Consider the following 260,267-nt stretch of genomic DNA (forward strand, 5'->3'; position numbering starts at 1 on the left):
TTTTTAAATTTCATGGCTTCTTATATATGAATTTTATTTTTGATTTGTTTTTTTGATAAACAATAATAGAAATAGGATTTAATAGAAGACAATTTTAAAGATAATTATTTTCTATGGCATAATAATGTATTTAATTAATGTATCTTTTGTCCTAGTACAAGAATTACGAAGGGAAAGTAACCCTAATTTCTAGAACTGTCACGAAATATAAGACATGCACAGACCTAACAATGAAATAGACAGTACACTTTCACATAACAAGCTCGACAGTGTTTAGTTCTCAGGTTCTTTAACACAAGTTATTGATCTACGAGTATATATATTATCAATTCATTGTTTATTTGCATTATTTTTTTAGAATAAATAGAATTGTAAACATTATTTGTGGAATTTATTTTACGATAAATAATACTATGCATTTGAAAATTTCGTATATTAAATAATATATTACTTATAAATAATAACAATAACTGTACTAAATTTAAATTTACGCCAAACGACATTTCTCAAATTCCAATCGAAAGTCTTAGATAAAAGGTAAACCGTTAAATTCGTGTCGATATTTCAAACAGGGGACCGGTTTTTGTCTTATTTTTAACTTTTTAAATGAAGCCTCAGCTCAATGTGTGCTAACAACGGTAAGTAATGTAACGGAAGATTAAAAAACAGTGAATCCCAAATGAACTGTCACTTATGAATGGACAGAAGTGACACTAATGGCGGTTATTGAGGTCAAAATAGCAATTTGTATCATGACGCCCTTATTACATGATAAACTGTAAATATTATTGAATTGAATTGTTTTTTGTTATGAAATTTTTATTATATAGCAAGTAATTTATTTAATTAGATTTACCTTTTCTTGACATTAGATAGAAATAATATACAATAAAATAAGACATTTCAAATTTCCAATCTATTAATTTGTAACTCTATGCCCTTTCTAGTATACAATGTCGAGAATCTAAGATGCGTGAGCGCGCAAGGAACACGAATGACTTTTTTATATATATATATATATATATATATATACTCGTATATATAAAAATAATAATGAAATAAAAAAATTAATATAATAAATTTTACTTTTATATAAAATATCTATAATATTTATATACGAAATAAATCTTTTATTTTCTTCTACATATATTGTAAATAAAAAATAAATTACATAAATAAATAAATTTAAAACTTAAAAAAAAAATTACAACCGTATGAATGACAAAAAGTTAGGGAACATAATATTTTGGAACATTAATTAATTTATAATATATTAAGAATAGACATACCGTTATCAACAATACGTTGAACACGCGCGATTAACACAAGGTTTACCAAGCAACTGATGGTTAGTGCGGACAACGGTATATCGGTCTACTTTGACTTTTTTTTATTTAACATCACGACACGGTAACGACACGATTTTATAACATACGATTTTTAATTTATCCGTTTATTTTTTATGGTTTAATATTCATGCTATACTATATACTTTATTTCATATGTGGTTATTAATAAATTCGTCTATTATATCCTCTTGACAGTTATCAGTCCGATTGTGATATAAAATTTAAATTCTGAAAAATACATATTTTAATTATTACAAAAAAATAAAAGGAACTGTTTATACACTTATATTCTGTAGTGTATCCGTTGTACAAAATAGTGCATAGAATAAAAGACTCGCTTAAATGACTCATTCCATTTCTTTATAGATGAAATGATCCAGAGACTGAATAATTAATCTCACCATTCACATTGAGCTAAGCAATATCTTTTTTCATTCATTCATTCACTTGTCTTTACATCTCCTAAAAATAATATAGTTGATTAACTAACATTATTAGCATTGATAGAGTAAGGCTGTCTGTTGCTTTATTACACCTAAACCACGGCGACAATTTTAAGAAAATTTTATAGAGAAGTAGTAAGGTACCTACTAAAAAAAATTTTTGCTTTTCAGTTCGATAGTTTCTTTTTATTATTCAGACACACGAAGCCGAGAGCACAAACTAGTTCACTATAAACCGAGAATATCTTTTGTAGAATGTAAGATGTAAATAATTATAATATTTGTATAATATATAAAAACAGCGTGTAAGGTCGCAGGTCGTTTCACTTTCGACTTTTTGAAGCTTCAAATGAATAAACACATTTGAGTAACGTTCGTTATTGTGACCTCTCGATATGTTTATGAGATATTAAAAATTGAGTAAGAAATTAAATGAATTAAGTAATATGAGTATGTCTCCTAGTCAAAAATAAAATGTGGCAAACCATATGACAGGCATATTGTATTAAATCGCTGAATTCAGTGATATATCTAACATTATATAAATAACAATATCAAAATTTTATTAAATATTAATAAGCCCCTAACATTTATTATTATGTAATGATCATACTGGCACGAGTGGGAGACTTAGTCTAGTAATAATAGGCGAAAAATGCCTTACAGCATTTTGGAAAAGAGCTGATTTTCTTAAACTGCCGAAAAAAATTACCAAATATCGCTAAGGACTTAGTTTTTAAATTAAAAAAAAAAAACTAAATCAGTGGATAAGTATGATAGTTACGATGGAACAAACAAATATATACACACATAAATTCATACAGACACACATCAACGTTACAGTTATAACACTCCCCTTTTTAGGTTTGGGGTTAATCACATAGGAACTTGTTGACAATGAGAAACAGCATATTGAAAGAAATAAATTTTGCCCATTTATTCGTAACATTCTCATACTATGCCTATTTAAGTCAATACCGAAATATGTTTATTGTAAATATTTTATTGATCTTACACGGAAAGGCAAACAAGAAAATCTTAGAGATGAAGCTCAGCTCAACTGGCGCTAAAGAGATAAAGGAGTATTTGTTTAAAAAGTACTTTCAAATTCAAACGCGTAGAAGAATTCGAGAAAAATAAACCAATACTAATACAAGATAAGATAAGATTGTTATATATTTTATTCTGTTAAAATCAAAACATCATATTGAGACTAAACAGAACGAAATTTACCTGCACTGCTAACACAACTAGATCATTTGTAACACAGTTAATATTTTATAAAGGATTATTAGAGGTGACTGAATCTTCTTCACCTTTTTCCAACTCTCGTAAATTAATATTATCAAAAACTAAATATTGGCAACTATAGAGCGTAATTTATAGAAAATTGTCCCAAAATACTCTGAATATTATTTATATTTTTCCAAAAATAATGAAACAAAAAAGTTTACTCTAATTCAGACCACAATTTTCAGAAATTTTTATATGTGTATTTTGATAAATCTAATGAGACCCAGGTAGAGTTAAAAGTATTTAGTTCATGTTATGGTCTATAGTAAAGAAATTTAATAGAATATATCGCCATAAGAGTCTTAAAATTCATGAAAATCTTGTAATGATGACAGTTAAGTGGACTGAGAACTGGAGCTTCCTTGCGAAAAGTTTTTACGTAACTTGGTATTTTAATGAGTATATTCCGTTTATCAAATCACTATTTATGTTTATTTGACCATTAAAGGATCTGCTAATAATGATAAGTAATTTTAATATTAAAAGTCCTTTGTTAAATTAATAAAATTATCCTGTTCAAGACAATTTGTAAGCGAAAAGGTACAATATATTTCAGATTCACTTAGCATATCTACAATAACTATGAATTGAGAAACTGTTTAATTTCTTGCGAGCTGTCCCAAGAGAACTTTGTGTCAAGCTGGTAACAACTTTCCTAAGGATTATGTAAATTTGTAGACAGATATAATTTGATGATATAGAAGTTATTTGATTCTTTTTTAAATCTGTAAGGTGTTTAATATATATTGGGATAATTTTAATCCATGCCAAAATCACGTTCAACGCCATCTATGGTTCTATGTAAGAAGCATGTTGTATGGTATGTATGAATTAGTACTAAAGTTTCTAAGTATAACGATAGATGGCGGTGTTCCATCCATCATCAAATGAAAATGTCATACTATGTGCTTAATTCAGTGTACATTACATCTTATTATATAAAAATATTATAAAATGTAACATACTATAAAAAATATTCCTATTAATACTGATCATCTATTCATACTTTGTACCTATAGAACATACATAAATAAAAAGCTTTAAGTTGTCTACAGTAGCACAGTCCAAATTCGAAACAGATTTCTGCAACACAGGGTAATACGTAAAGCGATAACTTTGTACCCTTTTATGGGAAATTGTGCGAATACAAGAAAGTTTTATTCAACATAGACAAAGTTTGTATGGCATAGAAGTACAGTATTATTTTTGTGCAAAATGTATTGAACAATTCTTTTTATATATGTATGGCATAAAATTTAAAAACTACCTCGATTTTAGCACACTCATACAATAATTACTGTAATATGTGTGAAGATTTGGACGCAAAATGTCAAAATTACTGCACGAACTCCTTAAAGACTAACATTTTGAAAATTTTGTTTGTAAGATCGTGATCACGGCCAAAAAAAAATTTTCGTCTCGCCTGCCCGTGATCACGATGGTGCAAAGTAAACAAAACGTTGGGAGTACATCCGAAAATGTTAGTTTTAGTTACACGAATACTCCTTTTGTTTGTAATTTTAATCAATAGCTTAATGATATCTAAGATTTTCGCGAGTTTCATTCATTTAAATGAAACTAATAATTTTCGGATGAACTACGCGGATTTTTATTATTTAAAAAACTACATAATCCCGACGTTTCGGTTACTTTTCAGCAGCCGTGATAACGGGCAGCTCAATAGCTTAGTTTAACTAATAATTATAACTTATCGGAATAACAATAAAATTTGTTTTGAAATAATGCAAGATATGTACATATATTACTGTTTCAATATGTAATTTAAAAAATCATATGACAGCTTACCTTGTAGCTTTATACGAAAAGATGCATTTGATAAATCAAGTCTTGGTTGTACATTATCATTACATAATAATAGATCTTTGATTGTGTTCATCAAACTGTTACAGCATTGATCCTCTCGAAGTTACCGACGAAGTAGATTCGGGTTTCGGAAGCTCGTCTGCAAAATTGCTCTTCCGCAACTCGTTCTGCCAATTATATTCGTTATTCAATTAAAATTGGACACGCCATTTCGTACAACAAATATAACTTTGATTGTTTATAGCCCAACATCACTTTCATTGGCGCGCTGGTTCATGCACGTCTTTGTTCATTGAAACCATTGATATATTTTAAAACTGTTGCATCATTACTTGAATCGGTTTCTGATTACGATATAAATCTTATCTCATACAAATGAATGATAGTATTCCACGCGACCGATGCCTGTCCGTATCTTGCGACGAGCGATCTCCGAAGTTATCGCCGCATCTTAATCGAGCTTGTCCAACAATGAAAGCACGGCAAAAACGTTAGAAACTCGAGATTTCTTCAAACAGTTTGTAAGTTGACGGTTTTTCTTAACGACCTCATGCCTGTAATAAAAGAACGTACATGTGATCAGAGTTTCACTTTCAACGGTGTGTAATATGTGGTTATAAAATCTGATGTCTCACGGCCATTAAGATATTGGCTATTTGAATAGCGTTATAGCGTGAAGTAAGCTGTTTGGAACTCTTTATTTACTTAATTTGTTACGCTTAGTCACATACCTAAGCTTTTATTAAAAACAATTTATAGATATGTAAATACTGTTACGAGATAACTAATTCAACCGTACGGAGGTATTGTTTAGTCATCCAAACATAGGTTTGTTAAAATTTTGCTCGTTGACTTTAATGAATATCACTTAAATTGCAATTCTAGATAGAAGAAATTAAGTTTAGTTTAGCAAAAAGATAAGATTCTTGAAACAAATGATTTGATGTATGGCCAATTAAATTCTAGATAATTATATTTGCTTTCATATGTTTAAGGACTCTATCATACAGCGACGAACAATCAGTTCACTGAGTTCACGACTTCATAATTTGGGACGGGTATCATCACGACGGCTTCATGCTCAGTCACGAGCTCAGTATTAACAATGGAAACGAAAAATCTTTAAAATCCTTCAATAAAAACAAAACAAACTCACTTATGATATTTTAAAGGCTTTATTTGAAACATCACAGATACCAGACATTTCGATATGCATATCTTTGGAAGAAATTCTGAAATACCATGTGTTTGGTTGTTAAAGTGGTTGCTTATTTATCTATGCTTAAAAAATAACATAACGTCAGTATGTGTGACATACATATCATTAACAACGGACTTTTTTTTATTTAAGTAGTCATATATATATATATATATATATATATACGTATATAAAAGAAAGTTATGTTAGTTACATTATTTATAACTCAAGAACGGCTTCACTGATTTGGCTAGAAATTTGTGGAGAAGTAGCTTAGAACCAGAAGACGGATATAGGACACTTTTCATCACATTCGAACGAAAATAAAAAAAAATAACAAATCAATAAAATTCAACATCTATTTATTTACTGCCTCTAACGCGAAACAGTTCGACTGGTCAGCTATATATTTCTTATTATGAAAATGTCACGGACAAAGTCGCGGGCAAAAGCTAGTTACACATATATTTAACTTAAATGAATTCTTAAAATGTACTTTAAATTATTTGACATTTAGAATCAAAAGTACGGTTTTCATTCATAATATAAATAGATAGAGTTGCGAGTTTTTAAAGAAATATGTTAAAAAAAACCGAGAGAGATTCTTTTAATTAAAAAAATATATTCTTGATTTATTAATATGTATGTATACATATATTTGTGCGTCTATCGTTTTATAAATTTAGAAACTAAGGCTTTCTACGAATTTTTTTTCTATTCAAATCATTTTCGGCAAATTAGTATACATAAATCTACGTGACCGCATCCATACTTGGCCTTGCTAATGTTATAAATGAGAAAGTTACTCTATCTATTTCATTCATTTTTATCTGAATGGCTGAACCGTTTTTAATATAGTTTAAGCTTAACTATATGCTTATTATGAGATTTCATAGTCACAGCACACACTAAGCGTTGATTCTTTCTTATTTAAAAACATCGACACTATAATGTGGAATTTATGAAAGAGAAACGATTTATTCTACGTTTTTAGTAGAGTGTAAACTTTGGCTATACATATAGCAACCTTAACACATAACACACGCGAAAATCGCGTAGTATATCCGAAAATATATTAGTTTCATTTAAATGAATAAAACTCGCGAAAGTCTTAGATCTCATAACCTTAACACATGTTTGCTTTGACACTACATAAGGGAAGTTTTTCATCCAAAACCTACAATAATATCATATACAAAGATTTATGAATGAAAGACTGAACTGAATGAAAGACTCCGTATAAATGTGATGATTCAATCGTCGCAAATATGGGGAGGGGAACTTGGACAGAGCCAGCGGCAAAAGCGAGTATGTAAAGTATTTAGTATTTTTAAATGTGATATTGATTTTTTTAGTCATAGTCTACTTTTTTAAGATGCCGGTTTAAAAAATATGAAGCAGTGACTTTTTAACAAATGTATTTAACAAATGTGTTCCTTGATGTTTCCTTAAATTTACTTCCTTAAGTCAAGGTATATGAAGTGCATAATACGTATCAGTATATTGCTGTTTTATTTTTATTTTTTTAATTTTATTAAAAATTAAAACCTTACCCACAGATGTTAATAACAATACTTGGATTTATATTCGTGTTAACCTATATTATATTATATCAAAAAATGTTACAATAAAGGAAAATATAAAATGTATAAATATTTTAAAACATTTTTAATGTGGCAATTATTAAATATGAATTACAAACATACCTCTTAAGTTTTTATTAGTATCCAAAACCGTCATTTTGTATCAAAACTATTGCCAACTACTCTATATAATAATACTACTGTCTTTTCAGTTTAAATATTTATTCTTAATAAAATTTTCATACATTTCACCTCACCGTTACGAACTACCTTCATTAAAATTGATATAAATAACAATTACTCATAAAAAGTATTTGTAGGCATTAAATAACTTTCCTTTTACAATTAATTTAATAGGAATCATAAAATTATAATAACAATTTCGAGTAATCGTTCTCAGTAAGGCCTTTCATGTGTACATCTACTCATGCTTGAAGTTCCGTACTGAAAGCTGTTTAAACTTGCCTAACCTAAGTCAATTTTAAATGATGTGGTGGCTTCAAATGCGTTTTTGGAATATCCACTGATATATATAATATGGACATATATTATTCCAAAAAAGACTTTTTGTTTTCTTTTATATGGCAACAATGATATGATATTTACAAAATGATTAGGACAACATTATCTCAAGCTGGCAGTAAATTTAATTTTAAATTTTCATGATAAATACAGATCTCTAGAAGGGTGATATGCAAAATTTTATTTATTATATATTTTCTGCAATCACTGTAGGTATACCTCATTTACTGGAAATTTGTTTCTCAAAAAAAAAATTGCGGTTATCTCGATCGTAAATATATCTTATAAATCGTTTAGTATTCGAGTTATTTCTCGAAATTAAAAACTGGGTAAGTAAGTTAAAAAGTCTCAGACGTAAAACTCATTTACTTTCGTTGTATGCAAAGGTATTATACGTTGGTACTATCTAAAATGTTCGAATCGTTGCTTTTATTTAAAACACAACTTTATTGATATAAAAATACAGATCAATTTAATTCACCAGATAACGACAAAGCTTAAAATAAAATGAGCCGCGTTCAACTAATTAATTGACACTCGATACGCGATAAAACCTTTTTTGTTAACGACTTAGAAAAAAATCAATTTAAGACACAACTAATAAAAAGATTTTCCAACATAAAGAATATTTAATTGGAATTCGGTTTGATTAATATAATATAATTACGCACGACGAAATTCAACAATGGGTTTGGGATTACAGAGAAATTTGGCATTACTATTCATGAATTCCTATTGTGGGATTTGTGGACTTATTAATTAAATTACTATTGGCTTTGCAGCTTCGTTAGTTTTTATTTCATTAATACCTTTATTATAAATATATTCAAGTGTATTTCAACTCCCAAATGAATACTATACTTTTGTATGTTTTTCGTTAATAAGATATATATATTTTTAATTTTACTTAAAAAATCTTGTAACACTAGCTCGATTTGTAAAATATTTTAGCTTTTGATTGTAGATTTTATCCATACTTACATTTGATAAACTCCCACGTTTTACTAATTTTAGATTTGTAATTTTCGTATATGCACATATTTTTTTTTTATTACATTAACCGTTGAGTAGGTCGTCGGTATTATCAAAGTTAAAAGTCTAAAATAAATTAGGTTCTTATTAAAACTTTTCACAAAATATGATACAATGTTTCTTATAGTGGATATAATTTATATTAAAGTAAAAGTGGTATGATTTCCATAATGTGCACTTGTATATCTTCTATAATATTTCTCCACAGATTGCTTCTGGGCAGGTCGTAAATGGAGTATAACATTGTTGCACTAAAAAACCTCGAGCACCAGTGCAATGCGAAGCTATAAATTCCTTTACGAAGACATTATTGATGACGATTGATCATGTTTAAGATATTTTTAATAAATACTTAACATTTATTAATTAATGAACGTTATACAAATACATTGGTAGTATGTTGGAACAATAAAATAGTGTTACAACAATGTTTAGAGGCGTGCTCCCGATATAAGCAACTATGGAAGCATTACTATGAATAACACAATAAAAGTCATAAGGTTATAGAGAGAGAGAGTCCATTCCATACAATCATTCTTGTATACAGAGGTCTTGTGAATTGGATATTGAGAATGTGTTCAAGGAAACATCTTCATATGTTTAATATCAACATATAGTTAAGACACACAACCTTATATATAACCTTAATCAACCCGGTTCCTTCATGTATAAATCTATCAAATACTATCCACATGTAAAAAAAAATATTCATGAATCATAATTCCGACTTATTTAAGCGATAAATAAACTATTTAAACCTGTTATTTATATCAATATAATATTTAATTATTATGTTTAAATTAACTCATTTATAATGTCAAAGTGAAAGTTTCGTCAGGATGTCCAACAGAGAAAATGTGATTCCGTATTTGTCTTTAACGCCACTTATGGCTCATAATATAACATTTGTAGGAAATCCAAATATGTACAGGAAAAAACGAACACTTGCTTACGTATGATAAAATTAGTATATATATGAAGAGAATGCCGCTCTATTATTGATATATAAAATACTTCGTATCTATTTTATAGGGCAATTAGAATTTTCATGAATACCTTATCAAGTAACGTCAATAACGAAGTAAAAAAAAATAATCGCATCGGCTTCTATTCCTATAGTTCTCAAACTGAAGTTTTTAAACAGTGTCTTAAAAATTAAATTGCAAAATTGATGTTAGAATAATATTTTAAAACTTATTAAGAAAAAGGATCAAAAAATAAAGATCAAAAATAACTTTGAAACTAAAACAAATAAAATATTTTTACATTATTTTTGTTTTTCAAAACTTTAATTTAACTATGGCTTCATTCGCAATTGAATCGTGTAATATGTAGCTGATGTCAACGTTTTTATTTGTTAGACGAATTGTAATCTTGAATACGCCGTACATTTTTGTAAATTGTTCATTGTATGTTATAATTTATAAATGTCACTCTTTTTCTAGAATAATATACTATTCTTGACATGTAAACCGAGTCATTATAATTGTCAGATAACAATCCGAAGTATTAGGTTGGAACTTAAATACTGTTAGCATTTACGTAGTCAGTTTGCGACGACATATATTTTTCTATCAATTAATTAATAAATTTGAATTATTAAAATATGCCAGAATATAGAAAACAATTGGAGTATTTATTTTTTGTAAACAAAATTTTCTAAATTTATATATAAATAAATAAATAAATAATATATTTTACATTCAAAATCATAAGATATATTTATTCCGACGCCTTTATTACATATCATAATATAATCATATAAAAAAAATAAGTCCGTAATTTATTTCTACTTTAAATTTTATCTCGTCCATTAAAATTAAAAGTATCACGAACGATTTAAGAAGTGATAATAATAAAATAAAATAAAATAAAATGTACAGTTATTGAGTTAATGTTAAAATACTTACATTTAAATGTAACAACAGAAACACAAAACAAACTTCACATTTGTAAAAACAACGTCTATCCGCTTCAAACTTCAAAGCGGTTGTAATGAATGACGACGTTTTACACCTTGTAAAGATCTTGCCAGGGGAAACTGTGCTCAATTGTCTTGTAATAAGACAAACAAGTTAATAAATAAAAATAACACACTATTTTGTACTGATTATTTACTAATGTCTTTATAATGCCCGATATTTAATTTCCACAATATTTTCTTAAATAATTGCAAGGGAAATTCAGGTTCGATTCTATTTTAGCTGTTCTTTAGTGGTTAAATTGTCCGTCAACAAGAATTTGATATGTACCGCTCATTGTTCATTACAAATACAAGAAATATGTTAATCAGAAGGTAGAAAACACAGCCAGGCCGTTAAAGCTGTCACGCTAGTGTCATATCGATGAGACATATCGTATTGTAACATTTATTTAATCGGATTTTGTTCAAAATTAACATTAAATTTTTTATCTGTTCCGTGTTCTAAGTTTTGTATCAAATCGACGTTTAAAAATGAAAGCGATGAAAATTTGTTAGCGTAACCAATAGAATTATTATAATCCTTTGATTTTATTAAAGCAATTGTTTTATAAAATTTTATATACTTTCAATCAATAGTACTATATTACGTGATGTAATTATTTTTTTGTCCTAATTAGAATGGATTACATCACCGTATATACGAACATGCAAATTTTTCTATTCTTAGTTATAAAATTAATGAGAAATTATATACGTCTGTTTGTTAAGTTCTTATAACTGGTTCAGTGAATCCATTTTGATGAAACTCTATTGGAAAATAGATAGTACTTTGGAAACTGAGAAAGACTTTTCAAGATCAAAAACAAAAGAACGGCAGGATAGGATAGTATGACAAAAAATACTTAGCAATATGTGTATTATTTGCATTTTAAATATTAAGTGCTAGATACACAATATACATACGTATGCCATACAACTGATGTATATCTGCCTTAACAATGCATTGTTTGCTTAGCTAAACTAGGTGTGAAAGTCAAGGAACGTGCGAAAATTACCGATTGTTTGGTAATTTTACAACAAGATCACCAGGCTCATAAAGCAACTAGACAGACTGATATCATTATTCCTAACGAACTGTTATATAATATTTTAAATAATATATATTAGTATATAAATATGTAAGTCGTTAATACACAACGATATTGGCAGTACTTATCTTTAGTAAAGTAGGTACGTCACATTTATCTTTTGTAAATCATTTAGTAAATACATAACAGACGTCTAGGATGCCCGGTAGGGAAATAGGTACTGGTATCATTTGCATTTGTTTACTGAATAAATTTCTGAAATAAAATGTCGAAATTCCATCACACAACGATTTAAATCTCATAAAATTAAGATAAAAAAGTGGTATAAAAACACATGTCTATCGGTACAAAGTTTATCGGTAGTGTAAGCTCTTGACAAAAATGTGAGTAGTCACGTCAATGATTATCTGTCATTCGTATGCTTAACGTATATGAATCACGTACTGAGTTATGAGTACTGGTATGGAATGTAGACTTTCTAAATTTTAATAAAATAAAATGTTTGACAAATTCCTGTAAATCACCAGCTCAACATGACCTTTAATATAAATTTAAAATTATAGTGCGAATTTCTAAACAAAATAAATATGACAATATTTAAAACATATAAAAAGTGTATGACAAAAAAATAACGTAATGTTAAACAACAGACACAAATTAAAGTCTAGTATATTATAATGTTCATGGTACAGTTTTCTCGAAAGCGACATCTAGTATCCATTTCCTGAATGTAGAAAGTTATTGCTGTTCTACTGACACAAACGTTCGTACTATAAAAACTAGATGGCATCACTATAGTAGAATCCAACTGTAATTATAAATTATGGTAGCTATTAAAAAAATGTTGCTAAAATGCTAAAGACCCATTTTTCGATACCATAGTAGGGATTGAGCACTTGTGATATATTGCGGTAAAGCCACTATAAGTTTTTAAATAAAATGTGTTGCTAGGAACGAAATATAAATACAAAATCTACGTTTTAAAAGCCTTATTTATTTTCAAATACATTATTGAATCGCTAATATTGAGTATGCTAATAAATAATTCGGAATAAATGGATAGTTTCGTGAAATAATTTTCCTGTCGGATAGTTTCCCGTTGTTTAGTTTTGTGCGTGTTCTATCTGAGATCTCGGAAGTTAGAACTTTTATCGCCTACAAAGTTTAGGACTATTATCTTATGATTGAATATAATGTACAAAGAATTTATTATTCGGACACCTCAATTATATTGAGTTCTTTAATCTTAACGAAATCATTACAACGATAATAAAGCGAATAAATATTTTTTTTGTAATCTTCTTATTTATAACGCCAAGATTTAATTTAAGATAGCATTTTGTTGAACCCATTCTTGAGAAAAACATTTTCTTTTAATAACTTTAATAAAACTGTTCTCTGGAACGCCGTTTTATTTTAGCAAATTGCTTGAAGCACTTTAATAATAGTCGTATATGATATGACGTTATCATGCAGCGTTTAAAAGCGGCTCGATGGAAAAAGTTGATAACGAAATTCTGCTGAGCCGGTCAATTAATGAAATTGGCCTGTCAACTCATCAACCTATTGAGGCTCTATGAAATAATATCAGATCGATCTCAGTGTTGTTCTCACAGTCAATTTAATGTATTGGATAGTAATTGCATTAAACTTTATGAAATACGCTGAAAATATATAATATCGTAGCTTGTATGTATTTATAACTTAAATATTTATTATTGTTTATTTTATGGACATCCTTTTCTTATTATAATATTTAATCATAGATAATAATTTATCAATAGATTTTAAGAAATTTTATTTTCTAAAACTTTCTGGTTGTTCCTATGATTGAACTTACTAATGATAAGTAAATTTTATATAATTTAAAAACAGCCCCCAAAGCATCAAGCGTCATTGTTAGACAGATATTAAACATAGCTCATCTCTGCAAGGAAATTGGCTTTCAATTGGCTTTGAATAAAAATTGAATCTAAATTGTAAAATCTTACGATCGGTTTGAGAGATACGACACCACAGACAGATAAACATATACTGAGATCGACGACAAACTTATAACATTCCTCTTTTGTCATCGGGGGCTACAACACGAATCTGTGACATGGTTATATACAAGCAACTATTATAAGGAAACGGATTTAAGGTCTTGTCTGAAACATTATGGCCTCGTGAACACTCGATAGTCTGTCTTCTTATACAAATGTATTAACTAAATTAAGGCTGTACGTGTTCAGATCAAAGGCTCAGGATGTAATCCTCGGAGATTGCTGTAAGCCTTCATTACTGTCTGTTATCTTGTCTCAAAGGGTTCTCGATATCTACAGCATTAATTTAGAATTACGTGTGGATTTTCTAATCATCTTATGATACAGACTTAGTAAGGTCTTACGTTGCTTGGTGTGTTGCATTCAAGTCATGATTTAAAATTTACAAAATAAAACGGTATCAAATGCTTGAAACAGAGTTTTCTTTTTATAAGTCTGCAAACTTAGTATAAGAATATTTTGAATTGAATAATATTTCAATAAAAAGTGAAGCATTCAAAGGAAAAACACTAGTATTGTGTATGTTCACAATAGGGTTGCTAAAACGTTGCTGTTTTTGGTTGATGTAGATTGGAAAAGTGGGTGTATAAGGAGGAATGGAGTCAAAGACAAGGGAAGTGGCTCTAGCTTTCAACTCAACGGAACAACTAGTTTATCTCGTTCATTCCTTTGTGCCAAGCGAGCACAAAGCTAACGTTATGAGATCCATGATATTCAAAGCATACAAAATATAATATTCAACTTTTTAATTCGTCTCTATTGTCTCAGGCCAACATTTAACCCCCTTAGATTCAGTTAGCGTATCACAAGTGCCTCTCGTCGTGTCAACCGTCCCTATCTCAGCATTGAATGTAAGCCCAAACATATTTGAACAGAACATAATCCAACTTTCCAAACTGCATTTACTGAAAGCCTTTGAAAACTACACAACTATTCATCGGTTTACCGTGACATGGTGGTTTTTGTTAAACTAAATAGAACCTTGTCTACTGCAACCTGAGCTCAGATCCCCTTGTATGAGTGCAGATAGAAAATCATGAGTGATTTATGAATTTGATACGCAATATTGAACCTTGATGCGAAGAAGTTAAGATGTATAATTTTGAGGGTAGGAAACGCATTGCCATGTCTCGAATGAGTCTGTATTCGCTCTCGAATAATCGATATCTGACGTCTGGCCTCCCCTCAGTATACTTACCAGAAACGGTATTGTTAATTTAATTTATACATACAAAATTAATATAAGGTTTATTTTTTTTCTTAAATACCTGCTCTTTCTATATTTTTCAATCATAGTACACGTATTTCTACATATATATGTATATATAACATTGCTTTATTTGTAAGTGAGTTTCATACTTTGTATATACCTAGTTCTTGTTCGTGATCAAAGCTGTTTAATGGTTCAGTATATAATTTACTGAATTATCATTAGACTTGTGACTTTGAAAGTACCCAGCCCGGCCAACGTAGAGTTCCCTTGTAGTTTATTCGGGCAAAAAATATAAATTGATTTGATTATTCCGTTACTTTCCAATAGAACTGTAATTTTTACTTAAAAGTATTGCAAAAAAAGGAAAGTAATAAATCTAATTTATCTCGTCCTCTATTGAGGGGTTCATAATGAAAAACAACTGACTGTTTCCCTAATAAAGTATTATACTCATTTCTAGATATATATTTTATATAATGAAAACCTTTATATATCTTCCGTTTTATTATATCTTTTTAAATACAAAATTCTAAGTATTTTATGAATTCAAAAGGAGTTTTGAGACAGAATTTTTCGTGCATTACTGAACCGTGCTTCTCTTCCTGCGGGCCTTAGTCGCTTCTATGGAAATTTATTTTGTGCTTAAGTTATGTTATATATAACTACGACTATGTCTTTGAAAAAATGTAACCTTAATTTATTATTTATAATAATGATGACTTGTTAACAAAGCGTGCATTATGTAAGCAAAAATTACCTGAAGTAGAAAGTAGAATGAAAAATTTATTTAACTACCATAAGTGTGTTAAGTTTCATCTAATTATGTTACTGTTTTCGGATTTTTAATTAGTTGCAAATAATATTATTCTTATGTATATTTCCTTCACATCCGATATTTGCGTCGAACGCATCCTTCGGGCAGATAATACCAATTTAACACGTACGTCTGAAGTCACTCAGACGTGGCTTGCTACATATTGGTTGACTGACATCTGGCTCTAACTGCACATAGAATTATATGCTTTACATAGTAACAGATTATTCAACTGTAAAATTAGTCTGCAGAATTTAAGTTTATATAAAATTAGCACAGACACGTCAAAATCGTTAAGATGGCGTATTTATTCATGAGAATAAATATTTTTTAAATTTTTAATTATTTTTTTGCTATAATTATCATGTTAACGAATTTATTAATATATTAGAAATAATATCTGCAAAAACTATTGTAAACATATTCTGTATTTGGATGTAAAAATTCCTTTTGCTAATTTATATAACAGCCTCAGACATAGTTCAGACGATATTAATTAGTTACAGAGCGGGAGCAGTGAAGCATTCACTGCTTGTTGCACATTAAACATCCAGCTCTCTGATATTGATATAGATTGTTCTATAATATGTTTCGAGTGAATAAGAAGATGTTATTTAAATAACGTACATTAATTTTTTTATTAATACCTTACAGTTTCCTAACAGACTATTTGAAAGGGAGACAAAGAACAGAAATGTGTAAGTTTATCTTTTATAAGCAACATATTTAATTAAAAATTAAAGATGTCTTAAATTTTCGCTTAAAATCTTTATCTTGCAATGGTATTTTGGTTTCTTTGAAGGACAAGCTGCATGCTTATACAATATTATTAATGAAATCACTTTTTACAAATTTTGTAGACTCAGAAACGTGAATAAAGCTATTTTACACGGAAAGGATAAAGTTTAAGAGTTCAAAATATAAAATTTCAATTCAACAGACAAATTTCAATTCAACAAAAAGTTACACAACTTTCTGATTGAACGAGTACCACTCGTTACGGGACGAGGAATTATAAAAAAGTTGGAGTACACGCAAAGAAAAAAGATAAAACCATTGTACAATCAGCATGTATGTTACCGAACAAGAGACGAGTTCGCTGGGACTGCTCGTTCACAGTTTTGAAACAGAAATTCAAACCAGTTACACGAAATTTACAACTCAAATTTCATTTTATTTTCAATTGCGTTTAATGTTCTCGGCAACATACGATACCAATACTCTTTTAAATACTTATAAAAAAAAGGTAAATTCTATTATAAAATGTTTACAAAGAAAAGCAATTTAACAGAAGCCATAAAACGTTTGCAATAAACAAAATATCATAAACACGTAACATCATAGGCCGCAGATGTTACAAATTCTGGCAGGTGATATAAAAATACTGAATAAAACTGGAAATAACCGGATACAGGCTGTAAACCGCCCTCATTGGAAATAGGCAGTAAAGGTGGAATGGTAGATTGTGAGAAGTCCTCAATATTTCAATTTGAGATGTATACCTATGTCGATCAAAACTCCGAGATGCAAAGTTTCATTTCTTCGTAAATCATAACGGTGTTTTGTAAAGGTCTGGAAAGGAAAATTGATGTGGATATATTTATTTAAAATTTATATATTCACAAGGTATGAAATAGTTAATGTTTGGCTAAAATTAATGTCAGCAAATGGCGGTCAAAGTTTATTTGATAATATTAAATTGTTATAGTGCTCGAGATTCTGTGTCAAAAATGTTTGTTTCTTTAAGAAACTTCCCTAAACGTCTTTGGCATGTGTTTATTTTTTACAAAATTCTTTGACCACCCCTACTCAATAGCTTCCCCTGGCACTACTACTAAGAGGGTAAGTCTACAGGGCGCAAGGGAAAACTTTTCGTGCTTGGGCCCAGCTTTTCTTTCACCCTTTATTTTAGGGTGCACCATGGCCACTGAAATATACTGAAATAAGGGTTTGATAATTGAAGTCAAATACATACCGAATAAAATTAAGGGTGTGTTAATAATGAAGTTTTATTTCGACACCCTGTTCGTAAAGAAGTACGGAACAGGACTATTTCTTCCGTCATCTTGCAACCCTAAACCATTCAAATATAAAAGGAGCAACAAATAAAACATAATACATATGAAGCTTAAATAAGTTAATAAAGTATCAAATCAATTTTCTAGTCGCCATATTGATAAAGTCAAAATTATATTAATTACCTAAAAGGGTCAGGGTGCATAGCCTCTATTTAGATTCCTTTCATCTATCCCTCAAGGGCAAGTCATTGAATGAGTAATTAGTTTTACAACACATTGATGGTCCTTTTTGTTCTGTTGCCAGAGGTTAAGTTACGATTTAACTTCGGAATAAATTTAAACATAAAAAGCCAGCTTATATTTAAAACATGTGACTAGATTAAAACAAAGCCCTCGCTCGTGATTATTTTAATTCTTTTTCTGTTAATAAATAATGAGAAGTCTACATCAAATGAAAGACAATCATAACCTGCCGCGGGCTTTTTTAGAATCTTAAATAACAATGCAAGCAGAAACAAAGGAAATAGTCCAGATTGATGACGGCAATTTAGACAAGTTTGTGCTGAGATTAAACGGAATATCTCCTGAGCTTGTTCTTACTTATAAAGACTTTCTTTTATCAACTTTACGTATTTATGTTAATACGTAAAATCTTCCGCTATTTTTAACCTGCTTAGAGTCTATTAGGTATTAAATATGTCGCCTTTGGGTTTTGGTAGATTTTAAATGATTTTTATTTTTAAGTAAAAATTAAACAATATTATAAATTTTATTATATGTATAGGATTGGTGCCTTAATATAAGTTTTAAACATATAAAACTATTGTCTTTAAATAGAATACATTTATATTGCTTAATTTAATCAAACGAACATCATTATGACAGCTTAAAACCTTAAAACTGAATTCATCTCTTTATTCAGAAAATCACAATCGTTCCCACGATTCTACTTTTTTCACCAATTAGAATCATTTCAGATAGGTTTGAGGGAAAACATTTTTAAAGCAGTTGAATCTCATGTGGAGGTTTTAAAATTTAAATTTAAATTTTAAGTGCTTTGATTTGAAGTGGAATTATTTCCAGGAATCTTTTAGAATTTTTTCAAAAGCACGTAAATTGGATTATTTTTTAATAAAACTCGCTTTTTATAGTGGTTCCTCCATTTTTATATTCCTTGTTTAGTTTCTTACACAGAACCTATATATAAGTAACAGCCTTCTGATATATTTGAAATTAAAGAAAAACATACTATATTGGAAACATTAAGGACTGTTAGATATTTTAAATCGTTTTTCATTTCCCAACTTTGAAATAATATTCTACAATAAACAAATAAAATTTATTTTTGATTTTCTAATTTTCTAACATGCTAATGTGCTTAATTTCTCTACTTGTGTTTATAAATAAATCCAGGATGAGACTGTAAAAACGATTCATCTGAAGGTACTTATAACAAAAATTATTTAAATAATTTTATAAGATTTTTGAAATTCCCTTATAGCCGTAGAAATCCGTCTTTATTTTTTAAGTCATCGGTAGTACGAGCAGGAAAATGAATAAAGGGGATTTCAGTTAAATAAAACTTATTATCTCTACATCAAAACAAACCCGCTTTACTCAGCGCCTAAAAGACATTAATATATACATGCTCATGTCTGAATAAGGAAATAAAAAAAAATATTACTCAAATAAAATAAGTTCTGTTTATGGATCTTCATATATGAAATAAATTACTAGACATGGCGGGTTAAACTCTAAGCAAACCTTTTCTCATATTGAGAGTTTCAAATCAAGCTACGCTTTTATGTAGTCTGTTATATACTTAAGTTATATGGAATGGCATGTTTTAAAAACCTTTCGAACGGTTTCAATACATTTGAAGAATGCCTCGTTGAATATTTCGTCTCTTTAGATGTATGAGTGTGGTTATAGTTATATTTTGTGATCAAGGGGAGCTTGTGGAGGACATTCTTTGGTTCTTTTTCTCGATAACCTTTAAAGCTTTCATTTCAGTACTTTCTTTGCTTTGTATAAAGTATATTTTAGGATAACTTTATAGATGATACCAGCGAAAATCTACTTTTTGGAAAGTTACTTCGTAAACGCTGTCAATTGAGACAGTTTCTATACTCCATGTGAAAGTATTATATACACAATTTAATAAAAAAAAATTTGGATAGATATTTTTCGTTGGAGTAAAGTTTTTTACATTATTTATAATGAGTACATTTTAAATTATTTAGAATATGCTTTTTACATATAATGATGAAGTATGAAATTTAATACAACGTAGACATTGTTTTCCCTCAGAGAAAAAACACAAATATCTTTTGATAGTCACGAGGAAGAAACTCTAGAACTGCGAGCTTACAAACTCCAATACTTGAGGGAAAGAAGTGATGAGTGGAAAAGTTCCGGGACTTGATCATCATGTTTGAAATTCCTTTCAAATATATTTTGCCGTCTGTTACTCCATCGTTGTGGTACATAACGTAATTGGAGGCCTCGGTGAAGATATAAAACGCTATAAATAGATGCATTAGATAGAGAATACCTTCGGAAACTCTCCCTTTTGGCAATAAAACAGGCATTTCAAACATGTCAGGTAATAAACTCGAAAGTTTCGCGTCACATTTTAAACGTAGAGCTAAAATATTTTAGACACCTCGCTAGATAATAAGGATTATAACACATGTATGTTACTATATAATATTTGCATACTTTAGGCTTCTACCCAAAATGCTATGCTAACAGTCTTCTTTTGACATCTTTTTATTGACTTGAATTAGTTTCACAGAATAATATAATGTTATGGTAATTGTGGTAAGTGCTTATTTTTAAAACAACGTCTAAATTGTTTGTAAAGAATAATCGTTTTTTAATTACTCTGCCATCTCTAAATATTTGATATATTTATCTGGCATAGCATTCACCTGGAGCGCAATATTTCCCCGAAGTGAAATGTAATTAATCAAAAACTTTTTAGAACCCCCGGCGTCAAGAATGTCACGGGTTCCGCATATTTTCCACAAAAACCCCATTTTCATACATTACAATATCAGCTGGAAGGATTAACACCCTTTATATAAAAAAAATATAAGTTACTTTATCAAAAAATTACATGCTACTGTATAAAAGGTATTTTGTTTTATATTAAAATGATTCCTTTTTAAATTAGATTTATATAAATAGCTGTGCTCGTATATTTGTTTATTATAAATAAATCTTTTTTTTTTTGGCATTGTTCACAGAACAGAACACAGAATAATGGCATTATTCTGTGTTATGTATATTTATTTGAACGTTAAAATTACAGATATTCTCAGTGTTCGTGCCCAAGGTGACACTAGCTTAAGGCGTGATAATATGGCATTCGGAATCCTTTCATTTCCTCGACCCCCGAGCCGCAGATAATACATACATCATAATGATAAATAAACAGACAAAACGCCAACAAGTTGACATTAATATTCCAGCGCTGTTAGCTTCGCAGGTGCTTTCAAACTCTGAATAACTTGGGATCACCGTCTTGATGTCTCTGGCTGAGAGCCAACGGGCATTATTCTGTGAAATATGTTTTATTATTATATTGTGGATTATTATATTATAAGACATGTTTAATGTTGAAACCGAACAGCGAACTTACTATTGTGATGTTCGGATATCTGTGCGTCTCTGTTGACATGAACATGTATTGTAGTGGATTTTTATATTTTTCTATCATAAATATTTTGAATAACAAAAATATAGTTACGTTCTCCTAATATTTCTGTAGTGTATATAAGAATTTGTATAATAAACGTTTCCTACATTATTTGGTCTGGTAAATAACGTGAAATGAAATGAAAGAAAGTATTTCAAATTACATAGAATGAAAAATATAAGTCCTTGTTTTAATAATAACCTAAATAAATAATATCTATGTAGTTATTCTATCACCAATGTCGTATAGTAGTGTAATGATTTACGTAATAATCACGCGAGATAAAGGCGCCTGTAATTTGTGACAAGTTTAAAATTCTCCCTCCATCTGTCACTCTGACACGTACTGTGACTTGTTAGCTTATTTTGTTATACTCAATTTAGGCAGTTTCTATGAAGGATTCGGTCACCCCATCAAAAGTTTCTTTACCTTTAATACCAAGCTGACATTATGTTAATATACTGATAAGAAAAAATAATCAATAATTTCGACACATTTTTTCTTATGTCATGAGAAATTTAATTGGATTTACGAGTACGGTGAATAATTAATAGTTTATTTATGGTAATGCATACAAAATAAATACTCTAGTAATAAATCTAATTTTCTATAAAATTTTCGAAACGAGCATAAAAGTAAGTAAGCAAGACTATATGCCTGCATATGCTGATATTTGATTAAAATTAAAAATTTATTATAGCGATTAATAGAAAAATAGGAAAAAATGTATTTGAAAAAGTTTTCTGCTAGTTACTTGATCAAGATATATTTGAATGAAAATATTAACGACAAAACTTTTGAAAGGCGTGAGCACAGTAATAATAAAGACGTGTCCTAATCGTCCCCTTGGAAGGGTTAACAGGGAAAACATTTTTCCGTCCACATCCAGCACTCCGCCCGCCGTCAGTCAATGTGTAATTGGCGTTTTTACCCTACGATTACACGTCACGTTGTTGCAGACGGATGTTATATTAATTCTTGGTTCCGTAGGGAATGTTATGATTTCCCCTCCCGGAGTTCCAGGGCCGAATGAACATGTCAATGGACTTATGTTTCTCTTATATTATATAATAATTTTATGTATGATGCTATTCATATTGTCTCTGTACAAATTTTTACTTATTTTGAAGCTAGTTAAACAAAAATGTAACAAAAAGTATAATTGATAATATCTTTAGAACTATTTTTTTATGCTGTGGTTCATTCGTACTGGAATCGTGGAATAGAAATATGAATACAAAAATTTTGTAATAGTTCTAAGTAAACTAATTGAAAAAATTTGGATGTCAAAAGAAAAAAAAGAAATGTTGAAAATAATGAAGTCATTGCCGTTTGTTTCTGAAACTCACCTTCGATTTTCTGATAAACGAAAAGATGAACCATTTTTCATTCAAAGCTTGCTAGCTCAGCGAAAATTATCGTATCTAGACAAAACAAAATAAAGAGAAACGAACAATATATACGATTCATAAAGTGGTAGAGAAGGGTAGATTTTCAAGTGGTTACACCAGAAATAAGATGAAAAAAAGATGAAGTTTTTCATTCGTGATATTAAGATTGAGCTATATTTATTATTTGAAAAAAACAATTTTAAAGCCTAATAGTGATCTTTTCTTTATGATCCGCTTTTTTATTCCGTATTTGTTTATAAACCTACAGCCACGTAAAACTTTTGAAAAAGTAACAAAAACACTAGGTATATTAGTTGTTCCGTAACTTCGTCTTTTTTTTTTTAAATTCGAGTATTATTGAGATTACATTAATTTATAATGTAGACAAAATTACATGAATATTTTTATCTTAATTAAGAACAGTAAGATTTCTCATAGCTTATCTTTAGTAACTAAAGATTCATTTTGTTTTCAAATCATACAAAATTTAAACAACTTTATTTATACAATAATAAGAAGAAAGATGATAGAGAAAGTCCGTAGAAGAGAAGCTGATATTAAAACAGTCATTATATTCGAAACCAATACTGAAAAAATCTGGTTAAAATGGAAAATACTAGCAGTAATAACCCCCAGAGGCTGAAAGCGATATGCAGAAATACAATATTCGTTATTCATTTCAGCGAAATCCCTCTGGAATTGTACAGTGAAACCTAACAATAACATTGTAAAATAGGCCAAGTCTTTGAATGCGAAGTTTAAATTAAAAGTATGACCGTGCCAGTTGTATGATAATAGGATAACGAGATTAAGGTTAGCCGCGGAATGCCTTTCACATGTTTATATGCATAATATTGAAATTAATGTAGGGGATATTTACTTCACTAGTAACTGGAAGTTTGTTGCTTTCAAGTTTATAATAGTAGTTTACATTTTAGTGTAATAGAATTATAGTTCTTTATTTCTGCGAACAAAATGTAGTGAGTATAAAAATATGATTTATAGACAGCCTCACACTTTTTAAAGTATACTGAACAAAGCCCTTTTGTAGTTTACGATATATTATGCAACTTATAGAAATGCTTAGAAGAACTTTCCCTTTCAGTCCCTATGGAAGTTACGATTCAACGGTGATTCAAACTGTCTAAGTTAAGATACTTGTACGTTCTCCACTAGGGTCCCATGAGGTTGGAATCATTTGTTTATTTTTTCTATTGAGTTACTTTTAAAACGAATAAGACTTACATCTTTTTGATCGACGTATCTTTAAAAAAAAAACTAGGGCTTTTTTTAAACAGATTAAATTTCATCTTTTTACGCAGATTCTGCTGTTAAAGTTATAATTTCGTCAAAATTTTATCGAGAAATATGAAGAATTATAATATAAAAAATATATTCAAAGTAATCAAGATATCATTCCTGTATACTTACATTCAATGGTTTTTTTTTTCTCTTGTTTTTTGACCAAAACCATAACACATATTCATAAATAAAGTTCAGTAAACACTAATTTTTAAACTGATATAATAACTGATTATAAGACTGACATACGTAATGTCTAATATTGCTGTAAAAAAGAACGGTTTTATCTCATATAACATGATTCAAAGCTAGGCCACACAATATCAAAATCCTATCTAAACGGCTTACGCGCCAGACAGCCTAGATCAGGCTTATTCCATTAATACCTAATATTATCATTTTTATACCTTTTAAAACATATGAATAATATATTTATTAAACCATAGCAGAGAAACATTTTGCTCTGTATGGAAAAATAGCTATATTTTAACAGTAATTTTGATGCAAATTATATGTTTCATTATGCATACCTGCATTTAAACATGTACCCATATAAGTAATATATACTAGATTTTAATAATTTCTTATTTCAAACATACATATATAAGACTATTAATATTAATTTAGTACGTCTCACTTAGTATTTTAATAAACTTCTACCGAAACAAACAAAATGCAACGACATCAGAAGCACTATAAAAAATAAAATATCTTTTAAAACACACACATTGTTTATATTTTATACATGAAAATATTTTGCTATTCAGAATAGGGCTTTAAATTTCCAATCTACCACTTACAGGTTTCCCACAGAATGAATCTAATATTGAAAGGGGAGTATTTCAAAAAATTCAACATTTATGTCATTGTTCCAATATATTGTTGTTTTGAAAAAGTATTCTGAAGTATATTTTGAAAAAAATGCAAAAACTACATGTATTTATTTTTACAGTAAATGCTCAACTAAGTGTGAAATTATATTATAGTTTTAATGGATTTTTACTTTCTTAAATGATAAGGTGCTTTTGGAATAACTGTTTTATATAATTGTCTGTTACAAGCTGGTCTACTTATGTTAAGTATAGCGTAATGTTTACGTAACACACTATTTAGTTTGGATGGCTTTACAGAGCGTTTACAGGATCGTAGGCTTATAAAGACGAGGACGAATGGGGAGGCTTAATTGAAACTTCGTGCTCGTTTTCATTATCATGATACATCATGTATAAAGTCGTGGAAGCCATTTAATAATTTAATATTTGATAAACTGCGAAAAGAGACCTATCGTTTTAGGGGTCTAGTCGTATTTACACATCACCATAAGAACTCAAATTGGAGGCAATGATATCTGTAAGTTTTTTTGGACTTTAGGAAAGAAAATGTCCCTCCTCCAACAATATATTGTTATTTTTGATAACGTATGTTTCTCTTAGTCACTAGTTGGCTTCACGAAGCATGTACGAACTTAACTATTGTTTTGTCCCTTTAAGTTCCTTACGAGTCTAAAAAGAATGATTCATATATAGTGCGCTAATCCCTTGAAATACTAGAGAATCCTTAAATTTTAATACACATATTACTTTATTTATAAACGTTCGATTCGCTTCACTTATTAAAAAGTGCGAATGCAAAATTCAGGTCATGTAATGGCTAAAGTTTTTATTTAAGTAAGAAAAATTAATCTGCAAAGTGTTGATAATAGTTTTCTGTCCTGAACCATATTTTTTTCACACAAAAGGCTTTAAGTCTTTTTTACTGTAGTATATACTCATCCAGTTAGTAGTAAGGCTTTCTTTGACGGCAGTTTTATGCATTCTTTAAAAAAGGAAACTGAACTAAATAAGAGAGGACAGCTCTCGTTAAGTGTTTAAAGTTAATTTTTCTTTATCTCCTCTTTTATGTACAACACAACCGTGGAGATAATCATCAATGGAGGAATGGGGTGCAGATATCACATCTGTTATCACATCTACTGGTCTGTCTATCTGCAAGTCCCCATGGTGTATGCAGATTATTGTGACTCCTGCCTAAGAGATTATTGTGACTCCTGTCACAAGTTTTCGTCGCTTGACTACCTAAACAACATTTTAATTTATTAATTCCTGAAGCTACATAGATGTTATCATGCGTAAAAATTTTTGAAGAAAAAGTAAAAACGCTATTTATCAAGTGTGACTTTGTAGACTAACTATACCGCTGCAGATCTCTCAGTGCAAAATGAAAAAAGAAGCACAATAACCGTTCCCATTATAACATAAAAGGAAATAAATATATCGTTCGTCAATGGAAATACACAACAGCCCATTTGCAGTTATTTTGGGGATTAGCGCGCTTGCTCACAAGTACTCAGGGTAATTTAAAATATGTTTTGTTACTCTGATAGAGTTGAGAAACGACGATTCATCTTGGTTTGAGTGGGTTGTGACCTTTAATATTTTGTCTATAGACGAAGCGAATGTTTTAAGTTAATTAGTAGGTTACGCATAACAGACTTTCATGTTAGAATATATTTAACTGGTTATAAATATTTATAAGGATATAAAACCATGTTGTCATGATTATATCATTATCTTTATTTATAATTATTATCCCTTACTAATACCATATCATTTTATTTAAATATAATAACTATTTTATGTTTTTACTAATAATAAAAACATGACAATTAAACACATTGACATATAAGTATTTTGTAACGCTTCTCATATCATTTGCAAAGATTTATCTTGATTACAATTATAACTATTAAGTCTGTACAATGATATCATTACTATGGATTGGTTATAATTCATTCATATAGTCGACAGTTGCTATGGCGATAAGCTTCTCAATTAACACAACAACGTTGTATGGCAGAGCATTTAAATCTTGTATTATTAATTCATGTCAATTAACGAACTTAAGTGATATGAAAATTGGTAATACAGATTGTTCGATGAGAGGGGCGATAAGTCGTTGGATTTCTCATAATTAAATCGTCCGTTTTCGTATGAAAGTGTTTACAAATACATTTTGTAAACTCATTTCTTTAGCAAGATCATTTTTATGTATTTCACTACATTGTTAAGGTAGGTATAATGTTTACTAGTCACTAGACGTGAATTTGTATACAATTTATCTTACCGTTTGAATATTTTAAAACACTTATACGAATGTAGTCTATGTTAGGTCATAAAAAGACCTTGTTTAGTCTGGTGTAAGCTTTTAAAGTAATAATTTAACAGACACTTTAAAATTGATGATGTTTTGGTTTCTATGTTTTATTCAATCACTTTAAACAACGAGCTTAATTTTCTTGAGCATATAAGTTAATCTTGTGAGGAATATGTCATATATAAAATCATAATGTAATATTCCACAATTCATATCGTTTAGATCTCTTCTGAAGTGTCACTAACCCTTGTATTATAAATTAGCGTCAGAAATGAGAATTCACTATGTCACATCTTATAATTCTCTCTCTTATATAGAACTATATCATACTATTAACATGTATTAGAGTTTTCTTCCTAAAGCAAGACAACTCCTAGCGAATGCGGGACGGGGGAGGCAAAAACACAAGGCAAACTCTACTTGACTATTTGTTCCGAACGCACACGATAATGATCCAGTGACGGGTCCACCAATACCTTCAATAATGAAGATTTTCTAAAACGAAAAGCTGGCAGGAATAGTATGAATTTTAATAAATTAGTAGCAGAGGCTACAGGAGTATCAGCTCGTACTGTAGTTAGGATTATAAATGACGGAAATTTAAATCTATTAAATTCAGAAATTCTAAAATTTTCACCTCCATGGAAGTCTAAACAAAAGAAGAGAAGACTCCAAGTTGATGATTTTGACATGGGACAAATACAGAGGAAAATTCGTCAAAAATAGATTAGAAATATTATGATGAATGACGAAATTGATATTCTAATTGGCATATTGATATAGAATATTAAGAGTTCAAAATGTGTATAATAAAAATTTATTTAGCTTGAAAAGTACAAAAATACAGTACTTTTTCCATTACAATGATTGAAATGAAATAGATGTGATCGTGGTAATCAGAAGATCTATTTTTGTTAAATATATGGTTATATCTGGGCTTCATGGGCTTCAAATCATTGACAGGTCTGTTGTATCCCGTCTACCCGCTCGCATGCATAAAAAAAGCCGTTACTGAATTTTATTTTCTTTTTTTTGATTTTTATCACTTCAGCCATAGCATGATTTTAATGGCAACTAAAATGCGTACAAAAATTACACGAGAAAAAAAAAATCTTTTTTACCATCATTGTTTTATTAAAATGTTTTAATGCCAAAATTATAGAATTTAAAAGGCAAGTGATTTATAATTAACCAGGTTTAAACTAATTTTAAGTATTTCAATAATGTTAATATTGATCAAGTTTGATTGGCATCCATCTTCCCAGATTCAACGTCAATACAGCTTTAATTAAAAAGTTTTCCCCCATTGTATTTAATATAACTTTTCCTAATTTGAAACGTTCTTAAAGTTTCGTCATTTTAATTTTATTAAGTGTTTTTAGGTAATGAGTTGACTTTGGTATTCTCTATTCAGATCTCTTTTTATGCAAAAAGGGTAATGTTTGTTTTTTTGTATGGAATTAAAAATATATAAATGTTTAGAAGTAAATAAAAACGTCGCTTGTATTACAATATAAACAATAAATTGTATTATTAAAAGGGTATCACGCTGATATTTTTCTTAGGATAATAAACTTTAAATATATTTTTTTTAATAATTTTCATTCGAAAAACTGTTTTTTTACTTTGGTAGTTACCGTTTTTCTACAGGATCACTCTTCCTAGTTTTAGTAAAACAAAAATCCATTTAAATTTTCTCGTACAACTTCCGCTGTAGTAGCAAAACCTGGACGCAATATCATGTCTTGTTTGGAAAAGCGGACGCGAACGAACTCGTTCCTGGAAGGTTTCGGGTACATTGCTTCCGTTTTAAAAATAAAGATTTATCTATTTAGTAAAAACAATTGATAAAATATATAAATAAAGAAAAATTAAAAGAAAATTAACCACGTGATACAGAATAAAAAACAATTATGACATAATTGTATATTTATCAAAAAAGTTAACTTCGATGATTTTGCTCAACTTATTTTCTATAAATTCGTTATCATTACATCTTCAGGGGTTCAAAGATCTATTGAAATCACAAATTTCAGAAAAATAACAAGAAACAGCAATCTGTACTGCATCGTTTGAATCGTTTGGAGTGCAAATTTAATCTAAAGAATGTTTTATTCTGTTGTATATCAGTATCAAAGTTTGTAGGTGACAAAAAACTACATCTAAGAAAGTACTGTGAAATCGTTGAGGAGACGATAGATATCGCTTACAAAGAACCAATATTAATTCCAAAATTACTCGAGACCATTTTATCTTAAAACAGATACTCTTATACGATCAGCCGATTACCAAAGTTCCAATTTCAACGTTTCTTTATTGAAATCCCTTACAAGTAATCTGACTTAATAACAGTTTTCCTTCCTTCACAATTTCTTTAAGACTATAATTCGATGTATTTTATATCAGTATTCAATATAACTATAGTATATACTTACATATATACTCTATTTATTGCATTTTTTAACCAGCTGTGACCACAGCGCAATGACTGAAAATTGCACAAAAAGAATTGTTTCATAAAAAATGATATTAATAATAGAATAATTCAGACAATTTTCAAAGCATCCCATAAAAAAAATAATAAAAACAAAACTCTCATAAGAAATTGACCCATTTACAATTCGCTGTAACAGCAATCGCACAACGCATCCCCATTTTGCTTCAAAGCGATCCTTATACACTAAGTGATTTTCAATTCTACCTTCAAGACGCCAGGGATATTGGAATATGGAAGCGTTATAATTTCCTGAAAGATCTGATGTCTCAATATCCTGTACAAAAATGATAAGGTAATATTTATTCCACGTGAAAATATCAATAACTATGTGCCTGAAGTTTTATTTTATAGATAAAATTGACTTGCTATCAACAGTACGTTTTTTTTTTTATTCTTGAAGCTCTAGTTATATAGATTTTTTGATGTCAAATAAAATGTGGAAATTCCATATCTCTGGATATTATTATACATTACAAAATTTCAGTTTCAACCTATATAACTTCTATAATCCGCCAATAGTTCCGTATAATAATTCAAAGTTTTGATATTTAAATTATTTACCACTACAAATACCATTCATGTAGAATAAAAGTTTGGTTTGCAATTCCAGGATTCTATATTGAAACACGAATTGTATGATAGTTTAATTGAATTATTTTTCTTAGTAACGAATCTTTTAGAACGGAATAATGAGCTATATTGGGCTATACGTTAAACATTACCTTTGGAAAACTATTGTATACTGTTTCTGTGGCAGCACCTACTATACATGAAATATAAATTAAGTCCCACAATAAGGCAACAAGGCACATCCAGTGAATGTAATACCAAACTACCTTTTGTTTTCGAACGAAAGGTTAGTATCCGTAGAACCTTCAGTGACTCAGCCCTCATTGCCTTCATTTGTTACTTGAGTATTACTTGACTCGAGCTTCTCCTGTTTAGTTGTCATGACAGGAACCTTAAAGAACAAAAGAAAAAGTTAATGAATTCGTTCATATAGAACATTCAATCATTATCAATTGACGGATATTTTAATACCATAATATCAATTGTAAACATTATTTTCTTGTTAGTATCGGTATTATATTCAACCATTCTTGCCCAGTAAAGCTTTTCATCGACGCTTTCATTATAGATATGATTTTGATATAATTTATTTCAAAATAATTCACCGAAGTCCTCGTGAAATATCACAACTTTCTATCTCTATATTCTATGAGAATAAAATTTAATTTATCAACAGCTTGATGTTCAAATTATAATTCTATATTTTCAAATGTATAATTTTCTATAATATCCAAATTCTGTACCGAGTCGTTCGTAATGTGAACTGGGCCACCAACTCCAATTATACCAATGGAAGTGGGTGAAGAGGAAGAGACGTCAATTGGACAAATTGTAATGAATACTATTTTAAAAAGGTCTTCACCATTTTTATTTCATTCCTGAAATATTAAATAGTTTGTAGCTTTATTATAATGGGTACTACACGATTTATTATATCACTTTTTCTCATGTTTCGATTACCATATAGTACATCCTAAAACCATAACTTTATTTTAAGGTCATAGATATTACTCAGAGGTTTTTTAATTTAATTTTATTCATTTAATTACCATATTAATGACAATTTTAAGGACTCTGTTTATTTATACACTGCATTAGTAGAATCGGGCAAAATCTCTCGAAGTGAAGTTGAAAGAGAAGCCGAAGACAGATTAGATTCTTTTAAGAAAATTGTGCCTCTTTATGGTACCTTCACAATTTTTATTTTTTTATTTTTTATTTAATTAAAAAAGATTTATTTATAGGAAAAACGGTGCCAAATTTATCAGTTATCTGAGAAATGAGAGAATAAAATAATGTACAGATTAGCTATAAAATTTATAACCACTTTAGAAAAATATGTACAACAGCTCATCACATTTATAAAGTCTTCGGAATTATTACACTCATGTCAGCTGTCCCAAAAGTACCAAAATCCGTTTACAGACATAAACATCAGATAAAAGACTGTGTTAATGTACATCAAAGCAAAATGTATTCGATTTGGGAAATGAGTTTTTTAAATGTTCAGAACCGGTCCTTTTAAATTAAGCGGAATTTGTTAAATTTATCCGGATCAGGGATATGTGAATAAAACAGTAGAGATAATATTTTTTTATAGGCTTACCACACACGTACAATCTTTTAGGATGAAACCATACACGAAATAGTCTATTATTTCATATATACAATAAAAATTGTTAGAATTGCAACATCAAAATATTGTATAAAAATATAATACTTTTGAAAAACCTGTCAGACCTAAAACCGTGTATAAAAATTTTCGTGTATAAGCTGCCTAAGGCGATGTCATTTTATTTGAAAACCGTTTTCCAAAGCAGTGGTTCATAAAAAGGTCTATATCTAATTTGGCCGTGGGTTACAATCTCATAAAGGGTAGAGGTGAATGAGGATAATTGCTTAATTTCATCCAACGGCTATTTTTATATTAACGAATGTTTTTATACCAAATTATATTAATTTGAACATTTTTCTGTTCCTCGAACTATTATTTATATTTTCAGTTTTCCAATAAAACGTTACGTATTTATTTTAGTTCAGTTTTGCAATTTTTACTTCATATCAAAAACTATTGCATCTTGCATGTCGCATTATTCTAATATTCGGTTAACAAAGACAACAAATTATGGAGTATAAGCAAGACTGTATAAGAAGTACCTAACCTTTAAAACATATAATAATTTTAAGTCGGTCTACAGTCTTATTCGAGAATGTTTCCTAAACCCATTAATTCATTTAAGTTCTCTACATAAAATATACATTTCAAAGCTTACAACAAGAGTTCATGAATAGAAAGTGATATGCAAAACATGTTGCGTTCAAAGATTTATTGGCACTAAGGAATGAACATTACACATAATAGAAAAAAATGTATAGTATATGAATATTTCATTGGAAACGTAAAAACTGAACATTTAAAATATCATATATTATTACATATAATAACATAGACATACATTTTAAATGATATATGTTTCGTAATGAACTGTGAATGATATGATCCTCTTATCGCGAAATCTATCGGGTGGATTTTATTAATAACTAGGTACCAGCCCCGGCTTCGCATCGGGCTCTTTACAAAAAATGTAAAATAGCCTATTTAATTTTGAGAATTATTAAACTTATATTATGATAACTTTCAAATGGTACGCCCGATTTAAATTATTTAAAAATTAATTTACAGATACTGATGTAGGCTTGAAAATGAAATAATTTATTTTGATAACAACCTAATACCGTATTTATGTAAATAGCTTTTCAATAAACGCTTTAGGAATGTTAATTTTTAAAAGTTAAAAAATGGATATAGTATGCTATCCTCAAGGTATAGACATATGCTACCGTGGATTTTTATGCAGACCAATATAAGATACACAATTACACCATATATTACTTTGTTATACATGTATCTCGAAGACTTAAGGCAGCGTTTTCGTTAAAAGCTCTCAGACAGCTCATGTTTTCCCAACTATGACTACACATATATTTGAACAATAATATTATACACATATGTATACGAGTACGTATGTCTATGTAAGTTAATATACAAAGAATTTATCATAGATTTGTAATGAGTATACCTACATTAAATTTATTTTACAGTATTCGGTGAGAACAAACCGCGGAAGGCTTAAAGAGATTTAACGGCACTTTGATTCGTATGATTACAGGAAAGTGAAGGTAATTTTACTAAAGTCAGACATCCGCATCGAGAGATATAAGCATACAAAATAGGATAAGGTATTTACAGCTGGCAAATTAACTCATATAGAAATTACTTGAAAAGATTAATAAGGGCTGATTACACTACCTATTCATTATTAAAAGAAACTCATCAAAGAAGAATCTCATTACTCCCGAACTTGTACGAATGTTGCCGAACTGCTGCGAAGTTCAGTTCTTTGATACAAACCACAACTATCGAATAAGTTTTACTATTGGTGATCGGTAAAAGTTAAGAGCGGGGAAAATATTAGGTTGAGCAACTACGTAGCAATAAATCGAGATTGATAAAGGAAGTGAATTTTAAATATTCACGATTTAAATTAAAATTTACGAATACAAAACTAGTTAATATTTTAAACATTATATGTGATAATGGTTTATAGTATTGATAATGAATAAGTATTATTAAATAGATCAGGAAATGACATCCTTATTAATAAGGAAACAATAAATAAAATGTCCGGCAGAAAAATTTATTGAAATAAAAGAAAACGATCGTGATGAACGAGTTTGAAGGCAAAAGTCATTTAAGAAAATAAAATGCTAGCAAACGATGTTCTTTTTTAAAGCAGTTCATGTAACTCTTAAAAAGAAGAACAAAACTTGTACCACGCGCCACAAACAAGATCAAAGCATACCGTCCACGGCATCATTAAATGACGACCATGTGAATACATCCTTACTTTATATAAATCTTACTCTTTCGCCTTTGCTTTAGGTCCTATTTTCCTACAGCATAATTTCTTTTTACTCTCAAAGAATGTTCGTGATTGCTTATAGGTGCGTATAAAATACAACCCGGGGATGATCAAATTCACTGGATTTACGTTCTTAGTCTTGTTGTTTTTAAGGCTAAACTGGCTTGATCTAATTTTAATGTTCTTTATTACATCCCATCTTTGATATGGTACTTATTGAGCTGAAAGTAGTGGAAATTAGTTAGCAAAAGAATTTTTAATACACGAAGACTCAGTTGATCGCAATAACACTACAAAATACTGAGTTAATTACCCATCATATTAATTCTGATTAATAAAGATTAATTGCTAAAAGTCATATTCCCAAAAGTAATGAGAACAAACAAGGAACGTCTTAGCAAGTTACTGCCTCATCTAACGAAGATCAAGTCGCAATGGCGTGTCAAGTTGACGTAATATTCCCATCACGTTTTGTCACAGCGACTTCGTAAACACGTCATATTTAAAAACATCACAACAGACATATTTTCTTCTTCATAATGAAATATATATTCGTACCTCCTTAATATTCATGACATTACCCATTATATAACTTTAAGTACCGTCATTTCTCATTAAAAACAGAGAAGCTGAAACACTATTGAAACAGTATTTATTCGTTACCTTATTTTCTTTGAAGCGGTATGTGCTTGAGTTTTTCCTTTGAAATATAAGAGCTATGGTAATTACAGTTTTAAATTTTCTTATAACTCAAGATTTTTAGCCTTGCGAAAAAATCTATGTGTATTATTATAATTGTTTTTCTTAAATTCCATTAAAATTTACATATATATTACATACATTAACTTCATCCAAGTTAAATAATACTTGTTATGATTTTAAAAAACACTCACAAATTCCAATAATTTAGAAATAATAAATCATATAAATATTTCAGAGGAAATTAATTATAAAGATTTCACAGAACTGTATAACAACAGATAGATAAATTAAAAGCTTCTCTGCTGTCTAAACTTTAATCAAGAAAGGGCCGTCGGGTTCAGACAATGTAGTTCAGAGACTGGTATTAACACAGAAAGGTGTTCAACCTTTGTGCTTCTTTGTGCTCCCGATAACTATGAGAGGACGAGATAGAGCTGCAACCATGCCTCGCTTGCCTTAATTTATTTATGCAACTACAAAGAGCAAGCTGTTCACAAATTATAAACCTATATCCTAGAGCTCATTAGAACGTTTACTTTGTTATTCTTATAATAAATGACGTTTAGAAGGGTTTAAACATTCCTGTAAGAGAACGTCCTAATGATAAATATTAAATTTTATTTATTTAAAAATATATAGTGCCAGTAGCTAGCAAGTTTAAATGAAGCACGCAGCTGCAACAAAGTGTTTGCTTCTGTTACCTCCGGAGCCAACAGGGCTTTAATTTTGCATGCTCCTGTCCAATAAACTCGCTTACAAGTCTTCACTACTACCGATATGAAAATTTTTAAATTAAACTGATTTGATTTATCTACGTAGGAGTGAGTTTTCAGGGCTCTGCTTACATTGTTTTGAGCACTTTAATTGTTTTAAGCGCGAAATACAAACGAGTCTTTTGAAATGGAATGAGAAGTTTAATTAGTTTTGCTTTGATAGTTTTTTGCAGGCGTTGTTGGAAAAGTGAGTTTGTTGATTCTATTCAAACTACGGCTCTATTCCACGCCTTCCACCACACATTGCAAAGCATTTGTTGCACTTTACAGATATATATCTTTGTTTTTTTAATCACTATGTTAATTTACTAATACTTTAACTAAGATTATTCTTAACGAAATATATGTAAAGAACTGGCAACGAATTATATTTTTTCATAATTACGGTTTTGCTTTGAACAAAACATCTTAGTAAAAGGTTAATCAAGATGTAACATATACAAACATAGAGAAGCAGACCCTCGTTAGTGATTGTTATGTTTGGTTAGGATGTAATCTAATTGATAAATGTTTGAGGTTATTTAGAGTAATTGTGTGATTTTGGACCGCACTGATTGGATGACAAGGGTGTCTCATTTATTGTAAATGTTACTAATACAACTCTTATAGTCTATAATTTACTACTTGGATTACATATCTGTGCTTTATGTAATTCCATTCTGATATTTGCGTTTTTTAATTTCCAACTATGTTACGTGACATTTCGAATATATGATTGATTGTAAAAATATATCCTGCACATTATTACAGCGAAAGAGTATATGAAAAAAATCTTCAGAGTAATTTTTATTTCAATTTTATCTGTGAGGTGTTCGTTGATTGCATATGACACATTAATGTGCATTTATTAATTTATTTTGGGGTATACATATTTTATTTAACTTTAGCAAAACTTCAGTGAAGTCTCTTCAGCTGTCACTAGTGATGTTGCACTAAGAGGAATACCTATCAATACCTATTGATAACTAAATACCCTGTGGTTAACATTACTCAGACAATTTGACGGCTAATTTAATTACCTTTGATCGTGTATCATTTTCAACAAGACTGAACAGTCATTGTATACTGTACACTCGAAGATTTGACAATTATATATTGACATATTTGACAAAAGATATTCAGACTAATACGTTTTCATTCGAGCTCTGTTAGCGAATACAGAAGTAAAAAATATATTGCGTTACTTACGAATACTATGTAGGATGTCTCTGTTCTTAGAATTACTTAAATCATCATGTCATACTCTTTTGCAGCTTCTGTGTCGTATAAATTATTCAGTCTAATAAATTATTAGGTTAGATTTTATTAAAAGCTAATGTATTATAAATTTGAAATAAAATTTTATTTTAAAGACTTTTATATAAATATAGCAACACTGTTAAAAGTTGCATAATCCTGTATCTATGTAAAAAAAATCTTAAAATATGGCTATTTTGTCACCGTAGGCTCTCTGCCATAGAGGTTTATGAGTGTTTTTTTTTTGCTTCTTCATTTTTTTTTGGGAGATGCTTACGTTCATCACTAGACGATGATAACCTGACTTGATTGATTTTATATCCTCTACTTTATTGAATTTGTTATGATGTTACGTTGTTTGCCGTGCAATTTCATGTATACTAAAGTGAATTGAGTGAAATTTTTATATAACACTAGCAGCTTCGATAGATGTTGTTCTGTGATATATTCCTTGCCAAGCATTAAAAGTAATTTACGCAAAGATAATGTGACGCTACTTTAAAAGTATATGATCTATGTCAAAGATATTGGCTGTCGAAGATCTATTTAAAACCTGACAGATTACTGTAAAAAAAACTGGCAGCTATATCAAACGTGCTTCGCTAAAGATTATATATAAAATGCTTGAGTTAAAATTACAGAATCAAATTACCTAAATGTAACTAAATTTTCTTACACTTTCTAAATTTCTTCTCCATTTTCCTGATTTTTTTCGTGCCTAATCTTTAGAACCTTAAGTTCTTCGAAAAGAATATTACAAAGTTGCTCTGAAATTGTAGAATTACCTGGAAAAATAGAGGCAAAATCTAATATAGAAACCTTAAAACTCTTGCAAGCTTTGCAATAAATATATAAAAAAAATTAGCAAAGTGAAATATTGCAAAATATATTTTACTAATTTACAAAAAGACAATATTAAACTTATATAGTCGTTTTTTTTCTTCGAAATAGAAAAAAATATATCCCACAAATTGCGTAGTTTCTTTAGGATGTCACATATAACTTCACGTCGGATAAACTTGTCATTTACAAAAGAGTCTAATATCCTCGCCTAGCATTTAAGCAGTAAGTTTTTTCTTTAACTACTTCCGTCCTATCTAAACAGTTATTTGAAAATCCAATATACATCTATTATATAACAGGATAACATTTCTATTTGACCTAGCTTTGTATGTTTAACATTTTTTAATTAAAAATATAGATTTTTTCTTTTCAAACAGATAAATATAAAAAATCAAAACATAATACAATATTAAGGCTTAAAAAAGTATAAACTTTACGTATATTTATATTGTTTAACAAATTTTACGCTTATTCGCTCATGAGTTGTGCGTCTAAGCGTCATACATTTTTACGCTTGTCGCTTAAATAAACATATGCGCAATCAATTGTAATTTTCGCTTGCAAGCGTATCGCGGACGGAAAAATTATAATATGTTTTATACTTCAACGGCCAAATGCGTGACAAAACTGTTACATCCCTCAGTCGACTGCCTACTAAATAGAAAGATCAGCACGACATCGAAAAGTGAAAACAAACCAATTCTATTTATGTGAAAAAAGAACATTAATCATAGACACCCGTTTCATTATATCAAGATATTTGAATTTTCTATTTCATGTCTTTTCAATGGGGAATTAAATGTGTCATATAAGCAAACATTTTTTTTATTTTATCAATTTATTTATTTATTCATAAATTCATTTCAATATATGTATGTTTTTTAATGAACATCCTCGTAAACTAGCATATACGGGGGATCACAAAGAACTCTATTGTATATGAAAAACAATTCAAACCATTCATAAAAGCAATCATTATGTACTTCACACAGCTTAATAGCTCGGAACAGCTTGCGAGCTTAACGTTCTCTATTATTACTTGTCACACGTTAACTTAATTATTCACGGCACTCCATGTGTCACCATGTAGTGACCCTCAGTTTTATTCTCCTAATCTTTTTGTCCAAGTAAATTACATTCAGCCAATATCCTACGTGATTACGTTTTAGAATAATGTTATCATTGTAACATAATTACTGATTATTTATTAACAATGATTGTCATTTGTAACAAAAATAACGTTGATGACTTCGGTTCGTGTATTTATGTATTTGTATAACACGTTTTATATCAGTCATCTTTTGTAAAAAAATTATAATAAATATAAAATATGATTGTAGTACTAAGACTGACTTGTATGACGATTTATGTTTTATCCAATAAGAAGCAATTTTTGATATCAAACAAGCAAGCAATAATCAAGAGGTCTTAAGTACATTACAATATAAAACAAGAATATGTACCTACTTGTCTAAAGATATTGAATAATATTAATCGATTTCGTTTTTCGTTTCTACTTTTTTAAATCACTTTTAATGATTGTATATTTTATTCTTCAAATAAAAATATACTTTTTTATATCCGCCAGCCGATAAGTGCTTTCGAAACTCAATTTCATCAAAGAATGACAGAAAAGCAATAATAAAATAACATTTAGCTTAATATAAAAACAAACTTCAATACAGTTTTCTTTTTGTCCGTATATAATCGGCTCCTGTTGAAGGCTTTACCTACATACAACAACGACATATAATTTCTGGAAATGAAATAATATCCTGCTGCAAATAATATATGTTAATGAACAAGTTTGGCAATAAAATTTGGGCAGACCCGTTCGTTGTAAAGGCATGATTATGTGAATCTTTCTCCAGAAGTTTCTCACTTTTTCAATATTGTTTTATATTTAGATAAAATTGTGAATATGTTATTTAAATATCTTATAAAAAAAATTTTGGTCGGAGTATAGTAGAATTAAGCAAAGTTCATGCTACTCAAATTCCTCCATGAACCTATTGCAATTTTATCGATGGTTATGGATGTAGAAGTAATCCTTCCTTATTAGACAACAAGCCGCTTTGTAATCCTGCATAGTCTATAGGCCTACTACAATATATGTCTTAACATTGAAATTACTATCTCGATGCAGTCAATAATGAGTTTGGTAAATACTGATCGGGCCTTAACACTGACCATATTGTCTTTTTTATCAATTTCAGATGTATTATATTATCAACCGACTCATTTCTACAATTTCTTAACACACTCCCATGATTTTGCACATCCCCACGATGTTGATAGTATACTTGAAATAAGTTTATCCAATTTATACGTAGGTGAATAAATCTGGCTCACTGTAGGGCGTAAAAGAACATAATATTTGTGAATCTTATACAGTTTAGGTTGTTTTTCAAACGATGGCCCAAGTGTTTTATATATATTTAATATATAAGTTTTATTCTTAAACTACATTGTTACTACTATCCTATCCAATTAGCTACTAAAACTTTAACAGTGCCTGAGCGAATGAAGAAATTGTTGGTGACAGGTCTTAATAACAATATTTTCACCTGGACTGCTTTTAGGATACCTTACGTATCGATGGACTGAAGACATTGAGAACAAAGGGAAGGCTGACGTAGTCAGCCTTGATATCGGAAACACCTTTAATCAGGTTTGGCATCGCACACCACTATCAAAGCTACCATAATATGGACTACCCGAGGAAATATACAACTGGATAGCCAGCTTCCTTCATGGGCGTCGCATACAGGTCGTTGTTGACGGTTCATATTTGGGACCCATGCTCGTTAACGCTGGTGTGCTCCAATGCTCTGTGCTATCACCAACACTTCATTCTGCATATCAACGACATGCTGAGATCCAGCAACATTCGGTGATATTCGGATGAGAGTACTTGTGACGCTTACAACATGTACCGAACTAATACTTCTCATGAACAAATAGAAGAGTGCAGAAAGAGACTTGTGTCTGAAATTAATACCTCAGTGGAGCGGGTCTCCAAATGGGGTAAGTTGAATCTAGATTAGTTTAATCTCAAGAAGACTCAAGTTTACGGGTTTACCACTAAAAAGAACCCATTTACTGTAGCTTAAATATTCCAGAACATTCCTCTTAAGATCAATCAGAGTATTCTGATACTTGGGGTTGACATAGCGGACGATATTCAATTTCGGAAACATTTGGAGGATAAAGCGCAACTAGACTCTAAAAAACCAGGAATATTGAGTAGAGCGAGGCACTACTTCACACCGGGACACTTACTTTTACTATACAAAGCAAAGGTTCGTCCCTACATGGAGTACTGTTCTCACCTCTGGTCCGGTGCCCCACAGTACCAACTTCTTCCACTTGATTCAACTTATACAAGTTCGAATTGTCGACGATCCTATGCTCACAAACGATCTAACACCCTTAAGCCTCCGAAGGAATGTAATCTCCTTCTGTGTGTTCTATCGTCTGTACAACAGGTAATTTTCCGAGGATTTTTTTGATATACTGCCTTCGTCACCATTCTACCATGGCCCTACTCGCCGTAGGATTTCATCCACATCACCTAGAGACATACAGTTGTTAGACTGTACATGCGCCACGGTCATTTTTTCCACGCACGTACAGTACCTTTAATGATCGTCCGCCCGAGATGTTCTCAGAGAGTTACAAAATAGGGTCTATCAGACATCAAGCGTTAAGTTGGCTCCTCCACAAACAAGATCGACAACGCATCTACAAAACCCATTCTGCAGATGTCCATGGGCGACGGTGACTACTTTCTATCAGGTAGACCGTCTGTCCGTTTGGGTCATTAAAAAAAATCCAAAGTAGTCGATATATCGGGTAAAATGTAGAATAATAAGTAGTAATAATAATAGTAGTTTTATATAAGTATGTTCTCACGAAATTATAATAAATTTTTATCATATCTTACAGTAAAAATTAAATACTAGATGTTTCAAGTTGTCTCATCCAGATACCAAAGATATCTCGGTTTCTGTTTTGAAGTAGCGACACGTGTTGTCGGGCGTTATATATTTTTGCGCCGCTGAAATGTTATTTACAGGTTGAAAGGCGATTTTCAGTTCTCTCCAATATTTTGCAGACGTTTAGGATGTGCTCTCATATTGGATTAAATACAAATGAGATGGAATCCATTTGTCGGTTTTTTGATCTTAAATTTTGGGCGTTATTTAAATATCCGCTTTTGTCAGGTGAGAAATTCGTGCCTCCTTTTTACCGCCTCTCTGTTAATGTCACACAATATTTGAACGAACCATTACTTTTACTTCAACTAATTTTTGGTAATAATTGTCAAAAGTCTTTTGGCAATACGTCACACTTATAATTTTAATTTGATAATATGTGTTGCATGTTGTATGCCTTTAAAGTTCAAAAACAATGCAGGTTTACATCAATTATAATTGGTACATGTGGATGAAGAACAAGTAGCCTTATTACAAAATAAAATCATTAGCCAAAGCAAATGAGAGACAAAAAAGTATTATTTTACTAGGTTAGCGCCAATAATGAAATTGAAAATATACATGAAACATAACAATAAAAAATATTATTGAATACTTGAGAATATAGAATAAGTGTTTACTTTCCAATAAAAACAAATCAAGTAAAAATTTGGTTTATTTTTTTATTGTGTCTCGAAATAAATAAGATTTCTCATCCGTTTTGGTTCACCAACGTTGTTCAATAAATTTCAGGGGCAGCCTATTTATTTTATATTTCCATAGAAATATGTTGTCTTCAAACATCGGCGCGTGATGGCGAATATAAGGCACTTCGGGATTTATATCTTTTATGAGAATCAGAATTATCGTCACCTACATTCTAACAATTTTTCAAGACGATTTAAGAGGAGAGCTCTGTCAATATTTAAAATAATGTCGTTTTGATAACTCAAGAACTGTTATACGGATTTAACTCAAGATTGGCTGGAAGCTATCTTAAAACCAGGAGATGGGCCAGGTTTCCTCACGATGTTTTCCTTCACCGTCTGTCAGTGGTGTCTAAATACTCTTAGGAAGTACGTATGACTCGGAAAAGATCACATTGATACTTGCCAGTTTTAGAACCCGCGCCCTCAGGTATGAGAGACGGGCCTTTAACCTCTAGGCCACCACGACTTTTAGCCAGTTACACATAAATTACTGATGCCGAAATTAACGCGGACGAAGACGCAGACAAAAACTAGTATTTAATACAACATTCTTGTACAGGTGAGGGTAGAAATGAAACAAAAATCACGTGCCGCAATGTGCTTTATTCATAAACCGAAGAGCAAGGCCCTTAATCTATTTACAATCAGCACACAACTCATACAGACAAAAACTGTTCGAATATGATGGATACAATTGAAATACAAATCAATGTATTTGATGCGATTTGATGTAAACAGTACAAAAATGTAACCTATACATACGACCATTTCCAATACACTGTAATCTCTAAAGTTTCGCGACCGCTGAAACGTTTATGTGATGCGGTGCAAGTTCGTAATGCAACTAATATTCTTATTGCAAACATCGAATTCATATATATCCACCAAATTACAATTAATTCCTACAGCTATAGTAAATGTAATTTTAGGGACAAAAGTAAATTATAAATCATAGCAATATTTATTACAACATGACCCAATGAACCATGAATCTTTAAAATAAAACTACATTAAACCCCTGCTTTGCCTAAATCGATATGAAAATTTCAAACAATGTTTATAAAGGCAAATAATTGAAAAAGCAAAAATCACACACACCCAGTCAAACCTACAACTAAAAATGACAAACTTAACATAAACAACAACAAAATTAAGATGATTAATATAGAAACACAACAGGCATTGAGATACGGGTTCCGTACTATGAAAATTATATGTAATAAATTCCCACTATTTTATATGAAGCATTGATCGCGAAATCACAACACGGAACCCCTAAACAAGTTTTACTTGTTTCGCATAAAGTAACTAAAAATAAAAATGAAATAATAACTACTTATACTTACAAAATACAAAAAAAATCTGTAGAGAATACCTATGTGTGTGTCAGTGTTAAGAAATCTCATGAAGCTGCTGAGTGTGACTTTATTTTATATTCTTTATAAAAATCACTACTTTAATTATATTGAGGTAAAACACTTCGTGGTTCAAACGGTGGAAAACTAGCTTAGTGTTTTAGAATCATTACATTTATTACACCTAAATGTATTAAGTGAACATAAATTTTAAATTCGTTATATTTTTTACTAGTTATAAACAGAAGAGTGTGCAGAATTCTCAACATTACAATAAAAATAATGTTAATTTTATGAAATTCCCCGAAATTCTGTCACGAGAAAAACAGGAAGGAAATAATTAAAGTGAAAAAAAAAAACAGTTTTTCTATCAGTAAATGCATTATTATACTGTTAGTTATTTTTTACTCATACTATACACAATAGTTACGATATTAATACGCATACATTAATCCATAGCAACTAAAATGAAAATATTGAAATTAATAACATATTATATTTTTATAATATTAGTGATTGGTTTATCTCCATGCAAAGTTCATTTTAATCGATACATTAAAATAATTTATCGATATCTTTTTACATGATACGGGTTTACACATTTTTCGATAACTTCGGTAATAACGGTGTTCATAGTGAAAATTTTTTTTCTCGTTATAAATTTAATTTAAATTTACTATTTGGTATTTTTTTTTCTTTTCATTAATTCAAATAAATACAAGGCACAGTTTCGGACAAAGGAACTTAGTCGGACATCAGTTTTATATACATGAATGATATTACAGTGATATGTTTTGGTCAGACCAATAAACGATTTAATGTTAAAAATAACTTGTTAGGACGCGAGCGTCATGTTAATTTGTTATGGGACAGTAGACGTACATGTATAAATGTAGTTAAATTATTTGGTATTCCTTCAAAATCTAAAACTTAAGTACGGTATTCATGAAACGTCTCTTTTGGCCAACATTTACCACAAAGCTCATAGCTGATTGCATTTATTCAATCTAAAAGTTCATAAAAAGACATATAGAAGCTGAATTATTCATATATATTAATAGTTATATAACCAGACAAGTTATTGGTATGAAAGATGAGAGATCAGATATATATCTATCTCGCTCACACAACCATGAAATGAATTCTGTCTATATTTTCTTTTTACATATTTTTAATAAGCCTTTTACAATTTAGCCCAGGCACTTCCGGCAGACGTACTATATTTTGGCATATTTTTTTCTGTACCACAAAACCTAACATATAAAATATACATTAAAACCTAATGAAACGCTCCATAAAGAACGAATTTGATCCTTAAACTAAGTGTAAAATATAACGTGACTTAATGTAATTTAGATTAATCAAAGATCAAGAACTCTCAATGACAGAACAGATAAGTTTACGCTTAACGGATAATTTAGTATTCTGAAAGCGTAAAACTCCTGAAAACCTTTGTGTAAAATACGATTTTATTTTAAAATTGGGAGCTTTATTAAATAGAATGTGAAACGTGATTTTCGACTACTTTCATAGAAGCGCTGACACGTCTAGAAAACGCAAACGGCGATGCAAGTGCCATTAACGTCAATTTTTGAAGGACGTTTAGAATAGTTCGTTATTATATAAAATGATAAGGTGGAGGTGATTCGATTTCTTTTATAACCTAAATAAAAGATTTTAAACAAACTTATGTTACTGCACTTCATTTGTAGTCGAAAGTATTATTGTGGGAAATGAAAAAAATTTTGGTACGACGCAGAGCACAGAACCTATGCCTATATTAAGAAGTACTTACATATTGACTTGATTGTCACAGCACTCTTTGATTTTTCACACAACATTAAAAAAAATTCTCACTAACACAAAGTGCTTTTGGTAGTTTAAAAAATACATCGGACACTTCCGATATGTCAATACTAGTTATAGGTAACATTTCATATTAAGCTAAGAGAAACCCTATTATAGTAGACATGTACTTAAGCTGCGAAATCAAACAGATTCCTTTTAAACCCAAGGCAAAAAAAAAACATAAAAAAAAACACTTAAAATAAAGCACTAAATAAGTTTTAGCTACATCATAATATGGCCCATTGACATTGACAAAAAAAACCTTAACAATCGTATGATGAAAGATATTATGTTTTAACAAAAAAATATCCAAGACCAAACCTTGGACATATTTAACGATAGAGATGATGATATCAAGATGAGTGTAGTTCTTGGTCGGTTCCGATCTTACCAGAAGTAGCTCCACAATTCGCAAAACATTTTATATTGTATGAAAGTCGAAGCTATGAAAAATAAATGTAGTATGAGATAGCGCAGGTTATCCTGTCTCACTTGCCTCGGTACCTCGGAGATACTGCCTTTAGATGGAAACTTTCCTGTACGGTAATACTCTTCGAGCATTTTATCCTTCTCTATAAATCTATCGTACAGCCATTGCGTCAACTCTTCATTGTCTGATGGTACCTGTGAATCAAAACGACATATCAATCTCATAACACATCAATCTTAACGTCAGTCGTGATATACAAGATTCAAAAAGAATCCTTCTTCTAGACAGCTCCAAAATCAAAATATTAAATAATAGACAATTTCTCTAATATATCAAATAATATTTCAAACTCGAGACAGTAAATATATCGATGACAGATTATCTAATCATTATTTTCCATGCAATAAACGTTTGGCAAGTTGCCAAACCTCAGCGTTGCCAAGACCTATATTGCCTCTTTTTAGGACCACAGGTCCCTTTTGATGCTTTTGTATTGTTGATGTACAACGATACGATTCTAACGAGATGTTATCAATTCTATTGCAAAATTTCTTATTTAAAACATATTTATTGGCCATAAATTCCTTTGATTGAAATTAAACTATGTTTTTTGGCTTTGCTTTGTCTATTATACTCTTAACTTTACTTATTACTTCGTAGAAATCATGATCTACCTTGTATTATCTCATTCAAATATTTACTTATAGACATCTGTGTGCTTGAATTTAGTTAGTTAAATTATTAGCGTATATATCATCGTCTATCCGTAATAAATGTTTTGGTTATGAAAGTCCACACAAACCTCGCTACTGGGATACAGTCTGTAATACAAATGTGTGGTGCAGGGTGGTCGTATGCCACAAACGATGTCTTGCAAATGAATTGGAACACGATCCGGATACGCTATAGTGACATCTAGGATCCACTCGATCGCATCCGCCTTTGAGGTCTTTGTACTGTTCTGATTGAAGTCGTCTATGGAAGACATTATAAATACAGACACATATATACATATTAATGAAATTTCGATGGTGTTCGTGATTTCAAAGTACGAAATAAATGTCATCAAATGCAAGTAGAGACGGAACAAATTTATTTTATTGTTGTATGTATGTATTAAGTTAAAAATGGCTGGAATTATTTAAACGCAACTTTATGTGTAAGAGGAGTCGTGATGTAGAACAATTGGGTTACATTGCTTTTCAGAATTACTTGTATTATTACAACTTTCAATAAAAAAGTAACCCATAAATAACTAGTAATTTTCAATGGGATGCAGTGGTCGAGATGCCAATCAGGAATCCCAAGTTACTGAAGAGCTGGCTCGTTGATTAACTCCTAACTTCCTCGTATATACTCAGTTCCAGCTAACCCATAAGCATTCCTCACATCCACCAGACTTTAAAATTAAATCATACATATTCTCACTACAAAAATATTATCCTAGCGTTAAATTTAACTCAGGTAGTGACTATTACATATTCGTATTATTAAATAAAACTGAGACGGATACTCTTTATTACCTCTCTTGTTATCCCTGGATGTGCCGGCTTGCTCGTACCGGGGACCAATTTCTTCCATAATCACCTTCATAGCTCCGGCTCGAGGCAAAGAAACGTACTCTAACTTTGGTAGATTATTTTTCTCGGCGAATCTTTATAATATGAAAACATTTCAGAACTAAGAAATATATCATTCTAGTCAAATAAGATATAAAAAAAATATTAATATCGAAATGATGTATCCAGTTACTAAACTAACATTGATTTGATTATTAAAAGTCTATTGAAAAGGTGAATTCGATACCGCTAAAAGATTTTTTTTTTACTTTCAAATATAGCTTTGAAAACAACATACGAACCTTATAAATATATAATATAAATTTCAAAATAATATTATAAGTAATCAATTAATAATATAAAGAACATTAAGGTACCATTTAATCGTTCAATACTAGTCGTTAAGTTTCAAAAGTCAGATAACATATTCTATTCAGAATAAAAATTCTCTCTGCCATCTATATCCGAGTATACATTGCCAACGTATGGCAAGACCAACTTTAATTCAGTATTATTTACAAGGACCAATTTAACGGATGTCGGCGCTCGTTATTTCAAAGTGGCGTCTATCTATCTATTGTACTTCTAAGAAATATATTTTATACACGTTCTGTAAACAGGATGCGATATTATACCAATATCGATAGATTCTAAGAAATATAAAATATTCTACTATGAAGAATTCATTTTAAAAGATTTTATTACCAGAAGGACTTAATTTATAAGTTATAAGGTATTACTATGTATTTATAAAGTCAGAATATAAATGCCTAATGTGTTGGCTTAATTCTATATATGTATATTTTTCTTTCAAACAATGTACAGTACAATTATTCAATTACCTCTGACTAATTTCTTTCCTCTTATGTAGGAAGCCACCTTCTGGAAACAACACCATAAATTGCCGGCCGAGCGGTATGTAATATTTATGTATATGATCCTTCAGCTCCTCCAGAGATTGGTCGCGTTTAGCTTTACCCTGTAACAAAAAATACATTTTTAAAATATACGTAAACGAAAGCCTCAAACAAAAAAAATTCTATGTTAATTTAATGCAACGAGATTTTAAACACAATATAAGTGTTGATTTCACTTATAATAATCCTATAAAAACTAAAAAGTGAGTAACTTAAAACAATTTTGATTAATAAATAATTAAAACAGTAATTTTCTAGCAGACTAAATTTAAAATAAACTTATACATATATGTATATGTACATACATATATATTTTTCCTAAATAAAACCCATCTCCACGTTAAACAAACATATTAATATTCCCCTAAATATTTTCAAAACATTAACCACATAGTAGGTAGCACAATATGTCTGTCTGTTTTAATATATTTTTATACGTTACGGTAGATAAGCTGGGGCTAGTAATGGCTATTATCGGCATTCACTGGGTGAGAATGCAGTTTTTCCCTTGATTGGGGTCTTGTGGAGGCGGGTAGTTATTCCATTTTATTCAAGTGTATTTGCCCCGAGTAAACCGACGGACATACGATCGAATAATGAAAAGCTTGTATTGAATAAATAAAAACATATAAACATACATTAGTACCGCTGGCAAATAATTTTTCTAGCGAACAATAATGCCATTAGTAATGATTAGAATAATATTTCTTAATATAAAACTGTCTGTGGAAACTACAAGATTGGTAGAAGCGTCGACTTAAAATAATAATATCATTTCCATTAATAATTTCCAACATATATTATTTTAATAAACTGCATAGTCCGGTCAGAAAGCTCACAAAGTTGTCAGAGAAGAATCGAGGTCTCTGGGAGCTCCGCTGTTTGTTCACAAGTGCCGCAATTAAAACAACTTAATCGTGTTATAGTTGAGAGTTTGCGAATATTTCTGATAATAGAATTACTTGTTAGTATGAGTCAGCTCCGGGTAAGTTTGCTGGCGTATAAATTCTATTTTGTTCATCAGTTTCGTGTGAATAGAATCGGAAGTTCCGTGATTTATTACTTAACATGATTTAGGGAATCTTGTTTTATTTATTTCAAAATATTTTCACGTTAGATTTTATAATTAAAGAAATAAAGATTTATTTATTTTAATTTTATTTTGCTGTTCGCTCTTTTTTGTTATATATATTCTTAGATAGTAAAAAACACCTCTGTACTTCAATAAGATATGGAAATCTAAGTTAGGTCACTGTACAAATGACCCACATAAAAACCGTACGGTGCTTATGCAATTACATTTAACTGGGGAATGCATATAATAAAAAGCAAGCGTTGGTTTACTCAGGTTCGATGGCCGGCCAATTGCACTCCGCTTACAGCAAACTCACGAACAGTGGCATTATACAATGGTATCGAGAATATTACGATTACTGACCTCTTTGTGTAGTTTTCAATTAAGACAGAAATAGTTTTATATTATATTTATAGTTGGGATATAAATTAATATACACACACTTCAAATATTACAACACACGATAACAGTATACTCGGTTACATATTTCGATACAAAACTATTAAATTGTAATTTATTAATTAATAGGTTTGATATGATGTTATAGTAAAAATTTCATTTAAAACATACTACTAAGTGCTCGTGGTCAAGCTGCCTTGGATTAAGCGAGTGTCGATGCCATTGGCTAACCGCTCAATCCGTCGATCGTTAAGGTTTTCAAAAGTCCTTCCGACACCAGATCGGAGTTCAGAACCATTCCTGTTTGGGTTCACTTCTCGTGGGAATGCGATTTCCGACAAATGCAATTACATTCTAAATTACTTTCTTTGTTCTATAACCATTCTAGTGTCTGGGTTCGATTACATTATTTCGTACAAGCTTTAGAACCACTTAAAAGGTTACAAGATTATTTATTACAATTTTTTAATTAAAATTTCTACAAAATTTATTGCATTTTTTTAAGTGCAACTATTTTTTGTATTAAACTTGGTTATTCATTTTATTGTAAAGTAATTATATAAAAACGTATGCACGCGTACATTGGGGTGAATAATTCTAATGTGACAGTTAATCTTAACAATCGTCATATTAAATGAGTCACATCATGCACACTTGTTTTGGTTGACAGTGATGAGGGGTTGTCGTGTACAAAGGTCTCGCCGACCTTTCGGTCGCGGTCGGTGCAAGGCATTCTTGCAGATACCTATTATATCGAGCTAGACATTAGCCTAGTGAAACAAAGGAAGCTACTACGTGCTTTATTATTGAAAGTAATGAAATTTGAATACATTCAATTTAAAATATCAATGCAATAGGTATTTCAGTCTGCTAATTCAGAAAACAATAAAGTTATAAAGCAATAACTTCCTACGGCATTGTACCGCACAATAATACAATTTCTTCCAAAGAATAACTCAATAAGACTTTGTGACTTGGCTTTATTAATATAACTATTCTCTTTATATGTCAGGTCAGAACAAATCTAAGCGAACGTATTGCTAACGAGATAATTCTACATAAACCTGCCAAATACACGGACCTACTTATTTTCTTACATGACCGGCCATTAAAAGTACCAACAAAATTCGTTAAGAAAAACTACACTAATAAATGTAAGAACGGCTAACGAGCGTTCAAAGACATGGAACTTTCGCATCGTTAGAGGTCTTTACGTTGAGTTACGAGAAAAAAATATCATATAAATAACATTTTTACATTATATTCCATCAATTTATAATTTCTTGTTCAATGATTATTTAAAAAATATCGTTGAAACAAATCAAACTTATTAAAAATTATTTAATATAATTATTAAGAAAAAATAGAAACAACTGAATAGTGACTCAAATATTTTAAGTAACAGTAATTATTTTCAACAATAAAATATAATGTGTATAATTTTGATGTCCTCTATTGCGAATATAGACATGGTAGATGTGGCTCTCGGAGAGTAATTACGTACCTTAGCTTTTATATAATTTCCTGCTAATATCGTTAATATGAAATATATAAGAATAATACAATGATGTTTCATAATATTAAAAAAGGAATAATAGGAATTACTTATAAAACCGAATACAATAATCACAAAGTTTTGAACATTTAATTTTAGAAATACACATTTAAATAAAAATATTATTTTTGGTTTTAATCGAGGACCGATCTCTCACCTCGTCTATCAGACGTCTGATCACAATAAAGGTAACTGCAAAGTACTTAAAACATATTATAAAAGTGCAAAATAATAAAATCGAGAATTAAATTTGAAAAGAAACGATAAATGTAAATAATAACTTACTAAAATTAATAATTCATTATTCCTCATTTGTAATTATACAATTAGTACTAAAAAGCATAACCTTTTCAATGAGCTTGTTTATCTTGATGTCGAACCAACGACTGTAACGGCGCGTGCGCATCGTTCTAGTGTATCGAAACAATAGTGACTGTGAGAAAAGCGTTTATATTCCTTTTTTTTTTTGTTTATTACTTACTTTATTATACTATACTTACTGTGAAATTGATTAAAGTTATCGAATTATAATTTCGTTACATTATTTTATATTATTTATATACTTATAACAATAAATGTCCACAATCACGACAATTTAATTCATTGATATAATAAAATATAGCAACGGAACAAATATGGATGGAACAAGTTCATTAAGACCATCCCGATAAACGTTGACAAAAATTCGGAACCGTTACGAGACTGGGATCCAAAAAACCTAATTACAACGATACTGAGCCGAAGATAAATAAAGATAATCCGGGGAAGTATCCAGCCAGTTAATTTCCCCGGGCCGAAGTTTCGCGGCCGGCAAATTGGAGCAAAACTTCTCTTCATTTCCTTTTCGATCCGGGAATTTTCAAACCTCAGCGGTAATGGGAGGTTTCACACTTATACGTTCTCAACTATACATGTTTTATGTTAATCAGGTACAAAACAGTCATTATCACTATTACTGAAGTGGTAACTTTAGGTTTAACATCATCATATTATGTTCATTCAACGTTGTTTTTTAATAAAATATATTTTATTTATTAAAAGACATTACAATTTTTACAGCGATTGGTTCAAATAAAGGTCGTATAAGTGTGTTTGGTCTCTGTCTCCGCTATCAACGCATAGTTTTTCGTTGAAGTTCCCGTTGTTTTATCTTCGCCTTGTGATTATGCTACGAGTTGAGACAGTTTAAGACCCTAAACTTTTGGAATTTAAATTGGCACTTTACTTTTTATTCGTATAAATATCATTGTTTCTGTTAAATATTTAAGACCTAAGTTCTTCTTTTGTTATCAGGAATAATTTCTAAACAAAGAAATATTAATAAAAAATATCAAAAATTGTATACCATCAAGATACGTGAATTATATTTAAAACCTAAACAAGAACAATTAAAACTTAATTTATAAACACAGCACAATCCCCTCATAAAAAATGAAAGTCCCGAGCAATAAACCTTTGTCCACGCGTCAGTTTATTTAATTAGCAAGAACAAAATGGCCGCTGAAGCGTGCGCAGGCAGTCACCTATACTTCCTGCTAACAGGTCGGGGTACATACATCACTTTTTTTTGTAAACCATCTGCTAATTTATACACCGTATAAATGAATGCAGTAAATATTACTAGCAATCCTCGAGTTTACTATTTATTTGTCTTAATTGTGCTTAATTAAGAGTGTATAAGTGTTAATTCTATAACCACAAAATGACACAAAAATAGCACCCCATTAGGAAAGAGGTTAGCAAATTATAGAACAAGTTTGGAACTCTGAATCGACTTTCCGAAATTTTAAAGTGCTATCGATTGTGACAAAGCCGAGACGAAATTATCAATTAGAACAAATCGACAAACTCGGATACCTCAATTATAATAATGGACAACTTTGTATTAATCAAGCGATAGAGCCCATCGCTGAGAGGGGGAGAGGAAGGAGCGGGTGGGATTTGACCACCCAAGTAGGCGACCCTACTACATACAAAGCATCTAGAAGTATCGATAAAGAATAAACTTTTTGTAATAAAACTAATGTCGCGATAAAATTCCATTTAGAATCGAAAGTTGAAACGTTATTGAAGGTCAAAATAATAAATTACATGCAGTTCTCAGTTTTTTATCACGTTATGAAAACAAAATTAAAATACCGATGGCGAATACTAACGAAAAAATCAATGACACTTTAGAACATTGATTTACACTCAAAAAAGTATTGTCTTTTCCAGACCAGCTCGATCCTCTTCAGTTCCGAATCCTGTAATTGCTCGCTATATAACTTATCTTTGAATAGCTGCCTAAGTTTGTCGTCAATCTGTGAAATTCGGATAGCGTTGAAGGTGTCGTTAATGTAACTTTCGTCCCTTTCAATTTTCACAGTATTTATTTAAATACGACCCTTTCAAGTACACATGCTATTTTTACTCACGTAAAAACCTTTTCCTGGATTGTAAAGGATTTTTCTACTTCCCTATATTATAAAAAAAATTTGGTTATTTTTCACATGAATAATCTACACACGACCTTCCTACCATTGTCGAATACAGATAAAGAGGGCTGTAGTAAAAATCAAATATTATGAACTGTAAGCAAAATATAAAGTAAATTTTACAATATGAAAAATTCATGCGAGAAAAATCACGAGCAAAACCAAGTAATTAGATGAAGGAAAAAGCCTTATTTAACTTATATTTTTCTCATATCCGGTATCTTCGGATATGAAATGTGCGTCCCAAAAGTAAGCCGAGGACATTTGATACGGAAACCTCTTAAAATCTAAACTAAACTCACACGTCATTTGAGCAATTATTTGTTTATGCTGAGCCTCGCTTAGTCGGCCTTTTGAATTGGTCGTTTAAACTGTGGCTGTTAATACTTCCAATACTAACATTATGGATTTATTAACAGATTTTGTTGTTACTTTACACGTGTATGGTGCATACTCTATGTTTGCCTTTGGTTTTTTGGCCCACAATGTTAGATCGATGTTTTCAACTACATTTGTCTCAAATTAGAATATGATTATTATTATTCATATATGAGTATATTAATTTTATTTATATTGCAAAATCTTTCGGTATCTAGCTTTCTATATACATTTACAAATACCATTTCAATGTTAAACAACAGTAAAGGATTTCAGGAAAACCTCATCAAATCAACTCAACCAAGCGCATTTCCGTCATTGTTTATTCGAAACAAAGAAAAACTCTATCGAATCTTAGTTAACTTAAAAGTGAATGGATAAAAGAAATAATAACAATGAAATTATGAATAAATATCGCAGAATAATTTTATAACAGCACGTACTCCACGGAGCATAAAATATTTTTCTAATCTAAATATTACTCTGAATCGTCGCAGCAGCACAAAGAGATCACGAAACTGGAATATTTAGTTGAGCTTTATGTATTCCGAGCTTAGCTATTTCATATTATCCCAATGGGTTAATTCTACGTTCGTTGTTTATGAATTTAATGAGACATATGCACCACTGTCGATAAAACTAACCGCGCAAACACATTATTGGGATGTGACTTTATTGATCTCTGGGTAAGGACAGCATATAAATATGTCTGAATCTGAAAATATGTGAAAATAATAAAATATTTCACATTAGTGTGACGTAGTTAGCAATAGTAGAAGCAGTCTATAAGTTCTATAGACATTTTCGATGATATAATAAAAAAAACGATTGTTTCTGGAGAGTTCTTGAATATAAATTCAAATACATAACGTAGAATGAAATATTATTTCACAGGAACAGAACATGAACTTATTTCAGTTATTTAGATCTGAAACTGATTTACAAGGAAAACTTTAATTCTTATAAAGTATAGGGCTTTACAGTTTTATTTGCCGACCGTACTTATGTGTATCTAACCGCTTCGAATGACCAGGCTTTCGTATTTGCAGTGACCGTAGACCGCGGACTGAATTGAAATTGCGTGGATAATACACATATAGATAGATTATTTGAACAGTTCAGAACTTCGGAACATCAAACATTCGACGCTCGTGTGACATTAAAGCTGAGGACAGACTAAATCCATTACGTTGAATGGGGAGAAGAAAGACAAAAAAAACAGTGACATTATATTGAAAACAATAGATCGAGGATGGTTTTGTTCAAAAATATTAACATGGAAATTTTATAAAACAAAAACAAGAAGCTGACAAAAAGGCCTCCAGTTGACTAAACTTCAAACAATTCAATAACCAACAAACCAGAACTCCAAATGGAAGATTCAGCCAATGAAAGAAATTCCACGTGATGTGCCGGGCCGCTGTAACCTGAGCTTTCGTCTTCGCTTGTTTTGTTTAAAAAATATAAGTCAGCGGAAAGGTGCAGAGGTCGCCGCTGGATGGTATCTGGGGTAACAACAATATCGCAATTTATCAAACGAGCCCCATTGTTAGACTCTCCCTCGCTGTTTGGATGCGTATCCTTTTCTCCCCAATGCACCGGCGAAATGCACACAATTTTAATTAGAAACACCAGTGTAATAGATACCAAATTTCTGTGACAGTCGTTAACACGCTCTCCCACCCCAGTACATTAAGTCCATAAATATAGGCAAAGAGCGCAGGTGATGTTTTCATTGAACTTTTTCGCAGGATTAATTTTAACTTGTTTTCTTCTTGTTTATATTTTTATAAAAATATTAGTATTTTTACTCCGCGATTTATTGCTAGATTTGAAACGAATAAATTATATATTTTTTTGTTACGAAATAATTAAAAACGAAACGAGAACTTCGCAAACAAAATAATTTTATTAAATTAAAAAAATACATAAGATATTTATTCACTTGCTGATGGAAAGATAATTATAAAAAACAACTTATTTAAGTAGCTCACTCAAAGAAATCTTTCAATCTCAACTTTTCTTCGTCCTCTGTTTTACGCCTTGGACATTTATTATTTCCATTCTTAAATTAATTAAAACCTCATGATTTAATGGAAACCGAACACAAATCGTATAATGCCACAGACATAATAAAAAACTAGAGTGGGAGGAAATGGGGAAAAAAAGAAATTTTCAAACAAATTACTCCGGAACAAATAAGCTACGGATGGAGACAATATCACAAAAGGAAAGAATGAAAGAAGACGTTCAATAATAAATTATCAAAGAAGCCCATTCACCTCGTCCCTCCGACGAGCGTGAGGGCCGACACCTCCCGTCTTCCTCACGGGGTGACGTTTACACTGTGGTATAATTATAAAAATATTAGCGGCAATCAATACAAATTATTTGTATTCTGATATTCTCAATACCACAAGTACTGTTACAAACACGTTATAAACTCTGCATCTAAATATTGACTGATATAACGATGAAGTATAACTGAAGAGATTTAAACATCATGGTCCACATGTTTCTCTAGTACAATTAAACTTTACGTCAAAACGCTATCTACAAAAAAGTATCGATTTTCAAATTAGTGTTCGAAATAAATAAAAAAGTAAAACAAAAATAAAAAATCAATGACTTGGAAGCTAATCTGTTACATGCGACTGATGGACAAATTTTGCGTTTCAATCGTATTATCTTTACTCGAATATGTTTTCGATGAACTAGAGTAAAAAAAATATCTTAATGGGATTAATTGTACCATGACTTTTTACAATCATCGTATTGCAATACATTGGAATGGTATATTAAGTAATACTTGTTTTGTAATTTCCAGATCCATTTGTGACGATGGATGTTATGAGAGACGAGTAATGTGACTTAATATTAATAGCTTTAGGTTTAAAATCGTTTACACCTGTCATAAAACGATATAACTGTGAGACGTTTAAAAGAAAATCGTTCTTATTAAATATTTTCTTCTCAATAAAAGCGACGCTCAGCGCTAAATACCCGGCATACCGCGACCATAAACGAGGAAAATTTGAAATAAATGGAAAAATACTAAGAAATATTGAGATATTTTTGCGTCTAACAATTTTGCGTCGACAGCGAAATCTTTCACTCAATAACAGTTGGAAATTGAATCTGAAAAATTTGAAATAAAAACGCAATCTTGTAAACTTCACTTGCCTTAACTTTATTGCTGTATTTCGTGAAATTCAATGAATATTGAAAATATCTTTGACTTTATAGGCGGGGTTGATTTTGTTGTCGTTTTTTATTTGAAAAGGTTTAGAACATTAAAATACTAGCTTTTGAATGTGTTTAAAATTTGTTGTTGCCCCAGAACTCTTAAGGGTAACGCCGACGTCTGGGAATGTAGATATGTTTCAAGGAGCTGCCAAAAAACAGTACAGTCACGCTTTTTAATACACAGAGTAAAGTAAGGACACATTATCTATTTTCCAATTATAAATACCCGGTGCCTAAAACTAGAATTCAAATTGTTTCAAACTTTCAATAAAAAGTACCATAATCAGTCTATATATGTCCATCAGAAGTATGTTTTTTGCCGTATAAAAATGTATTTAATGTTGGTTTAAATATAATTTTAATATTTGCAAATTTTATATTTTCACTTATTCACAGTATGAAACCTTAAATTAACATTATAAAAATACCGCAAATAAAGGAGTTGCACTGTGTTCAGGTCCTTTGAGTGTCTTACTTTCTTGACTGCCAACGCGGCAGAACCGAATTCACCTATGAGAGTTAAAAGATGCTACTTTCACTAAACAATTTTATCTCCAATAATACCTATGGAACTATCGAATTATTCTCAACTATATCACAACGATTACAGTCAATAATTTTTATAGCAATGTTTTTTTTTTAAATAGTATACTTACTTTATAACTCGGTTAGCAAAAATATTGTCAATATTGTTGACTCTAAAATTTCTCTATTGGGTAAATGTATTTAAGAGTATCGGGAGGTATTCAAATCTTATTTCTCTATCCATCGGCTTTGTTTCATTTTGTTTTTAAAGCACTCAAAATTTTCAAAGCATTTCAATGTATATTGTGTTTAACGTGTTGCAATAAAATTATTTTTTAGTCAAAAAAAACACCGACTTCAAAAAACAGTATAGGAAATAAAAAGCAAAAAAATATTTAACACTTAAATAGTATTTACAAACTTAGCCTATCTAATAATAAATTTTAAATATTTGCAGAAAAATCGACTAAACACCTAATGTACACAAACCAACACTACTTTGATTTACTTTTCAATAATCTAATTTAATACGTAACTAAATATATACGTTTTCTTAATATCTAATCTCTGTTTTTTTTTTTAATTTTGATATGGAATTCTTGTTTTTTTTTATAAACAATGGCTCCATATAGTTGATAACAAAAAAATCCTCTCAATTCAGAGCTAATTTCGGAAAATTACTATTTTTTTATCAATTCGAAAGGGTCGCAAATAAAATAAATAGATAAATATTAAATGTTTAGTATCATGATCAAATAACACGTTCTCAGAAAGTTGACCCTTCTGTAAAGGCGATAACACATACATTAACCTTTAGATTATCTTTGGAAATTCAATTAACCAAGTGACATTACACCTGAACAGACTTAGCATACAAATTACCGTATTAACTTTAATATCTTAATATGTAAAGGACAGTTTGAAATTACTAGTTCAAGTTTATTCTTTGTAATTTTTGAAATTGTTTATCTTTATGTGAAACGAGAAAATTTTTTATAAGACATGGTTTAAATTTATTCATTCGGTTATAACTTTTACACCCGTGCACAGAAATGATATAAAAAAAATATGTATAAAAAATGTTTTGCATGACATACCCATTGTATTAATTATATCATATTTTTAAGGGTTGTAAAATTACAACAGTTTGTAATACAAAGAACTAGCAAAGTTAGAATTACAGCGTTGCACAAATATACTTATATGGAATATAACATAAAAAAAAAATCATTTATTTCAAAAACAACAATTAGCTTAAATCTTTATTTAACAAGGTTAGCGTGTCGATGAAATGAATCACACAAATTGTCATGCGAGAACAATGACGGAATAAAAGTAGTTTTATAAAATAGAAATAAAGATTATGATAAAAATAGTAAAATTACTCTAACTGGTGTAGGCTATAATACTACGCGGCAGTGAAGTAGGAGGTAAGTGGAAGCATTCACTGAAATCCTTCAGAGAGGGGCAATTTAAAGTTTATAACAAGTAATGAGATCCTTCTATCGTTCAAGAACAAATTATTAAATTATTATTTTTTACTGAAACGTGCTCGAACCATGAGATGCAGACTCGATATTAAAATTATTTACAATCACTTCACAAGATGTCTGTTAGAGAGAAAATATATTTTCCGTATAAATGAAGAATTTCCCTATTAATATTTACGATTGTAAACGACATTCTCTTGCATCATCTAGAGGACTAAAGTGCCATCTAAATAGCTCAATTACATGCTACGAGATCCCAAAGAAAGTGTCAAATAAAGGCAGAGCCACAGCCGAATTTATACCAACTATTAGGCTCAAGTCACGCGCCGCTCATTTAGCTGGTACCCCCATCCTCCCCACGCTTAATATAAAAACCTTTTACGCATTATTATTGCTAAAACCAATTCAGTATTGTAATAATAAAATTACAAGAAAGACTAAAAGTATATTTAATAGATAGCCATTGTTTGGTGACGTTGTATTATTACTACCACTAACATTATCAGGTTCCATTACAAATAGCTGCAAATATTTAGTAACTACAAGTAAAAAAGTACAAGTTAGGCGGTATCATAAATCTAAGCCCCTTTCATACATTATAAGGCATTCGCAATAATCCTTGCACTGAAAATATATTAGAGTAAAGGTCACTTAATTTAAAACAGTCCACTTACACTACATCCTGATAGGAGTCCATTGATTGCGCATATTTACATATTATGATGAACTGATCCCAGAAGAGAATTATACATGCTGATAAAATGACTTATACAGTATTGAATAACTATTGTATTGGCATCGATGTAAGACAGACGCCCTTGTGAACCTGAGCTGAGTCGGAACTGAGTTTCGACTAAGAGATTTTCGAGAAAATATCCCGTGGGATTTGAAAAATTGGGGGGAAAAAAGAAATTCCTGCTTCCTTTAAATAGAACCTTGTACTCTATATACTTAAGATAAATATTATATACTCTGATCAATAAAAAACTAATAAAAAGCTGCGATCTCATAGTAGCATGAACTGGGGTTCACAAAACAAATTAAAATAACAATTTGAGCAAAATAAAGGTACTTATTCATGAAATTTTAATTATTTTAGATTTAGATCTTAAAATACTATACCAATATAATATGTAACATTTCGTTAATTATTGCCTTATAAGTTTTTCTGTTCTGTCACACGAACACTTCAGTTTATTAAATTGATAGCGTAAGAGTAATTTTAATATTCACTATATCCGAGAATTCAGTTTTAATACAATACCAATCAATATCAAGAATTTATTAATTTTTAAATATTAAAAGCCGATATTTTATAATATCTTTATAATTATAATAGGATTTACATAATTTATACTACTCAATTCAACCACGAGTGTATTTTAATTCAATTATCGGGTAAAATATATTAATTTTCACATTAAAATTTGATTTAATATATTGAAAACAATGTAAGAGTGTATAAACTATATTAAATGTATATATTTGTGATAATTTTATACGAGATTTAAGAATGTCTAAGATATAAAAAAAATCTATCGGTAAAAATAAAATCTAAGCACAACAATAGTAATCCCGTAAACTACTAATAAAAACAAGGCCTACGCCTTGTTGGCATCTACATGCCAACTGCCAAAGTAAGTTGAAAAAACAAAGACGTTGCCTCAGTAATTAATAATTAATTTATATTATTTTTAAACAAATAAGTATAAAATAACTTCTCGACAATCCCAAATATTTTTGCTTCGTGTTGCCATAGACTCTATTACTCATAAATAGTCAAGTCAATGCATACTACTAATTGAATAAAGTAAAATGATTAACATGATTAAACAACGGACGCGAGCAAGGCTTCAACGCGACACGTTATTGTAGTCTCAATAAGCAATTCTATTTATATTCTTATCTTGTTATTGATTTACGAGTATTTATACTTATTATATCAACGCGAACATTAATACCACACCAATAAATTTATTAACTAAACATGACATTTTAAAAACGTCAGAATGCTCATATATGGTTAATTTTATAATTAAATCATATGAACAATTTATATAACATTAATGATGCGAAGTTAGCTGACAGTTACTCGTTCCTGAAACTATTAAGTTATCTTAAATATTTCAATAACATACAGGCAACAGAAGGAAAAATATAAAGTTCATTTTTGTAGTAAATTTAAAAACCATGCCCACATCTACGATTATAATTAAAAATTTAAAACCACGATCCCACTTTGTATAAGTATAAATAAATAACATTGAAACTGAATCGAAGTAAAATCTTTTTAATATATTTTATTCTCAAATAAATGTAGCATTATATTATCACTACATTTTTCAGTTGCTATCATGTGAGTAATTTTTTATACAAAACTGAAAGTCTAATCTCTTTAACGCTTCGTTAAACCCGAGGGTTAAGTACTTTTGAGTGGTCCTGGATTTGAATTCCGGGTCGAGTAGGCGCTGTACTTTTAGCTAATAATAAAACTATATAAATAATATTATGATACTCGTCTTTTTGTTCTACAAAAGACTGAAATACTCTGTTTGAATAATTCATGATCGTTCAACAAATGCATTCTCCCTTTATCTATGTAATATATATATTAATAATTCGGGTGTAATTCACTAAAACAAATCTCTTCAAATAACAATAAAATGTACAATTTTATTCTCAGAGCACATTTATATGTATGTCTGTCAAAATCAATCTCATTTTGGTCTCAGTCAAATAATTCAAACAAATCAATCATCACCGAACAGACGCACATTGATTACCACATTATCGAGCTCTGTCGGACAATAAAAACATTTGAAACATTAAAACAGTGGCGAAAGTATACGCCTACCGAATAATCAATACTAGCAGCGCGCAGGTACCACGCGCCGCCCCCTCGCCGCTCTACAGATGAAAGATGCAGATGTGCAATTGCTGTTTAGTCTAATCAAATATTTAAAAATCAATACACTTAAATTATTACCAACGAAGAAGCTGAAACTTCGCTAATGTTCTTATTTTTAATTTCTGTAATAAATCACTATAATTTTTAATACATTGTACATACAAATAGATTGTATTGTATTTATTGAAAAGAATTGTTTAGATATTTTTTGTTTCTTCACTAACAGCAGCTATTTTGCTACAAAAAAATACCTATATATTTTTTTATTTGTGTTTTGTGAATACGAAAGACACTATTTTAAAATACATTTTTATTTTTAATTTATATCTCTTGTTGGGAATGCTATGAAATAAGATAAATATTCAATTTATAATTTTAAACCTATCAGCATTAATTCCATTTAACAAAATGAATAATAAAGTTTTAAATCATGGTAACTATTATACTTAATTATAACTTAAGAGAAAATCTCAACGAATTTGTTATAACGTGAAGGCTCGTCTGTTTTATTAATCTTTGTGCAGAGCATCCCGCTAGTCAGCACGTTGTCTAAACCGATTGATGCAACCGTGCTCTGTCCGTAACGTAATTTTGTTTCATTCAATATTTTTTGAATGACTTTTTCGTGCATGCATTTTCGTTATGGAATATTAAACATCACAAATAATTTGCGTCTTTGCATGTTGGGAATGAAGAAAACATGTTTCGCACTACACACACCATACTTAAACACAATTCCCGATTAGAATCCTATCTCAACGAATATCAACACGGTACCAGTTCAATAAATATATTTAAGAGGTCTTAGAAACTATTAGGATTATGTCTTAGGCTTAATTAATCATCCGCTGAATCGGAAAATTGTGCAGCTGTGCTCAGATAATGACGACTTAGTGGGAGCGATCAAACCATGCTGTAACCAAATCAATTCCTACTTGGTTTAACATCTATCAAGATTTATTGATTGGAAATGGTAATGGACAAGCAGCGTGATGGAATATTCTATCGCATTTACGCACCTACATAAACTATTATATACTTAACTTAACTTATATACATTGTTTATGAATAATAGGTTAGTATAAATTTAAGAGTAATAGCAATACAATCAGTACATACATATTTTTATCCTCTATCACTTTTATACGGTTAATATATGAAAGTTATCCCCTTAATCAACGTTGAATTTTATTCACCATAAATCTTTTATGAACTTAACTATATAAAACTTCTTATAATTTTAGTTACTAAATTCTATTAAAATTTTGTTTTAAGTAAAACTCGTTTGTAGATAATCTCGGTAACTAATGTCATAATCCAGGAACTAAACGAAAATAGTGGCGGAAGTGACCCTCTCAACGCTGACGTAATAGCATTTTGCAGACGAGCCTTTATAGTATAAAGCCTCTTCAGAAACTCCATCTTTGGGGAAGAACAACAGTAATCTCGACAGAATCTTCCATAATAATAAGAACGGGAAAAATGAAAATGATTTTTATGAGAATATCAAACATTTTTAAGAATAAAAAAATATACATTGTTATAATATACAAAAGAATCAGTACAATATAAAGTGATAAAAAAGTTTAAAACTAATGTGTCTCCACATTCAATCCCAACGGACCACTGATAAGGTCATTGAACTTCTCGAGTACACTTCAATTTACAGCTGTTAAGACCATCATTGCTTAACAATAGCCCTAGTCCGTAACGTTTATACCGAGGCCATTCATTATAACTTCATACAATGACTGGTGTGAGTAGATAATTCAATAAACCCGACCCGGCCCACAACTTGTACCATATATTACAAAGTATGAATATGGGGGGTAGTTGGAATATTTCACGTAGAAACATTTCGCTGTATAAAACTTTACACATAATTATCCTTTATGCGCAACGCAGGTAGATTTTGGGTGGAACAGAACTGCAAATAAATTTATATCTTGACACAGTCTAAGATACAACAGATTGCTTGGCTTTATGTGAACTCAGTTGTAATTGAGTTTCTGGTGCATCAACTTTATATACTTTTAATTCTATGATATTAAATATGCCTAGCACCTGTCGATCCAATATGTACTGAACGTATGTGTAAGTTAACAATTAATATTGTTATAGCTATATTGGAATTAAGTGAGCATGATCTAATTAAAGATTAGAATCTACATAAGCATATCAGAAATTACAATGTATTTTATGACGTGAAGTTTGTCAGTAGGATAATGTTATACATATTATTTGTATTTACTTTCTACCACTAAGTCTTAATCTTTCTGAGGACTTTATGACACGTGCATTCAATTCCTATATACAAAAAAAATATTACGAACGTATATCTACTTCAAATTACTGATACTATTGTATATTTTTAATAATTAAAATTTATTTTGTTCTTCAATTTGCTGATTATGTTTTTTTATATTCAGTTTCAAATTTCAATATATAACAAAAGTCCTTAGTGAACAGTAGTCCTATACTATCATATAAATAACTATGATGTTACTGCAGCCATTGTGTTCGTAGAAATCAAACAATCCCAGCTTAGTTGAGAGCTCTACAATATTATAACATTTTTCGATACTCCAAACTGTTTTCAGTTTGGTTCATTATCAAAAAGCATACTCGAAAATTTTTAATATAAAAATATAAAGTACTCGCAGTGAATATTTTATTCTGTTATTTATGTTGTACCCATACCACTAGCGAAGCTATATCTCTTCGTTACTCAACGTAGTTGTAATAAATATGAAAAGTTTACATTAATATTTTAAAATTTTTCACACATATTATATTGTAACTAGCAGCTCTCTATGTATCTACGATTTTATTAAAATTGCAAATTAATTTCCAAGAATACACACTCTACTAAGGATTAAGATTCGATTTTAACCACTCAATCTAATATTAATTAAGAGTAATAAGTAACAAGAACTAGTTAGTGATAAAAAATATACTCATTCTCTATATTGTTATTAAATAAATTTTAACGTCTCGGGAATTTAAATTGCGATTATTAATAAATTTGCTTTTCTATCGATTCTTCCTGTAGGTTGGATAGTAACATAATTATTCAAATGTCATTTAACTAACAGGTACTTAAATGGACGTCAAAGTTTCTCTCTATTTTATTGATTTCCAAAATATTAAACAATGAAAAATATTTTAATTTCACATAGGCATCTCACACACTCGGATATGTTCTATCAGTCTTTAATATACGTTCAGTCAAACAGAAAAACTTCTGACTGTAATAAGTCCAAGTTTCCGAGCCATTTTCTCTAACTAATGTCACTTGCTTGAATTATCCTCAAGGGTACAGTGTATACTCATCTTATCGACTTTTAAATCGACTATTGCTTGTAGCCGAAGGAAATTACTTGAAGGTATGGAGTCACCTGCAAATATTTGCTTAGTTTATGTCATTTTTATTTTGTTAAGATAAACATCAAATAGTAGCCGTTTGTTTAGGTGGAGGTATACACTTATCATATAACATATTTATCATCGAAATATTAATGTCAAATATATTACAAGTGATTCCTAAATGATTTGAACATTTAATAGTTCAGTAAAATCTTTACATACCTCAGACGATAGACAAAATAAAATGCTCTAAATGGAATTCATTCAGGATTTTCATAACACAATATATCATAACAGGAGATCTTTCAAAGCATCATTTAAGACAAGAGTTCATTTTAAATAACAATACACATACACTATATAATCCTGACTGGGAATTATAAATACCTAAGATCCCTCTAAGTCCCGCGGGATCAGCCCCCGCCAGCAATTCCGCCCGAAACTATCCCCATTAATCCCCTAGTCAGGGAGAGGTAATATTTTTATTACGAAAACTTGTATTGCGTATTTTGAAACATTTAAAACTATATTACTAATTTTCTATCGTCTCAGTTTCACTGACTCGTTACATACTATTTCTGAATAAACTTATAATTTTATAACAACAGTCTGTTTGTTCATCTCAGTAATACGTAAATCTTAAGAATTATTTTAAATAAATAGTCAGTTAAAATACAAACACGCTACAACTGGTTGCATTTTCAAGAAGATGTGGAGTATTACTCATGGAACATAAGCTACTAATAAGTTTTTGTTTTGTCCCATACTTTATACCTTTCTTTTTCAATCTTTTTCTTTTAATGAACATTATTAGAAATTATTAAAGTAAATCAATAAGAAAGTTTCAGAAATTAACCTTGATTAAAGAGACATAGGAAATACATTTTGTTCTCTACATTAGCCCCAACCTAAAATTCAGTATCGATAAATTAACTATCTTAGTATTTTAGAAAGTATTTAGATTTAAAAAGACTTTTTATTTTCAATCATTTGTCAGTACCACGGCTTCTGGCTGTGGATGATCAGGTTATACTTGTTTTAGTGTTCAATAAATAAACGATGAAAAACAAATGAAAAGGTTCAAATTAACCGTTTATAAAATGTGTCAATTACAGTGGTGATTGCTTTATTAACTGCACTTTCATCTTAATTACAAAAAATTATTTCATAATAAACAAGACATTGTATATGCAATACATAATTACGATTTATAAAATAAAATTCAGTGGTTTTAATTGAAATATTCAAATTTTGTTTCTTTTATTTTTTCAATAACCACCGTTAAAGTCACATATTCTTAATGATATTTATCTAAAGTTATAGTCTATCTACTAAGTAAGAAAACTACTATAAATAATACTTACCGCTGGGTTTATAAAACACGTAAGTCCTCATTATACGAATAAATATCAAGATTATTTAGGTCACGTATTTCGCACCTTTTGAGGTGGAGAGAAGTCTTCGCCATATTTTTGCGTCAACACCGCATTTATATGATAATGTGTTGAATGGCGGCATTCGAAACTGATCCTCAAGTTCCGTGGAGTTCCGAAAAATTCCGAACTCGTAAATCTAATTCCGCCGGCGATATTTGCTCGCAATTCCGCCTCGTTTTGTTTGAGAATAGACCGTTACAAGTTATGTACGCGGCTATCTCACCTTTCACAAGTTCAGAGAATTTTCTCGTCGTGTCTTCGTTATTCATTTTAAAAGTAGCTAATGCGATGCAATTCCCACCATATTTATTACAGTAAATAGAATTATATATTTAATAGATTACTCTTATAATATCTTCAAATTATATAATGTGAAATGTCACATTTAATGATTAGGGCAGAGGGATTTCCTCACAGCTAAGTTGAGGTGAAACTACGTCAGGTGAAACAAAAAGAAGTTCGTCAACCTTCGTCAGGTAAAAAAAGTAAGGTCCCCTTGAAAAAAGATAAGAGTTTATGGTTTTTCCGGGTGAAGGCACAAAAAATTACCCATTGACGAAGGTAACGCCCTCGTTTTACGTCGGTAGCGTTCGTTAATTTAAAAAGTAATCTCATGATAGGATCGTAAATTACATTAGATGCCATATTAATTAAAAACGGTCACCCTGTCCGACGTCCAACGAGGAAATGTACGGAAAAACATAAATTTTCATCACTAACCCTGAGTTCATCATTTGAAAATTATCAAATCGTAAATATGTGACAAATATCTCCAGAGACAGTATCAAATACTCAAAAAATATCATATCTGTTATATTTTATAAATACTATTACTGGTGTATAATGGCTTCTTCACGAAGTTTGTACAGATATATATCTATTTTTCTTATAAAATAGTAATGTAATATATATTGAAAATCTACTTTAATGTCTGTTAGATCTAGGAGCGTTTTATTTTATTTAGCGACCTGTCTTTTAGAAGATACTTAAACACCGTTATAGTAGTCAGTAATGGCTACAACAGTGATTAAAATTTTATGTCAGTTCAGAGAAATATTTCATGAGGTATTCAAACCATATATAATTACAGTTATAGGTTAGATAATCATAGAGGTTTTTAAAATAAAAATTGATTAATATAAATAGCAGTTATTTGTTTGTAAATATAAAAATCATTCTCGATACAAAACTGTTTCGAAAAGCAAGCATAATATTATAATTGAAATGGCCGAAGAATCTTCAAACAAAGCTAACCAACAATTAAGCTAGTAGTATAAGAAATTAAAAGTCGTGAAGGAGAGACAAAGACAGGAAAAGAAAAGTACTCGTACACAATACCAGAGGTGTCAATTAATGATTCATACCAATCAGAGCGCTAAACCTATAGTAGATTCTTTATTATATACCACGTAATATAAAGGCGGACTCAGGTCCATCGGACTTGGTTAGAGTTAATGCTATCAGTCTAGTGGGATACTTGTAATTTTCTTGATTAATGTAACGTCACCATGTATCTGTAGTCTGAGAGTGAAATAATCCGCATCCCATCAATAATGTGGAATCAGAGCTGACCCAGTGAAGCCACATCGACCCCCATAAAATTTGACAAACGAGACATTTATTGGACACGACGAGTGACTACTAATCGATGTTTTATGGCTCTATTGTTTTTCATATTAATATGAAATTTGCATTAAATAGGATTTATTACACAGATTGCAATAAACATGGCCTAAATTGAATGTTAATGCTATCGAGAGATAAATGCACCTAATAAGTTTTGTTTTTTTACTTGTTATTATAATCCAAGATAATATTGTATGTTTGAAATATCATATCAGTTTCATTACAATAACCATAAAAAGTCCATTATTTAGAGGGTACGGTTTGAAATAGTTTGATCAGATATACTGATTCATACTGATCACATTATAATGACCGAACAAAACAATGCCATTAAATTATTTGTACTAACCCTACTGACAATCATATCCTTATTTTCTTTTATTCATATTCTTCTATTATTTTAATTTTGTGGACATTCGTGACGTTTATTGCTTTACCTATTATCACTAGTGAAGTCCTTTATTAACGATATTTTATTAGTTGATTTTACTAACTAACACTGGCTATCGAGGAAATATGTTACTGTTACAAACATATTTTAATATCCAAAACATAATGACTTTAATTAAACTGATCAAATTCGATAAAAACTGCTATATGATGCTTTAAAAGAAATAAATATAAATTATGTTTATTTACAAAATAATTGAAGCAGAACTCATAACAGAGACCAGTAGACGTGAAATTCATTAAATTCAACGGAACGTAATATACCGCATCATTTTTGGAAGCAAAAAAGGAAATTACCATTGTATAAAAATTAATAGGGCGCGTTGCTTCTTTTTTCAAGGCGTCCTTTAAATTGTGCAGAGGAAATTGTATGATGTTTAAATCATATGTATTCTTTGAAATTGAATACAATACATAACTTGTGTCTCATTACATAGAGCGTGATGAATTAACGGCACTGAACTAATACTACTCGTACCTCAACGTTTAATAAATAAGTCGATTGAGATTTTTAAATGACCATTTTACTGTTAATAGTCAATATCAGGTTAACTTTATTGCCATATGTTTAGCATTTAGAAGTAAAATATATGAACAATCCTTACTAACAATTCCTTTTGTATGTAAGAGCGTATAATATTAATAAATAATGTTCAAATGAAATCTTAAATCAAATTCATGAATTATCACATCATCGTACATTTTAAAGGTATTCGAACCCTCTGTTACAGGTAGTGCAATTTGATGTAATGCCTTTTTATAACCCTCCATCAATCATTTTAGAAGATTAAAGTTTTTATTTCTGCATGAGTCTTAAGAAAATCCAAGGTATCGCCACACAGGAAACGTAGAAAAGAATAAGTGTTCAAGAACCGTTTCATTGAACCTGAAGATCTATCTTGTCCTGTAATATAATGACAAAAGATAAATATATTTTTCCTGTCATCAGTTCAAGTAAAACAAATTATTAAATAATATGATATATTTGTCTTTTACACATCTTATGTGAAGGTAATTTTACATCGAGCTCATGAAATAACTTGACAAAAATGCCTGTAATTTCACCCCTCGCACCCTTAAACTCATTTTTCTCACCTACAAATAAAAGCGTAATCACACTCAAAAAAAACCGTGACGTGTTTGGGTTTTTTTCTTTTTGGTAAACAGAAAAAATCTCAGCTTGAAAATGACGTGAATTAAAAATACCGTGGCTCGAGTTTATGGTATTAGCGAGTTGATTACAGTTTTCGACTTTTTTAAATCCATGTAATTTTTTTATATGCCGCTTCGTTTTTTGTTTCAGTAAACATAATTTTATGTATAATGACTTTAACGCTGGTTCGTTTGTTATTATATTATCACCAAGCAAAATATTTTATGAAAACAGTGTTTAAAATTTTAATTTTCATAAATGATTTATTAAAAACAGAAACATCGTTAACATAATTACCCTTCAAGTTTATTATGTTCAAATAAAATTTAAGTTCAGCGAAATCTCTTTCATAAAATATTTCACCTCATCCAAATAAGACTTATATTTTGTTTGGGAACCTTTACGAGGAGAAAGGCACGACATCTCTTTGTGTGTTTTAGGCGTTTGTGTAAAATTTACAAGGAATTCTCGGTGTATCTAAACTCATGCATTTTAAAGTGAGTATTCAACATTCAAATTATTTTATGTATATTCTTTGCCTGTGCTTCATAGTCACGTTCATATTTTTATTTATACCATCCTTTGCTCACATTAAACTGGATAAAAATTATAATAAGGAAAAAATAAATTTAAAAAAATCTTTATTTTTTATCATATTATCATAATATAGTCAGTCTTAGAAGCTCACGTGTTTTATTTAAAATAACTTTAACAAGAAAACAATAATGACGTCAGTATTTTGACAGTTTCATAACGAAACCCTCAGCGGCGTTGGGAAGGCGTTGTAATTATTATAGTGTATTAAGGGTTGCGTCAAAAACATAAATCGTTCTTGATCAAATACCAAATATGAAACATAACATTATAGGGACTGCCATTCAAGTACACGCATTGTACTGAATTATTTATAATTTAAAGTTTATGTATACTCAGTAAAAGATAAAAATAAATAGTAATGACGGTTATTAATATTTGGGGCAAAAATGTTTGTTAAATTTATATAACATTAGAAAAAACATACAAATTGTACAAATAACATTAGTCTGTAGCATTATTTGCTACAATATGCTACGCCGCGTAGAGCTAATTGCGTCGTAGACTGCTAGACTGCTACGACGCAATAAAAGAATCTATTAAATCAACAATTTCAGTTAACTTATTAATACATTATTCGCTTTAGATTCGATAAGACTTAATCTTTTTGTCTAAAAATATTCCAAGGCCATTCTGCTCAATAATACTTTAATCGAGTATTTGAGAGTAAAATAAAGGCAGCTTAATCCGAGGATGGTGACCAGGCAAACCCGCTGTCAAAGGCAAGTACTGGTAAATAAGAACGAAAGAAATGTAATTGGGAAAATTCGGATATAGCTTGTAATTTTCGTTACAGAAATCCTGTCAAACATTTAGTCACCAACGAAATCCATCTAGCATGTGATGCTATCGGTTTGAATGTTATTTTTATGGCAATAAGATTCATATTCGAATATATCAAGAGCAAAATGCATTTCATCGTTATATTTCAAGAAGTAAACCAGTTTGAAATGTAATTTTAGCGGAGTAGTGTTGAATTTCGCTTGAATTTCTTATCTTTGAAATCTGATGTCCAATGGGTCCGCCCGAGGGGATCACGGGATATTGCTTTGCATGTTTTTTAACTCGAAGCCTTTGTTGTGTACGGTAGACCACATATAATATATATAATACGTAATTCTCGCTCTTATTTCTATAGATATAAGAATCAATCAATTTACCATCACATAACATACATTTAAATCTGTTTGCTTAGAAAAAATTGGTCGGATTTCCAGATGAAAACCTACACGTGTAAAATGCAAATCATTTGATACAAGCCTGACACACTTTGAATAATCTTTGGTACAATATAAAATCAAATGTGTTTTTAGGCAAAGACGACAAAAGCAGTGTAATATATTTATGTATGTATTACAAGACAATACAAAAATCAAGCCAATTAATGAAATGAGAAACTTTCATTATAAATATGACATATTTATTTGGATGTATTACATTGAATAAATTTATTTATTCAACTCTGAAGCGAGACCACTTATTACAAAAAGTACTAAAACTCAGTTCGCTGGAAAGCTTTCGTAAACTCTAATCTAAACTTTTAAAAGAGAATATCTCCTTGAAAGAGAAAAAAGAAAATAACACAAATTCGAAGGCGGGAACACGGGGTAAGTTATCCCATCAAAGAGTTATGATATCTTCGGGGCAAAAGGGTTTTATTGGTGGGGTTTCGAGGCTTTTTAGAACATAATAAATTGAAATGTTTGTTCGTAGTTGCTTTTGTGTGTTGTACAAAAATATTTTATATGGAGAGTCTAAGATATAAAAATACATACATATGTATATGTCACATTATATAGTAAAGTTCAACCGACATCACTGTCAGTGTTTACGTTATGGCCGTTCACTAACAGTCCGACTAATTGGTTTCCACGTGCCATATGAATCTATACGCATCAAGCTCAAAATTCAATTTACTTCGAATTACTTTTCATACTGAAAATTCTGTTTGTATTGCAATCATTTAGAGGCTTAGTCTGAAAAGTTTTCATTGATATTAGAACTGCTCGTTTGAAGTCTATTTATTTTACCTGAATAAAAATTTTAATTCCTAATAAAGCTGGCAGATTTTTATAATAATTCGATTTTTTTTTTTGATACTGTATCAAGAGGCAATAACTTCACGAAGTGTCTATCATGTCTAGCATTCAAGTCATTTACAAATATAATTGACTTACCTGAACAAACAAAATTCATGTATGAAGTTTATTCATTCGTTCCAACACCCAGTAGGGGTGGTTCTAAATAATTACCCGCGGTTGCGTAATAAATATTACTTAAGATTCCCATTTCGGAAGTTTAATGTCTTTATTACGATTGCAATTTTCTGTTATTAATTGTTTTGTTACATATCTGTGGGTATCGTTTACATTATATGTGTTTACAAAATTCCAATTCTATTATATACGACATTTTCTATGGTTTTATATTTCTTTGTGTTCTTTAATCGCCAGATAACAACTCTTTTACTAAAACCGCTGAACAGTTACTGTATATTAGCAAAATTTTTATGTGAAAAATACAAAAATTAATTTTAAATTATAAACAAACGTGATTTTTTATAGACTATAAATTTTACTCAATCAGGTTGTATTCATTACATCCGTTAACATATTTCTGCAAGTTACGACTTGTGTTTGAGGTAAGTCTATACGAGTAAGTGTTAAATCATTCTATTTTAAAATATAAACCAATGCAAGAGGCCACGTTGATGTCAAAATAATTATTCCCCGACTTCGTCCCATCTCGTTATTTTTGGATTACTTGATGGGAATTTTACTAAGCTTCTGTTTTTTTTATCTTAAATCATTATTCTATTATATTAAAAATTTACAGAGCGCCCCGAATGACATATTAAATATATTTATAATTAGTTTGCTATGGAATATTGTTTAATGTCAAAGTAAACACATGAATACAGAACCTTAAAATTTTTTGAAAAGTTTAGAGTTTTGTTAAATTAAAAAACATTATAAAAAATGAATTAAAAAGATGCGATTAACTAAGTTATTCTAATGTTACTTAAAAACTATGAAACTAGCGATTAATGTTTATAAACATAATTAATTATATGAAAAAGGTAACACGATGCCTTTCTATTAAAAAAATATGAAATTATATCCAAAAAAAGGCAACCAAAACTCTCCCCCATCTCATCCAACAGCCACAGGCTAGCACTTTCATAACATTAACATAATCCTCTGACTATGCTTAATGAAAGCGCCCCTCGTGTACTCTGTCAGTGCTTTGTGGGTTGCTAAGCAAATACTACTTATTAAGGGGACTTCTCGACCGTGTAGCCTATGTCTAATATAAACGCCGAACCACTTTGATTTAATAACTTTATGCTGTTAACTTGTAATCATGAGTCGTACTGTTATAACTAAGATAAAGTAATTTTAAATGTATGTATGTATTTAAGTAAGTTCTTATGCAACTTGCAAGTTTGTTTGGAGGTACATGACATGTAGCTTATGACAAGGTAACTTTAATGACATCTTTACAAATTCAATACGAATTAGTTTTTTAGCCAAGACAGAATCAAACTGAAGATATTTCCAAAGGCTTTAGGAAAAAAAAACAGACGATGAAATCAAATTGTGCTGGTCTTTTAGGTTCTACCTACTTTTATTTGTCGAAGTTTTGATTTTTGACTTATGCAAATTTTTGAATTACTATCGTTTAATTTTTTTTATAATACACTCATTAATATTTATAAATATTTAATGAATTATGTTAAATATTTTATTTTCAATACGAAATGTTAATACTATTTTCGATATTAATACAAAATTAATAAAAACTAAGAGTTCAACTTGTGTCATCCCATAATAATAAATTTAAGAATAAAAATCTAACTCATTTTAATGATGATATCACATAAAAACTATCAAAACAAAATCGTAATTATTATTTTTTTAATAACAGGAAGTTTGGATTGATTAAAAATTTAAAGAGAATAATAAAAACGAAGGAATCGGCGGTAGGGAGGTTAAAGTATAACAAGTATCATTAAAAACATGAATGGGCTACGTGACCTGCTTCCGAGTCTCTTAAATCATTCAGCTCTAATAGTGTCGTCATTAAATATTCACGTATCGACCTCCAGCACTTTAATCCAACCAAAATTGACCTAATTTCTCATATGTTATTGAAATTTTAAGGATTACTATTGGGAATACGGAGTTATTAGAGCGAAAGATGAAAGGCTTAAATATACACGAATACACTGAATACAAACGAATTAATTTTAACTTTATTCTGATAATCCTCGTTTGTATTAACTAAAACATGTTTCATTATTTATATTTATTCTACTATATTAAGGACTTTACATTAAGGCAATGTTAAAACGGGAGCTTTTTTATTTGAATAATAGGATATTTCAAAAACTTATACAATGCAAGTAAAAATTGCCTTTAAAAGTTACTCAAGATAAAATAATTCTGTCATCTCTATGCTCTCACATTCTCTCACACTGCTCTCACAGTTAAATTTAAGACCGAAATATAGTCAGATGTAATATAAACAATAAACAATGTATGTCAAATATTACATTAAACTTAATAACTGATAAGTCATTCCAGATTTCTATTTACATTAACACAGTTGAACGAGCCCGACCAGTGTCGCACAAGTACAAACGTTTATCACAATGTGCTTGTTAAAAGTGTGCGTGTCGACTCACAGTTCACAACAAACTACTAACATGATACATTTGTAATGGAACAATAGTTGATGAAGAACTCTTATAATAATTATATTAACAAAAATCTACTTTTAAACTCTTTTTACCTAATTTTAGTTAAACGTATATATGTACATGAATGTTATTTAAATTTGAACTCAATTTCGACCTTGAGTCAACTAATTCAATGGCATTCTTCAATGTAGTTTACTCTATGTAATCTCTTTTACCTGACCAGTATCCTTTCTGGGTCTGAGTTTAGAATATTTACCGCTAGCACATACAAAAAGTGCTTTGAAAATACAAAAAAATTTAATGAAACTATTTTCATATTAAATGTTCCAACTGGATCTATCCACAGTTCAGCGTTTTACAAGTGTATTGGGTGGAGTGGGATTTAAGTGGGAACACGATCTAGTATAGAATATTTAAGAGATAAGATTTAAGAGAGAGGTCTCGTAGTTGTTTTGGCAAGTATTTAGGTTGAGATGCATCTGCGTTAGAAGCGTGCTTTTAATACTTGCTGAATAAAATGTGAGTGCATAAAGAAAAATTACTTTCAGTGCCAACGAGTGATCTGAAAACTGATGTTGGAGTAAAGATCTTTAACTTGGTCTATTCATTTTTCAGTTCAGTGATACAAGTTTATAAAAGCCTGAAGAATAATTTCAGTTGCATCTTTTCATATTCAATGCTATCATAAAAGATATATGAATGAAATTCTTGAAGTTGTCTGTGTGTATATAAAAATTAAACCTGTATAATGATGAGACTAAAATTTTCGAGGATGGGTCAATAGAAAAAATAATACATTTACACCAATTTTGTTGGATGAACGAGATAGTCTACACTCTGTAGTATCCTCTCTCTCTCTCCTTTTTTAATTTCTTACTTCAAAGAACTATAACCTATCAATAAGATGTGGTTTTCACTATCCATTAGGCAGCATTTTGTCTTAAAACTTGATATAAATTTATTTAAATTTTTGTAACAAGAATAAACCGTAATCAATTTATTTATAAGGAATATGTTTATTCAAAACATTTCTAAATCGATTATTCGTCATATTTATTAAAAGTCGCAAAAAAATACGGTATACCATATATAAAAATACAGGTCTGCGGAATATTTAAAAATGCTTTCATCACGGACGAAGCCGAGTTCAATCCCGTTCCGTGTAAAAGTACTGAAATCATGATTCCATTCTCAAAAAACGTTCTACAGTAAAAATATTTCATACAAAAATATTGCTATAAAGTGTGTCTATGCGACGGGAAATAACGCTACAGATGATAAAAACCATTCGCCGCCTACACGCGTTTCCCTGCGTATTATAAAATTCCGTTTGTCTCAAAAACAGTTGACGAATGTTAACGACAAAGGATTTAAATGGCTATTGAAAATCTTTTTGAATTAGTTAGTTTATGACAGGACCATTTCGTATGTAATGCTATGATTTAATTGATGTACATGATCAGCTCTGTGTGTGTTTAAAATGTGTACCTGGAAAAGTGTGCACAAGAATTATTAAATGATTTCCTTCGTTTGTACACATATAAATAAAACTTTACTGGTTCTCTTACATAACGTTAAAAGCAAAAATTCTAGGAAGTACAAAAGTTAGTTGTTATATATATGGGGAATTAAAATTAGACTTTTTAGACCTCAGTCCACCATTAGATAACCCAAACTATTTGACACGTATGGACTGACAAGAGAACCTCAATTTTCATGATTATTTCTAAGGAAAACTGGTAAAAATCAAGTTTTAATAGGAAATACATTTGATTGAATGACTTTGAAACATTGATAGACTTAAAAAAGGGCATTTATTGACCAATTAAGGGCCAACACTTACGTAAACAAAAAAGTTTCAATTTAATATATAAAACACTAACGAACTATCATTCCAGTTATTTTATATGAACCTCACTTTAAAGTCGAATATTTGGCAGTTATTTTTAATGCATACGATTTAGCAACGCGAAAGTGATACCCCTTGTATGGCATGCGTCCACACCCTCCGGTGACCGCTTCAAGTCAGCCAGCCGGTTTGTCTGCCAACGATGTATTATAAAAAAAACTTAGGATCCTTCCGATACATTTAATTTCTATCATAGTACATAATTAAACTTATAATAATTTTAATCCAATAGAAAGTCATAATAACAATTTATACAGCCCAGAATAGAATTTGCGTTTAAACAAAGAGGGTATTATGAGATCATATTATGAATTTAATTATGTTTCACCCGGGCAATAGTCTACGGTAATTTTAATATTATACAATAATAATTTAATTTAACTATATTTCATATTTTCACTTATAATAAAGTTAATTCATAACAATATCTATTAAACAACATCGCACAAAGCATACGAAAACTTTCAAGCCCAATCAAAACGCTTATAGCTTAACTCAAAGAGAACTACCTCGAACTAACTCATCCAATTATACTTACGTGTAACAAGGTTGTTAATCTTTTGCAATGTCAAATGAAATGGAACCTTGCCGTAGTAACGTTATGTGAAGTTGATTCAACTATTTAATGAGACAAAACTACCTGTGGGCGTAGTTTAGAGCTATCCGGTTATTTCAGCGAGTTTGAATAGACTGAATGGATCGGAGGAGAGACAAGTTTCAGATTTATGTGTTCTGATTGGACGCGTACCAATTAAGAACGAGGTAAAGTTTTACTATTTTTGTACAGATATATGAGGACCGATAAACTATTAGACTATTAATATTTGTTAACATAAATTTAAACCTAACTAATATGTATGTAGAGTTTACAATAGCTATTCATATTATCTGAATTTTATAGTCGTTTATTTTTTCGTTTCATTCACTACAACATGAAATCAATTCCATGTAAACTTTGTCCCTCCTCCAGCCAGTTATTAGAGAGCTCACAGATGCGTAACTTTGCAGACCATTTGCAAATATTTAATTGGCGGCGTACGGTTGGCTTTATGTCTCGAAACTTCAGAAAGACGGAGCGGTATATTAAAATAATTAATATAACAACATGAACATACGTTCAAAGTTATATTAACACACTAGTTCATATTGTACTTTCAATTAAATACTTTTGTCAAAGTAAACAGAACTATTTTTTCACATGACCTTATTCTTTGAAATCGGTAAAATAAAATAAAATAACAAGAAGGTCCACGACAGGAGACGCTCACACAAATTAATTCAAAAACTTTCGGCGAAACAAAATATGTAACATTCGACAAAGTTTTATCAAACACAAAATCGCACCAAACGAAATCAGTTCATAAAAACATTCAGATAAATGACAAATTTGCGTGCAGCATTACCGAAACTCATTAGAAATATTTTTGTAAAACAAAATCATTCATCCCCAGTCACTTTAGAGACATTTTTATGAAAGCCTTTGACGTGTTTTTTTTTATTTTTACGTTATTTATAAAACAACTAATTAGCCAAAGCTCTTTATAAAGATGGTCTGAGTCTCATTAGTACGACGTAAAACAAATACAGACCAACATCAACAGGGTTGGTTCACAATAAATGGATTTATCAATTCAAGAAACAAAAAAAATCGTTAAATATTGGGTGTTACATTGAAATTAGCCTTTTCTATTTGTTTTGTTATGACTGACTGATATTATCACAGCTCGTTCTTTAAATAATTGATAATGTCGCGCCCCTTAATCCAGTAATAGAGTACTTTGCACACAAATCGCCTCTCATTTAATCTAATACAACAATAGGCGACAATCAGAGATTACGTCTCCCGTAAATCACCAGCTCTGATATGAAGGAACCTTCAATCGGCCCCTAACCCAGGGTGTCCACGTCACGGCTAGGGAAACTTATGTTGTATTTGAACGATTTTTAACGCTAACTTTTTAATCATATGCATAGGGTTCACAATAACCTGTATTCAGTGGGATATTTCTTTTATTTTTATTTTATTGTGTATAGGAATGAAGTATTATTAATTATTTTTAAAAGGTTGTTTTAATTGTAAAAGATTTTTAAAAGAGATTACAGTGTCTAAAAAACATATAATAATGATGTAAGATGTTATAAAAACAACGAAAATTATACTAAAATGCTTAAGAGTATTGTGAAAAAATATTTCTTGTATAACGGATAGATCAGACGAACATAACAAAATCAAAAACCCCCGAAAATCTCAAAGCGTCAACCCTCAAACACTTGTTTACCGCCTCCGGCTGTCACAGTGCGAAATTACATCCATTTACATGCAGATGCCTGCGCCAAGGCATAAAGTCTTTGAGTTGATGCAAATAACTCGTGAAAATTAACCCATCGATATGAGTCAACCCTTCTGATTACGCCGCGGTAATTCCGACCCTCAACAGAATAACCTATTGGTTATGTGGATAGATTTAAATATTACCATAATCAGACCAGCTTTAATTATATTATAAAGTGATCAATATTTAATTAAAATCACGCTTAGCGATTAAAATATTTCACGTAATATTAAACAAACATCGAGAACGATATATAAATATCGTCTGTTGAATAATTTAAATTAATTAAATATTTCTTAATATAAACTAGTTTCAAAGGTAAATGAATTAAAATGTGTAAGTAATGAAGAAGATTAAAATCTGTCGCCCGAAGCGGCGATTCCATTGAGAGAGTAGCGACAAAAATAACAGTTACAATTACAGTTGACAGTTTCAAAATAAACAAAATAATTAAAGGAAATAAAGTGATGCATAATCAAAAATATTAAAATTTAAAACGAAGGGTCAGGTTTCAACGAGAGGGTGACAGCGACATGTATCAGCTGGCTCTCTGATTTATTATTTCATATATCTCCGCTATTATTATGTAATAAAATCTAATAATCACATCAGATAGCAAATTTTAATTGTATAAAAGTTGAAAAAACTTTTAAATTTCACATCAAAGTTAAATTTATAAAGCAAAATCACTCACTGTAAATGTTCATCTTATATTTTCTAACAATAAAATTGTTCGAGTAAAGATGAAAGAGTTTCAAAGTGACTTACCTGGAACAAGAAATATATTCATTATGATTAAAACGATAACTATTTCTATTACGAGAAAAAATATTATATTTAAATGTACTAATAAAAATATATATCTATATACAATTATATACAGATTGTGTCCTAGTAGTAATAATGATTATGTACTGAAACTTACTTATCGAGAATTATAAAATTAGATCGGGAATTACAAAAAAAGGCTTGATTTCATACAAACAAACACACTTATGAGGGATTACTTATGTAGAGATGATGTTATAAGAAAATGTAATTTAAATATCAATTTATTTGCAGCCCACAAAAAAAATGTATTTGATATTAAAAACTAAAAAAAAATACTCTATTTATTTATTTTCGTTCAGTTTTAACAAGTTTTAACAAATCTATTCAATAAGTTTTCAGAACCGAATAGAATTAATTCAATATAAGCCCGTACAGATAGAGAGAAGGCTTGTTATACAAAAAATATATCACATACATGGAATTACATTGAACGAGATATTCCAATCTATTAACTTATATATAATGATCGTTAACAATTCAAGCATCAGAAAAACACTAAAACTAATATTTTTCGCGTAATAAACGCGACTTTTTATTTTATTTTATTGTGAATTCTCGTCCGTCTCTTTCACATCTCGTCCGCCGGTGATCACGGTTGCTGAAAAGTAACCGAAACGTCGAGATCATGCAGATTTAAAAATAATAAAAATTCACGTAGTAAATCCGAAAAATTATTAGTTTTATTTAAATGACTCGCGAAAGTCTTATACCTTATTAGAAAAACACTAGTTTTTTGAAAGCATTTAGAAGGAAATAGACATTTTCTTAAATTTATTTTTTATTTCACTATGATAATATATTAAAAAAATATTACAAAATACATATAATTATTAATAACTCTGCATTAATTCAATAATACCGATGGCGGATAATAATTTACGGTGTGATGAGACAAAGCAATTCCAGCGAGCGATACCAGAGCCGAACTTCGCGTCTCATTGCTCGTCTCCGGTTTAATTAATATTAAAGATGACTTCACAAAGTCATTTGTTACATAATACTTTAAATAAATACTACAAATTGTTGTGACTTCATCTCACTGAACATATTACAGTTGAATTGATAGGTGTTTTAATATATTTCATATATGTGTCAATGTGTGATGTAAAAAAAATATATGCATATGGTTTGAAACTCGCTGACAAATGCAAAACGTCCTGAGGGTTTTGTTCATCAATTCGTATTAATAACAAAAAAAATCAACAAATTGTCATTGAAGTAATAAAGAAACGAAATATTTTGTACTAATAGAATTACATGTAGGTAGTAATTCAACAGTTATATATGTTTTCGCAATATGTCGACAACTCTACAGTAACATATATGGAACAAGACGAATACACATTTAATGCTGGTGTATCCGCCTCGGTAGCTACTTGAAACGACAACTAATTTGCTCAGGAATGGCTTAATGTAATCTATTTCAATCTAAAATAATTATAAACAAAACTGATCTCATGTCTCTGGATAGAAGATTAAATAATGAAATATATAAGAGAATTAAAGTCCAACAGAAATCTTTTTATAATTAAAAACGTAATTGAAACTAAAATATAAATATTTTTGTACGTAGGATCAGAATTGTGACCTCCCATGCCGGCTAATTAATGTTAACAGTAAAAACAGACAATTAAGCCACCTCTACGCCGTAGGCGTTTCGCTACGGCGTAGCATAAAAGCAGTTTAAAAAATATGTATTTTTTATGTTTTTAGTAAAGAAATTAGAAAAGATATTTTTTAAAGGACTATTTTTATTAGGAGACAATTTTCTAAGCGGATAGACAGAGCTAATTGGGTGTGAAAGTGATCCCTTTCAAGTGCTACTTTGTATTTTTTTTTTCTCAGATTTCATGTAAATAACAGCAAAGTTTGACGCTTATAACTTTATACAAATTATTAAACAAAATTTTAATATTCGTTATACAATTTAATCATAGAATACTTAAAATTAATATAAACTAAATATACAGTACAATACAAAACAGAAAACAGAAAATTTTAAACAATAACTTCGTAATGTTGAAACTGGAATTCAAATTGAAACTATTTAACGTTACCCCCGCGGAGTATTCGTTGAGCTAAATATTAGAATGACTATTAAAGAATGGAATAATATAACATTCGTTCATTTAAAATATAATTAGGATTAAATATATGAGAAATTGCATTGTTCTCTTATTTTTTCTTGTATATAATTATAAAACCTGGACGAATTATATATTTAGATAGATTCAAATATAAAAATCGTCTCAATTAAAATCTTATAACTAACTCCATTTCCGAAGTTGAAAACAAACACACCTAGCGGTATAAAAAATAAACCTACATGCTTCGTATAATGAAAACCAAATTTACACAGAATCCTTCATAGTGAAGTTTGTGAAGCACTTCGCATATTGCCGGCGAGGGGAAATATTAACACGGTAACTTTACTTGGGATCTGATTCACGTTCATATATATATTGTATTTAAAATATAAAGCTTCCAATTCACAATTGAAATGTTTAATGATTTAGTCTAAAAAAATATATTATGATATAACCTTGCATCGACAAGCTTACTCACGAGAAAAAATATTAACAAGAAATAAAAATTTTAAACACATAAAACAAACTGAGACAATGACATTCGTAAACATTTATATAAAACTTTATGAAGAACAGCTTTTATTTATTTAAGAGAAGGGTGTGAATTAATCTGTAGACAAAAACAATTTATTTCCAGGACTTAGAAAAATGCAAAAACCTGTTTCCTTTTTAATTAAAGCATGTTCCCCAAGAACGTTGTTCGTATTGAATTGACCCTGGCTGTTGAATAAATACAGCTGCTATTCAGTGCTGGAGAATAGTCTTACACCCTTAGGTTCGTAAAGCGTTTTCCAGTTTACTGTAAAGCACTTTGCAATTAACAAGTTATAAAGAAAACATCTCCAATATTCTCTATAAATATTGATATTATATTCGTTGAGAATAATAAATAATTCAAATTTTAGATTCGTGAAACAACAGTCAATAAAAACCATGAAATTTATGATAAATAAATCAAACTAATAACATTCTTGAAAATAAATGTTTTATGATAAATTACAATTAAAAATCTGAGTCTGTAATCGTGCATTGAATGCATTTCAAAAAAGCTTGCCTTCCCTCTGAAGTAGTCATTGAAACTCAATGTAATGTGGCTCTATACAGTCACAATAATTATTCTAGCTGGAGTAAACCGAAATAGTATTGTTATATATTTCAGTTTTGATAGATATAAGTAAACAAATTACAAGTAAATAAAAGATACAAGTGTTATAGAATAGATACTTTTCGGAATCATTTAGAAACTTTAATAAAATAAAACTAAATGCAATTTTTGTCATCTACGTGTTTCAAACAATCAATTTTCAATTCGCGGGCGTCATGTAATTAGACGTCGCCCTCAAAAAACTTCAATCACCCTCACAGTATATAACACCCTATGTTACAGACGGACAGATGCACAATATACCAATGAACAGTTCGCGAGATTGGAACAGTGTCCCTGAGGATGCTGAATTCTAATAATCAAATATTGCAGATAGTATTGGGCTTAGCTTACGATTCAACCAGGGGAATGGCGATTACATTGTAGGTTTAAAATAAATTACTAGACATATAAAAAATACTCATGCGACTAACTTTGATAAATTTCTATAATTGAGAGATTATAAAAATGAATGTTCAATTATTAAGTCATTTAAAAACCACAGTTCAGCTATTGAATTTAAATACAAATAAGATTACGGTGTTAATAATTTAATCAAAGAACAGAAGTGAATAATCCGATCAAAATAAAGAATTCAAATAAAACGTCACACCAATCAAAGCCCAATCTATTTCGAACTAAAACAAATGAATACGAAACGCAACTACACATACAATTCAGTTGGACATACACCGGTAAAAAGTCTTTGTTGCAACTGAAATAAGGGCGACAATTTTGTATGGAGAAACTGTTGGACAAGATGGGGAGGAAAGGGGAGTTCGTCGGTCGCCCAGGATACGAGCTCAGCCCGGGCGAGCTTGTCGCGCCAGAAAGCAAACACACCATCACACTCTATCAATGAAATTTCAACCCTAGCTTTCAAGCAATAACTTCTAATTTCAATCCATAATAAAACCTTATATTAAACTGTCATCTAAAAATATATACTCTAAGTTTAACATTTTAGAGTTCACATTTTAGTGACAAGAAAATTCAATATGAATTAGTGTGCTGCGGTGAACGAAATACTTCGCTTTTCAAGCACTAATTCGGTTATTCTTAAGTATGTGTGTAAGTATAATGTAAAAAGAATCTTATTGCCGTGTTACACGGTCTTTATTACCTCGTTAGCGGCTGATGAGGGATGGGGAATGAGGGTGTAAGTCTCATTCATAATCACCGGGACGTCGAACGCTCAGGTGGTTCAGATTTTAAATTTATTGTTGCAAGGTGAGACGGTCCTCTTTATAATCTGTATTGTTTTATGGACATTGTTTTAATGATACTAATGCTAGGCTCTCAGACACGATGTGGGTAAGTGAAATATTATTGTGAATTAAATTTCATATCATATTTCACTTTGGGGTATCCACCGTAAATTAATTAGGTAGCTCAGACATAATTACGTGTGTGGGTATATGAAATATGTTCAATATAAATTTAGGTTTAATTTAAACTTACATTTTTAAAGGATTACATGAATACATTTATATATGACAAAACAAATTTTTGATATACAATAAAATGAGTTTTACAGATTAAGAATTCTTAAGGTAATTTTGCTTTTACTCTCAATTTTTTATCCAATATTCTGACAAACTTGAGTAAGGTTATTGACTATGTTAATGTAATTTTAACATATTCACTTAAATATAAACATAACGTTTATTTTGAAAATAGACCGACTATTTTTACCGCGTTATCTTTTGGGTCAACGAGCGACAAAACTACAATTCGCGTTACTAATTCTGAGCTTTATAATGTTGATTTAAGAGCCAGGGTTGTTTACGCTTGAATAACATGCTGTACAGGGCTCGTTAGTGCTAAAAACCCACTGAGGACCCGAGAACACTCCACAACTGGTCGTATTTCGCACATTTCAAGTTCAAAAAATTTTGTATCCTAAATGATGATGCTTATGTGAAAGCTATTTCGCATTATTACTGCTAATGGCGTAACTATGAAAGTTTTAATAAATAAATGTGTGAGAATTACAAAATAAATAATTATACAAACAGAAATATTAGCCATAAATTAAAGGTCCTGGTAGTTTATAAACGGGGGTTCAAAAGTACAGTCAAATTGGAAAAGGCCTCGTGTGGCTAATATGATTAATAAAAGGACGTTTATAGACAGACCTTTGATGCTTGATGGAGCAATCAATTTTATTGAAATACCCTAATTGACTTTAAAATACGGAGTGAGATCAAAGAAATATTGAAATGGATTGATATGAATTTCGTAATAAATGAAATTGGTTGAGGCTTACGTTGGTTTTTAAAATGCTTGCATTAATCATTGATTTCTTCTGCACTTTAGCATATTGTTAAAAAAAATGGAAAATTTAATGTTCGAATTACATTTAATATTTCCATGTATAATTTACTAAAAAACGCTATAAAAAATATATATGAAACTTGAAAATAACATAAGACGTTAAACTCCAAGACTTCCCCGGATAAGCACGTTGAAAAGTTCGTTAATCATAATTCAAGTCCGGGAACTTTGGGAATGACAGATCGAGACGACAAATTTTTTGCGTAATTATAATTTTATTATTACTTGTTGCTTACCACGAAAATACAGAGACGGTGTTAATGTTTTACGATGAACAAAATGGCGTCCGACGTAGAAAACAGTGACAGAATATGTTTTACAGCTACGATACTATAAAATAAACTTTACCCCGCCGACATAAAGCTCTATACGATCACAAAGAAAGGTTGTTTTCTGTACTTTATGAGATTCGTGGAATATAGCCTTTAATAGTCCGTCTGGGGCCTTTCTCGTAACTTCCACTCATAAAATGAGCCCGGTTAGTGTGTAATTCTTGGGGTCTGTCAAACTCAAGTTTGCCATTTCGTGGATCCACAGCGACACCTCCGACGTTAATGGAAACAACAAACATAATTAAAGTTGTAAAACGACTTTCATAGTCACCGTTTATTTGTATTGAATTGATAATTTAATGTGAATTTCAAATTATACTTTAATTGTAATAAAGATAAACCTATCCGGCTCGAGTTGTGGAGGACTAAGTGTAATAATTTTGTATAAAAAGCTCTCTGTACAGACGTTTCACACTACACCCCAGCTAACGCGACGGGCTGACCAATTACTTTCATTTATCACAACCTCCAGCCCCTGTATCGCAACACCGGCACTTCCTCAGCCTCAGATTTATTATCGCTATATAACATGTTTGAAGTCAGTTTGTCATGAGGCTTGGTCCTATTTAATTTTGATCACAATGTGTCAACCTACACCCATAATTCATTGAGCTATTAAACAATATAAAGATATGAACATTACATATGACTTCAATTTCTATATGATAAACAAATGTTACACTAATTTATTATTATTAAATATTTTCTTGTCTATATTGTTTTTTTATATAAAACGTCTTATGAAACAGCCACACCATCCGCGTCTTATCACACATCGCAGTTAGTACACGTCTCGCGCTAATTTTTCAGATCACGAAAGGGAAGAGGGTTGACTTTACAGGGCGTATTTTTCTTTTGAAAGTTGATGTTTGTTTGAGCTGGGTCTTGAATGGACCGCTTGATTTTTACTAACGAGACGGGAATTTATATTCGTTATTATATATGTATATTATATAAAAATAAAATCTGTAACTAGATGCTTCTTAAAGATGCTTGATACTATATAATAAGGTTTAACAAAAAATAATTTAAAGTTTGTTTATATGACACAGATAAAAAAACATTCGTTTTGTCTGTTATAGAGTTCAATTAACAGTGGACGTGGATTCCTATCTTTAATTTGTTTTATTCCTTTTTAAAATCTTATAACATTAAGCATTTGTCATTTTCATGTCGCCTCGTTGTCGCCAAATTAAAAAAACGTCCGTAAGAAAACTCATTACAGGACAGACGGAAAAGAAATTACAGAGCATCGGTTTTATTTTCTTTTGCTTTCTGCGATTTAAAAGCTGAAGTTGGTTAATATAAAAACGAGTTATAAATTGGCCTCTGACTGCTGAGGACGATTTATAAGCTTTAAGTTTTTAAACTTACCAGTAGCTTCGTGTAGCTAATGAAGTATGGGTGAAAAATAAAAAAAAATACATTTAATTTGTAATAATATACTATAAACAAATAATATATGAAAACTCGGTCATATAAAAAACAAAAAAAAATATGTATATTAGGAATATATATGAATCAACCTATTGGTACTTAGTTGTTACCGTCACCACTGTCAAAACAACAACAGGGGAATATACCATAACAAAACATAAGGGGTACAACGTATCCAGCCTTAGCAACGACTTCAGCCATTCATAGCACGTAACGCACTTTAGCCAGCCCTGACCGGTAGTTTCTACATAGGTGTACGCTATTCCATACAAATTTAATTACAATTTCCAAATATTTAATAAAAATCAGCTAATAACATATAATTTACAATGATATAAGTATAATGATTAGTTGAAATAAATACCTATTTGCATCAATGACAAGGAAATGTTAATTAAATCTAAGACACTCGTGAGTTTTATTCATTTAAAGGAAATGTTAAAATGTTCAAACAAAGGAGAACCCGATAATCGCACGATCTTTCTTTTCATATCTGGAAACAATACTGTGTACAATATGTAAAATAAGCATGAACAGGAACACACAAGACAAAAAGAAAATACGGATCTATTGGAAAAATAAACGTAACTTGTATATATTAAAAATTATTCTCTTACTCCATCGCACATGTGCCTATCTTTTAGATTATATAGAATTTGAATTATAATAGCAAAGTAAAGTATTAAGTGACAATTAAAAGTTATCAATGTTATTGACAAGTAGGCTCGGAAAGTGATTAGACCAAACAATGATCTTGTAAAATAGGATTTTACTCAATGGTCTCTAAATCCCAAACAACTGAACAAATAATTATATCGCTCTGTTTGTATTCGGAATAAGGCGCGAGACACAATTAAGGGGCGAAGGTTTTGTACAAACAGAGCCACTGGCTTAATCTATTTTCGGATCAAAATCTAGTCTCCTCTCAGCGCTTGTTTGATTATAATTTCCTTCAAGAGTTTGATTGTGAAGAATTGTATACATTAAGAGATTCCTGTCTGAAATGTAAATTTCGTTTGAAAGATTCTTTAAAGGGCCCTTGAATAGAAATGTATTTTTATGATTAAAAATAAACATAAGATGTCCTCACAAAATGTTTTATATCAAGTTCTTACATTTATATTTCTAAATATTTTTTTTTCATTATAAAAAATAAAATAGTTATGTGTTCCGAGGGTCATGTTTGTTAAGCGTGTTGTAAGCCGCAATATATTGGATATACCAAAAATTGCTAAAACATAAATAAAGTAATATATCACCATTGCATAATTGTTTTCTCAAAAAATGTGTATTCCATGTATTCTCCTCACTCAAGGTCAAGGTATACTGGCATCCGGTATGAACATTTTGGCCAAATGATCATATTCCTCTGAACCTCTCATAAACTCTCGCAAGAACCACAACGACCAATGATCAAATTCTAAACGTAAGCGCGATTTGAATAAAACATAAACGAAATAAATAAACACAATATTTTATATACGAGAGTGTTTTCAATAAGGAATAAGAGACAAAGTGAGAAGTGTTTCGTCACGAAGTAATCAAATGGGACGCGAGAAACGTACAGAGGATTAAGAATTTATAAAGAGTGGTGGCGGTGTACCGCAAACACTTGGTATGAGAATTCGTTAAACATTCCTCGGAGATTGAATACCATTTTCGAAACATATGTTAAGTTGTCTTTACAATTAATTTGCAATAAATTCAATTTTATTTTAATATTATTCAAATTTTTTGAAATCACTTACTCTTGCATATATTATACTTTAGCTATTCGATATAAAAACAAATACTTTTTTTGTCTTTTTTTGTTAAAATGTGTATATTCATCTATACAGTTATACATTATCATTTCTGAAAAGTATAGAAATTATAAGTAGAAAGTAGCGGGTATACTGACAAAACAAACCCAGACAAAGGTTACAGGTGTGTTGACATTCTACAGATTATAGGTACTCAGGAAAAAACAGGGGATACCTTAAAATTTCATAGATATATATGAAATCGATTGTTATTCACTATTTAATTACTGCTCTGATAAAACTTACTTTATGTTTCCTTAATGTACCTCAACAGAACACTCTGTAGTTTAAAAAAAGGACATTATGATTGAACCGTAAATAAAGATGGTGACATTTTTTTGCAATCACTCACTATAGAAGAGCAAATAAAAGCAGCGCGTTATATCGCTAAATAATAATATGCCACCGAACGAACAAACAGTGCGGTATAAGTATTGATGAAGCATTGTGCGGGAACGTGTTTCACATTTGAATTATTTATCTATGAAAGAAAAAACATGTTCATTGTGCAATACTTTCGCTGCGTATTACTCGCCATCCTCGTGAGAACTTGAAAAAAAACGTTGTAAAGAATTTGATTAGAATACATTAGAATGTCGGTCATTGGATAAAACAATGAATGCATCGAGTTGATTAGGAATTGATTTGTCAAGGAAAGTCTAATTCAGAGATCAGTGGTTGTAATAGGTTCTGTGAAAATTTTTAAATTAGATATTAAACAAAATAAACAATCAGATTAAAACAGCCATGTAATATATTAAAGTTTAGCATAAATTTACAATACGGCCTGGATACGTGGAGGTACTTATCACACCTTAGGGAATAGAGAATGATCTTAGGCCCCTGCATAAGACCCCTACAAGACGATCTATAACTCTCCCACATCGTATTTACCTTTCATTTCGACTTTATTACCCATACTACCTAATGTTACCACATTCATTGGGGCTAGACCCTATGAAATAAAGTTAACGAGCACTATTGATTTTGGTGGTAAGGAATAACCATTCAGTACATACACTAGCTTACCTCAAATACTTCATTGAAAGAAGTTTAATTTACACATTCTTCAAATAAACCATCTAAAAATAACCAACAAGAAATATCTGCTATAAAATATTAGAAGTAAGAAGAAACACAATAAATCTGCAAGACATTAATCCTATCGAGTCACGAAATCGATAGGATCCGAGCCCTCAGGGAGGTTGCACACCGTCAAATTAATCCCCCAGCCGCCCTATGAACATTAAGCATTCATGGTTTTGCAATTTCGTTATTCCATCCAAATGTCGTTTTGTTATTCTTTTTGAATGCCACTTTCGCGGCGATTTCCTTTCAAAAGGATCGTTTGTCTGAAAGGCATTACGGACGAGTCGATGCGATGCCTGCTGGATGGAGTACTTCATACAATGAGCACCTCAAAGATAAATCACTCATTTCAGAAATATAAGAAGTATTTAAATTATTACAGCCAAACATATTATATAGCTCTCGACTTTTAAAAATACCTTAATTTTTTGTATTGAAATATATAACTGCATTTAAATTATACATATTCATAATGTATATTATACAATTTAAGTAATAATTTAAGTATTCATAGCAATTTTTTGGCGATAATAATTTACTAATAAAAATTTAAACCCGATAACAATATATCATAATGTTTATAACGGGCCGTTAACACTTCTCTATGATGTTCTGATATGGGAGAATTAATTCAAAAAAATTCAGAGGCACCAATTGCTTTGAACGAAGCAATAGCTTTAAGTACGTCACTGTCTCGTCGAAGTCGGTTATTAGAATAAAAATATTATTTTGTGTTATTTTCGAAAACAAACGGAAAGGTCTCATAAATACATTTGGGGTCTGTCCGTCAGTCGCCTGTCAGCGTTTGATATTATTTATCCGCGTGGAAAATTGGAGTAAAGTAAAAGAATAAAATAAGGGTAATATTTGTTGCGTAATGTTTTATTATTACATATTTTCATAAAAAATATTGAATCAAGCGTTTCATACATATCTTCATGGATAACAACTATTTTTTCAACGTGCAATTTTTTATAAGTAAAACGTGTCTTTTTTTCTTTCTGCCTTTCTTTTAAATCGTCGTTTCTCTATAAGTATTTTTCTCTTATATAAAATTCAAACTCATCGTTATGAACTGACATTGTGTTTATATATAATTCCACTATAATACAATTTTCGTACTGTTTCCAACTTTATTTACATATTATTGTCTACAAATGATAACAGAAGCTGTTCGTTGGAAATGTATCGCGAATATTGCGGACCCTTCTGTTGTTAGGGATGTGGACCGTACAATTTGTTCACAAATTCAAGAATTATAATAACGGTATGATCCTGATGTTTTCCTTCCAATGTATAAATGCACCCGAGTGTATTGAGAGATATTTGAGAATTTGAATATTTGCAACAAGCGAAGAATACCATCCCTATCCTTACAATTTCTTATTATTATTGAAAACAGAAATACGAAAAATTATATTTCAAGATTTTTTTTTTATCAACAACGCTCCAATTTCATGCAAAGTCAGACAATAGTTTAAGGTATTAGGATTTTACATATTGTATGTATAAACGAATGTTACATCGTCCTTCAAACATTTTGTCTTTAACATACAACGGCTCAAAGAAAACAAAACCACCTTCGTTTTCTAATATATTGCGATGAAGTATCAATATATTAATATTGATTTTTGTGACGTATTTGAACGTAATAAAGTCCATATTCCTATGTCGTACTCGGAAACTTATCTTCATACACCTACTGAGGGGTGGCATCAACGTCTTAGATCGATGAAAGCCTACCTGTACGCCCTAACAAAATTTAATTTTATTCCTAACTTTCAAAGTTACACAGATATTTCTGTTTTCGTTTTAATAAAGCGGTCATGTAACTTTAGCTGTAGCAATATAATGGAGGGGAGTTTCTGAATTCAATAAAATAGCTTTCAAAGGAAAATAGACTATAAAGCGGATATTAATTAAAACGTTCACTATTCTTGATTAAATTAAATTCATTTCATCTTTAAATACTTATAAAATGTCTGTTTATGTAGAATATTATACTGTTCATGAATAAATCACGTCATAAAGTCCCTAAATTATTGTATTTTTTAAGGTGCGATGAGAGTTATAAGAACAAGGGAAAGATAATTTCTTTTTTCGAAATCACTCTAAATTACATTCATCTCAGGTAAAAGGGAACCTTATAATATTGCACAGTATACTTTAAGACAGATGCATACCCACTGTTTAAAAAAATTCGCTGGAACTAAACAATTCAACGCGACGCAAAAAAATTTAGGCCTAAGCAAAAGAAGAGAAAAAATATATATATTCCAGACTAATGTTTCTAATGTTCCGAGGATTATTCTGTAAATTTGAAACTGAAAACTAATTTGATTCTGTCTGTGACATAGCTCCTCTGTGCGATACCATTGGGCAGCCGTTTCATTCCGACCTTTTTAAATCACCGATGAGGGTAATGAGGTTGAAAATCTTAAATTTATATTCCGAAAATGAAATCTCAGTTCGAGTTCAGCCCGGGGCTTGAACTGAAAAAATTAAAAAAAACGTTTTTAATATTGAAAAGATCCTGAGATATTTTAAAATATTACATAATTAATATTTGGAGGTTTTTGTAGGTCTGATTGGCAATATTTAAATTAAAGCAAAATATTCTTTGGACATAAAGACGAGGATACACTTGAATATTTTAATTTGAACACAGTACATATTTTCATGACGCTTAGCAAAAGAAACAAAGGGGATGTTAATTGATTGATGCGAGGGTGAAATTATTGGAAAAGGTCGCATTTACAATTCCACCTTTGTCTATCCCCTACCTTTGATTTATATTGTACTTGCCTGGTAACCTTTATTGCTTTTGATTGTCCCCCACTTTAATTGTTATATATTACATGAAACGATATATAACGTTCTTTTGAATGCTTTGATTCATTAGAAAAATCTGTTATACTAAAGCACTCAACTGGAGACATTAAGGCTTTTAAATTACACGACTAGCTTCTGAATCCGCTCAAAACAATTGCTCTATTTACCGCTTACAATATAATAGAATTCTTTCCGTCCGAGGAACAATGAATGTTAAGTAGGAATTGCGCATTTCCAGTAGCATCCGAGGCTCGCTCATTGCAATATTTATGATAATTCCATTACTTATATTTTCATATCAAATTAAGCGGTAACTTTAATAAATTAAAGGTAAATAAAGGTATTTCCACTAAAAGGACAACAATTCGATACAAAGTAAATACCGCAGCTTCAAAGCCTTGCGTAAAATATAAATGAACTGCTGTTGTAAATTGGCAAACAATTTCCGAAGCAACTTTCTAAGCTCATTCCACATCAAACCCGACGATTCTTATACCATCATAAAAGGTGTCGGTAAATCCGCGCGATACAAAGCCAAAAGCCGAATTGGAGAAGAGGAAAAACCTTCGAGGTTTTCTCATATGAAGGAGGCTATACTATAAGACAAATAATTTATTTACTCTCTAGCACTTATTTAGTTGACCAATTGTATTTTTTTATACACAATATAAGTGCTTTAAGTTCATAGTCTAATGAAATGAGATTTACCAAAGCATAAGTTTTAGTTCCATCAAATGTGAAAATACCCTAAAAATATCAACTCTAACCAGAGGGCCCATGATAATGGAATTTCAATCAGCAGGGACCACTATTGACAGTGACGCTTTGTAGACCCCCCGTGGATTGAGTACTTTAAAAGGACACCTGGATAAATGGGGTCCACAGAATGCCAAATAAATAAGGTTGTGCGATAAAATTGGATATTTCAATCGTCTGATAGATGTAGGACGCGGGCAGTTCTTCCGTATGGAATACTAATAACATCTCGGGATATAAATTTACAGAATCTTATATTAAACAATTTATCAGTATTATGTATTTGAAATTAGTTTTAAACATATAAGATTGAAAATAAACATACCTTTAAACTAATAAAATCCCATCAAAATGTACTTAGTAAAATAAGAAGCGAGATCTCATGATAACAATATAAAAATATGGGGCGTTTTTTCTCTAAAAACAACATCTATGTGCATTCCTCTCATCGAAACAATCAAACGATTAGAAAAAGATAAAATATATAACTAGCTAATTGAAAAGAAAACTCAAAATACAAAAAGGTATAGAATTTTTTTTATCTTTGTCAATCGAATATACAACACTCCATAATGTAGAATTCCATACGAGTAACAAGTTAAAATATTAATTCTAACAAAAATAAATCCTTTCAAAGTCGAGGCTTTCACGTACCAGCAGATTGGAGAGCTAATCCAATAACGAACCACAGAAATTCAGACCCAAACTTTTCTATTACAACATTATGAATACTGGCATCGGATAACATTGGTAACATCGAATATTCGGTTAGGGCGAGTGCATACACCGAGGACATTGAAGATTGTGTATTTGTCTCTGCTTTATTATACGAAATCATAATTAATTACTCATATATATATTGTAAATAAAACTATATGAAAGATATTTTTAAAAGAGATGAAAATATTTAATTTCATATATAACTACACTACCATAATGATGGTTGATATAATTTAAAAATCAAAACAGTCATTTCATAGTGAAGCCATAAATATTAATTCAAAAACTAAAACAAAAAAATATGAGGACAAACAAAACAACGCGTATGTCATTTCAACTAAACATATATGACTCTTGTAAAATCAAGGAATACAACGTTTTTTTTTCCTATCAACTGGAAAGCCATCTTTGTAGTAATTAAGACCGCATGACATATCTCGTCTGTGCCCATCCTAACATTGCTAATGCCAGACTGAATATTCCATTAGAACCGCGACAAAGAGGATAAATTATTCCCTCCAAGTGGAAATTAGGTGAACGCCACTCCAGGGTGATTAAATGCGGCGTTGAAAATTGTAACTCTTAAGCCGGATTTTGCTCTTTGCATGAGACGTGTGTTTGAGATGAATCGTAACGATATTTTCATAACTTTCACCTTGTTGAGAAACCAAATAAAATACCATAACTGATAAAAAATATATATTTCAATAAATACATGGTATTAAAAATATTAAAACATCGATAACCAGAGACAGCATTTGATCGAAATCAAGTAATCAATTAAATATTATGAATAAAATAATATAAATGTCGGTTCGATATACTGCGAATGCGAATTAAAAGTCTCTAAAATTATTTTTGGAAGTTTCCTGAAGTCCAATTAGTGGTTTTTGCGGGTCTGTTGATTTTGATGTTAACCGGATATCCGAATTTATCATTTTGTACACGTATGTAAATGCGGTAATATTGTTTAAAAGGGTTCCGGAATGTGCGTTTGATCAGAAAATAATGCCTTTGAACAATTTCGTGGTTATGTTAGTAATTTGTTGGGATAATTTGAATATAAAGCAAATTTATTTTTATAATGTATTTTTACATGGATTATATTTCAGTATACTGTAATACGTGTTAATATTATTGAGAGATGTTGTCTGCGTGTCGCCGTACAAGGGCCATTACATTGAACTGGCTCGCAGCGACCTCTGGCTCGACCTTTTTGAACTAGATGCCATGAACTAAGGTGACAATGACTGCCTTCTAATTTATCATACGTTTTAAAGAGAATTATTATTATTATATTTATTTCTAATAGTTAATTCCCAAAGAAGTAAGCAACCCGTATAATAAAAAGGTGGTCTATACTTGGTTAAAAGAGACAAAAACAAAATTTTAGAACTTTACATCCAAATATCAAGACTACGGCATAAGACTGTGTAGTTTAAATATTCGTAGGACAAAATGTACTAAAGAATGTATTTGTAAAACCATGGTCACCATAGTAACGCAACATGTGGCTACATGTTATCCGTGCCAAATGAATGTGAGCCATCCCAAGTATACGCCAACGTATTACTTGATTTAATACGAACCAATCTTTATTGATATCATTTTCGACATCTCCATTATGAGATGACTTTGAAGCCGGAAAAATTTGTAGCTAATCATCTGTATGCAATAAAGCTCTTACATTACACGTCAGCAGTACCTTAAGGTTAGTAGTTAAGCCAAAAAGTATTAGTCCATTCATCAATAACAAGTAACATTTTATTGCAATGAAAATATGCAAGTGATTTTGGAATATCGCACTACCTTATTTTAATGTCGGTTTGAAACCTAACGGAATAGATCATTTAGTTTCAAAACTTCTAGTAAGAGCTCTAAAAGGGATTATTCAAATAACTATCAACACGTGTCCTAACATGTTCGTGTCCGTTTGTAAGCCTAAGTACAAGCTAAGCTTCTTGGCGCTTTGGGTCCAGAGCAGTCTGAGGTTTGCTAACTTCCACTACCGGCTTAACAATTAAATGTCTGGTATGCATTTATCCTATTTAAATGAATTGAAGCAAGTTTATATAATAATTGTTACTGCTTAAATTACACTAACTGACTTCACTGACAACTATTCTAATCATTAATATTATTCAGTCACTCGTAAAGAATATCTGAGATTTCTTCTATGAGATTTGCTTGAGATAAACATGCCTTAAATTGCTCTATTACATTTTTTACCCTTTCAATGTTATAATCTTTTGCTATTCAATACCCTTAAATAACTAACATCTGATTGTTTCATGTATTCTATATTTTTATGAACATTTTAAGATAAACAAATGCATAGCTCAAATATACCACAGTATCAGTCTGTCAATAATAACGTTGTATAATTCGTGTGTATTTTATTCTAGTAACAGACAGTGCCTTCATTAATCAACTTCGTCACTATACGTCACGTTTAGTAGAGCAAACGACACTTACATGTTTTGTTTCCTAAGATAACAATCACCATACGACAAATGTGAAATGTCCAAGTGACATTATTAAAACAGTCTTAAAACATTTGACATGAATTTAATATTATACAAACATATTAATATTAATTTAATTATAAGAATCGGTTCTGATTATATACAGGAATAATTCTGTAAGAAATATCACGTATACCTATCTACATATATAAAAGTATTCCTACAACAATTCCCGACGCTTAACAATTTTAACCTTTATCCATTAAAATATATAATAGGTCAGATTTAGGCCTGACGATAGGGGTAAGTGCGAACACTTGTGAAGAACCTTAATCACGGGCGACACTTAATTGAATATGTAAGGGTCTATTCCATCAGTGTACAAAAAAACTAAATATATATCTAAAAAAATCTAATCTAGTTTATATACATAATTGTTAATTATTAAAGAGTAATGTAATATTTATAAGGTAAATGTAAACGTTTTTTCAATGCCCGTTTCTTTTAATATAAAATACCGTGCAGTCTTTGCTTAGTGTTCTAGTATGCTCGCATGTTTTCAAAAGGACTAAGTAATGAAATGTTTTTTTCTGGGACATGCTATTAAATGTATGTTTGTCTCGCATCAAGAAACTCTGGTTATCAATGGAAGCTCTCTCCATTAAGTCTGCGTATCGCATATTCTTTAGGACATTTCACATTTGTTATATTATATACATATATTTTTTTGATACGTCACTTCTTTACAACCCATTCTTTTCCTGTAGATGTCTCGAATTTAATTATTGATTATTCTTCAAACCAATACTTTCATGTGAGCTTGGAAATAATACAGAAAGGTTTTGTTTATTAGATGTGTTTCAAAATACAATGAACATTAGCAGATTACTTACATGTACTCGTATCTGATATTTATACCTAATTCATTTAAAATATAACTCAAAATTATAAACAAAAACATGCTGAAATCAGTATATTAATTAATAAAATACCAAACAAATTATTTCAATTCACTTTGAATTTAAACTATTTATATTAAAAAAATGAACATTTTCAAGTAGCAAAAGCATTTAAAGAGCGATTTCCGAGTAGCTAAGTCGCGAATAAATGCAATGAAGTCATGCGAAGGAAGCGTTCAATGCATTTCCATGCGATACTCGAGTCGGAGCATTCGAGAATAACCCCTCTACTAATAAATGCAGGAGGGTTAACGAAGTCCGTCTTTATTTCCAAGAGTGTTTTATCGATATATTTTATTCAGAGTACCCTTAATACCGCGATTTTAAACCTTAAGTAAGTTTCTTAAGGATTGATTTGACGTGCATCATTATATTATTATAGTTAAATTCTAAACTACTTTAACCAAATAAATATTACAAACTCGAAGTGTGTTCAGAAGTTTATATGTATTCTGTTTTGTCTGTGATACTCTTGAGAGTGTCATTTGACTTAAACACAATTTAATTTTATTAAATTTTACTAACATGTTTTATGCTTGCGTATAATTATTATAATTAATTTAATATAAATGCATACTAGATAAAATATATACTTTCTTATAAAAAAATGAACTATAATCAATGTAGGCAACATCGTCTAAACAGAGCCTTAAAGAACGCAAGCACCACATTTGGCGAAGCGCCAGTATACGGACTTGTGAAATTTTCAGCGCCTCGGTAGTTTAAACTTTTATACGGAACCAATATCTGATTCAACTCTTACTGTTTATTAAGTGAAAAATGTGGACTTAATTAAGTTTACCAGCTCAAACTATATAAAATACTATACATTGTAATACATACATTATAGATATATTTCTGTGGTATATATGGACACAGGTCAGATACAAAATGAAAAAAAAAAACAAGTAAAAGAAAAATATAAAGATTTTTAATAGTTTAGAACTTTAATGAGAAAATCCACTTAATCAAATAAACCGCTTCCGAATTGAAACCAGTAAATCTCTTTCCTGTTAATCTTCTTAAAAGCTTTAAATTAAAGCAAAAATAAAGTAGACCAAATAAAAAACAGGTCAATGGAACGGCCATTAACGTACAACATGACCTAATCTGTATACGTCTATGATTCACTCTGGCTGGAGTCCAAGCAATACAATAGACTAGAAAAGTAAGAAAAATTACATATGTACCCCAAAATCTAATACAACTAATAAATAACATTGAAAAGCTCGTTTGAAACGTCTCATTAACTAGAAGCGTATCAATAATGTAAGCATATGGTACACCCGAAATACACATTAACACTGTCAATTAAAAAACTTTTGTTGAGAATCTCTAGAATTGCTGGACCAATTCTGATGCGAATTTCATTCGCAGATAGATAACCTCTAAACTAATGAATTTGTCGATTCCACTAAATGTTTGTAACGCTATTATTCCTTCTGTGAAGGTTAATTTTCAAATAATTTTTTAACAAATGCAGGCAATGTCTTGTCGTTGTTTAAATGTCACCAAGTATGGATCTGTTTTAGATACCTTTCAGAGATCTCATGGAACCTGATAATGATGATAACCTCTACAAAAAAGCAGCAGGGATGCAGGTATCAGCAAGTTTTATTATAAATTTACTGGCCTTGTGTATGTATATGAGAAACGATGTTTGTCTTTCTATCTTTGCAATAAGAACAGTTACTAAAAGGTGATAAATATCTAATGTTGAACTCGTCTAAGCTCAAAACTTCAACACGAGCTATTTATCACCTGATGAATATATATTATTAAATGTCATTGATTTCTTGAAACACTCAAAAATACTCCAAACTTGAAACATATTTTTGAAAACCAAAACAAAAATATTAACACAGAGCACACTCATGAAATATCAATTACATTAATTATATGCAAAGAAAAACAATGTTTTAATTCCAAAACAAAGAAACTTCTAATGAATTGCTAGTATCAATTTCAACTCAAAATCTAATCTTTAATTACGAGAAAATCGACGAAAGCCATTAATTACATCACCTGACCCACGGCGATAAAATGAAAACGAAACCCGAACATCTATTTGTTTAGATGAAAACAGAAGACAATTCGAAACGAGAAAATGCTAACTTTTAAACACCTTGTTTTAAAACCGCATATATTATTTCTGTCTCAAAAAATATAGGTCTGTATACTTTTACATAGACAGACGCTTTTTCAGCTAGAATGTTATATATGGATTTAAAGTCATGACGGATACATTTGTCTCGTATAATATTTTTCATAGAATAATCATATCATACAGAAAATTAGAGGAAGAGTTTAACAGGACATTACAGCACCAACAGGGATGTACAGATAATAAAAAAGAATAAGATTTTTACGATGCATCAGTACTCCATTCAATTCAATTACCAGAAATCTGTCTTACGGAATAAAACTTAAACTATATAAAACAAAATATTATTTCAATTGATAATTTAAAGTATAAGAAAAATTTATTGGTACCATTTATTTTAGTACACACTGTCATGGAGTGGTCGCGGAGATATTGTTTAATATGTACAAGTATTACTACCCTATATTTGGGAAAACATTTTTGTGATTTAGTAGACAATTTGATTTACAAATACCAAAAAAATTTAATCAAATTCTCTACTTAGATCTCAACTTATACAGAACACCACTAGCCATAGTTCCTATAAATAATATATTTGAATTTCCATTAACTTTAATGAAATACGAATATTTTTATTAAATATATATTCAACTTATTTTACATTACGAAAATTATCCAAAAAATTATAGGCAAAGATGTTAATAAAAATAAAACAACATTTGATATCCCAATATAGGTTCTGGCAAAATTAAACGTATACGTGTGTAACAAAATAAGGAAGGTCTAAAGTATGTGGTCTTCAATTAAATAACTTTCAATAATCGTGAATATAAAATTACAGCCAGTCTTCAGAAGCTTCCTTGGGGGGTGTCTTCAAGACATTTTTGTAATATAAAAATGCAGTATATTTATTGGAAATATTCTATAAAAGCTAACTTTATTCATGGGTTTTTATGAACTCAAAGATCTGGATCACAGGAAAAATTGTGATCAGATCCATGAAATTATTTACACATTACAAATAAGGAACAAAGCTTCTAAAAATATATATTTTATTTAGTACCTCATGTTTTAAACTTCATGTTCTGATCATAGACAATAATACAAAGATCACAAGGGCATTTCAATTACAATGAAGATGTTATAAGGACGGAAGACGTCTCTTGCCATAACAGGTGACGTTTTCGGTCATTATTTATGAAAAACAAAAATAATATTTTAATTGCGGGCTCTTTTTTCATTGAAAGATTGAGAATTTTGCCTACACCTGAGTTATCTTCAGTTAGGGCATTAAAAAGTTTTAACCTCTAATTTATGTGATGTGTCTTATTTTTACAATACATTATTGAAGTAACAGTCTATTAAAATACGTTCCATTTGTAACAATTACAGTAGTAGTAAAAGACTTCGACGTTTAAAACAATAAATGATTTACATTAAAACATAAAATAATATTCATATGACAAACGTTCTTCAAAACTTTCTATATGAAATATAAAAAGAGAGAATAAGGGAAAAATAACAATATTATCGACTTAATATATAAAATTTATTCATAGCAGATGTATGTTGAATATTGTTATTGAATATGCCCACAAATAGTTACGTCATCAATAAATAAAAAGAAAAGTTAACTAGAATGTCATTTAGCGATCAGATAATTTCATAGATTGATAGAATCTTGAGATCAGACCATTAGTTATCCGGACAATTTACAAACTCGTAAGTCAACAATCATCCTAACAAGGAAAATTCGAATAAGTTAGGAACTTAGTGAACGAAATAACCGGCTTACCTTCTTTAACAAATAACAGTTATTTAGATCCATTTGTAATCCAATAAGGATCCAAATAAAGTCGTTTTCAAATAAGACGCAAGAGCACATAAATATTTTAAACATATTTCCAGCACTTCCATTGAATTTATATATACAACTATCCTTTGATCGCGATTTCGCTTATTTTTTTAATAGTTATTTGCTTAAAATGTCATATAATTATACGATATAAGCTAGCAAGCAAATTCACCTCATATTTTTTATGAAGAGCATTTTATTGTAGAAAGTCTACAACAACATAAAATTTACTAAAACTAGATTCAGTGTATTTTTACCTTATCTTTATCTTATCTTTAGTTTCTTCTTATAGCATAGCGGTTCTCAACGAATGTGGTACCAATTATGTCAATATGACGGACTAAGTACTTTAAAAATATCGACTGTCTGTACATTTCTTTAACCTATTATAAAATATTATCAAAATTCGACGAAAAACGTTTATATTCCGCGTCTTCATCAATCCTTCCCATTTTACAGAGTGATAAATACACACACAAACACAGCACCCGTCAAAATAATACGCAAAGAAACAATGAAGGCGATGTATGAGTTATAGAAAGTAAATTTACAGTGACCCGACTTGGCACGTGAATTGAGACGGATATTTTGGAGTGAAGCCAACGCAGTATTCTTAATACATGCCTTTAACTTCCCTCTAACCTTCGTAGTAGAGTGGCTTTGTTGGTTGTATTATTGATGCTATACAGGGGCTACTCTTTTAAATTGCAATTTATATGTTCCGAAGTCTCAAATAGCTCTCAACATTTTAAGATGAATACCGTGTCAGATGAAGAGTGGAAATTTGAATGAAACGTGATGCTTTTCAATACGAAAAAAGCTTTAAAAATATCTAAATATATATAATTACCCTTTTAAGACTACAAAACTTTTAATTAACTTCACAAGTTAGACAAAAAAAAATCTATGGATATATTTCAGTGACAAAAAACTTACGTTGTATGAAATATATTTAAAATACAATTAGTCTGTAATAAAAAGCGTAAAGAAATTTATTCAACTGTTTCTATAAAACTAGATTAAATCTGAAAAGAAATTTTCTCCACCACTAGACATTAAAACGGAAGGTTTTTATTTACATATGATAATTACCGGAACACCATGATACACCAAGAAGCAATATAGTTGTATGATTATAACATTTATTACAAAAAACATAAGGGAGTAAATTGTTTGCACAGTTTTATACAAACCGGCGCGTTCTAATGCACATGCCACCGAGCATTCCTTACACCAGCGGCATTAAAACGATTGGACTTTATTAGTTGTGTCCATAAACGGGGCAAATATCGCAAAACCTGTTTGAGGTTACAATGTTTTTAATAAGAAGAAATGCTTACAACATATAATACTTCATTCTTACAAACAATCCTTCAAGCATTATCATAATTAAATACACCTTTATATGCATATATAATTAAACAAGTAACTGTATTGTATAAGTTCTACAAATAATGCCATTAATAATAACTAAGGGCATATTGACCCTATAAATAAATCTAATTCGATAAAAATAAAATTACTAGCATAGAAAATTTGTATCACAATACTATCTACAGACTGCACGATAGTGAACACATTGAAAAATCAAATTTAACACTAGGTCATAGAGATTATAATGCATAGATATCCCGACATGTCATTTCCGCTTGGATGTTTACACTATGTTCATAAATCACATTTTTTTATATCGTGCTGCTATATCCGGGGAGAGCGCTGTTAAAAAACATACAAGAATATTTTATATGAAATAAAATTTATAACATTTATAAATGTCTATTAAATTTCATATTCGCTTGAGAGCTAGTTTAGTTTTATTGTGTTATAAAAGTCCTAGACTATTAGGCGTCATTATAGAATTTATTCAATGCACACGTTACAGCACAGACTTTGCGCCGCCGCAAGAACTATCGATATAGATATATATTCACATCTCTTCTAATAACATTAAAAGAAATCGTCTTTACGTTAATAAAAATACCTTGTAAAATTGTTTTCGCATTTGTCATTCCGAGGGTTATAACCGAAAGATTAGAGAGGGGGAACGCGGTTTAAGCTCTCTTTAATAATTAAGTCACAAAATGTAAATCTTAATACCCTTGAAACCCGTTTTTAGGAAATCTCTTTGTGAAAATACGAAACGAAACCGTTTTATAGCAGGTTTAGTCATTCGGATTGTTGACTTTGCTTAAAAAAATTCTTAGTCGTTACTATTTCTGAATTCAACCTGCGCTGAGAATAATTAATTTATATTGATTATAGATATTCCATTAACATTTTCTTCTGATGGTAATTTCATACAAATTCTACAAACCTATACATCTTCAATTCGTTGCTTATAAATAGCAAAACGAATCTTAAAATCTATCAACTCGTAAATAAGTGAATAAAAATATTTTTCTACTCTTTAGAATAGAAATTTGATTAATATCTCTTCACGTACGATGAAAACATATATTGGGATAATATAACGTAAGATTGTAGGTAGATTTTTACACAAAAATAGTAAATATGTTTAATCTCAGCACTATAATTATCTTGGCTGATTAGACTAGCTTATCTGCTTTACTTCCAACTTTATCTTATTGTTATCAAATCTCAATCTATCTAACATCAAAAGAAACATCTATCGAATGACATTCATACACACTCGAGGAAAGCCATTGACACAAACAGTGATAAATAAGTTGTTATGAGTGTAAAACTATTTACCTCACAATAAACGCCAACCACAAACAGGCGTAAAATATAAACATAATAAAATTCATAGCTATTAATCTCACATCTACTCTCATTACACTTTAAAAGGGTCATTAAACTGGACCTTGTATATAATCGAGCATTTATCCGACACACGCACTAATGACAAAGAAATTGTCGCAACAAAGCTTCACATATTTACACATCACGATATTTTTATCGTAAGTTTATTTTAAATCAAAATTAATAACAGATTTTATTTCTCAATACACCGCTATTAATATTGCTATCTTCGTTTCATTCAATCACTCGAGTTTTTCAAACCAAAGAATTTCTGATCGTATGTATCATTGAAATTGATCCAAATATCGGATCGAATAGTATAAATGACCACACTCTGTAATCGCTAGATGTGAATCATGTGTTCGAGACGGGTCATTTGTGGGCAAATTGTCTCAGCGATCCATAAATACTTCGGCCTGATCTTTAAACGTAATACTCGCTTTATACCATGTAGTCTCGTGTCAAATAAAGCACATCTGTATGTTTAGCACAAGTTTGCATCGTCAGACTACATACCAAGCGTTTCCCGTTTCTGTTCATTGAATCGCCTGCTTTGACACTACGATGTGCGATGATTTATGAATGAAAACTATTAACGCTCTGTATGTAGTGTGCAGAGAAGCATACCAATGTGTCCAGAGATATAAATCACATATGAATCGTGTCCGTCAGATAAAAGGTCTGAATAAACCAACTACAGAACTGAGATTTTTATTGTTATTTAAACATATATCTAAGTAAGTGACTTGTGAATAAGTTTTTTGGGTTAAACTTTTAACAGAAAATTGCATGAGACCGACTTTTCTACTGTCATATAATGTCCATTTGTAATAATTTTATTTAAATATATTTAGTCACATAAATGTTTCAGATAGAATTTCAATTACAGTTGTCAAAAGGTTAATGTCAATGTTACCACAGATGTTAAAACTTATCGGTTTTACCACATCTATCTTGGGTTTTATAAACGATTCTAGGTAAAATATACTCTCTCGCATAAACAAACAAAACAGCGACAATGTAAAATAAAGCTAACTGTCGTATACCATAATTCCTATTACTACTTCACAGTCTTTGAAATTTACCGAAATATTATGTTTAGTGATATAACATTGGTATATATTTTACAAATTACATTAATGATAAATGAAGAACTATTGGTTTAAAGTGAATCCAGCAGCGTTGTTCCGATATGCGAAACCATTGGCAATTAATATTAAAAATTGATGAGTAAATTAAGTCATGAACTTATATCAACACGTCAACAATTCGTTACGCTAATGGCTCGGATCTGTTATTAATATATGGATGAACTAATTGAATAATTCAAACAGCATGGTTGAAAATGTCGTCGCAATATGGCGTAATCCAAACTCGCTGAGATTTTATCTGTGTAAATTTACTTTAGTTTTAAAGGGTGCACATTTTATTGCAGTTGCATTATTACAAGTTTTTCTTCTGCATTTGCCATGACGATTGTTTTAAAATTCATTCAGCCATCACAAGTTTTTCGTTAAAAAATGTCGAAATAAATGCACTGTAATTGTCAACATCTAAATGACAAAATCATTGCTTTAAAAAAAAAAAAAACAATCTTTTATTATTCAAATTTATAATTACTTCATTATAAACAAATTTGAATTTAAAAATAATAGGTATCTAACATACATATGTAATGAAAGGAAAGGAAATTTTTCAGTTTTCTAACCAATTTGTTCATGTTGTGATTAAAAATATAATAAAAACAAGTGTTTTGTCCTTAAAAAGCCTTACTTTAGATTAGATGTATTCCTTATATTCTAAGATAAATCGTTTAATGGCTATGAATTTTTTATATTTTTTTAACAATGACTGGATAGTGCTAGATTGTCATTCCATCCGTTTGTAGTTGGAAAAAAAGTCGCAAGTGTACACACACACACACACGACATAGTAAACACACTATGTCACTAACAGCCTATATAATTTACTCTTGAAAACACTTAAATTATACTTAGAATGAAAGAGTTCAGTTACTGTCCGCATGAGAAAGGAAGAAGGTCTACATTGAAAGGATGGAGATTGGAGGCCCGTCGTGTGTCTGGTTGTCCGATAATAAAAAGACATGCGAGAATACTTAGAGTCTGGCCAAGTCACGCCCATGCTCGAGGCTGACTACATTGGTTTTACCAAATCGTCATCACTAATAGGTCCTTTTGCACGTCTCTCCTAAGGAGAAGCAATGTGATGACAAATTTCAGCGCCTGGCCGAATGTAAAAGCAGTCTTTCACAGACCTGTGCTTTGTATAGACAAAGAAATTATCCCGCTGTAAAGTACTGAAGCACTTTAGGAAGGAATGCGAGTTGCAATGAACTGAGCAAAGCTAAAGTTTGAGGATACCCTTATAACTGAAGCCGATCAGTGTACATATTTATTTCAATTATATGTTCAGAAAATTTCGAGTCAAGTAGAACAGATTCCTCTAGAAGGCCAAAAGACACGCGACACGTTGTGTTAAATTTCATAAGATTATCATCGTCCCATTCGCCGAAAAACGTAAAAAATATACGTTTATTACAGTACAAACTGCTATTCCAGTGCTATAAACATAAGAAAGATGATATGAGAGACACTGTAACATGAAAAAAATGATCACGAAAAGAAACGACAAATGAAAAATATTTTCCGGATACATTTAGTAATGTTACCATAAAGTAAATATGCGTGCGATGACCTAGAATTCAGTAAAAAAATACTTTGTACATTTGTACGACCTTGAATGTATAAATTTATGATGAAGCGTCAAACCGACCAAACTCAGTCGGTGGCGGGATTTTATTTATTTTTACTCCAGTGACTCATACCTCAACATAAATACGTTATGATTGCTCTTCGCTGGCTCATAGTAGCCTTACTTAACATGTGGTATAAAAGACACGAATTATAGACCCCACTCAATCTAATAAATAATTAGCTATTATAGTTAAGTTTCCTCGTAAGATTTTTACTGATAACCTCTTAAAAAAATATAAACATACATATGTATATGTTTCAAGGAATAAAATACGTCTTCCTGCTTTTGCTATTTTGATTTTAGTTAGAGTTTTACAAAACTGATCAGATAAGCGACTTATGATTAAGATCTTTAGTATATAAGTGAGAAAACTTACCGCCTGTATAAAGAAGTCCTTATGCAGAACGCTGACGATGCCGAAGTTGGTAAACTTAAAAACCCTGTCCATGATCCACATCAGGTTGGAGAGTACTCCCGGCCGAGGATTCCAAGCGGTCATCAGCATGGGCACATCAGCAGTACTCTGGTGATTCGCAAGGACAAGGGTCCGACGATTACTACACGCCGTTGGTTCATCTCCAGACTCGATTACTGTGGAAAAAAAATGTCACTATAGTTACGTATTTGATGTTATAATTATTACCCATATTATGATACAAATGCTGTACATCTATTATTCAGTGAGGGACTATCACAAATTTCTGTTCTCCTATTTTAATTTAATTTTATTAATTTTATTCCATGTTGTTTTCTGGGTTCCATTCACAACATTTCAGAATTAACTATACAAGCAGAAAATACATTTTAACAAAAATATAGCCATAGTAACACGATTGCAATCATCACTTGGTCATTGTGTATATAAATCTAAAACTAATTTTAATTTTTTCATGTTAAATTTTCTCCATTTATGCATTTTTATCTTGGAAAATGCAGCTAATCCTCGAGATCATCTCCTTGATAACGCCCTCAGCTATACCCGGTATTCCTTTTGAAATTCACTTTACAGAAAGAAGCTCATGTTTAAGTTCTAAGGACGGGAGAAATTCTATTCATAATAAATTAAAATAATATATAAATAAATATAATTACATATTACTTGAACATTTGGAATTCTTGAGTTGATTTATATATATGTAAAAGGCACAATAGTTTTCTGTATATACATTTAAAAACATTCCATGTGTCATTTGACTGAGTATAGTGACTCGTAACGGCATAATATAAGAGTGTGAATTGAACTAAGCACCATTTCATAATTTCAGATATTAAGAAATTCAATGTCTTCTTAGCTGTGTAAGTGCTGGGTTGACATCATCAATATGACCAGATCCTTATTTACCAAGCTCCCATTCATCAGAATACATCTATCCATTTAAATTCAAGCTGAGCGAGCAGATCACGATTAGGAATAGAGTTGTGTTTATTTTGTGAGTAAATACAGCACCGAATACTATTTATTTGAAACGGCTTCTCTTGTTTGTTGAACGTGACGCTAAACATAGTGATGGATTTTGATAAGGACTTTGAGTTTAGTTATTACTTTATTGAAACACCAAAGAACGTATAACTTATAGGTGCATGTGAGACGTTACTGCAATTAATTTAATTATAATGTCAGAACTCGTTAATTAAGTTAGTTCAATTACAATATTATAACACATAAAAGTTTTTTTTATTTGACAGTTATATTTTTTATGTTGTAATACTTTCGACATAATTATTGTAATCTCCAGACCAATCGTTGGGACGGATTAAGTTTTTTCGAGTGCTGTTTGAATCTATTTATGCGTTTGTTTCCTTCACTCGCACACTTCATTATATTAAAAGCGGTGAAATCCATTAAGAGTTAAAACAACAGTATTAAGAGCCGCGTCTCGGAAACAACGCTTTTATCAGAATCCGTCCACCCCAAGCGGGATGACGGTGAATGAAAAATTATTCGAGGAAAAAATCACATCATTACCATCTAAGAATCCCATACATTCACTCTAAATAAATAATGGAATAGTATTAAAATTCAAATTACACTCTATCTCTTTAAACTCAGCCCTCGCCACCCTAGGAACCCATTACAGAGACTCCCTCGGAACCGTTATAAAAATTTATTAACATTTTTATGAAAATGCAACTCTTTCAGTCCATAGGATTACTTTAGTTCTGTTCTCATATTTAATTATAATAAGTCCCTTTTGTATGTAATCTGTATTATAATTAAACTATTAAACTTCCACTAAGATGATATTATTCTCTCAAACCGTACGGCTCTTTTGTTATTACGAAGGAGGAAATAGCGAGACATATTTAATATGATAACTCTTGTAATATCTTCAAAGGAGAGGCCTCTTTACATCTCTTAATGTAAAACAAAGAACTTACTATTCCGTTAATTGTACGAATAATAAAAATATTTTACTATACGTGGCTGGATTGTCGTGGTTTTATACAAATGAGCTCAGCTATTTGCTGAAATAAAATAATAAAATTAGATAAAATTAGAGTTCCCATTAACTTCAAGGATTCCCTGATTAAACTCTGTGATCCCCGAGGCTTACATATTTCAAATAAATGAAAGACAAAAATCCCGTCTGTAAGACCTGCGACTGTGAGGCTGTGAATTTTAATAAAAACGAAATTAACTAAAGTAATATTATCCGAGTCTTTCTCGTGATCTGACTTCCGACAAACTTCCGACTGGATAGTAATACGACTTAATATTCTGAACAACAGCATAATTTAAAATAATAACAATGGCAGAGAGATGAGCATGTAACGTATCACGACTTCACAAATGATTAATAATTTAAAAACGAATTTAAAACAAAATTACCACAAAATATTTGCGTATAAATCCTTATATATGTTATATGAATTTTATACAAAAATATTAAAACATCTCTTTACTTTATTGTCTCATGTCTGTTTCCGTTTTGAAATCCAAGAGATGCAACCTTTAATTACTTAAGGAAAACTCCTTTGAGATACTTAATTACAGTATCGTATCAACTTTTGTAATTTGCCAGCGAACGATCTCACAATTAGAACGTATTTCATCTTAATATTTTGTTCCTAATGGATAGATAGCTTTTCATTTCATAGTAGGTGACCGTTATGATTAGCTTTAATTACAGATTATTCCATTTAATATACGACGTATGTCTTAATAAGCATCTAACAACATAAGAAAATGTTATGAGACTAAGAAATAAAAAGTTACTATAATAAGGAAAACAATAAAATGGTCAATCAATAGAATTTCAGGGTGCACGGTAGAGCGTACATTCTATTGATGTAATTTAGACTTGATTGCGGATTACAGACGCAATTTGATACACGGTTTATTCGAATAAAATATATAAGGATTCATTGATCTTCTTGAGAATACAGAATCTGTATTCCGAGGAAATTAAATGTCTGATGTTTTATAGAACCACTCAATCTTTAATGTATTATATTATATTAACATATAAGACATTTCATTGTTAATTCTGTCTTGAAGACGAGAATTGTTATTACTCAGCTTTGGTTGTATTTGTTTAAAAATTGTTTCATTTCGTATGTAATTGTACATTTAATTAAATGTACCACTTGTGAAAAGATTACATCAAAATATTGTATTACAAGTTAACTAGGCTTAAAATAATTATATTATCAGAACCAAAATAAACTAAATTCTTACGATGATAACAGTATAGTGGACATAGTCAGTATCGATTGTGTTCAAGGGTGTGTCGCGGTAGGAGGTAAGATTCACTTAAACTAAGTAATTCAGTTTTAATCTTAGATCTGCACACTAAATCTATGTATGTGTGTATGTGTGTGTGTCTTCTTATACACATATATCATTTCTAGATAAACAAAATTAATAAAAATTAAAGTTATAAAAAAATATCATTCGAAAAATTATTTTCAGTTCCAAAGAAAACACTGGTTGATATTTGATTTTTTTTTTGTACCCTACTAAAAAAAAATAAACTTCACTGAGAATTGTCGAGCAGAAAATCGATTAGAATTATTTTCGAATCTTTTTTCATGATGAAGTGAGTCATCATATTGAATCTGACCGACCAGTGTTAATGTTCAGTGTGTCAAGGTCACAGGATTTGTAATTCAGATGGAAATTTCTATTTATATTTTCCTTATCACATGTTATTGGTCGCCAACTGAGATGTCACTTCAACTAATTACATTCATAACATGTTTATACGTCAGTCACTCTGTTCGTGACAATTCTGTTGCGAAACAAAGACACTGCGGGAGTTTTAATAAATGTATTCGTATATTGTCTCATTGCTATATATGTATATATTTAATATATATATATATATTTTTTTTTTTTTTATTTATTTTCCTAAGTAGTGGAAGGGAAAAATATTTCATATTTTAACTAAATGTTTATCAATAAACTAAAGGAAAAATATATATACCATTGAATTGTTAAAATAAAAAGATTGCTAGTAAATATAATTCCTTTTTTCCAACACAATTATAAATAGTTAATGGCTGCATTATCTGTTCACAGTAAAACAATTGAATAATATCGAGTGACACTTGAAGCTTGTTTCATAAAAGCCAGGGTAAATAAAGCATGAGGGTCAAGGCTAACAGCGGGACCGCAGCGGGAGAGAATAGCCGGATATACTTAGCGGGTATTTGGGATTCTGATTCAGGCACTTACTTGTCTTATAAGTGAGATTACATGTTGTATTTTTCTAGTTAATCCAAAACAATACATGTATAAAAGAATATTCAACGTTTTCTTATTTTATAAATATAAATATTTAGTGTATGCTTTAGAAAATATAATTATATATATTCTATGTATTTACTATGGATATTCTTCTATAGAAGATGACTTTCATAGAATATTATCAAAATACATGTACATAATTCATCGAAAGAAGCCGAGCAAACATAATATGTTCGAGCGGTTTTAATAATGCTCCTATGAATACCTCAGGGATATAAAATAAATCCGGGGACTTTGTAATAAAAGTTCAGATGTAAGGTTGCCATCGCTCACCGACAGCGGTCCACTGAAGGACAATGCAGTATGTGCCATTTTAAATAGGACGACACAGTCCAGTAAAGAAAACAATTTCATCGCTTAGTTTTAAGTACTGCAGATAGAATATAGAGAATATTTGTTTGATCAAACTAATACAGTGTCCTTTTATAGGTCTTAATTAACGTAAAGCTGAAACATAATTTAAAGTTGTATTGCATATCATCGTTAGCCTATCGGAGCCCACTGCTGAGCAAGGGCCTCTTCTCACATGGAGAAGGCTAGAGCTTTAATCACCACGCTTGCTCAAGACGGGTTGGCGATTTCAATCTTATAATTTGAAATTATAAGACCAGGTTTCCTCACGATGTTTTCCTTCACCGTCTGTTAGTGTTGTCTAAATATCCTTGGAAAGTACATATGACTCGGAAAAGGTCACGTTGGTACTTGCCAGGTTTCGAACCCGCAACCCTCACGTATGAGAGACGGGCCTTTAACCTCCAGGCCACCACAACTTTTTAATTGCATATAACTTAATGAAACTAAGTTTCTTTAATAATCAAATTGTGATTAAAAAATCATATTAACAGGTTTTAAATTTAATTTATCCGTTATTTATATATTAAAGTTTCATTTTTATAAATCTCATTGGACAGTTTCTGGATAAAAGTATCCCTAGTAAATTGCACACATTAATCGTAAAATTTTTACATTCATTTCATTCAAATCAGTTTATAATGTAGAAAGCCGCAATCAAAGTAATTTGTTGTACTATCAGAGGGAACCGTTAATTATTTGCTTACAAGTTATTCTTCTGTAGCTTTGCAATTTATTAACATTTCGTTTCTAATAATTCTTGAGAATTCTGAAGTATGTTAAACGAATTTACATACATACACATTTTCTAAATAATATATTACCTTTTGACTGTTTTCTAAATAATATACTTCTTATTATTTGTATTATTGGGATTTAAAATATATGTATTTCATTAATTTTAAAGTGTGTTCACTATAAACTTCGAGTTAGTATTACATAACCAAGACTGAGAGAAGGAAACAAATGAACTTGTAGTCCATTCTTTAATATTTAATTAAAATACACAATAAATAGATATATGTTTTAATCTTTAGCTCTCAGGTACCGAAATATGAATTTTATCATTTCTAATAATTTTATTCTTCGTAGTAGTAAAGTATAATGCAGGTATGAAGCATTTAGTTGAAGTCATGAATATTAACGTGTGTGTAGTTTAGTATTACATGTGATGTAAGAGAGCTGCTTTATTTAGGACTCCGGTATAATAAAAGCGTCAATTTCGCATGAAAATAATAAAATCTTTTAGTTCCAGCGAAGTGCACTGAATTTCCGGCTCATTTTCATTTTTGAGGGGAAATATCAACACAGTTGCACTAGCATAGCTCGCAGCTAGTTAATTAAGCAATGTATGAACAAAATTACTTTTAAACCGGAAAAAAGAGCAAAACATATTTAAGTTTAATGAATTATTAAAACGAATGAGTTTAAATTATATATTAAAGAAATGAACTAATATACGAATTCATATTAGTTAATTAAATTGCGAGTAACCCAAACTCGAACGTTCTGTTTTTCTTTCAAATTAATGAATTGAAAATTATGAAAGTATTTTATATTTATAACGGTAGCACATTTAATATTCACCGATCCTAATCAGCTAACGATATCTCGCGACTATGTCATCTGGTTATTAAGCAAACATTTATGTGTACTTCATCTAGCAGTCACTAAGCGGTCGACATATGAGTGGACTCTCAATATTCCAGGATTTAATTATAATTTAAATATCAAATAAATTGTGACTAGACTAACGGTGTTTCGAATTAAATGATATCGTTATTGAAATATCTAAATTATCATGCTTAGCCAAGTGACCATGAGCTTTTTAAACTTCATTGGAAACAAAGCATTAAACAGACAATATATAATAGCAAGTGCTATAGTATGATACACAAAAAAAATATTTTCTTAAAATCCTACAAATATCTTCTTTCATCAAAAATTTTCCCTCAAATAACTTTTCCTAGCTCTCCTTTTTGGGATTCCTAATGATTAACAACACAAACATTATATCTACTTCAATTATAAATACTTATAAATTCAAGCAATACATTTTTCTATATCAATTATATAAGTTTTCGTATTATAAAATAGTTAATCAATATTCATAGTTTATAATTTTGAATAAATTACTATTTGTATAAAACATCTATTTAGTTACAGTCGTGAGTCCACACCCTTACTAGTAGACTGACTCATCAACTTGAATATCGATATTTCACCAGGTTTTCCCTTCCCGAGACGACAGAGAAAAGACTGAGAACTAGATGAAATAAAATGACAAAATAAAAACATTTGGTTAATTAAAGTAGTTCTTAAAAAAAAATTTGTCAACTCAATTGTAAATTAGAAAGGTAGTGTTTAATAAAAATGTATCTATTGTAATTCTTTCTATAGTTGTAAATAAAAATACAATAAACCAGAGATAAAACAAACATCCTGTACAATAAGACTAATGATAGTATTTTATGTCTCATCCTCTTATACATTTGCCGTATAAAATATCTCATTAAAATCTCTACATACTGTATACTTATTTTAAGTAGTTAATATACGTAGTAAATGTTAAAATATTTGCTGTTCCCCCTTCGGATAGTAATTTTTGAAAAATGGGTCCTGATAAGGTTACCAATATTTTTATATACTAATACACGAAATATTATATATATAGACTAAAAACTGCTGTTTTAAATGTGACGTCAGTATTCATGTTATGAAAGAAATAACTTAATCGTATCGAATTTTAAGTCCAACGATTGTTATACATTGCTTCTAGTTAGTTTTAGTATTGCTTAATATATGACATTATTCAAATTTAACATTTTTTATACTGAACAATGATCCCTGTACCATGGAATCCAGAATACTTAGTTGCCGTTTTATTACCCTCTGCTTAATGTCTAGGAATTATAATTCATATCTGTGAACTATGATGCTAAAATATCTATAAGATATAAATTAACTCCGTTAGACTCTGAAAATTTATATAAAACATTTTTTTATAATAATTAAGATTCTTTGAAAGTAAACCATTCCAACAGCGCTTTAATCCTTTCCTCATAACTGTTCGCCGAAATATCGTCTAGAGAATATTTGTCAAATAACTAAAATTTTCCTTCAATTAAAACAATATTCTATTTCATTATAAATTTCTGTTACATTCATTAGTTTAAATGAAATTGAAGCATACAAGAAATCTTTACACATAGAGTCTGAAGTGGTAAAGTGAAAAAAACAGCCCTACTTCTTAGGTGTAAAGTTCTGAATTTCTTTGGTCAAAAATAAAATTATAAACAAGAAACAATAAAAAAATATGTACTCAAAAAACAATTCCAACAAATACCAATCGAATAGCACTTTATTCCCAAAAATCGCAATCCAAAAATGTAATCTCCCAGGAGTACTGGCCCTTTTTTATCGTACAACTAATCTCGTAAAACTAGGCCGAAAGCCAAAAAATATACAAAGGCTGTACATGCGCGTGAATTTTAAATATTTAACGGCGTAATCTGAAAATGTATTTCTGTCCCCATGTATAGGACACCGCAATAAAACGAATGTTAGGATTAACTAAATCTCTCTGAGGCGATAAAAATTACACGCCCATTAGATATACACTTACATAGAGAAATTAAAGGATTTATAACTTTGATGTGAACATGTTACGAGGATATTTGATATAAAATAAAAAGATATAAAGAATTATATTTAAAATAACTTATGTATGTTAAGTAACTAGGGCAATTAAATAGATATGCTTGTTTCAAAACATACTCAAGCAGAACTTAATGTATTATATTAATTGATATATACGTAAAGCATAATATTAAATTAACGGAATTTAATTAATTTTAACCACACACCTAACGCGTTCCAGGTTTATAAACATGCCATACAAAAATACATATAATACATACAGAAAGAAAGTTATTAAATATTTGATCTCAAACAACGTTCAGTTTCGTTTCCTGATCCAGCCTCGTTTGTAACTTCAACTATTTATTCAGAATAAACAATTTAGAAATTATTATGAAAATCGTTCAAGTGTATGAATCCCGGCCAAATATTGATATTCTTTCAATCAACTCAAATTGTGAACAAACATTCGTAGGGCAATCAAAGAAACGTAATATATTTATGGATATTACAATATACATGTAACTTATAATATAAGGAAATTTTCTGACTATCCTTCTCGTCAGACGGCGACGACGTTTTCTAAAACATAAAATAACCTAAATCATTTATTGTTTAAGTATTAACATTATGTGTCCAAATATATAACAAGGTAAAATATTTAAACATTAAATCATTATATATGAACCGATATGTAAGATCCTGGAGATAATATGAACAGGAAATGCAATATTTGTAAATGACATAACGAGTAAAAATCGGACCCTCTTATGTCATCAACAACTAACCGTACATATGTCGTGTGTAGTAAATTATTATGTTCCAAATTACCCTAGACAGTATCCCCTGCCCGTTTCATTGAGTAAATTGAAGTGACATTAGAGAGTTGGTAATAAATAATTCAACGCATGCGTGAACTGTAAGGGTGGTCACTTTCTATTCCAAACTAAATATTGTTAGAAATCTATATTTAAACGGCTATTTCTGTACTGAACTAGAATTCGTTGTGTATTCTACTAAACATTATAACGCCTATAGACCGCGCACATATCATCACATCATTTTATAGCCTAAGATGAATGCCAATGAATATTTATCTGATTATATAATAAACTAAACAAAGAAAAATAGCTGTCAATCAACAGAGAGAGCTCGCCATATTAAAATAAACTATCGAAATAATTGAACAATATTGCTTGTTTGATTACATTTTAAAATCAAATATTGTATCAATAAATATTGTAAAAAAATCATCTGGAATTAATAAAAATAGATTTTATTCCGAACAGGATATTCTTATTCTGTATACATCAAGTCATTCCGATGTAACGAACTCATTATATTTTTAAGACACCTTCATGAATATAAAGAAGGCGTCGGTCGCTCCAGAGCAAACAGCGAAGCTGCTGAGTCCACATCGGGGGCGATATTGACGTCAAATAGCTCGATATTGAAGACGAAAGTACCGAGTGATTTAGTTTATTCAGGCAGTATCGATCTCGAATTCAGGATTATGCAAATATCAATTGCTATACAATTGTTAAGGTAAGAAATAATCCTTAGAATTTATCAGCGAACGTTCCTAGCTTTAGTCATTGTTAGTATTAAAGAAATGCTCAACGTACGTACAGATTATAGACAAGAAAAATAACCTTCATTGATATATAACAGATGTATTGAGAATATCTGCTTGTAGATTTTATATCCAAGTAAAATGTACATATATTTCACAATATAATAGTATTTCACTTAATGCTTTAAACTTTATTATCCTGGGACGGTGAGCCGCTAAATTTTACAGCAGTAAAGTACCAGCAATGCTGGAAATCGCGAATATTGTCAAATATATTCTTCTCCCAAACGTCGCTACACAGCAACAGTTTACTGAGCGTGAAAATTCGATTGCGTCTATACGTTGCGGAGAATTTGGGATACATTCAAAAATTCGTTCCGACGACGCTCTCGCTCCGATCCCGGGGAAATTTTATGTCCCACTACAATATGGTGTCACGTGACATTTCAAAAGGCTACTTCCACATAAATCTCTTTGTACATTCTGAAACGAAGATGCGCGCATCCTACTAAGCAAATATGAAATTGTAATAAAAAAAATCGCCATTATGTACGAAACGGCACTATGTAATCAAACAATGGAATTTTATGTCAAACATTAAAACACGAATGTAAGTACAGAATACATTGTGACTTTAATATTTTCTAAGAATAGTGTATAATTCAACATTGTTTCATGAATAATACAATTTTTGCAAGTGGTATTTGGTTGAAAAATATTGTTTACAACGCCATTAACATATAATAGTGTACTATCCGAACTTTCGACGTTATTATATTTTGAATAAAATTAATAAAATCAAAAATTTTACTTAATTAATACACTACATCAAAATATTAAATTTGTAGTCGGTATAAGGCTGTATCAAAACAAACGGACAAATATAAAAATTAAAAAAAATATATTGACAATTAACCCTCACATAAAATATAACAGACACTTAAGAAAACTCGTAGTGGAAAAAATAATAAATAAGCACTGGCTGTTATAACTGTTATCTGTCTGTCTAGATTTCGAGTGCTCTGAAGTCTTCTAAATTATATTAAATTAATCCAGTTAAATTCCATTAATCCAGACAAAACTCGAAAACCACATGCATCGGCATCTAATAATGTAGCAACCATATTGTAAATTCCAGGAATATCGCGGCGAGGATTCCGTAGTGGATACAGTTCGCGAGATACCACGGGATTATTAGCCGCGTTGTAGTCGTGCTCCTAATTGTATGCGCTATTAGGTAATAATTCACTGTCAATGTAATCTAGAACAACGTGACGGTCACGTAAATTATTATAATTACAAGATAAGCATGAAAAAATCTTATTTTATACCTCTAGTATTTAGAATTTATAGTGAATGAAACTAACATTTCGGATACTACGCGTTTTTTTTCTATAACTTCATAATCCCGACGTTTCGATATCTTTACAGCAACCGAGATCACGGGCAGACGAGATGATGGTGTATTAAATACGAAACGCGTTTTTTATGAAAAATAAAATTTAATTTCATTTAAATTACTGCACGCGAGAATCTTGGATAGCATTATTTATAGAGAATTTAAATAATCATTAAAGTTACGTAACCTAAGTACTTAAGGAATAACAGAATCTGAGATAGCAAAATATCTAAGAAGTAAAGTCTTACAGACGTTCCATACTCGTATATATCCCGCATTAAACCGTCTAAGTTACCGTTACACGTGCATTTAGAGCATGAGGGATATTAAGAGAAATTTACTTCACAAACAAATGATAAAACCACTTAGATGTTTACTGACGACGGTCTGTGATGACTTTGACGGACTCATTTACCAATTTGTGTTTACAGTTGTGTTGAATTACTCTAACGTCAGGTAATTTTACAATTTGACAAGGTCACTTGGTCCCGAAAGATGAGTTGTTAGATTAAAATTACTTTATAAATAACTACGAGATCGTGAAAGATTGAGAATCAGTAACCGCTTTCTCTTAGATCTTATAGAAATAATCCCAAAAATGTATAAAACCTATTATAATATCCTTTTGCAATTCGTTTCACTAACCTTCAATGTCCGTATTTCATTGAATCCTTTTCTAATTTATGTTTCTCTTTGATTTTAACTAACTATCACAAACCGCAACGAACAGCAACATTACAATTGGCTCTGTCAAAACCATAATAGCTTTTATAATTAAAACATGCATTGCAATATCAAATAGTAATGTAGAAAATGTTCATTGGGCGGATAAGAAAACGAGAAACAGGGCTGTATGACCAACTATTTGCTAAAAATAACACACGGACTAACTGTGACATATATTGTGGACCTTTAAGAACGACCACAAAACTGGCATATCATTTAGAACTCAACGCTTTGTATGCGTAATTAATTTCAGCATAACAAGAACGCTTATCCGCGACAGTGGCCATTTGACACGCCAATTTGACCCCTATACCTCAGTAACAGGATCTCTGATGAGGGTGAAGGGTACAATGGAAATTATAACGTGTCTATCTAAATATACGTATAACCCTTACGTTCCCTCGCTTATGTCTGATAAATTATTGTATGAGTTTATAATTCGTGTTATTTCATAACAAGATCAAAACATCTCATAATACTATATTGCACGCAACAGTTTTGAAACAGTATTGAAAGAAAATTCTTTGTGTTATTTACACAATAGAAAAATATTCACTTCACATAAAAATGATTTTATTCTGTAGAATATTGAATTCATTCTTTATCAAGAACTGTTATATAATAACAAAATAAATAAATATTAGTTTTTAATTATTTCAATGCGTGTGTAACTAATTTTAATTAACTATAACAAAATCAACATGTATACAATATTAACATTCAATCTAGACATTGGGAAAAACTTACGTCCCACGCATAAACGAATTAGGCGACTACCCACGAGATCTATCACATTTCAACATACACCATAACAGGACCCTGCCGGTGTTCATTTGTGGTCTGTTCTTGAATGGACCGTTGGTCACAATGCTACAATGACATATACTCCCAGCTAACCCACAGTACAGTCACAATGCGGATTGCCTGCATTTGTCGACAATTCGTCGACGCCGTCACAATCATTTATTTGCTTAACGTGTGCACCGCCCACGTCCTCCTTGTCATCAATAATACGTCTGCATCATCACAAGACAGATCCATTGCTGACTTACATTGCTGACCAGTTACAGTGACGCTTACTTCACAAGCAATGGTATTTACATCAATCATATGAGCCGTAGCGGTAAAGTCCACTGTGGGTTTAATTCATAGTATGTTACTGGCGCTATCTAGGCGTTTTGATGTACGACCTCGGTACCTACTGTAAAATTCATTGGCGTCAAATAGTTCTTATTCCTGAAGACTAAGGTTCACATTTATACGGACATGCAATGTATTTTCTTACGTTGAAATAGTTTTCTCGCGTATAATATCTGGATATATCACTACTATCTTTATTCTATATTTCATTGCAATTCACCGTGGAGTTTGTCTTCATGAATACATTAAATAAAGATAATAAAATATTGATGATAATTCAGTGTCGTAATACCGAATATTAAAAAGCGATATTTAATTCTCATTATATTCATATTTCATGAATGACTAATGATTTAAAATTTACATTAACGTTGCCTGTTTTATATCATTATTCAACAATGTATACATTTTCAATGATTCAATATATTTTTTTATAGTATTATATGTTCTAGGTACAGAATATAAAGTTTATCGCTGGTCAAACTATAATAAAATATAAACGTAACAATTGACTTGGCTAAGGTCATGATCGGACACCCGTATGTACTAATAAGATTAACTGGCACTTCCCTACTGTTTGATACTTTAAAGGATATCACTGAATCAATCTATTGATTGAGTGCTTTTATTAAATAACTACTTATTCTGGATTAAATATATATAATGTTTAAGATACGTCCTCTCGATTCTAAAGTTATTTATTTCGAAAGTCCGAACTAGGTTGAAATAAATCTCATTTCATGAAATATCTTTTATTCTCCAACAGCACCATTGTGAGTGTATATCAATAGAAAAGTTCTTAAAAGTATGAGTTACAGCTATGTATACGAACAATAAAAGCCATACTGCGGTCCGGTTTAAATTAAACAAACCTCCCATTAGATGTTGTATTATTCATTTTCAATTCACTTAGACACAGGATCCGCAGTACACTGCAGTGGTTGCAAAACAAAACCATCTGAACTAGGTCGATGTGTTGTCAAATCAAAACAATTAGACTAACTTTGAAAATACAATTACAGAGTAAACAGAACCAACCATCTTTATAGCTGTGACCTGATTTGGATTTTAATTGTAAGTATTTTACTAAAAGCACAAAAATCTGTTTGATATCCACTGATTATATGATAACTTAAAAACACAACTTTTTCCATATTAGAATGCTGTCAAATTTAAATTAAATAATTGGGAATTGAAACACGTACAATGTTATTGTTTACGTCCAATAAAAATAGGTCGTCGTTCTATCAAGTGTTCGCAATTAATCAATTGTGAAACGGATGTGTTAGTTATCCGGCACGCCTACAACCTGGACGCCGCACTGGGAAAGTGGCCCGTGAGCTCATTTGTAACTAAATTGCTTTTATTGTATAACATGATGCCACAAAGACGCCTGGGCAAAATTGATGCGATTTTAATTCTCATTGCTATATTTTGAAATCCGACAAATATATGAAAGCTATTGGCACCACGATACGTGAGTTTTAAAAGACAAATAACACCTTGAAAACGTTTATCTACATATAAATGTTTTAGAAATTTACGTATAGTTATTTATATGAATCTGAGATCATCGGAATCATCTGATATTCAACAAAATATTCACATTACAATCATTTGATCATGCAAGTACTGAAAGAAAAACAACTAGTCAAAATGTTTATTTTATACTAAAACTGATATCTATTTTAAAAACCGAATAGCTACAGCCCGCGTCGTTCCCTGTCTTCATCAAATCAATCTCATTCGCTAATACCTAGGCGATAAATAAATTTCCTTAGTGCATCGTAAAAGGACATCTGCTCTGTTGGTTATTTGTAACTATGGTCGACTACTTGAAGTCGTTTCCATGCTGCGAGTTTCAACCCTTTACAGGTATTTCATTTTTTGACACGGTTTGTCTTGTATTAAATATTCTATAAATTTCTATGTTAAAAGTCGTCATAATCAATGTCTATATATCTTATTACAGAAATTTCTTCACTTTGGTTTGGTCTTAATCTTCAATTTCGAAGTAATTTCGTATCTCTCCATTGTCACATTCCTTAAAATTGCCCGTTATCATAAATTCTAGGTTAATTCAAAGTGAATAACATCTTTATTTGTTTGGATTCCAAGAAAATAATCATTAAATACAAATAAGAGCTAAAAATAGGACAATCCTATTCATAGCATCTTCATGATTTTCAGATTCATACCAATTTCAAATCAACTATTATAGCGTAAAGCTATTTGTTGATGTTACGAAATACATTCCAGTTTCGATACACCGAATGTTACTATTAACTATTACAAAACTAGTTATATTTTATATTAGGCGTACAAAAACAACACAACTCCTTCAACCCTTCAAATCCCAAAAGAGTTACAATTTCATAAGCAACGTATAATCGTGTACATGCTAAGTTCAATTTACATATTCGACATCAAAATATTCACGATGGGATCATTATTCATACGGGCTTGATATATTAGGTCTACGACACACGAATATGTTTTACAGACATTTTTTACAATACCCTTCTGTATAGCATTAAAATATTTTTTGATTTTCTTACAATCAAAACATTTAATGAATCAGAAATTTAACAAAATTCTTTGTAATGATTTGGAACACGCAACTTAAATTGCAAGAATTATTTCTTCTCGTGCCAAGTAAAATTCATAGTTTAACATCGAAACACTAAAATCTAGAGCAGTGTATATGTTGTTTTGTTGTCCTAATTTGTATGCCAAACAAAAGTTTGCTTAACTGAATGTGATATGAATATTTAGATGAAATTTACTCTGTGTATAAACTACAAGGTATATTCATATTCATTATTCATAAATAATGTACAGAAATAATTAAATGATATTATAAATACAAGCTTGATTTTTGATATGAAAACTCTACTGAAATCTGATAAACTTTAGATTAAATACATTTAATAATATATTTTCGTTCACTATATTTATCTTCGCGATATAATTATAAGGGAATATATAATTTAAATATATACAGACGATGATCTTAAAGAGACAAATAGTACCAGTATATAGTACATAGTATAGTTTCAGTGCAAGCTCGTTTAAAACTCAATACCCATTAGCAGAAGTACTTATGTACATTACTTTGAACGTTAGCTGATCCAAAGACTTCTTCACCAAGAATTCGGTTTTTGGTAAAGTGTTGTAACCTTATTAAACACAAATCTATATATAATATTCATATTCATCAATGTATTTGTATCTATTTCTGTATAGATATATCTTGAGCGCCTGTTGTAATTATATTATGTTGCTTCTGATGGCCTTTATCATAGAGAATTTAGAGTTTATTATAATTAAAAAACGTTCAAATGGTTATTAGTAGTACTATGACGTCTTTTAAACATTAATATTCTCTACATTGCCATACTCCTTCATTGAAACACTCATCTAATCCAGCCTTGCCATTTTTGGAGGGTTTAAATATGACAAAATTCTCATCTTTCAGATCCAGTATGGAATTACGATGCCAAGTTCGTCGACAATGAAGAGGACCAGCACCAATGTAGCGTCAAGGATAACTCCCGGGAGGTCCCGTGAATAAATCAGTCGCCGGCACCTCTGATCCCTTAAATAAGTGAGCTCTCGTGTGAAATATCGACGTTCGACTTACGATGTGCGTTGCAACAGAAACAGTAGCAGTCAAGATCTATCGAATAAAAATATCACAAAAAAACTTAAACACGAAAGAAACACATGTTATTTTATAGCTCCGTACAAATATTGTAATATTTTTATTCTTATTATTTTTATTTTCTTTGTTAGAGTTCCGGCTCGTGAGACGCACATTACATTGTTATTCGCGATGTGTCGCAGGTCGTCGGGAAACCTTCAAGGCGATAGATACGCACCAAACATACATTCTTACACTTGGATTTACTTGAATTGAAATGCTTTTGTTAAAAAAAATATATTTGCATACAAAAGTTTTATAACATGTTCTAAATATACGTATATATTTTATCACCTAAATCTATTCTATTATTTATGGATAATTGTGGTAAAAATACTTGACAAACAATCAATGGATGCAGCATATATAATTTCTAAATATAATTTAAATTAATCATGATGTGTAGAATAATGGACAAAAATATAGTATAAAATTAATCTATAAATATTTTAAATATAACATTCATTATTTATCTTTCTCACAAAATTATTTGTTATTTTAGTTATTTTAGATACAATCTAATTAAAATACTACAACAATCAGAAATACACAAAAATATATGTACGTAACCCTAACATAATGTGTTTTATGAAAAAGATGTCATAGATAAGTCTAACTTAAGAATTGTTCTGGACAATATTTGATATTATTCCTATCTAATGACATTTATCTACATCAAATGTCAAATTATAATTATTAATATTAACTATATAAGGATAACTAGTTAAAATATCACACACGAAACCACAGGGTCATATAATGGACTTATCGTTACTCAGCGTGTTTGTTATAAAACAGTTGTGTGTTAAATATTCGATATTATATCGAAATGTATTGTTTGTTTAGTTCGTTTCCTTTGCGGTTACAATTATAATTATTATAGAAAATAATTCATTAAATATATATTAATATACTTGTTTGTTATTTAAACGCTGCTAGCTGTTTGATTAATTTCGATGTTATCGATTTAATATCCCTCGGTTAAAGTTTTAGCTGGTAGACGTTTATCGCACTTGAAAAAAACTTACATAGATAAGCAATTTATTCTCTCTTTTCTCTCACACTACACTTGAATATGAAGCAACTGAAATTTTATTTAAACCTTCAGTAACACACGTACAATAAAGTGAAAATGCGAAAACCATTTAAAGACTTTGATAACAGGTAGCGATAATAAATTTGACTATCGGTTGAATGTAAATAGCTCATTAGCATTCCAGAATATTCGGAAATCATGAGTTCAATAAAACGATCAAAAGTTTTTACGTGAGTGTTTTACTAAGGGACGGCGAAGTACAGTGACTAATCATTTAAAACTAATTGCCGATTTAACCGACGGTCAATGACCTTATTGATGACCATTTAAAGATAAACGGATATGCCTTCAAACCTATTTCAGTACGAATATTGATTAGTCTTATTACTCAAGCAACTTAACTCGTTCGACCAATTCTTGGTAATTGTGTTTTGAAAGAGTTCTAATAATTTTTGTATTACGAATTAAGGCTTCTGGTTTTCAAAGGAATATTACTAGCCATGTGACTTACGTTTTAGATATGATCTTTTAAAATTGTAAAAATAGTTATGATAAATAATTATGAGAAATCTTAAGTAATGACTGTACGTAATTGTGAAAACTGTTTCATGTTTCTATATTACTTACATTTAGTATTTAAATTAAAATTTTGAATAAGGATATAATAAATAATATAGTAAAATACGTCGCAGTACGAAATGTAAATGCAAAAGTCAATTCTCGTGTCAATTCCTACTCAAACCTTTCGATGTTTTGGATAACATGTTTCAATTCATATCGCACACAACAATTTATCAATAACTAAATTCCTTCATAAAATAAATCCTTTTCCAGACTAAGAGCTATCAGAATATATTAAATTTCTAGAATTATATTAAAGAACGAAACAGACACAGAGACGAGGACTAAAGCTTAGCTCGTATGGACGGTTATTCGGTGAAATTTAATATAATCTACAACAAGCTTTACCACTTTTTGTAATATGAGTAAGTTGTTTTTCTATAGTTGTATTGCACGCTAACAATTTAGACTTTAGTTAAATGAACTTGAAGAATTAATCATTATTGTATAAGGTTAACCAGTACTTTACTTAATATCAGCTATACTCAGCTCTGTTTATTTGTGGGTGACGTGGAGATTATGTTCATAAAGACTAACTGAATCTATAACTAGATTTTAGATATTTCGCAGACGAGGCTCTACTGGCAATATAATCATGAAGGAGATTCTCAAACAGATTTTGGCTTTTAGTCAAAATACTCGTGGCTTAGACTCTTCCTTAAAGTATCCACTGGTTCTTAATGAAGATAAGTTTTACAGTATCATAGGATTAGCAAGATTTGATACGTTTCTCTATAAAGAACACTAAGATGCGCAAGGCGCAGGATCGCCAGTACACGTCCACACGATGTACATACATGGGGACTTAAAGTACTTCATAGGGCGGTAACCCAAGCGGTTCCACGCCGTCAAATGTTGAAAAAACCGGGGGATAATCAATGGACACCCCAGGGAGAGGATTACAACAATCTCAACATCAAACTCTAGCCACCGCCAAGAAATCCCCTGGAATTGATTATAATCTCCTTTAAAATAACCTAAGTCATCTATTCCACCTAAAATATCAAACGAAGTTTCATACCTTTTGGAGGAAAAAGCCCTACAAACGATAATACAGTAAGTAATATCGACTCCGAAGGTCAAATTCGAACAACCACTTAGATGTTATAATTCATAACAATTAAATACATTATGCAATTGAACAATCCAAGATCAAAGTGTGTGATCCCTTCCCCAGACGCCCAACAGGGAATAGATTTGAAAAACTGTTAAGAAGTGACAGATAACTGTCAATTCTTTGTTTTAGTGCTCTCTAGGAACTAAAGAATCCATAAAACGAGTGGACAAACTTTGAAGCATTCAAATAATAAATATAATTAATGTACAATAATAGCTGTTAACACAACTTTACAAGCGTTCAAAGCAATGATCAAATCTAAGGATTTGAAACTTTCCGTTCACAAATGCATAACATTCAAAACATATAAACAAATAAATGTATTTGAAAAAATACAACGTTGTTCCTTAGATCACACATCTCGTCTGCCCGTGATCACGGTTGCTGAAAAGTAACCGAAACGTCGGGATTATGTAGTTTTTTAAATAATAAAAATCCGCGTAGTTTATCCGAAAAATATTAGTTTCATTTAAATAAATACAACGTTAGTCGAAACAAGAAAAATGGAACGAGAAACTTTTTATTTCTTAACAAGACAAAACAATCGCACCCTTAACAATTATACACAAAAATATAATAAATTAGATATAAATATTACGAACACAAGAATCAGATGCTGTTAGCTTGGAGGAAATCTGCATAATTTGGGAACGTAGATTTAATCAATTAATTTAAGTAAGCAATCTTAGAACATAAAGATTAGGAATACAATAGACATATGAAATAACGTTTAAAAGTCAATAAAATTAATTTATAAAGCTAGAAGCATAACGACGTAACAGCACAAATAATTTTTTAAACAATATGTTTAGAAATTATTGAGTAACTTTACTTCATAACAGTGATCGTATCAAATTAGGTACACTTCCACACAAACAGACAACTATTTCCTCGAACAGATGACTTTCTGATGAGTTGAGACGCAATCTCCGTAACCGTTATAATGTTTTAATAAAATGTTTGCTGTTTTAAAGAACAGTTATGCTGCTCCAAAGTGGCTTGCGGGCTCCCAACACGATAGAAAGTTTGCTTATTATACGTCGGAGACAATTTTCTCAATTTTTTACTTTAAATTGTTTAAAAAATCATGGTCTGAGTACAAATACACAAATCGTATCATATATTTGTATGAATATTTTTAAAATTCAACTCGAGATTTTCCATATATGAAAAAAATAATAATTAGTTTTAAAATATATATGTATATAATACTTGTATATATACACACCACCTGTTCCCTGCGGCTTTGCCCGCATATTAAACTATATTTGATACACTCGTTATCGTACACTACGTATGAGGTCCATTCAATTTATTTAACATCCCTTATTTAGATCCTAAGTTTTTAACAATGAAACTACCTCAGGACAATGTCCTTTCGATTAAAATCAATTATTGTACAAATAGACCTTTATTTGAAGAATTAAAAGCGATACAAACATTTAGACGAATTGAGAACTTCCTTCTCTCTGACGTCGATTAAAAGTAGCCTAACTAACTCCTTACGACATTACCTAACATTGAGTGAAATTCTCGTCGCTATCGTTGCAGCCGTTCCAGGTACTAGAGTTTAGACAAAACAAGTTTTGATGTGTCTATCGTTTATAGTTCCATATGCGTTTATTGAAAAGCAATATGAAATCACAAACAGACAATTCAATTTTATTTATAATCAGAGACATATGTTTAATGTATATTATATAGTATAAAATACTCAAATGCAAACACAAAATTTTCTCACTAACTACACAGAATATCTGTAGCAAGCATCAAGTCCATTGGGAGTTAATGAAAGTCCCTCTGAATGATCACACTCATACAACTCACTCACTCGCACTCACACCGTGTAGAACAATGACAGCTCCGACGCTCAGCTCACAATTTACATTCATAAATTTTACATTTAACTTAAATTTATATACCCAATAAAAAAACTTAATGAATTTAACATTTTTATTACTACATAAAAAATAATACAAATTAATGTCTAAAGTAGAAATTAAAATAAAATAAAAATAATATCATTCTAAACACTATGAAACGATAGTTCAAAATAGTTTCACAAAATTTTCTTAACCGCCAGATTGTTTTCAATATTTTATTTGATATAGAAGGTTTCGTGTTTTAAACAAAATAAATTATATGGTTTATAACAATTAAGCGTACATTATATGATAAGTGAATTTATTCTCCATTTTATCGCACGATACTGTTACACTACAACGAGCCGAGTTAAAAATCTTTAAAACATTGCATTCTTTATAGTAATATTCAACTTGTAACATATTAATTAATATTATATTACTAAATATGTATGTATTTTGTTTATGCATAAAGGTTTTGTGCTTTCAGTATATATGTTTGCTATTTTAAGTCTCCACGCTTCGCTTAATTCAACATCAAAGTGCACCTAAAACTAAGATTCTGGAAGATATAGATCACTAATTTAATAAGGCCGTTTATTTGGACTACGTTATTTAACTGATTTTTATTTTATTTCCATAGCAAATGGCAACAATTTCAAACAGAAAGGAATATAACAAAGGAATATCTTAAACAAAGATAATTCATTTTCTCATACAGAAAAACAAAAGATACTTTATTTATATAAAAATATAAATATTATAAATTTTTGCTTATAGTTTATACGAAGCTTCATCCGTGTAATTTTCAATAATATACGTTAATATACGTAGTGACGATGACTAAAATATCAAACAAATATTATCAGGATGTATATTTAGTGGTACGATTTCGTGTGAAAGCCCAGTGAGACAATATTCAATAAATCTTTTAGTGCAATTTATTTTTTTCATCAATGTTTTTATTCACAAACTTTTACCATCTCATCCGTATTGTCTTCGACGTCTGAAAACTTAAGATGAATTGTAATACCATCAATAAGAGTCGAAGAGTTTACCTTGCGAGTAGTCGCCTGGGATCCCGCTTACTACATTATCATAGATCAGAGCGAAGGATATTATTCCACCTCGGGATCATGTCCGGACCTGTCGCTTCCATCGCAACTTGTCGGGACAAGTGATACGTCAAACGACTTCTATAAATACAAACCGAACAAAGGTCTTAAAAGTATTTAGGGTAGTCCCAATCAAACAAATATCGATATGTTCTCCTGGATATCCATGACTTTTTTGCATTTATTTATTTTAGGTTTTTTATTTCTATAAATAATTTATTTATTTATAAAATCACGAATGTTTTTAATGTAAAGTATGTAAATATAAACATGAATCATATCTTTACCACAACCGTCTACAAAATATATACATACATGTATTATCTATATATATAGATAATACATTTTATTCTCATTCCTTATAATATTCGCTGAATCAACTTACATTTTTTAATAATAAAATATGATTTATATTATCATAAGAAGGCGAAGATCCGGACATCAAATCACCTTTTATCGATAGAACATTATCGATATCCCTAATACCTTTAATGGTATCCCTAAGTTGTAAAATATCGAACAACGGTACAAAAGGGATCTATTGTGTGAAGTGAGAGCAAAAAAAGGGCTTTTGAAGGACTCCGAGGTAAAGAATTTGTAGTGATGCATCCATCCTAATTGTTTTATTATACTTAATTGTTTGAACCATTTCAGTTTCCCCAATTTTTAACAAAGAGCCAGATCTAATTGGTTAGATAAGTAAAATTTAAATTTAAATTCTCTTAAAGTACGTTAAAATATCACATCGGTGAAATAAAAAGCATCTCTTCGATGTCAATATTTATTAAGGTGGTCATTAGCACACGAATACAATGATCCGATTCAAGAAATGATTGACATAATTGTATCACAACATGTTTACTGAATACAGTATATTAATATTATACAGTAATATGTTAATGGGCATTATAACGGATTTAATTTTATTATGAATTTAACTTGAAACTGCAACTTGATGCGGGAAATATGAAATTACTACAACTCGCCAGCCTGTCACCGTGTTATCCCATCGGCGTCTTCACGGAATATAGAAGTGAGACTTTTGATTAAAAGTCAACAACGTGATTAAAGGCAATCGTGTAAAAACCTGTATAAATTCTTGGGATAAATATTATTTACAATTATCATATTATGTCCGATGTTTTTTCACTTCAGTAATATCATTTTAGTAACGCGAGGCACACGGAGGCCTTGCGTTTCTCAAAATAAATTAAAAACCAGTTCTACCAAATGAACCTCATTTAATTCTCTCAAACAATCACTGCAAGAAAAGAGGCATTCACTATGGAATAGTTTGAGAATTACTCTGTATTGCAACCAAAAACCTCACTCTCACACCGTTGGAATACCAAGAAAATTGCACACACAATGAGCGTTTAAAGTTTAACCTGAAACCATACAATGATATACTAAAAGTGGTTCATTTATCTCCGTAATTATTCGCTTGTTATTTACGAGTTACATCCGCACCGCGTACATTCGGAAACAAAATTGATTAAAAAAGAAACCATCACCACAAGCCAATGAACAACCGCAAAATTATATAACATTGACACCGAACGACCAGCCCGGGTTAATGATAACACGACACAATGAAATGAGGCTGGAAGGAAGAGAAATACGAAACGCGTTTGATAAATAAAAAAAGAATTTACATTTTTTTGTTTTCTATAACATTTTTTTTAAATAAACAATAGAAAAAAACTGTCCACGAAATGAATGTCATGACAAAATACATAGATATAAACATGCCATTGCAATGTTTAAAATTTTTAATGAACCCAATGATACTCACGTAAACAAGTAAAATCCAATTAATATATGTTCAATTCGTCAAAATCAATTGTTTCTGTCTTCACTTCAATGCAAAACAAACATTGAAACGTTCACTGCAATACAAAATATATATGCTTAAACATTGCCCTGTTTTTAATTAAGTTAAATAAATTTTTAATTATCCCCAGGAGTGATTTGTTAAAACCGAAAATTTATATATAAATTTCGTAATCAATTAGTGCAACGGACGATCAACAAGACCTACATAATATACACAAAGCGTATCCCGTTATGCCCACATCTTAAATGTTTTCACATTCCACGACCAATTTACCGAAAATGATTATGTTGAGGTACATAATATTATTTTTACATTCAACATTCCTGTGCCAGTGTGCACGGGGTTCGAGAGCACATAAATATAATCTGTCTATCGTAATGAAAATTGTATTGGGAATAGAATATTTTATATTCAAAAAGCGTTTCAATTACAAATATTAAAGGTGTTTAGCTATTTGAGTCTCATTTTACACTTTATATTTGACTAAACGAAATTTGTACAGGCTTCACGATATAAAAAGTCCTAGCCTCATAATCATCATATTAATGAACGATGAAAATATTCCTTTACAGAAAACGTAACTGGCAGATAGCGAGTTTGTATAGACGAGATGAGAATTCCGTCCTCGGAGATAGAACGCCATGTTGGTATCGAAACGAAAAGATATTTCTTCAAGTAAACACAATTGAAACTAACTTTTATTTTCAAACACAATAAGCCGATAATTCGGTGATATTTTTTGAAAAATTCGTCGGCTACTTTCAATAAATTTATATGAACATTTATTATAATCCATGGAGTACATGTGATAAAATATGTGTGACATGTTTAGATAATATGAAACGAAAGGACGTCAAATTTCAAGTTATTGTTACAGTACAAATGTTAGAGGTACGAAAATGTATGAAATATTTAATTATAATAATAACTTTTTAAATTTAAAACTTTTAAATCCCGAACAGATGAACATGGAAATATATCCACTGATTAATCATATATATGACTTCACCGTTAAACAACTTATGTTTAACATTTAATACGAAGAAAAATACTGAATGGTTATATTAAATAACGGAGAAAGAAATACAATATAATGCTTCCATAAATCATTGAACCTTTTATAAGTAGGATAGCTTCATATATTGTATAGTAATAGTCACAGCTCGGCCACAGGCCGGTGAATACATCGCTCATGCTCAGACAGACGAAATAAGCAACCCTTCTCACGATTATTTGACACTGGTGAGTATTAAGGATACGAAATCTTGGTTTTCAAAACAAAAACACTCCAGTCCTGGCCGTTGTTGAAACTTAAATGACTAAAGTTTACTTACTAACTAACTAAACTATAAACTCATGATATTTATATATAGAACATCGTTTCGAAATATATAATGTCAAATAAACATTACTTCGACTGCAGCTTGTATTGACTGGTTTCTAATTCAGTATCGAAATTTACTATTTTCACTGAATTTTTCCTTATCCAATGCTCTTGATGTTTTTCTAGCTCGTAACTTGTACTGGCACATGCCACCTTTTCAATTATTACGCAATATTACTTTACGTACGTCCAATGATGTCATCACTTCCGCGACGTACAAAACAAGATAGGTATTAAATTTCTCAATTAATATCTTGACGATATCTCCAATGACTTATGTATTACTACCTTGCTGGAGTTTAAATTTTTACGTCCAATAGATAAAACATTCCACACAGAATATCCGGAACACCGATACATTTCGCTTCAATTTATATTCGCGACCGTCTACTGAGAGTTTATATAGCGTTTTACGGGACCATAAAAGCGTAATAAAATTCCTGCTATACTTATGTATGCTCCATTGGGTCTGAGGAAGTATTATTTACTATCTTTCGTTTCCATGGAATATAAAAACGTAACATGATTTTTTCTTTACGCCTTGTTGAATGTCTCTAACCAGAAATAATAAAAGTATTTACATATATGTTCTCTTAATTAAAAAACATTAAGAAACTGTACAAATAATAGCACTATACATATAGCCCTGTAACATTTCTTTATGTTAGAAATCAATCTATTTTGAATACCTCGAAGGTACTGCTTGTAGAATCTCTTTTTAAATTGAAACTCTTTATACCCTTCAATAAGACTTCTAACAGAAAAGCAATACTGATCACAAAACTTAGAAAATATAGAGCAAAAATTCTTCGAGACCATAGTCGAAATACTACCATATAGTCAAAACTATTAGTTGAATAGACTTCATCTATCCGATATCTACCCAGGATAATAGTTATTATACCGTTATCTGTTCCATCTAAGAGTTCTTAAAGTATTGTTATAATTTAATGTTCATTATGTTCAAATCAGTGATATGTTTCATATAATTCCTTTGTTCAAACCATCGCGGGGCGATAGGTTATCACGAGTTCACATTCTGCAGGATGCGATAACGCTATCACATAGTAATTATAGCAGTGTTGTTTATACTGCTTTAATATTTTGACTTTTAAACAATTTCTATAATTTATACGTTACAAATAAAAAGTGCGACATGTTTTAAAATTCAATTTCCTTATAACATTTATATAAAACTAATATTATCGAATTTACCATCCGGGCTGCCCGTCACCACCGAAACGTCGGGAGCAGTTAGTTTAAAATAATAAAAACGCGTGGTACATCCGAAAAAATTAGTATTATTTAAATCAATACACACGAAAGTCTTAAATATCATATCATCAACCCATAACGTTTACTTAGGATTATAAGAAAAGAAGTATTCCTGATTTTTCTGAACATTGAAATTTATTACACCTTCGTAATTATTTTCCAAATACTAAGTTCGGGTAACACTTATAAAATACGTAAATATTACACATTTGTATACTATTTATTTATTTATTATATTGTCAGAATAATGTCGGATGGCTTTAAGCGATACAATAGACTTTATTTTCCTAATCAAGTTGATTGACCGCTCAGCTGTTCCTAGTTTGCATGCATTTCATATATTTCCATTAATTTGCATGAATATTAAAACCGAACACTCGGTTCTAGGAATTGAACAAAAGCAAAACATTTGAGACATAATTAAATTATTGGAATATTTACGCTTATATACCTAATTATAATATATTCCAGCAATTAATTTTGAATTATTATCCGCTGACTGTGGAGAATTTATGATACCAAGGTACATATCAAATTTAAACATGTTTTTTCCTTACTTGAAAGTTAATATACCGTGAAAGCAAGTAAAATTAAGTAATTTATTGGAAAACGGTAATAAGGAATAATAATATTAGTTTAAGCATATGTTAAAAATCAAGAAAAAAAGTATTTATTTATATATATAAATCTTTCTAAAATATAATAGGTACTCTGATTAATCAGAAACGCAATAATAAATCACATACTAAGAAAATGTGAGATCGATATCCTAGCAGCATCTAGGCAAAAGGAAGGCATTTTTCCTCTTTCAGTAAATTTATTGTTTCTGGAAAGGTCAGGCTACATCCAAGCTCATAAAAGAAATAAACAGAAATTTCCTTTTGGCTCAGACCTATACGGACCAAAGAACTGACAGCAGTTCATCATTAGCTGTATGCCATCCAACCGTCAAAGCCAGCGGTTTTGCTGTTTGGGAAACCCCTACTATTACAACTACATATACTTTTTAATGGTGCACAAAATGCGCGGGTCCAAACCTGTCTAAACTTTCACATGTTACTGAAGCTCCTGTGCATCTGAGAGTAGGCCATAATGGATATCGAACGTCACTCTTATAGTCTCAAAGACGGTTAAGAGTAATCCAGATGGCATTTCTCTATAATCTAGACCCAAAACTCTTCGGAGTTTTGGATTTAGAGTTTAAGATTATTTCAGTTGTCGCTAAGCAATCTCATTTACTGAACGAAGGAATCTCAGTATTTGTTCCATTTTACGTCAATCACGAGAAAGAGAGCTATACTTTCCCTGCCGAGCCAGGTTTTCTAGTTAATAAAATTACCTTTATTTAGACTTTACAACCTTGAAAGGCACTTCCCATCTACATATGGTATGAGAACTTGTTCAATACACATTTTATAGTCATAGGATGTAATTTTACTTACTATTGTCAAACCTGACGAAATAAATTAACAATAAATTTAAATGTCTCAATCGATAGGCTGATGCGCTTAAAAAACTTAGAACGTAAAGACCCACATCATTCTAGCGTATCTTAAGGTATGTGAAATTATTTGAATTTCATATCATGAAAAGGTGCCCTTCCTGGTGCTAGTTTTATTACTGTGTAGTTTTGTTATTGTATAAAATTTATATATGTAATAAATTTATAAAGTTCGTTCTAGCCACCTACGGATTTATTGAATTTAAAACGGTACTCTAACTTGAGGGTTCAGTATGCAAATCCTGGAGTTGAAGGACCTGAGGATATGAAATGGGACAAGGAAAACCGCATTTAATAGGATTACAATTGCTTTACATGACTTGCTCAGTGCGGCGTGACACATTTCTACACAAATATGAAAGGAAAAATATATTTAAGCAGGAAATAATATTTCCTCGAAACGAGAGATAAAGTGTGTATTGTAATATGAATAAGTAATAAGAATAAGATTTACGCTGAACGCAGATATCAAGACATTACCATTTACCTAATAAGTTGTGTGTTTTGGAAACTCATACTAAAGTGTTATATATTTTTATACAATATAATATAAAGCTAAAGCCATCTGTAGAGGGAGGCTGTCATAAACTCACTTGCGACGGCCCTTTTTCATCTCGATACATTACTTCTGAATATTTCTTATTTATTTTATCCTTTGTTAGGGATACTTTAGTTTGAAACTATGATAGAATTATGGTAAAAATGAAATAACGCATAATTTTTTTTTTAAATAGTAAATTTGGAAATTAAATTACAAGAAAAACACTTTATTTATCTGAAGACTGTCAAGTCATTTTCAATTTTTAGATAATATAACAGCCAAATGAGAGGTATAACAGCCAAATCTCTCTACAACCTGGTAAAAGACTCAAGCCTGCCAAGGACTACTATCAGTTCATTCTTGGAAAGTGCGTCGAAGGCAGAAGGCAGGTTCGTTTCAAATCTGGTTAGGTAGAGAGAGGAGCTTGGACAGTGGAGGTGAGCGTTTAATGCGCGTTAGATAGGGGCCCCTTAAACCTAAACCTGGGTCGCAAGTCCCAGGCACTGTTGAAGCTCCTCTCCCTGCAACGCGCGATGAATCCATGGAACGCTGAGAGGTTTCGTCTCATATAAGTATTCATGCAAAAGTGAAAAAATTAGGTGTCATTGATACAAACGATAGAAATATGAATTGTGGGTATATAATCAACTTGATAATAATTCAAAATATTTTCTATAAACATGATAAAAAAAGCCAATATTTATTGAGAAATATTTTTTCAAATATACCTAGATATTGTCTGGCGGAACAGTTACAATGGCAACAATTTATAGATAGTCCTAGCTTCCATTTCCGGTTGGGGATTTTACCATTGCGATTCTGATAGATAAAAATAGAATGGTATATCCTAGAAATTTACATTTTGCAAGTCACCAAATTCTAGAACATAAAATACTCGATACTCCCAATGTTTTATAAATCCCGTAGTATATTTTTTAATATAATAAATTAATTAAAATACGTAATTTAATATCTAATTCAACATCGACCATCTGCCTTTGGTTGGCGTGTCGAGTGACGTGTTGAAAGATTATACCATAACGCAGACCGTCGACAGCGGGATCCGAAATGTTATTGTGTATGAGAATTCATTAACCGCCGATCTTGTCAGGGTTAATCTCGCTAAAAATATAATTATATCAACTAACGAGGCACTGATTATATTGTGCAGAGAAGTGTCCTCACTAAGGGTTTTAAGTGTTTAGAAATTAAAATCAAATATTTAGAAATGCAATTTTTACTAGACACTGATTTTTATTGATTCAATTACTAAATATTGTTTAAATGAAAATTGTATTTTATGTTAAATTTGTGAGCTAAATTTCTAATTGAACGTTACAATTGTTTTTTTTTTATTTCACCCTGATTTGTGAATAAATAAAAATAACAAAAGTTTATTAGGTAGAGACAGTATAGAAGAAGAAGATACACTTATAAGTATCACAAAAACAACAACTCAGATTATACCGATGTTTATTTTACAAATGACTAAAGACGTGATCGTTAGAACGTCGAGTGCGATAAAAAATATTGTTATGAGAAAAAAATAGGTTTCCTGTTAATGGATTATTTGTATTATAACAAACAATAAACTAAATCTATCCAGGCGAGCGAATGACCTACATTGACACGAATGTGCAAACGGTAGTACGTATTGAACTTTCTGGTGCAAAGGTCAATAGACCATCTGTAGGTTCTACAGCGTCCGTTGAGATAATTGTTGGAAGCGTTGGATATATGCCGTTTTCAGTATATATTTCATAAATCTTAAAATATATAGTTAATCAAGCGACATGATCGCATCTCTATAATAATATAGCAATTAGTATTAAGATGTATATATATAAAATAAAAGATTTATATTAAAAGGTTCTGTGAATTTCAGACAAAACAGAATTAGTCAGTTTCGGAGAATGGCAAAATAAACACATTTTAGTGTGACATTTATAGCGGTTAGAGCCTTATCTGGAACATTTCACTTCAACTATACTTACAGAACAAATGTAACTGACAATTTATATTAAGATAGAGATAACATATATCCTATGGGTTGCACAATACATCCTATGCAATGCCATCAGCCGCAGGCCTCGTGAACGGACTGTACAAAAATACACTCCACCTCCAACAACATACAGTTGATAATGGAATGAAGATGAAAACAGCTATGGACTATCTCCTTTCAACAGTGAAATACAACCAGGTACAGTCACGATCGACATAAATGATGTTAAATCTCCAAATATATTTCATACATTTGATTTTGAGTTCTATTATGTAATGATAGGATAGAAATTTGAAATATGATGAAGCTGCGCGTGAGCATAGAACAATTGTACGCCAAGGAGCGAAAGGGACGGAATATAGAGGGAGTAATTGTAAATTGCATAGTTTGTAGAATTGTAATGGGAGAGCAACGTAGTGTCTTGAATTAACAGAATGCAATAACTATTCATAGTTCTGATTCAAGGGACCAAAAACTTAATCGAATTATTAAGTAACTATAATTAAAACAAGTTTTCCAAAGCCTGTGAAGTTGGTAGTATGGAAGTTTGTTAATATGTGACGCGAAACCACGAAATGCATTGACACATTCAAGAACACACAGATTATAAATAAACCCCATAGTTTTATTAACCAATATGCAACCAAACTACAGGAAACAATTTCAATAATATAAAAAGCGAACGAACATAAATTAAACAATTTTGTAATCAGTTGATAAAGAAATAAATCAAATTAATTTCTTTTAACCTTATATATATTTATGAAATATTAGAACACAACAAAAAAAACAAATTTAAACTACACAGCCATCTTCAACTCACGGCGTATACGCACGAGTGATTTGAAAACGATAAATCCATCTCTGTCTAACTCGCTTAATAATATACTTTCATCTCGCTCTGTCATAACAGTTGAATGCAATAACATGCCGATTACAAGATTAATAGCTAGAGAAGATCTGACACAGAGCAGTTTAACGAAATTATAACTCCATATATGGATTATTTTGTTTGTTTTAACATCTGTCAGTAATAGAACAATTACAAACCCCGTTATATCGTAAATATATGAGAAAATTTTTCTAATATCATATTCACAATATGAATGTCTCGAACAGATATTATAAAGAAAAAAATAATGTAAAATTATTTTACATATATCACACACAGGAGCACAATGACGATAATTTTCCGTTCAAGTAATATCCACGAAAAAGCGCACGTGCCTGAAAATAAAATTGAGATATGAATCAAACAATTTATGACGTCATAAGTGTCACTTATAAAACAAATTAAATATGATATACATTTATTTAATATTGTTATATTTTGGGGAGCGTTTCATTCACAGGTAATGTTTTAAGGTTGAAGGTAAAAAAGATTGTGACAATGGGTAGGGAATGAAGGAAATCGAAAACTGTATTGATGGGAGATTAAGTTATACCTTACAAAGACGCTTTGTAGTACATTGAAATGGAATTTATTTAAAGACTGAATTTCCTGCACATATATTTCTTCAATATCACCGTGGAAGTTACATCGTCGTAATAAAAGGCATATAAGAGTTGCAGCCTCGGAAACAATGAATCTGACGAATGGCTGGGTTACCTTAACATATATCATAGTAGATTATACTGAACCTTAAATTGATTGGACCTTAATTAAAAGGACATCATTATCAGTTTACCCGGATACTATCTGCGTTAGTGTTATAAAGTTTATAATCATTAATCAAGCAACGTATTCAACACCTCTACACAACATCTATATAGGTCTGTTCTGTGAGAACCAGTTATCGGTCAGGACATACGCTGCGTGAGAACGACCCCGATTACTATATTTTGATGGGAATCAAAGGCGCCGCGAGGGGCGGTTAATCGCCTTTATTTGAACTGAACCCCAAAGTAATTCTTGTAAAGCGGTTGCCAGACTCAGGGCGTTAAGGCTGCTTCAACACTATAATTTAGATGTATGATAAGTACTAAATGGTCTCTGTAATTTCACTACATATTGCTACTGTATACGATAGATCTATGTTTAACGTCAGAACTATATTATACGCGACATGGTTATCAATAAATTCGAATCGCAGCTAAGCTAAAATATATAAGCTGTTATATAATGATTCAATTATAATGTTAAAACTTTGACGTTCGTGTGAACAACCCCTGTATCGCAAGGGATTTACCGATCTGGCAAGTATTGATTTAAAGTACCTGAGAGGGGACAACGAATACAATGTGAAAGTAATTTTACACACACAACAATCCACGTTTTAATGTCGTGTCATGTTATATGATGTATTACAATAATCATGAAAATAGTCTGCCAAGAGGATAAGTAAATGGGAAGGAATTTGATGGGACGCAAAATAAGCACCAAAGGATATTCAAATGAATGCAGAACCAGACTCAAAAACCCAACATATCATGACACAGTACACTAGTAAACGTGTTTTATTACGATGGACAAAAAAAACAACGATAGACCATATCAAAGTGACTTGTAATGTGATGTTAACTTGTGTGTGTCACCGTTCTATGAAACAAAACGTTACAAGAGAATGTGGTGTTGTGTTCGGTTTGATTATTGGTATGGTGGAGTTATCACGAGAACCGATCGCTTACAATGTAACTTGAATAATTTAAAACTCACACATAAATAAAACCCTTTTGAAGGTGAAATTATTGATTATAATTCCAATAATATAAAATATGTTTTAATGACAACAGTGGTATATAATATATATTACATTAGATTTTTTCTGTGTTTTTCGCTCAATCGAACCGAATATTTACATAGTTAAATCTTCGGTTAGAAATATGGTAGCGCCAACTTAAGCGGTAGAATAACAAACAGGTTACCTATTTCCTAGCCTAACATAGGGAGCGAAACCCGAAGCAAAAACTAGTAATTAGATCATGCGGCATGACGTGGCCAGACGTAAAATCCTCATTACGTACTTCATAATTGCTTTGTGACTCAATATAAATGGAATCATCCGTAGAATTTATTGATTACAGTGTATCCACAGCTACATGTATTTGTCTACTTAAAATACATTTGACACTGACAACTGAGATGTATTGCGAGTGACAATTTAATTAGTCCAGTGTTGGAAAGTGAATCACAGTTATAGCACGCCGGTGCATTAAATTATGTTATTAAATTCACGTTACTTTAATGAGCGTGTTCTATATGTACTCCTACTAGACCAATGTGACCTCAAACCAAGCCAAGCCATGCTAAATGACACGGCGCACTTTAAGTATCTCGTTTTCATAGTTTGATACAATGTGTGACACAATTATGAGCTATTCTCTGTTAGCAATAAAAGCGAATTATTTTGATTATGTTTTATACCTTAACAAAGATGAATCTTATAAACAAGTTTAATAAGTTTTATATTTCATTGTAACTTTAACCGTGAATAATCTAAGTTTAATATTGGTGAGTGTTAATCTAAGAACACAATATATATGCCGTTAAAAATACACATGTAAATAAAAATTTATTGAGTTCTTTCAAATTACTAAGACATAAGTTACTTTGTCAACTTAAAGTATATAACAAAATCAACTAAGATTAATCCACAATCCACATAATAATAATAATTAATCCACATATGAAACAAAAGCAAAAAAATAGTATTGTAATTTTTAATGTTCAAATGATTTTTCCTTTTTTTTTAAATATATTATTATAAACAATTACATTAATTGATTTTGAATAAAAGTTAATAAAGAAACATTTTTTTTTCCTTTATATTTCTGGATGCTTATTTAGTTTCCTATTGTAACCAGCTATTTAGTTAGTCATCTGGTTATTATAGATGTTAACCTACCCTTCATTCATAGTTCCAATCTGCAATCAGATAAAAGGCGCTACAGCCTAGCCGTTCCCATATTTATTTAATAGTTTAATTATTAAAAAAGATATATATAATAATATAAGAAATGTGATACACTATTAATATTATAAATTTTGTTTACAAAATGATTTATCGTTTGTAGAAACACCTTTAACAACAGCAATAAATAAAAAAAAGATCTAAAATACAGCATGTACCTGTCTCTGGTCTGACTTTGAAAGGAAAAGGTTTGTCAATGAAATACCAGATACATTACGATAAACTTGAGCTTACTTTGTACTGTTTGTATGATAGTTATCTATTCATGAATAAGCCTAAATCACTTTACATCTATCGTGTTCAGTACAGACGCTTACTACGTTATTCCCGTATGAATAAAATTTATACTTACGGCACTGAATACATTTGCAACATTAACTAACTAATAAGCTTCAAGCGGAGTATTTGAGTCATTTTAATCAGCATTTAAATCTAAAAACCTGGAAGTCCAAGTAGAATTCCTTTTCTGCATTCAGAAAGGGTTATTGCCAAATATATGACGAAAATGAAGAGCATGTTCAATTTGGAATAAGATTCCTTTGAATACTTTAACATGATGAAAGAGAGACGTGATATGGAAGTAAATTCATCGTTCTTGATGAAATAGCAAAGATATTTAATCTTTAATTAACTGTAGACGTGTCAGATATTGACATAGCCATGTAAGAAATAACAACCTCGCCGCAATCTTATTTAGAAGACAGATATATTTTTTTTTTGTTATAATGAAAAATGATCTCATAATTTTTTTAAATACCTTACAATGTCAATAGATATCAGTGTTTTATCTGTTAGGATCGTTTGTACTAGAGCAATGAGACTTATTGATAGTTAAGTTGGTCCGCGTCATTAAATCACTTACATCGACGCGTGGGGTCCAACATGTGTCGAGCGAAACACCCCCTGCTCACAAAAACTAAGCCCAACACTGTAATAGCTGTTGTTTGAACAATACATTTTTAAGCCGTTAATTGTTAGCAACGATATTAACATGTCTAGTTGTAATAAAATTCACTGAGTATTATAAAATATTAAGACTTAAGTAAAGCTCAGGTATAAATAATTATGACTAATATTTCGGCCAATTACTAAAACGACATTGAACATGAAACGAATATTACTGTTTAATAAATATTAACAAAACGTTAAATTAAGCGAGCGTCAAAAAATTTCATAGTTCTACAGACTTAAAACAAAGGACGTCACTTGATGAACGACACCAGTTCCCTTCCCAAGATTTACGTGATCTTTGGAACACGTAGTTTTTTGACGAGGGTTCGTCCGTGAGACCTAATACATGTCCACCTCCCCAAGACAGAGAGAGATAGAGGAAGAAGAAAGAGACCAAATTTATGGCTTGATAATAATCAAAACGTAAATTATTGGTGAATGGTGAAAAATACACAGAGGAAAAGTCCCATAAATATATGATAATATTTTAATGGAAAAATTTTATATTTGGCTGTCTCTATGAATATTATTTATATCTTTTTTAAATATTACATATTTCCAATATATGTACATTCGTTGTGACATTTGTATTTTGAATTACCTAATAACACATTGTCCCGCACCATATATATAATATATACAATAAAGCCCTAATTTCATACGTCTGTACGCTTTCATTAACAGTATTGAGCAAAATTTTCTGCACATGTAACCGCAAACAATGGGGAATCTTTAATAAAATTTTAATAAAATCCCTCCGAATTCCCAGAGCAGATAAACCCACGGAGTGAGCGTCCAAAAAAAAATCCCGAATCCCTGTGTTTTGTCGTTGCTCACTCAGAAAACATCCTATTAAGTAATTTTTTCTACCTAAATTTAATGTCGAGGGTTGCATCCCATATGTGCCTATGGGATCGACGGGAGCTAATGGCGGTATATCGATTTCAACCTCTTGGACGTTAGCCATAAAAACCACAGTTCCATGTCAAAGACACCACTTCAGGGCCAGGCAGCTGGATCCAAATGCACCATGCCATAGTAACCCTCCAATGCAATATTGCGTAGTAATAATAAATTTTCAAAGACAAGGTAGTCTTGGGGTGAGTAAGGGTTGGAATTATCAGGGACGTTTCGACCGAATCTAATGTCTTTCTAATTGCAACAGTTTCGAACGCTCCAGTGAACACATTTCAAGCAGAAATAACGCAGCGATTTATGCATTTATTTCTTGTTACTTATTAGAATATAAAACGTATTATATGTTAATTCTGGTGTGGAGAATCTTTTCAAATGACTATTCATCAAAATCTATTGTCGTTAATAAAATGTATAGAATTAAGTATTTTAAAATAAATATTCTAAATATATAAGTAAATTCTCAAAATCTGTTTCTCTTCGTTCAAAAGTACAACGAAGTAAATATTTACTATTAAAGTCCATACAGGAATCTTTTAACTAAGCATTTAAAGAAACTTGAATAGCTTAACATTCTTTCGTTTCCCGCAGACTCGATTCGGCACTCATTCAGCATTTACCACCAAATATATGAAGAGACTTACCCCCCTTTTTCTTCGAGCATCTGGAGTTCAAAAACGGGTTATTGTTGGCAATACTGCGGGTCAGATTGAGTTGGTTCCATGACAATAGAGGTGTGAAAGGGGTTTTAAGTAAACACTCTTTTGTAAAACGGTCTCATGGCTGTAAGGACGCGTTGTGCAAATAGATTATGGTTCGAGCATTGTAGTCTGTGGCTGACAACATGTCTTCGAGGTTTTAGTTAACTTAACATTAAATGATACACATTTTAAAAGCAGGATTTATTTGAACATTTATCTCTTGATGTATAATAATAAAAGAAAGCATTAAAATATATTTTATAAAAACCTTTTTAACCTTGATATTGAGATAAAAAAGAGAACAGCTATTTTCTTTTCGAGAATTCAGCCGTAGCAAACAAATGTTAAGTTTATAGATTCTCCAAACATTTCACATAACGGATTCTAATACAAAAAATGTTTTTACCACCCTGTTCCGGATCAAGGCGCCATTAATGCCGCATTCACACTCAAAAGGTGACTGTCATATACTCTACATCACAAAACAATCCGCATACCGTATTAGAGTTTGTTCTCATTGTTGATATTCATAAAATCTTACAAATTTGAGTTCCTCGTGTTTCACATTTCTTTATGTTTTAAACAAATCTATTCTGTGTTTAATGATAGGGATAACTGTCTTTAATTTATTCCTACGACAGATTTCTAGTATTTAAAATGTCGGATATGTATGTAGTATAATATTCTTCTCCAAGGCATGTTAGTTGGTAGGGTAGTGGAAACACACCATCCACAATGTCCCACCCTTACCCCATTGTTGCTAATGCCGTCTCGCTTATGTTCGTACGTGAGCAAATTAAAACTTTCGAGGGTCGTGCTTTCGAAACAAAATGTGTTCGCGAATTTCTGAAGCGAAGTTCTTTTAATTTTGTACGTTTTTGAGATTTGTTCCGCGAGTGTGTTCTTTTTGTGTCTGAGATTTAAGATTAAGTGTCTACGTGAATATGTAATTCAAATTGAATCAACTCTTTCTTAGTATTGTTAAACATTTTTTGTGCCTCTTTTTGCCGCGCTAATATCAATCACTACATATTAAAGTTGCAGGTTGTGATGACATAACAATTTTTTTCTTTCTATTTATAAACAACATTTCATGTAATTTCAATCTCCTTCTAAAGATTTGAAACAAATCAATATCAAATTAAACCTGAACATTTATTTCTCAAATTAAATAATATTTTATATAAAATATACACATGGCTGAATAATATCAACATACATTAACTAACCTTAAATTTATACGTAAGTACTATTTAAACAATAAAACTGTCAATTCGTCACTCAGGTTTCGATGAAGAATGATTCAATTGACCCAAATAGATGGCCCACAGGAAACTCATTAAACCGTTATTTAAAGGAAATTAATGATTTTAATCGAAAAAACAGATGCAACAAAAAAGGTCCCTCATCCTAGATATCGTAGAAAGTATATTTCTATGGCATTAAATTTATAATATACAACTATTTTAATCTTAATAGACAAAACTGGTAATGTCAATGGGTCGCCATATTTGATGAACAGGATCTAAGCGTGTAATACCAACAGAGAGAGACGGATATAATGTTTGAGAGAGATAGAGAACGTCTCATGTCAACAATAAGGTATAGTGTTCGTGCAGTAACTTGATCATTGAATGGATACATGCAATATTATAAACGAGATTCGAAAAAACAAATGCCAAGCCAAAAACTACTCTATACACTTACGATAAGGATAGAGTGAAAGGAGATGATATGCAAATACGAGTGTAGCTATAGTGTCGTTGACTTGTACATAGAGGCATTCCTATCCAGCTGTTAGCGAGTTACAGCGATGGTGATTGTTTAATAATAATAGTATCGATGTTATAGAATTAACGAGCGGAGTTGTTAACTAGTCGAGAGCAACAACATCTGGGTAGCGGGTACCTGTGCTGCACTTGGTACTTGTACTCGGTGATTGTACTTAGCAACATCTCTATGGAAAGTTAGCCGAGTTAGCTTACTAAGACATCAGGCTTGGGAAGTACATAGCTGTGATAATGTAATGTTTCTGAACGATCTTTATTTGAATAATATGATTTGGAAAAACTAAAATCTTGTACAGACATATATATATATATATTAAATTTTTGAATGTCATGTTTCAATATGCCGAAATAAAGAGAATTTGATTAAAATGCAGGATCTTCTATTCCTACATCCTCTCCGATCAGATCATGATGTTAATTCCACTCACTGCCGAAAAACGTTGTCAAAAATCAATTATATGTTTAACAAATGATGATAATTTATATAAGCCATTTTATTCATTAGTTACTTCGCTTAGGAAGTAGGTAAGTGAAATTTCAGACAGGATTTAAACTTCTGCCATACCATACAACGATTTAAATAGGATTCTGTGTTTCGTTAAAATTTAAAATACCAATAAAACTAAAGTTCTTAATACAATAATCTTAAATGTATAATATTTTTATTGTAACATGATTCTATATGACCCCAATGTATACATATGCCGACAGTTTTAATGTCACCTTATCAGGCCGTTCCAGGAGACAGCACACAGTCATCTCGACGTAATAACTTGACGGGCATAAATCACTACACCCTTTAGGACCCGACATTTGGACTCACATATAGTTTAAAATATTACTATAAGTTTAGAACTCGAGCTACACTGAGCATAATGAATTGTTACACTTTTTAAGCAACTCCATAACGATTGATGTATTTGAAAAAGATTTCACAAAGTGTTAATAAAGACAAAAGATACTTAACCTAAAAAAAAATAAGCAAGGAATGTGATTGTCTTACAATGAGAAGAAAGTACTGAAACCAGAACCTACGTACGTGTCAAGTTTAGAGAAAAATGTTGTATGCTTAGGAATAATATTATGTTATATATATATATATGTTTATTATTTCCAAGTACAAATTAAAATTTTATCAACAATCAATATAACCAAGATTAGTTAAACAAACAAAATAGTATAAAAGCGAACACTCCGTTTTATATAATATTTAATTGATGTCTCATATAATATTATATAAACCGGGATCGCTTAAATATTCCTATCTACCATCTAACCTTTCTGTAGAGGGTGATTTAAATATATCTCCGTTAAGATGAATCCCTGGATAAGAATAGACACGTGACCGGCAAGCAAAGGTTCGGCTTTAAAGTAAGCCTTTTACTTTGTGATCAATCTTAAAAATTTAATACAACCTACATCAAAACATGCTTGATTATAAAAAAATCTGTCTACTTTCCTACATTAATATTATAATTAACGATTCTAAGTTACTTAAAATTACTTCACGTGTTTTGACGACATAAAAAATATTTTTTTTTATAGAAATATTATTATAATATCTAAAACAATATTACAAAAAAATTAACAAAAATGGTTCAATAGTTTTCAGAATTCAATTTAAATACAGAATTGTATAAAATCTAGTTAATAGTTACGGCAAACAAATCCTTTACGATCTAAAAAATTTGTTCGACAAAGATCGCATATCAAAACTCAATTAACATTCGAGAATTTTAAAACAATTCTCCTTATATTTCTCACTATTTGTTTGATGAATTATAATATTAAATGATTTCAATTCATGACGAGTGTCCTGAACGCCACAGTCTCTTAGAATTCCCAGGATATCGGAGAGTAATAAAATTATTGACCGAGTTATTCAATGTTTTATTGGATCTCGAGTTCTGCTTCTATATAAAATTAAATTATTCAATATTACTTTAAATTGATGGAATTCAATTACATCAGTTATATGAATAGATCAATATTATAACAAGTAATATATATGTATATACAATAGTTTTATAATATCGTTTCGCTTCGTATGATAAGAATATGTGTGAATTATGTTCTATGCTATACAAAAACGCATCCATCGACCGCTGATACATTGAGAAATAATAGGTCCTTCCAAGCAATCGAAAATATCAATAAGCATATAACAAATACATAAGAAAATATATAAAACATTAAACTAAATGTATAGGAATCTTAACTGACCATTACATAGTTCACAAAATACAACTAAGACATTTCTTAACTTAATAAAAAAACTGTGTACATAATCGATTCGCCGACTGTTATAATAGTTGACGGTGTAACGAAACAATAATAGTAAGGATTTTGATTCGTAACGAGAATTCATGAGAAAAATGTGTTAAATACGCTACAATACGACAAATTGATATGTAATTATGCTACAACAGCGACTTTAGAAACTTGACGACTGATGGGGAAGGTAACGAGTAATGTTTCAACCTTCGACCCTCGCTGCTTACATAATACTATGCTGAGATGATAACAATAACAAGCTATGATTAATAGATACTGCTTTAATGAGAACTCTAAACAGATGGAACATCGTTATAAATACTACAATCAGTTTTATCTCCGTTACTATCAGTTTCGTAACGACATTGACGTATAAGTTACCATTTTGTATCCATCAAGTTAATTATATCGCATGTAAGTATAACGCTAATGTAAAATTTGTATAGCTAAATGAGTCCCTATCAATGAATTACCCTGCCTTCATTCTATACATCGACAGCGTATACCAAATTCGAATCCAAACGGACCTTATTCTGGTTACAAAAACAAAAAAAACTTGCGCTGACGCATGGCGCCAGTTACACACACAACACATATTCACATACACACACACACAACAACAATATCCGATTGTTCGTACATCAGACATTTAACAGCCTATTGATCATTTAAATATTTTATTATTCTATAATTACGTAGCTCGTACAGTATATGAAGCAATTAAATGTAATGAAGTAGAAAAATTCAACTTCAAATTGATTGATGGATTCGTTTTTTAAATTTGTTTTTTTTTTTTTAAATATCATTGTCGTTACATTGATATGTATTAAATCGAACAGCCGCCTGCATTAAACAAGGTTCTATAACCAGCGAGTGGTCGACTGCTCGAACAGCGGGCGATATTGATCGTCACAGACGTCCTTGGTGTAGTGATTCATACGACACTTGTTCATTCAGGTCGGATCCGAAGAACAATATTGACCGCAACTTGCCTTCGTTATAAGAAAACTTACTTTACATACGATTTTGGACACCTCACTTAAATTTATAAAGTATGATAGTAGTTTAAATTGGAAGATATTTTGAATAAATAATTAATTAGTGTTGAGCTCATCGGTTGATAATAAATATTCATCTACGCCTTTCCTCATATTGTTCGTGTTAAATTAATTTTTTCCATATTAAAGTTATCCATCATCTCTTGCCGCCTACGTTTAGGAAAACAGAGTAAAAGTGTAGGTAGTTTCTTTAGAACTGCCATTAAAGCAATGACTTATTTTCAACATGAGCCAGCAAACAATTAAATATGAGATGATTATTAAATAAATATATAATATTTGACAAAATGTGTTTCCTTTGTACATCTTTTATTTTATAATTCCTACTTTCCTGTTGAATATCCTTTTGAGTTTGCATTGTTTTATGTTTTATCAGTCAGATGTCGCGTCGGGCTTTTAATTATGGCGGGCACAATAGATGAATGGGGCTCGGACAATGGGAATTATAGCCTTTTGAGAGTATTATGAGTATTTTGTATGGTCATTCGGAAGTCCTTATAGTTTAGAAGCACGTTTTCCTAAAGGATGAAAGATGTAGTTTGTACATAATAGGAGCTCAAAAATAATCAACGCAATTTTAGGGTAAACTTTGTTATAATTGTTAAGAACAAAATGTACCTTGTACATCGTAATCTTTGATAGCAACTTCAGCTTAGACTTGAGGTTAATAACCTTTGTATAATCGGTTATAATATTTGTATAATTATAACAGTATGTAATAATATAATGTTTCCTGTCACGTGATACTTGGTCGTCATGAATAAATCAATAGAATTCCTGGTTTTCCCGGAGCAATAAACTTGAAAAAAGCCACACATAGGTTTTAATGATTGCCTCAATGATAACGCATGCAATTGCTTTTTTTCATTGAAAATTTTCTTTTATGTCTATTAGCAATCACCTAATACATTGCATTTCGCATGTCGATACTTCTGACTAAATTAAGTTTAAATAACTAATTTCTTAAGTCTGAAGTTAGAAGAGGCTAATTATTATTCAAACAGTAATAATGAATATATTTGCTTTTATCTATACATATTATTAAATAAAGTACCCCACCGCGTCTGTCTGTCTGTCTGTTCGCAATAAACAGAAAAACTACTTCACCAATTGTCAAGCGGACTTCACCACTCGATAGCGTAATTGTCGAGAAAGGTTTTAATATATAATTTGTTAAGGTTTTGTATTGATTTGTGTGTACATTAACGATATTTTTGAAGATGTCGGGAAAAAATGAGCCGTCTGTCAGCTTTAAACGAAAACGCTGCCAAAACCCTTTGAGATATAACAAAACAATGTATGGTGGAATTGTGTATTTTAGTTTTAGTCTACAGAAAAGTCTGCGATAGCATATGTCTCTTAAGGATAACCATTTTACAAGTTTTAAAAATTGGCATTACTAAAGCGTTAATTGAAAAACTATTTAAATAAATACGGTACTAAGTCTTATCAAAATAAATTATTTCGTTTTCAAGCCTACATCAGTATCTGTAAATTACCTTTTAAACCATTTAAATCGGGCGAATCATTTCTAAGTTATCATAATATAAGTTTAATAATTCTCAAAATTTAATAGGCTATATTTTTTTTTTCCGTGCGAAGCCGGGGCCGGTCCCTTGTAAAATATATATAATACTTATAGTTATTAATTAATAACAAATTTACCACTTTTTAATTACATACATTTAAAATAATAAATAATAAGTTGAAATTGAAGATTTGGCAACACTGCCCCTTTTTTGCTTATCTATCGCATGTCATGTTACGACCAATTGTAAAGCATTAAAAGGCGGTTTAAATATCTTTTAACAAAAGTTCTGCTGAAAATTTTCATTTAAAAGTATTCGATTCGAAAATAGTTTCACTTGCACCTTAGCAATTATAGGCTCATAATATTTTAGGCTTTAGTTAATAAAATTTAACTACTATTATTTAAATCACTATATATATGCTATTTGTATATATATTGTTGGTATATAATGTTGATTATATTAAAAATATATAAAACATTGCAGTTTATAATTTAAATAGTGTTGTTTTAATCAAGGATAAACTTTATGACTAGATAAATCTGAAGCGAAGGTAATGTTTATTTAAATTTCATTAGAATTAATTTATATAAAATTAATTTATTTTATTGGTATAATTGTTTAATATGACTTTGCCTCGTGTAATTTTATTTTTAAGTTGACATGCAATTTTTTGAAAACAACTTAGCGTTAACAGCGGTAACGGTTATTCTCCTAAGTTTTTTTTGGGGACGAGGTAGTCGAACTAGTAATGGCTTTTCGGAAATAAAATGCTTGTGTAAAGAAAAATTTAATCAGTGATACTTGTCACAAAACATTATAAAATCTGTTCTATAAACAGATGTTTATCTTAATAAACATACCCACTTGATACTAATAAAACCGGTGTCATAGACCTGCAAATAATCCGATGGCATTTTATCAACGAAGATCACATCACAATGAGCTCAGAAACTACTTGAGACAAATTGCTTTCATTAAGCAAAGATGAGAAATAAACGAAGCCTTTTTTTCATCTTAGTTTGCCTTTTTCTCTCAACTTAGAAAGCAAACTGTGAGAATGTTGTACGTTACTTGAATCAAAAATAATCTTGTTTCCAGTTTTATGCTAAACTAAATATTTTCATGCACACGGCTTATTTTGATTTTAAACTGGATGAATATAATTCGGGAAATATTTTTTCATAAAATCCAAACAAAAATAATATAGGATATCTATATTATTAGTAACATAAAATGAAAAATAATTATCAAAGCCAATGAAATCCATCTCCAGTAGGAACATACTGTTTACTTGACTACAATGCTTTCCCTATAATTCCTACAATAACGCGCCAAACGAAGGTTTTCTATAATATTTACAATTTATTAAAAACATCTATTAAATGTATCTCGTAAGCCGTTTTATGGCGATTCGTTTTGCTTTCAGATTCTTAGTCTGTGACGTCACACACTTTAAAAGTTAGTTACTGAATTAATATAGTAGAACTCTGTATCCATATCGTTAAAAGTCCTTGAAACCACAAAGGATTTTAAAGTTTTCTAGACACCTTTAAAATGCTAATCTTATTCTGCAGTCTTTATTTTTTTTTAAGTCTTTGAAGACCCGCAGAAACTTCAGGGTTTTTTAACCATTAGCATAGGTCAGAGTATGCTGGTAACGTTTTTAGAATCGTTTGTGCAATCTCAAAAAATTCTGATCTAGATTCAGTTATCCCAAACATGGAATCCATGCCGCTAGACCCAAGCTAATCTCGTGGGAATACATCCGAGGTCATAGTCCTGTGCTCCAAACAGTAAAACTTTACCCATACATTACTTGTGTTATTAAATTCCTAATACGGTATCATTAATTAGAGGGTCCAGTAAGCTGTCATCCGATCGGACGTCGAATCATTCCTGATGTTTATTTATAGGGCTGTCCAATTTTCATTGAATTTATTAAACTGGTTAATTCCAATTTTGATTCACTCTAAGATTATAAACTAACGAAATGACTGTTATCTGGATGGTCAATATAAAGTTAATAGGACTGATGTATTATTTTGAAATTGATGACATACCAAAACTCTGCAATTTAATCACCAGGAAATATATTTTGCTCTGTTTGTTCATGCTCTCAGTGCTCATTCATGTTCAAAAATCTTTATTTACACAACCCTGGGTCGGATAGTGAGATATTATATGATACTACCGATGGTCACATCAAATTATGGACAATTATTCTCTATACGTTCCACAATAAGACGCCGTAGAATATTGGTGATGATGTAAAAAGACCTTACGGTGCATTAAGGACGATTTCATGGGCCGAAGATCGATACTTTTTCTACGAAGACAATGACTTCAAAGCTATTGTCCGAACCGAAATGCGGCGATATCGGAGAAATTTTATTAAAAGCATCGATTGATGAAATTTTTAGCGTGACTTGCAAGAATTTAAATTGAAACTGCAATTAAATTCAAGAAGATTATTCCATTGATGGCCCACTTGATAGTTCATAAAGACTTCGCGTTTCATTTAAAGGAATGCACTGTTATAAGAAAATCATAATTGCTTCGAACTGATAGTTCAGCACTAGGTGGCATTCCAACAGAGTACCTACATATTTCAGCCTCTGTTATTCTCGGGTAAGCTAGGATATAAGACCAAACCAGTAAATTAGACATGAAACTTCAATGGTTTTTGGCATGTCGAATACTTTAATTAAAAATAATTGAAAAAAAAAATGATTTTATCTCATGAATGACTTAAGAATCGTGATCTCAATTACGTAATCAGGTGCTAAGAAAGTCGATACGCAATCATACGTGTACCTGATTTAGATATCACATATATTATTTTAATAGCTTCTGTTTCGCAACTAGTTAGTGATTTAAATTAAACTACACATGTTACTGTCACGACTGAATAAAATTAAAATCCTAAGGCGGTCGTGATGTTAAAGAAAAAAATTACACTTAATTTCATAACATAGAATTCTATATTACTAGAGTATTTATATGTAATCAGTGTAAACAATAAAAATCTTACGTAATGAATATTACCAATTTAAATTCTAAACTTTTAGCTTCAGATTTTTGTTTTATCAATTCTAACGGATGCTTTAAATACAATTATGCGCTGTGAATATAAAGAATAATTTAACTAAAACATATATCTCTCACATTAAACGGTTCAAGATTAATTAAAACGTAATAATATATGTTAATGAAAAACGCGTGCTTTATAGTAAAATTATTGCAGTGCCTATTAACAAATCAATATAAAAAATATCGAAGTATACTTACACGAACTTAAATTTCGTCCTTGACTCGATATCAGCTTTAACAAGTAACAAAAGAAACAAATAACTTAAAATAAATCATCTTTTTAGTTTATCGAAACTATACTACTAGGATAAATAAAAAGTATACTAATAGGACTATATTTCGTATTACTATTGACGTATAATTATATATATATATATATATTATCATTTAAATATAAAAATAGCGTTTACCTTAAATTCTGTTACAATACAAAGCCAATTTATTCTTTATTTACATTATGTTATATAAATATTTAAGTCAATGTATCATTTACATAATTGTATATTACCGTAACTTAGTCGTATGTAACCCAGAAATAGAAATAATATTAATATTTAATAATTGTCTGTTAACAATACCAATATTTAAATTAAATTCGTAACGAATTAACTTTTTTCAACCCAATGCCCTTAATTGACGGTTTCTTAACAAGTGAATCATATAGGTTAATGACACGTCCCAAATAGTTTTAAAATATTAATTAAATTTAAATTAAAGACCTTGCTTACCGTAAAGTATGTCAGTACTCATAAACAACAGAAACACTACATTCATCTTGCGATTTTGTCCATCCTCATTAACATTAATGAACATATATATAATTATTTTTTTTATATAGCAACATCTTAATAAATACATTTCTGTAAACATCATAGTGATAAACAAGACTTATAAAAATACCATCTATATATATAAAACTAACAAGGCACACCATTTAATTTATTATAAACTGAAACGATTATTTAAATCTCATATAATAACGACGTTACCGTATTCATTATATATAAAAGTGGAGCAAATAAACTGGTAACACTATTAATAATAAACTGGAAAGGTTTCATAAGGGGATTAGATCATAGGCTTCGGTTGTATCAACTGTGTCATATTACTATATTAACTCGGCGTTTGTTGTTCTAACCAGTTAAATTAAAACGATCAACAGCCTTGACATAAAAAAAATGATTCTGCTAAATTGTGTTATTCAGTAATGATTGGAATAATAACAGTCGATATAATACCTTTTTGCTTTCGTCAACTCCGATATGTTTCCGTCACGTGTAAGGTCAGATGATAATAATAATTAATGAAACGGTTCACAATAATATTTATAATTTTCTGTTGTATTGCGGCCTAGGAAATAATTGGTATCCGGCGTTACTTTGAGAATTAGAGCGCGACCAGATTCATTAACATGTTTCGTATATATTAAAAAAAATCTTTCACTGTTTTTAGAATTAGTTTTTTGCTAAAATGCAAATACGGTTTCCATACTGACCATTTAAATACTAGTTATTAATGACTTGTATTATCTTCTGCCAAAAAACACAATAATAAACATTAATATGTAAATTAAACTTCAAAGGCGTAAAGATATTTTCAATGTACGGTCATTCAGAAAAAGTCTGATGTTAATAAATATGTATTGGGGGGGGAAGGCAGGGTAAAGTCTTGGTGGGAATCACTGTTGGTGAGGACAGTATTACCTACAAAATGCCAAGAAACTATCTGCAGTGTTAGTGGCGGAACACCTTTCTAACGCAGAGCCCTAGCAAGTCCGAGTTACCCACGTCCCCGTCGGCCCTCCTGGGAACTGCTGCAACCGCGCAGACGCGTGACCGCTACCATAGGATGCAGCTGAGCTGAGGGTACAGGGCGAAAGGCGAATATTCTGCGCCTCAAAACAGAACCTACTCACTAGGGAGGAAACCCGTGACAAAACCGAGCACGCTCACTGGCTCTAAGGTGGCAGCCCCACCAGTGAGCTAGGGTATAGTGGGCTAATCACTCGCTTACCTAAATCCAAAAAGATTAGCGAAACCAACACAGTACAAAACCGGACCGATCAAACTACGAAGACATTTGGCATGAAAATACGGACACGAATTGCTTGCTGGAACGTACGAACGCTGAGCGAGGATAGCCGACTAGCTCAAGCAGGAGCAGAAATGCTAAGATACAAGCTGCAGATACTCGGTCTCAGCGAAGTGCGCAGAAACGGATTTGGTGAATTACGACTGTCTGGAGACCTTACATTTCTTTACTCAGGAAAGGAAGACGAAGAAGGTGTACGTGAGAACGGAGTTGGATTCCTCCTTTCTGACACCGCGAAGAAGAGCCTCCTGGACTGGAAACCTATCTCAGAGCGAATCATCACAGCTCGGTTTAACAGTAGGGCCCGCAAGATAACCGTCGTTCAGTGTTACGCGCCTACAAACTTGGCGTCAGAGGAGGACAAGGACGATTTCTATAGTGCACTCAATCTGACTATAAAGAACATTCGCAAACAAGACATAGTGATCGTCATGGGGGACCTGAATGCCAAGGTTGGCACGGAAAACGTCGGCTGTCAAAGACACATGGGCACACACGGGCTGGGAGGCCGCAACGATAATGGAGAGAGATTCCTGGAGTTCTGCCAGGACAACGACCTTACCATCGGGGGGACATTATTTATACATGGTGATCACCACAAGTACACTTGGAATTCACCCGATGGAGTCACCAAGAATCAAATCGACCACCTTGCTATCAGCGCCAAATGGCGCTCATCACTGCTTGATGTCCGCAACCGTCGTGGCGCGGATATCGATAGCGATCACCACCTTCTAGTTGCCAAGGTACGACTCAAAGTAGCTGTAGCTCGGCCCACAAACACCACTACCAAGGTTGGGAAACGATTTGAGATCAACAAACTACAGGACCCAGTCGTAGGTGAGGCCTTTAGGGTATCACTACGAAATCGCTTCTCCGCCCTTGAAGCGGACCATTCATCTGTCAACGCGGAGTGGAACTACATCAAAATGGCCTACACAGAGACCAGCTCCGTCGTTCTTGGTTACAAACGCCATAGACGCGAGGACTGGATGTCACAGAGAACTTGGAATCTCATTGAGGAGAGGCGCAAGTCTCACCTTCAAATTCTGGCAACTATCGATGAGGCAGTGCGCGAAGACCTGAGGATGCAATATAGGCGCATACGCAAATCCATATACCGCAGTGCTCGCCACGATCGGCGAGTGTGGGCGGAAAATGTGGCGGATTGCGCCCAACGAGCTGCCAACTCCGGTAATCTCAGGGAGATGTACAAGGCGACGAGGATCTTGACCGGAAAACGGGCCTTAAAGAAGAAGCCCCTGAAGGACAAAAGGGTGAACTGATTGCTACATCGGAGGGACAGCTCCAACGGTGGCGTGAACATTTTGAGGAAATTTTCCAAGTCTCAAATAGCCCCGTAACACCAACCACAGCTGCCAACCTGCCCGCTGTAAGCCTCGATATCGACGAGTCTCCCCCCACTGAAGAGGAAGTAGTGAAAGCCATCCAGTCGCTTAAGAACGGTAAAGCTCCTGGATACGACCTCATCACGGCGGAAATGTTAAAAGCAGATATACCTACCGCTGCGAACGCGCTAACACCTCTTCTGCGGAACATTTGGTCAGCCGAGGAGTTACCGGATGACTGGACTAAAGGGCTTCTCATCACTGTGCCAAAGAAGGGAGATCTCAGTGAATGCGCCAACTGGAGAGGGATTACCTTGCTTTCTACTCCGTCTAAAGTGCTGTGCAAGATTATCCTAGACAGACTATCGAGGGCCATTGAACCTCTTCTTCGCAGAGAACAGGCTGGATTCCGACCCAACAGATCGTGCACCGACCAGATTATTACCTTACGCATAATCCTCGAACAAGCATCAGAATGGCAGAGGGAAATGTATTTGACCTTTGTGGATTTCGAAAAAGCTTTCGACACGCTGAGATGGACAGGTATCTGGGAACGTTTACGTGAAGTTGGAGTCCCCGACAAAATAATCAACCTGATAAAAGCCCTCTACAGGAAATATTCCTGTAAAGTAATTCACAACGGTCTTTTGTCGGAGGACATACCAGTCAATGCAGGTGTTCGCCAGGGGTGTCTCCTTTCTCCTATTCTCTTCCTTGTCGTTCTGGATGGTATCATGCAGAAAGTGACGAAAAGCAAGCGCCGCGGCATAGAATGGGGACTGTCCAGCACTTTGGAAGATTTGGACTATGCCGATGACCTATGCCTGCTGAGCCATACACACGCCAACATGCAAACCAAACTGGACGACCTACGACGAGAAGCATTAGAGATGGGGCTAAAAATAAACACGCGTAAGACCCAGGAGATGAGGTGCGGAGCAACAACCTCTCTGCCGTTGCTCATTGGCACAGAGGCTATAGAAAAAATCCACAAATACACCTACCTAGGAAGCATAGTATCGGAGAGTGGAGGTGCCGAAGAGGACATCGCTTCGAGAATCGCCAAATCAAGAGCAGCCTTCGCGCAACTCCGTCCTGTATGGCAGTCGCGGAAACTAACCAGGAGAGTTAAACTCAAAATATTCCGGTCCAACGTCAAATCCGTGCTGTTATACGGATGTGAGACGTGGAAGGTTACTAAGGACATCTCGCATCGGCTTCAGGTCTTCGTCAATTGGTGTCTTCGCCGTATTCTCGGTATTTACTGGCCCGAGAAAATTTCCAACGTTAATCTCTGGGAACGCTGCGGTGAGACACCGATTGACCTGCAAATCAAACGTCGCAAGTGGAAGTGGATCGGCCACGCGCTCCGAAGGGATCCGGAACACATACCGAGACAAGCCTTAGACTGGACCCCTGAAGGAAAGCGGAAACGTGGTCGCCCTAAGCAGACCTGGCGGCGGACGATCATTGCAGAGGTCAAAAACATCGGCAAGACTTGGAACGACATAAAAGGCGAAGCTCAAGATCGAACGAGATGGCGACGTACTGTGGATGCCCTCTGCCCCATCTAGGGGACATAGGACCAAGGAAGACAAATATATTAAACAAATAGTAATTTAACAAAATTATTAACTTAACCAAAAAAAGATGTCAATCATTGTATACTTATACACACATATTCAGTCATCAAACCTTAAGACATCTTCGAGTTCTCGCGAGCGGTTTGTCGTCAGATCATTATGTCCAAGTACGAGGAGAAATGCACAAAAAAACAACCCTTTTAAAGTCCACCGTTACGAAGCGTTGGCGAGTCTTATAAAGAGACGGTTGTAATTGATTAAAATATACTTAAAATGGAAGAAAAGCTTTCATATGAGGATAATATTCACTTAAAAATATAAGCATGGTTTTATATGAGATAAAATTGTATCTAATTGAATGTATTTAGTATGTATTAATTATTTTTCTAAATCTTATATATAAAATTCTCGTGTCACAATGTTTGTTCCCGTACTCCTCCGAAACGGCTTGACCGATTCTCGTGAAATTTTGTGAGCATATTGAGTAGGTCTGAGAATCGGCCAACATCTATTTTTCATACCCCTTAGTGATAAGGGTTGTTCACCCTTAAACATTTTGAATTTTTAACGAAATGTTTTGTTATTTTTTTATAATGTGGCATCAAAAAATACACACAACCCAAAATTTTTGCTTTTTTATCACCAACCCCTATTTTTTTATGTATATGTAAACACAATACGAGTGTATGTTTGTTTCGGCTAATATGTAAAATGGCTGAACCGTGTTTAACGGGACTTATTGGCAGGTAGCTGATGTAATAAAAAGTAACTTAGGATACTTTTTTGAAGATCCCGATTGACCATCCCGAAATAAAACCGCGCGAGTGGGATGCTGGGCGCATAAGAGGCTTTAAAGTTTGGTCATATTTTCTTATTATTTTTCTTACGCAGACGGAGTCGCGGGTAACAGCTAGTAATTAAAACCGGTTCAATTTTAAAACAGACAACACATGGACTACAAAAGTTTTCTATCAACATTTCCAACATGTCTATAGGGATACAGACATTTATTTAAATCATACTCAGTTACCTTATCATATCCTGTACAATGATAAGTGACTCAGAATGAACCGGGTGTTAATAAAAATATTCTTACGTCATCATACACCCATGAGTCATTTGACTGTACGCAATAATGCTATGCTTAATGAGAGCTAAGACTTTCTCGAGTATTTATTTAAATGAAATTAATATTTTCGGATTAGTACGCGTCATTTTATTATTTAAAAAAAAACTACATTCTGCCGACGTTTCGGGTACTTTGCAGCAGCCGTGCTCACGGGCAGATGAGATGTGACGACATTTTTTACTATGCTTTTGATATATAAATTGATTACGACACAAGAAAAGTGTCATCATGCTTTAGAAAAGATCTCATCTTGATTCAATGAAGGAAATTAAGTAAAAGAAAGAATTAAAGATTTCTAACATTAAGTATACCGGTTCATACTTATATTTTTTATTGCTAAAATTAAAATGTAAAAAAATTCATTATTTTCTTTACTTACATTAAACTAACAGAAAATTATACTTAATTTAATATATCACTAGAAAATTAATCTGATTAACTAATTGTAAATTGATTAAAATTATTTAATAAATTCTTTATATTGAAAACTTACTGTTGAAAATGAAATTCATTTAAGATTAAATTATAAACTAAAACAAAATATAATATACCTACTGGAAATTACTACTACGTGTGTCATTTCAAGGTCAAAAAACGGAAAGACGGGGTCAAGGTCGGACCAAAATAGTTGAAGGTTGAAAAAGTGCAATGCTGATAAAATAATACACAATTGTACTTCGATTATCATTTATCCATACAGACTACACATGTGTGAGATCAATAAGTTCCTCATGTACGAAAGTTAATCACGAGACATAATTATAAACAACTTATAAGAGATTTATTCACTTGATAAACATAGAAGTATTAATTTGCATTTATTCACTAAAACTATAAGTAATTTTACAGTTTAACACACCAGCTAGCATCGTGTTATTAGTGTACGCACGTTGTTTATAAGGAAATATTATTTTAAAGAGAATCATATATCTAGTTAGATTTAATTGTTCGTAAAATCTTCAGATTAAGGATTTATATTCACAATTCCGTTATAGCTGTCGCTTTTAAACAGTGGCTGCGATATACCAAATTTAACGAGCCAATAAAAAAATTAACTGACACAATAAAAATATCAGTACCCGTCTCAGTTTTAACAGCCCTGTATTGTCCGCTAGTTTTTTATTACTTCCAAAACTTCCACTCCAGATTGATTGTGTGACCTCATTTTGATTTTTCCATTTTCATCGTATCATATTCATCTGTCCAGATACGAGATATCTCATACATGAGATCAGGTGTCCAAGCGACATATTCGAAGTATGCCAAATAATAAATATATTATTAGTAATAAAATCTCGGTAAATACACATACACCTATGTAAATAAAGTCCTTATTTGCTTGGCTGACATATATTACAATGAATCCGTATTGCATTTATATTAAAATATCTTTTGAGAATATCACAAGTATTCAGCCTACACTTCATAATGAAACATAACTAAGACGACAAGTTGTAAATCAAATTAAAATTCCGTTCGCATAAAAATAATACAACCCTGTGACATCTTTAAATGTTTCCCATTCATAGCGCATCCCCAACATCCCGTGGAATGCAGCACGATGAGGGGTACCAGAACTTGTTTACTGCCGCGCATCACGAGGGCTGCCTTACGACATTCACGAGCGATATTGAAAGATATTACCAACATTCAATGTAATTATATCAACTCGGATTCCTATCAAGGCCACTGGAATGCAATAGCAAGTTAAAGCTAAAATTCTAAAAATAACTTAGTACATTAATAAAATATAATAATATGTGAATAAAGTATTTTAGTTATTCTTGTTTTTAATATATTGTATCAGTGATATTAACACAGCTGGTAGTTCTATGAACATTTTTCTATCATTATTTCGTACTCATATCACGGATGCTGTATTTAACGAGTATCAGCCCTGTTTATATTTGACGGCGTAGAGATCACTCAATGACGTCTTCAAGTCCCGAGATGAGGGGCTTCGTGTTTGCTTAATCTTAACAGCTCAAACTAAACATTACGTAACAATAAAACCGCTATGACAGGAATAAAATCAATGAAACACATTAAAAATATATGTCTAAATAAAATTGCTTCTATCTCACATGATAACAGGTTACATTCCTGATAATATATAGTATATCTTATCGTACTATTGACCTCGCGACATGATTTACAAGATTTCGCAGTGTGATTGCGACTGTTGTTAACTAATTTTAACAAATTTATATAAATTCATTTTAAATTCGCATGTAATTGAAATATATTATACAGAAAAAGATTACTTTTTTTCTTCGTCATCACAAAATACATTGTCATTGTCATCCATTTTTTTCCTACTAAATGAACTCATGACAGATTTATATTTTTTCAATGTAACTTAAATAATCTTATAAAACTTACATTATTAAATAATAATGGATGAATAACTTCTTATTTTTATTTCTTAATAATTAAGATGTTTTGTAGCTAATCTATAAAATTGATACTTATTGATAGGAATTAAAAAGCACTAACAACACTTATCAGTTTAAAAATTAACTACAAAGGATTTAGGCAAGGGCACAATTAGCAAGTAATTGCTTTTAATTGAAATATCTATTTCAAAAGTGATTTTCTTATAAATTCATTTACAAATAACTCGCACCGGATGAACACTTTACTCCCTGTTACTTTGATCATACATTGACTTTCATATTAATAAATGTATTTTACTTTCCAATCAAAACCAATTAGTTTCAACCTTGACTTATTAAGTGACACATCAATCAACGTAGAAATTATATCACAGACTATAAATACATATTTAAACTAAACATCTATGAGATCTTATTGCCATTTAGAAAAAATATAAAATAAAAACAAAGGCTGCTTATATTAATTAAGTTTAAAATTTTTACTTACTTATTTACAACATATTTTACAATATAATATAAAATTATTTATTACATATATGATAATTAATTAACAATTACTGAGTATAAAATATTAGAATTTATCAAATTAAAATTAATGTTTTTGCCTACAGATTGCTATTAGAATAAATTTGGTTGGACTTGGACCACGTAAAAAATCTCTAACACAACAATATTTAAGATGCACACAATGAAATATTTGTGTTTATTTGCTGTTTTGCTCCATATCGTATATGGTGATGCAAGTTCATTTATGAAAAAATAGTACTACATATTCCTAATTACGAAATAATTAATATTTGGAATAATTAATTTTAGTTATATTAAGTATATATATATATCACAAAGCAGTACCTCTCATAAAGAATAAACATTTTATCTAAGATTACGAAACTTAAACGAAATCCAAAATCTTGAAACGACTTCAAAACTATGTTTTCTGAAATGACATTGAAATGTGAAGTTGCCGTTGATATGAAAGCTGATATTTTTCAATTTATTTCACATGTAAAGGTTACACAACCACCTACATTGACGCTAAGCATTTCAATAACATGCGGAGACGTAACGTCTGTGACAAACATCGTAACAATGAATTTTAGTTATATTAAATAGACTTACTGGCTGATCAACTTCATATATACTGATAGACTAAACTAGACTAGAATTCTATTAATATTGCGTGACAGCTAATAGTAAATTATAAGGTTTAGTCATTATTTAATCTTTAAATACTATCTAAGGGGAGAATCTATTACAAATTCTATTGTCTGATCTTTCACATTATTTATTAATTAAATTCAAGGTTAATCTATTTACATAAACATCAATGTAAACATTTTAAGAATTTAATAAAGATAAAATTTTTACATAACTTTGTGCTATTTAACAATGTACACAAACAATTATACATACACATTTACTATATATTATTACATAAAAATAATAAACAGTTTATGATCTTGGATGAATAGTTAAGTTTTATAATCTATAAAATGAAGAGGCAACACTGTATTTCATCTGTCATCCACATAAACGTTTATGGTGTGCTGTCTACACTCTGCATTGCGTTCGTCAACTCCTGTTTGTTTACAAGGAGGGTCTTGTTATCTTTATATATAAAGAGTAGTCGGTCAATGTCGCTGTTCATCTGACTAAGATAATTGCGGCTGGAGACTTGCTAATGCACTTTAATGACTAACACTGTGTCTGATATACATTTAAAACAACATGAAAATGTTTATAACATTGCAAGGTATTCAATTATTTAAATTTCCTTCAATTAATAGCAACATGTGGTTTTAATGTATCTCTATGTCGTGGGAATACCAACAATTAGAGATATGGTTAAAGACCTAATTTTGGTTTTAAAATGTCAATAACAAAGAGCGAACTAATTCCAAACGAGTTCCAGTGTAATCGTTTCATCAAACACCGGGATGTGGGAAGACGGACCGGTTATATTTTGGTATCCAGCCCGAGGTATGCGCCTGTGACACGCCTTAATGTAATACTTAACAGCATCACTTGATCTTTATGATAAATAATAGTTGTGGAATATTTACATTTAATTTTTAAATACACTCGTATTTTTCTCGATAATTAACGAGTTGAAACGATTATTAACTTTTAACTTTTTTTCATTATTACGATCTGTGATCAACTGGATCATAAATATTCTGCCGAAAGAATTGTTTTGTTATAATTTAAAATACTTTCGTCTGAGGGTTTTTTTAAATATCAATCAAAATGTTCAACGTTTAGTATGTGTTATTTAAATATCACATTGACATAAATGAAATATAAAAGAATCTCAAAATCTGTTGTTAATATTAAGTTCACGAACACAAACCAAAAATGGTTGTTTTTATATAGTCGTTTCTTTGTACAGACGATAACCTTGCCCTCTTAAAGATGCGCCGTTCTTATAAACTCTGATAATATTCGGAATAATTTTAAAACGGCTTACATAACAATAACTATATTTCATACAAGCTTATCTATAAAATTTGTTGATAATTTTTATTCACTGTCACGTTATGTAACGTCTGTATGTTATTACGTATTTAATTATATGTTTATAAAAGGTAGATTAATTATATAGTACGAGTTATTTGCCAATAAAGTTTAATATCAACTTGGAGTATTTTACCATGCTCCAAACATTTTTGCTGAGGTGAAGTTACTTTGGTTATAAATCAGAGGAGTGCCCCTAAATCCAATAATACTCCTTAAGTACGTTTAACTTAAGTAACAGTCACGCCATGTAATAATTAAGATGCAATATATATTAAAAGTAATTAATGCATTCTATGCATTTTAAAAAATTAGTTCTGATTAAGATTGAAAAAAAATTCTATCTAATCTTAATTATGAAGAATCTTCAAAAGCACGTGATATAAGAAGAAGAAGCAGAAACAAGAAACTACATAGACATATCATTAATAAACACTGACCCAGAGGTCGTATTAAATATCAGACCATTAAAAAAAAAGTTTAGAACTAAATAACAGTTATCTATCGACTACCAAGTCAGTTAATTTTTAATCTCTGTATCGTATGACAAATTGCACTGACGCGATTAGTCACTGACATAACTTATATACTCTGTGCCGTGTGAAATTATTTCAAACATTAAACGTTTATCACATGTCCAAATATTTGCTTCAAATCATAAATCATATTGAATTTATTTCTTATAATTGATAAAATCACAGGGCTGCCATCAATATTCAATAATTAATCGACAACATATTATAAGTGAATAATATAATCTCATATATTACATATTTTTCTACACGAATAAAATTTTATTTGACATACTATTTAAGGTAGTCAGTGCGCTTCTCGTTATCGACTCTCAATCTAAACATTTCACTCCTATACAATATGAGTTCCGCTTTGCAAATACACTAGCTGCTTCAAACAAGCCCCAATTGGCTCCGTCTTTCAAATAGTGCCGGGAAACTTCGTAAATTATAAAAAGCCAGTCAGTTTGGACTTGTAACATGTATGTGCACTTATATAAAAGAGCTTCAAGCGCATACATTTCTATTTATAACAATACCAAATAAAACTCCAAGCGTTTTTAAATTATTGAGTATTCTTATGAAAAAATATATTTTTATTTCGAGTATATTTGATAAAGTCGGAATTTTCCGTGCAAATTTTAGGTCATTATTTTAAGGTTAAAGAATTCTGAACAAACGGCAGCCATTACAAAGATACCAGCATGTTCACATGCGGGTAGAGAATTCCTCATAATCGTGAGTTGGTATATTCTTAAGAACTACATGCAACTGCGGATCTAGACAAAGAAGGCTTTATATGAAGGAATTGTTACCGCGTTTATTTAATAAAAATAATATTGCTCGTAAAAAAATTTACCGTAAATTAAAAAAATAAATATTGCACCTACCTTTTATTCTAAAATATAGTTATTCAAATATGGGTAAATTCTGTGTCATGAATTCAAATAAATGTTAGAGCCATTTTATTTATACTGTATGAAGATTATATATTATGGGAGGTAGGTTTAAATAATTTGATAGTGTAGTTGCATCATAATCGACTTGGACGTCTGGCAGACTAAACTCAATTTGTAGCGTTGCCGTCACTTAGTTAATCGAGACGTAGGTATAACTTTACTATATTTAATACCAATGTTACCTAACATAAGTTAAATGGACAGTAAAAATAATAATCAAAATCATTCCTTCTAAGTTAAATTCAAACAACAAGATTAATTAACTTTAACTGGCTTAGAATAAAACCGCGTTTCATAAACAACGCGGACGCATTTCGTTATTTACATCGTCTCCAACAAAAGATTCTGTTTAATGGTAACACTCTCTTCACCGAGACCAACACTCGCTAATTTTAACGTCTATGCGTCACTCGGTACATAGAGGCCTGCACAAAAAAGTGCTTGTAAAAGCATTCGGCGTCAGAACGAAAATAGTATGAAATGATTTGTTATGACTTTATTTACAGCTTTATAGTCATTTGAAATAAAGAAGTTCGTGCGTTTTAAAAAAGATGTTTATTTTCATGTATAATAAAAACTAATAGCTTCAGTCTGATATGAATCTTCTTTGTATTATTTATATTTACAATTGAAGGTGAAGGGACAAATCAAACAATAAATTCATTTCCACCTAAATCAACTAATACTGCATTTATAATTAAATAAATATTAAGAAAGCTGTCAGCTCTAACGTCCTTGAGAACCGTATAAATGGCGTCACCAGCGATTCTTTGAAATGTGATTTTAAACGCCGCGTCGTCATAATATTTGGAGAACCTGACGAATAACTAGATAATAATAAAAAAAATTATAATCATTGTTCCGTTCTTTTGTTTCAATTTTTAATTTTTTCATTCACTGAATAACAAAAACAATTTGGAGAAAAATTTGTAATACAATAAAAACTATACGAGCACTGATGTATTAATTATTTTTCGTATATTCCATTCATCACAAAAAACTGTTACTTTTTTATTGTAAATTAATAGTTTCAACGGGAATATTAAATTACTGAAACTCTAAGCTTTAACAAATAGCAAAAAACAAATGAGCATTTCAAATGACCGGAAGCCCTATGTACGAATAAAAAAACAAAGGCAATCAATAGACCGATTCATAAAACGAAGCGGAAGGATGCTTGAATTACTTAAATAATATAATTGACAGCTATTTAAGACAGTCCCTTTCGACCAATCAGTGACGGTATTGAGAAAATACGAAGATAAAAGTAGTCTTTAATTTATTCATAAATTTATTTGAACTCATTTTAACCATCGTCACAATAAGACCTTTTTCGTGACGTCGGCAGATTAGATAATGTGCATATCCCAAATGACATACACAAACATAAAAATGTGTAAGATGACATCACAATTACATATGTCAATAATAATTTAATTTACAAGTATATTTGTTGTGAGGCCATAGCTTAAAATAATAAAAATATATATATTTGTTAAATGTATTAATATATGAAAAACTATCAATAGATATGAAACAAAGCACGCAATCAATTCCCATTCCACTTGGTTCGAGCTATTTTCAATTCATATTTTTATGTTATTGAAACAAAAGAACAATATTAATTCGTTGCACGGCGACATTTTTGACAAAACTTACTAATGAATATTTTTATACGATAGCTAACTAGATTAAAAATTCTACGTAAATTGCCAGAAATGTTTTTGTCAAAATATTTAGCTGTCGCCAGCGTGTATCCGAACGATTCCATGGGTGATAGATAACGTCTTGCATAAATTATGTAACATGTTGAACTCTCTTCACTTTGTGGTAAGGCACTATCTCTGTACGGACATCTAACATCTTAAGTCATGTATCTACGTGTTAGTAATAGTTCAATATAAAAAAATATCCAGGAATAATTGCACTAAATATACTTATACTAAATTCTAAATCATAAGCTACTATTTTAAAGTTCAAGAGATTCTATTTACTATATTTTAGTTAGTGACTTTTTTATAAATACATGCAGATATACAAATTTTCTAGAGAGCGCCATATCGTTCCAGGATACACGTGATACACCGCATCCCGGACAATGAGAGGACGTCCTCCTCTATGGAATTTATAGCTCTTCTGATTTAAATTTATAATGACGTTGTAGGCGGACACCGATTGAATATCATTTGTTTCAGTTGGAACAGACGGATTAGATTATGTATGTATGTGTACACTTCACATTTTAAGTCAAAAACAATGTTATATTAAATCATTATTATTTCGCATGGAGGACATTTCGTTTGTCATCTCAAAATGAACGCAGTATTGTTTCTTGTATGACAATATACACGTTTATACTATAAAAAAATATCAAACGATTAAAAATATGTTGAAAAATAACGGACCTTTTCTGAACAGTTCCGACCAATTGCACATTTAATAAACGATCAAAATTCAATATAAACATGTTACAATTTTATTGGTATCGTATTAAAATTATTAATTAGTGCTGTAACAGTGCAGAGTTCAATATTTAATAGGGACCCATTATATTATCCGTCAATCATCCAATGAGATCGATACGGCAGAAATATTCCAAGCAACAGTACTTTCACCGGCTGAAAGTCATGTGCCGGATTTAAGTGGTTTAATGTTATCTGATGATATTTGGAAAGAATTCGGCAAGTTTCTCAGGAAGTATTTAATTCTCAAGAAGTATCTTATTACAACAATCGATCCGATCAATAAATGTGAGTGATACGTATTGTTTTGAGTCTCGGTGACATTGTCTTACTTCATTGAACAATAAGCTGAGCGTAGACATAGCCACGCGAACCGTGACTCAACGTTTGCGACTTAAACAAATACATTTGACATTTCCATCACTAGATATTAATTATACCTCATATATTCGTCGCGTATCGAAATAGTACACACTTATATTTATTAGCATTATTGAAAACCTCGACCTGTCACTAGAAATACTTATACCAAACTTACAGGAAAAATCCAACCGACGTTGCTAAACAGTCGGCTAGTCGTTTGTATCTATAATCCCGTATAGGTATGAGTCATAACATAAAACTTCGATCAAAACACAACTAAAACACGTTCAGCAAAAGTTCCAAAGTCAGAATTCGATAGTGTCATGCAGATTCGGTCGAAAAGCAACGCCACGAGTGGGGAGAGCGGCATTCCTGGCTGGGAGCGGTCATCGACCGTCCTCTCGTGAGCACGCAGCCGCATAAGGTCAATACAGCTCGCCACGACGACCGGTCTAGCTGTTACCGAACGGCACCATTGTTACATATTATCTAAACCAAAAATCAATTACACCGAGCTAAAACTAAAACCGCGGCTAAACCAGAGGATATTATCAGTTAATCGGAAAGAGGGTAATGCGTTTTGTCGCCACAGCTCTCCGGCTAGCCTAGAAACCTACATTTCGAGAGCGAGCAAGCACTGAATGAGGCAATTTCAACGAATTACATATAGCATTTTTTTTCCGGTTACGCTAAAAATGGATTCGCTTTCATAAATGTTTAATGAGCATCACATTTCCTTTTCAAAAATAGAAGCAAGTTAAAAATAAAATATGAAGTACTATTAAAATAAAAATTTATATGCACATATGTTAAAATGTGATTACTTCCATGCGTGTCTATTGTGTTTGTGGTAAATGTTTATTTAGCAAAATCAAATTCAGTCGACCAGAATACTTTACACATACATCAACAGACTGACCTGCTTACAAGTTATGAATTAGGTATATCAAATCATTTCATCCCGGCTGTTAGCGAAGTATTTTAACAATAGATACTTTAAAACTATTCTCACTCATACAATATGAATATTCACGAAGTTTCACTTAATTTCAATACACCATGTATATAATGACTTAGTCATAGTCATGATAGCGTCGCTGACTCAATATAGTGACGGAAAATTCATACAGTTTTATTAATAAGATAACTTTGACATGTTGGCTTAAAGTCATATTTTTAATTCCATGAAGTCAGTTGTATCAAGGAGTCAAATACTACTGTTGATAACAGAATTACTTTATAATATTAATGACTATTAAAGATGTATCTGTGTCTGTGCAATGTAAATGATATTATAATATAAAAAAATATTACTTACCTTGCTCGAACCATTTCGAAGCTGGATTGAAGACATCGTTCACGATTCATGAATATTCTTCTCTCATCATATTTTTGTTAAGAATATATTATATTTCTATTTATTTATATTTTAATATTGTTTTTTATGACCTCATTGTATTACACCTTAATAATGTCAAGAATGCATCCACATCTATTTAATTTTAAAACTATTCCCAACACAATTTTAGATGAAATTGAATACTTTCAACAAGTTGTGGCAAACGTTCTATATGGATGAAAAGAATTTAATACGATAATGAAGATGACAGATGTAATTGGTACATTCGGAAAGTTGTGAGAAATTATAGCCATCGTTTACAACTGACTGACTTAATTTCTTTTTTTTATTGAGGTCAAAAATTATTTACAGATCGCAAGCTACTATCGATCCAGCTTGAGTTTGAGATTAATTGTTTTAATAAGAATGCTCGTAATTTTAAGACATTCAGGATGACTTCGTGCGTATTAAGAATACACGAGTTGCTGTATGGAAGTGAAAAGTGAAGTGGTAATCTTTTGTAACCTCTCTCTTTCTTGACTTTTTCTCGTTGTATTTCTTTTTGCCTTTTTATTGTTTCATTGTACTACTACTATTCTTTATTTATAACTTTACCTATGAAGACTACTACAAGTTCTCATAAAATAAAGCGCAGTATTGTGTGTATATTACTCAATATTGTTTGTTTAATGTATCCTTTTAAGTTCAATACTCAAATGATTAATAATTTCATCCAGTTTTAAGTTCTCTTAACTATAAATGTATGTTTTTCTCCACACCGATATTTTTTTTATCATGGCTTCCTTGATGCTATTCATTATATTTATTGCCGGATACCATTTGTAGTTTTATTTGGAACAAACGAAAAATATCTCATGCGAAGATTAGATAAGATAGTTTGTTACAATACAAGATAAAGGTGGCACTCGTATAAATAGTGAACAAATTTTTTAAATAAATTCAACATCTTCAAAAAGTAAGACTGTTCATGTTTGTTTTAAAATGTATAGCGACCTGAAAGTACGGCCGTGGAACTGTGACGTAACAAACAATGGTAAAAGTTTACTCATAGTTACTTCACCTCTAGCGAGAACTAGACTGGATTTTGTATTAGAATGCGTCGACTCGTTAGCATCTGATCTGATCGCGCATGTCGTATTGTATCAAACGGTACTTACTGTCATATCCGGCGGTCCAGGACCACAGCGAGACCATCGCCAACAGCCAATGATACATAAGGCCTTCGACCTTCCAATAGAGGGGGGCGTACAAGGGTCTGCAGAGGCGCAGCGCCATCATCCACAGCACGTAAGCGGGGATGCAGTATATGTTGTTCGTGATCGCGAATGCCGTGCGCGCCGCGATCCTCAGGTAACGACTGAAAAAGCAGGGCCGCGATCATCCCTGCCGCCTTACAGCACACGGCCTCGGGGGCGAGGGCCCGGGTCGTCACCGCACCGCGTCCTCCCTGCGGACAGCTGCCGAGCGCGAGCGCGGGGCTTTCGTCGGACGGGGACAATGGCGCTGCGCGTTCAATCAAACACAATCATACATTCGACGATATTTATTAATGGAATCGTTCACCGGATCACTGACGGTTATTTCGTTAAGTAGATTGCGAGTACAAATTTAAAAATTGCCCGTCGGCGAGCGATATGCCTCTCGCCGGCGAGCTTACATGCGATTTTATTTTTGCGACACACATTTTACACCGATCGACGTAACATTAACTCGTACGACGCGAGCACACATAGACAGACATACACAATTTAGTTTACGATGCATACTGTGGCACGACCGCGGCCAGTCGGATTCGTCGTGTAAAAACAATACAAAGTTCATATATAAAATTAAAAAACGACATCGGACCGCTGAAATTATACAAAAATTACAATATTAAAGACTGTACACTATCTAATATATACAATGCTGCCAGCATAGATATGTGCGGGGGCAGTATATACAGGGCGGTGGGGTACGAGCCTCGCACTGATCGCTTAAACGTTATAATCGTGCGCCATCAGGCCGTGGACTTGCTCGAGGCGGTACGCGAGCCGCTGCTTCTGCGAGAACTCGTCCTCCTCGAGAGTCACCATAAGCTGTTCGTTGTACTTCACCGCGTACGCATACAATTCGTTCAATGCACAGTTCGTATTGAACTCCTTGGTGTGAAGACGCGATTCTTCTGCTAACATGGCGTTCATATCTTGATCGGAGATTGCCGGCATCAATTTTATATCCGCATAGTAGCGTTCTACCCATTCCTTATACACTGGAATATCTTTAGCGTAAAGAAGCTTAGAGGAAGGTGAATCTTTGCCAAGAATTTGATCGGAAGTCGAGCAGGAGTCCATGAAGGTCTGCGCGATAACCGACAAGCATGAATCGACAGTATTCGATTTGTAAATATCAAAAACGAAATTAGGATTCTTAATTAGGTTCACCCAGAAGCGGAGAGGAAGAGAATTGCTTTTCCAGGTGTGGACCACTTCGGGATCCGAAATGGCGTGTTGGAGTGCCTGGTCATCGAGGAAGTCGAACATGTATTTAATGGCGAGAGGCAAAGCTGACCCGCGGTGAGCGGTGCTGAAGATGGTCTCGAATAAATCATCGACAAACTTTTGCAAAGTGCCCTTAGTGGCCAGAAGACGCGTCAGATAAATCTCGGATACCATTTTATTTCCACGCTCTCCCTCTTTGTGCGCGTCACCGTCGTGGTGCCTAACGAGGTGCCAATATTTAAAACCGCCTCCGTGTTCGTACTTAAGCGGGCTAGCCGGTGGACTAGCGGAACCATATTTTCCCCTATTAAGAGTTTCGTATGTATGAGACTTGTCATTCTTTTCCATATTAGACAAATTATAAACCGAGCTTTGTTTAGCAACTAGACTGAAACAAGCTCCGTCTGGAACGCGATAATGATTTAGTGTATTTAGTTTGCGCCACTCACTTTCGCATTTAGTGGTACTGTCTTCATCGTATAGAATCAAACGACCGCAAGCGCCCGTACGCCATTCCAGATCTAACTCGTCACGACTCGGTCTTTGTGAATACGGTGTGGCGCGATAAATAGCGTCTAAGCATTTTTCCTTGACTTGGCTAATCGTATCACAGTCGAGGACCTTGACTTGCACGTTTTCCGTTGTAGCCTCTAAACCGCTAACGAAGATGGTCTGTTGGGATATAGAAACACTAACGGTCATCGGTTTAAAATCAATGGACTGTCTAATTAGTTTCTCTTCGCTGAGAGAGTATCGCGCTTCCGAGGTTATAACGTCCACTGGCCCTTTGTCAACTTGACCTTTCATCGACCTAAATAAAAGGTACAGCGGTTCGCCTGCACATTCACGTAAAAATTTATATAAGAGGAACGTAAACCAGGCGCTAAGCATTTTCTCGGCGACGCTTTCAGTACGCCTGAGTAACAGCTTAGGGTGATTTCGGCTTTCCATGCACTTTTCGATTAACTCAGCCAAAAGAGTTTTCAAGACGTCAGTACAATATTCCATTTTACTTTGTAATGTTACCATTATGAGAGAAGCTACATTAACACGGTCACGCATCGAAAAATATCTATTGCTTTCTAAAGTACGAATAAATAAGAGGAGGAATGTTTTATTCATGATAAGCTGGCCAAACAATCTGAGACCTTTTTCTTTCCTAATAAGCTCTGGACGTTCCCATTGCAGTACGGCGTGATCGTCAATATTGGGGAACAATATCTTCATAGCGTATGTACGATAATCAAGGAACGGTATACCGCCAGTAACGTCACCCGTCAAATCGGTCATTTCAGTCTGCAGCTCGGCGAATGCCTCTTTACATTCCGCTGCTACCCTTAACTCTAAAATATCCATTTGCTCTTGCATATTTTTTAATACTCTAATATTTTCAGTGGATTTTCTCCTATACATAACTAGAAACACGACAAATACAAGTATAATTATAATTATACCCGCTATAACACCGAATAATACTGGCTTTCCTATAGCAGCCTGCAGGCCAGCCTGCGAAGAATAAGATAATTTACCAATCTTATAAGTAAGCGCACGACCAACCTTAACAACTACTTCTGGGCTCTCGACCCCATCTGGCAACTCGTCGCGAGACGGCGGCTTACAAGTTAATTGATGCCTACCAAGAGAAGTAATGTTACACAAACTGTCGCCTATATGTACTTCTACATCGCTTTCTGTACAGGCCCTATCTAAGTTCTGACCATTAATAGTTAAATATTCACCCTTGTAATATTTCACATCCTCGTCAAACCTATCATAAATGGGATCCGGATAAAGAAGGAAAGCTTCACCCGTCTTGGTCGTTCGATTCTGTACACTTTGTACATCATCCATATTAAAACCGTATTCTAACTCTAAAGGCCTATCGGGGTCTAGATTCAGGCCAGCGCTTTCGATGCCGGGAGATTCACATATGAGATGGGTTTGATATTCGACTATAATACAAGGGGCTATGTACGGTCTATTATCGTGATACACATATATTTGTGGGAACTGAATGGAATGAAAATTACGCCCCATTACTTTGATGTTTATCCCGCCAGACGGAATGCCTTTGGGTTGTTTTCGTTGTGTTGCCAATGGTGGACCAGATTCTACTGAAATCACAACAGGATCTTCAACATATTCGAACTTTTCCCGTTCCAAAGTACGCATCCCGTTATCGAAACGCATCCGTAACGTACCCATTTTAAGCTGATAGGAATGGCTAGTTCTACAGACGGCTTCCTCATGTGATACCGATAAAATGGCGCATGGTAAATCATCTATGAATGCCTGAATATTACTTCCCGCATTTAGATTTTCGCCTGTTATACGTAACTTCGTTCCGCCAGATTGTGGCCCATGTTTAGGATGAATTGAATTAATCTTCGGATTAACAAATGCATAATGATGTTTTGATTCGCCGCGGTAATCTGCGACTCTAACGACGACCGGCCCGTCCCTAGGAACTTCCTCACCCGGTCCGTCTACGGTACATACAATACGCCTAGTTTTCACATATAACTCAATGATAGGCTGACATTTAATGCCTGCTATAGTAACACCATTATAAATATCGGATATATTTCTACCTAAATTTATACCTTCAATAGTAATATTAGTTCCACCGTCCCATGGGCCTAATTGAGGTCGGAATGAATGAATTTCTGGATTAGGGCATGTCTGGGTACGATTTAACCAAACGCTAGGGGCACCGCATTGTTCTTGAACTTCACAACGGTCTGACCCTTGACACCAACCGCAACCAAACTTTTCAGGAAGCGCTAAACATATACCGCAATTATCTGCCATATCATTACAACGATAAATGAGTATATGAGTGTTATCCGGATTATCTAAAGGCTTCGACCCACCCCATATTACAGCAAAGGAAGCGGTTATGTTCGGCGCGCGTGATGTGTAAGTAAACTCTACAGCCTCACAATAAATAGTATCAGCAAGAAGTTGGGCTCCGACATGATTAACACGACCTTCAATATTGAATTGACATACGAATCTTGTTTGCACAATGAATTGACCTATAATATGAACTTTAACCTTAATAGCTCTTTTAACTCCGGACGGAACAAGAATTTCATTAGTACCGTCGGATGTAGAGTTTATTGTGGGACAAAATCCTGGACCTGAACGATAACTGGGACCTATTCTACTAACGCCCGTAACGAGAATATCATTCCTACAATTCTCTGCAGTATCATGGGTACAGCGATGACCATCAACACACCAATCACATGGAAAAGACGAACTAACACATTGAGTACACGAACTATATGTATTACAATCAAAAAAGGTAAAATTCGTTGCAACGAAATCGGGTCCCTGAGTAGTACGCACGGAAAGTTTAGCGGTAAAATGATGCTGACCGGCTGGAATTGATGGCAGAGTATCAGTACGCGGTGTAGTACAATTAACACCGTTATGCGTTCGGGTAGCATTAGTTATGAGAGTACGATCTAAAGCTGTAAATGCACATAAGAATTGTCCATTAAGAGTAGGTAAATTCTCAATAAGTAAATCTAAAGTTCTTGCTGTAGTTCGTTGCAATTGATTCGGCGTCACTTGGGTTATAGTTGTGCATCTTCCGCTGCGGTAAGATATCCAATACAGTGGATCCTTGGCAGCTTCCTGGCAATCAGATCGGAGACTGCACTTGTTTTCGAGAGAACACCATCCACAGTAAGGGTCTTTGGCTCCGAGACATGTTAGGCAGGATTTGTAAACACTGCACTCTTGAACTTTTACTTTGTACACATTGCGCTCAGTCATAACGTATAAATGCATCAGCTGGGTGTCAAAGAACAGATCCTTGTTCACTGGTGAGTTTTCATCAACAACAATGTCTCCATATTCGAATGCAGAGGTAGCGCTCTCAACGACGATTTTTTTAAGATGCCCTTCGGCAGTACCAGCGAATACTACGGTGTAATCACCGGTAGCTGTGGCTGCCACCGCTGTCAGCCTCTTCTTAAATACCGCCACGGGAACCGCTTCAACTGGTTGCTCTCCTCCCAGGGGAGTGTTCACGTCCAATCCACAAAAATCTTCACTTATCGACTGCAGCTTAGTTCCAATACAGGCGTGTGACGGTGATATAAAATCTAAGCCACGAGAGCCGTTGCCACTGAAGCACGTTTTAATATTTTGCATAAATTTCCGTCGAATGGCTTTCAGAGAATAAACGCAAAGTGCCGATAGATTGGATGGCGTATGAGTATTTATCAATTCACTTTGGCTAAAGGCTGCAAAGAGAACATCATGTTGCGCGGTTATTCCTAGTTCGCCAGCTAGTACTGAGCCCGCCTTTCCGACGAATGCTGCTTGTACCAGGTTATAGCCGAAGTTTCCGCCCCCCTCACCCATACACGACATAGGAATTTCAGTATATGAATAGTAGTTCTCGTCATCATGACATACCCTTACTAACTTACTGTAGTAAGTGTCCGACCCTACTCCACGCAATTGTGTAGTCAAAAAGTAGCTGAATCCCTCCGAACTAAAGCCATATACATAGTTTATTGGATACCGCTCTCGTGAAAGAGAATTGACAAACATTCTGGTACCAGTAGTAACGGCTGTTCTTGCTATCATAAAGAGCCTGTCATCTTCCAAGGAGCGACTACTCACTGTAGGTACCTCAGAACGGTAAGGAGAATTCCCTGTAAACGTTACTCCAACGTACATCACTTGGGTCATCGGAGGGTTCGGGGGACCCGGCGCAATAAAAGCTACGGTGGATGCACTGGCATTGTTCGCCACAACTGGTTCCCGGACTTCACGTACATCGTGAGAAATATTGTTAAGGTTACGCACAGAACACAACCCTTGGAGAACCGAACCGCATGTTATAAGTCTGCTCGTGGCATAATCGATCACAAGCGCTTTGTTCACGTTGTCCGTCGGTTTCTTCACGAAGTTAGGTGGGCAATCGAAAGTGCATTGCGCAGAGTCATTGACTGGACCCGTGACAATCGACTGTGCTACTTCCAGATCAGGGGAGAGTTGATAGATCCAATTGACTGCCCCGACGTAGACTCGGCCCGTGTTGCGGTCGACGACGAGGTGATTGAAGAGGGATGTAGGTGCAGATACAGGGTCGGAGAAATTGCGCACCACGTCCTGCGAGGCGTGCGCGGCGGCGCACGCGGCCCCGAGGGCCAGCAGCACGCGCCACATGGCGCGGGCGCATGTGGCCTACCGTTGTCGCCCACGGAGGCACCCACCCGTCCATCTGGAACGCGATACACCCGCTCAGCCACTGTCCGCCGTTGCCGCTACGTTCCCATCGCACCGCACCGCTCCCTAGCGATTACTCGCCTTCCGAAACCTTTACATGAAACGCGCTCATCCGCCTGCATTTACAACAAACAGTAACGAGAAAGCTCGGAGGGGTCCAGTGCGATCGGAGTCAGTTTGTGAGCTGAAGCGGGGACGCGCAGTGACCCGTCTTCCCCGGTGTCATCAGTACCAACCTATTTTACATTCTCTTGACTACATTTGCAACCCTAGCGGACATTCGGTCAGCTATAAAGATGTTAAAACATTTTAAAACAAATAATTCAAGCTTTGACAAATGGTAACAATGTCTTGCAGGTACGTAAATAAACATGAAAGAATGTAGCAACCTGTGCAACGGATGTTTTTCTATCGCCGCGTACAAAAATAGGTTAGTACTAGGAGTGAACGGGCACCGGCGGCCCCTACGCGGTCAGTGTACTGATAGTCACACGTCGACGAAAGCCTCAGCATCATAAAGGGGAGTAACAAAAAATCATACAAATTGGCATGCTGTTCGTACGAGGGAGTGAACGTGGTAGCGTAACGATAAATAAAAAGAAACAAATTATATTCGAAAGAACTGAATACATCGACGACATCGAGTATACTTACAGAATAGCCATGACGGAATAAAAACGGACGGGCTTCAAAATTTCTCTATTTCTATGTCTACTTGATCAAATGAATGTATGGAAGCGCAATTTCATAGTGTGGGGACCGTTCTGTGTGCTCCGCAAAGACCTGCAACAACAAATATTATGTTTTAAACCCCGACGGGGCTCGTTTGATCCGCGAGACACGATGACACATTTAACATAAAGAGGTTTACTCACACAACAAACTACTTTTATTTTGTTTTAAATTAACATTTAAGTTTAAATAATACAGAATTTTTGTAGTTATAGTACAATATTCGTTAAAACGATTCTATAACATATCCCGGTACAATGCAGCTAGCTTCATGTTACTATGTAAGACTGCGACCGGTCGTTCTTGTTGATTGTATGCATTCTCTGCCCTCCACCCACCCGACCTAATCTCCTACCTACGCATGCGGATAGACACTAAAATATTTTTCACCGTCTCAAATTTAATAATTAAAACTGTTTTAAACTATAAAATTGAAACTATGGAGTTAACTTTTCTTTTGCTGGAAGGAAAGAATGTCAGCCATTACCGCGCAAGCGAGTCGATAAACGGAAGCCATTTCAATAAACCCGAATAATTTTAAACGAATTACAATTTAACTAATTATTAAAACTTACCTGTATGCAAGTTTATGTCTCAATTAGAACAATCCTTGTGAATCCAGGACTAAGTAGCAAGATCAGGGTAACACAATTGAAACACTTCACAAAATTCTTTGTATTTATCACTTGATATTAAACGTAATCACTAACACCACTAGTAACTAAATTCACATTATAGTTATAAAAAAACTAATTTCAGTTGCTGTTCTCCGTTTTATATGCAAAGAAACCCGTTTGCACAAGTAGTCCACGACAAGAGCATCAGTCTTCGTACATCGCCATGGAATGATTTCAGTTTCGCTTTTCGAACGAGTTTAGGCGTGACTGAGCCGAGCAAAGCCGATCACGCCCGATCTTAGCAATAATTTATGAAATTGCCGTTTGGCAGCACTGTCAATAGCTGCGTTCAGAAATAAAAAAATATTTACCAATATTCTAATAGAATGTATTATATTAATGTATAATAATTAATTAATACATTTTATATTATTTAAGTAGGGATTTAAAATTCAATTTTAACAATTTTAAATGATTATGTCAATTTGAAATTAATAATAAATTGTACTGTCGTATTTATAATTTGTTGGTTTACAATACAAAAAAAATGTATTTTTCGAATGCATAAATAGATGTTTATTTAAGTTGCAACATGCCGGTAAACAACTTTTAATATATTTTTTGTTTTTCTTTAGGACAAGCATAACAATTATTAGATAATTTTAAGCTGGTTATTTTATACAATCAATTTACCATTTTATTATATTAATAAATTACAAATTGATTGATTTCTAAATGTATATATAAGTATGGATACGTCACTCAATAAATAAAAAATGTATTGTATCAATTATACGAAAAAATATAAGACACAACTATTAGGATTAACCATATAGATATCTATTTATATCAAACATTTTAATAGTATGAAAGGCTTTGATATATTTTTGATATATTGTATATTGTATGATAAATAGTAAATACTGTCTATGGTCTTTCGTAACATTTTAAAATCCGAATTTATCTGAAAGGTACGCTCACGACTTGTCAGCCGTCAGATATTGTCAATGTTGAAGAAAACGTAGCCTAAAACTAAAAGAAATAATTAACCATGGCTACTACAATGTTTAAATTGTCGTCTGCCTTAATTAATTCGTCAAAAAACTATAGGTATGTCGTGGGACTTATCAACAAATGCAACATCTCAACCACCTCTACCAGACTGGTAAGTTGCATAACTTACTAAAATAAATTTCCAAACGCCGAAAACAATTCTATAAAAAGCCGGTTATTATATTTGCAATTCAGGTATAGTATGTCTCGTCACAAAATTGTTCTTAAATTTCACCTCAACAGGGTCTGTTTCTGTTGAGGTGAAATTTAAGATCTATGACATAAAAAATTTCATATAAATATTTGACATATTTCCTTATGAGAGAAACTCTTACAGAAAATTTTGTAATATTCCATTAGTTTCCACTAAATCAATTTCTTTGATAATCCAAAAATATTTTTGTTGTCCAGAAGGAATATATAATAATGTACAAAGATTGACACTTATTGTGGTCTCTGGCGTTTGCAATCAATTCATCCAATAAAATTCCTAAATATTATTTATTATATTGACAAAACAATATTATTTCAAGTATTTCATTAGTACATATAAAAATTATGAAGTATATTTGTAAGTTAGTCTAAACTCTAAAGCCTCAAGCAATACTTAAATTACCAAATAAAGGAGTATTTTCATAAGCTGCTATTTTTTAACAAACATCAATGAGTGTAAATGTTAATTTGTATGTTTTATAAATAAGTGAATTTGAGAAATTATTTTTTATCTGTGTTACATAATGTACCTTTTACATTTATTGTATTTAATAATATTTTAACCAATTTGACAAATGTTTAGTAAAAGTGGTTAATGAGAGAGTAAATTTTATGCTGGTTTATTTTTTCTCTCTATCTCTTCTTATCAGGTGACTGCTTAATCTGTCAAAAAGTTTTGTCTAGAATCTGGTAAGAAAAATATTCAGTCTTGTGCAGATTCTTGATCTCAATAATTTTGGCCATTTGGCAAGACATTTTTTAGTACTGTCCTTTTGTTGTCATTGCATGATTAAATAAATCATTATTGGCCAAATTATGGCCATAAAAAAATGAAGGCATATTATATGTTGAAAAAGAATATTTTATGCAAAGGAAGTAACCAAAATGTATGTTGTTTTATGAAACAAAAAATATGTACTTGCAAGAATCTTAAATATCAAAAATATCCAAAGAAAATGGCTATTATATTATTTTTCGTAAAAATTATTTAGTAGGTATGAGACCAAAGTGGAAAGAAAACATTCATGACTTGTACCAAACTTAGAGTTAGTGACTCGGCGAATTTTGTGTAACTAGTTTTGAGATTGTATTAGAATATGTAATTATTTTGTTTGGTACAAAATTACAAAAATAATGAATTCTATCTTTAAGATTCTAAAAATTCATCATTAAAATAACCTTAATGAAGAAATTATTTAATTTTATAAATATAAAAATAGTTGCAAAATAGATTCAATGGTTGAAATGAACCTATAATTAAAGGTTTTCTACGCAATTTTACTTATTTGAATGTAATATATGAAATATTAGACATTCTCATCTCGTCTGCCCGTGATCACTGTCGCTGTAAACCGTAAGGGAACCCCAATGTTGGGATTATGTAGTTAAAATAATTAAAATCCATAGAAAACCGATAATAATAGTTTTATTTCAATTAATACTCATGAAAGTCTTAGCCCTCATTACATTTTTGTTTTCTAAAAGATTAGGTAAATGAAATCTTAAATGAGGTTGATGTGAAATAAAAAACTGAATTCATAGTATATTCCATCTTTGAATATTTGTAATTTGACTAATATTTGTTTTTATTTTATGATAATTCAATATTAAATAAATTTAATCTCTTCATTATATATTTTTTTGTTTTCAACAAAGTTCTCTACTTTTAAGTATTATAATGCGAGGTAAGAAACTTTCAAGTAGCCATAGTTTCTGTAAATCAAAGATAATATACTGAAAATTTATATTAAAAAAAAAGTTTATATATATATATTTTTTTTTTTCATTAGAAGCCAGCATTGTTATTCAAGAAGGCTATATATTCAAATGTTATCTGCTAAGCTATGAAATGCTATAATAATTATTTTATACTAGGACCTGTTACTTAGTATCTTTAATAAAAGCTTTACAATGTTTTTTCCTACTTTATGTGATACAAATTCCATAGGGGTGTGATATAAAATTGGTTGTTTCAATGACAAAATAGTGTTTTTTCAACGGTCTATCATTAATTATTTGTAAAACCACGAATGATAACAATTTTCTAGTCCAAATAATACTACTTCGTCTCGCCGTTTTGTTCGTTTTGGCCGCAGCAATTTCTTAACAATATTTTAATGTGTTCATTCTAGTAATAATATGATTTATTTAAAGACAAACTAATACTTTTAAAAGATAACACTTAAAATTCTACTTACTTACATTAATGAAAAATATAAAGCTGGAAAAGTTAAAATGCTATGAAAAAATAAATTTCCATTGCTATATATATAATTTTTATATTATTTCCAATATATATAATTGCATATCGATAACTCGTTATCAAGCGGTTAACCGGTGCGCGGTTGTATTCATTCTATATATAAACGAATTTTGTTTTCTCTCAGTAGTTTCAAACCTGGCCGGCGAGTGAGACGCGGTTACAACTCGTTCGTACAATCAAATCGTTGTCAACTGGCCGCTTTAACTACTTTTTATAACTGTCAATGTCATTTGTGATTTTTATAAAATAAAAGATTCTCTTGTATTTTTTTGATAAGATTTTTATATACGTTTTAAAAATGGCGTGTTCCACTTGTTTGGAACAGTCCGGTAAAACTGTAAAAATGGTAAGTTTATCGTACTAATCACAATATATTCGACCGATCTTTGATGTCGCTGTCGAATGCCACCAATGGTCTCGTATAATAATGTTAATATTTGAAATTATTTCATTCGATAACCTGTCATTGATATTTCATAATAATAGTGATTTGTTTTGAAACTTCAGTTGGCTGATGTAAAGATGAAATTTTTTAAGACTATTGACAAAGCAACCATGGCCTTTGATAACGTTAATAAAACAAGACGATAATAGAAGTCATTTGTATGCGTAAAATGTGATCCGATCTAACCTAACTAACAATTAATTTATACGATAATGAAATAGTGCTGCTGCTGTTTTATAAGATCTTCACGTGTTTGTCTGCGTCGTTATGTTTTTTTTTAATATTAACTTGTACCCACATCTTAAGCCGTGTATATTATATATTTTTTTCACATCAGTCAGTTTTTGTATTTTTCGATTAATCGAATAAAATTGAAGGTTTTCAACCTGTAATTAGTTTAGACAATGACAGAGATTCACAGTGTCGAACAATTTGAAACATCAATCATGATCAGGGAAAATATATCCACGTGAAACAAGTCAGGTTTTTATTTATTCGTCTATTAAAAATTGAAATTAAAAATCTGTACCATTTTTAACTTCCACATCTAAGAAACAATGCGCAATGCTTGCGTTGTTGATGTATCTATCAAATGTTAATGTTCACTTTATTTCCAATCAAAATGATTTTTATGATCAGACTTTACTTGAAACCTTTTCCTGTCTTCGGTCCAAACAACAGGGATGCCAACTTGACCATATGTTATTTTGTTGTTAGCGTAAAGAGCGTGATACTTTCGGCGAGCTGGATGTGCCTGATGACAGGCTGTATGGCGCCCAAACGGTCAGGTCCGTCATGAATTTCCCCATCGGTGGCATCGAGGAAAGAATGCCGGTAAGACATGATCATACACACAAATTTTTAATTTGTAAATTGCACAATAAATGAAAAAAAAACCTCACAGTATTTTGACGCCTTGTTTTTTATTAACCAATTGAGCATCTATTTTTATGTTTTCAATACAATTTTACCATTTCTGGTTATATTAATATGGACTGGCATAAAATTACACCCTTTGAACATTATACCTAATCTATTAAAAAAAAATTTAAGCTGATATAACTATTTCGACTAACTGACTTACAATAACTTGCGATTTACTATATAATTTATAATATTTTTTTATTCTTAAAGTATGAAAGTATCCTAAATTCTAAACACTAATAAAAAATTATAGATAAATATTATAGGGTAAAAATAACCCTCTATATTTAGTACAATATGTATGTATATAATTTTCTATCGATTTTATAATCTGTAACGACTTAGTACTACAAAAACAGTATTATTAACTAGACGCCTAATTCAATTCCACTCTTATATCTTATTTCTCAACGTCCTTGATAACCTGTTCTCGTATCCACATCCAGTTTGGACACGGGTCTCGTGATTGTAAACATATATAATTATATATATTACACAAGTGTATTTCGTAAGAAAATCGATTTTCCCTACATATAATGCTCATTAAAAGAAATTCACTATTTCTCGCAATCGTTTTATAATTTGTTTAAATACAAGACATGTGTTGTGTCAAGACACGGTCGATCCAAGGATGTTTGGCTCCATTACAATCAACAGTGGCATTGTTTCATATTAAAATCACTATGTCCCCATACAAGTGTCAAAAGTAATTGTCTGTAATATAATGTTTTGTAAAAGAAGTGTATAAACGTGTACATAGTTATAAATTTAATCTCATATGAGAATAAAAGATAATAATAAATAAAATAGGTATTAATTGATTTTTTAAATTATTCGCTTATTTTTTTTATATCTTACATATTTCTCGTTGTATATAATGAAAGTCAATTCAAGCTACCGTCGAGTTAAAGCCAGTATAGAAAACGAGATAACGATCGCATACAAAAAGTGAAATGACTAATGAAACACTTTCACTATTTGTACGAACCTTTCCATTCACATTACGATTACCATTACCGCGTGTTTCTATACAGTAATTAATTACGTATAGTTATGTTTTCCATTCATGTTAATGTACATTAATATATGGAAAACTATATAATGTATATTTAATTTAACAATTCAAACCAGTGGCAAGTTGAAGTATAAATATGTACGTGTAATAATTAATTTATTTCAAACCAATGAAATTATGATTTTAAACAAAACGTATTTTTCATCCGATATAAGTGCATATTATATACATCATTTAAATTTATATATAGATCTGCTTTATATTTCAATAAGGTAGTTTTTTTATTACTAAGTTACATATTTCTAACATTCCAGTACCCTGTCATCGTGGCCTTTGGTATCCTGAAGAAGGCTGCTGCTAAAGTGAACACGGAATATGGCTTGGACAAGAAAATTGGTAAGTATATTTTTACTGTATGAACCTATTTAAAGATGGTCGTGTTAAATTCTGCATAAAAATTTACCCTCTAAAGCCAGGGTGTAATGTTGAAACTAACTTAATTGTTATGTCTCACTATGCTATATGTAATACTGTCAAATGTGCATTACAAATTCCAGTTGCCTAAGGATATTTTGGGGATCTAAGCCATTGATATCTGTTCACCTTCAAGCAAAAAATTCATTATCATTGATATGTTCTGCAAAACTATATTTATTGACTAGCTTAGATTTGTGAAGAAATTTTGGAAGGAATTTTAATAGAAAGCTTAAAAATAAAAGTAGGATCAAGTTTTGCTTTCATTTTATAGGAATAATATATGTTTTGTTTACTCGGTACGTTCCTAAAATGAATGTTATTCTTTTCTTACTCTGTATTTATGAATGTACATTTTCCAGCGGATGCGATCATCGAGGCGTGTGATGACGTCATATCCGGGAAGCTGTACCGAGAAGGCCACTTCCCCCTCGTCATCTGGCAGACTGGATCTGGCACACAGTCCAACATGAACACCAATGAGGTAGGTAATCCACATTAAATGCCACAATATTCTATATCACATACCCTAAATAGGCAGAATTATGGTTAACATTAACAAAATATACAGGGCTAGGGGCTATTGTTGGCAAAAATAGTACATACAAGATATATCCCATATAATATGCTTATTTTTTGGGACACAAAAAATTTAACTTTTTTCTATATTTTTTTGTTTTATAATAAAAAAATATAACCAGGAATTTGAGTCAAAATTATTAGGAAAATTGGAAATTAAAAAGTGCAACAAACCCAAATAGAATAAGTAATATTGTATATTTTTCATAATAAATTGTTGATAAAAATGTATTTGAATAAAACTATTTAAGAATCATTTTTATAATAGTAAACTTTCATCCAGGTGATATCCAACCGAGCCATTCAGATCCTGGGTGGTAAGCTTGGCTCTAAGACGCCCGTTCATCCCAACGACCACGTGAACAAATCTCAGAGCTCCAACGACACCTACCCAGCGGCGATGCACATCGCTGTGGCCATGGAGCTGAGGGATAGGCTGATGCCCGGTCTCGTAGCGCTGAGGGACACCCTCGAGAAGAAGTCCAAGGAGTTTGAGAAGATCATCAAGATCGGAAGGTCTGGGTCCTTGTAATAATTATTGTAACCGGCACGTACCTTGGCAAGGTTTTGCCATAGTGGGTATAAATTTGCGCATGTACACTTAGTGCGACAAAAAGTGTTCACTTTTGATGCTTTTTCATAACAAACACTCGTAGCAATAACTAAAACAATGGATCCAATTTAAGTGGTCTCAAGTGTACTCGGCAGCGAACATCCCCTCCCGCACACGGACTTGTCCCGCTTTTTACCTATGACGCCTGCAGATCGTATGCAGCGTATCTATCTTCTCTTGCCAAGTGACGTGCCGTCTACTAGATTATTGGCCTGCTGGAAAGGATGTCCTTAACAGAATTGAACTATTTCCTAAGATAATTTCATCCATTTTGATGCATATTAATATTTAATTTTATTTTCATCTATTGTCTAAGATAACATGTAAATTTGCAGGTAGTTAGTTTGTTAGTAGCAGCCCATCAAACCAAATATGTGTTGTACAAAAAAATTTAGCGACGCTATGTATAAATCCTACAATGATTTTAAATGATTTACAACTAAAAATATTCTTACATAGTAAGGAAATAGTGTAAAATCATGAATATAATGAATGTATCGTAAAATGAATGAATGTATCGTATATTCCAGAACCCACTTGATGGATGCCGTTCCTCTCACCCTCGGCCAGGAGTTCAGCGGGTACGCGACCCAGCTCACGTACGGGATAGAGCGAGTGTGCACCACGCTGCCTCGACTGCACTACCTGGCCCTGGGCGGAACGGCGGTCGGCACGGGACTCAACACCAGGAAGGGATTCGCTGAGAAATGCGCTAAGGAAATCGCCACACTTACTGGTTGGTATCATTTTATACTATATATATATAAGCAACTTTGGGAAAAAAGGAAAGATTAGAATTCAATTTATTATATACATAATATGATAGATTTGAAAATTGGTTTGTCTTTCGTAGTAAAACAAAGCAACATGAAGTCACACTTGTCATAAAATCGCCAGTGGGTATCAGACTCGAACGGTTTCTCCACTTCTTTGATAGTTTGAAAAGTTCTCCGCAATTATAATGTAAAGAAATATTTGAAGTTTCACAGATTACGATCATTCAAATGCAAAAAATAACACCGTTTTGATTGGTTAAATATTCAGTCGAACAAAATAATAACATTAATTGGAATAACACACAACACACTATATTCTGACAAATTTTTAAAACACTTAAGTAAACATGGTTTTATTCCCTTGTTTGTTTAAAACTTTAAATTTCTTTTCTTATGATACAATTGATCAGTCGAAACTATACTTAAGTTTAAACCTAATCTTACGTAATGAATCCGTCGAGGCACAAGTCTTGCACACATCACAAATTTTCATTCAACAACATTACACAAAATTTAATATATATCGTTTGATCGCCAGGCATCCCCTTCGAAACCGCCCCCAACAAGTTCGAGGCCCTGGCGGCCCACGACTCCATGGTGGAGGTCCACGGGGCCCTCAACACCATAGCGGTGTCCCTGATGAAGATCGCCAACGACATCCGCATGCTGGCTTCCGGTCCGCGCTGCGGCCTCGCCGAGTTAATGCTGCCTGAGAACGAGCCCGGATCCTCTATCATGCCGGGTACGGAACCAGCTGTAGCGTCAGAGTTTAGACTCTACTAACCTTAATATATGTAAATCAAATGACTTGGTACTACACATGTCGCTGGTGGTACTCAGTCGCTCGAATGAATATAGTTAAGAATGCTAAGGAAAGGTGAGGCTGGTTGATGGCTCAAGGTTAAGACTTGGTGTTCCTACATAGCTCATGGAATTTGTTACCATAGCTCTTCAGCCATACGTCCGCGACTCACGAGATAACTTATATAGGTTATATTATGAGAGGCATTAATTTAAAACCGTATCTCTATATGATAATATGTATTATAGAAAAATAAACAGAAAAGTTGCGTTTTGAAAGTTTCCTGTTAGTAATAATTACTAACAAAAATATATTACTATCAACTTTAAATATGGAATATCATGCAACATCTGCAGAGATAGCCTCATTTACCTCCACAACATAAAACTGTAGCCTTATATATTAATTTTGATCCCAGGCAAAGTGAACCCGACTCAGTGCGAAGCGCTTACAATGTTGGCCGCTCAGGTGATGGGTAACCACGTGGCCTGCACCATCGGTGGCAGCAACGGACACTTTGAACTGAACGTCTTCAAGACAATGATGGTGGCCAACGTACTGAGATCCATTAGGCTTATCGGTATGTGTAGTAAACAATATAATAATACTATGCGAAAAACTGTGTGTGGAGTCCCTCCGCGCGGAGGAAGGGAAACTTCGTAGCTTTGGAATGGGAACAGAATGGGTAGAAATTGATTTTTAAGAAATTTTTTGTTCGTCTTTAAGGCAAACTTTTTTAACGTTACTGACAAGTCACAGTTCATTGCCCGCATGCGTTCGAGCTCTCGCTCTGAATCGGTTTATCCCCCCCCCCCCCGCCAGGAGCGTTAAACGTTTAACGCAACCTTGTTGAAAGTCTGATACGAAGTTAACTTCAATAATACATAAACAATTGTACTGCAACTTGTATCAGTTATTTGTAACCTTTCAACCTTAATCGCTTTTGTACTCTATTTTTCTCAGATAAATTTGATTTATAATTTTTATAGAAATTAATACATAAATCAAGGTGGAATCTGTTGTGTTTTAATCATAAAATAGTCTTATCCAGTCTAAAGAATTCCTATTGACCAAAGCCTTGTATTTTGTATCACAGATCTTATATATCCCTAATACTATTTACATTTTTTGAAAAGCGAACATAAGCTTATTATAATACAACCGTCCTCTCAAACTTGACCCAGGTAAATTATTGCGCACTGTGTATGTTAACAACTTACAAAATCAATAACTTAATAAGAAGATGTACACTCAAATACTTTTAGGTAAAATCAATTTATGTATTGTTGGCGCATAGTGAATGAGCCGAACATGTATGTATGCGTGTAACCATACAATGTGTGCTTCCAGGCGACGGCTGCCAGGCGTTCAACAAGAACTGCGCTGTCGGCATTCAGGCTAACATTGCACAGATCAATAAGATCATGAAGGAGTCACTAATGTTGGTGACGGCACTCAATCCACACATTGGATATGATAAGGTAGAGTATACAGTTACTGGTGACATCTTATCACACTTGCATATATGCGTCGCATATGCACGTGCACATGAATAAAACGCCGACGTAACGATGCTATAAATCATATCCATGTTATAAGACGCCACAGATGTAGGTGCATCAAACTCTTCTTTGTCAATTCCTATTTAAGCATCATAATTTAATTATCTCGTATGAATCAAGACTCTCATTACCAATAATTTATCATATGGTAAAAATATATATTTTTTGACTATAATATAATAAACTTATGGTAATTTAATTCACTATCAGTCTGGTTTGTGATACCTCGTCATATATTTATATCAAATTATTAATACAAATTGTTTGTCTCCCAGGCTGCGTTGATCGCTAAGACAGCACACAAGGAAGGTGGAACCCTGAAGGACACGGCTATCAAACTAGGAATCCTCACCGCTGAACAGTTCGACCAATGGGTCAGGCCGGAGGACATGCTCGGCCCCAAGTAGAAAGTATTTATATGTATCGCCTGTATTATAAAACCTTCATTCTAAACGTGTGTCAGACATTTTGATGTCTTGGTCACTAAACAAATTATCAGGTAACATTATATTTATATTTATATTTATATATATATATATATATTGTATGGCCATCATCAAAAGTCCAATACAAAGTGTTTAGAATGAACGCGTAAATGTCTGTCCCGTTAATGTATTGCTACAATTGTATAGAAAATATTGAAGGACATTAAAAAATCAAAACAATGAAGGTGAATTACGTTTAATTGTGAAAAAAAAGGTGTAATTTATTTAACTATGCTCATTTATTATATTAACTCATAACAACACTGATGCTCTGGAATGTTTCAGCGACTTATGTTGATGTTACAAATAAATAAATTTTAGTACAATCTTTGTTTCACTCACTATTTACATTTTGTTTAGTTTTACATTTTAAACCAGGCTTCTATTTTATATTATATACAATACAGTTCCTATACAAGTTAAATAATTATTTGACTAGTATCATATATATCAATTATAACTTAATAAAAAAAATCTTTGGTTATTGAGATAATATTTAGAACTCAAAACTTTAGTTATGAGTTTATAAATTAGTTAGACCTTTATGCATGAGATCTAGAGGTTGTAAAAATTAATGTGAACAGGAAATGTGTATAATGTGTCAAGCTAGAATATTACATATTTTAAATACACAATCTTTAGACAAATTCAACTCTATATTTAAAATACTTTGCTAGGTTCAAAGGAATTAAGCAAAACAACTAAAAGCTATACTATATAAGACAAAGATTCCCATAATACAAGCAGGCCATTTATAATATATATAAAATATGATTTTAAAATTGCTCTCATTATAGCCTAGTTATATGGACAAGATACATAATACTATCTGGATTGATAGCTGGAAAGGAATGATTAAATCTTATGTTACATAAATACATCTTTGATGTTCTGAAACTGTTTGACGGCAAGATCGACGGGCAAATCAAAATTATATGGTGTGAGACGGTCGAGACTCTGCAGTGTATCCTGAAAACCTGTGTTGACAACATAACTAGTGGACAGATAGTATGAGTCTATTAACAGTCTACATTTCAACATGATGTTCAACCATATAACAAGTTTGTGTACATTGAGAGCCGCACATACAAAGGCTTTAAAGTGTGCATCATAGCTTCTTTTGTACGGAGTGTGTGATGCTAAAATACTACCGATTGCACTTAAAAGACTTTGCTTGTTTGTAATGGATGTGCTCCCAACAATATCTAGATTGAAACTCTGACTGAGTTTCCTCGCTGGTGTTGAATTAAATTTATCACCATCATTTAAATCATAATAGCGTAAAATTAATTCCCATATATGGACACATCTTGATGTAGAGGATCTACGGACAGGGAAGCAACCAATTATAGGGACTAAGGATTTAGATTCAGGGTGTACTAAGCCATGTTGCAGTAAGTCTCTAAGGTTAAGAGCAAGATGTCTTCTTACTGCGGTTGTGAGAGGTACATCGTTGATCACTAAGCCCCCTTCCTCTGACTCACTGTCATAATTATCAATATAAGTGTGTGAAGCCCTTTCCCTTGACACTATATGAAGTACTGCGTCTATAGACATTTCTAATTTTGCTCTTAAATTACCCCAGTGAGTAACAATTGTAGATGATCTATCATATCTCTTACTGCTACTCGGTGAACAGCCAAACTGTGACACTGTGAATATTTGTATTAATGTAGAAGCTTTCCTCATAAGATTTATTGTTTCTGTTTTTAGTTCATTATTTACATTGTTGCGGTTGAAATTCTTCTCAAATGATTCTGATTTACCAACTTTTTTAGGCTCCGCTGATCTCGATTTCGTATTGCTGTTTAAATCACCATTTTTCATCAACTTTATAAATTTCTGCATATCGTCTATATGTGTCTGTAGTTTAGTAATGATCTCTTCTTTGGAAAGCTGTCTGTCAGTATATTGACGAACGGCACAGTCTATCTGATGTCTCAGTTCTTCTGTTGTAAGCGGGTGATGGCAACCTTCCTCCAGGCTATGGTCAATTTCATTTCTCAAATGTTCTATTAATGATCTCTGTTTAGTATCATCGTTTGAATTTGAAGTTCCAGCAGTGTATATTTCCAATTCTTTTAATTGATTTTTTAGTCTTTCGATAAAGTGCGCTTGTTTTACTCTTTGATTCCTTATCTTCCGTTCCAGTTCTACACACTCGTTACACGCTGGTTCTCCTGCGCTACCTTGAGGAGCAGCTCGAGAATCAACCCCACGGGAAGTAAATTCCTCCAATGCTTGTAACATAGCATCTTTCTCTTCCGGTGGAGCCTTTAAGATTTGACGCAATCTAAATTCAACTTGAGCGAGATGTGAAGTCAAAGAAAATACGGAGGATGAAAGTATTTCTTGCTCTTCTTCCAAAGCGTGTATTCTATCACCAGGGATCTGTTGCGGGGATTCTTCATCACAGAGGTTCTCTTTCGGGGCACCCAGTGGCTCACATCGCGGCTCTTGCCATATAGGTATTTCACCCTCATTATAATCACACAAGGTCGAGTCCATCACCACGATAGTTTATGTAGAATATTTATTAAACCACGAGTTAAAGCTGAAACTTAACATAAAAACTAATGCAATCTCATTGTTTTATTAAATAAAATTTAAATGAAAACACTGAAAAACTGAGACAAACTTAACCAATGTAATGTAACTTAGGAAAGACGTCACAATTGACGTCAGAAGTCATCCGTCGATATATTTGAATGAAAATTTTCAGAACAGATCTCTTATTCCTTACAGTCAACTTTCAGTGAACGATAATTGAATGAATGTACGTATACGTTCTTTAAAGCTCCATCTCTCTGTCGGCCATAAAATTAACTCATACGATGGGTTACGTATAAGGGAATATAAAATAAGGTTAAAGTAATTAACTAAACAGTGTCAAGAGATTACGCCACTGGATAACGGTAATTATGTAAAAAAAGATGTCACCGCAAACAACATGGAATACTCAATTGTAACTATTTAAATGCAATTTAACTACCTTTCTTTGGAATCATTAAAAGAAAAAAATGAAATGTTGATAAAAAAAAAAAATACTTTTATGATAATAATTTTATAATTTTGTTTTAAATATCCACATACCTATATCATTTACACAAACTATAAATAAGGCTTAAACTTATAAAATTAAAAAATTATTTCCAGGGTATTACAATTACAACCGAGAAGCAGTTAAACACAGAAATTAATATTACTTACGATAACATTATAAATATAATAATTTATTGTTTTCGTAAGAATCATGTTCAAACGATTTTTATTTCCTTTTGCCCTCGAGTATAAAAAAATATTCTTTACAAATGTGATATAGGAAACACGGTAAAAACAATTTAAAAACATGTAGATAGGAACTAGGTTTTAAATGGCTGAATATTGATGACAGTCAAGAACGTTTGCTCTTTTATTGTTCGATAAATATATAAATGTTTATTTAACAGAAATACACCCCCCCCCCCCAAATCAACTAATATCGTATGATTAGGTCTTATAATCGTATAATAATTCGATTTTTGTAGGTTGTACCTACAAGTAACAATAGTGTCACGTGACTCGGGCTGTGAAAACAAGAACGCACTTCATTCGTTCCGCGTTCGACCCGGCGTCATGGCCGACAACAAACTATACATAAGCTTATAGTAATGTTTATTATCGCGACTTATACATTTGAAATGTATATTTGTTGCTGATATTGTAATTAATTCTTTTGTTACAATGATTTTCCTGCGCTTATTACGTTTTTATATCTTTTTATATTTCGATATCATTTAAATACGTGTAAAGACAAAGAAAACATCAAAATACAAATAATAAATGCCACAAATAAGGTTTTCCAGAATGCTGAGTTGGTGTCAAAAAGCGACGGCCTACTCGAGATAATAATATTGTCTGCAGACAATGTGTAGGCGTGCCTTAGAAAGCATTAGAACTCTAACGATAAGTTTATGTCTTCTTAGTATATGTACGATGCTTAAATTGTTCTAGATATTTTTAGGTTTTTTTCTAAAGATGTTTCTAAAAAAGACTAACGTTAATTTTTGAGTTATTAATCTATAATTTCAGTTTAACCCGTATATAATAAAGTTCTACATTATTCTATATTATTATCTGTATAATAAGGATTGTCCGATGTCAGTTAACAAGATTTTTTTTCTGTTATACTTATTTCTGGTTCAATGACTTTTTGGAAGATAATTAGCAATAAGAATATATACCTATCGTGTTTCCTCCATTCTACATCACATTGGCAGAATATACTGTGCACGTCTTTGCACGGATGAAGGGCATATTTAAAACAACCTAACCTAACTTATTTTTGGTTACTATAAGATATATGTGTGTTGACAGTTTTCATATATTATGAATATAAATATAAATGAATATAAATATATATATTTATATATATATATAATGAAAGAAAGCACTATTTGAAAAATCGTTATTTCTATCAAATTATTCTCGTTTTTTTCTTGTTTTTTAGCCAACCACAAATTTGATAAATTATGTCCAAACCCTCCGTAAAGTATTTGTTCGGAGTCAAGGGTATAAAAGTTTTATATCGTATAAGGTCAGGGAGAGATTCAAAAGACTCAATATATCTAAAATAAACATGATGACTTATGACGTAAAAAGTAATAAAAGACCTATAAAAAAGATCCATATTTTCATATTTGGACAAGTTATTACGTTTTGCAATAAAACGTCCATAAATATTAAATAAATGGTTAATGTTTATAAGTTGTAAATCACGTGCTATTAGGAGTAAGCGTGAGTTATATCATTGGATTATTTTTCGCTATTTTTATTGATAAATATTAAGATTTTATTGTGCTGGATTAAATGAGTAAAAGTTGTGTTATGCGCTCGTTGGAAATTTTAAAATCTATGTTGTTACTTGTAGGTGAGAACTTTATAAAATATATTATTTTAGTCCACTATAAATTTAAGTAAAAACTACGATTACACCGTGTTTCCGGCCTCAAATAACGTTCTTGTCAGATTAAAAAGTTTTGAAATTGTTCTTCATTAGTGTTACAATTCATATAGCAATCAGGTGACTATTTTTGGTAGCAAGGAATACTAAATTTGCAATTATTATAGGTTCATAATCAATTACTGATATAAAACATCACTTTTCTTGTTAAAGTATGGAGTCTGCTGTACATGATTTATTTACTACGGTTTCGTGAATATTTTCTTGAGGAATAATTATAAAAGGTGGTGCAACTCGGTTCAGGGTATTGCTTGTACATCGAAGTAGTGAGTGGCTGCAGGCACGTACTTCTTCCACTCCGCAGCCTGCACGAGTACGAGAATTATATCCACTCCGTCAGAGCTGCTTTTTGCAGATAGTTATCTATTTCCTCCGTGAGTAAGATCGGGGAGATGAGTCTGGGATGATCACCACATAGGACTATGTTATAAGGGTGCTCTCGTTACTCGATGCACCCCTATCCGAGGGTTGGAAAATTCAGAAAAAGCGTCACGGTCGAAAGAGCAAACGACTTCGAGGCATTCAGCTAATGTTATAAGGGGAACCGTTGGGGCTTAGTGGGCTTATCCACGGGAGACCCACAATCTCACACCCACAATCCCTCCGATTACCCCTTGGTTCGGAAGAAAGTGACGAATCGCTCCCCACGTTGAAAAAAGAGGTTTCATGATATGGAGGCCAGGGGAGAAAAGATTTCTGACAGCTGTCAGATTTGTCTACGGATAACTGGCCTCGTTATTAAGAAAGTCATTTTTGTTTAATTGATTTTATATATCCATAATTAATAATCGCTACATGTTTTAAAATATAGTACGAATTAATTATATTTGTAGTCTTAAATATGTTGGTTGGGAGATTATGGCATTTCATTGTAAAATGTTAGGTAAAATGTTTCCGTAATACGATAAAGAACATTTTCCGCGTTCCGTCCGTATCGATCTGGATAAAAATAGCATTTGCGAGAATTTTTAAATTATAGCTTCCCGTATTTATAAGCAAGCATCTGATTGACAGTGAAGAAAAATTATTATTAATTTTCCAGCAATTTTTAATTTTATTTTGAAAAATACTTTTTATGATTAATGATATAATTCATCGATTGCTATAAAGTTTTCAAGCTTATGAATTTTTAAAAAATTAATTATCAAATTTTATGGTAATAAAAAAGCAGTCTAATATTTTATCTGTAAAGGATCTTAAAGATTGTTATTTTTGCCTATACCTGAATTTAAAGCCTATTTCCATGTTATTACTGTTGCAATTTTAAAAATTGTATAAATAGCTATTTCTATGAAGGAATTCGTAATGAACATGTTTCCTTGTTTATTCATCAGTATTTAATATTTACGAGTTCTGATAAAGAGAAAAGGTAGATTTTAAAACATTTATTAAACCTCAAACATTAGAACAAATAAATAAATAAACGAAACAAAAACTTGTTCCAACATAAAAGATTTTCACAATTGATAGATTAAGTGCTAATAAATTATTATAATAGAACTTGTTCTAAATTATTACTTTGCCAGGCTGCAATTATCTTTACTAAATCATCTGCGATCTGTTTGTTTTAAGTATTTAACTGCTGCTTCCCAAGTTCACAAGAGTGATAGAAATTAGTTAGTTCCTAATATCCTCTCGGTTTTTCTTGTAGCTTGCGATTTAAACATGACAGTAAGGAGATTTTTCCATTTTCATGACAGCCTTTTGAGCTTTTACCATTGTTGGAGAGTTGCTAGTATAAATGTCGGAACAATAATATTCTTTCAATTTTTTCATACACACATCAAAAGGTTGTCCGACGCAGTCAGAGCTATCATTAGCCAGCAATTGAGGAATTAGATCTTCAAAAAGTCTTTTTTGACACGTGCCGCAACTGACGAAGTTTGGACTTATTTGTGCTAATCGCCTACATATTGAATCTGGATCGGTATAAAATAGGCATATTTGGCAGTATTCAGCTATTGCGCGAATAATTTTCCAATCATAACGGGCTTTTCCAGGCGGACTCACAGCCGGCTGGGCGTATTGAGAACGACATTCCATGTTCAGAAAAGTTCCACCAGCTTCGGTGTAAGCACTTCCTGGTAGAATAATTGATGCACATGCGGCACCGCTATCTCCTTGAAAGCCAATGTAAATAACAGTACAATCCTTCGGAGGAGACCATTGTCTAAAAACATCATCAGCACCTAAAGATAAAATGACGCGCGGTTTTAAAGATTGTATTGCCTTTAAACCTCCAGGTTTCCATCCGGCCTCCAGAGCACCAGCAAAGCTAGCTTCCTTTGGTAATATATTCAAGACTTTCCAATCGCTTGACTTCTTTAGAGAATTAGATATTCTTATAAGCTCTCTCATCAAAGTAACAGCATTTGGGGTTTGCAACTGGTCAATACCAACAAAAATCAGAGGAGACTTTGCATTTTGTAAGTATTTTTTGGCATTTGATAAGTCTTTCACACTTTGTCCAACGTATTCAACGTGATAATTGTATTCGCATTTAGGTCCAATAACGTAAACGTCACATTCATTAAACATATACGCTTGCCTTATTCGAGCATTTAATACAGGGGCTTCAAATCGCGGATTTGTGCCGACTAACAAAATTTTATCAGATAATGCAATATTTTTCATGCATATATTTAAAGAATATGAAGCTCTTATATCAACCACTGCTTCAGAATAATCAACATTTCTTTCTATGTAGGTGTGCTCCGAACCAAGTACATTAAGTAAATCTTTTGCAGCTACTAATGTTTCTGCATTACAATACGGACCAGCTATGGCCATAATATCAAAAGGCTTGGTACATTTTAATTGTTTTGACACCATTTTCAATACAATATCCCATTCTGTGGCCACCAAGCAGTCGTTACATTTGTACATGGGTGTTACAAGCCTTTGTATATCTAAAGAGTCTATAGACCAACGCCCCTTATCAGACAGCCATTCTTGATTCACTTCTTCATTTTCTCTGGGCAAAACTCTTAAAACTCTATTGAATCTATAATTCACGCTTATATTTGTTCCGGTAGCATCTGTAACATCTATGGAATTAGCTCTATTAATTTCCCACGGACGAGCTTTGAACATGTACGGCTTGTTAGTCAGAGCGCCGACGGGACACAAATCGATAATGTTACCAGATAGCTCCGACAAAAACATTTTGTCAACATATGTTCCTACGAGCATTTCGCCACCACGACCCGCTGTGCCCAAAACATCCAATCCACAAACCTGAGACGCAAATCTGATACATCTCGTGCAATGAATACATCTAGTCATCTCTGTTCGTATCAATGGCCCTAGGTTTTTGTTTTCTACAGCCCGTTTCCCTTCAAAATGTATATCAGTGAACCGAGTCCTGTCACTTCCAAACTTCATGGACAGATCTTGAAGGTCGCATTCGCCTCCTTGATCACAAATAGGACAATCCAGAGGATGATCAGTTAAAAGAAATTCTAAAACACTCTCTTGTGCCTTGTAAGCCACTTCAGAGTTCGTTCTTATTTTCATATTCTTAGCAACTGGCATGGCACAGGCGATTTGTGGCTTCCACATGCCTTCAATCTCCACAAGGCACATTCTACAATTACCTGCAATGGAGAGTCTGTCGTGGTAGCAAAATGTAGGCACGGTCACATTTTCGCGACGCAATGCCTGCAGTATCGTAAAATAACTGGGAACAGTAATAGGTTTGCCATTAATAAAAAGGTTTGTTTCACCCGAAGAATTACGAACTTGTTTTTTGGTAATATTTAAATTCTTGAGGAGATTTTTAATCGTTCTTATCATGGTTAGGAATTTCAATTCTTCGATTGAAATTTAATGAAGCGATGTCATTATGACTCATAAAAATATTGAAATAGTGAAAAGAGTTTCTATTATTATGACTTAATTTGTTATAAATTACAAAAGTGTCCATAATATACGATTTCTTCCGGGCCCTGAATCCCCGTAAAACATATTAAAATAATTTTCCATACAAACAATACGTCTGGTACCACTGCTGTCATTGGAGTGCGTGTTTTTGCCAACAAGAACAAATATCAAGTAACAGTACAATAGTAAACCTTACTCTTAACAAAATATATGTTACATTTGAAACCTCTCAAAACTTTATTTGATATTTTGTTCTTGTTGCTTAGTAATCTACCTTTTATTATTTTATTGCTCAAAGAGAATAATACTTATCAGTAACTATATGGACGGTTAAAATATTTTAAAGACAAAAATTACTTACCATAATTCTTGTTTGGGATTAATTACGCTACAGCAGTTAGTTAGAAATTTTTAAGTAAACCAGTTAGTAAGAAGCCATGTGCCTCAGTAAAGTAAGTAAAGGCTTAAAAGATTTTTCATGATTCCACCTCTGCTGACATTTATTTCACTAGTCTCAAAATTAATCATATGTTTTCTTAAGGCTTCCGCTACGTATTATAGTAACGTTACGTCTTATGGGAAAATCTACCAACCAGATCTAATTAAAGATTTTATAAAGCTAGCTGACGTTTGGCTATTCAGTAAGCTTTTTAGTGCAGTAAGCTGAATTTACTAGATTTTAAGTCAAGTTTAATAATTTGAGTTTCACATATGTAAGATAAAAGACACAAACGAATAATATAATGCTTAAATAGTTCGGTTCTAACACAAGTAACTTTTAAATCTGTAATTATACGTTTTAAAGTATTGTATTATTTATTTAATACATAAATTTACAAGGTATGAGACAAGTACTAAGACAGGTAGTATGAGACAAAATTTCTCAGCGTTCCATGGATTCACCGTGCGGGTGCCGGGTTCATCGCGTTGCATGGAGAGGAGCTTCAACAGTGCCAGGGACTTGCGACCCAGGTGTAGGTTTAAGGAGCCCCTAACTAACGCGCGTTAAACGCTCACCTCCACCGCCGAAGCTCGTCTCTTTACCAAACAAATAAGTATGTAACGAACCTACTAGGCCTGCCTTCGAAGTACGTTTCAAGAATGAATTCATGTTAGTCTTATAGAGAAATTGAGCTGTTATACCTCTCGTTCCCACTTCTACCGCGTACAAATTTAATTAATTTTGTACTTTTAAGGATATCGTACTTTTGAATATTAAATAACTTTATACCATAACTATTTTGGAACCAGCATTCTTATGATTGGAATACAAAAACATTTTTTTATTATATTTTTTATATTATCTATTAATCAATCTCCGTTATTAATAAAACGGTGCTAATATGAACACATTGTTCATAATTCTTCCTTGTATGTAGATTAATTGAGCCGGATATTATATAAACAACTTTAATACCTTCATTTAAAATTAAAAAATATATTGCATTTTTTTTTAAAGCTTCATACATCATAATCTGCCAACAAAGAACTAATGTGTGCACTACCTTATATTAAAAAATGATCTTCTCCTCCCAAACTATAACGGAATATTATATTTTCATACAATTTTTATTAGTGTTGTTTGGATTATTCTGTTTCTGAGAATTTAGGCTAAAAACTCTGTAATCAGTCTTATTCTTTTTTTTTTTTACAAAAATTAAAACAGGACTTATGTATTTTACTGAGGTGCTCAAAAATGTCAATATAAAACCTGTATGGAGATTAAAACTAATATCAAAATTTCTTAAGAAAAAACCCATTTATTTAAATTTAATTTCCTAAGAAAATATAATGATTCAAACACAGATCCAGCTTACTTGGGAAAGTCTTTTCCTAGTAATGGTATATCTTAGAGAACAACTGTTAGAGAATAAACAAACTTAGGCTTAAGTATATTACAGTTAAAATTATTACTAGTTGTAAAGGTAGAGGTCTCTTAAAAGAAAAAGTTCAACTTTTTTAATTATTGTCACGCAAAGAAACATAGTAAGAGTATTTAGACACCACTGACAAACGGTGAAGGAAAACATCGTGAGGAAACCTGGTCTTATAATTTCAAATTATAAGATTGAAATCGCCAAGCCGTCTTGAGCAAGCGTGGTGATTAATGCTCTAGCCTTCTCCATGTGAGAAGAGGCCTTTGCTCAGAGTGGGCTTCAATAGGCTGATGATGATGATGATGATGATGAAAGAAACATATAATAGGTATTTGGAGCACGTAATACACTGAAATGAACGTATATTATATATATTTTATATTAAATTCATACTTTTATGTTATATATGGGCGCTATCAGCATTAATGACGAATACAATATGCGAATAACTTGGTGATGTCATCAATAATTGTAAAAACTTGTTGGTATTCATAATTACTGCTATAAATGAAACGAAATCCAAGACTGTTTTAAAGGAGAATATAACTATGTTTGAATTTTGGTATAAATACGACGATTGGACGCACGACAGTGGAGTTCAGTGTGTGGGGACGATTGAAGAATGTGAATATGGAGGACCTTCGAGAAACACGAGGATATTTAGAAGAATTGAAGTTTCATTTTGAAATATCATGGAAAGTACTGGAAAGTACATTAGTGACGTCAGCAATGCCGATGTCCCTCTCTTTACTAAAAAAGAATTCGTATTAAATCCGATATATACATTTTCTTAATTACCGCTGTTCAAGCAGATAAAACTTTGAAATCGTCATTCTAATAAAGCGATCGTCTTTATTTTTGCGCAGATTATTTTTACGTCTCCCTGGTTACAACAAATCAAACAAACCAGATGCATTAATGTTTATGTACAGACTTGCTAAACGAACAATCGATTAATGTAACGCTTTTGAAGGAGCACTTAAATCCTCGGCTTCTTTGGTCTGTCATGAATTTAACCAATTAGAGTAAAGTAAGTAAATTAAATTTTTTTATACTAATACAAATAAAAATATTTTCCAAATATTATTATGGACATATTTTTATAAACCATAATGTCCTATCGCATCATTAATCTTTCATATTTACCAATAACTGTTCTCTAGTAGTATCGTCACACCACAACGTAAGAACTCTAACGTACGAAAGCGCATCTCTTAACGTATATTTAAAGTCTGCAGAACTAATATCTTGATTATTACTAAAAAGTTTAAACCATAAAAAAGGTAATTGAATTAAACTACTCAGCTTTATTGAATGATCCTCTCAGTCCAAAGGCACAAAAGTCAAAATGAAAAAGGTCTGATTAATCCACTGAGCGACCCTCCTAACAAACGAATTCAATTATTAATAAAAATGGAGACTTCGTCCGTTTTTGCGATTGGTTGTTTATCAATTACAACTTGAAATCGTTGCTATAGATGGCGCTTTGCAATAAAACATTTAATTTTAACTAAATATTTGAATATTATAACCCAATAATGAGTATGAGAAATATATTTAATTTAATATCTAAAGTTATTATAATTTTAAAGAATATTTATAAACTATAATTTGGATTTTGGATATTAGTTGATTAATCAATGGTCCGTTGGCATTAGACACTTAGAAATCTGTAATACAGATGGCGCTCTATATTGGGAAATTAAATTATATTTCAATATTTAATTAGTTAGAATAATTGAAAATTCTTTAAATTAATAATTCAAATTATAATAACAAATTTTACAATTTATAGAATTAATATTGATACGTCCGATGTTTATACATATACATATATATAATGCAATGAGAGAGTGAAGTTACCCTTCCGAGGCGCCCCCATATTAGAATGTGGAGCAATTTTGTTTTTTTGACAGTGACGCTAAACTCTGTTGAAATGCTTTGTTATATTTTATTATAAAATAATAACAAAGGCTTCACAAGATAAATGACAAATTTGAACAACAAACGTAAATTCATGTTATGTTGCGGTAAGACTAGACTTTATTGAATTTTAAATTATTTCTAGGATTTTAAATTGGCTAATATAGCAAGCATACGATTGTTAAGGAAAAAATAAACATGACTGTTAGTAGGGGTCGATATTGATAATTTGTAGTGGAAATAGATTTATATTATATAAGTATAAAAATAATGTTCCTATGTATGCAGGAATCTGTTTGAAAATTCTTGTAAAATAATTACAAAAACAACTTTTACCTTTAAGCAATATTTATAACTGTCAATTATAATAGTAATAGATATTACTCTTTATTGTATTACTTAAAAAAAAACACATAAGATAACAGTGTATAAAGGCCGGTTTTACCGCTCAGAGCTATTTCTCGGAGAAAGAGTTAGGAGAAACAATTTTAAACTCTAAGAAGTAGATGTGTCAATCTGACATATGATAAGACAAAGAAGAGAGATAGTTTAAACTAAGCTAAGAAAGCATTTGTGGGTGGAGTCGGGAGGAATTGTAGAGGTCGGTTTCTAGAAGAACGACGAGAAAAGTCATGAGTCCTTCAGAAACTAAAACTGTTCCTTCATACAGGGAGGATTGTAAAAAGGATACAGGGAGTGTGAGTAATGCTGGACACCGACTTGGCAACTGAGTTTTAACGAAATAAAGGATGTGAAATGAAATATTAAATTAATACAGAGATTTTACAGAAGTTATAACAGCTGCTCTTCCGTAACACCTATAATGAATAAGTCAGCGTAAACACGCATTAAAAATTCAAATTTTAATGATTGTGGGAAAAAATTTGCTCAGTCTTTTTAAGGAATCCGTGGAAGCAAATATAGTAGTATAGTGCATATTCAGCTTAGTAGTATAGTTCATATTCTAAAATAAAAGCCACGTTTTTAACTATGACGGTTTATAGGACTTCAACACCATCAGACGGTAAAGTTTGTAATGTATCAGTATCAGACGCTAAAAATGTAACAGAATAGTCTAGAAGTATAAATGGTAGTACTCTGGGTTTTTGCAGTAATCATAAAATTAATCTGTTCCCAGGTGCTATGTTAATTGAACTAAAAACAGCCAGTTTTTATGTTACATTTAATATTCAATAATCTTTTGAAGTTATGTATAGCATGATCTGAATATACACATAATAAAACTAATATTTTTCGGAATAAAATAAGCGTATTTTATTATTTCAAAAAACTACATACACGCGACGTTTCAGTTACTTTTCAGCAACCGTGATCACGGAAGATAAAATAAGCGTAGTATAATCCGAAAAAAATATTAGTTTTATTTAAATGAATACTCGTGAAAGTCTTCGATCTCATTATATAAACATAATATTGTTATACACCCAATAAGTCTTGAATTACTTTAAAACCGGTATAAATGAAATAAACCGGCATGTGAATTCCAATTTAATTTAATATATTATCTTTATAACCGTGGCTGCATAGATTTCAAAAGAACTTAAAAGATATTAGACAAAATGTCGTTTCTCGGATTAGAGGAACTCAAGGATTATGTAATGGTGTTAAAGCAATTATTTGCGGAATTCTTAGGAACGTTTTTGTATTTGTCAATCACACTTCTAGCTGGATTAACTTCTAACAACAGCGTATCTTTCCATAGCCTGGTGGTGGTAACGGCATTGTCTAATGGATTTTTAGTGGCATCCATCATCCAAGTAACAGGTCATATATCTGGAGGACATATAAATCCAGCCGTCACTGTCGGGGTTCTGGCAAGTGGACGCATGAAGATTGCTAAGGGAATTCTGTATATAGGAGCGCAAATTCTGGGCAGCTTACTCGGAGCGTTCGTAGCGTACGGTATTTCTGAGATTACTACAAGAGGCAATCTCGGAGCAACTATTCCGTACAATGGATTAAGAGTAGACCAAGTCTTAGGTTTGGAGTTTCTCATGACCTTTATTTTAGTTTCCGTAGTTTTGAGCGTTAATGATACTAACAAACCAGTCGCTGGCTTGGGTTCTGGAGCTCTCGCTATAGGGATAAGCATTGTAGCTTGTCAAAGTTCTGCGTTATTTTATAGTGCATCACTGAACCCAGTGAGATCTTTGGGACCGGCTGTAATGATGAATATCTGGACGCATCACTGGGTTTTCTGGATAGGACCATTGTTAGGTGGTCTATGTGCTGGACTTATATATAGATTCATGTTGGTTTATCACTCCGACATGTTATAATATCTCGTGAGACTAGAAAATTTATAAATTATATCTCATTCTGGTCTGTGTCAGTAGCGCCATAACTCATATTTTTTTTTGTAATGAGAGTGTGACTTTTCAGGCAGAATGTGTAAATTAAGAATTCATGTAACTTTAACCACGGGTGGCACAGTTAGTAATTTAAATATAACGTTTAGTACTAATTGGAAGTAGGTATATATCATGGTTAATAAATAATCTAGATTTTGTTTCGTACAAGCCGACCGGAAGGGGGTCCTGTCATTCATTGATATCATTTCGACCAGGTACTTAGGTGAGGTTATTATTTGTCTTTAATGCTGACTTTGGTCTTTTATACTAAAGACCTCGTCGACTCCGACACCAAAAAAATATTTACGTCGAAGATGTTATAATAATATTTACTTTAGAATTATGTGATTTTTGTACACGATGCGATCTGGCTCAACAACTGGCAGAAAACCGCCAAACAACTAACAGTTATTTTAATAAATTTTATATTAAAAAAAATCTTAAACTTTCAAATGTTCTTTGTGACGTGCTTGATTATTTCATGTCATATTCTTTTGTAAAATAACATGCAACGTTACAAAAAACAAACTTTTCAAATTGTCTCTACAAAGGAAGGTAGGGGAAACTTTTATATTTTAGGATATAAAGTTCCATTGACCTTAGTTCATACTTGCTTTTGTATTTGAAATTAAAGCCCTTAACTTATAAATGTTGTTGGTTTTTTTATCTCTTATAAAACATAATCTTTTTTTAAAAAGAATTCCGCACAAGATATTTACTAAAAACACAAATCATCCATCACCTGAAAGACGGAATCTCAAAGGTCTGTAAGAAATACACTCTTGCGATTTTGAACTAATCTTCTTCTTTTTAGATAAAGTCTCCTCGTAGAACTACGTTACGTAAAACCTTTGTTCTTGTAATAAGTACATTTTTCATCCTTCCTTTTAATCGTTCTTTCAGTATTAACAAACCTAGAATTTTACTAAAATTTCGTTTCAGCAATGACCCAGTTTTATAATCTGAATTTTATGAGCTAAAACAAAGAAAGAGGTAGTCCAAACTGAATCAACTAAATTAGTACTGTATTGATTTTATTCCTTTGTCTTTATTTATAAAATAAAAGTAATAAATTCTTAAAATTATAATATTAAAATAAATATTACTTTTTTTCCAATAATATTAGTCGAGAAATTATTGTAAGAATTAAAATGGTTGCCAGTGAAATAATAACGAGTCGTTGTGGTTTATATTTAGTTTGTAAATAAATCTGTAAATTTGTTTTCGATAAAGAAAATTACGATATTTTAATTAAATAAGATCGCATGTATATACATAATCTAGAGCTTTATGTAGCGAATAGCATAAAAGTAACATTCCAAGTGTAACACGCCGCGTATAATACAAAATAAAATTTTGCAGTCGGAGATAACTATTTAATGGCAACGAGCAAAACATTGAGATATCTTTTATTTGTTTATTTAGTGCAGTGCTTTGTAAAATGTTTCTGCATAAATGCTGTTTTCGGAAGTACTTTTATTAAACCTCTTTGCCAAGTTTCCTATCTCGTCCAGGCTCCAATTATCTTTGAAGTGTAGCTTGTATGTATTATGAACGTTTTTAAAAGTATTTTAATTTATTTCTTCCTAAAACATTTGTTTGCGATTTAAAATAAAAATACCAAGTCCCTTGTAAGTTGTGTGATTGGTTTTAAATATTCACCTGTTAATTTTTACGTTAGATTTATTTTTTTAATTAGATTTTTATTGGGATACTGCATGTAACACCTAAGGCTACATTTCTATTTACTATCAGGTGGAATGAATTTTTTAATTTAACATGCGTATGTCAGCCAAAAGGGACACGAGCACATAAAGCCACTTGGCCGCTTTGAAACAGCAGTACTCTAAGTACCAAGACTGAAAACCCGGTACCCAAAATATTAACAAATTAAGACCTACATACAGTAACAACAGATACCACAGTTTATACGTCATGTAAGTCTCAAGACTACATAATTCCTACTCACCTAAGTGAAAATTCAGGAAAGAGTAGTAATCATTTTCACTAGAAAGAAACATTTTTTCATTCTAGATAAATTAATTAAATGGAATAACCGTTCCATTTCTTGGCAAAAAAGTCCAAATATCTTGCAGCCAATATGGATTACTACTTCTTAATATTTCACCTTTTGCCCAAATATTTAGATAGTAAGAAGAAGGTTTCTACTTCCAAGGTCGCCCTTAATCTGTAGTTAAAGTAAAAGGTCCTTAAGAAATACGGTCATACTTTAGAAAACCTGCATACTTCTAGTCACGTTGCTCTTAAGCGAGTCCTTTGCTCACGCTCGTTCTTCAGCCATCAACAAACTGCAATTTCTTCAAAATAAATGCATGTTTGTACATAGCCTTAGGAATATTCTGGTACATCAGGAATTCACAGGGATCTAAAAGTTCTTACGATAACAACACCGGTTCAAGAAGTTTTTAAGAGAATTATCAGGACTGCCATTATCCTACCAAATCTTGACGACAAAATAACGACTGACAATATAAACATGAATACCCCAGTCACACATCAAAATTAAGTACACACCGCCTTCGCTGGCGAAAACGAGGTCCCTTTTTGTACAAGTTACTCCGGAGCTTATGGCGTCCAAGAACAGCATGGATACATCCCATGATGATACCCTCTCTTCAAAGGCGTCGTAAGCCGAGTTCTATGTTTCAAGAGTAGGTTCCATTCGGACCACCCACCCTCCTTGGTGAGGCTGTCAAAACCAAGAGTGCTAACAGCAATAGTCCGAAAGGAAAGTTAATTTGAGTTCGTAAAAATACTTGACCATGGCCCCTGACAATAACCTAATATTTAAATATTTCTATTTTTGTGGCAATCAAACATAATACACTTGGAATAAAAAACACTCCCAGTCCTCACTTTATTTAAAATATTTCACAACTAATTTTAAAAATAATTAGTGTTAAGACGTATCAAGTAATAGTTTGGCGTTTTACATTATTTTTATGATTAAATACATTAAGAAGATCATAGAAACAAAGATTTCATTTGAAAAGTTTTCCAGATGGGGTTCCTAGTGGAAAGAATTTAAAGTTGACATTAAATATAGAACTGTTTTTATTTTAAAAAAATAATTAATTTGTCCATACATTTTATTACCCTTCTAGGAAATAATTTTCTGGCTATAGATAGTAACTTAACACAGAGTATGTGAATGTAATATATAAGTTGGGATGAATTGCGTTTTGAATTTTTCTGTAAGAGGTTTTTACGTTACAATAGGTACTAAGTGGGTTTTTGTATGTAAGGTGTAATCACAGTATCTAGACTTTGTTGCAGTTTTCAATGTTAGTGATAATCTTTCAAATCACTTTTACAATTGTCGTTTTTTAATGTGTTTCAACATTCCATTTCAATCTTTAAAACATTCTAAACAACCCACTACACCCACTTGCCTTATACATATAATCTTTCAGCAGACTTTGTAACTTGAAATCAAATTGCTTCTACAAGCACGAAATGACCTCAATAAAAACGGAAGTCAACGTAAATGTCACATGGAAGGGAAGCGGACGAAATTATTAAATACAGACGTTCTGAAAGGTTTCAAATTTATTTTTATCACATGAATCAATATTATAAATTATAACAGTAACAAATTTATATCAATATATTAAAGAAAATGTTGCTAGGAAGTTATTGTTAATTGTAACTACTCATATTTTATTCATTGCCAATGTTGGCACATTAATGATTAAGAATTTTATGTATATAGGGAACTATTATTTAATCTTTAACATATGTATTTGCAAATATTTTATTTATATATATTTGCATTGATTTGTTTCATTGTTTATCCATATTAAAATTGTTACTCATAAATTATGTGTTGTCCAAATATAGCGTGTTAAAATAATGTTCCTTTAATCTCTACACTTCTTTTGAGCATTAGAATAACCAAGGTCTATAAAAAAATGTATAAAAGTTGTATTTGTATATTACTAACGTCCACATCCACGTCACATTTTTTTGTTGAAATTTGAAGTCATCGCAACACTGCTCTAAGATTCCATCACTAAGGGAACGTAAGAACGCTCTTGTAACATTACTTCTTGTTGGTATTAAGAAAATAACTGCTTCATTTTTCATCGCAGCTCTTACAAAAGAGTTTTTTTTTATTAAAACAAATTTAAAATATCAGTCTATAATGCATTATTGACAGAGTTTGTTTTTCTACAATAAATTTCAGATAAACTCTTTTTTTTAATTTAATTTCTTTTTTTTAATTGTAAGTCTTAAGAACATATTAATTCAAATGTTTATTTTTCATTCTTTATTAATATCTGAAGGACAGATTTAACATCTACCGAAAATTTATTGTAATTATGATCTTTAAACAGTTTCATTTTAAAGTTCTGTATTTTATTAAATAGTAATTACTTTTTGTTCAACAAATCTCGTAATAAAAACTTCTCTATTTTATCGCTATCATTAAATAGAATAAAATTTGAGTATAAAATACATACTTGTATAAAACTGGCTTCCCATTTAAATCCATTTCATCACTTTAAGATTACAGCGTCCGGACCGATGACAGCTAAAAATTTAGTTACAAATTATTTTTTAATAAATATCACTAAAGATTACACAGTAAGGTTTACTATACAGAAAACTTAATGATGCATTATTGAAATTTTATTATATTCAAAGACTAAGATTTGTTTGATTTTTTCGTGTTGTTCAAATAATTTCTCCAACATTAATAAACCCTCTTTAACGTTTTTGTACAAACCACAGGTTCGATCGTGTGTGCAATACTGCTGCACATATGAGTAGAATCCTCGATGGGACGACAAAAAAGGCTTGTGTGTGAACAATACTTGTTAAAACTAATCTAATCAGTCTTGGGCACAGGCATAACACAGCCATGCTATTGTATTATACAGGGTAAACTTAAGATTGTGTACACACTTAACTTTGTGTACACAGGAATTGCGCGCTTACGTTTTGCATGCCTTTTTATCGTCTGGCAACTGGCACACGAGTCACGATGAACCTCGGACCTTTAACTGTGTAGCATCACAACAAAATGATACGCTCCCCGTACCTCAAGAGCACAGCAAAGAAATTGAACAGTTTCCTACGTTTGTATTTCCTTCCAATTATAATTTAAGTGTTTTAAAGCCCAAAGTAAATAGGGTGTTACTGAGATAAGATGCTCATTACCGACAATTTAATTTCCCTCTCCAAGTAGGTAGAATGCATTATCACCCAAGCACTAACCAGTCTATACTGCAAAAAATGTATCGTAAACATTGTAATTTCCCATTTGAAATAAATTTATCCCAAGTATATGAGCATATATTAAAAATGGCTATAAAATATATTCCTGAATTGTCAGATTTGATTCTTCAAAGGGTCGGAAATGGTTTCGGAAAAAGCTTTTTTATAAGCGGAAAAACTATCTCTTTATTATAAGACTTTAGAGGCTTAGGATAAGGTTATGATATATGTATTTACATTTACATAGCTTGAATGGGATCGCTTTGACTAAGAGATAAGAGGAGGATAATTTATGTGTTGGATATATAGATAAAAATCATAAAATAGTAGTACAGTAATATTTTAAATATGTAGTAATAAGAAATAACGATGTATAGAGTGCTAAGCTAACAGGTCGTAAATTTATAGATCATGGTCGTTCTAATTTATGAAAGTACAAATTCAATTTGGAAGTTCGTTGTATTATATCCAGTAAGCTTTTGTTTAAACAACATAAGATAGCTAACGTTCACATAGTCGCTGCACATAATTATCGAATATTTAGAAGTTTTAAATTTTATTGGTATTTCTATTGTTTGGACGATTATGTAATTATTATATTATGTCGGAGTAGGAAGCACTTTGTCGTTTTTTTTAAAGAGTGAAGTCAGCATAACTGACTTCACAACTGACTTTATTCTTGAATGTCGCCAGGATCTCAGACTCATGAAGGTAACCTCGTAGACGGTTTGATGAACCCGTTACTTCGATGATGAGTTTGTATGACACCCCCCGACGGCAGAACGCCGGAGCGATGTGTAAGACACGGGACCTCATCTTCGACATCGAAGGCGGTATGTGTTGGTATGGTAATTTTGAGTAGTGGGGGTATTTGTGTATGTATTGTCGGTATATCCGTAATCTGTGCTCTCGCCTCTATTTTTACCGACTGACACTCATTGTTGCGACTACACTTGCACAGGTGGCTACGCAGGTGGTTATGCGGGTGACCTGATAATTTCAACTACCCTACCAATAACAATTTAGTTATTCAAATAATAAGAATTGCGCCAATGTATACATACGAGTATTAACACTTAATAAAACTTTGGTGACCATATCAACGGGATGGGTCCTTAATCCAATTGTGCACTTTTAAAAAGCAAGTTACTCTACATAATGTACCATTATGGGACAATAAAGAGGAAATTTCTTATCTCAGATAACTTTTGATAACTTAATGTACTTTCGATTTATTTTTAAAAAGGTTTCAAATTTAACTAGAAATTTTGAATCGCCTGATATCATAAGTTTTTAATGTAATTACCCATCCGAACCTTTTTACCAAAATTTATAAATCTTTTTATAAAATTATTGTAGAATTGTCAATATTAATTGCTATAGCTATGAATCCAGCAAACAAAGAAAACTTAATTTTTTAACTTTTTAGATGTCTGTTCATACTGACTCATGAATCTAAAGTGATCACTACGGTAAAATTTTAAATTACAATATTGACAAAAGCTACAACAATACTAGTATGTACTTCAAAATTGTTTATCATAAAACTTTTTTTTAGATAATGTCCAAAAAATATATGTTTGTGAATTGTCACAATTTTGTTAATGTGCTTAAATTTATATACACTAGAGTACAGTATGAATGTTACACGTTTTATTTCGTTTTTTCAATATTTGCTTAACCTTAAAGTTATCATCATCATCAGCCTATCGGAGCCCTCCGCTGAGCAAAATCCTCTTTTCACGTGGAGAGCATTAATCACCATGCTTGCGTAAGTCGGATGAGCGATTACAACCTTATTATTTGAAATTATAAGTCCAGGTTCTTATCCCTCACGAAGTATTCCTCTTTGTATAGTTACAACTGTTACAACCAGTGTCGGACTTTTTAATGATATCTGATGCTGCGTGTTTAAACGATCAAATGATGCTTACTATTGTTTGGTGTTTAAGGTAAAAAATGTCATTTTATTGTAAATAACAATGTAGGTCAATTAATTTTATCCTATGGATAATATTTTTCTAAAATTATTGATGATTACACAAAAAGTCCCCTATTAGTGAACTCAATTATTGAGTCATTTGTGACTAAAGCAGGAGTGAAGCATATATAAAATAACAAAAGCACTTGTCTTAGGTTGAAACAGAAACGATTTTTGTGTCATTTGACTGATAATGGTTTAGTTTCTCAAGAAAACCAATTCCTAAATCGAAGTAAACATAAAAGTGTCATGTATATGTGTAAATATCGTTATTGTAATATATTTGTTAGCTTAGTGAGAAGGTTTGTTATAAAATAATACTCCACATTTATGATAAGAAGACAGTGTTACGATGTGTTTTATAGTTACTAATATGTTATAGTGTCGTTCGAGTTCCAGACAACCTTCACACAGGCGCCTCAGTGTCTGTGACGCCAATTACCAAGACATTCCATTATTCTGTACACGAAACAGATAATATGAAATAAAGAAGTTCATTTTAACTGGTTTTCACCCAAATATTTATGAAGAAGCAGAATCTTTATGTCTGTTGTTATAAATTAAATAAATCGTTATTTCTCCAACCTTCATAATATGCTCCAGTAACAGACGACAGGGAGTGTCTACTTTCAACTCCTCATCAATAACAAAGCTACTCAACACCTTCACTAATGTTAAATTATGTTCTTGATATAGACATATTCTTAATGGCATTATAATATCATATTTTAGGTTGTATTCGGGCTAGCTTTTTAAATAGATGCTTTTATTTTGCTTTGACTGGAGTCAAACGAGCCTACTTTGATAATTTCTACTATTTGTACTAAACTATTTCTATAATTCATAAAATCTAAGTGCTTCTTGTGGCTTAAATATATAGTTAAACATTATAGTAGAGACATTTTATACATACAAGTTTTATAGGAACCATTTATCTATGTATCTATCACTATTAAAGGAAATATTCATCGAAAGTTTTACTTTACTTGTATATTGGAAAGCTTTAAACTTAAGGGTTGTGTAACAAGTCCAACCTTTAGTAATTTTTGTTTGATATATGTACGTATTATATAGATACTGTTGCATACAGTCAGCGGAGAATTTTTAGGAACATTTTGAGGGATTTTTTCTCCAATAGAAATTAGATTTTTTTTATTTTAATTGCATTAAATATTTTAGCAAAGCTATTATAGTTTGTTACATATATATAACAGACTACAGTTGATAAGTAACTCGCTGATTCAAATCAGTATCAACAAAATAGCATTGGCGTTAGATGCTATGGTGAAAGAATTCGCTGTATAAATTCATTTTTATTATTATTATTATTAAATATATACCATTATGTGTTGTATTGAAAACTAGTACCTAACAAAGATTATTATAGACAGCCATATTGGTTATTGCCACACATACACAAAAATGTTACAATAATATTATGCGCACAACTTGATAAGGGTTTAATATGCGCTTAATATTAAATTTTAGTTTCATTAAACAGCTTTAGGATTTATGAGACAGAAGTTTTATAAAGCATTCACATGTTACAAATCTTGATTAAATTTGAATTTTGTAACGACGGTTTAACACAGTCGAGAATTTTCTTATAAACAATAAAAAATATCGGATTTTATTTTGGCATCTTTCTATTCTACGTTCTGTCCCGACCTTTTAACTATTTCTGTAACCCTAATCACGGGCAGCTGGTGGAAGTGCCTGTCAATTATTCTATTTTTTTGTAACTGACAATTTGACTGACACTCTCACATCGTCAAACAAGATTGAAATATCGGAAAATAGTTTGATGCGGTAACAATAGTTGAATAACTGTCCTCAAAAATGAAATATTGAAAAAAAAAAAACATGATTATGCATATGTATATGAATACATAATAATTTTATCGCCATTTAATTTATTATTAAGTAAATAAATATGTACATTTCAATAGAATTTCACAACTCCAAGATACGGATTATTTGACACGTAGACTTCATATTTGGACCTATTGTATTATTATGCGTAATAAATGTGACGTACGGTCCAAGTTGCTCTTATTCCTTAAATCAAACGTTCTCGCATCCGTGAAGGAAACAGTAGAGTAATGTTTGTTCCGATCGATATTCAACGTTGAATGCATCGTAAGCAGCTTAGTGATACAAACATTCGTTTTGAACGCCGTGTACACTGTTATATACAAAGGAAATTATTGGATTACGTGCTTAAATATTCTGTATCGAAAATCTGTTTAAAATTAAATATTTACATTCAACGCGAGAATCAATACATTGCTTTAAAATTTATCAATATACTTGTAAACAGCATTAGAAGACTATTGATGAATTTTATATAAATAATGAGATTACTACAGATCACTCTAATGATACTGATGACGAAAGTTTCAAAATACATTAATAAAATAATTGTACTAAAAACTTTGTTTAATTTAATTTTACTATAATTAAAACTGTTATCTCGATCCTTAAATTCATTAGTTAATGGCAGAGCCATTTCGAAAGGGGAATAAATCCCACGTGTTTTCAATCACGAAAACTCTCATTTGTGCAAGATGTAATATGAGTTATAAAAGGAACAATAATATTTAGCATTTGAATGAGAATTAATTGGTTATGGAGAATTTAATCAATCGTTACTAATGAATGATGAGCCTTATATTATGTTTAACGTATATTATTTTTATATTTAAAGGGTTTATTACGATAACAAGTGCTTATGTCAAAGTTTTTAATCCATTACGAACATAATATTGTTCTCAATTTCATGCAAAATGTAAGTATATGTAATTATTTCCATAAGCTTGACGGATTTCCGGACGGACGGATTGGCGGACTGCTGCAAGAACGTATGTATTTCAGAGCATTGATTTATAGTTACTGAAGGAAATTGTCTTTTTATCTGAAACCTTTTCTTTATATGTCAGACTTAGTACGATCTCTCTGAAAATATTTTATGACTATCTTTTAATTTCTGTATAAATTGTGTTATACTTATGTAGAGATGATTGCAAGTTGCCTTTTCCCTTTTCCCACACTTTAACGCTTTTCCCTTTTCCCACCCTTTCCTCTCCATGGGCGACGGTGATTACCTTCCATCAGGTAGGTCATCTGCTCGTTTGCCGCCTTTGAAATAAGAGTGTTGATTGTTGATTAAAATTATAAATAAAATTGAAGCAGATTAAACGTAGCCCATTTTAAACATTATTTTTATTTAAATGTATCCATTACATGACGCAAGATGTTTAAATGAGATTTATTTAAACAAAACTTACTTACATTATTGTAAGATTTAAAAATAATAGTATCTACTCTAGGTAACATATTTCAGTTTCGTTTTCGTTATCGGTATACAAAAGTTAATTAATTCGTTTAACTTCAAAGCGTCAAAGCCTTCCTGAAATTAAATTTATAATTTAACATAAACAAATAATATAACATCATAATACAAATGTTATTATAATATGGGTTATTCTTAGATCAAAGTGAAATTTGAGTTTATAGTTGATTCATCTAAAATATATTATAGCACGATGGAAGTTGAGAAAATTTTGATAAAACGTGTCACTATATTGTTAATGAAAAATTCGGAAATGTCATTAATTAGATAAATATTATAAATAATAAAAATATAAAAATAAAAGATTCTGATTTGACATACTTACTATAAGAAGTTCAAACATAAAAAATATGTTTGCTTCGAGAGCGCGGTACGTGGATGACTTGTAAATCTATTTTGACTTCGTAAGAAACACGGAGTCAACTAGAGACAAATTTTTAACTAAATATAGCTTTTATTTATAAGCTTATTTAATAAAATTTGGGTACTTCTTTCTCCTTAGTATTGTATTATAGGGCCAAGCATATCTACAATCAGAGCACAATCTGTATTTCAATCAATTGTTGTAACAGTATAGGTTCCGTATCTATTTTATATTTTTATAAGTGTAAGGGTATGTTAGGTAAGGGTATGTTAATTATCATAAGTGCTATATTTTATAAATATAGACATTTCGTCACACCGTGAAGGGGTACCACCCTAACGTGACACTTTGTGTCCAGGGGAAGGGGAATAATGTGATATGTGCCCACAGCTTAGCGACATCACATGTTAATGTTTAAAATACTGAAATGCAGAACTTATAAATTTAAATTTATTATGTTTTGTTATGTTTATTATGTGTATGGTTTTAAAATCATAAATTTATCTTCCATGTAATAACAATGAACTTCTAAAGTGGTAGTGATGTAATTCAAGAGGGATCGTAAAATTATAAAGAGTCGCTAATAATGACTATGAGTCGGTTTAAATCGCTTGCGAGGCCTCTCTCGCTTTTGCTAATGTTCCCGCATCTGTTGTTTGAGAGACCTTCGGTAAATGACACCGCAAGCGTCGGCACGAAGTTTAAAAATGTGTTAAGTTATATCCAGTGTTCAGAAAATGTGTCAAACTGTGATAAGAAGGGGAGGATGGTACTAAGTTTTTAAATTTCAGTAACGTACCTTATGGATGGCCCCTATTAAGAGAAAGTCAAAAATATAATGTATAATCATACATGTAAGTCAACAAAATCATACATATAAGTCAATGAGTCTAGATGTAGACTATAAATAATTTCAACTAAGTGCGATTTATTGCGTTTAAAAATAAAAATCGCAAAAGTTTCTATCAATAATTATATGTGGATATTTTTATTGGAAACTTTTTTTTCACGACAGGAACATTGTCATCCTTTTAAGGTTTTAGTACTTATTCTACATCATTGACTGGTCTTCCATAAACATTTTATTATTTATTAATTTTATTTTAACCATGTATGTGTTCCATACTGTTCTTGCCAGCCCTTAGTTTGAGTAAATAAAACTCTGATAATTCAAGTAAGATTTTTCAATTGTGGTTGTATTGGCGAAACATAGAATATTACATCGTTTGTCTTCAGGAACAATCTAGTAAGAATCAATAAATCATGTATCCATCGCTGTCACCGACTTTATGACTTAGATTGACATATATTCTCTATCTTCCCCGTCTTGTTAATTACATACTTCAAGAGGCGACCAGCATGAACGCAAGGACTCAGATCATCAACAACAAAGATATTGTTCATGAAATTTTAAACAAATTTTAAGCTTTAGAATAGTATTGTCTGAATATAAAAATGATATTAACACTGACAAATAAAGAACTGGTTTAATTACATAAAAATATTATAAGTGTAAATTTAATTAAATTATAATTCCTCTATTAACGTTCCTGTATAATTTTATATGAATAGTCAAAAAAATCATATCAAATGGAGCTTTATGGACCAGTCGTTCTAGATTTTTATCTAAATCAAACTCAAATAAGTAAGCTGGGCTAGATTTTGAAGTGTTAGATCCAAAAAATCACTGGTGTAGGGTCCGGGTCCCTTCCTATAGCTATAAACATTGTAATTTGTCACAGCTCCGTCTTATTTTAACGTATATCACTGAACCCTGTGAGGTTTTTGGGTATATCTCTAAATATACATTTTCGGACAAACTACTGGGATTTCTCGGTAACTCAATGATAAAAATCTGCACTCAAGATGTTTATTATGTTATTAGAAACGAGTTCAGAAAGGACTTTTTTTAATAATATAAAATTTACACAAAACTAAAAAACAATTTAAACTAATAACTTTCAACTATTTCAATTTAAACTTAACGAGAAATCGAATCTGAATATTAAAAAATTAACGAAAGATTTAAACACACTCGGAAAAACTGAGATCGATTAATTTATCACACCAACATCTGTTACGAACGAATAGTGTCCTGAACTCTTCTGTCGACTACTTATGTGGTTCGCCCCTCTCCTACCCTCTCATATACCGTCAATATTATAATTTATAAATTTATTTACATTTTTACATAGATATTGAATAATATTATATTAAGAATAATAGTTAGTTTTTGTAATATTTGTTACTAAAACCTATATTTATCTATCAAATTACAAAACTATCACAATAACAACTACACTCAACGTTTTATTCTATGAGATTTCAAAATCCGCCCCGTCAGTCGCATTGTGACCGTATAGGGAAATAATCTTAAGTCTAAACTACCCTCTCTTGAAGTAATAAAACGACTGTCACCCGGGATTTACACTAGCGTACGAGTCACGAGACGAGGTACAAGCCGTACCATTCTTATTACGAGTGTATTAAGACTGGAATCGTTTGTAATTTACACTCTCGAGCAACTATTTAAACTGTTACCTTGTGCTTCGATTCGTGCCTCGTCTCGCGACTCGTACGCGAGTGTAAATACCGGGTCCTAAGGTATGACCAATGTGGTGGTGTAATCTCTGTGCTCTGTGTTATCAACATTATTCGACCGAAATACCGCGTATATGGACTGTTGAAGATGGAGAGAGGAACCAGCTTCAGAACAAGGTAAATCCTACACAGCATATTGCCCAACATTAGATAGACAAAACCTTTCCATAAAGCAACTAAGATGACACTGATTACAGAGGTGCAATAAACATTGCTATTTAACTCTCTTGTTCTTAGAGAGTTCCGATGTATACCTATATTGTAAATTGTCGTTGTCGAAACATACTTTCTGTTCTGATATATTATCTACTACTGATACCTCATTATACCCATTTGGTTAATATTGAAAATATAATTGATTCAGAAATGTTGTGTAAAACTTAAAGTTGAATCTATATACATATTATTTGCATGAATTTAACATAATTTTTGACTTAACTATTACTTTATAAAACTAGTTACTTTATTATAAGTACTTCTGTTCTTTTTCCGATGAAAATACACAAGTTTTTTTGTATTTGTTTTGTATTTTACGGTAAAAGTTACAGTTCCTTGTCTTAAAATTATAATGACCTTCTTTGTCTATGTGACTATCTGATTAAAAATAATTGCAATACATATTAACATTGGTAACATAAAGAATCTCCTACTTTATACGAACTGCGACACTTAAAATGAGAGCTTCGTGTAAACTACACGGTAATAGTTAAGTTTATTTCAGATAAATTGTAATATTTCTAATAAAGAAGACAGGTTAGTGCACAGAAATATGGAATGGGAAGGTGAACATTTTAAATGTATTTAAAATCGGTGGTAATCATAGTTCACAGTTAACATTTTACATAAATCATTAATAACATCATCAGTCATGGATAATAAGATAATAAACGTTATCAACTTATTATCAAAATACAATAATGGTTTTTTTAACTGTGATTCGGCCAAAATAAAGTCGCTTTTCAATCAATCAGTTTTAATGAGTTTTAAGTGAATCGACTTGCGAGAAGCATTGGGTTTGACACACTACATGCATAGGTTTTTAGGTTATACACACACCATATGTATCTTTTATTTACAACACGAGTTTTGACATGGGATATTTGTATGAAATATAAGCAGAGCGTAGTACTGCTCACGATCACATTGCCTGGGAGGCGGAGCTATATATCTGTTTATTTTCGATAGATGGCACGTTTGGAAAATTTTACGAAATCGTTTGTGTAATTATAAATCATTTTGCATTGAGTAATGTGTGAATGAAAGTATGTTAGTAAAAATATAACAATTTAAGTTTGCAATGAATATAACTTATTTGCGTGGTTTTCGTGTATTCTATTGAAAGAGGAGAAATCAAATTTATTAAATACGTTTCATCGCCACATAAATATAAACAAGTCTTATTAGTCTCACACAAGGCTCTGATTGTTTTGTTTTTGTTCCCGAGTCATTTCCAATAAATCATTAATTACTATTGTTCCTCGTCTCAAATGTAATCAACTGTACCAAAGACGTCTCCGACGTATGTGTGGCGTGGGTGGCTTGTTAGTCGATGGCTGTGCGAATTACTTAAATTGAATCTAATTTTAAATAAAAAATTAATGCTTATTAGGAACAAATTATTGCATTTTATGTATTAGAGAGACAGTTGTTTCCTCTTTTACGGAAGAGTAACCGTCCAACTTAAGATAAGTGAACCTTTACAGGCAATTATGTAGCAAACATATAGAACAAAGAAAAATTTATTTAAATATGAAAAATGACCAGATATAGGATATTAACTTAAAGTATATACAGTTAAGCAAAATTTGTTTTCGGATTCTATTGAATTATTATAGAATTAATCAATTGAAATATTGTAGAAATGCAACTAAAATATCTAGCGTCCCGCCATGTTGGATATATGATGACGTCACACGTCTAAGAATGTGTTGCTATTCAAAATAAATGTGTCATAAAAATATATACTTAATCAAAAAAATATCTGCTTCAGAATTTACTCGTATGTTTGAGGTACAGTTTAAGTCTTGATCATTAATGTTCAGCGTTTCTTCCAGTAATGTGCTACAAAATAGCTGAAGACAGTACGAGTATTTATAGTTTTCAAATACAAGTTGATACTTAAATGTTGCCATTACAAATATGCAATGGCTCAGTATTATAATTAATTATTATCAGTCATAAAAATAATTGTAAGGATTGTAGTATATTATAATTAGTAAAGCGCTGATGGCGCCACTTGTAACATTTATTGCTATGCCGACCGGAAAAAAATAAACAATGATATAGAAACATATAGCACAAGTTAATTTTTTTTTAAATTATTATATTATTATTAATCATTCCAGCCATAAAAATTTTGTTATTTGGTAAAAAATATCACTTATGACAGAAATAAAACAGCTATTCTTGGGACGTTATAAAAATGTGTTACGTGAGTTCTGATCCTAAGACTCACAAAAACGGTTTTTTTTTTGTCCGGACATGACTCCTGGTGAGAAACACGATTGAAAATACAACAACCTGGTGATTTGAAGTGAACTTATAACAAACAGGACACAATTGTTTTTAATCTTCACTTAAATAAAATTGTACAATGAAGTGAATTTACGAAAGAAATGGCGTGGTTATATATTATTATTTATAATATAATATGGATAAAATGATAGGTTTATAAGAACTTCGAAATAACAGGTTCCTTTATATTACTACTTAAAGTTCTCCCATTAGGAAACCACTAGGACTGATCCATCCGAGAATGAAGTTCAATTAAGAAAAGCCGATGAGAAAAACATACAGCTATTTTCAGTGTATATTGTAATATAAATGTTTTAACAACGTGATTTAAGCATAAAATACGAGTGAGTCGGCGTTTCCGAGGATTTAAAAGCTTTGCGAAATCTAATTTTGTGCTATGGAAGGGCACGTACATACATGTATATGTAGATCTTTATATATAATTCTATTGTAAGTGTGTATGTCACTGAACTCCTCCTAAACCGTTGGACTGCTTAGAATGAGTTTTTTTGTAAGCGCTTGGTTGGCATCCCATATGTCTCTATTCACAATTCATATCCATAGCTGGCGCTAAAGTCGGTGTCCAGGTTATTTTCAATCAAGAGGCTGCAACGTTTTTTACTGAATGTATTGTTTTATCACCCTTATACATTTGTCTTTGAGCTATACTCTGATGTTCACGTGGACGGAGTGTAGGGCAAAAAAAATATTTATCAAACCTATTTTAGTTGTCTCCTGATTTTAAAATAATTATCTAAGATTTCTTCTATTGGATAACATTAAAATATCTTAACTTAAAACTCTAGTTCAGAGACCTATTGGTTTAAGTTATCAAAATAAGTTCAATAATAATCTATGATTTAGTTTGTTTGGGATAGTTCCATAAATCTGGAAGGGTTTATGTCGGGTTATATTACAGAATATTTAAACTAAGTCCCCTTCGCTTACCATCACAGCTGCAGTATGTGACTCGCACCAAGTTTTAATGGATTTGCCAGTCACGAACTCGTGTCCTCTGAAAGACATAAAGTGATTAACATCATATCTGTTCTCTATATTCTGAATGTTTAAAGCAATGTTATATAAATTTAATTTATTAATATATTTCAGTTCAACACTTCTCAAGAGATATTCTTTTATTTGTTCTGCTGATTTGATTAAATTTTCGTCTTTAAATTAGTTTAAAACATGTAATATTTAAAGAGGGATGTTTTCATTATATTTCGTTAAATATTTTTATGTTCAAAAAAAATAATCTTTTGAAGTTAATAATTATTGAAGATTACTGAATTATAGCAAACAATAGTTATTCGGTGTAATATGCGAGTGTGCAAACATGTGCTTTTGTGTGCGAGTGCCTGTGCGCGTGTGGGCCATGGTAGGTCTCAAACGGATGAAAGTTTTTTTACTTCTACTTGAATGTAGCTGTTAATCCTATTGGCTTTGACAGCGCTCCAGGGAGAGGGGGGGGGGTGGTGGCGGATGAAACTATTTCGATGCGGTTTTTTATCATTTGGAAACCAGTTGCATTGTGGCGGGAGCAAGTTTTGTTAATATCGGTTCAGAAGTGTACGAGTGTCAGATTAATGGAGTGATCTTGGTGTTTCTGAAATGGAATAACGCTCACATGCTTCGACACTTATCAGCATCCCTTGAATAATAATCTCATATAATTAACATTATGAAGTGCACTTTTACATATATTGTTTTCTTTGTTTAAAAAAGTTACTTAGTCATATGTAATGTTTACAACAAAAGCCTTTTTATATTATGATCATAGTATGATCATAGTAGTATCGTGATGCTCTAAACATAGTCTGTACGATATTACGCTTCCTTTGACAAAGTGAGTTAAAAATAGTCTAACCATTAAGCCTCTTAACAAATAAACACAACCGTAAATAGAGTATTACTGACGCTAAAGTGAAGCCGTGATCTTGATTGTGTCTCTGGTATGATATACTTTGTATCACAATACAAAGTGTATTTTGATTGTGATCTGTATAAATTAGTGTGCGATTCAAATTCCTATTCCAACGTAAGTGTGGAATTAATGGAACTCACGAGCATAACGTATTATTTTAATTAAGATTGTTTAATTGTCTCAAGGAAGAATTTAATAAAAAAATATATAAGGATCAAAAAGAGATTGTGAGTTACATTATGATGGATTATGGTTTAATTTTAATGTATATAATAACAATTGTATGAACACAACGACTCTGTTTTAGTTTTCATTATTTAAGCAAACAGAAAATAATATAACAATAGAATATATATATAAGATAATTTTTTTTTTTTCAAAACTTGTGAGTTATGACACATTGAAGATATAAGTTAATATTATTCTAAAATATATTTTTATTGTATTCACTAGCGCTTTGACAGATACAAAGATAAATTCGACTTATCACAGACAGCTGGTCTTTTGAAAGTTAAAGACAGAATGGTGGGATACTTCCTATAATAAGGAAAAGTTTTGTCATTGCTTACGATCGTAACATTATTCTGAAAATATTTCATTATAATATTTTTAAAATTATTCTTTGTTTCATTTAACAGTAGTGTCTATTCCATTTGATTTTTTTTTGTTTAAAAAGTAATAACAGTTTTAAGCTTAGAACAGTACAGAACTACAAAGATATACAGAGGACAGTACACAAAAACTATCACGATTAAGTAAAAAATACGACTCTTTATTTATCACAAATAAATTGAGGAATTTAATTTAAAAAATGTGGCTATTATACTTGCAAGTCTCTTCAAATACTTATATTTCGTTATAAAATATATGTTTCTGGAGAATTATGTTTCACAGATTAAATACAGCAAACAAGCAGAATATATAATGAAATGAATCTTAACTCATCTTTGGAGGCAAAAGTTAATTAAATCGTTTCCACACAACACTACCGTCTGCATAACTTTAAAATGAAACGAACAATATTTATAGTCAACATTTTAAGCGAAATGTTATAAAATATAAGTTGTATACATATTGGTGTTGTATTTTTTTATCTAAATATTAATAGCACCAATAGTAGACACTAACTGCCATCCAAAGCCTTACTCGGTACTCGCATGTCACAATTATATCAATTTAAGACACTTATAACTGTTTTAAATTTATTTTCTGTGTGGTTAATATATTTTTTCATCATCAATCTAGCATAGGATCGTCTCACATGCGTTACTGAGGTGAATGTCAAATGATTCGCACCACCATACAAATGTCATCGTTTCAGTACCTACAAGGCGTCCTATTTTTAACAGTTCACTGATTCGTAATATAAAAAGGAGACTTTATCAAAATAATAAACAAAGCCGGTGATTATCGTGCACAAATATGCCGCCCCTAAGTTGTCTTGTTCTGACACGCTTGTACAGCTTTTCTTTACTGATTGGACCTATTTATATATAGTACCTAAATATTGGAAACTTGCCAATGTAGTAATTGTACGTAGTCAGGAAACCATGCAGACCCTGATAATTATTTCTTTATATATATATTATGTGTGCATTTCTTACACTTTACAACATTATGTTTGCCTTTTTGGATTGTCTAGTAGCATAAGAAGTCACGGCAGAAACACTGTCTTCCTTTAATAAAGGCTAAAAGTTTCGTTTTTGCCCTAAAACTTAATCATTATTTAGTAATCAGACAACATAGAGACTAAATAAAATGTACAAGTATATATCGGATTTTATTATAAATTCATTGTTTTAAAGAGAGGACGCCAGCCTCGCTGACGTCACTACTGTCACTTGTTTCAGTACGTTCCAGATATTTTAAAATGAAACTTCAATTCTTCTAAATGTTCTTGTATTTCTCGCAGGTTCTTCATAATCACATTCTTTATGATCCGCACTCGCTGAACTCTGCAGTCCGCTGTCCAGACGTCATATTTATACCAGAATTCAAACATAGTTCTATTCTCTTTGATTTCGTTTTACTTTTAACAATAGTAACGACGACCAATAAGTTGTTATAATAATTGATGCCAGTCTTGAGTTATTTTCATGTTGCATCCGTTATTGAAGCTGCTCGCGCCGATATATATTTAATTACACGAAATGAATAGAAAATAGACCGTAGTACTGGGATTGTTTAAAGAATTTATTCGCGTTATAAAAATATATTTAGAATGTTTAAATTATAACTTCCGTCTCTTCCCTTCCGAGCGACATTTGGGTTGAATCGTAAAATTTATTCAAAGACTACTTTTATAATAACAGTATTTATTGTGTTTATGCTGTTTATGGCCTTACAAATCATGAGCTCTCCAACTTAAGTTGTTTTAAAATGACGTCATAAAATTTCTTTTAAAAATTAGAAAAATTTCGAACGAGCTAATCAAACTAGTGAGAGATATATTTGTTTTTCAATCGAACGGTTCCAGGGAAAACTTCGAATACAGAGAACACAAGAAAATGAAAACAATCCACAGATGTGCACACACAGTTCGTTAGGATTCTCAATTCTCGAAAGCGAGAACATAACTGTAGCTCAAACTGTGATATTTAATTATCTGTATGTTAGGGAGAAATTTTTAAAAGCATTTTTTTTATTATAGCCTCTTTCAAATAATCCTTTGCCTAATTTAACTTTAACCATATTAAAATATAATAAATCGAGCCGAGAAATACAAGACTAAATTTTCTATAATACCTCAAATTCCATCTATAAGTACAAATCTTCAATCAATTTCAAATAACTAATAATTGACGAATAAAGTACGTTGTAAAACAAAAACTATTAATAAATAACTTCATAAACTTGTATTTCGTATGGTATTTTATGTCCCAATAATTTCTTAATGTCTGTAATAAAAGCAATAGAAATTTATTAATTATTACTATAAACTAGAACTCTTATAATGAAACAGAGAGATTTTAATCGTATAATTTATGTCGCATTTTGAAAAACTTGCTGAATTTAATGTTTTCCCTAAATTAATCCTTAAAAACCATGTCAATAACTCCTTTTGAAAGTCGTTCTAATACATGAACGTGTTTTGGTTTAATATAAAATTATAAACAATATATTTTTTTTACACGTTTAATCCATTTTATACCAAAAAAAAGGAAACATTTTAAGTGTAATAAGAATTAAAACATATTATGAAATAAAATTATATTGATTACCAGAGAAAAAATACATAAGATTAAATTTATAGCCACAATTAACTATAGAAAATTTATTGCCGGAGTTAACAAGAGTTACGATGTGAAATATCAAAGATATAATACTGTGCTAAGTGTTGATGTCAGTTTGCATGAATTGAAAAAAAATATACATGTTTTGTTATTAATTAAAATCTGATAAAAAAAATAAAGTGCACCCTTTTCATTATTTCACAAAAAAAGTAATTCCTGAGAAAAAAATGCTATGATGTTACGAAATCCGCTAAAAGAAATCGACCTGAATTGCTTTTGTATTCTGAACTTTATTAAGATGAAGTTTGATACGAAATTAATTTTCATTTTACAACATTGAAGGGTTCCTTTACATAGTTTCCTTGTGCTCGTTCTTAATAACACTGGTTACAATTAAACGTATGTATTTTTACTTCGCGTTAAATTTTCATATATATATTTATAGATTAATGTGTATTTTTTATATGCACACACTATATTCAATAACGTAATCCAAAGTTTCTATTTGCAATTTCAAATTAACGTTTTCACTAAACGCGTATAAAGTTATATACGATACTTGCATAAAAATGTAATTTCGTAAATTTTTGTCCTCGTGGCTGTTTGCTTCAGCTAATCTCTAGAACGGCGAGCTCTATTTTGGCGAAAATGTTACTCGCAGGTGTATCACATAGGCACATATGAACTAACTTAAACTACTATTAAACTGCCTTCAAAAAGAAAATGTGATGTGTGTCATAAGTGGCTAGAACACATATTATATAAAAGACGCATTTTTAGTCTCCTTAAGATGTAAGTAAAACACTATGTTCATGTTACTCAGTTAACCTCGTATCAGATCGATAAAGTATCAATTATGACATTTTAAAACTGATACATTTGTACTACATTAACGTAAAGTTGTGTAAAGAATGCAAGAAGTACATACAACCTACAACAATAACTTATGTAATATAAACGTTCTATTACCTATATATTACCTATAGTAAATATGCCGAGCTCAAAAACGAACTCACTCGAAATAGGTTCATCGTGGATTTGTACGGGGTAGAAGTGGGACGCGAGAAGTATGACGGCAAAATCTCTCTACAACCTACTAAAAGACTTAGGCCTGTCTAGAACTAATATCAATTAATTATTGGAAAGTACTTCGAAGGCAGCCCTAGTAAGTTCTTTTCAAATTCGGTTAGGTAGAGAGGAGCTTGGACGGTACAGGTGAGCGTTTAACGCGCGTTAGATAGGTTATTTTTAAAACATTTGCTTGCACATTTATTGAACTTAGTCGCAAAACGTAATAAGTATATATCATTTAACTATTTTGTTTCACTCATAATATTCAAGACATTATACAAGTGTTTATTACAAAACATTTTAAAGTAAAGATGGAATTTCAAAATGCTGATTTGCAACTCGGTCCCTTTTGGGGATTTTAATTCTCGTCTGTAAAACCTTTGAGACCGTGATTGTCAAGTGACGGATGAAATATTTTGTGGAAAAATTCTAGAATTATCAGGAAGTCGTAGAGGAAATCCTTTGGTTTTTATTTCAGTCTTCTTTATACACAAAAAAATAGTCTCAATTTATTTCGACTTTTATATGAAATCTGGATGTTTCGATAATATTGATTTTAGTTGTGTTTTAACCATGAAATTAAAACTGAGGTTATAATTTTGATATCGCCGTGGAATATTTTATTGCCTTCGCTGACGTACTCATTGGTGGTAAACCTCGCCCGTGGTTCACGGATGAATGTGGTCAGCCTGAAAAGTATAAGCAAGTCCTGCATCAAAGTAGACTGGATAAGACAAAACTGTTTTGTATAAAATATACATATATATATTTCAAACAATAGTATATTATTGAATTTAATACATTACAAAAAAGTATTTCAGGTGTAAAACAGGTATTTGAGATTTTGTAATTTTGTATAATTTATAATCACTGAACTTGTTTAATTTATTTTTTTCTCATATAATAATCTTTTTTTTACCTTGATATTGTCTGACCTCTGGATTTAAGTATCTTCTATTCTTAGAACAAGCTGACCCGAACCCGAATAAGTAATATTGGTATGTGTTAACCTCGTCCGTTCTGCCACTCACATCGTCAATCAGTGCCATCACAGGAGCTTATCAGCTTTAGTGCGAGGACTTAACAAAATAAAATCAGTTCTATGTAGACGACTTTCCATTCCAATATTCAATAAACGTTTCTATACTTTCTGCATTAAAAAAGCACATTCAAATATTTTATATTATGTATTTATTTACAGATCTTGCAAAATATATCGGAATATTCTTAGACATAAGGGTATTAATTTATTATAAAACTTTTTATAAAGTTACCGACCTCTTACTAATGATCCTATCCCGAAAATTCAGTGGATGGACCAATAATCCAATTACGTCTGGCCCTACAAATCATACAGGGCTTATTGATGTTAAGTGATGTTGAATATAAAATAACTTATAGCTTTTACAGCTACTTATTTCTTGAGGAGGGGCCCATCTCCTAACGGATTCCTGTATATTTAATACATCACACTCAAAACTATGTAAAATAGATTTATAAGCACACATGATCAAACAACACTATATTGTTCGGACCAGATGACCAGAGATTGCTCCTCGGTGAAATTTCCAAAATACCATCGGTAACAGTCGCTCCAAATAGATAACAGCATTCATCCACACTTCAGAACGTCGTTATTAACAGCTGGGTTTATGTATTTTTCAGCTATATGATCTGTAATTCAGTTGATGGGTGCCACTAAAAGTCCATTAGACAGTGTTGTTATACACTAAAAGGTTATGCCTGGCTTGATTCTCGCAAGAAGTTTTCCAGCTAGAACCATAATTGACAAGTATTGAAACAGTGCTGAAAATTCTCCAAACAATATTACATAATCCTTTTGTGCACATCCAAGGACTAACTAGAATATTTTTACTTAAAAATAGGAGCTCCCACAAAAAATTTTTAATACGGATACGGCATACCAAGTCGAGAGTATAAAAATATCATCTCAGTTCAGATCTTTGAAATTTAATACTCTAAAATTTATTTCAAATTACGTGAGACTCATATAAAATATTAATAATGAAAAATAGGCTTTAAATTCGACTGTAAGGAAGTTGGGTCTATTTTGGGAAGATTTAATTATAAAATACAAAAAAATGTGAAATAGCGCCTCTTACAATACACTGGATGAAAGAGGAATCTATTTAGAAAGCGAATTAATTTTGTCATGGAATAAAATATTGCCATGAACGATAAGTTAATTTTTAAATTTGAATAATCGAGTTCTTGCTGTCTTGGAAGTAAAATATAGCGACAGCAATAATTCCATTATCCTCTACAATGCTGGTGCTAGAAATGGTATACTTATATTAAAGAGGAGGAATTTCATTTTATTTGTGAAACAAGTCTCAAAACTCCTTAACAGGTGAGTTCAAATAGATTTATATTTTAAATTATAATGTTACACAATCATAATGTCAGAAGACCTGGCTATGAGGCAGAGGTGGACGTCTGAGGGAGGTCCAGGTCCAGCATTGAGGAACAGCTAAGCTGCTTATCACGACGACGATGATGATCTGTGCTTTATCAATACTGACTGGAATATCAATTATTACTGTCATTAATTTTAGAATATTCAATATTATAATCATTTGAGCTCAAATCAAAACATTGTCATCCAGTTTTGGAAATGCTTTCCTTTCTTCTGAAGGCTGATTGCACGTAAATACTCAGCCTATACCTCTATTTTCTACTAGTAAATAAGTAGATAATTTTACTAATAGTATTAAATATATGAATAAAGGAAATTGACTCTAATTTAATATTATGTTTATATTATGTTATATAATTGAAATTTTTGATTGGTATGTTAGTTAAATAAAAATTAATTTCATGAATGAAGGTGTAAAATTCGTTTAGTCCCTACAAATATTAAATGAAGGAAATGAGTATAAAGAAAGTGAAGTAAGGATATATAAATTCAACTAAATTTAGTATTAAGATAACAAAAAAATGGACAGATTTATTCAAATTGTATTATCATCCAAATTAAGTTAATCAAATAACAAAACAAGTACTAACAAGACAATTGTGTCATATGTAGAACAAAATAATTTAACTTAACGAGCGTCGCTGGATATAGTGATTGTACAGAAACTACAATGCGTTGGTTTTATGAACACGTAACAAGCAATCCATATGTTTAAATTCTGCCAAAAAGACAAAAATGAAGACTTCCTTAACATAATATAAATCAAACTGTAGACAAAAATAAAGGACATTTAACGAAATGAAATGATTTCACTCTCAAAGCGACATTTATTATCAGAAAGGAAAAGGTAGAGTCTGAAATAAATTAACAAAATTGATTTCACTTCATTTATTTGCTTAACTTCATTATATTATAAGACTGAATCATAAATCACGATTGATGTATTCTTTTGATTAAAATTTTTTAACGTCTCAAGAAGAATTCAATTTACCATAAATTAATGAATATTTTTTTAATAAATAATCTTGATTTAGAACATTTATAGGGTTACGTAGACAATATAAGGAAAAATATTTTAATTTCAAAAACAGTTCAACGTAACCTAAAATATATTTTAAAATTAACCTTCCTCGGCTAATCTTATTTGAGGAGAAGTAAGTTGTATCGTCTGAACTATTAAATATTTTTCAAATTGAATTTAAAAAACAACATTGTATTATAAATGGAATGAAGTACAAAAATATCCTGCGATAATTGGTTTTTAGAAGTGACACTGTGGGTATAATTTAAAACGTGTAAATAAAAAGTCTTGTCTTAAATAATATTCGGTAACATAATAAATAGATATCATATTCATGTTTTAATTTATAACACTGTTTTGATGGTAAATACTAAAGGTATATGGCTAGTTTAAATTTAGTAAATATTTGTATAAATAGAATAATTTGAAATTGTTAGATGTTCCTTTCCTTAAATATTATTAATGAGTAATACGGAATTAATTTAAAATAAACATTATATAATACTCTACAAAACATGAAATAACTTTGAGACGTACTTTTTTGAGGACATATTATGAATGATCTAAAGAGGTACATTTGAACTGACCTTTGAACCATGTCAACGTGATTTACTTTATATATTTACTTTATATCAACATTAACAAGGTTATTGAAATTAATATTAGTTTTAATATATTTCGTATTACTATGATTGGAGGTATTTGAAGCCTTAAGGTACTATTTTATCAGGCTTAACGATCATCATCAGCCTATCGAGGCCCACTCTGAGCAGAGGCCTCTTCTCACATAGAGAAGGTTAGAGCATTAATCACCACGCTTGCTCAAGACGGATTGGCGATTTCAATCTTATAATGTGAAATTATAAGACAAGTTTCCTCACGATGATTTCCTTCACCGTCTGTCAGTGGTGTCTAAATACTGTTAGAAAGTGCATATGAAAAGATCACATTTGTACTTGCCAGGGGTCGAATCCGCGCCCTCACGTGTGGCGGGCCTTTTTTCAGGCTTAATAGCACCATGAATTTTGATAACATCTCGGACATCCAAACGATTTAATTTTCTTAAATCCATCTCTATAAAGGAAAAGAAAAACAATAGTTAAAACATAATTAATCACAAACTCATTTCATAATACAATCCATTTATGTTCGTTGGTTCTGTCTTATACATAAGTATATACTATAGATCATAACATGTATGCGTTTCCTCAAACGAAACGTCATTATCTAAATGGCATCTTGTACAGCTTCTTTGATCAAACATCGTCTCTCCTACACACAGCGTTTCTTACGAAGTTACAATCTATAACAAGTCATGCACGGATTGCACTCTCGATGCAAACAAAATTTACTATATTTGTACATCTTGTATAATATCAAATCTATTTTATTTATCACTATCAATTTATATATTTGAAAACACCGTTTGCTTCCGTAACAACTTCGAGACGGAAATTTTTTCAGAACAATTTCACAGCGTTCATTAATATTTTAAATACAAATTATTCTTATTATTGTTGAAGATATTTTCCAATAAACGCTCAAGGGTTTCGTAACTAAATATAAACTAAAAAATAAACCGCATTCGAGTACATATTGTGATTATAAACATGTATATTATAATACTCGTTTTGTTTGTAGGCTTATATTTAATTTCAGGAAGGCTTTGACGCTTTGCGGTTCAACGAATTAATTAACTCGTGTATACCGCGTAAAAAATTTAATTAAAAGGTTTTTTTTTATAGAGTATTAGTAAACTAAAAAATTTATTTCATTGGTAAATAGACGTTTTTATATAGACCAAAAGCAGTGATATTAATAATATGTCATAGTAAGTATATGGCAAATTTTTTCTTGTGGTTAAAATAAAAATCATAACCTCATCGTAATATTTCACTATTGATTTTCCACGTACTTAAAATATAGTCTTGTTGCTGCTCGTTCCATCGTTTCTTAGCAGCGATATTAATTGGGGCCACCGGTCATTCGATCCACAGAACACGATTACTTATTGTTATGCTCAGTATAAGTGAGTTAAACAAAAAAACTAATTAGTTTATGACGATCCAAAAAAATATCTTTAATTTTTTTGATACAGAATTTAATTATTCGTTTAAATACCACAATAGAACTGTACGCTGCTATATGTGATGTCATTTATTTTGTTAAATCCGAGCACGGTCCCGTTATTTTGCAATTGTAAGTTAGATCTAGTTAAATAGCAGTACATTTTCACGCAGAACTTTTTTGTTCAAACTAAAGAAAGTTATTTAAATTAAATTGCAATTTAAAATAGAATTTATATAAATGCTATCAACTCTGTTTATTTCTTTATTTTAACGCTTATTAATATTAATTGTTATTTTATTTTTTTCATAAGTTCTCAATCGTAAACCTCTTTTCGGAATTCAGATTGTTCCGTAACGGATAATTGTTTTACTATAATAACTTTTTATTTACTATTTTTTACAATTGTTTTAATAAATTATAAAAGTTGTTTATTTTCCTTCAAATTTTGTTAAAATACGTTTTTCATTATTCGTTTTTGAGATTTGGCAAAAATAAACAATCAATACCGTATGGGAATTAGGAAATGTGGATGGAAGCAAGTTTACAGTAACAAAAGAACGTAAAGTTATGTATTATGTGGGGATGTTTGTTCATCGTTTATTGCCATATATATCATTGTTTTTTTATTTAATGTGATCAGATTTTCGATGAAGGCATGAGTTGATTATCCAAAGCTGTGAGTTCTTTGACCACTAAGGAAGGATCCGAATTTGAATCTAAAAACGCTTATTCTTAAGACCTAAAACTATTCAAGTTTATGACAAGCATACCATTTCATTTAATCTCAACAGTTAATGTTATTTATTCCAATAAAGTAGAAAATGTTAGACTTAGTATTTTTTTAATTTTATACTAATTAAAAATAAAACCAAACTGAACTTCTAATTCAAAAGCATACGATTTTGCTCATGAAAAAAATACTGATAAAATATATAATAAAAGTAATAAAGGTTTTTCAATAAGGACGGGTTTGGAATGTAATTAATGAAGCCGTGTGTGAGGTTTTAACAAAAATATTTTTTATTTAAAAGGTCCAAATATGCTATTAAGCATGGAGCATGACATCAGTCAAATGCCCGTCTCTGTTTCTTACAGTAGCACGGATCCGAGTGGCCCAATTTTCAATTACTCTTCCGAATAGATCCGCCTGAATTTGAGTGACGGGTTGTGATATGTTTGCCTTTAGGGTGAATCGGTGGATTAATTGCATAAACCAGCGATTTCAAAAAACCCTACAAAAAGCGTCTAGCGGGGTTGAATCGCATGGTCATGATGGCCAATTCACATCACCCCTGCGAGAGGATAACCTTAGTTTCAAATCACTCGTGTGGAATGTCTATCATGGTACGCGCTGTGTGGCATGTGGCGCCGCCGTCCTGCTGAAACCACATGTCGTTCAGCTCCATATGGTTTAATTTGGGTCATAGAAATTTCGTTATCATCATTCTGTTCGACCGCTTCGCCCACATTGTTTTCAAAAAAATACGGACCAATGACGCGGTCGACCCAAAATCCGCACAAAACGGTAACTTTTTGAGGATGAATTATCACCTGGTGAACTTCGTGAGGGTTTGTTTTATTCCATATGCGGCGATTTTGATTATTAACAAAACCATTCATCCAAAAATGCGCCTCAAGATGATTTTTCGGTCAAAATCTGGATTTTCTTCCAAACGACTTAAACCCCAGTCAGCGAACAAAGGGCGATGTTTTTGGTCTTTAACTATAACTCTAGGGTCAGTTGAATCTTATGCAGGGACAACCCTAAGTATCGCCGCAAAATTCGCGCGACCACGGCGATGTTCTCGGCTAATCTTGCGTTTCTTGAACGTACGAGTGAAGGGCCACTACGTCTACCATAAAAAGGACGCAAGGCACGCAACGTTTGTTCTAACGAACACTCATTTTGGTAATAAAATTTTATCAGTTTTACGCGCTGTTCAATCGTGTAGCCTGCCATGGTGAATTGGCAAAAGTAACAGAGTAATAAATAAAAGATTTGACAAATGTCCTCAAGACAAAATGGCCGACAGCGGCCGCTAAAATCTACCCGCCCTGATTGAAAAACCCTCAATAATGTAGTATTTGTGTGAACTAATGAAATTAAAGTCGAACACGTCGCAATCTATTCTCCTGCTATTAAAGTTTTTTTGAAGTCTTCTGTCTTTTTGTCTTTACTTTAGTCAAGACTATTAGTATTGGGATAAAGCAATTAGACATATAAATATTGAATGACGCAACCCATCAAAGTAATGTCAAACACATACAGCAGTAAGTGGTTTCAAATGTATTGAATACTTTGTTAAGAGCTAGGTTCCACAGACGTATTTTAGAATTCTGTCTTGTTTATCGACTCTAATCAATTTCCAAGAAAATTGTTGATTATTAAATGTTAATATCCAGATATAATATAGAAACAGTAAAGATCAATTCCGAAGTACATATGTAGGTTATAAATAATGTGATATTAAATTAATGATTCCATTGAATCTATCCTTTATGAAATAATGTATGCACTGTGCTGTTTTAATCCCTTAACTGATCCCTCATACAAACCGTTCGTTTTAGTTTTGGTAAGGTCAATGGTCATAATTTTAATGTTTAAATAACTTATTAAGTTAAAAATTTATTTCACAGAAAATATCAGATTGACAAATCAAAAAGGATTCCAAAGAAATCTTTATTCAGTCGAAAATATAAATTACGATCAAAAAGTAAACTTTTAAAAAAGTAATAAATTGCTTTGTATATAGGGCTTTACAGAGTGTGAGACGATTTCATAGCGTTCACTATAAAATATTAGTTAGACAAATTTACTTCGTGTGATGTTATTACAGTGTAAAAAATAAGAGATTTCACTAAGTTAAAAATTTAAAAGTAAATTCGCTTTATCTTTACCAACGAAAATATTAGCAATAAAATGAATATAAATGTCGATTTCTTGATATGGCTTTGATTGTTAGGTATGTTATTACATGAACAGATTAATGAAACTTAAAAACATATTGTGATTTAAACATTCACGGACACCTCGTAAAATATCCCGTTCCTAACTCTAGCAATTGTGTTGAGTGAAAAGGGTTCCAAACAGAGATAAAACTAAAGTTCAAACATCAGGGACACAACAAAGAAACGCGGAAATCCATGTTTATAGCACATAAGTACAAGTAGAGGACAGAAATGAGGACAAAGTTTGCTGCGACTCTTTAAGTCTCCGCATTCAATCGCTAAGTTTCGTAATAAAAATAAATAAAACTAAAATTGTAGTATATTTTACTTGAAAGCATATTTATTTAAGAATCTTGTTTATTTATTTTGTAAAGTGATATTTAACTTCCTTTGAACACAAGGACATAGATCGAAAGGAACTTATAATTGACAAACAATTTTTTTCGTAGATCTAATAAAAGAACTGTTCTAATTTACCATACATCGATAAATAATGATCTTATAAAATACGAAAAAACAAATAGAGTTATTTCTCTTTAACAAAACATTTCCATTTGAGGAAAATCAAAATACATCAAATATATATATTATAACTTACCCTGAGCTTCTGAATTTCTAATGTTAAGCCGATAGGTTTTTCTGCTTACAAAAAACTTTTCCAAGAACAGTTTCGACCTTATGAAAAATCAGTAACCGCTTTGTGTATCTCATGCCATATCAGTATATACGTTTGATGTCACACATCCTCGAAGGTTTTATTTCAAACTTGACATATAAAAGATCATAATTCTTCGTACACTACACAGACTAAAATATATTTAAAATTAAAAGTCATTGAAATATATTTCAGATTAGGAACAAAAAATTGTTTGATGACATGTTATTAATAGGAAATTAACATCCGTCAATAGAATCAGCCATTGCTTGGATAGATTTTATCGCCTGTGATTAAATTTAAAGATTTGATTTATCTAGGTCCTAGATTCTAGGGCTTAAACATTCACCAGCGACTGGTACGCCATTGCCTTATGAAACCATTAATTGAGATATGCTATTAAGTTATAATAAGGTTTTATAGAAAATAGTTAGCATTTTTAAGGTGAAAAAGATAAGGAAATTAGAATGTTAAACCTTATATATGTATATATATATCATAGGACGCTTGGAATGGATACAAGGATATGTAAAATTTTAATAACCAAACAATTAAAGGTAAAAAATTTATAAAACATGTGAAAAATTGTTTAAGTGAGGTTAGATGGTTAGTATGAACGGAGAGGTAATAATTTAGTTTTTAATACAAAATGTTGGAATTCATTACTAGTAATTTACATACATGAGAAGGAGATAATGTGTTGTGTTTGTGTTTAAATACGTTGGTTGATTGAAGATTTGTTATTAATATGTAAATCTCTGATTTAAGTTAACTGCTGTACAGAATTTGGCGAATTACTGTTATAATTCAAATAATTAGTTTCTTGGGACTATACATTATTTATTACCAATTTAATAGCGTCATCTGTCTGTTTGTTGTACACAAATAAAATATAATTAATAGTTGATTATTCAGTACAAAGTTATCGTAGAGATGAAATAAAATATACGAGTATGTTTAATTATACGCACATAAACAGAAAATAGTAAGTATTATTTAAATTCTTTGTAGAAGTTATTCAAGTAATGAAAGTGAATATAAAATATTTCTGAAGGTCGGTCTGTAATACATTTCATCTATTAATTTCTATGTCATATTTGTATTAGATTACGTTCCTAACTAATTATATTTTTTCGAGATCTGTAATCATGTCCTTAATGTGCATGATAATTATATTTGTATAGATATTTTTTGACACAGTTTTTTACTAGACTTATCACAAGAAAAGCTCGATAAATCTAATTATACAAAGAAAATCAAATTCATAAACAAAAAAAAAATGTTTAAGATATTTAAACATATTACTTTGAAACAGTGCAAATAAAAATAGATTTATTTTAAGTCTGTTGAATCTTGGAATGCAGTGAACACAAACAATGTGAATTGAAACAATTTCTTCGAAACAGACAAAACAGCTTTGTATTCCTGCTTTTGAAATAACTATTATTGAATAATATTTGAAATATTTTTTTTTATCTCATAGTGGTTAATATAACAGCCTGTAATATTGTCTTCGTAGCGATTGAGTATTATTGAATAACATCAGCATATATATTCATATGATGTAAACTATAAAGAATTCAATTTAATTTTTATATCAATAAATAAAAACGAGATTAATCTACTCTAAAACTGAATATAACAATGATTGTAGCTCTTAAAGTGTTTCATTGAAACAAAGACTTATAAGAAACCACCAAATTAAATTTACGAAAAAAAAAGAATATATTTTTTTAAGTCCTATCTATTATATTATTTCCTTTAACCTAAATTAAATAATATACTTTTAAATAATTATGTAATAAAACCAGTCTCAGAGATTAAAGAGAAATGTAATTTAATTATTAACTAATAAATAATCTGTTATATATTTATATTCATTAAAAATAATATTTTGTATTTCAAAGCATTGCCATTACATTAAAAGACCTCTTATCTCATTATAGCTCTAGGCTTCCTTTTCAAGAAATCTGAATGCTACCAAGAAAATTATTTCCTCAAATAGTTTTTCCTTTGTTTTATGAAAGTAATCAATTAAAATCTTAAGGTGAGTAAGAAGAGAGAGAAGGGACCTGAATTATAGCAAGAACTAATTTTATAATTCCTCGAAAATTGCGAAAAATTTATGTAAAATGTATTGAAACTACATTTAAAGAGCATGTTTATTCCTAGTTTATAGTAGTAGTCGTTTTATCTAGTAAATGAACTACTTAATTTATGGCCACCAATATAAATAGCATGGTAAACATTTTTTAACTATTCAAAACAGTTTTGAAACCATTATTCCTTTAATAATTATCTTAATTAATTTTATAAAATTTATCAGCCGTTATCCAGTTTACGAGTTTAAGTAACACAAAGACACAAGACTAGATTGGAAAGTCTTTGTAGATTATATAAAGCGGAGGTTTCCAATACCTGACTATTTCTCTTTAGCTCAACACAGCACAGATGCTTTTGCCGTTTTTTTTTTTGCTGAATATAGAGGTTAAGGTGATAGCTTTATAAGCACAGGCATTTCTAAGGTTGCAGTGAGTGTTGGACTTCTGCAAACCGTCAATGCTAAACACGTTTATTTCTGGAAGCTGTAATGTTATCGCTAAAACCAATGTGGACGCGTCTTTTAACATTCCCAAATATGGGTTTGTGCTTCACCACATTTCCTTTGGCCACACTAATCATGGCCTTTGGCTCAGCAGACTACTTGGTCAACCTCCTAATTAACAAGAGACATCAACACACACACACACACGACGCACAATATTTAAGAAACAAATAATTTTAAAATGGTCTGAACACATTGCCCTTGGCCTTTTCATAGCCATTTCAGGTTATTATATCAATATTTTCACAGTTTTAATTCTTATTTCTTTTAATTTGTTTAAATTTTTCTATTGACTCGTGATTTTTTTCAAACGTACGTTTTATATATATATTTTATAGTTGACTAGAAGGAACAAAATATTAACTGGTTTTCCATTCGAGAGTAAACATTCAAATGTTTGCGAATCAAATGAGTGGTATACCTACATATAATATAATAAACGACTGTTTGTGTATGTTTGAATATCAAGTGTAACATTGTGGATACGTTACTAAGTTATTAATTGCTAATTTAATATGACTTTTATATCACCGAATCATACAATTTCAAATATAATATAAACTTATCGTTATATTAAAATAATATTTACACTGTTTTCATTATATTTATAGTCTAACTTCATCTACGAAATCTATCATCTATCAGCTACGAAACGCGACTTATCTTAAACGAGTCATTTATTATGATAAGGAAGTAACCTAAAATAAATGACGTAATTATTTCACTTAATCCCGTTGCTGCAACATCTGAGTATTCTTTTAATTTTATATTTATGATCTATGATTTATTTAATATCGTCCTCAACATCGAGTTTGGGTCGGTTTGCTATATGGGGTAGGTGTAAACCTTAAAAAGATTGATTTAATGAGATCTAAGATTTTCGCGAGTTTTATTCATTTTAATGAAACTAATTTATTTTTATTGATTTTGATTTATTTTTGTAAAAAACTACATACTTCCGACGTTTCGGTTACTTTTCAGCAACCGTGATCACGGGTAGACGAGATGTGAGTGTTATACACTAAATAAATCACGCGTAGTTTATCCGAAAAATATCAGTTTCATTTTAAAGACTGATTAATTTATTTTAAAATAGGCTTATGATATAATCGTTACGAAGAAGTTGAAATAATGAACTTTTAGGTTAGGTTATCTCCCTTTAAGTTCTAAAAACGATTCTTCATCAAACGGTTATTTGGGAAATAAACATGATTTTAAAAATTAGGTGATATTACTTTAATATAAATTCGTAAGAATATTCCATTAAATTTTTCTTTTCAAGCAATATTATATAACATAAAACACGTATATTTAATAAAATTGTGAATTTTTATTATGAAGTAAATAACATTCAATATGTCGTAAAAATATTTAATACAAAAAAATTATATTATATTTCCGAACAAAGATCTGATTCCGAATAGGGAAATAAGCTCTGGTTAGTCACTTAGCGCCACAAAGGCCCGAGGAAAAAGGGTTTTTGTGCTGTATATTCCAAATACCTCGTTTTGCTTATTGTGTTCATATTGGAACTGTGTCATATAACTTATTTATATATATGTAACATACTGATTGTAACATACATACAACACCAGTTTACAACATATTTTTATTTATATAAACGAACGAAATTTTCAACGATTGAATTAATGTTGGTTTTTAACGTGCCACGGTATTTTGCAGTCTCGCGTCGTTACTGTATTAAAAGAAACAGGTATTTCTGTATACCTTATATCATGCTGTTTAATATTTTTAATACTTTCTTTACAATATTGTAAGGAATTTAACTTTGAATTTGGTTCTCGTAAGAAATTGTAGATATAAAAATAGAAAAAGTCAATGCTTCCAGCCGTTGTAACTTTTATTTTAGATTGTTTAAAAAGATTTAGGTCTTTTTAACGTTGTAAAGTTGCTGTTTTAAGGGTGGAGGGATCCTTTTCATTTCCCTAACAACACTACTGTGTTGGCAGGTCTTGATAAATATTTTCCGTGATATAGCGAAAATTAAACATTATAATAAATGAGGGTATTTAAAGCCACATAGTCTATATCTTGTTGATGTTAATGAAATCATGAACCTTGATTTAGCAAACATTTCATGAAAACAAAATCACAATATAAGTAGCGCTTGCAAAATTGAAGATTTTTATCAAGGTTTTCTTTGTACTTATGTATTGTGTATGATTGCACCAGCCAGAAATATGAGTATGGCAATACGATCTATATTTTAATAGTTTTAACTCAATGTCCTTTTTGTTACATATATAAGAAAATAATATTATCAGGATAAAGTCCAATGATTTCACAAGCTAACTCTATCTTGATTCGCTTTAGTTAGAGACAGCAGTACGGAGACCTGATATATCGCTTAAGACAATTGATTCTAATATTTCTCTATATTAGAGGCATTCTAAGTTTTATAATAAACAGTACATATTTTTAAAAATCATAAATCACTTTCTAAAAGGCATTTCGTGCAACTTCTTTGATGATACATCGTCTCTACTAAACATAGCGTCTTACGAAGTTAGAATCGATAACAACTAACAAGTCATGCGAGTAGCTACTGCACTCTTGATGCAAACAAGATTTATAAAGTTTGAACATCTTATAATATATCAAAGGAATACATGAATCAATTTATATCTAAGTAAACATTGTTTTGAGTATAACTTCGTTTCTTAATTATAATAACATGCGTGTTCTAAATACATATAATTTTTATCTTTCTAATACATACGACGCAAGTGATTCTTATCTCGAATGTCGTGTAAATAAAACATAATTACATTAACATTAAATTTGGATTTTTGGAATTTTGGAAATATGTTGTTGCTATGAGTTGATATTGTTGGGTTAGCTATCGTTTACCGAGCACCAAATTCAACGAAAACATGTCTTGTGTGAAATATTATTACATTAGATAATTTACTAAGCAAACGCAACTCTTTGATATTTTCAAATGAAAAAGTAGTAATGTAATGAGTGATATAAGTTGATATTTTATTTAAGACAGTTATAAATTGTATGAGATCGTTTGAAAGGTTTTGTCACAAAGATCCCGAATAATTATACGTTGTCATACAACATTCGTCACTCCTCTTACCCTATTAATTCCACTTTAGAAACTACGGTTTCTTCTACATACTCATTAAATCGTAGTTCCAGCTGTAACAGATGTTAGATGAGAAGGCTTGAGATACAAAAGACAATTCGCTTAATTAACTATAAATTAATTTTCTGTCCAAGTAACTCTGCTTCTTGAAATGTGATTTAACTTTATTTTAATTTAGTTGTTATAAATAACTTCTATTCGACTAAGTTATAATCAATATACGCTTTCATTATTATAATTTTTTAATTAAATTGTTGAACTCTATATGGACACTAAAATTATTTAATCAAATGAAACAAATGTAGCTCAATGTTTTGAATTTCATGTTTAGCGAAGAGTTATTTCACTGTAATCTGTATTATTCTATTTTAAAATTATACCCATTAATGTGTTTTAAATAAATTATAATCTTCTATGGTTTGCATGAAAGCCCTACAATTTGATAGATATTAGTGATGCTTGAGACAGTCATTCTTATATGCATATATATCTCTCAAAGTTGTTTTTTTTGTCTAGTAGTAATCAAAAACAACAACACAGATGAATATTATTTGTGAAATTAAAAGAACGAAATTATTTGTTGATTATTTAACAATTATTTTAGCAACGAATTTGTCGTTTATAAAATCTCCACTACTTCTTATACGACGTTTCTATTTTATTCCTATGTAGTGTGACACTAATACTTTAGTTACTTTGAGTCAGTTCCTTTCATGTCTTAGTAAATAATATTAAAATAGAAAATACCGTTCTTGAAACTTTAAGCAAGATAATTTTCCATTAAAGCTGAAATGAAGAAGACGGTTTTCTGAGCAAATTACACGTGAAGTTTTCTTTTTAATTCTAATTAAAATTGGAAACAAATGATAACTCCTACGGAACGACGTGAGCTGGAGGTTTGTTAAAGATCCTGATGGATATTTGCTACTTTCTATCGCTTCATTTGTTATCAAATGTACAGCAGGGTAAAACTGAAACTCCCTATGTAAACCATTAAGTATGACGAAATTAATATTGCGCCCAATATGATGTACTTACATACAACGTAGTATAAGAAAAGTCAGCCAACCTAATAGTAGACTACTTTCCAACAGTCCATTTAAGTTATTCCAAGTTGTGTTTATTTCTACTTCCGCTTTAGTTAGTAAAAGTCATGGTTTTACATTAAAGGTTTAGACTCTAATAACATAAATTTGAAACGATGTATGCTTTAGAAATTCTAAATATATATAGAGATTTAACTTGGGTATTTAAAGTCAGTCACGGGGGCGCCTTCCTAGAGGTCAACAGTTAAAACCAATAGAAGGTGTTTTTTTAATTATAAAAATAATTGTAAATAAAAGGCAATGCATGAGATATACAAAGTTATGCATTTAACAAAAATATTGGCCGATAAAATCCTTCACATTCAATATATTTCAATTAGTAAATGGTATTATACAACTTCCAACTAGCATCAAAAAGTGAATGTTTTATTATTTGTAACTGCTTATCTGAATTCTACTTTATTTATGAACACAGACAACTCAATAGATTTAATTTTTACCTTATTTTGTATAATGTAGACACTTAGCAAAATATAACTTGAGGACTAAGGGCTGAGTCAGTGCTCGCTGTGTTTAGGATTGTGTTAATCAGAAGCAAGTTTTAGTTTTTGATATTAATCAAGGTGTAATATAAAATAAGTTAGGATTTGTGTTTGTTAACTCGGAAGGTGGGAAATTTGTAATGTAACACCCAAAGCAACAACTGTATAGAGAAAATTAAAGACATTGTTTAGAACAAATAAATTCGCCTAAAATATTAAAAGGTAATAAAAAATAAAACACAAAGTCTTCCGGGAGTGATGACGTGGTTCTGGTCCTAGTGTATTAAATATACATTAGAGCAATTTTATAACGGGTTTCTTAATTACTGGATACAATTTGTTTAATTTCACAATTTTCTTTTGGTATTTTAATCTCTATAGAATAAATGATAAATGCTAATACTGTGCTAGTATTTTAATGCGTGGCCAATTATCTTCTCAAGGTATAAAAATATGTACTCTAACATTTTTTGATAATTAAAATTAACAATACACATTTAAATTGCTAAATAGAGAAAGCCTTGTATTAGAATAAATGTCTCTTAACATTTTTTTCATTATTTTATTGATGTCATAAAACAGCTTCTATTGTTAACAAATATCTATCAATCACCATAATTTATTTTTATACAAAAAACTTTATTCAAGTCAAAATATATAATATACGTGGTTATCGTACAATTCTAAATCTGTGAAGATAAACCAATAATTATTTCACTTACACAAAAAACTTTTATAAGACCCTCTCTGAACCTTTGAAGAATCAAATTTCATAATTCAGAAACAACAGCCTTTTGTATCAAATACCTCTTTCCGGTTCCATATATATTATAAACCTATTTCAAATCTGAAAACCAAAAGGTTTTATGCTTACGTATACAAATGGTTATCAGTTTGGAGGAATTAAAACTATTTAAAAACTTAAAACTCTTTACTTTCTTAAATTATTTATAGATTAAACGGAACAGACACGGTCTGACTTCCATTAATAGATAAATTTAAATAAACACGAAACATTGTTAACTCAGAGGATTATCAAAATTACTTCCAACTTAGACGTACGCGTATGTAATTATGGCATCCACAGAATTGTAGAAGGGTGTTTGACATAAAAATAAACCTTATCATATGTAAATAATTTAAGAGAAACCTACCTATTTCTGAATTTCAGTTTAGCAGAGCTTAAGATGTCAGCTGACAAGTAACCATTAATCAAATGTCTTTAAAGTAAAGTCGTTCTGTTTGTTAGGTCTTTGTTTACATGACCGTGGTTTCCCTAAAAAATACGGAAACATTTTGGGTAGCGTTGGGCCATAAAACGCCATAAAACCCTTCTATTTATAATTTTATATCTTAGGTGAAGACGCTAAAGGTTGCCTGCGTTGGTTTTGGAACATATGAATAAGGATTTGTTTTTTAATAAGTATTAATGTAACTATTCCATCTACATACAAAAAAAATATTATATTCTCATTCGTTCAAAGCGGTGACAATCCTAACACGCTCATTGGTTCTTCAAAGTCTTCATGGATGGTTAGGAATGAAGAGTTTGGATCCAGCCAACTCCGGCCTCAACAGGATGATGGTCTACAATATATTTCCCGTCGAAACAGGATCACTTGTGACTAATGTTCAGGCGCGATGCTTACCAATGGTTGCCTACATTGGCGACAAGCATTGGCGACAATGCGCTGTTTTACCCGTTCTGTCTAGGTTTGAAACGTGAATTGGGATGGAATAACGCGTCACTAAAACAATTGAAACGAATAACTAAATAAAAATAAAAGTATTCACATGTCTGTCTGTTGGGCAAAGACTTGTTCATGGCAAAGGGAAGTTGTAGACGATTATTTAGATTTCCCAGAATTTCTCTGAAATTCTAAGAAAGGCCACCGATTGATTCACCTACACATTCCCTCTAATTTGACTATCAAATCCCACATCATCCTCGAATTCCCCATTTACAAAATAAAGGATCTTCCATTTATATAAACTAAAAAAAGATACTGGCAAAATCTAAAACCTTACCCACTTGCGACGTATTATAGTAGTTTCACTACTGAGTGAAAAATAAAGACACATTATATATATATATATATATATATATATACATATTATAACTCAAATATTTATTGCTAAACTAAACATGATCCAAATTACACAGGGTCGTAAAAGTTTCCATGGAGAAGCATTTACATATTCCTTTTTAATTTGTGTCACTAAAATGTGTAAACTCGATTTACTTTTGATAATATTTTAAAATGATTTATTACTTCCATAAATATCACATACATTTTTAGATCAAATTGTATTAAAAAGTAGTATATTGTAAATTCTTTCATTAAATAGTATTTTATTTTATAAGTGTTCTCTTAAAACTTAGGGAACATTACTTTTATGAAAAAATATAATTAATTTTTTTTTTATTTGCTTGATTTCTTACCTATGGGTAAGGCAACAGATAGTTTCTACAACAAGCTATAAGGCTTTCTTTTTTTCGTTTGATATCATAAAGTATCATGGTAATTGATAGCAATGGTTTGTATAAACGACAAGATTATTGTTGAAGGATTTCTAAAAAACAATAACTAAATATCTATTATATTTACACTTTGAGAATCTGTGATAGGGACGATAAAACCTCGCTTATAACCGGAAAAATAAATTACGCTCGAACCTAACTTTTCAGAAGTTTCTATGACATAAGAAAATCTATCCATAACAGTTTTTGTCTACTTGATGGATTCTATAAAAATATTCTCAATGATAAATCGATGTTATAGAGGTCAGGCGAAGAATAGCTTATATTCATAGGCTTTGTTTCAATGTTACAAGTTTATTAATTAATATATATAGATATATGAATATATATATATGTTAAGTGTTTATTGAAACTTTTTAGTCTCATAAAATTATAATAGATTTATAACTTAAGTTGGTTTTTTGAAATCCACCTACATGTATTAAAAGCACTCATTGTGAGATATTTTTAATTTAGATGCGTGCTACGATTCAAACAATATGCTCGAAAAACATTTCTTTATTTTCCCTTTTGGGCGTCTTAATTATTTTTGGACAAATCGTTGAGATAGCAATTTACCAGGTAATATTTATCGAGTAATCATAATAATATTTTTGTTATGAGAAAAACATAAAATTTTAAAATTTACGAGTTTAACTTTAAATATGAAAAGAACATTAAAGCATTTGAGCCTCATGATTTTTATTATTTTATCAGACCGGATAGTGTTGGACTACAATTCCACATGGTGGTGGGTACAATAGAAGCCGAGGATGTTAAACGCCCTATTCCAGTAACACACTATTATGACATCCAATTAGTGAGTGAAAGGAACAAAAAATCAGAAAAACGGTTCCAACTCTTTATGAAATATAAACACTGTATAGAAGTAAACATTTCCTTTAAGATCAATCGCCCACACTTTTTTAGAAATAATTGTCTATCATAATCATTTATTATCCTCCCCAAGAATACTCTGCTGTATATATCAAATGTCGACAATTTTTTCTTTTAAAATATAGTGTATATCAAAATGATGTTGCAAAATTAATGAAATGTAAAAAAAAAAAAAAACAACAGACGAAATTTTAAATATAAAATTATTATTTAAAAACAAATACGACCTTATAGGCACTGCAAGAATGTTGATTGAAATCATTTAATTTCCGTTTTGAGTATTTTTTAGTGTGGCCAACAACACTTTTACAATTAAAAAATAAACAAAATGTTATCCTATTACATGAATGTTTGTTTTATAAATATAGAGTGTGTTAACAAAGATAACACAATGAAATTAAGTAGGTATACGGCCAAATATGAATTTTAAAATCCCCGATACACTTGCATTGGTATAACTGGAATATTTATAGGTACCTACACTTGAAACTTCTCTATTTGTCATAGCAAATATCTTGTCATCCAAGTAGTTTTTGTAACAAACAGACGATCAAAGCAACAAGAGAAATAACTTGAAGTAATCCTGCCCGAAAGCCGAGAAAAAAGTCGCATATTTTGAATGATGACTGAAGGCTTGCAACCTATACCAGACTAGTGGCTCATTTTTTTCAAAAAAACATCGTAAGCTTTACGCAAATGAAGGTTACAAAAACAATAATGATTTTTTTTTCAACAGAGCATGAGCATATTTAAACAAAAAAATTTCTACTCATGCTATTACCTCTAAAAAAGTCCCTCAATTAATCACTAGAGTCCAACGTCAATAAAATCCAGCTTCGGTGATACTGTGATAGTTTGATAGGGTGGTAGCCATTGGGAGGCAACTGAGCCATTCTTGCTTAAAAAGGTGTCAAAACATCGGTATAAGTTTATCAAAATAATATTTATGAGATGGCACTTAAACCCCTTAACCACTCCATGTTTAATAATTATTTATTCAGTACGTGAAGCTATTAATAAATGTCCTCAATGTTTAAGGGACTGTATTGCAACCAATCGAGACCACGCCTAATATTATGATGTATTAAACTAACACAAGTAAAAAATGTTACTTATATAAAAGAAAATGTTGTATAAATATTCTATTATAAGTCAAACTCTAAGCTAAATATAATTAACTTAGGAAAAATAAATTAAGTTTTAAATCCGCTTTCATCCGAGATCATAAATGAAAAGCCAATTTATATTGAACATTTAATTTATTTTAGAGTAAGAATAAAATGTTTTAAGGGTCTTTTTCGTGCTTCCAATCCATTAAGTCTAAAGTAGTTTCAAAGGTATTAAAGGATTCGGAGTAATGTCCAGGCAGAGACAAAGACCTTTAACTTGGACTCAGAAATCACTCAACTTTTTTTCACTGAGTCTTGTTTAAGTTTGTTTAGCGTCTAAGATATATTTTCTTCGTGCGTTCTTGGTTGTTATATTGTATACGTTACCAATATTATATAATTTTGGTTCGATCGATTGGATAGTTAAGTCTTGAATTAATTCGCTCATAGAAAGCAGATTAATGTTGTGTTTAAAAATATATGACCTTCATATTCTATAGAATAGCGTAAGTTCTTATTATACTTTACTTTCCTCCTTGATCACTTTAATTTAAAAATAAAAATACATGATAAATCATCGAAATATATATTTTCCGTATTGTAAGAAATAACATGTTTGGTTTTTGTATAATTCTGTTAAAAAAGAAAACATAAAATATTTTAAAAAAGTTTGCTTCTTACAAATTTTTCATGAAGTAATCTTTAAAATGTTGTTCTTTTTTTTAAATCGAAGATGGAAGATTATTATGCCCTTCGTGATAAACTTTCTAGAAGGTAGAAAACTGAATTGAAACTTCGTACAAGTCAAATGGTGCTAAGGACGATTTTTAACTACGTTTCACTTGAGTAACTTCAATATCTCAATACGATTCATAGTTACCATTCTATTAAAAGATCAAATTTGACCGTATTTGTTTTATCTACATTTGGCATTCAGAGAAAACATGCTGGCTTAGGTTAAAAATACTTTCAGAAAACTTATGGAGTCATATCTGAACTGAAATAAAATTAATGGCACTTTGTTTGAGCGAAATATTAATTATCGAGGGCAGTTTGTTTTGTTAAAATTTCCTATTTATGTAACAATATATTTTTTCATAACAAGCATCATCTACTTCGGTGACGTTTTAATTCCAAATTGTAAATTAACTGAAGAAGTAAAAACTAATAGTGGCTAATGTAATTCAGGTTTGTGTCGTTCCGTTTTCCTCCCCTGCCTCCTCGTAACCTTTGACCAGATTCTCTAATATGAATCGTATTGTTAACTTGTATATATTTTCAATATTCGGGGTATATCTCTCTCCCAAGGTTGTCTTGGCTGCTTCAAGGAAGGGTTGCTCGATTTTCTGGAAATGTAATCAAATTATTTTAATCTCATCACCTTGGCTTACAAAAGATACTAACTATAAAAAATATTAAAGTATATTGTCGCAAAAATTTCACTTTGATGATGATGTAAAAAAGTTAAACCGACCATAAAGTTTTCTGCTTTAAACCCGGGCACCTGGCGATGCGTGCCACCCACGTGTCTGACGTAAGTGAAGAATGAGTCCATATCCGCCAGCCCCTTGATGCCCTCGTCTAGTGTGTGCATCACCTGTGTAGCGTGCTCGGCCAGTTCCGCAGAACTGACTATAGCTTCTTTGGTGCGCAGCTCTCGGAACTTTTCAAATAGATGTAGAAGCTCTTCATTCTCTTCGAACAATCTGGATAATTAAAATAATATTAAGTAATTTCAGAAACATCTCCATCGATCGCAAACATTAACATTTATTTTGATAATTACGAACAGTTCTTGAGAGGCCAGAGTCCGTTTTGTTTTAATGAAGTGAAATATACAAAACCCATTAATTCAATGTTGTTATAATTTTGACGTTCCATAAATTAGCTTTATAAAGTTGAGAAAATTTTAGATCTTTTCATCGGATCAAAACATTTTTAATGTAAACATATTGTAACTTTAAGAGCAGCAGTGAAAAAACAATAAAATATCTAATAGATAGGAAAAAATAGATATTTTTTCCCCATTATCACTAGTCATATATTCTGTGAAAAATTTTTGCTATTTGTGCAAGTAATATGTTTTCCGATATTTGTTACTGAGTAATCAATCAAGGCTGATAAAGCTATCATATGTAAGGGACTGTATAAGTCTGATATATTGAAAGAAAGTCTAAATATGAGAAAGTAATCATAATATTTCTCATGTAAATATGCATTAATATTTTCAGGTATAGCGTAAAACTTGCTTAGAGAACTCTTGGAGGTGAGATACAGTAACAGAATAACAATTTGACTAAAATTACATTTAATCCCGCAATTATGACTTTGACTCCTAGTTGTGAGGAAAGATAGGGCCGTAGAGTTTCATAGTAATAACAATTCAGACAATAATTCGTTTAATATTCTTCTTATATTGCACCTAAAAAAATATATATAAAAAAAAGTACTCAATGTAATTTATTTGACAACTTTGTTAAAGATGTTTAAAATATTCAATTAGTTATATAGCTATGATTATATTTTCCTCCTTATTGTTTGATTTCTACGTGGTTAAGAATTGGGTGACTTCCGGTCGCCAGTGCGCTGACTGCTACTACTTTTAAAATATTGGTCAATGGTAGGAGTGATTCTATTCGTCGTTTGTATGGATCTCTAACTCATTAATGATATATTAGAGAAGGTCAGATTTCAAACATTTATAATATCCAGTAAAAAACATGGTTTTATACATTAACAGTGTTATCAGTGGTTAAATTTTGTGAGCTAGAGAAAAAATTAAATGAAATTCTTAGAACAAATTATATTAATTAACGATAAATTAATTTAATCCACTCGAATATATTACATGCACTTGAAATATGATGTGGAGTTAAATTACTACTTACATAATTTTAATAAAATTAATATACTATAACATATAAAAGGTTTAACAGACATTAGCGGGCTCAGGTGTCAGGATGTACGTTAGTAAATTTATATTATTAATACTATAAATAACTCAAAAGTCGCACCACATTTGAAACTACAATATTGTACCCGGGGGATGCCGTGCTGGTCTTTAATGATTTACTTGTGTAATATACGTAATTTAACTATTATCATTATTTTTAACATATTTTTGGACATGCAAGTTTTTAGATTATTAATTTTAATATATTCTCGTACACAATGGATTTAATTTGATAGTGAAACAGAATGTTCTTCTAACTGTCGAACAGAGGACGTGTAGTTGAGAGGGAATTGTATTGTTCGTCTTGCAATTGTTAATTAGAAAGATTTTTTCTGTATACAATTTCCGTTTCCCGGGATACGGTGTGATACTCAGATAGTTATCTGTACTCAAGACGAGGGAAATACATTGCATAATCTTATTAAGAAATCGAAGTTCAAATTATAATCATATATAATTTGATTAATAATGATATTCGCGAGATAATAGCATTCATGAACAATTAATATATAGGCATTCATTAGCTTTTGGCTGCAGTCAAAGCGCCAACTATTTGGTTTTTTAGTTACATACAATATTTATTTAAATTTATATATTTACTTATATATTTATAGTTTAGACCAACTACCAATAGATGTCTCTAGTTTCGAATTCCTTTAATTCGTATTTTTTTCAAAATGTATTATAAAGTTATTCAATGTTTTATCGAAAAAGACTAAGAATGTATGACTTAAGGTTTCTTTAAATATATATTTTCATCGGATTACAAATCATCCAGTGGTTCCCAACTTGTATTAAATTACGATCGGGGTAACTGGTAAAAACAATTCACATTTACCTATTAAATTTAAACTACGTCATTCATAACAAATATCAATTTTGTTGCAAATCTTGTATTTAAAACAATTAACCAAAATGTTTAGTTAATTGTATTGTTACTACTCTTAGACTTCATAAGGTCTCAAATATTTCGAAAGCATGTTGTTACAACGGGAAGACCAACATGTCCAATAAAAGATTAATCTTCTCTGATTTCACTATAACAAACCAGAACATACGTAACATAAATAGGTTTTGGTTGTTGGCGAGGTATTGATGACACTAAAATTAAACTGAAAATTGCTCATAAGCTACACCAGTGTAACGGGATTGGAGACGTGTTTTATGAAGTCTTGATCAGATTTAAAGCATATACCTAGTTCTTTAGTCTAGATCTGTAACAATTAAGTACCAAAAAGTTTTGTACATCAAAGTATTAATTCAAAGAATGCTTAAAGGAAAATGTTATATTAATAATAATAATTTATAATCAAAGGAGGTGATTTTTCAATTTCTAAGTTTATATTTTAATTTTGTCTTAATTAACAAAGTTTGCGTTGAAAGCTAATAAAAGAAAATAGATTATTGGATGTACACAATCAGATATATAAAATGATATCTAAGATTTTCGTGTGTATTCACTTAAAGTGAACTACGGTTTTTGGATATTACTAGGAATGAAAACGTTATACATCCTGTATGCAGGTTATTACGGTTGCTGCAAAGAAACTGAAACGTCTGGATAACGTAATAGTAAATTAATAAAAGACGCATAGTAATATCCGAAAACCTTTAGTTTTATTTAGTGATTATTAATTTAATTGATGTTTTGCAATACGAATAGCGTCACTTGCTTAATATAAAATTTATTTACATTATACATATGAATTGTTTTTAAATTTATAGAGGATTACTCATATGTGTTCTAAGTTTGGTATAGTATATAAGAATCGGATAGCATACTCGTAACTTAGACTAGCCAAGTTTGACCCATTTGTCGTGTCAAATAGTTATTAGACAGCTTTTTCTAAATCTTTTAAATCGTTCTTCCAGCTGCTACTAATGTTAGGTAATAAAAAATGAGAAACAAAAAGAAACAGGCTTTGTGCCCTTTTCAAAGTATTCGAAGGTTTGCTAACACTTTGAGCAACTTTTTTCATTTAGCCTTTGTGTTATCCTGATTAGTTTCTTAATAATTTAGTTACATTGACTTATTTATTTCATTATCTATATTTTTATGACAAATTCCTTATTTATAAGTGATCTTACTATATGTAATAGTAAGTAAGGCCAGTGAAAACTGGCAGTAATTCGTTAACTTAAACTAAAACTTACTTAACAAACAAGAGAATGCCAGTTTTCTCGACCTGTCGGAACACTCCCTTCCAAGAGGCCAGCATGCAGTACTGCTGCTTGGCAGTGAGAGGTGACCGTGGATCGGATGGAGGAGGAGGTTTCTCGAAGGGATCGTGGGAAAATTCGGAAGATGCTAGCTGAGACAATTTACAACCCATTTTCAACTTTATTCACAAATAATGAGAGTACGAAATAAATTTCGTTAAGTTTGTTTTTTTAAATTTTAACAATGTTTCACGGTCCACGAGCACAATCTTGTTAAATTTCAATGTATTATAACTAAAGCCACTATTGTAAAAAAAAATTTGGACTAGTGACGCGATCAGAGTATGTTTGGTTACTGAGAGGTGAGTGTTCATGTTTAGTGATGGGAAAGGTGTTAAGTAAATTATAGTAGTGTCGATATAATATTGTATACATTTCCCTATAAGTAAAATTGTTAACACTACATCTCAAATATATACTTTTAAAGTTTTTAGCAGACTATTTGAGTTAAACTGTTTATATATAACTTCCTATAAACATTTACCCATTGTTTATATTAATTGTATTTATTTTAAAATTATTTTACTCAACCTATTTCTCTCTTCTAAATTTGTTTGTTTATAAATTTGTTTGTATGGTTGATGAAGGTATTGTGTGTCTTTAAGCCAGAGTGTTTTAAAAGACACTGTGACATCTTTTAATTTAATAAATTTATTTTAACATTGACATTCAAATAATTTATCTAATTAGGAAACTTTTTTAAATTTCTAACGAAAATATATTTTCATGTTCTCAATAGGATTTATCTATTCAGATCATTATAAGAATTCAAATATATTTTTTTGCGATTAGTTATAGAAATAATATTAAATTGTACGGTTTTCATATTCCACGGCCACTTTCGATAGTACATGAAATATATACATCTATAATGATTAAGATATTTTAAATTTGTGTAATTTTCTTTACTCAAAACCAAATAAATCTTTAATATGAGACTTTTTAATAATTTAATTATTGAGAAGTATTTAGATATTTTAACATAGAACTAATTCACTTTCATATATATGTGTATATATATAATAGTTTTATCGATAGAATCTCATCACTAACTCCCATATAAGGTATGAAATATTTTTTATGACGTGCACGGCAATTGTATGATAATGTTGATATCCTTTTAAGAAATTATGGCAATCCACGTCATAATAAGAGACATATGAAGACATTAATACGATTATAAGCTCTATTACACAGTAATAAAGCCTATAATAATAGATCTAGAGTTGTTAGAACTACCGCTGATATTATCGTCACTCTAACGAGGTTTGTGTTTTTAATTGTGAAGAAAGTGATGATTAATTATTTTATTAAGAACATGAGGTCACTTTCGATGACTTTCATTTTAAAATATACGAAAGTTAACACGTCTCAAACCAAACTTACCTTATTTTAATTATATTTGGACTTTGTAAATAATCTTTATCACACGAATCCTACACTAGATATGTATGGTACTGAAGTATATTGTTCAAATAATTTTTGATTCTATAAAAAAACCAAAGGTAAACTTAGCTGGATATAGTTTTATAATAACTGTGATACTATCCACATTGCACAGGATACTGATAGGAAATAACTCACGACATTAATTTGCCAACGATCTCAAACACCAAATGAAACCATACCGAGGGCAGCATTACATTACAATACGCTATACAATACGGTACAATACGGTACAATACGGTTAGAAACATAAAACTTCCTATAAATGTAAAGTATGATCGCTCTAACAGTATAAGCTATTCATTACCCACATAAATTATATGAAAGAGGTTTAAGTCAGTCCGATTACACTCCCCATTTGTAAGGCATTAAACTCACGATTGATAAACATATCAAAAGTTACTTCAATTGAATATATTTGGTGACATTCGTATGTGTGTATAAATTTAAACGACATTCAATGCTTTACGGCCCCAAAAGCACATTTACAACGAACGTATGTCAAATAAATCTGTCGCAAATTCTCTTAAATGGTGGAGTCGGTATTGTACTTCTATTAAACTGCGAACAAGCGAAAGAAATTACCCTTAGAATCTGATTTATAAATAATGTTTAGGATAATAGTGTATGAGTGATAGTTTTTCTACACGACATTGGCAGAATATACTGTGCACGTGTTTGTGCGGATAAAGGTTATATTAAAAAAATGAGTTCCAGTTGTTGGTCGCAGATATGAATTAATAGAAAATAAATTTATAATAGAATAAATACACCGGTAAATTAGATAAAAATAAACATATTTAAGAAAAATACAGAGAACATAAAACACGATTTAAATACATCACATTATAAGAAAACTGTCTTGTATTTTTTTTTTTTGTATACAGAATTGACTGAAATTTTACAAAGAATTATAAAAGAGAAGGACTTAGGAGCTTGTTTGGAATGTCGTGCAAATTAACCGAAATAAGGTTTAATTCTTTTGCAAAATCCTTAAAATAGAACATTCTTTCCTGGCATGTAAGGCGTCTTTTTTAACTGCTTAAAGTAACCGTTGTTATAAGGTGTAATTTTTATTTGAGGGATCTTTTTAACGATCGATATCAAGTTATTAAGTTTATTCTATATAAGGTATAGTTTTCTGTGTCTTCTAAACACCAACAACATAAGGTTCTAACATATATAATAAAGTGAACACCAAAAATAATTAACGTTTCACATATAAATGATAAGAATTAACTTTTAAATAATATTTATTTAAACGGAAATTAACACTTATGACATCAATCTTACATTAAAATACACGTTGGAATCATTACCCGGTAAACTCCGCAGTTACATTTCAAAATGAAAATCACATTATAATATAAGTATAATAATTAATAGTTGTAAATCATG

The 260,267-nt window shown here is 31.2% G+C and overlaps 6 protein-coding genes and 1 long non-coding RNA gene across 9 annotated transcripts; 3 read left to right on the top strand and 4 right to left on the bottom strand.

The window, feature by feature from the left end:
• Positions 1 to 43,709: 43,709 nt before the first annotated feature.
• LOC116770856 (acyl-CoA:lysophosphatidylglycerol acyltransferase 1) lies at positions 43,710 to 183,017 on the bottom strand. Of its 2 annotated transcripts, XM_061520944.1 has the most exons (8): positions 182,701 to 183,017; positions 182,048 to 182,176; positions 174,818 to 175,017; positions 109,522 to 109,736; positions 49,161 to 49,297; positions 48,283 to 48,413; positions 47,562 to 47,734; positions 43,710 to 46,953 (listed from the first exon to the last, which is right to left on the bottom strand). In XM_061520944.1, the coding sequence occupies exons 2-8, from the start codon at positions 182,056 to 182,058 to the stop codon at positions 46,717 to 46,719; spliced, it is 1,104 nt and encodes a 367-aa protein (XP_061376928.1). In that variant the 5' UTR covers positions 182,059 to 182,176; positions 182,701 to 183,017; the 3' UTR covers positions 43,710 to 46,716. The 2 variants fall into 2 exon arrangements, with proteins under 2 accessions (XP_061376928.1, XP_032518601.1); XM_032662710.2 differs by lacking the exons at positions 43,710 to 46,953; positions 47,562 to 47,734; positions 48,283 to 48,413; ... (1 more) ...; positions 109,522 to 109,736; positions 174,818 to 175,017 and adding an exon at positions 175,189 to 181,388 and having other exon boundaries at positions 182,701 to 183,003.
• LOC116771012 (uncharacterized) lies at positions 119,554 to 126,896 on the top strand. Its single transcript, XR_004353570.2, has 5 exons — positions 119,554 to 120,068; positions 120,597 to 120,695; positions 123,746 to 123,797; positions 126,202 to 126,330; positions 126,519 to 126,896. It is a non-coding gene; the product is annotated as an uncharacterized LOC116771012 (long non-coding RNA).
• A 671-nt stretch (positions 183,018 to 183,688) lies between the features above and the next one.
• LOC116771011 (fumarate hydratase, mitochondrial-like) lies at positions 183,689 to 194,272 on the top strand. 2 transcript variants are annotated; one of them, XM_061520848.1, is made up of 10 exons: positions 183,689 to 183,907; positions 187,434 to 187,550; positions 188,970 to 189,051; positions 189,492 to 189,613; positions 189,992 to 190,224; positions 190,852 to 191,057; positions 191,636 to 191,839; positions 192,318 to 192,479; positions 193,250 to 193,380; positions 193,737 to 194,272. In XM_061520848.1, the coding sequence occupies exons 1-10, from the start codon at positions 183,794 to 183,796 to the stop codon at positions 193,866 to 193,868; spliced, it is 1,503 nt and encodes a 500-aa protein (XP_061376832.1). In that variant the 5' UTR covers positions 183,689 to 183,793; the 3' UTR covers positions 193,869 to 194,272. The 2 variants fall into 2 exon arrangements, with proteins under 2 accessions (XP_061376832.1, XP_061376833.1); XM_061520849.1 differs by lacking the exon at positions 183,689 to 183,907 and adding an exon at positions 186,422 to 186,617.
• Positions 194,127 to 196,638, bottom strand: LOC116770728 (RUN domain-containing protein 1). Its single transcript, XM_032662324.2, has one exon. It carries the CDS (start codon positions 196,452 to 196,454, stop codon positions 194,814 to 194,816), a length of 1,641 nt encoding a protein of 546 aa, XP_032518215.2. The 5' UTR covers positions 196,455 to 196,638; the 3' UTR covers positions 194,127 to 194,813.
• Positions 196,639 to 200,318: 3,680 nt separating this feature from the next.
• Positions 200,319 to 202,784, bottom strand: LOC116770669 (NADH-ubiquinone oxidoreductase 75 kDa subunit, mitochondrial-like). The gene has a single exon (XM_032662240.2). It carries the CDS (start codon positions 202,741 to 202,743, stop codon positions 200,608 to 200,610), a length of 2,136 nt encoding a protein of 711 aa, XP_032518131.2. The 5' UTR covers positions 202,744 to 202,784; the 3' UTR covers positions 200,319 to 200,607.
• Positions 202,785 to 208,201: 5,417 nt separating this feature from the next.
• On the top strand, positions 208,202 to 209,423 carry LOC116770704 (aquaporin-like). Its single transcript, XM_032662296.2, has one exon. The coding sequence runs from the start codon at positions 208,211 to 208,213 to the stop codon at positions 208,928 to 208,930; it is 720 nt and encodes a 239-aa protein (XP_032518187.2). The 5' UTR covers positions 208,202 to 208,210; the 3' UTR covers positions 208,931 to 209,423.
• Positions 209,424 to 252,820: 43,397 nt separating this feature from the next.
• Positions 252,821 to 257,724, bottom strand: LOC116770635 (neuroglobin-like). The gene is made up of 3 exons (XM_032662190.2): positions 257,358 to 257,724; positions 253,725 to 253,956; positions 252,821 to 253,596 (listed from the first exon to the last, which is right to left on the bottom strand). Exons 1-3 carry the CDS (start codon positions 257,534 to 257,536, stop codon positions 253,435 to 253,437), a joined length of 573 nt encoding a protein of 190 aa, XP_032518081.1. The 5' UTR covers positions 257,537 to 257,724; the 3' UTR covers positions 252,821 to 253,434.
• Positions 257,725 to 260,267: the final 2,543 nt, after the last annotated feature.

Source organism: Danaus plexippus, chromosome 7, assembly GCF_018135715.1.
Source record: "Danaus plexippus chromosome 7, MEX_DaPlex, whole genome shotgun sequence".
Lineage (NCBI taxonomy): Eukaryota > Metazoa > Arthropoda > Insecta > Lepidoptera > Nymphalidae > Danaus > Danaus plexippus.

Excerpts from the sequence above, each read along its gene's own strand:
- LOC116770856 (XM_032662710.2), bottom strand. The coding sequence starts at position 181,333 with ATGTGGCGCGTGCTGCTGGCCCTCGGGGCCGCGTGCGCCGCCGCGCAC.
- LOC116771011 (XM_061520848.1), top strand. The coding sequence starts at position 183,794 with ATGGCTACTACAATGTTTAAATTGTCGTCTGCCTTAATTAATTCGTCA. Across the intron at positions 191,058-191,635 it reads GGAAATCGCCACACTTACTG|GCATCCCCTTCGAAACCGCC; the intron begins GTTGGTATCATT and ends TTTGATCGCCAG. Across the intron at positions 191,840-192,317 it reads CGGATCCTCTATCATGCCGG|GCAAAGTGAACCCGACTCAG; the intron begins GTACGGAACCAG and ends TTTTGATCCCAG.
- LOC116770728 (XM_032662324.2), bottom strand. The coding sequence starts at position 196,454 with ATGGACTCGACCTTGTGTGATTATAATGAGGGTGAAATACCTATATGG.
- LOC116770669 (XM_032662240.2), bottom strand. The coding sequence starts at position 202,743 with ATGATAAGAACGATTAAAAATCTCCTCAAGAATTTAAATATTACCAAA.
- LOC116770704 (XM_032662296.2), top strand. The coding sequence starts at position 208,211 with ATGTCGTTTCTCGGATTAGAGGAACTCAAGGATTATGTAATGGTGTTA.
- LOC116770635 (XM_032662190.2), bottom strand. The coding sequence starts at position 257,536 with ATGGGTTGTAAATTGTCTCAGCTAGCATCTTCCGAATTTTCCCACGAT. Across the intron at positions 253,957-257,357 it reads GGCATTCTCTTGTTTGTTAA|ATTGTTCGAAGAGAATGAAG; the intron begins GTAAGTTTTAGT and ends TTAATTATCCAG. Across the intron at positions 253,597-253,724 it reads TTAAAGCAGAAAACTTTATG|AAAATCGAGCAACCCTTCCT; the intron begins GTCGGTTTAACT and ends TTACATTTCCAG.